General features: G+C 38.2%; 8 protein-coding genes across 8 annotated transcripts; all 8 read right to left on the bottom strand.

Annotated features, from left to right (window-relative positions):
- Nucleotides 1-3399: 3399 nt before the first annotated feature.
- Nucleotides 3400-14293, bottom strand: LOC140229977 (UDP-glucuronosyltransferase 2C1-like). Its single transcript, XM_072310173.1, has 4 exons — nucleotides 13436-14293; nucleotides 11688-11931; nucleotides 5824-6043; nucleotides 3400-3685 (listed from the first exon to the last, which is right to left on the bottom strand). The coding sequence occupies exons 1-4, from the start codon at nucleotides 14291-14293 to the stop codon at nucleotides 3400-3402; spliced, it is 1608 nt and encodes a 535-aa protein (XP_072166274.1).
- A 7974-nt stretch (nucleotides 14294-22267) lies between these two features.
- Nucleotides 22268-25615, bottom strand: LOC140230206 (UDP-glucuronosyltransferase 2B4-like). The gene is given in 4 exon segments (XM_072310385.1): nucleotides 22268-22553; nucleotides 22896-23115; nucleotides 24075-24318; nucleotides 24821-25615. Coding segments are annotated over 4 exon segments (1509 nt in total). The 5' UTR covers nucleotides 25580-25615.
- Nucleotides 25616-30495: 4880 nt separating this feature from the next.
- LOC140230207 (UDP-glucuronosyltransferase 2C1-like) lies at nucleotides 30496-36285 on the bottom strand. The gene is made up of 4 exons (XM_072310386.1): nucleotides 35413-36285; nucleotides 34585-34828; nucleotides 31832-32051; nucleotides 30496-30778 (listed from the first exon to the last, which is right to left on the bottom strand). The coding sequence occupies exons 1-4, from the start codon at nucleotides 36283-36285 to the stop codon at nucleotides 30496-30498; spliced, it is 1620 nt and encodes a 539-aa protein (XP_072166487.1).
- An 8490-nt stretch (nucleotides 36286-44775) lies between these two features.
- On the bottom strand, nucleotides 44776-48901 carry LOC140230208 (UDP-glucuronosyltransferase 2B33-like). Its single transcript, XM_072310387.1, has 4 exons — nucleotides 48062-48901; nucleotides 46698-46941; nucleotides 45536-45755; nucleotides 44776-45061 (listed from the first exon to the last, which is right to left on the bottom strand). The coding sequence occupies exons 1-4, from the start codon at nucleotides 48848-48850 to the stop codon at nucleotides 44776-44778; spliced, it is 1539 nt and encodes a 512-aa protein (XP_072166488.1). The 5' UTR covers nucleotides 48851-48901.
- Nucleotides 48902-48947: 46 nt separating this feature from the next.
- Nucleotides 48948-57591, bottom strand: LOC140230209 (UDP-glucuronosyltransferase 2B2-like). The gene is made up of 5 exons (XM_072310389.1): nucleotides 56770-57591; nucleotides 55895-56138; nucleotides 54575-54794; nucleotides 53818-54037; nucleotides 48948-48953 (listed from the first exon to the last, which is right to left on the bottom strand). Exons 1-5 carry the CDS (start codon nucleotides 57517-57519, stop codon nucleotides 48948-48950), a joined length of 1440 nt encoding a protein of 479 aa, XP_072166490.1. The 5' UTR covers nucleotides 57520-57591.
- Nucleotides 57592-68327: 10736 nt separating this feature from the next.
- LOC140229397 (uncharacterized) lies at nucleotides 68328-69364 on the bottom strand. The gene has a single exon (XM_072309652.1). It carries the CDS (start codon nucleotides 69336-69338, stop codon nucleotides 68328-68330), a length of 1011 nt encoding a protein of 336 aa, XP_072165753.1. The 5' UTR covers nucleotides 69339-69364.
- An 8817-nt stretch (nucleotides 69365-78181) lies between these two features.
- LOC140230210 (guanylate cyclase soluble subunit beta-2-like) lies at nucleotides 78182-124961 on the bottom strand. The gene is made up of 15 exons (XM_072310390.1): nucleotides 124953-124961; nucleotides 94940-95013; nucleotides 93027-93121; nucleotides 91144-91407; nucleotides 90572-90744; nucleotides 89622-89932; nucleotides 88767-88857; nucleotides 85245-85434; nucleotides 84373-84536; nucleotides 83639-83795; nucleotides 82612-82760; nucleotides 80883-81029; nucleotides 79912-80066; nucleotides 79382-79599; nucleotides 78182-78408 (listed from the first exon to the last, which is right to left on the bottom strand). The coding sequence occupies exons 1-15, from the start codon at nucleotides 124959-124961 to the stop codon at nucleotides 78182-78184; spliced, it is 2424 nt and encodes an 807-aa protein (XP_072166491.1).
- A 9461-nt stretch (nucleotides 124962-134422) lies between these two features.
- Nucleotides 134423-183785, bottom strand: LOC140229412 (cell adhesion molecule DSCAM-like). Its single transcript, XM_072309663.1, has 33 exons — nucleotides 183639-183785; nucleotides 181185-181328; nucleotides 178126-178410; nucleotides 174463-174732; nucleotides 169196-169492; nucleotides 164694-164969; nucleotides 164056-164334; nucleotides 163401-163520; nucleotides 161863-162036; nucleotides 160875-161171; nucleotides 160164-160295; nucleotides 159113-159286; nucleotides 158304-158374; nucleotides 157688-157919; nucleotides 156811-156957; nucleotides 155603-155758; nucleotides 154177-154316; nucleotides 151335-151488; nucleotides 150878-150995; nucleotides 150202-150362; nucleotides 149040-149060; nucleotides 145466-145564; nucleotides 144720-144908; nucleotides 143864-143985; nucleotides 142378-142555; nucleotides 141626-141854; nucleotides 140351-140475; nucleotides 139414-139626; nucleotides 138977-139099; nucleotides 138098-138448; nucleotides 137019-137250; nucleotides 136050-136300; nucleotides 134423-134916 (listed from the first exon to the last, which is right to left on the bottom strand). The coding sequence occupies exons 1-33, from the start codon at nucleotides 183739-183741 to the stop codon at nucleotides 134531-134533; spliced, it is 6249 nt and encodes a 2082-aa protein (XP_072165764.1). The 5' UTR covers nucleotides 183742-183785; the 3' UTR covers nucleotides 134423-134530.
- Between the last annotated feature and the right edge of the window lie 69980 nt (nucleotides 183786-253765).

Raw genomic sequence — 253765 nt, forward strand, 5'->3', positions numbered from 1 at the left:
GCCAAATTTTTATAATGAAGGCTTAAGAAGTAATGTGATTAAAAATGTTCAATTGATTATACATATGTTCAAATTACACTACTCGTAGTCCATTAAATTGTTTTCACTTTGCTGTATGCTCTTACTGTACATGAAATGATGAAGACTACACAGTGTATTTAACAGTACATATATTGCACATGTAATGTATATGTACACTGTACATATATACATTTCAAAGTACAATAGTGATAAATTGATGTATTTCCTGACCACACCTCAACAGTGAAAAAAAAAATCAAACTGTACTTACCAATAATCAGCTGCCATAAACGTGGAAAAAAGTAAAGTCTACTACACTGTACAGCTGTATGTACAAAATGCATGTACAATGTTTTAATTTGGATTTGATTTGTAATATGGGGTTTAATCAAATTGCTAACATGTGAGTGTGTGTGTGTGCATGTGTTTGTGTGTGTTTGTGTGTGTGTGTGTGTGCACATGCGTGTATGCGTTTGTGTGTGTTGTGTGCATGGCCCACACATTTCCCAAGCATTATTTCACGCTGATATCCCCCTTAAATGTTTGTGAATTAGAAACAAATAATTGTTGCTCGGTCAGACTGTCTTTTGATATGAATAGGCCTACTTATCTAATAATGTATATATATGTGGAGCTACTATTTTGAGCAAATACAGGTATGGTTTGCAAAAAAAAAAAAGGATGATATAATTGGATATATATATATATATATATATATATACGAAGAGTTTGTTCGCAAAAACCGATAAGCCCATATTTGCCAAATGGAGATATTTGTGATTAAAGGTCAAGAAAAATAAAGAGAATAATAAGAAAATTTTTGCTTCTTTTGACCATAACTTCAAAAATGTACCTTTATATGTAGTGACCAATATATCATTTAAAAGGTATTATTTTGTACTCTGTAATCGAGACCGTACTTCAAAATCTTCAAAAATGGACTTATCGGTTTTTGCGGACAAACTCTTCATATTATATATATATATATATATATATATGCATATGCAGAAGGGCAGTTCAACCAAAACTGTTCAAAAAATATTTCATCATACAATATCATGAATGAAGAATAATTGATGACAAAATTATTTCCTTTAATGAATATGATTGGCACAATCCCCCCCCCAAAAAAAAAAAAACACACACATATTGATCCCCTTTACCAACAATAACATCAACAAATCTTCCAACTTTTCTTGAGGTCCACACCTCACGACCTTCACAGAGTTCTTTGCAGTTTTATGTAGTGTTTGGACGTTAGAAGTGGCACATCACAAATCATACATTGGCGACACATCCACATCCACATCACATCACGAACATGACAAGGTCGAGGAAGTCAGCACTATCAAAGGAGTCAATGACAAGAAAACCCAAAAACAAAAACAGAAACGAAGCATTGCTCTGAGCATCTCACAATGAAATGAGCTAATGAGCTAATCCAGCTTAATTACGGTAAGATATAATTGCCTCCAATAATAACAAAACAGAGTTTACATTCCCCTATTCATATACAGGTCGTTTGGTAATAATCCACTTTGCATGAGTACCGATCGGCACAGAAAAAGTGATAATCAAGTTTATTCACTGTATCCATAGTCTCCGACACAAAAAGGATGATGTGACAATTATGTCTGTTTTATCGAAAAAGACATTATCAAGGGAAACTGATACGAGTAGTGAAACTATCAAGGAAGAAAAAAAACATGAATCGGAAAAGTATTTCCGTCTAAACATATTTAGTTATCACTGGGGAGCTTTAGATATGTGATGGGAACGTTAGGACGACGGTTGCGCTCGTTGACCGTTCTCCTAAGTCTCCTACTGCGTCGTGTTGCAAGGTACCATTAGATTTCGTGAAGCCGCAGTCTTTCCAATGTAAAGTAGCCTCCTTATGTCCTTCGTTATCATGGCATCAAGCAGCAGATTTCTGCGCCGTGAATTTGACCGGACGCTAAAATAGCAAAGACCGTCGTGAAAACTCAGACGACGCGAGATCGATTTTGATGAGCGGCTGTGCGTAGGCGCAGAACTTTTTTTTATTAAATATTCACCTCGCACAAATCTAATGTTTATAAATAAAACCCCAGAGAGGAACTAAATCCATTAATTTTCTTGAAAATGATAAGACCCAACCTCCTCTGGATCACTTAGCAAAGAAGAAAACCACTACGTGCATACGATCTCATTCATGCATACTAAACAAAACAGATAAGTTATCGTCATGAAAAGTTTCGTGTCGTTAGATATTGCCATGAGATATGTTGACTGAAGATTTCATGGTAATTGGCCATTGTTGAGATATCGTGCCCACAAAATCTGGTAGTTAATAAAGAATACAAAAGGGAGGATTCCGTACATATACCATAGGTAATACGCCGATAGCGTATCACCGAATAAAGAAGATAACTATTTAAAAAAATCAAATCCATCGACCAAAAGATAAGAGCCAAGTGTTTTTGTTGTGTTGGTTCTTCTTTTTTCTTCCCGTTAACTGAAAATATTGAATAAAAAGGCATAAAATTAATGGTCAAGTGACCACATACAACACATATGATTCCATCTATAAGACCTTTGACTCGCTTCTGGTTCCCTGATATCATTGATTTTAGGCTTTGAGGGAATGCATGTTTTTATTGCTTACGTGGGTAAAGTTTTACTTTGTTCCAATAATTCAGAATATTATTGATATTGCCTTTCAAACAAGAGACAGCGCGATTGAAACCAATACCAGAACTTTAGAAAATCAACTCAGTATTTTTGCATCAGACTACTCGAAATAACACGGTCTCGTCATCGGAAATGTACGATCTATTAAAAGCAAATAAACAAACAAACAAACAAACAAACAAACAAAACTGCAGAATTGAACCGATTCACCTCTTTTAAAATGCAGATCGTGTTGCCAGGACACCGATAGGATCTGTCGAGAAATATTGGGTAAATTGAACGAATTACAGTATTACCGAAACGCATTCTACTTAAACTTCTAAATAATTATATCACTATGTTGCATTCCTGCAGTAACTTTGGTAATGATGTAATATTGCGTGAACGTTACCTAACTAAATTGAAATCTAATAGTGATGAGCATAAGACATCACTGTCTATTGAATTTTGGTGCCATTCATGCGCAAAGACAAATGATTAAAAAATGATTAAGTGGAATTGGTTTAACTTTGACAGGTCAAAATCATACACGCTTCGTTAATAACAAAAAAATTATTTAAATTTTTAAACTTCCAGGCTAATCTGAATTTTCCTCCTGAGGAAAGTCGATTGCGACTACAGTAACATGGAAAACTCTTTGAGGAAAAAACAAAATTATTTGAGAGGAAAACACGTTATGTATAGGTCCTACATTGTTAAATCTTGGCGCTAGCTAAGTTTGATTTTATCCTTTGAGCCTATACATTTCTTACACGCCCTAAATAGCCAACGAAGAGATACATAGAAAAACATAACAATAATGGATAGAACAAGGATCAAGAACCCAAACACATCGAACATGAAACTTTCAACAAAACTGAGATCTTTAAAAGACGAGCTGAGGTGATCACCGCCATGTTTAATCACGTGTTCTACCCAGAATGCAGCGCGTTCCCGCGGTGGCATCGGTCGATCACGAAAGATGGCGGCCACACGTTTGGCATTCTTCGCATACCTGTGATTCGTCATCCAAATAAAAATGAAATAATAATGGGATATATACATAACACATATATACATGTATTATATATACTATATTACAAGAGATCCTTTCCAAGAGCTGCAATTCTTTTTTCGATAAAAAAAATGGGTCTTTTGACAGTAATATAGTCATTTATGGTCGTCCCAAACAGTCAACTTTGCAGCTATATCAATTTTTGATTTTTTTTTTTTGTCCAAAAGGAACTACAGCCAGCAGGATCCGATCAGAAACCCCTGTTCATGCTTGATTGCACTTTGAGTCCAGAGTTTAGGCGAGACTTGCTCGCTTTCCTATCTGTGTATATCTTGCAAGATGACCTAGATAATTACTAGATTATGATCAGTGCAATATCTAAGTTTTATGCCTACAAACTCTTTGGACAAATTGAGGAAACCGGGGGATAATGTAAAGAGATAAAAAATCATTAAAGAAAAATACACACGAAAGTCACAGAAACTAGTCACTAAAATCTTTTTACGAGCTGTATACTACAGTGTCACAAACATTTGCTCTTCCATAAGGTGCTAAATCCACAAAATCCAATAAAATATTACTTATTTTGAAAATGAGTGTAGACACGAAGATTTTTTATGAGGCACATTTTCTTTCTCCCGTAAAGGGGTAATATTATAGGACATAAAGTCGTTAAATTTTTATGAGAACACTAAAGAGAAACATTTGAAATGAAAATCCTTTAAAAAATCAGGGAGGTGTTACAGAGATGGAGTGGCAACTCTTCGTAATTCATGCAAGCACATGTTTGGGTTCAAGGCGTTACAATGGGATGTCTACCATTCCACTACGCTTTTAAGTCATGCTGGGCACCGCTTTAGTTGCAAGACGAAGTTCGGAGACGAAGAACGCACTTCACCTTTCGCTGAATTACAAGCTTTATTTCACCGTAAAATTTTAAATGAAATACTCAATTTGATTTAGAATAGTTTAGGAAAGAATTCAATATTATAAACATGTATTTCTAGTTTCTTCGTTATGCCCAAATCGAAATGAAATGAAAATTAGGCCCTCTTAAGAACCTTATATTTTTCTATAATGCATTTCCGCGTGTTAGTTTTTTATCTTTTAATCTGGGATATTTTGATCTGTCAAATAAAGTACACTGCGCTGCAATTTGATTCGCTCCTCCAATTCAAGGTACACAAATTCATTGTTGCCATCACATTGAAAGAGAGAGCGAATTGCAGTAGGGGCAAGTATTTCTAGATGTGAGAGCGCTAGTCCCGATTATTGATGCTCTCTTTTTTTCAAAGCACATGGGTGACACCTGTAGTTCAAAGCATAACTTCTCCGCGGTGCCGCGCATGACTTCGAAGGAGAGCAGTAGTTGTCTCTCCATCTCTAGCACCTCCCTGAAAAAAAATTTTCCTTATCATCAAAAGTGATTTCGAAGCCTTTGGAAAGCAACTCTTTCTTTTGAGTGGTAATATTGTCATCAAGTGTATACCATCATCACTCTTCAGTGTAATTATGTTTTGTAACTACAATTCTCCTTCATCATTATCCTATACATTGCCTATTGCCTTTTCACGTGCATACTTTCACCATGATAAGTTATGTCCAGGTCATATCAGTTAAACACGCATTCAAATGCAAATACAGATCATTTGTTACACCTTTTGAAGTAAAGCGATTATACATTGTATTTTTTTATAACAGCATATTCAGTTGGTATTCACGTAATACATACATTCTTGGGATATCTACTTTCTATAGATAGTTAAGGTGGGGATTCAGGTTTTTACATTTGAACCACTTACAGATTTGTATATGATATAGTAAAGGGCACACAATACTCAGAAGAATTTGAAGTTTACTTGAAAATTGGTTTTGAGATTGCTAAGATCATGAAAAACATATCAAAGGAAAACGTTTCTGATAAAAAAGGTGGGTCCCACCTTTCATTAGGACCTCTTTGTTTTGGGATATCTAAGTTATTTCAAAACCGATTTTCATCAAATAAACTTCTAATTCCTCTTAGAATTGAATGCTCTTTCAAATTTCTTACAGATAGTTTTATAATTAAAAAAAAGAATGAAACCTAACTCCTGATCTTAACCAAAACTGTACCAGTCCTTTAAGAGAATCATACGTACTTTTCGTTATCTAAAACTTCCCTGAGCGAGGACAGAACCACATCCGTAGCCAGCGTCATCTTGTCGATTGTAACCCCAAGTCCCCGGGCCTTCACCCGCGCACCAGTGTCATGTTGGTCCCCCATGAGTGGGATGACCACCGTCGGTACACCGTGGTAGGCGAGCTCGTTCAGACCGTTGTTACCACCGTGAAACATGAAGACCCTCGTCTTATTGTGACCTAATAAAGAAATATGACGGAAATGCTGGAATATGAGTGAAATTATGTATTCAGATGGTTATTAGTAAAGAAAGACGGTGATTCAGATAAGCATAATGATTGTAATACATTATATTTTAGTCTTATTTCAGTTCAGTTCATGTACTATTAGAATTGTAGCGTTGTTGCGAGATTCCCTTCATCGTTTTTTTCTTTTTCTTATTCTTCTTCTCCTTCGTATGGCATAATGTCCCTGATTGATACTGTCTGCTGACTATTGAAAGTCTTGTGGAATGAACCACAATGGATTTCCATCATTTGCGCGATTTTCTTGTGTAAGTAGGTCGATAGACTACTCCACTGGGTTAGCATCCTGCTCTCTAAGGTGAATGAATGAAATATGATCCCTTTCGTGAATGAGTTGCGACACTCTCACACATCTTTACAACGGCGTAGCCAGGATTTCATCTTAGGGGGGGCGGTTAGTGTGCGAGGGAGCGAAGCGACCGAGCCCGAGCGAGCGGAGCGATCGAGGGGGGGAGGGTGTGGGAGGGGGGTGTCCCCCCTCCCACGGTAAGAACTTTTTGCATTTGGATGTTGTAAATGGTGCAATTTGACGCATGTTTTTGCGCGTTTTATCGATGTAGATTATTATTGAACAATTTGCCTATAAAATGGTATAATTTAGATACACTTCTTGTATTAATTCTTTTCACTGAATCGCATGAACGCGACTGAACACGAGCGAGCGGAGCGAGCGAGGGGGTAGGGGAGGGTGTGGGAGGGGGGTGTCCCCCCTCCCACGGTAAGAACTTTTTGCATTTGGATGTTGTAAATGGTGCAATTTGATGCATGTTTTTGCGCGTTTTATCGATGTAGATTATTATTGAACAATTTGCCTATAAAATGGTATAATTTAGATACACTTCTTGTATTAATTCTTTTCACTGAATCGCATGAACGCGACTGAACCCGAGCGAGCGGAGCGAGCGAGGGGGTAGGGGAGGGTGTGGGAGGGGGTGTCCCCCCTCCCACAGTAAGAACTTTTTGCATTTTGATGTTGCAAATGGTGCAATTTGATGCATGTTTTTGCGCGTTTTATCGACGTGAAACAGTCCCACTTGTTTATGGTAGCAGTTTATTTTGATGTAGATTATTATTGAACAATTTGCCGATAAAATGGTATAATTTAGATACACTTCTTGTATTAATTCTTTTCACTGAATATTATGATTGCGACTGAACCCGAGCGAGCGAAGCGAGCGAGGGGGTAGGGGAGGGTGTGGGAGGGGGGTGTCCCCCCTCCCAGAATAAGAACTTTTTGCATTTTGATGTTGCAAATGGTGCAATTTGATGCAATTTTTTTTGCGTTTTATCGACGTGAAACAGTCCCACTTGTTTGAGGTAGCAGTATATTTTAGTGTAGATTATCATTGAACAATTTGCCTATAAAATGGTATAATTTAAATACACTTCTTGTATTAATTCTGTTCACTGGATATCATGAACGCGACTGAACCCGAGCGAGCGGAGCGAGCGAGGGGGGAGGGGAGGGTGTGGGAGTGGGGTGTCCCCCCCCCCCCTCCCACGGTAAGAACTGTTTGCATTTTGATTTTGCAAATGGTGCAAATTGATGCATGTTTTTGCGCGTTTTATCGACGTGAAACATTCCCACTTGTTTAAGGTAGCAGTATATTTTAGTGTAGATTATTATTGAACAATTTGCCGATAAAATGGTATAGTTCAAATACACACTTCTTGTATTAATTCTTTTCACTGAATATCATGAACGCGACTGAACCCGAGCGAGCGAAGCGAGCGAGGGGGTAGGGGAGGGTGTGGGAGGGGGGTGTCCCCCCTCCCACGGTGAGAACTTTTTGCATTTTGATGTTGCAAATGGTGCAATTTGATGCATGTTTTTGCGTGTTTTAACGAGTTGAAACAGTCCCACTTGTTTAAGGTTGCAGTATATTTTAGTGTAGATTATTATTGCACAATTTGCCTATAAAATGGTATAATTTAAATACACTAGTCTTCTTGTATTAATTCTTACACTGAATATCATGAACGCTGTCTGTTCAGCAATCAAACAGAAAACGCATGCACACGAGGGTGTAGATAGGGGCATATCCCCTCCCACACGAAGGTGATTTCGCGTTTTCAGACCTGAAATTCAGCGATCTGGTGCAAATTTTTGGTGCAATACTTTTTCATCGAAGTGTTAAAATCACGGAATTTAGCTCTTATTCCGAATGTGGACCATCTGTGCGTATGTATAAAGTCTAGTGAGGTAGAGCTTAGGGGAAGGGGGGATCCGGAGCTTTTGCGTTTTTAGAATTGAAATAAAGCGATCTGGGTATAGCCACAGTCTACTTCTTTGCATGGCGGGGGGGGGGGGCAGGGAGAAGGCGTGGGCGAGTGTTATCTCCACCCTTCCCTTCCGATGGAGCTTTTATCTTTTTAAGGTTGAAATTGAGATATCGCGTATATGCATATTTGATGGAATCAACATTTGAGAAATCACAAAAAAAAAAAAAATGATTGGGGGGGGGGGGCTGAGGGAGGAAAGGGTCTATTAAAAGGGGAAATTCCCCTTAAGGTACATGAGGGAACCTTCAGTTTTCGGAATATAAGTGATAAGTCTTGTGCACTCAGAATTATTCAGATTTTTTTTTGAAATCTAAAAAGTGTACTTATATAGCTAGGGAAATACGGTAGGCACAGAGGGGGAGGGTTTGGGAGGGGGATACCCCCTCCCAAGCACGAGAGATTTTGCATATTTTGAATTGAAATTCAACGATCTGGTGCACACTTTGAGTGAAATATTAAAAAGATATACATCTTATTTGATGAAAGGTTGCAAAGGAGACCCGCTTCATGTGCATGCATACAGTATACACGCATTTTTTTTTCCACCTCCCAAATCCCCGGTCCAAATCTTAGGGGGGGCGACCGCCCCCATCGCCCCCCCCCCCCCCTGGCTACGCCAGTGCATCTTTAAGCCCATTATTGGTTTATTTATTCCATTGCATGTAGTACAACGCTGCACCCGTGTGAGGAGGTCTATGATCTCATATAGGGATCAATGTACAGTGAACTCGCGTAATAACGAAGCCCTCGGGACCGTCAATTTTGTTTTTCGTTATGTGAAAATTCGTCATACTAAAAAGATTGAACAACTAGAACCGGAATTTGTCAACACTGACAAATTAGGTGATCCGATCTCTTCGAAAATCAATGATTTGAGTCCTGATCCAAATATTCATGACCATACAGGTTTCATCTGTGTTGACGGGACATTGGCCGTGTGATGTTTGGATTCTCATTTAGAAAAGGGAGTGAGACCTGGCATCTTTGGTACCGAATTCCGTATACACTAACGGAAATACAGAATGAAGTATATTTGACCTTTGACCTCACTTTGCACACCCAAGATGGCGTCTAAGCAAAAAGTAATTATTTTATGAAATGATTCTTGTAACATGGTCTTTGCGTGTGCAAAATATGGGAAAGATAGGACATGTATTCACCAAGATACAGGATGAAACATTTATGACCTTTGACCCTAATTTACATACCCAAGATGGTGTCCGATCAAGTAGTTGTTATTTTATGAAATAATGTACGTGACATGTACTAAACATGTGCAAAATATGGGATTGATAGCCATTGTTGTTGTTCATCTATTGCACAGAAAGTAGTAGAAAGAAATGAAAAATAAAGACTAGAGATTGTAATTTGTCATCACTGACAAATTAAGGTGATCCGATTTCTTTTTTAATCAATGATTCGAGTCGTGATAGTGCAAAGTCTCAGCTACAACATACTAAAATCTGAGAGAAATTCACCGAAGCATAAGTAAGATAGTGCTCGATAAAGAGAGTCATGTCAATTTTCACATCTAAAAAATTCCCTCCCATAGAGATAACACGTCATAGCGAAAATAGAAAATATGACCTTTGACCCCACTTTGCACAGACAAGATGGCATCTGAGCAAAAAGTGGTTATTTTATGAAATGATCCCTGTAACATGGTCTTTACGTGTGCAAAATATGGGAAAGATAGGACATGTATTCACCAAGATACAGGATGAAACATCTATGACCTTTGACCCTAATTTACATACCCAAGATGGCGTCTGATCAAGTCGTTGTTATTTTATGAAATAATGTTCGTGACATGAACTAAACATGTGCAAAATATGGTGGTGATAGGGTATGTTTTTCTTGAGTTATTGCACATAACGTTGCAAAAAGAAAGAAATATTTCAATACATCGAAGATAAACTTTAAATTCAAGTAACTTTTTTGACGTGATCCCGACATCGTATGAAAAAACGAAGGGCACATTCACGATAGCCCAAAGTCTCAGCTACAGCATATTAAAATCTGGGAAAAATTCACCGAAGCATAAGTGAGCTAGTGCTCGATAAAGATAGTCATGTCAATTTTCACTTCCAGAAAAACTGCTCTCCCATAGAGATAACACGTAAACTGGTCAAATTTTACAAGGATACTTTCAATCCATTTTTACGAGGTGATGACGTCATCCAATCAAAATCTTGTAATTATAAATATGAAAGAACATTAAATAAACTACAACATACTGAAAGTTAGGTGAAACTCGGCAAAGGACAAGTGAGATACGCTCGAGTGAACTTGAATTTTGATGACGTCATTTTGAAAATTTACTTTTTTTACTTTTTTAAGAAATTTGATATCTTTTAATCATTTTTTCAGTATCGCCAACCCATGAAATGATATGTACAACTCATCAGCTTTCAAAATATGTAAAGAAAATGGGGGGTCACCGTCCATCCTGACGAGTAAAATCGGATTTAAATTTGGCGGTTTTTTTGGCATTGTTGCACTGTATATCGCCATTGACGCGCGCGCGGAATTTCAACTTTGACGGGCCCGTATGACGTCATATTGAGTCGGATTGACTTGAAACTTGGTAGAAACATTCTTTGACATTTCAGACATCCGATACGTGTGAAAAGACGGGAAATTTCTATTGCATATGAGCTGTGCGTGCGTATATGCGCGCGCGCGTACGCGTCCGTCGATTTTTTCTGAAATACTCCAAATGACCTGAAACGTGTGCAAAACAATTTTGAGCTCGATTGGAGCATGTTAAAATTTCAACGCGCGCGTACGCGCTCGTTTACTATGAACGTGACTAAATTTTATGAAATATATCAATAGAGCTTGACTTGAACTATATGATATGTAAATTTCATTGAGAAAATCCATTCCATTAATGAGATACGAATGTGAACGTGTTTTCAGATAATGACGTCATAGTGACGTCATGGTTGACTGATCACAGTGATACATTAGATCTGTCGTCCTTATGACGTGATACATATATGGTATCAGTTTAGAAGTGATAGGTGAATGACTTTTAGAGTTAACCGCTGCACAACATTTGAGGAGAAAGAAATAAAGAAGAAGAAGAAGAAGAAGAAGAAGAAAGAATCCGTACAGATACAATAGGTGATCCGAGAGGATACTCGGATCACCTAATGAAAGAAATGCATGAAATGGATATTGTTGCAGCCTCAATTTCTTTTTTGCTGTAACCGGAATTTCGTTAAAACCGTATTCGTTATACAAGGACTGCACTGTAAAATGAAATACGTAACCGCACTACAAATGTTACCCAATAGATCATTCTGGGGCATCCACTTCAAAGCCTTTACGTTAGGTGGCAGCGTTATGTTGAGCTTGTCCGCCTCCTTCATATGCCATATGACTTTCTGATCGAGCTCGGCGAAGGCGTCGGCGAAGATGTTAAACAGGTCCGACTTCATCGATGTCATGTCGTCACCGAAAGTGAAGTAGGAGCCGAGGCTGAAAATGACGACTCCGTGGTCGCCAGAACTAGCCATGAACTTCTCCAAATCCTATGCGTTAACAACACCATAAATAAAGAAACAGACAGATTAAAGTCAGAGATAGGAATATTGTTCATTAGAGTAAAATAATTTATGGGAAACTGATGAGATGTTAATCATCACCATGTTCTTCTACAAAACTGTTATCGGTAAAGATTAAAAATCATCCTAACTAAAGTGGGAACCGATGTCAGGGCATCACGTTCTTAAATTCCTTATCTTCTAGATTATCTTTTAATGTTTAACGTCAATATGTGACGAAGACATTGTTTGATTAACATCAAAGTCTAAAGTAGTTGTGAAGATTTCGTAGTAATGATTTCTTTAAACGAAAAAGGGCTTAAGTCAAAACTAATGATAAAGGGAAAAAATACTCTGATTGAGAATGTTTGCTCTGCAATGATCGAAAAGAGAGTTATGACATTTTCACATTGACGGTTTGTCTGATTTGTGTTAATTGATTGTGACCTATAATTCACTGTTTGGTGAAGATAACATATGTTTCTTTGTCTTATTGGACTGAACTTTGTACTGTTCTGATTGACTTCACCCTCCTCCCGAAAGTCAGGTTACACATTAACTGATGTCAACCTTCAATTCCAACCTGTATTCTCTTAATACTCATAAGTCTTTTATTAATTATCACTTTTTTTTTTTGTAACCATCAATCAATTCGCATGGAGCTTCATTAGTTTCCCTTGAAGCGCGACATGTTGGATATATTACGTTTTCCATTGTGTTGATGGAAAAGTATTCTTACTGCAAAAAGGCAACAACAAAAAAATAAAAGTTTACAGAAGAATCTATGAGAATAATCGAGAGACAATGACAACATGAACGCACTCATTTGCATGTTTTTTATAATAAACTATTGACTCTTCAGAGCTGTTTTATGGAAGCAATGGAAAATTAGATATAATTTCCATTACAACGTATAATAACGTATTGCTTTAATTGTATGAATCTGGATTTATTTGCTGCGATATAACCCCATAAGGTGCCAGTTTCACGATTTTAGCCATCCAACAGCACTAACAAAAATAAATAAGTTAAATTATATCCAATTATGGGTGCTAGATTTATCTCATACTGCAACGTGAAACTCAAATTTGACCAAAATTCAACAAAAAAAGCAAAAGTAAAAACTAGCATAAACACATAAAAAGATAAAAAGAGATGAAAATTTTGATCTCAAAACCACTCTACTCCATTTTGTTGTTGTTGTTGTTGGATTCCAACAATGAAATTAGTCAATGAAATTTCGGATATTTATGATTAAAGCTGCTACAAAACAAACACACTAACAACTCAAAATCTGGGATAGTTTTATTCATAAATCTAAGAATATTCCTTGTTACTGAAATTAAATTTTAATGTCATACTGAGGTATGAATGGAAGGGTTTTATTTTGCTCTATATAATAATTGAAGAATTATAAATGTGTTGTTGTTTTTTTCAAAATTCGCTCTATAAGCTCAATTTGCAATCAATCACTTCAAATGTTGTACATCACCTCAGACAAGGGTTGAGCGGGTCTTGCTGTCAGGCCTCCAGTCGGAATGATGTTTGGAGTAATTGGAATAGGAAAATCAAAAGCGAAGTCCGTGTTGACCAGCCATAGCATTATGTCGTGTCTGATGACGTCAAACAATGTCTTACCCTCTGGATATAGATTGTGCTCGGCTATCAGGGCGTCGTAACTTTTCAAAGCGGAGGGATAGACGGCTCTGAACAGGCCGCTGAGGAAGGCATTGTGAAGTCGCTGGTAGAAGGTCATTCGCTGTGTTGCCCCTGACGTCATTTCCGGCATGATGGCCGGATAGAGGGGATTCCCCGCACTGAGGTTGATCGGGAAGACGATCCCGGTAACCGGTGACATTCCGATCAGAGGAATGCCACCGATTTTTGCTGCTATCAGTGGCGTGCAGATCCAAACAGTGTCGAGTATCATCACATCAAATTTCTGCTTTTTCAACTGCCCTATGACGTCATCATCTCGCAAGATATTCTTGCAGTCGTCTAAGAATCCCGGCTCATATATCTCCACGTATTTTGCCATCTGAGTTGGTATTGGATCAAACATGATGTGCCTCATGCTGTTGAAGCGGTTCCGCACCTCTTCAATGGGGCCAGCGTGCTTGAAGATCACGAAGTTTAAATCCCGGTAGACTGGATCCTCTGCCCGGTGAGCGAAGGCCTCGGAAATGAGCATGGTGACCTTGTGACCTCTGCCAGCGAGCACTTGACCTAGAAGGGACCCCGTCATGAAGTGACTTCCTGCACCATATTCTCCCGAGATGAGGATGTTACCACCATAGACTAACGTGGCCACCGTGCTAAGTAGAGCAGCTAACAAAGCAGTAGCGGCCATTCTATTCACACGGCAAGGGATAGTACAATTATTGTGTGTGCAGGCGAGTGATCAAACACGTGGAGTCAACCGAGGCACCTGTAATGCGGTTCGAACTTAAGTCATCATTATCCCATTCTGTGGCAATCGGCACTCACAGCACGCAAAGGGTTAAGTGGACGAGTTCCCCGGTGAACATAGGCCTACCTCTTGGTAGCTGCACCCTGGGAACGAAACGGGATAAGGGCCAGTCTCTACGCGGAATATTCACAACGTATTAAATGAAGCAACTGCTCAACTCTTAATGTAGGGCCTTTGTCTTCGTGCGCTCATGACCAAAATGGATCGACAGCCCGTGAAATCGGGCTGCAGAGGGAGAGAGTTGAAACACTGTCCAAAGGTCAATACCGACACCGCACCGCGAACTTTTGCGGCTCTCTCTTCTTCTCTCTCTCTTACCCCCCCCCCCCCCCCTCCCTTCTCTCTCTCTCTCTCTCTCTCTCTGTCAGTCCTTCCTCTTTTTATTTCTTCTTTTTCTTTCTTTCTTTTTTTTTTTTTTTTGGGGGGGGGGGAGTGGGGTGACGCCCTCTATCATCGAGGTTTCCGATCGCATTGTCTCGCTCTGCAAGGACACCCAGAACCCGACCTACACCACTCGAATTAGCTGACATCCTAATACTAGGTGTTACAAAAACACACATTTTCTACTTTTGATCCATAATAGTTCAAAAGCTATCAGATAACACTGCCATCTATATGAGTAATAGACAGGCGCGCCGGAAGCAGTTTTGGATGGGGGGGGGGGGCAAACATTGGAGGGGGCTCAAGATTAGACCATGCATATTTTACACAATATACACATACACACACACACGCACACACACGCACACACATCTATTTTATATATATATATATATATATGTATATATATACATATATATATATATATATATATATATATATGTAAAGTGGCGTACGGTGGGTCGAAACATGGGGGGAACCATTAAGTAATTTTGACAGTCTTTATGCTTGTGCGTGTGTGCGTGAGCAATAATGGGACTACAATACATTACGGAATGTGATACATTCAACAACGCAGTCATTGAGGAACATTGTAAGTTTTCCTTACATGGATTATGGAATGACGGTGTGAAACGATCGACAAATTATATACTGTCAGCAACATAAGGTGAATGGCATAACAATAAAATGCGAGCGAGCGAAGCGAGCGAACTTGAAAATTTTGATATTCTACAGTTCAAAAACTGGAGTTTTAATTTTAGCTATATATTTCGCTTTGGAAATAAATGGGGGCGCATCGTGCGCAACTGCTGGCAATTATTGGCAGCAACATTAGGAGAATGGCATAACGATTCAATGCGAGCGAGCGAAGCGAGCAAGCTTGAAAATTTTGACATTCTACAGTCCCAAAACTGGGGTTTGTAGCTATATCTTTCACTTTGGAAATTAATGGGGCGGTGCATCGGGCGCAACTGCTAGCAATTACTGGCAGCAACATTAGGAGAATGGCATAACGATTCAATGCGAGCGAGCAAAGCGAGCGAGCTTGAGAATTTTGACATTTTACAGTCCAAAAACTCCCGTTTGTAGCTATATCTTTCGCTTTTGAAATTAAGGGGGGGCATCGGGCGCAACTGCTGGCAATTACTGGCAGCAACATTAGGAGAGTGGCATAACGATTCAATGTGAGCGAGCGAAGCGAGCGAGCTTGAAAATTTTGACATTTCACAGTCCCCAAACTCCTGTTTGTAGCTATATTTATCTTTCGCTTTGGAAATTAAGGGGTGGGGGCATCGGGCGCAACTACTGGCAATTATACTGTCAGCAACATTAAGGAGAATGGCATAACGATTCAATGCGAGCGAGCGAAGCGAGCGAGCTTGAAGATTTTGACATTCTAGAGTCCAACAACTGCCGTCGTAGCTATGTTTTTCGCTTTAGAAATTAAAGGGGAGGCGTACCGGGCTCAACTGCTGGATGCGAGCGAGCGAAGCGAGCGAGCTTGAAAATTTTGACATTTTACAGTCCAAAAGCTGCCGTTTGTAGCCATATTTTTCCCTTTTATTCATATATATACATATTTATTTTATTTTTTTGTTTATTCATTTATTTTTATTATTGCTATTATTATTATTTTTTTTTTTTTTGGGGGGGGGGGCTTTTTGGGGGGGCAAAAATGCGTTTTGCCCCCCCCCCCCATTTTTTGGATTGGGGGGGGCGGCCGCCCCCCCTGCCCCCCCCCCCCCCCTCCACTTCCGGCGCCTATGGTAATAGATAAATAGTGTACATTTAGTTGGACATGATTTGAATATGAAAGCAATAGATCTGTTTTAGAAATTAATCCATGATTAGTTTTGCAGTTATGTTCCAGACTTTGTTCAAACCTTCTGTACAAAACTTGAACTTTACACAGGAACCAGTGATTTGTATATGATTGTGTGCTTACAATGACCCTGAACAATGGACATGACTACAATGTACCACCTTTCAGAGCTCTGCTGACTACGCTTCTAGTTTTGGCCCCAAGTCACAAGAATACTTCATTAATAATTCATGATGGATTGCCCTGGCCACTGCTAGTCTGAATTCATGGTAAAGGGTGAAATGCATGCACATAAAAACATAAGCACATGTTTCAAAGAAGGAGGAGGAAGAGGAGCAAAGAAGAAGAAAAGAAGAAGAAGAAAAAAAGATTGCCTCGCGTCAGATAAGATTATTTGTAATGCAGTATTTTATTTTTAACCTGAACAGGTATTTCGTCTTTAAGTTCCTTGGCAAAATAGAATTGTTGTTTTATTTTGCTTCTGTGAATAGTGCCTGACGCAGTGCCACTCCCAGAAATCGATGAAAGTTCAGAAACTGCTCAATGAAGTGGTATCTTTGCGAGTTAGAGCTAGCCTACATACCGTCAAACAAATCGATTTGAATAGTCGACTCTCGTGTTAAAAAATATTGTGAGTGTGTGTGTGTGTTGAGGGGGGGGGGGGTCGGAAATCCTCTCCAATTGTGCAGAGTCCGAGCGAAACAAAATGTAACAATCACCTTGGCCTCTGGTTATTTGTTCACTTCGTGCAATAGGCCATCGTAAGGTGCAATACAACAACATTGAATACTGTCCTATACTCTTGTGGTGCTCTGTTTATGGTCCAGAGCAGGGCATAGCTCATTCAGGATGTTTGACGTTATTACAAGCTGTAAAGACCCAAAAATTTAGCAACTTGTGACCACCAAGGCCAGATTATCATAAGAAAGGTTTTGTGATTAAAGACCCATTTCTCTGTCGTCTCGGATTTCAAAATTGTTACAAGAAGTTGTTTATTCAAGACGTCTAATATAATTATGTTAACATACACAATATCGTTCGGAATCACATTTCGTATTCAAATTTGCGTTCACATCACAGCACCTCTCAAACTAAAGTCAATAAAGCCGTTATAGACTTTATCGCACAGTAGGTATCTTTTTTGTCATCTCCAAGATACCATTGATTTTAAGATACTATACTGCACATATTTTTACCATCAATAGTAAGACAAGGAATGAGTTGCGGTATTATACCTTTCAATATTTCAACATATTACTTTTAAGCAAATATTGCACCTTTTATGAGAGCGGACGAGATGCAAATTTGTTTTTTCTTCAGACTGTCTGATAGGCATAAACTTTGAATTTATTTTTTTTTTTTTACTCAAGAGTAGATATGGGGTAATAAGTAAATGTTTATGTATAAGACAGAATTGTACTTGAATTAGGCTTTGATCATAAAAGTATTTGCATACAAGATATTACATGCCTCGAAAGATCTCTGAGGTTGAAATATTGCAGTTTCACTTGTATTCTGCTATCAATGGACGAAATTTGTATGTCGGTTCATCGACAACTGAAAAAAAAGGCGATGTCTAAAAAATGGACCCCTGACTATTCTTTCTGAATGTCATAATAAGGTGACTTGATAGCATAAAATTTTGATAGTTTATTTGAACATGACTGAAATCTATGTGCGGTATCTACACTAGCAAAAAAAAAATAACAGTCTATGAAGTTCAGGGACATAACGTACTAAATGTTAAGTCATGTCATATACATTGAACACGCAATTGGAATTAGTCTATACATCATATGTTCTCTGCCTCGTTTCTAATAATCACTTATCTCCCAAACCATCCCGGGCTGGCCTAAATACCCTCATACCTTCACGGATACCTTAAATTCTGCTGCTCCGATCGTCAACCATTATCACTTTTGTCTTGTCTTAGCCATGATCCGAGTATTTCCCTCTGGATATTATCTCTCTCTCTCTCTCTCTCTCTCTCTCTCCCAAACACACACACACACACACACACACACACACACACAATTGTTCATCTCTTCTGCACGACGGAGACTTAGTTACGATCTGTCAGGGGTGCTTGTTTAGAACTCAATGGGCGTGTTTTCTTGTCTAGTTCGTGTAAATGAGTTTTTGCGATTCAGTGTTTGATGTAATAGCATAACAGTGATGTAATTCATGTAATCATGTTTCTTGGAGGTAGAAGCAATCTAGAAAATAATTGTTTCTGTAGCTTTCTTCCCCTTGTTCAGGAATCTTCAAATACTTCATCAGATGTTTTTACTCTCCATGTCAATTACATACTTAAGAATTTAATTTAATGTGTACTCCAAAATGACATCAATTTTCATATTAACAACATCATTCGAGTATCTGAATATAAAAACGACCCAAGTCCATGGAAGACCATTTCGAGTAAACTTAAAAAAACTTCATATCTTTTTTATTTGTCCAATACCATTCTTTTTAACTGTGATGGGAAGGCAACATCGTATATACAAATTAGAACATATATCATTATGACAATTAACATTTACATTAATTGTGGAGAGGCCATTTTGTGTGATGGACTTGGGTCGTTCTTTGAATCATATGGACTTGGGTCGTTCTTTGAATCATTGATATTCTGCTATAGAGATGAGAGAAGGACGAGAGAGGGCGCTATAATATGAATGTAAGAATGACCCAAGTCCTTCATTCTTACATTCATATAAGATTTAACTCATTCATTTCAGGCACTTCCGGGGGTAATTAGGATTTATCATTTATACACAAGATGAGTCCATGCATAAGCTACAATTTCCCATGTCAAACTAAATTTGGCCAAAAATTGGACTTGGGTCGTTCAGATCTTCATTTGTATGTTTCTGTTGAAGACGAAAACAATAAATGAGTGAATAAATAAATGAAAGAACGGATGGATGAACGAATGGGGAACTCATTAAACACTCACACTTCTGACGTAGAGTAGCGCCATTAAACTCTGTTGACTCTAATACTGTAATAGCCCCTTACAATGACGTGCGGGTGCATGCTGCCAGAAAAAAAAAAAAAAAAAAAAAAAGACTTATTTGCCAGCCTCAGAAACGAGTTTTAAAGCTAGACGCCTCTCAATGTTTCATATACACTGTAAAAACATCGGTGTTAGATTTAACACCACGGGTGTTAAATCTAACACCGATCAAACTTCAATAAAGGACCACACCCACAGGTTTTAAAAATGCACTGTGATGGTGTTGAAAAGTGTTCACCTGACACTTCGTGGTGTTAATTTGACACTGTACCTGGTGTTATTTTGACACTGTACTGGTGTTAATTCAAAAATGACACCACATGGTGTTGATTTGATATTTGCTGGTGTTAATATCAATGGTTTAACACCCCTCCAGCTTCAATAAGGGACCACACCAGCTGGTGTTACTTTGGTGTAAATTTATTTTCACATTTTTTCAAAAATCTAGTATTTAAATGTAAAATTCTTGATCGTCTTGTTTAAATTAAAAATCAACAAGAAGTGCAGTTACTAAGAAACTCTTCAAAAAACAGTTTAAAATTTGGAAATGACACCCGTAGGTGTTAATTTAACACCATAAATGAGCACCGAAAATTTAACACCAGCTCGGTGTTCACTATTCAACACCAGACTTTTTGCAGTGTACATATTATGACAAGGTCGTATAGGTTTCTTCATGCTCTCTATCTATATGCTAGTCCACATACCTGGTAATTACGGGTATTTGAAGTCTTCTGCGTGATACCCCCAAACGTTTAAAAAATCATAGCAACGTTAATCCACATGCACTTTGAATAAGATAATAAATTTTATTGGGCATCATGAGAATACTATTTCACCTATAGGAATATAGACATAATTTTCATTCATAATGCCGCTAAAAAAATAAACTACGAAAGATACAAAGACTTTCTTAATTGGCTGTATGATAACAGCCAAGCACAATATACACCGAGTTAGTGAAAATGAATGGTTGTATTGATACATGATTTTCATATTCGATGATAAGTCCAAATCAAAACTTACTTTGATATTTTACTGGTTTAACATGTTTAATCATAACGTAATGGAAATATTATGATGGCCATAATGAGAACAGAAGTTCGGAGTATCATTATTGCTGTATAACATAATCTTCATTCAGTGTGGTCAGTGTCATGTTTTCAGTATGCAGCTGGACGCCAAAAGATCATCAAGACAGGATGATTGCAACGAACCTTTCCTATTGTTTATACAAGCTAAACTTCTAGATAAAATGTTCCTCATGGAGAGCAAACTCCTTTCTCTGAATTGTAACTACATGCAGTTCTTTGCCAAAACCTGGTCCAAGTAATATGCTAGTTTATAAAGTGCATTCAAGTTGTAACGAAATCTTCGACACAGACAGTGGTTGTTGTTGTTTTTTTTTTTTTGGTGTATCGAACATTCATTATATAGCCGAATGAGTACAGTATACTTATGATGAAAACATGCAACCCCTGCGTGTATTGTACGTTGTTTAATAAGTACTTATCATTCGCTGAAAAGCAATATTTAATGGGAAGCGATCACATTGATTTAGTTTAAATTTTACATTTAAGAGAAAACATTAGGGTCTTTGTGCTTTCACGCTCAGTTTCTAAATATATACTATGTATAATGAAATGTAATGCTTTTATAGGATTTGGTTGCAGTTTGTTATATGAGAGGTTCGTTATTCGGAATTTTCGTTCTTCCGAAAGTTTGTTAGTCTAAAAATAAAATACGGTTCGTAATTCCGAGGCTAAATTCCGAGGCTTATTAATCCGAAAATGGAAAAAAGTTCAAAATATTAGGGTTTTTTGTTTGTTTGTTTGTTTGTTTTCTACTGTTGTTTTAACGAACCATACTATATTTTCCGATTATCGTACCTTCGGAAAAACGATTGAAATAATTTTCGAATTAACTAACCGTCGTGATAGAAAACCTAATTTCATCTTCGAATTCATGAACATTAAGAATTACAAACCTTCGGAATAACGCCACAGATGTTCGTAATATCAAACGATGTGAGACGCAAAGAGCGACAGCAGAGTTATTTCTGTTTAAACACACTGAAATGTGAACCTTTTTTTTTCATCCAGAGACGCTCTGTAAAACGTTCGCTCCGCTATATATGAAGAGTTTGTTCGCAAAAACTGATAAGTTCATATTTGCAAAATGGAGATATTTTCGATTAAAGGTCAAGAAAAATAAAGAGAATAATAAGAATATATTTGCTTCTTTTGACCATAACTTCAAAAATGTACCTTTATATGTAGTGACCAATATGTCATTTAAAAGGTATTATTTTGTACTCTATGACAGAGACCGTACTTCAAAATCTTCAAAAATGGACTTATCGGTTTTTGCGAACAAACTCTTCATATTTTCGCAAGCGATTAACATTACGTTATAAGAAAGCACCCTTATTTTTTTTCTTTTGTCTATGGTGCTCCGAAATGACTTTTTCATAACGAAAAGTTCACTATAACCGTGTTTGTTATTTCTATGCAAATCTAATACTACCTACTCTAATGATGACAATTTTTAGACCTGAATTTTTAGTTCGTTTTCTTTATAACCATTTTTGTTATAACCATATTCGTTGTACAGGGAGTGCACTATTCTATCTTTAGTCACGTTTGGTTTTATCTCGTGAATATGCGCAACGTTTTATAAATCTATATAGACAGCGAACAATTGCGTAAATAATGAGTAAAATGAGAAAAATGCAGGTGGTCAAAAACGCGAAGACGTCCAGCAGGCTACTCTCGACCAAAGTGAGATCTTTGTAAGAGGAGCGAATGTGATCACCGCCATGATTCATCACGTGTTCTACCCAGAATGCAGCGCGTTCCCGGGGTGGCATCGGTCGATCACGAGAAATGGCGGACACACGCTCGACATTCTTGGCATACCTGGAAGTAAGAAGTGATGGTTACTTATTGCTGTTCCGACTGGATTCGTCATCCAATGTTTGAAAAGTTATCATAAATACTAAAAACCAACGAGCCCTTTAATTGTCCCAACCTCTCTCGCATACGCACACACAAAAAGTTCTGGCTGAAATAAACTTTAATTACACATTATTAACATAGTTTTTCATGACAAAGTACGTTTGAAGAAATCGCATATGTATTTACCGAGCTTTCTTTCATAATCAACATATTTCCAGATTTAGTATACATTGTATAATTTTCACGTGTGTGCTCGAGAACAAGTAACTCTTAATGTGACAATTGGTTTGACGTAAAACATGCCTGTTATTGTCGAGGACTTCTCTCAAAGCAGAAAGAATCGAGTCAGTAGTCAGCTTCATTTTGTCAAGAGATAATCCGATCTCCCGGGCCTTCACCCGCTCTGCTGTGTCAGGCTGATCTGCCATTAGAGGTATAACGATTGCCGGCACGCCATGGTAGGCGAGTTCGTTGAGACCGTTGTTACCACCGTGAAACATGAAGACCCTCGTCTTATTGTGACCTGTGGAGATGTTGGAAGAAATCAATATCAAATTTTGGTCTTTTATACGATTGGATGCAAGTCCCAATGTAGAGTTATTAAGTTGACTATTTTTTTTAATATTACACATTTAGAGGTGACCAATAGCAGAATACATTGGAAGTTGGCAGGAAGCGGTCTTTCAAGAAAGCTGTGCGGCAACGTCTTTTCGGGAGTGATAGATGGTTTTAGCAGACATAATGATTTTTGTCAGTACGTTCTAAAACAAGGAAGAGAAAGAGACATTCTGAATGCTCTTAACAGGCCAAGACAAAGACAAAGGGGCGTTTGACATAAACGATACGGGATGGCGCTGCATCAGCGGGCACATAGTGAAAAAAAGAAGGAAGCTGTATGAAGGAATTTGGAGACAAAAGGAGGGTATTTCATGGCAGTCGTAGGTGAAAATGGTAAATGGTCCATCGTGACAGACGGAAATCGATGACGAAATTACCACACAGAAACCAAATGGCCAAAAATAGAAGACGAGAAACATTCGTGCATTGTAACAGAAGTGAAGTTATGCTGGTGTCAGAGTTGTATTCTTGCAGTTAGAGTTCGTTTAAAACTGTTAAAACTGTGAAATAAGGAACTAACCGAGGTATTAGACCTTTTGTATACTGCATTGCTGATATGTTCATTAAAAAAAGGAGGCAGATTCAGTTCATGACAGTGATGTAATGAAGTTCTTACAAAATTACCCCCAAAAACAATCTTTACACAATTTTTGCTCTCTCTCTGTCTATCGTCCACTTATGATTCCGTTTCCTTCAGGAACACGTGTTACATGAATAAATACAGATTCTTTACTTCGTTACTTCTGTTGAAAAATAAACAACAAAGAATCCGTGTTTTGGGTTTGGTTTTTTTTTACCAAAACATCTCATTCTTCACAATTTAGTAGTTTTCGGCAATATGAAAAAAAGAAAGAAAAATATTACCCAAAAGATCATTTTGTGGAATCCACGACAGAGTCTTGACATTAGGCGGTAGCGTTCTGTTGAGCGCTCCCGCATCTTCCATATGCCATATCACTTTCTGATCCAGCTGAGCAAATGCATCAGCAAAGACTTACACAATGCCTAACTTGAGTGACATCATATCTTTGCCGAACGTAAAGTATGAACCGAGCGAGAATATGACAACCCCGTGTTCTCCAGAGCTTGACATGAAATCTTCCAGTTCCTGTCCGGAAAAAAAAGGAAGCAGAATGCTTATTAGTCATCTGAATTCAAACTTAATAGATTGCATTCAGAATACCTGACGTGCTACAATGTAAGGTGAATTTGTTAATCGATGAGAAGCTATAATAATATGAGGTACTAAGAATGGGACAGCCGGACAGATACAAGAAGAGTGAAAAAAATAAAACCAAAAATCAAAACATAAAATAAACAGTAATTTTTGAAGTTGTTTTGAAGAGGCTTATAAACTTGGAAGTTAAACAGGTCTTGCCTTCAAAACAAAGAAATTACAAAAACTAAGTGAAATCTGAATGTTGAAAAAAAGGACGTGGATTGCTCATTACAAAGAAGAAATGTCTATGAAACATTGCTGTGTCCTCACAAGCACTAAAATAAACAAAAAGGCAACTTATTAATGTATAGAAGTACCGAAATTCACAGGGGAAGTGAGAGGAGAGGACGAGGGGAATAGTGCTAGCAAAGTTGATGAAACGGTGTACCACCTGAGGTAATGGCTTCGGAGGTCGTGCTGTAAAGCCACCGATAGGAATTATGTTTGGCGTAATATGTATTGGGAAATCGTAGGCAAAATCAGTGTTCACGAGCCACAGTATGACGTCATTCCTGATGAGGTTAAGAAGGGTCAGTCCTTTGGGGCCTAAGCCATGTTCGGCAATGAGGGCGTCATACGTTTGAAATGCAAAAGGAAACACACATCTGATGTAGAGGCCGATGACTAGAGCGTTGCAAAGTCGCTGGAAGAACTTCATGTTTTGAGGTAGACCGGAAGTCAGTTTTGTATCCGGCATGAAAGCAGGGTAGATCGGATTGCCGGAACTTAGATGAACGATGAAAGACAGAGATACCGGTGATGATCCAATCACTGGAGTAGGACCAACTTTCCTCGCAATGAGGAGCGGGCAAAGCCATACTTTGTCCATTATCATCACGTCAAACTCTCCCTTCTTTAAGTTACGGATGACAGCGTCGTCTTCCAGGATGTGTTTGCAGTCTGCATGGAAACCAGGCTCTATGATTCTTTGATATTTTACCAGCTGGGTAAACCAGGAATCAAACACGAGATGCCTGATCGACTTGAATCGTTTTATCACCTCATCATTTGATCCAGAGTGATTGAAGATCACAAAGTTCAGGTCCTTGTAGAGTGGATCCTTAGCCCTGTAGCTGAATGCGTCTCCTATAAGCATTGTGACGTTATGCCCTCGCTCGACCAGTGTCCTCCCCAATATCGCGCCGGCCATAAAGTGACTCCCCGCTCCGTACTCAGAGGAGATGAGGATATTACGCCCACTAACCGATGCGGCCAAGCCTATCATTGAAATAAGCACCTTTACTACGCCAGCAATCATGCTCGTTGAGAGCAGTTGTGGCTCAGAACTGGAATGCACATGAATGCTTGCAAATGTGAAGTTATGAAAAACCTACACGGGGACTAGTGCTGCAATCATCACTAGCTGGAGAACAGCTAAAAAAATAAAAATAAAAAATAACGTTTTATGGCTGCAAGCGTTTATGGCATGATCCCGACCTGGACATCGGCGCAAACGCAAAATTTTACGACATCACAAAGGAGTCCCGTCAACTACGAGGTTATCTGGCAGTAAAAAAAATAATAATAATAATAAAAAATAATAAGAAGAAGAAATAAGAAAAGAAACGAAAAATAACCCCAGAAAAAAGTGTTACCTTTGAGACTTTGTGCCAATAAGACCTGCGTGTCAATACCTCATAAAAGTTTCCAACTGTTCGTTTACCATGATAGCCCAAGTATATATGTGACCCTGCATCACAAAACGAACAAAAAGTCGCCAGATATGGGTCTTTAGATAAGGGCAGATTCTGAAAGAGGAGACTCTAAGCTTTAAAATGATGTATAACTCAACTCAAATGGACTCCATTAACCTGTCTAAATACTGGAAAGAAAGCACACACTCTGGGAAAGTGTGAACTGAGAAAAGAAGATCTGAAGTAAAGGGTCTATTCAAGTGTTTAATCTTTACCAAGCCGTGCTAGCTGTGTGATGAAAGGGACAAAACACAGGATGTAAACCACTGGAGTAACAACAATGAAGGAATTGTCAAATTAAGCTGAAATTAGGCATGCTCTATTAACACATTCTGTGCGTGATTAATGTTAACTTTCAAGGCAGAGCTTTATCCATTCAAAAGTTATTAGACTTGAAAGTGAGGAGTGTGCAAACGATTTCAAGAAATGAAAGGGGCCTCTAAGACACACCTGATCATTCTACTCTCCCCCCCCCCCAAAAAAAAAAAAGTTTAGTAGAAAAACTGCTGAAAACACACTTTCCCATTCATGTTATGATTCCAAACCAAAGAATAATGTAGAAGAAGAAAAGCTTTTTCAGAAAATATGAAAAACTCAACATTGACCCGGTTGACCCATTCCATCTTTTTTGAGTCATCACATAAAATCGAGGGCTGCGTCTTTTTGTTTGTTTTGTGGTGCATGGTCACATAGGGCTACAAACCTTAAGTAAAATAGGAAAATGTATTTACAAATACCAAATAGACAAATTTACTTATTTACCCTTCAAAAAAGTTAAGATATCCGATTTTGAATAATATTTATCTCTTATCTCAGTAATAATCGACACGTCCCGGGTAACCACAAAAATATTATTGTTACATTTTCTACGAAATGATACCATACTTGTGACGATTGTGACTCTAAAACACAAAGGTACCACAGTGCTTTCATCAGTAGGGTATAAGGTCAAAATTAACAAAAAAATAATAATTAAAAAATACAAAATAACCTCATTACATTTGTAGGTGACTCATTTTTTTCTTCGTATTGATGAGTGAGTTTTCAAATGTTGCTTTGTGTTTTAACATCAATATTTAGGGCCTGCGTAAAGACTTTCATGGTGAGGGAGAATTATGGTACATATTTACTCCTAGAAAAAGAATATAAAACCGAAACCTTTGGAAATTCATGAATATTGTTTCTAAATTGTTTTTAACATTTTTTTAAACTGCTGATATTGTGGTTTTTTATGATTTTTCTTTTTGGTTCCACTAACCCCTTTTATGGTATTTTAAACTCAGTTTTTGTTGTTGTTGTTGTTGTTGTTGTTTTTTTTTTTTGGTGTGTCATTACAGTAATTATTATTAAACATTTTTTTTCAATAATACACTTTGTCTATGCCGAATTCAGAATACATTTTATTTCAGTCTCCATGGTCTAGTATCTTTTTAAGTGTGTATTGTTTTGTGTATATGTGTTATACTTGTATATGATTTTTTTTTTATGAAGTCTATTTTAATCCAATGTTTTATCATGTATATGTACACAGGGCTCCCCTGGAAAGCAGTTGAGAAACGAGGGGACTACTCTGTTTAAATATGACGGAATAAATAAATAGATAAATAAATAAATAAATAAATAAATATTACTGTGATTTGTATTTGTTCAATTATTGTTTTTTTTTCTATGAGCCAACCCTCCCCCCAAACACACACACACACACACACACACACACACACACACACATGTGGGGGAGCACTCCGCTCCATGTGCCGCAGTCCCTGATATTGATATTGATAATGTCATAGTCTAATCAGATATTCTTGTTTTGTACCTTGCTTTTATGCATGATACATCTGCTTGTAAATCTCCAGTCTTGTAGACCTTCTTTCTAGCTGCCTGCTACGCAGGTTTGCTTGAGCTATGTCTGGGGTATACCATTCAGTATAGGGGTGCTTTCTGACCTTTATTCGTTTCTCAGGTGCCAACTTATCAATCTATGTTCACGGTTTTTACGGATTTTAACGAAGTTCATTCTTACCCTACAAGACAAAAAGATTCTTTTCATCTTTCTCCTGTACTGACCGTATCTGCTTTAAAAACAATAACCACTACAGGACCTAAATTTTGGAATGAGTTGGATAGAGAAATAATCCAATCTCAGTCTCTTTATTTATTTAAGCATAAACTTAAACTAGTTTTTCTGAATTCATATCTATAGCTATTCTTCAATCCTCTTAGACATTCTCTGTTCGTACTTCACATTACTGACAATATCGAGTATGTAACAATAAGTCATGTGCCTCGCTCGTGATTTCTGTATTATCTCCTGAACTTCCTTTGTCGGCACATTTGGTATCTCTGCTATTGTACACTGCATCTGACTTGTACCTCGCTCGGGTGATCACGCAACTCTCAAGAAGTCTTGTACCGCGGACATTGTTTTCTTTGTTTTTCTTTTTCTTTTTCTTTTTTACTTTTCGGCGTTTACATTTCTCCAATTCACAAATTGTCGTTCCTTTAATTACATATACCAAGTAAGAAATAATCTCACATCGGCATCTGGGAATCTACACCCTACAAGCAATGCTTCTATGTAGATTCCTCATATTTCACATGCTTTATTGTCTTGTAAGCTGTACTTGGCAATTCATCCATACTTTTGTATTGTGATGTTTATGTTTTATGTATTTGTTGAAATGTGGAATATGGAACAATACAAAAACAAAAACAAACAAAAATGTTATTTAGTCGGATTTTCTCACAACTCATATTTTTTTTTTCTTATTGCAGCATATAACTAATGCTTCTGGTTTTAGATCTTACCGTGGTGCAAGGATATGCTTCTTTTTTTCAATCTTTAATGATGCGGACAGCAACATCAAAGGTTTGATATTAATTGGCAGTCTTGGCTGAATAAGACTATTGCACGTCATGACGTCATAATGGACAACAGTATAAAGTATTAATCACAAGGAGAATTCAAAAAAGAAAATTCATGCCATAATTGCGACACTTTGCATCGACTTATTACTGACATAATTGTTACTGGATAATATTGTTCCCCAACCCTTGCTTTTTGAAAGGGGTAAGTCAAAATAAAAATGGTCATTATGAAAAGCGAAAATGCATCGATTTGTTTTATTTATATTCTCCTGATATTGTTGTACATTAATGACGTCATGCAGTGAAATAGTCCTAAACCTAGCGTTGACGCCACCAAAACCTGTAAAAGAAATCATAATTTTTGAACCAATTATATGATTCTCATTAAAGTTTCCCTGAAGTGTTCTACTAATGTAGTTGTTGCTTTCACTCAATCCATGTTTTAATTGGGCTTCGATGAATATATATACAGCAACTGAAAATGTTGACTTTGAATTCAAGATCAGATAAACGCTATTTTCAATTCTGAGTAGATATCCTCTAGCAACATGCAATCCTATGTATCTACCACTATGTGAGCACTTGCACACAATAGAATCACGTTTCCATATAATATCAGTTCACAAATTTTCGATCACTGGATAGCACAATTGTTTTCTAATAAACATGAACGAGCTACATTGCTCAACTGAAAGGTAGATACATAATACTACTGTTCCCATACTACGTTCATTCCATTGACAAATTTGTAAATGTAGAAACAAAGCATGTCTGTAATGTTAAAGTTATATCATTATTACTGTACAGGTTTTATCTTGAAAAATTCTGATATCAAGTTACAGAAAGTATCAGATGTTTCTTGCATTATATCCTTGGATTTAAATTTGCTGTCATTTCGACATGGTTGAAATGGTGACGGAGATTTCTTGAGAGTAGATATAGTAATGGGATAACAAAAATAGTATTCACAATATATTGTATACTATCATTTGAAATCGATATCATTTGAATAAATCTGGCTTGAAAGTGCTTATGAAATTCTTGGTGGTGTCATTTTTTCAGTATTTATGAAAAATTGATGATGCATGGACTAGTTTTCCTGATCATTTTGACAATGGTGTATTGACTACAATTTTCCGGATGATAGTGCAGGTGCCCGGCTGACTAGCTATCCTGATCAAAATCTGGTCAAATCTAATCAGTTCCTAGTCACATTTGGCAAGTTTTCTAGTCAAAACATATAACCAAAATTACCGGATCGTTTTGATCGGATTCGGATCATTTTATGTAGATGCCTGGCTGGCAAGGTAACCTGATCAAAAGAAATGAATTTCTGATTAAATTTTAGCACGTGTTATTGTGAAATATTTGACAAGAATTAACCAGTCATATTGATCAGTATAGTGGTGCTGTCCGGCTGACAAGTTGTTCTGGTCAAATCTGATCAGTTTCTGATTGTATTTGATCAGATTTCTCGAGAGTGTGGGAGTTTTCTGTACTATCTTTAGTCACGCTTGGTTTCCTGTGAACATGCGAAATGTTTTAAAAGTATACATAGACGTCTAACAATTACGTAAATAATTAGCACAATGAGAAAAAGGCAGATGGTCAAAAACGCGAAGACGTCTAGCAGGCTACTCTCGACCAAAGTGAGATCTTTGTAAGAGGAGCGGAGGTGATCACCGCCATGTTTCATCACGTGTTCTACCCAGAATGCAGCGCGTTCCCGCGGTGGCATCGGTCGATCACGAGAAATGGCAGACACACGTTTGGCATTCTTGGCGTACCTGGAGGTGATAATTAATAAGAAGCATATGGTTGCATGTTGATTGCCACTATACTCCTTTCTGCCTTTTCCCCTGGTTTCTTTTTTCATTGTTTTAAACGTTATCACTATCAGTAAAAGCGCAGCCCCTTGAACTCACCTTGTCATTTACATATACACACAAAGGTGTACTTAGGAGGAGGTGTTACACTGCAAAAACATCAGTGTAAGATTTAACACCATGGGTGTCAAATCTAACACCGATCAAGTGTCAATAGAGGACGACACCCATAGGTGTAGAAAGTATGTTGTCATGGTATTGAAAAGTGTTCGCCTGGCACTTCGTGGTATTAATTTTAACAAGCTGGTGATATTTTTTACACTGGTGTTAATTCAATAATGACACCACATGGTGTTGATTATATATATTTCTGGTGTTAATGTCAATGATAGAACACTCGTCCAGCTTCAATAGGAGACCACACCAACTTATGTTATTGTGGTGTAACTGTGTTAACACTTTTTTTTTAATCAAGTACTTCATCGGAAAAATCTTGATCTCTTGTTGGAAGTTCAAAATCAACAAGTAGAACAGTCCTAGTAAGTAAGAAACTTTTCGAAAACAAACAAACAAAAAATTTTGTACTTTGAAATGACGCCCGGAGGTATTAATCTAACACCATATATGAGCACCGGAAATTTAACACCAGCTCGGTGTTTCATATTGAACACCTGACTTTTTTGTAGTATAGGTTCGAATCCTGCTCGTGTATGAACGCCCATGATTTTTTCTTTTATCATGGCTACTACTAAAACACTTATCAATTTAGCGCTTATCTACTTCGATGTAGGGCAATTTGTCCATCAGTTGCAAAGGATTACTTGTTGAAAAGAACTTTAATAACTCATGTTATTTCAATTTTTCAAGATAAGGTAAGTCTGAACAAATTGCAAAGCTACAGAAAGTTAAATTCTTAGATATTTTACTGACTATGCATCGCCTGCTTCACTATAATTGTATCTCTAAAAACGTGACTCTGATGTAGCAATTGATTTGCCTTTAAATAGGACGTACTTATCATTGTCGAGGACCTCTCTCAAAGCAGACAGAATCGAGTCAGTAGTCAGGTTCATTTTGTCAAGGATTACTCCAATTTCTCTTGTCCTCACTCGCTCCGCCGCATCAGGCCCATCGGTCATAAGAGGTATGACGATTGCCGGTACGCCATGGTAAGCGAGCTCGTTGAGACCGTTGTTACCACCGTGAAACATGAAGACTCTCGTCTTATTGTGACCTGTGGAGATGTTATATAGAAGAAAGAACACCTTGAATCTCGGTCTTTTATACATTGTTGGATTCATATACCCATTAAAAGAGAATTCTACCTTTCTACCTTCACTTCTCTCTCTCTCTTTCCTCTCTTTGTTTTTTTTTTTCTGTTTTTGACTATTTTTGTTGTTTTCATGTATTCTAAAATCTTTGACTCCTGGTTTGAAAATAAAAAATGTGTCCATGCCACACTACTTTCCAGATTCCCATCGTATTCTGCTGGAGATGCGTCACCTCTAACTTTATAATGTAGAACGAGAGATGCAATAGCATCAACCATAAATGTATAATTGAAGAGCTTTCAACCGAAAGGCTCTAAATCCATTGGAAAATGATGGATTTAACGCCTTTTGGAAGCAAGCTCTTCATTTGTTTGCCTCAAATGTTTTATTGACTATCTGAGGTTAAATATAATGATCGAGTCAACCCTAAAAGCAATAACTTTGTCCTTAGTGTAAGAGTGGCCCTAGAGATAAAAACTTTAACCCTAAATGTAAAGTTCAAAGTTCATTTTCATTTATTTCGATCAAAGAAAGAGAGAAACTTATTTACAACGTATTAGTACTGTAAAATGAAAAACTTAGCTTTAATAGCAAAATGCATGTGATAATGAGTAACAAAGCGAAAAATACACAATTGTATTTTGTTTTTGGTATTTATGTCAAAACCAACAAAACCAACAGAAAGTTGCACTCCTTGATTTTATGTGATGACTCAAAAAAGGTGAAACGGGTCAACCAAGTCAATTTTGAATTCTCCATATTTTCTGGAAGAGTTATTCCTCTTCTACATTATTTTCAAGTTTGGGATCATGAAAGTTGGATTCAGCAGTTTTTGTTTTGTTTTGTTTTTTACGTTTTTGGTAAGTAGAGTGATCAGGTATGTCTTGGAGGCCCCTTTCCATTTCTTGAAAATACTTTGCAATCTATTCACTTTCAACTCAAAGCACTTTTGAAAGGATAAAGCTCCTGCTTTAAAAAGTTGTCACCAATCATTTACAGAATGTGTTACTAAAGCACGCTTAATTTCAATTCAATCTGATAATTTCTTCATCGTTATTGCTAAGGTGGTTTACATCCTATTTTTGTCCCATTCATCGCACAGCTAGCACAGCTTGGTAAAGATTAAGCGCTTGAAGAGACCGTGTACTTCAATTATTTGCTTCAGAACGGTCTCATATTCAGATTACTGCCCCGTCAGATTATGTGTCAGATTATGTGCAGATTAATGCCCCGTCACTGACCAGGCACGCTAACCTGGAAACATTAAACTGCACATTACTTGAATATGAGACCGTTCTCAAGCAAATAATTTTCATACAACAATAGACATAAAATGTACTCTTAAATGAATCCCAGAAGGATTGGAACAATCATCTCTCAGCATTCCCACTGATTCCCACTGATCGGTTACAGCCATCCCCTTTAATTAAGAACGTTCCTCAGCTATGTTTGTGAGCATCCTAGCTGCGCAGGTTGGTCAGTGACGTAACAAAGAGCGTAGAAGCGCACGCACGAGTGATGGGTGAGCTGAGCTACCTGAGCTGAGCAGCTGCTGGTAGATCTAGCTAGAGTGTTTTTAGTACGTACGGATACCCGACAGCTGCTGCTCCCCACCGCGGCCGCGCTAGGCGGCCTCGCTCGGCTTGCGTGCCGACTAACAGTGACTAAACGAATGTACGCGTTATAATCTGTATGTACATGTACTACGCAAAGTTCAGCGGTCCGAGCCGCATTATACATGGTCATGGTAGCACAACACTGATAGACGAAATCAGGAAGCTTGGAAGTGGAACTGAGCTGTTTCCATTTTCGATCCATAGATCTGTTTTGTGACATGCAGTTCATTGTCTGTTCATCAACATGGTCAAGTAGAGTGCTAAAGTACCTAGGGCATATAGGACCTAGGCCCTGGTCTGGAACTACTAGTTTACTAGACTCGGTGCTAAAAACAACAACAACAACAACAACAATAAACATATGACATACAAGAAAACAATCCGAGTATCTCCTTTAAGATCTAAATCAGATTTTAACTTGTCATTACTAATACAAAATATTATTGTTTAATTTTTTGGTTGCAGAATACAAGGTCACGAAAGTATTACCAATTACATGTATTTATCACTTTAACCATTCAGACATTATTTTTTGATTACCAAATCTAGTGTAACAAAGGGAGAATCAAAGAATTCTTTTCGGGAGGGGGCGTACTCAAGGCACATCTCCATCATAGTTTACAACACGCACTATATATATATATATATATATATATATATATATATATATATATATATATTCACCCAATTATCCCTCTCGCTCTTGTCCAATTATGATATACTTGTCTTCAGGAAGATATGTTACTTGACTAAATAACATTTCTTTATCTCATTTGTTGTTGTTGATGTTGTAGGAGAAAAAAGGAATCTGACTTTGTACCATAACATCCAATAATTCTTCACATTTTGATAATTTTCGGAAATATGGAAAATAAATTACCCAAAAGATCATTTTGTGGAATCCACGAGAGAGTCTTGACATTTGATGGCAGCGTTCTGTTAAGCGCTCTCGCATCTTTCATATGCCATATCACTTTCTGATCCAGTTGAGCAAAAGCGTCGGCAAAGACTTGGACAATGTCTGACTTGAGTGATTGCAGATCCTTGCCGAAATTCAAGTATGAACCGAGCGAGAATATGACAACCCCATGTTCTCCAGAGCTTAACATGAAATCTTCCAGTTCCTGTCAAGAAAAGAAAAAAAGAAAATGAGAAAGAAGAATGTTGATGATGTTTGAATTCCGGTTTAATAAACTGAAATCAATATACCTGACTTGCTCAGGATAGACGAATTGGTACACTTTGTGTGTCGTTTTTATTTCCTGTCAATTGTGTGTGAAATGCGTGCACATTTGTGCACATTTAACTTATTGGCACAGAAACAGTTAATAGGTGAGAAGCTGTAGAAAAGGAGGTGCCAAGAGCGAGACACCTGGACAAACACAAATAAAGGGAAGAAAATGATATCATTGACAACAATCTAAAAGTAATTTTTGAAGCTTTGCTTAACAGGTTTATCAAATTACAGGTCAAACAGGTGTTGCCATCAACAACAACAAAAAAAAAAGTTTTACAATGATACGTGAATGTTAAAAAAAGAGACACGAATCGCGAATAAAAGAGTCTAATAAATATTGTGTCCTCAAAAAGCACTAAAAGAAATAAAAAGTAACCAACTGATGTATAGAGGCAGGGAAATTCAAACAGAAAGTGAGAGCAGAGCAAAGGGAGGGGGAGTGGTAGCAAAGGTAATAAAACGTTAAACTACCTGTGACAATGGCTTGGGAGGTCCTGCTGTCAGCCCTCCGATAGGAATGATGTTGGGAGTAATGTGCATCGGGAATTCATAGGCAAAATCAGTGTTCACCAGCCACAGCATGACGTCATTCTTGATGAGGTCAAGAAAGGTCAGTCCGTTCGGGCCTAAATTGTGTTCGGCAATGAGGGCGTCATACGTTTGAAATGCAAAGGGATACACAAATTGAATGCAGAGGCCGATAACTAAAGCGTTGCCGAGTCGCTGGAAGAAGTTCATCTTTTGAGGTAGACCGGAAGTCAATCTTTTATCCGGCATAAATGCAGGGTAGATCGGATTGCCAGCACTAAGATGATTGATGACAGAAAGAGATACCGGCGATACTCCAATCACTGGAGTAGGACCAACTTTCCTCGCAATGAGGAACGAGCAAAGCCACACAGTGTCCATAATCATCACGTCAAACTCTCCCTTCTTCAATTCACGGATGACAGCGTCGTCTTCCAGAATTTTTTTGCAGTCTGCACTGAAGCCAGCCTCTATGATTCTTTGATATTTTACCAACTGAATAAACCATGAATCTGACACGATATCTCCGATGGACTGGATTCGGTTTATCACCTCTTCGTTTGATCCAGAGTGATTGAAAATCACGAATGTCAGGTTCAAGTAGAGCGGATCCTTAGCCCTGTAGCTGAATGCGTCTCCTATCAGCATTGTGACGTTATGTCCCCGCTCGGCCAGTGCCTTCCCCACTAGCGAGCCGGCAATGAAGTGACTCCCCCCTCCGTACCCGGATGAGATGAGGATGTTACGCCCACTGACCGATGCGGTCAGGCCTATTATTTGTAATACAATAAGCACCTTCACTACGCTAGCCACCATGCTTGTTGTGAGAACAATAGTAGCTCAGAACTGGAATGCACATGAATGTTTGCTTATGTTCACGGGAGAGACCTGCACAGGACCTATTGCTACAACCATTAGCAGCGGAAGCATAGCTACAAAATAACGTCCTGAGTGAGCGCCGGCATTTTATGTCTGCAGCCTTTTATGGCATGCTTCCTGTACATGGGCGCAAGAGCAAATTTACGTCATCACAAGGGAGCTCCCATTTAATACGAGGTCAACTCTCAGCGAAAGAAAAAGAACGAAAAGAAAAGGACAGAAATAACGAAAGAGCATTAATTAACCCTTGGACTATGCTCCAATAAGGCCTGTCTATCAATAACCCATGAAAGAGTCCAACTGGAACGTTTAGAAATCTAACTTTCATAAAATATTATTGCTCCCTTATCTCAGTAATAATCGACATTATAAAGGTTGTTAAATTTTCCATAAAACGATGTCATACTTGTTACGATTATGGTTTTAATACACGGTACAGTGCTTTCATCCGTTGGGCAAGGTCAAAAGTGAAAAGTTGCAAAAGGGCCCAATCAATTTTGTAAGTCACTCACTTTTTTCCCTGTTGATGAGTGATCTTCGAAATGTTGTTATGGTTATGTATTTTAAAGGGATTGTATAGTTTTGGTTGAGACCTAACTGCAGGTTTCTATCATTTTTGGTGAAATAATGAAACCTCTTTAATATTAGATATGAAAAAGGATCTAATTCCAAGAGGAATTCAACATTTATTTTATGAAAATTGGTTTTGAAATGGCTGAGATATTCAAAATAGAGTGATCCTAATAAAACGTGGGTCCCACCTTTTACTACGCTCGCTTTGATTTACTTTGTTTTTGGATGTCTCAGTCAGTCCGAAACCGATTTTCACCAAGTAAATTTTGAATCCCTTGAATGATATGCTTTGTACTATTCCATAAGTGGTTTCTTGGTATCTCGCAAAAAGTTAAAAGCCCTATACTCATCGCCACCGATACTATACCATCCCTTTTACATCAATATTCAGGGCTGCGGAACAATTTCAAGGAAGAGAGGGCCGTGGGACGGGGGTGGGGGTCGCGGACGGCCGAGGTTTGTGGTATAATAGTAACCCCCGCTTATAGACGGGAAAATCTAAAAAGACGAAACCTTTGGAAATTCATGAGTTTTGTGATTTTTTATGTTGGCCCGACTTTTTTTTTTGAGTTCCAAACTGTTTTTAAGTATTCTACAATTGTATATACATGTATACATGCATATCTATAATATATACATAGGCGACATGTATATTTGTCGTATACCGCTGTATTTCATTGTACACTTCAAAGGAGAGATCATCGATAAACACTTGTCGATTTACACTAATAGGAACATATAAATGTGCAAAGTTCACCTCATGAAATAAAGACGAACAGACATTTGTATTATCATTATTATTACTATTATCATTATGAGTACTCCCATAGAAAACAAATATTGACTTCTCATGAGGATCGTGGATGAAATTACCACTCCCAAGGTGCTTTTCATAACGACCCTTCTATAACCCCGAGGCGTTAGCCGAGAGGTGATAGAAGGGTCGTTATAAAAAGCAGCGAGCACTATATATTTGTTTTATATGCCCCATCGTTTTAGACTTGGTCTAACTAGCTATTCTAGGAGTAGACTCAGGATCTATTATGATTATACAAGTAGAACTAGACCTAAGAATTTTAATATTATGAGGTATATCATGCAGTGGCGGATCCAGGAATTCCGTAAAGGGGAGGCGCCTTAAGGGGTGCGCATATTTTAAATCTCTTTTGGTTTAACAAAAAATAAAGAGGAGGCGTGGGGTCGTTGACCTTCCCCCCCCCCCCCCGATCTTCCACTGTGATATATTTTTGAATGAATAATTTGATGAATTTTCAATTCTGATTGGTTGAAATTGCCGGCTGGACATCGTTTCTCGCTCTGCGCGCAGCTGCTTTATAGCAGGGCCGTCGGAGCGTTTTCAAAAGTGGAGGGGGGGGGGGCACTTCCGAGCTTCATGAGCTAGCACGCAAAAAAAAAAAAAAAAAAGGCCTTCAGCCCAACTTCCGGTGCCACTTCCGGGTTTCTTCAGCTGACAACCCAAAAAAAAAAAATTAAAAGGACTTCATGGCAAAAAAAAAAAAAAACATAACCCTACGGCAGGGCTCCACACTAACTTTTATTTTTGGTGGCCCAATGGCAAATATCTGACCTTTTTTTGGTGGCCCGATCAGGCCACCAAATTCTTCACTTCTGAAATATTGGTGGCCCGACGTGCGTTTTTGGTGGCCCCGGGCCACCGGGCCACCGTTAGTGTCGAGCCCTGCCTACGGCCCTCACACTTAAAGGTCTCTATTTCTTTCTAGTGCCACTTACAAAAAAGTGGGAGGGGGGAGCCAAAGTAGTCACACTTTATGATATCCTTTGTATGGTGCAAAAAAAAAAAAATAGGGGTGGGGGCTCCCTTCCCCAGGTTCCGCCGGCCATGTATAGCATCCAACCTGTCCTGATAGCATCATAAACGACCTGTACGCGGACTTGTGTGTACATGCATGTCCCTACGAATGTATACTGTGCTTGCTTTTGTGTATAATCGTGAGCGCGCTGCAGTGCTAAAGCCTTGCGTTGGCCTTTTTGTGTACAATGCACACGATCACAAATCTGAAGCAGAAATGGTCCGGCCATTATCGCAGACAAAAGCTCCTTCCACATCTGTGAAATATTGGATGATTTCAACTTCTGTGCAAGTATTTAATACCTTCAAACAATTTACTGCCTTAAGATGAGCTCCATGCAATACCGACCGTCAGATTAACGCAAACCATTACGATAGGGCCCTATCTATTACGATATTATCGATCCCAATACTACGTGTTCACAACAATCCAGCACGAAGTGCGCGAAGAAAAGGAAAAAGCGACGTCACGTGGTTCATGTCCTAATGTAAAAAGATGTGGGATAGTCATGACTGCTTCAGTTTTATCGCCGGTGCTAGTGTTGAAATAGCACTAGCACTTTACCATAAAACTCGAAATCACCCAGTGTATATTATGGTTGTACAAACAGCTGAAGTCATGGTTTGTAACATGACATTAATGCAATCAGTATTAAAATGCAATTTCATTTAGATTTATTCGGTGTATGAAAAATGGACAACTGGTATCGCATGTGATTGTTACGTAGCTTCCATATCGCAAGAAGTACAATGTACGTGTTGTGGCCCATGCATTCTCCAACATGGTAAACGCTGTGCAAAGGCGCCTGATGATCACGATGTGTAAAATGGTTTTATAAAATGGGTTCAAGAATGTAGCCAATTGGAAGCGCTGAAATGAGACACGTGTGCGTGTATTAATTTCTCACTAACATGCACGGCCTGACGTCACAATGTTTAGACTAGTAGTGCGCACTCAATCAGTTGTTACTAGTGCGTCGCGCGCTACTATACGCGCTGTCAATCCTGTAAACAACTTCTAGTTCGGGCTGCCGGCCGGCCTTTCTTGTGTGCATAACATGTGTGGCGTACGTATACTCTTATACGTACAGTACGTATATGTGCAGGATTTCCGAGTGCGACGTGCGTAAATGTTTGGGACGAACATTTTCGGACATCTTGACTCTTGAGCGAGTGCTACATGTAGCTGACTGGTATTGACCCACAAAGGTACGTGAAAAATGCTGTAAGTTTTCGACCCATTTTATAAAACAAATTATGCACAGGATTATTTCGTGGCGTTAGTGGAGATGCAGCTCACTCACGGGTATTTACAATGTAGTGCATGTTTCACAATTGTAAATACCCTCGAGTGCGCTACATCTCCACTAACGCACTCTATCCTGTGCATCATTTGTATAATAGCGATTGCGACTGACCAAGTCATTTAATTTTTTTTTCAGTATATAAAACAAATATACAGACTGCAGCTGTAACTCGGGCGCTGTCGAGGCATGTATGGTTGATATCATTACCCCGAGGAATCGCAACTCCATGCCATGCTTGTGGTGCAAACTATGGGAGTAATGGCACTGGTTTCTCCGTGCTCATTTAGTTCATTTCAATGAGATTATGTGCAACTGCTGATCAACACACACACATGCAACGCACACATACACATACACACACATACACACACACATACAAACACATACAAGCATCTACATATCATAACTCTTCAATACACTACCATAGGATTAGCAGATCTGTAATTTCAGTTGTTTTTTAGCGAATTGAAATTGTGTTACTTTATTGCAGTTAAATAGTTATCTATATTGATGATTTTACAGTTCATTTAAGATGGCTAATAACGGCCATTGAATTGTTGTTTTTAGTTTTAATTGTTGTTTAATGATTTTTATATTCTACAATATTTACAGCTAAATGTGTATACTAATGCAATTTTGCGTATTTTTAATGTTCTGAACCGTACATTTTATGTGTTGTTGTTTTTTAAAGGGCCTTGCTGAAAACCAGACCCTCCTGAGCAAGGTACCCTATCAAAATGTGTGAAATAAAAAAATAAATAAATAAATACATAGATAAATAAATAAATAAATAAATAAATAGATAAATAAGAAATGTAACCTACTGTTCATGGTTGGTTATTTTAGGATTTTGAAGTGGAAAACATCTCCAAATTGAATTTAATTTGTGACCTTGCACCTCAAAACAAACAAAAAGTCGCCAGACATGAATTTTTAGTTAAGACCATATTCTAAAAGAGCAGATTTTAAGCTTTAAAATGATGTATAACTCAAATCAAATGGACTCTCCTAACCTATCTAAATATTGGAAAGAAAGCACAAACTCAGGAAAAGTGTGAACTGAGAAAAGAGGCTCTGAAGTACAGTGTCTATTCAAGCGCTTAATCTTTACCAAATCGTGCTGGCTGTGCGATGAATGGGACAAACAACAGGAAGTAAACCATCAGAGTAACAACAATGAAGGGATTATCAGATTAAACTGAAATTAAGCATGCCTCATTAACACATTCGGTACATAATTAATGCCAACTTTGAAAGCAGTAGCACTATCCTTTCAAAAGTTATTAGAGTTGAAAATGAAGAGTGTGGACAAGGTTTTTCAGAAATGAAAAAGGGATTCTAAAGACACACCTAATCACTCTATTCTACCAAAAATGTTCGAGATAAACTGCTAAAAAAAACACACTTTCCTGCCCGTTTTATGATACCAAATTTTAGCATAATGTAAAAGAAGACCTGCTCTTTCAGAAAATATGAAAAAGTCAAATTCGGCTAGGTTGACCCATTTCACTTATTTTCAGTCCTCACGCAAAATCAGTGTGTGCGACTTTATGTTCGTTTTGAGGTGCACGGTCACATTTGATCATGTTGATATGTGACCGTGCACCTCAAAACGAACATAAAGTCGCGCACACTGATTTTGCGTGAGGACTGAAAATAAGTGAAATGGGTCAACCTAGCCGAACTTGACTTTTTCATATTTTCTGGAAGAGCGGGTCTTCTTTTACATTATGCTAAAATTTGGTATCATAAAATGGGCAGGAAAGTGTGTTTTTTGGCACTTTATCTCGAACATTTTTGGTAGAATAGTGTGATTAGGTGTGTCTTTAGAATCCCTTTTTCATTTCTGAAAAACCTTGTCCACACTCTTCACTTTCAACTCTAATAACTTTTGAAAGGATAGTGCTACTGCTTTGAAAGTTGGCATTTATTATGAACAGAATGTGTTAATGAGGCATGCTTAATTTCAGGTTAATTTGATAATCCCTTCATTGTTGTTACTCTGGTTGTTTACTTCCTGCGTTTGTCCAATTCATCGCACAGCCAGCACGGTTTGGTAAAGATTAAGCGCGTGAATAGACACTGTACTTAAGAGCCTCTTTTCTCAGTTGACACTTTTCCTGAGTTTGTGCTTTCTTTCCAATATTTAGATAGGTTAGGAGAGTCCATTTGATTTGAGTTATACATCATTTTAAAGCTAAAAGTCTAAAAGTTTATGTCTGGCGACTTTTTGTTTGTTTTGAGGTGCAGGGTCACATATAGAGACAAGTTCCTTTTGGATCTAAGAAACCTATTTAAGAAAGATATGTCATAAACATTCATATATGTTACTTTTAAATTTATCATGTTATGTTGCTATGATCAATAAATGCATTATAAAAAATAAAAGGAACAAAATATATGTTTTACATAATTATACTTGGAGATGGCGTTAGGCATAACCACAATATGAAAATTACGTGATGAGATGTGCTAAAGACCTTCCACTTCTCGTCTTTGTACACACACGCATCACACACTCTTGGCGTTGAACTCGCTCTCAAAATGGTGCAATAACTTTTTTTTTTTTCTTTTAGTATACACTTGTAAAGATCAGGAAGGTTTTTGAAGTTTCTACGAAAATCAAGCGAATATGAATGTCAGATACACAAGGGCAGGGTTAGACGTTTAATTATATTAAGTATCTAATAAAAAAAAGATAAAAAGAATATGTGATCAATATAAATCCGGTAATAACCTTCATTTTTTTTTTCTTCACTGGTTCAATGATTCGAATATCTTCACTTCCGTATCTTTTACATTTGGTATGTAGTTAGTAATTTACAATAGTCTCTTTTTTTCACTAAAGCATAAATTATGTCTCGGATCTTACCGTGTGGCAAGAATATATTTTTTCTTTCAATGCTTCTGATGCTGAATGCATTATTAAAGATTTGATATTTTAAAAAACCCCACAATTTAAAGCCGATTAATTATTTTGGATTGAGTGAAAATATCAGTATCATAATGATTAGTTAAACACATCTGTGGGAGTTTGAGTAAAAATTGAACAATAGAATTAAAATTCATATCTTTTTTAATTGTTGGTGCAGTCATCGCTGAATAAGAATACTAATGCAAGTCATGGCGTTATTAAGAACAACAATCTAAAGAAAAAATAAGGAGAATCCCGCAAGATTTAAGTTTTCGTGAAAAAGTTCACTTTTTATCGACTTTTTTACTAATATACTACGAATAGTATTGCGATCCCTGCTTTTGAAAGGGGTAAGTCAATTGCTCTTCCAATATGAAATGGAAAAAAAGTATCTATATTTTCTTCCTATTTTGTCCATTATGACGTCATGAAGACAATTACTCTCTTTATCCAGCGAAGACGACAGTGAAAGTGTAAAAAAAAAAGAACATAACTTTTAAATTGATTATCTCATTTTCCACAGACTTTCCCTCATTCGTTCTACTAATATTGCTGCTTTCACTCAATTCACATTTCTATTGGGCTTCGGTTTCCTTTAACACACGGTGATGCATATGCGGTTACTGCAAATGACAATTTTGAATGCAAAATCATATAAATGCCTCTTTCACAGGTTTTAATGTACTGGATATGAAGAGTTTGTTTGCAAGAACCGATAAGTCCATTTTTGAAGATTTTGAAGTACGGTCTCTGTCATAAAGTACAAGGTAATACCTTTTAAATGATATATTGGTCACTTCATATCAAGGTACATTTTTTAAGTTATGGTCAAAAGAAGCAAAAAAAAATTCTTTTGTTCTCTTTATTTTTCTTGACCTTTAAACGCAAATATCTCCATTTGGCAAATATGGACTGATTGGTTTTTGCAAACAAACTCTTCATATAAAGGTCTTCAACACCTAGAGAAAAACTCATTTTTTTTTTCATTGCACTCGATACTTAAGATGAAATAATCCGTATTTAGGGAACATTAACGAGGATACAGAATTATCGCCTATCTTCTACTTGTTTCATCTTTAACAACTTTGATCTTCGATATCTGAAGTTGATAAAAACGCATATATCTGTTTTTTGCATATTATGAAATCTTAGAATATACTTGTTGATACTGTTTCAGAAATGTTATTCACTAATTGAGAAACAAAATTTCCACTCAATTATGGCGTTTAAAAAGAAATATACAAGTGCTTTCCATATTCCTTCCACATTTTAGAATTCATACTCAATGAATGGAAATGAAATGCCTGGATTGCCAAAGATCTAATTTTTAAATCGTCGTGTGCTAAGAAATGTCTATTTCGGTGATTTAGTTAATACATATTTCGGAATTATCTAAATAGTGTAATGGTTTCACGTACTCACGTTTTAATACATACCGGGATATGCGCAATGCAATTTGGATGTTCACTCTTAAGTCCGGCCCATTAGTACGGATGTGTCAATTTCCTTTATGGCAGGGGGGGGGGGGGATGTGAGTGTGTGTGTGTGTGTGTTTGTGTCTGTGTGTCTGTGTGACTGTGTGTCTGTGTGTCTGTGTGTCTGTGTGTTATGCAGTTGCAGGTCAAAATCAAGACAGAAGGATGAAAGCACCGTATCTTTCCTGTGCTTTGCAAGCTAAATATAGGAATGAATGTTCGGTAACGATGCACGAGAGCAGATGTCTTTCAAAAATGGCTACTACATGCAGTTCTCTCCCTAAACCTGGTCGTTGGAACAAGCTAATTGAAATAAAATATTAGACTTTAGTCACGTTTGTTTTCATATCTTGAGTATGTGCAACGTTTTAAAGCTTTACATAGACACCGCACGACTGCGTATAGAATCAGCAAAGTGAGAAAAAGGCAGATGGACAAAAACGCGAAGACGTCTAGCAGGCTACTCTCGACCAAAGTGAGATCTTTGTAAGAGGAGCGGAGGTGATCACCGCCATGATTCATCACGTGCTCTACCCAGAATGCAGCGCGTTCCCGCGGTGGCATCGGTCGATCACGTGAAATGGCGGACACGCACTTGGCACTCTTCGCATACCTGGAGGTAATATTCGATAAGAAATTGTGATATGGTTAAATCTTTTCCGTCATTTATTACTTTCACCTGTATTCCTTTCTTCTCCTTACACTACTCTGATCGGTATCTTTAAAAGTTGTGCGGTCATAAGTAGCATATCAATTTTCAACGCAAAAAAAAAAAGGAAACATTTACATGCCAACCACCAATATTCATAGAAGTGGTACTTTAGGAATCTTACTTGCGATACTGAATTTTCGGCTAAAGCATCTTATCGTTCAGTCACGTAGTAATCGCAGACTATTTTTCTTTTTTATTTCAGTGTATGTAGAATCATGAAGTTACTGTGTTTAAAGATTAGCTATTGTATTAATTTTCATCATGAGGCCAATACACTTTAATTTCATTTTTTTTAAACCCATGAAGGAGTCAGTCGATAATGGAAAATGTTAGCCCGAACACATGTGACTCTAACTGGTTTGACATAACACCTACTTGTCATTGTGGAGGACTTCCCTCAAGGCAGAAAGAATCGAGTCAGTAGTCAGCTTCATTTTGTCAAGAGATACTCCGATTCCTCGGGTTTTCACTCTTTCTGCTGTGGCATAGTGGTCGCCCATGAGAGGTATGACCACTGTCGGCACGCCATGGTAGACGAGTTCGTTGAGACCGTTGTTACCACCGTGAAACATAAAAACTCTCGTCTTATTGTGACCTGTAAAGATATTGGAGGAAAGAAAACAGAATTTATTTCGGCCTGTTGTATGATAACATCCCTGTGGAGAAAAATTATGTCTTCCTAATTTTTGATCCCTCTATCTCTCTATCTCTTTCTCTTTCTCTCTCTCTCTCTTGCTCTCTTTCCGCTTCTCTTACCCAGTATTGATTTGTGTAAAGTGTGTGTTTTTGTGTGTGCGTGTCTGTGTGCGTTGGTGTTTGTGTGTGTTTGGAGATAACGTGTTCCTTTGTATTGACGATGACACACAGATGATTCCGAATTAAGCAAATGAATACGAGTGCGGGCGCGAAACGCAAGGAAGGAAAATTACACACGTAAAATTCATATCAGGACAACTGACCCGCTCCCCCAATTGCAATTACCCCCCCCCCCCCCCCCCCCCGGCTAAATACAGGTTAATGATAAGGTTAGAGCACAGATTAAGGTTAGGGTTAGGTTTAGGGCTGGAGTTTAGGTAAGGGTTAGGATAGGTTCAGGATTAGGATTAGAGTTAGGGTCAGTGGAAGGGTCCGGGGTAATTGCCCTATGGACTCATAATATTAGCTAATACTCAAACAAGTATTTAAATATTCCTTGACTGCTACAAGAAAGCTAACTAGGTTTTGAGAGTCTGAATTATGCTTTTTAGGTATCCATTTTGTCCGTGCTATAAGAATCAACCTTGAATGCGATTGAACTAGAAGGGACATGTTCATGAAAAATGAGCTCCTTCATTATTCACGACTCTGATAAGATGAAGTCTCTTTCGTTGAGTGTCTTCCTATCATAATCCACCTGTGTTTTGGAAAATGTCTGACGATGTAACAGGTCTACTTTCGTCTTCTTTTATTTTTAGTTCTTTTTGGAGAAAATATGAATTCTAATTTTTACCTGAACTTCTTATATTCTCTTTCGGTAAAATGTTTATGTATGTGTTACCCAAAAGATCATTTTGTGGAATCCACGTGAGAATTTTCACGTTTGGTGGCATCGTTCTGTTGAGCGCTCCTGAATCCGTCATATGCCATATAACTTTCTGATCCAGCTGAGCAAAAGCGTCGGCAAAGACTTGGACAATATCTGACTTGAGTGACGCCATGTCTGTTCCAAACGTAAAGTATGAACCGAGCGAGAATATGACAACCCCGTGTTCTCCAGAGCTTAACATGAAGTCTTCTAGTTCCTGTTGTCAAGAAAATCAAAAGAGAAAGGAGGAAGTTTTTGAAGTATTTTCAAATTGTCAAAGTTGGGTCTTAATAAATTCGTTTATTGTTTTGTTCTGTTTTGTTTTGTTTTTCAGTTGATAATTTTGACAAAACGTGTTAATCTTTTCTAAAGCTGCAAATACGTTTGAGTTTGGATTACGCAGCCACTAGAAATAGATTAATCATATCCAAGCTTGGCATTTGACTTCGGATGCAAAACTGACTGATAAATTGGCCTTCATGGATCGATGATTGACAATTTAGAGTACAATTGTATATGTCCATAATTTCTATCACGGCTTATGCTAAAACTAACTGAACAGTGTTTTCTTTACGTCTATGACGATCTATTTTTGTCAATCAGTTGCGATATAAACATCTCCACGCAAGAATCATTATTTAGAATGTTTGTCCAGCATTTGTTTTGTCCGTTTAAAACTAAGTTCACCGTGTATGTTTTATTTGACTTACATTGTTCCATTCACACACACACACAAACACACACACACACACACACAAAAGATGACCAAAGCAGAATCGTTTGACGTGGTTAGGATAGTAATTGGAAGAGAGAGAAAAAAATCGACTAACAATTAACACATTGTTTTCTACTCCTAGTTGTGACCGTGTGGTACAGATAATTTCTATATCTAATTTCAAAAGGCAACCCATTCAAATTAAAGTGTAACTCTGACACGATGCCACACTGACTGATGGATTTGTTAAAAGATGCAAAGAAAAAGATGCCAGCGAAAATAAGGCAGACTGACAGATTAAAAAAGAGGGAACATAAGGACCGAAACAACGAATAGCTTTATGAACATTTGCTGAAGTTGTGTTCAGCAATTTTATATAATGAAGCTGATAAGGTCCTGCCTTGACCCAGGAGAAAAAGAAATATATAATTACAATATCTTTATCAAAATTTCAATGATATAAGAACTATTAAAATGAATAATTTTGAAAAGTCTACCGAACAGCGTGATGCCATCGGAAGCACGTCACTGAAATGAAGTACGAATGAGAGTAAGAAAATGTAAAGAGAGGCGAAGAGAGAGGTGGAGGGGAGGGGAGTGATACCAAAGACAAACGGTATACCTGTAGTAAAGGTTTGGGAGGTTGTGCTGTCAGGCCGCCGATGGGAATGATGTTCGGGGTAATGTGTATCGGGAATTCATAGGCAAAATCTGTGTTCACCAGCCAGAGCACGATGTCATTCCTGATGAGGTCAAGAAGGGTCAGTCCTTCTGGGCCTAAATTATGTTCGGCAATGAGGGCGTCATACGTTTGAAGTGCATAGGGAAAGACGAATCTAATATAAAGGCCGACGACTAAAGCGTTGCCCAGTCGCTGGAAGAAGTTCATCTTTTGAGGTAGACCGGGAGTCAATCTTTTATCCGGAATGAATGCAGGGTAGATCGGATTACCAGCACTTAGATGATTGATGAAAGAAAGAGACACCGGCGATTCTCCAATCACTGGAACAGGACCAACTTTCCTAGCAATGAGTAGTGAGCAAAGCCATATAGTGTCCATTATCATCACATCGAATTCTCCTTCCCTCAATTCACGTATGATAGCGTCATTTTCCAGGATGTGTTTGCATTCTGCATAGTAACCTGGCGCTAAGAGCTGATGAAATTTTACCATCTGAGTAAACCGCGAATCAAACACGATCTGTCTGATGGACTTGACTCTTTCTATCACTACATCGTTTGACCAAGAATGGTTGAAGATCACGAAGTTAAGGTCCTTGTAGAGTGGATCCTTAGCCCTGTAGCTGAATGCATTCCCTATCAGCATTGTGACGTTATGTCCTCGCTCTGCCAGTGCCTTCCCCACCAACGAGCCGGCCATGAAATGGCTCCCCGCTCCGAACCCAGTCATGATGAGGATATTGCCCCCACTGACCGATGCGACCAAGCTTACCAATAGAGAAAGCACCTTTACTACGCCAACCATGTTTGTCGGAAGTGGTAGCGGCTCAGACCTGGGAAGTGCACGAATGCTCACAAAATGAACAGTTTAATGAACGTACACGGGGATTCGTCCCACAACCACAGCGGGAGCATTGTAACAAACTAACACACTGAGTATCTACCAATATTTTAGTGACTCGAATCCCTGTGTGTGTAAATGAGCACACACAACATCAAACGGGAGCTCCCAACTAGGTTTTCTAACGGCAAAAAGTAGTAAACAAGAGAGCGGCGACCTTTGGAGACTTTGTTCCGATATGATCGGTCTGTCAATAACGTCATACTTATGTTAGTTAACGGCAAAGATAATGTTCTCACAGATATGTCAGTAGTATGATACTGTAGGCTGTATTTGCATTTTGCCCGTAAGCATGAACAAAATTTATTGCGTATCCCTTGACTTCACATGTCCTGTTTATGTACTGTATTTTTCCATAGGGTACTATTTACTCTCTGCTTTACTTTCTCTCTATAGAAACTAAACATTTGAATGGAACAGTTCGCAATGTAAATTGTAGGATTGAAGGGTTTGTTGACAAGAATATAATTGTACGCTACAAAGATGTCAATGTACAAAGCTTATCCCAAGCATTGCAGACATACAAACTTCTTTATTAATCACTCCATGGGACATCTTATAGGATTACGACCACATTGGAGGAAGTCTTGCAAGGATTTTTCCCTATGCCTATTCAATCTCTTTAAACCAGGTAGTTGTAACGGCTGATGGGAAGTCATTTTTTCACTTTTCAAAAAACCTCTTTAACGCAGAATTATATTAAGAAAAAAAAAAACGTTCTATGTTTTAATTCGGTCTAATATAGAGACCAACGCAAGTTTCGATTGAATTGCATATATCTAAGAAAGATACACTTCATGTTACAAACGTTGGTATATTTTGTCTAACCTGCGATATTCTCTTATATTTGCAAAAAAAAAAATCAAAAATTTTCTCTTATATTATTACTATGATCAATCAATGCATTATTAAAAAGAGTGATGAGATTGTTGTTATGACCTTAAAATTCGTTTCTTTCTTGTACTTTTTGTTTTGTTTCTCCTTGATATTTATTGATTTCATTCAAATCATTCATAAATCAACCCATTCTGGGTGTAACATGACCAACAACGGTACAAATGCAATTCAATACACAAACAGATCCATTTGTCAATTTATACTGCAAATAATTGCTCTTCAACATAGATAACTCGATATGAATCATGCACCCTACTAACAATTTCTTCACGAGAAAGTTTTGACATGTACCAAACCCATATCCATTGAATATGTTGAATCATGTAACTCCTTCTCACTTACAAGGGCATATACATAAAAAAGCAAATACATTATACAAATCTAGAATGAAATCATTCATAAAAAACCCGACCAACCCTTCCCCTCCCAACCGAAACAAATCTACATCTATCCTAGATATCAAATCCTACCAATATCTGTCATACCATTTATAACTATCCTTCTTCAAATCAAATCCCCATCCCACCAACCCCCGATTAACCAAAACCTAAACCACCCCACTCCCACATTCACCAACCCACATACACACACACATACACACCCACACACACACACACATACACACACACACACACACACACACACACACACACACACCCGAACCGATACCACCTTCCTTCCTGATGAAACGACTTCCCAATGTTGATACATAAAACATAATGGACCGTATGCATAAAAGCAGCATCCGCCCGCACACAAGCACCGCACCGAATTCAAATACAAATCCGTCAAACAAACTCATCAAACTCAAAGCTGCTGATAAAATCAATAAAACGTTTATGCCAGCAACAGCTTACCCCTCCCCGCTCGCAGCCAATAACACAAAATATTGCCTTCACCAACAATAAATACTAAAGAAAAAAATGCGTAGGCCCTTGTTTCAGAAACATTTTCCCATTTCAACAATGTAATCCCAACTTATTTCTTTTTACAGCAATTTCTTTTTCTTCATCCCGAAATCTTATTATTCTCTTATAAATTTCGTCAGAAGTAGGAATTTCTCCCTCCGACATAGATCTGAAAATGATATATTTCAAAATGAAAATTATTGTATTATAAAGTTTTATTTTTGGGTCCCTTCCCATAACACCAAAAGGAACATCTTTCCACTCTATGTTTCGAAGATTTGTCATCTCAAACCTATCTATCACTTTCTGCCACAAATTCTTAACATGCCCACAATCCCAAAATAAATGTTTATTATGTTTCTACCGATTGCTTACAAAAAGAACATCGTTTATTTTCAACGAAACCAAATTCAAACAGATTTTACTTTGTATGAACAGCTCCATGTAATACTTTATACTGAAATTCCCTGAGTTTTGTTAAAAGCGTTGTCATTCCTGGTGTTAGAAATATATGTGTAATGCTAGGGTTAGCGTATACACGCACGCGCTCACACACACACACACACACACACACACACACTCCAAATCCTCGTCGTGGCGTTGAGCACACTCTCAAAATGGAGTCATGGCTAAAATTCATTTGCAACTTCGTATTGCAATTTTGAGAGGTTGTTTTATTAGGTGTTCACTCTTACCATAAAAGACGATAGCCCCATTCTGAAGATTCATGAAGCTGATTCAATGAATTCAAACAAAAATAATGCATGCTAAATAATCAAATGGAGGAACAGAACTCAGGTTGAAACTATTCAGTTGAGAAAAAAAAAATCAGGATCAATATAGAACTGGTAATAATTCTTCATATCACTTGTTTCCTTCACTCTAACAATAATTTGTCTTTACTTAAGAATTCTTTTAAAGGGTGTGTACAGTTCTGGTCGAGGTGACGATTTAGCTTTTAACGTTTTGCGAGATATTCAGAAACCACTCTATGCGATGTCAAAGAGCATGTGGTTCTAAGGGGTATCAAAAGTTTATTCGATGAAAATCGGCTTTGAAATGGCTGAGATATCCAAAAACAAGGTGAAACAAAGAGATCCTAATAAAGTTGTGGCATGTCGCCTTTTATTATTAGCACTTTTTTGGATATCTCAGCCATTTGGCAGTCGATTTTCATCAAATAAACCTTGAATTCTTTTTAAAATTGCATGCTCTTTCATAATTTCATAGGAGGTTTCTCATTATCTCACTTAGGAATGTTCAAAGCATGAATCCGCACCTTGACCACTACTGTACAGCCCCTTTAAGCGCACCGTCATTTGTGGTGGCTAAACATTTAATTGTTGGAAATTCTCAAAATTTGCTATGTTTTGTCTATAGTATAAATGTGAGCGTGCATTACAAAACCAACAGAAAGTCGTATGGCTTGATTTTGAGGACTTAAAGTAGGTGAAACAAGTCAACCCAGTCAATAAAGAGTTTTTCATATTTTCTGAAAGAGAACATTTCTCCACATCATTTCAAAGTTTGATAACATAAAGCAAACGAAAGTTTGTTTGTACTTTAAGCATTGTTTTCTATAACAAATTTTTCGAGTACATCGCTCATAACACTAAGCTCTTCATGTATATCTAAAAAAAATTGAGATGTACAAACCAACTCCACACCATTCTAAATACAAATTCGAGTCCGGGTAGAGAAAATAAATGACTGATATTGGAGTTCAACCATGTTTCTGTAAGCCCTATGATGGAGCAAGATTTTTGATCCGGGTTTTCCAAGAGTAAGCGCAACTTGTCAAAGTTTCTATTGATACTGCGTATGTTAAAGTGAGCTAACAAAAATGTTTCATCGACTGTATACGTAATACGATTTTTATACTGATTTTCAGTCAAATAAACACATGATGGACTCTAACTGGATCATTTGAGTCAAAATCTGCCTTTAAGCAGTACTATTTCTTGCAACCTTTTAATGGTTTTGTGATGCAGGATCACAATAATAATGGTTCAAGTTCTATAGTGCAGCCCAAGAATATTTCTTTTTTCATTGATACTAATGATGATTACAATATAAAAGATCATTTTGGCAAACACTATCATGCTTATAGAATCTGAAACAAAACATGACCAAATGATGTCGCTTAGAAATAAATAAAAATAATACAAAGGATTTCGGACTTCTGTGACGACAAACAAGTCGTAAATCGCAGGATTGCTACGGAATAATAAAGTTTCAAATCGTCTCGGCATAAAGAGCATTGAAATTTTAGTCGATCTCAGTCGATGATCTGTCCGATTCGAAAAGTTATTCATATTGCAGTCTAATGCTGGCATTAACTGATGGTTTCCTACATACCTTGGTATAAGTATTGCAAATTCATTGTCTATGGGAACAGATGATTGGATCTATCAGGACGGGTATGTAATATAATCTACTTTCGGTGTCTTCTTTTTGTTAGGCAGTTGCACGTCAAATGATCATTAAGACAGAAGGATGAAAGCATCTTTTTTTTTTCTATGATATCCACGGATCCTGATAAAATGTCTCATGCGGAACACTCCTTTCTTTGTGTGTGTGGGGGGGGGGGAGGGGTTCTATGAGGCCTCCATCCATTTCAAGCTTAATCGCTTAGGATGGTGGACTCCTGCATTCAATGATCTCTGTTGTTTACTGAAAAATACTGTATATTTTATTCAATGTTTCTGTGTATCTATACTGCTCAATGCAATCACCTATGTGTATCTATTTGTGTACTGTTGTCGATTTATTTCACTGCACTTGTTTTTCTTTGTCTTTGTACTTTTTGAAATCTGTATTCAAAAATTGTATTTGATTGAATGCAGAAATAAAAACAAACAAACAAACAACATGCCTTTTGTTCCAAATCCTGGTCAATGGAACAGACTGCAGTTCACACCAGCTTCAGTCATGTTTGTTTTTATTGCGTGGCAATGAACAACGTTTTAAAGTTCTAAATAGACAGCCAACGAGGGCGTATAGAATCAGCAAAGTGAAAAAAAGGCAGATGGTCAAAAACGCGAAGACGTCGAGCAGGCTACTCTCGACCAAAGTGAGATCTTTGTAAGAGGAGCGGAGGTGATCACCGCCATGATTCATCACGTGCTCTACCCAGAATGCAGCGCGTTCCCGTGGTGGCATCGGTCGATCACGAGAAATGGCGGACACACGCTTGGCATTCTTGGCATACCTGGAGATGATAAGGAATAAGAAGTTATGATATTATGATGGTTATCTACTTTCAGCCTTTTTTATTTTTGTTTGGTCTTCTTTTCCCTGCTTTTATCGTTAGCATTACCTCCGCCAAGTGGGGGAGGTTATGTTTTCGTTACCGTTTGTTTGTTTGTTAGTTAGTTCGTTCGTTTGTCCGTGTGCAAAATAACTCAAAAAGTAGTTAACGGATTGGGATGAAACTCCCCCCCCCCCAAAAAAAAAAAAAAACCAAACAAACAAACAAACAAACAAACAAAACAAAACAAAACAAAACAAATACAATCGGCTTTCCACATTGATAACTTTTAAATTATCTAACATCTAAATAATATCTGAGGGAAAGAAACTTTAACTTCTTACATACGTTTTGCAGAAAACATAATTCAATTTGGTTAAGTGGACAGATAGAAATATGGCTCGTTATAAAGCATCTCATGGGTTAAAATGGGTTAAAATGGGTTGAAATAATAGTATATCAGAGCAGAGGTGTTTGCTCCGACTAAGTAAGACCTACTTGTCATTGTCAAGGACCTCCCTCAAAGCAGACAGTATCGAGTCAGTAGTCAGGTTCATCCTGTCCAGGGCTACCCCAATACCCCGGGCCTTCACCCGCTCTGCTGTGTCGGGCTGGTCCCCCATGAGAGGTATGACGATTGTCGGTACGCCGTGGTAGGCGAGCTCGTTGAGACCGTTGTTACCACCGTGAAACATGAAAAGTCTCGTCTTATTGTGACCTGAAGACAATTCAGAAGAAAGAATACTGTGAATTTATGTCGACCCGTTGTACAATAAGATCCATTTACAGAGTATTTTTTTGTCTTTCTAATATTTCTCCTTTTTTTTCCCTCTCTGATTTCCTTCCCCACTATTAATTTGTGTGTGTGTTCATGTGTGTGTGTGTGTGTGTGTGTGTGTGTGTGTGTTATGTTTCCAGATAATGAGGTCCCGAGCATTGAAGATGACCCACAGATTCCGATATAAGTGAATGTTGACGAGTCCAATACACAAGTAAACTTTGATTGTGTTCAAACACGTGTTTAAATATTCCTTGATCGTTTAAATAAAAATTTGTTCGGTTCGAGGTTCACAATTAAGTGCTATAGATTTTATTACCACTCCTGTAGGTGTCAAAACAGTAAAAGAAAGAATCAACCGTGGATTTAAACTCTGACGCACTGCTTAAAGGGATGGTATAGTACTGGCGAGATGACGATTCAGCTGTTATTCTTTTTTTTTTCTTTTTTTTTTTGCTACATACTTTCTTTGTATAAAAATGTTAAAGAGCGTACGGTTCCAAGATGAATTCAAATTTATTTTATGAAAATCGGTTTTCAAACGGCTGAGATGTCCAAAAACAAAGTAAAACAAAACAGTTCAGATGAAAGGTTGGTCCCACCTTTCATTAAGATTGCTTTGTTTGGATATCCTAGCTATTTCAAAGCCAATTTTCATCAAATTAATTTCAAATTCCTCGAATTGTACGCTCTCTCATAATTATGTCATATGAGGTTTCTTATCTCAATCCTTTAAAGTGAAAGGAGCGTGTTCATGAGGACTGAGCTAAACTATAGGCCTTATTCATGACAATAATTAGATGAAGTCGGAAGATACTAACAACAAAATAATCTCCATCCCTCGATCGTTCTTTGTGTGTCTTTCTATCATAATCCATTTGTGTTTTGGAAAACACGTTAAATTAAGTTAACATGGTTAAATTTGTCTCTTCTTTTTTCTTTTTGTTTTTCGTCATTGTAGTCGGAGAAAATATTAATTGGATTTTTCAACTGAACATCTCATATCCTTAACATTTCAGTAAAATAAAAATTGTACTTACCCAAAAGATCATTTTGTGGAATCCACGGGAGAGTCTTGACATTTGGTGGTAGCGTCCTGTTGAGCGCTCCTGAATCCTTCAAGTGCCATATCACTTTCTGATTCAGCTGAGCAAAAGCGTCGGCAAAGACTTGGACAATGTTTGACTTGAGTGAAGTCATGTCTGTTCCAAAGGTAAAGTAGGAACCAAGCGAGAATATGACAACCCCGTGTTCTCCAGAGCTTAACATGAAATGTTCCAGTTCCTGTATGGTATTAAAGAGAAAGAAGAAAGTTGGTGAGATATTTTTCCAAGAAATTTCAAAATTTCGAAGGGGATTTTAAATCAATTACTTTTTTCAGTTGACAAGTTTGTCACAATCTGGTAGTGATATGTGAAGCCGCAAGGGAGTTTGAATTTGCATTATCCAAGTAAGCATTAGAGATACATTTCGTAATACCAAGCTTGGCATTAATTGGCATTTGAGTTTCACATGATTGACAAACTGCCCTTCATAAAATGAATACGTAAATAATATACACCTACTATTTAGTGTTTAAGTAGAAGTCATGGTGAAAACTTATGGACCTGTCTTTAATCAGAATGGAGTGGTTTAAATCACTTTCGTTGAGGTGGCGGTCACCCAGAGTATAAAGTTTGAAGTTAAAAAGTTCCTGCCTTAATTCAGAAAGAACAGGTCATAAAATCACAATATCCTTTGGTAAATTTTGATGTGAGCAAAGGACAATATTCAAATGAATCACTGTTCAAAGTAGTATAAAAAAACAAACAAAGATACGAATAATTATTTGCTTACGCAATGTAAGCAGAGAGCGAGATGAAAAGAAAAGGAGGGGTAGCGGAAAGACTAATACCAAAGACAAACATCATACGACCTGTGGTAATGGTTGGGGAGGTCGTGCTGTCAGGCCGCCGATAGGAATGATGTTCGGCGTAATGTGCATCGGGAATTCATAGGCAAAATCAGTGTTCACCAGCCACAGCATGACGTCATTCCTGATGAGGTCAAGAAGGGTCAGTCCGTTTGGGCCTAAATTATGTTCGGCAATGAGGGCGTCATACATTTGCAAGGCATAGGGAAACGCAAATCTGAAGAGGCCGATGAGTAAAGTGTTGCCAAGCCGCTGGTAAAAATTCATCTTTTGAGGTAAACCCGAAGTCACCTCCGGCATGAAGGAGGGATAAAGTGGATTACCGGCACTTAAATGAATGACAAGGGAAAGAGTCACCGGTGATTCTCCAATCACCGGAAGAGGTCCAATTTTCCTCGCAATAAGGAGCGGGCAAAGCCACACGGTGTCTATAATCATCACATCGAATTCTCCCTTCCTCAATTCATGGATAAGATTATCATCATCCAGGATCTTCTCGCAGTCTGCGTAGTAACCAGGCTCAAAGATCATTTGATATTTCACCAGCTGGGTGAACCATGAATCAAACACGATCTGTCTGACGGACTGGAATCGGTTTAATACCATATCGTTTGACTCAGAGTGATTGAAGATCACAAAGTTCAGGTCCTTGTAGAGCGGATCCTTAGCCCTGTAACTGTATGCGTCTCCTATGAGCATCGTGACGTTATGTCCCCGCTCGACCAGTGTCTTCCCTACCAGCGAGCCGGCCATGAAGTGACTCCCCGCTCCGTACTCTGAGGAAATGAGGATGTTACCTCCACTTACCGATGTAGCCAAGCTCACCAACACCACACAGAACACTGCTACCCTATCCATGCTTGTGGAAAATTATGCCGGCACTGAACCGGGATATACATGAAGACTCACGAATTTCTCGTTTCAATAAACGACATGTGCTACAATCATGTCGGGTCATAACGTTTTGTGGCAATCCCACACCCTAGCATCTAAGAATACACGCATCAAACAGAGCAAATAATAGAACAGAATAATAGAACAACTAACAGGAAATGGAAGGGTGACGACCTAACCGGGTACACATTTTGAACTTTAGACCCAACCACTTATCCATAGATAGGTCTTGATCCCCTGTTTCTCATTGTACCGTATAGCGGCCTATTGTAATCTGCAAACAGGTAGAAATCGTGAAAGCGTGTACTGTATGTATTTCCTTCCTGGTCGGAACGTGTGGATATAGTCAGAGAAAATCTGTTCAAGAACCGACGCCAACGGCCGGTTACTATTATTCTTCTCCTTAACGTCTTCTGGTAGCAGGGACAGCAAAACGTCTTTATGTACATAGTATAGTGTGTGTGTCTGTATGTGTGTGTGTGTCGGGGTGGGGGTAGGCTTATAACATACTCTTGGGAGAATAAAGAAATGTGAAATTTGAAAAAAGAAAATTAAGAATCCAAAGTATCAAAATACTATACCATGTGTGATAGAATTTAGTTGGATATGTCAAGTGAATGCAATTACAGTACCCCTTCAGTTGAGTTGACTAGTTATGTACAATGATACATGCCAGTGTTGTAGAGGTTAGGCTCCAAAGTTCAACTTTTCAACTTTCAACTTTATTTTCACCTCCATCAAAATGAACAAAGAAATTTATTTACATTGCATATACACGGGATATTTGTGATATAGAACAAAATTTGAAAAGGTACATAAGAAAATTATGAAAATGAAAAGTAGATGTGATTACATCTTTGTTAAATACATAAAGCGTATAATACAAGTCAACTAAGGATGAGGATGGAAGTGGAGGGTCCCACTAAGAAGCAAAGCTTGTACGATATGGGACCCTCAGAAAAATACACAAAACATCAATATAAAACACAATAAACGAACCGATGTCAACTGACATCAAAATGATTGGGAAGAGGAAAAAGAGAGAAAAGGAAAGGAAAGCAAAAGAGGAAAAAAAGAGGGAAAAAAGGGAGAAAAAAGAGGGAACTACAGCATGTGCCATCGTGGACGCAAGCAATCTGGATTTCATAATGTAAAATAAGTGATAAAATACAAGCTGGATTGAATGTAATGCAAAACATTTTTTATACGTAGTTATGTTGGTAAGAATGCAGGAGAAAAAAAAAACACATCGTTATATTTAGAACACAAACAGGGACATAGTTTAATAGAATGACTTATGTAAAAAAGAATGATGACTTGACTGAGATGATAAAGGGAAACTAACTCTGTTGGATGTTATAAAGTTTCAATAAAAATGATTTTAATTTATTCTTAAAGGAATTCAGAGATTGAGCTGTAGTAATGTTACTGGGAAGTGAATTCCAGTACTTTGGCCCGTCGTAAATAAATGTGTTTTGAGCCAACAAAGTTCTCATAAATGGCAAATGGAAATCATTTGATCGCCGTGTTGGATAATTATGAATGGATTGATTTCTTTGAAACATTGTTTCAAATATATTTGGGAGATTATTTTTATTATAATTATACATAAATTGTCCTAGATTAAACAAATACAAATCATTAATTTTCAATATTTTATGCTCATAAAATAGTGGGTCAGTATGGGACAAAAATGCAGTATGACATATAACACGGAGTGATTTCTTTTGCAATAAAAGTAATTTATCTAAGAATGTTTTATATGTATTTCCCCACGCGAGAATACCGTAACTTAAATATGGCAATATTAAGGATGAATATAATACGAGCAGGGACGACAAAGGAAAACAAAACTTAAGCTTATTAATTATACCAATATTACGTGAAATAATTTTACATATACTGTCAATATGAAATTTCCAGGACAGCTTATTGTCAACTGTTACTCCAAGAAATTTTATATGGGAAACATTTTCGAGTGGAGTACCATCTAAAACAATATCAACAGGTAATGCCTCAGTAGAATTGCTAAAAAGCATATATTTAGTTTTTTGAAGATTAAGAGATAACTTATTTGCTTTTATCCACTGGGCAACATTTTCTAATTCTAAATTTATTGTATTAACAAGGGTAAAAAGATTATTGTGTGAAAAAAATAGATTTGAGTCGTCTGCAAAAAGAATAAAAGAAAGAACATCTGATGATCTACAAAAATCATTTATGTAAACAGTAAACAACAGTGGACCTAATAAACTTCCCTGTGGCACCCCACATTTAATATTTAATATTTGTGAATTACAACAATTTAAAGAAACATATTGTTTCCTGTTCATGAGGTAGCTCCTGAACCACTCCAAGGCCTTCCCACGCACTCCATAATGGTGTAATTTGTTAAGTAAAATATCATGATTGATGGTGTCGAAGGCCTTGGAGAAGTCCAGGAACAAACCTATCAAATGAGAAGATTTATCGATAGCATGTGCCACTTTTTCTATAAAACTCAATAATGCATGTGTGGTGCTATGTTTCTCCCTAAATCCAAACTGAGAATTCGTAAATATATTATTAAATTTAAAGAAATTAATAGTTCTTTTATAAATAATTTTTTCAAGAATTTTTGACAATGCACTTAACAAAGAAATTGGTCGGTAATTATTTACATCTAATTTGTCACCTTTTTTAAACAAGGGGATGACTTTTGCTATTTTCATACTTTCGGGGAAGGTGCCATTAAAAAGGGATAGATTAAATATATGAGCTAAGGGATCCGCAATTGACGATATTACCCCCTTTAAAAGAAAATTGCTGATGTCATCGTGTCCAGCACTTTTTTTGGAACTGAAATCAGAGACAATATTAATTATCTCCTGAGTGTATGTTGGATTAAAAAATATTGAACTAGAATTTGGGGGACCCAAAAATTCGGAAAAATGTTTTGTGGAGGGAGGAATATTACTTGCCAGGCTTTCCCCAATTGAAGAAAAATGGTTATTCAAAATATCACAAATTTGTTGAGAATCTTCAACAATTTCACCATCAAATCTAATTTTTGTAATATTTGACTTAACATTTGATATATTCATGGCTTGCTTTAAAACTTTCCATGTATTTTGCATATCATGCCTGTAAAATTGTAACTGATTAGTATAATATTTTTTCTTTTCTATTCGTATAATTTTCGTCAAAGTATTTTTGTAACTAGTGTATTTCAACTTTGATTGCTCAGTACGTTTCATTTTAAATCTGTAATATAAATTATTCTTTCTATTTATTGAACGCAGGAGTGATTTTGAAATCCATGGGAGCCTGGGTATTTTTTTGTAATTAGCTGATTTTTCTCTACGTTTTGGAATACAAATGTCCAAATGTTGGATAAAAATCTTCATAAAATATTCATAAGACAAATTAACATCATCTGTATCAAAGATACAGGACCAGTCTGCGGTGTCTAAGCTAGCACCTAGCCTAGCTATACTTTCATGAGTAATTCTTCGTTTAAATATATTGTTGTTTTTATTATTAACTGTTTCATTTAAAGAAAAACCAGTCGAGATGGGGAAATGATCGGTGATATCTGAGAGTACTACAAAAGAATCAGGAGGAGGAAGAATGTTACAAAAAATGTTATCAATTAAAGAAACAGATTCATTAACTATACGTGTGGGTTTAGATATTAAGGGTAAAAAAGAGGCAGACAAAAATATTTCCAAAAAATCTTGCGACATATTGTTCTGTTTTAGTAAATCTATATTGAAATCACCCATTATAAAACAATTTTTATTGATAAAAAGTGGGTTTTTAACCAGATCCGAAAAATAATCTAAAAATGATTTAGTATTCGCGTTTGGTGGTCTATATACTACACCTATGATTATATTTTTGCTGCCTGGAACTGTGATTTCAATAAATAAAGACTCAAAAAAATCAGTCATACTGGTGAACTCATCGCGGACTACATAATCATAATTTTGTTTAACATATATGGCAACGCCTCCACCTACCCTATTTTGTCTGTTATTAACCACTAAATCGTACCCGTCGAGAGCGAAGGGAAGACTGGAGTCATGAGAGAGCCAGGTTTCGGTTAAACCTACCGCCGAGATATTATGCATGATGGGACTATTTAAAAATAACCTCAATTCTTCAAAATGCTTATTAATACTTCTAATATTAAAATGTAAAAGAGAAAAAGTAGTACTATCATATTCCTTGACAACATTGGTAAATTGGGATTGAGTAAGATATTCAGAAGACGGACTTTGCAATTGGTTCTCTGTGTCAAAATCATAATCTAATTCTTGCGGCGATGAATTAAAACTGTCAGAAACATAATTATCAAAAAAATTGTCATTTTGATTGATATTTGATTCGTTTTGTTCAAAAGAAGGTCCTGCCAAATCAAAAAAGTCATCATCATTAATTGAATTGAATGCTGTGTCTATAGAATTGCGTATTAAAGGGTGAGCGTGTTGTCCGTTGCTCGAGTCCACGAGGGCACCTGTAGAGGGCAGTAGAGAACAATTTGACTGTGGAGATTGTTGCAATATTGCAGTTACACATTTTATCGTTGTCTCTTAATATAACATTGTCTACAAAGGAAAATAGGATCGTCCCATACATAACATTAATACGATCTAAGTAGGCACAAACATAAAGAGAACAGTTTGTCATAAGCATGAATACTAATATTCAAAATAAGTTATAATAAAACTGCGGTAATTGTTCTTTATCCGATCAATAGAAGGAACACATGTATGTAATACGTATTGTGTTATGACAGAAGAGAAGACATCTCAAGTCTCATAGGGACCGCCAACCGCCACTATATAGGGCAAATACTGGGTTGCCAAGGGCAACTCTAGGAAGGAAATCCTTACCCGAAGAATCAATTTTACAAGAAATGAGAAAAAAAAATAACCGTTTTTATCATTAATTCTATACGGATTCCTCCTCTCCCATAACTGCAGCGCAAAAGATCACCCATCCCTATGCCCCAAAAAGACCAACACGCTGGGACCGCCGACGGCCAGTATATTATATAGGGCAAATACATGGTTGCCAAGGGCAACTCTGTAGCGAACAAGGCACACACCAAATTCGAGCAAGTTACAAGTTGACATAAATTGTAATGAACTGTATTAAACTGTGCAGCCGGTCCACTGCGTGAGTGGAGAAGAATACAATACTCGGCTGATACTGTCAGTTCTGATGGCACCCGTTGGCAGATGCCATCCTGGACAAAAAGAACATGTAGGGCAAGTACACGGTTGCCAAGGGCAACTCTATAGCGAACAAAGCACACACCAAATTCGAACAAGTTACAAATTGACATAGTATGTTGTAATAAATTGTATTAAACTGTGCAGCCGGTCCACTGCGTGAGTGGAGAAGAATACAATACTCGGCTGATACTGTCGGCACCCGTTGGCAGATGCCACCCTGAACAAGAAGAACAAACTCAACAATTCACCCTGGATAACTACACAACCTGTATAAGATGCTTAAGCGTGTTTCAATATTGATAATGAAATTTAGCTTGTGTACGTTGACTGCTAAAAGGTTGAGTAATTTGGGAGCATACCTAGAAATTCAAAACATCAGCTGATTGAGTTCTGAATTGGTATGCCAATTAATCAGAAAAATATTTCGACCAAGAGAGAGTGAGAGAGAAAAAAAACACCCAAACACATTTTATTAACTTATTGTCGTTATCGTAAAGGGTATATATCAACAACAACAACAAAGTATTAATTGCAGTCAGTTTTAGTCAATATTGAAAAAACAAAATTGCATAGGTTATGGCATAGACGTGGATTTAGTTGCGATGGATCATAACCCCGTGCAGGCTCTAAACGCAATAAAATGCCGAAAATCATAACAACATATTTATCACATGGATTATGATACAAACATAGATTTGGTTACAACGAACCCTTACCCCGTGCAGGCTCTAGATTACAATAAAGTGACCTGACAACCATCATGCCTGCCGGGTACAGATCTCAAACAGCTACAGTCTAAAGGAGCCCATGCCCGAGGAATCCATTTGGAGAGAACAGGGGAGAGAACCAGCAATGGGCTTGAAAACAAGGAATGTCTACGAATAAACCGTGTTTATCATTCATTCTTATACAGATTTCTCCTCTCCCACAGCTGCAAAGCAATAGATCTCCTCATCCCTATGCCAAAACAAGATCCACACGCTGGGACCGCCATTGTATTATATAGGACAAGTAACAGTTGCAAAGCGCAAGGCACACATCGAATTCGAACAAGAGACAGGTTAACATAATCATTGTACTGTAATACACTGTATATACGGCCGGTCCACTGCGTGAGTGGAGAAGAGTATAACATTCGGCTGTTACTGTATGCAGTTCAGATGGCACCCGTTTGTAGATGCCATCCTGAACAAAAAAAAAAAAAAAAAAGAAAGAAAAAAAAAAGGAACAGACTGTACAATTCACCCTGGGTAACCATACACTACCTGCATCAAATGCTTAAGCGTGTTGCATTAATGATAATGAAATGTAACTTGCATACGTTTACTAATAAATAAATTTGAGTAATTTGGGAGCATACCTCTCATTTAAAAAAAAAAAAAAAAAAAAAAACATCAGTTGATGGAGTTCTGACTGAGAATGCTAGTTAATCAGAAAAAATATATCGACCAAAAGAGAGAGAGAAAAAAAAAATCCCAAACTCATTTTTTATTTATTATTATTACATCATGAAGGTATTTATCAACAACAACAACAAAACATTGATTGCAGGTAGGTTTAGTAAATATTTAGAATCATAACAACTCGCATGTATTGTGATGTGAACGTGGATTTGGTCGCATGGACCATAACCCCTTGCAGACTCAAATCACAATAAAATACCGAAAATCATAACAGCGTATTTATCACATAAATTATGGTATGAACACAGATTTGGTTACAATAAACCATTACCCTGTGCAGGCTCTTGATTACAAAAAGTGACCTGACAATCATCATGCCTGCCGGGTACAGATCTCAAACAGCTACTCCCAGTCTAAGGGAGCCCATGCCCGAGGAATCAATTTGGAGAGAGCCAGCAATGGGCTTGAACACAAGGAATATCTATAAATAAACCATTTTTGTCATTCAATATTTTACGGATTTCTCTTCTCCCATAGCTGCAGCGCAAACGATGACCCCGTCCCTAGTATGCCCCAACAAGATCCACACGCTGGGCAAGTACACGGTTGCCAGGGGCAACTCTAAAGCGCAAGGCACACGCCAAATTCGAACAAGATGAGGGTTAACATAGGGCCTACTGAATTGTAATACACTGTACAGCCGGTCCAATGCGTAAGTGGAGAAGAATATAGCATTCGGCTGATGCTGTATGCAGTTCAGATGGCACCCGTTGCAGATGCCATCCTGAACAATAAAGAGGAGACTGTACAATTCACCCTGGGTAACCATACACAACCTGCATCAAATGCTTAAGCGTGTTGCATTAATGATAATGGAATGTAACTTGCATACGTTTACTGCTTAAAAAATGAGTAATTTGGGAGCATACCTCTAATTTTAAAAAACATCAGTTGTTGGAGTTTTGACTGAGAATGCCAATTAATCAGAAAAATATTTCGACCAGAAGAGAAAGAGAAAAAAAAATCCCAAAACTCATATTTTATTTGTTATTATTACATCATAAAGGGTATTTATCAACAACAACAACAAAACATTGATTGCAGGTAGGTTTAGTAAATATTTAAAATCATAACAACTCGCATGTATTGTAATGTGTACGTGGATTAGGTTGCATGGACCATAACCCCTTGCAGACTCAAATCACAATAAAATACCGAAAATCATAACAGCGTATTTATCACATAAATTATGGTATGAACACAGATTTGGTTACAATAAACCATTACCCTGTGCAGGCTCTTGATTACAAAAAGTGACCTGACAATCATCATGCCTGCCGGGTACAGATCTCAAACAGCTACAGTCTAGGGGAGCCCATACCCGAGGAATCAATTTGGAGAGAACCAGCAATGGGCTTGAACACAAGGGATATCTATAAATAAACCATTTTTATCATTTATTATTTTACGGATTTCTCTTCTCCCATAACTGCAGGGCAAAAGATCACCCCGTCCCTAGTATGCCCCAACAAGATCCACACGCTGGGACCGCCAATAGTTACTACATAGGGCAAGTACACGGTTGCCAAGGGCAACTCTAAAGCGCAAGGCACACGCCAAATTCGAACGAAATGCAGGTTAACAGAATTATGTAGGGCCTATTGTCACACCAATTGTATTATAATACACTGTGCAGCCTGTCCACTGCGTGAGTGGAGAAAAATATAACATTTGGCTGATGTCAATTAATCAGAAAAAAAAAACTAAATCTCAACAAAAGGATATAACTTACTATCATTATATCATAAGGGTATTTATCAACAACAACAAAAAAAAACTGTAATTGCGGGTGGGTTTGATGAATATTGAGAATCATAACAAATATCTCTCACATGGATAATGCGGTAGGCGTGGATTTGGTTGTCACGGACCATATCCCGTGCTGGATATAATCGCAATAAAATTCCGGCAATCATATCAATATATTTATCACATACACTATGATATAACCATAAATTTGACTACAATGAATCCTAATCCCGTGCAGGCTCTAGATTACAATAAATTGATCTGACAACCATCATGCCTGCAGGGTACAGATCTCAGGCAGCTACAGCGTAAGGGAATCCTTGCCCGAGGAATCAATTTGGAAAGAACCAGCAACGGGCTTGTTCACAAGGAACATCTATGAATAAACCGTTTTTATCATTTATACGGATTTCTCCTGTTCCATAACTACGGAGCAAAAGATCACCCCATCCCTATGCCCCAAGAAGACCAACACCCTGGGACCGCCAACCATCACTATATGGTGCAAGTACACGGTTGCCAAGGAAAACTCTATAGCGAACAAAGCACACACCAAATTCCAACAAAATACAGGTTAACATATTATAAATACATTGTACAGACAGCCGGTCCACTGCATGAGTGGAGAAGAATATAACACTCGGCTGATACTGTATTCAGTTCAGATGGCACCCTTTGTAGATGCCATTCTGAATAGAAAAAAAAAAACAGACTGGACAATTCACCCTAGTTGACTAAACAATCTGCATAAAATGCTTAAGCGTTTTGCATTAATGATAATGAAGTGTGTATATGGCTTGCGTACGTTGACTGCTTAAAGGTTGGGTAATTTGGGAGCATACTAATAGCTCTATTTTCAAAACATCGGCTGTTAAGGTTCTGAATTGAGCTACCAATTGATTGAAATATATATGTGTATACATATGTATTTATCACTTCATACATTTAGATTTGGTTGGGATGGATCATGACATCGTGCAGACTCTAATCACAATGAAGTGACTTGACAACCGTCATGTCGGCCAGGTAAAACTCCTACAGCCTAAAAAGAAACCTATACTTAAGGAATCCATTTGGAGGAAACCAGTAATGGACTTGTTTACCAGGAACATCTATAAGTAAACCGGGTTTTTTATCATTCATTCAATACGGATTTCTCCTCTCCCACAGTTGGAGAGCAAAACATCACCCAATCCCTATGCGCCAACAAGACTAACACTGAGGAACTCTTTACATGATTTCGGATAAGAACAAGGTTGCCAGGGGCAACACTAGTAACCAAGACACACCAAATTTGAGCAAGTTACACCTGCTGTAATACACTGTGCAGCCGATTCATTGCGTGAGTGGAGAAAAATGTGATACTCGGCTGATACTGAATTCAGTTCAGATGGCACCCATTTGCAGATGCCATACTGAACAAAAAGATCCGACTGTATAATTCACCCTGGGCAACTATACAAACTGAATAGTCATGCTTAAGCGTGTTTCATTAATGATAGTGAAATGTAGCTTGCGTACGTTAACTGCTGAAGGGTTGAATTACACTGTGCAGCTGGTTCAAGACACAAACCAAATTTGAGCAAGTCACACCTGCTGTAATACACTGTGCAGCCGGTTCATTGCATAAGTAAAGAAAAATATAATACTCGGCTGATATTGTATTCAGTTCGGATGGTACCCATTTGCAGATGCCATCCTGAACAAAAGGAGAAAAAAAAAAGAAAAATACAGTATCTTGATATACATTTGGCACTGCAAGTTGACAGCAATTCTAGTAAATTTTGGATTCATTGTCTTCTACCATTTCACTTTAGTATCTTAATTTTGGCACAGTACGTTGACAACAATTCTAGTAAACTTTGGATTCATTTACTTCTACCACTTCAATTTAGTGTAATGAAAAACCGGAATATTTGTAATCGTGCAAAACCGGTGTGTTTTTATAAGGAAACCAGTGCGCATATTTTAACCAAACCAACATCATTGAATTTTTGAGCGCAATAGGTATACCTAATGAAAAACCAATACGCACATTTTAATTATACCAACATCATTGAATTTTTGAGTGCAATAGATATACCTAAAATATAATTTCTGAGTTGCTCATGCAGGACAATAGGTATCTATCATATCATAATCATGTACAACTGGGCCAATGTTACTGATCTTCTCTGTAGGGTACACAAAACTTCAGTTGAAGTTATAAGAAATGTATATAGGAGATGACTACTCACTCGAAATTAAAGGGAGCGCCTCCGGTTTGGCGCCATTTTCCGGCATAGAATCTCAACTTGGTACCTTTGCTGTACATTTCTTGGACTTGTTTCTTCCATTTCTGTTTTTCTTCCAGGTCAGTCTGCGTCAAGTCGTCGATCATGAAATATCGCTCGTCCTTTAGGATTTCCCTGGCACGACGGATGACATCTACTTTTTCTCTGTATGAGAGAAACTTTATCAAGATGTGCCTGGGACGACCTTCCACCTTGCGACCATCACGATGAGCTCGCTCCACCTTTGTGGTCATCTTGAATTTGGACCGCAGGATGTCTTCGACGATGTGGGCGCAGTCTTCCCTCTGGTCATTTGGTGTTTCAGGGATTCCCACGATGCGGATGTTATTCCTCCTAGATATTCTTTCGGTTTTGTTTGTTTCCGCTTTGTTCTTCAATACTTCGGAGCGGAGTTCGGCTATTTCTTTTTCCATTCTTTTCATTCTACCTTCCATTTCCTTTTGTTTGACTTCGAGATCATCGACCCGTTTGCTCTCAAATTGGATAGAAGCTTCAATGTTGGCCTCAAGATCGCTCAACTTCCCAAGGAACTTGTCGACAGCGTCTTGGATCATTTTATTGAATCCGCTGGTAGCTTCCTTGAAATATGCGTCCAAGCTTCCAGCGGTTTGCACATTGGGAGGTGCAGAGGCCAGTGCTTCCTTATCGGCGGGCATAGTGGTGCCTCGATCTGGGTGCGTTGGGTTGGTTACCGTCGTGGATGCGACAGCCATATTTGTGACGTCATCAGGCACCAGTTCAACAGATTCCGCATCGCTGGCTGTTTGGCCTTCCAACGACTCTCGCTGGGAAGCGGCCGGAGTCATGGGCGCAGGGTTAGTGACCTTCGGGTTCGGACTTGACGGGCTGTTTGCACGTACCTGGGTTGCGGGTTTTCTCACAGAAGGACCATAGTTTTTTGCCTTTGTAGCGGCTAACCGTTGCGGCCGAGCAGATTTTTGTTGGTCCATCCTCAGGCGATGTTTCTAACTTTGTCGTTTTGTTAGAATGTGAGACCCGAAAAAATGAAGTAGACGTCCCAATTTGGTGAAATTTTGTTACTTTTGCGAGACAAACGAAATTGCCGCGTGCGTCTCAGTCCATAGCGCCCTCTATAAAAAAAAAAAAAAAGTTTGTAGAGTGTACAGACTTGTTTTGAAGCCAAGGAACAATCTGCCCTGCATCTACACAAAGATGCCTTAGCCGGATATGTCCGGGCCGCAGAGAAATTCCTTTAGAGTTTTGCATGTAGTTGTTTCATAAAATGTCGATGTATACTAAGGGTATCAACATTTGCGTCACCACTTGCCACCCATTTAAGGTCTTACACTGTGATAAATGATCGCCTTCATCTCATGCTAGTATTTAATTTGCATAGGATCCAAGTTTCACATCAGGGTTTGTTGTCTGTGTTCACCTCATCCCTCACTCTAACTCTCTATTTCATTTCTTTACACTGAGAGACCAAAATGTGTATCTATATCTCATATTTCCACTCAGTTCTTATTCTTTGGATTTTTTTTTCACTTTTTCTTTTTCTTTTTCTTTTCTTTTATTTCGTTTTCCCTTTGTACCTTGATATTTTAGCTTTCATAAGTTTCGTCATTATTACTTTGTGTCCTATCTCCATTGATTGCATAGTAAATTTACACCGGTATTTTTTTCATGGAACCTGCGTTTACAAGCTTTGCTTTTGCGGTTCCATCGTATTTCACAAGTTATAGAGAATTGTCTTATGTACATTATGTATGCTGACACACTTTCTCTTCATGACCCGACTTATAGATATTGTGTATTTTGCTTGGTTTGTATTCTGTTTTTTTTTTTGTTTTTTTTTTTGGGGGGGGGATGTATTTCGATGTCAAGTGAAATATGAAAATAAACGTGCTGGAACTGTTCACTGTGTCTCGAGTGCAAGACCAGTGCAGTTTCAGTTATTCAATTCAATTCAAAAATGTTAATACACCTATGCATTGGGAACAGGAATTTGTGAAGTTCCCACGCTCTTATGTTGCAAAAGGTTCTAAAATGAATTAATGTTCTGCAGTACTGATCTGCTCTTAACTCCTGTTCGTGGTTAACCTTTAATTTTCTTGTCAATGGCGAACACATTGTATGTACACTGTACATGTCGTTTTACTCTTGATCTCGATGTGTTTACAAAGTAGCATCTCTTCCGTTTAATGTTTTACCTCGAATGAGGATACTGTCTGTTCTTTTCCTCCTTCTCTTACTTTTTCATTATCTTTTCTTCTACATTGTTTCATTATTCCTACAAAATTTTAATTGTTTAAGTGACCAATGTCTTCATTCTGATTTTTAATGTGCATGCTATAGTGTAACTGTATTGTTAGGTAGAGGTAAGCGCTATTTGTTGATAGACGGACGTAGAGTGAAAATGCAAACATTGTAATTTTGATTGTTATTTCTGTTACATGCTGTTTCTTCGTGCCATTGATTTTTGTACATGTACATAATCATACATCTCTGTCAGTTTTAATATTTGTTGAGTATTTTGTGATGGGTTTACTATTTTGGAGTTTTGGAGTTTTGCCGTTTTGTGTTGTTCATTCCTTTTGCGCAAGTTGTGCAAGTTGCGGAAATACAGCTGTAAATGAAAAAAAAAAGAAAAAGAAAATTATTTGAACAACTTGATTGTTTCATGTCTGTCAACATGCATGTGATAAACAGGGAAAGTGAGAAACGTAAAGATTTCTTTAATTTGACATATAGCATATCATACTGACATAATTGAAGACCTGAATATAAGAACGACCCAAGTCCAATTTTTGGCCAAATTCAGTTTGACATGGGAAATTGTAGCTTATGCATGGAGTCATCTTGTGTATAAATGATAAATCCTAATTACCCCCGGAAGTGCCTGAAATGAATGAATTAATTCTTATATGAATGTAAAAATGAAGGACTTGGGTCATTCTTACATTAATATTATATTTTCTGCCAACGAGTTACCGGATGTTTTTACTCGCATGTTCAGGAAAAACTATTTGATTCATAATTATCCTACCCGCCAAAGTGTCGCATTTCACCTTCCACGTACTCGAACAATTTTCGCTAAAAAACGATAAAGTATACGGGCCCTAGATACTGGAATGACCTCTCCCCCGAAATAACAAGCTGCTCGTCTTTATATTCCTTTAAACGTAAATTAAAAGAGTTTTTATTGAGTGCATATTTTGCAGACACTGAACAGTCGTAATGTCTTATGTAATACTGTGGTATGTTATTGTCCAATCAAACATTTTGTCAACACGTTGCAGATTCCATTTAGGGTCTTGCCATCAGGCTCTCTGAATTCATCATTAGCAATTCCACATTCTACTTCGTTTCCCTCTCTTCCTCTTTCCCTCTACCCCTCTCTAACCTTCTATGCAGAGCTTGACGGCAGGCACCAAATGGCTTAATAGCTGTACATGTTATTTTTTGTGTCTTACTGATCATATCCTGGTGAAAGTTTTAATGCAACAATAGTTTATAGTATATATACCAAAGTAGGCTGTATAATAATGATGGCTCGGTCACAGTAAGTTCATATTAATGTATAGTTTTTTTTTTCTTCTTCTTCTTTTTCTTCTTCTTTTTTATTACATAAAATTTGGCAACCTTACATCATCATTCTGGTCTTATCTTCTATCCGTTCTCCGTTTCTTTTTCACAAACACTGATTACTCGGGGCTTACAGCCAAACAAGCTAGCTTTCATGTAGGTCCCGTCATACTTCTCTTTGATCAACCCCATTTCGATTTCGATTTTGACCAGTTATCATTACATGTAATTACTGTGTTATCACCATGTATATTGTTTGTTTTCTGCACATTGTTCACAAGGTAAAAGAACTTGTCTGGTTTCTGTTGTAATGTTCATAAATGAGAAGTATGAAAATAAAATGAATTGAATTGAATTGAATTGAAATTGACTTGTCTTTCAGATGTTAAGGAGTGTGTTGAAAGGAGCCCTTAGAATCGTATTTTGTGTTATTTCATATCCAACAAGAACACACCTGCAATAAAACATCTAAAATCAGTACAACAATAATTAAGGAAAATACTGTGAACAAAAACTTTACAACAAAAGGATCATGTTGAAGTCGCTGAGGGCGAGCCAAGCATGGCCCAGAAAAATGCTATTTTCAGGCCTTTTCTTTGATCATTTAGCTTCGAAATTTCGGCAGATGATAGAAGATACATTAGGCTACAAAATTATGTAAAAACAGAAATCCGAACGTTCTGACAGATTTTGGTGATCTGACTTCAAACTCGATTTTCTCGGCTCACCCGTCAGCGACTTTAGGATCCTTTTGTTGTAGCGGGTCACAAATGTTGTGACTCTTATGAAAAACACAAAATCATAATTGTTGGAAATGTAAGGAAAGTATGCTAAAAAGCAGAGCATGTAGTTTGCAGTCTCTTCATTGACAATAACAAATTGCTGAACGAGGAAAACTAAACCAATTGCCTTTAAAAAAAAAAGAAAGGCAAAAAGAGATACACAAGAACATACTAGGTGTTACCCAAAAAAAAATCCTACTTTTGAGCCTTAGATAATTCGAAAACTATATATGAGATAACACTCTCATTGATATGAGTAATAGCTGAATAGTGTATAATTTCCTGGGAGGTTATTTGAATATGAAAGCATTAGTCAGTTTCATTTAAAATCCATGATTGAGTTTAAAGTTAAGTTCCAGATTTTGGTCAAATTTTAACCCTCTGTACAAAATTGAACTTTTACACAGGTACCAATGATGTGTATTTGAGTGTGTGCGTACAATGACCCTGTAAAATAGACATGAATACCACAAATACCACCTTTTCAGAGCTCTTCATGATGGATTGCCCTGGGCACTGCATCTAGTCTGAATTCATGTAAGGGGGTTTCACAACGGGCTTTGCGTACAGTTGCGTAGAGTTGCGTAGCGACTACGCCGAAATTACCTGCGTACCCATGAAAAATAATCATGATGATACGCGCAGGACTGGCGTAGTCCCGACGTAGAGTTACGTATGGTTGCGTAGGACGCACGTATTCACGTAGCGTATTTTGCGTATAACGGGCGTAAAGTTGCGTACATATACGTAGGTCGGGCGTACAGACGCGTAGAGTTGCTTGTAGTTGCGTACCGTCGATTTATTAACAAATTGATGAAACTTCGGAGCTACTTCAGCACATAGATTTCTGCTTTTCAGTTCACTCTTGCCTGCTGTTCGAACACGTAGCAAAATATAATGTGGGAGGTTAAATCCTTGGCTACTATCTTTGATTCCTAAGCATTTTGGACGTCCTAGAGATTCGCATCGCAGAATGCGAACGTTTTCAAGAACGGCAAAAGAGAAGAACACGAGCTGTTGCAAAAATGAGAAGGAGAGTGTGGGTCAAACTTTGGATTCGGCGTCGACCAATACATCGGCAATATGAACAACTGATGGAAGAACTGCATGCCGAAGATTTTTGTTCATTAAAATGATCAATCTTATGCGGATGGCGCCATATTCCATATTCAATTAATTCCTTACACGAATTGCACTGAGAATTACAAAACAAGATGCCAACTTCTGGAATCTTTGGAACCTAAAACTTGCTGTAGGTTCCTAACTTTGAGGTTTCTGGCCACTAACAATACCTACAGGACCCTGCAATGTGAATTTCGACTTGCTCATAAACATGTTGTCATCAAGAAACCTGCAAAGACCTGAGGTTTGTTTTGTAACTTCAAATGTTTCTTCTCGATTAACTTGCTGGCAATTGTAGACGATAACTACAGATTCATGTACGTGGAGATTGGACAGACTGACTCTGACTCTGATGCTGGGGTGTTCAACCAGAGCCCTTTCAAGACAGCCATTAAGACCGAGAAGCTGAACCTCCCTGCAGCAGACCCTTTGCCCCATGATGACCATAATTATGCAGCCACTTGACTTCTTCCTCGTGGAATATGACGCTCTTGCGCTGAGGGCTTTGCTGATAAAGCCGCTGTCATTTTGTGACATCACTCACCAGCAGCGAGTCTACAACTATAGGCTTTCACGAGCCAGACGGGTTGCAGAAAATGCGTTTGGGTCAACTAGTGCTGGCGAATTTTCTGCATCTTGATCACCAGAGGCATGTATAAAGAGCAAGAGAACTCTTGTTTCTACCACACCTTTTGTTCTTTCTTTTCGGCATTTTACAATTATTAGGCCTACAGAAGAAAGAGTTAAGTCTCGAAGAGCACAGGTAAGTAGGCTATACATTCGCCAGCAATTCAGAGCCAATGAGATAGAATGACATCAAGCAGTTTTCCAACATGGGTCAGGCATTTGAATGCCAAATCTGCACCTATAGTAATAGGCTACGCAACTGTCAGCAACACTACGCAAATGTATGCCAGGTCTACGCAAGTCTAGGCAAATGTACGCCAGGTCAACGCAAGTCTACACAAATGTCTACGTAACGGTACACAACACTACGCCATGTCATACGCGAGCACCAAAAGTGCTCTGGTGTGAATGGGATTCGGTGGCGTACTGTTGCGTATAGGTGGCGCACAGTTGCGTAGTATTGCGTAGACTTGCGTAAAACCTGCGTTTCAGAGCTCTACGCGGAGGGTACGCGAAAAAATTAAACATGTTTAATTTTTTGCGTACATCTCGCGTACTTATTTTGCGTCCCTCGGCGTACTCTTACGTGGAGTTGCGTTCTCGCAGCGTATAGTTGCGTAGTGTTACGTAGTCACTATACGCAACTATACGTAACACTACGTAACTCTACGTAAAGCCCGGTGTGAAACCCCCTCAAGCACATGTTTTCATGTGCTTGCAGACACTACATTTCAGGATGAATAAAGACTAACTGTGATAGTGGAATTTCTCATGAATATGTAAGAGAGCATTCAAACCCAGTCCATTGTTCATGACCATTGTTTCGGCGTTAACCACACATTCCCATACACACCCATTGTCCCCTGTGCAAAGGGTTGAATATAGAGCAAAATCTGAACCTTAAAAAAATAAATCTTCAATTCAATGAAACTGAATTATGCTTTCCTTCTTAAATGACCTCCAGCAAAATTATACACTATTCAGCTATTACTCATATCAATGTCAGTGTTATCTGATATAAAGTTTTTGAACTATTAACCCATATCGGGCCAACGCACGTGTGTAAACAAACACGCAAGTGGCCCAGCACTATTCGCGCACACACGCCGACAAAGAGACAACTCTCCAAACAATCGCGCTTCATTAGCAAGCAATGCAAAACCCATAGACAACTTATATGTCATTTGAAAGAGGAAAAAAGTCTCTTTACTACGATATATAACATGCTGCCATTTAATGCATAGTACAGTCATAGTACTCAGCGGAAGTGAATGACGTCATTAATATGTCATTTCATTCACTACGGCATATTCCGTATGTGGCCCCTGCGGCATTCAGACGAACTACGGAATATCCCGTAGATGGTCCGATATGGGTTAAGGATTAAAAGTTGGAAATCTTTTTGGTAACACCTAGTACAAACATAAGACAGCTGTATTGTTTTAAAAAAGAAAGACACAAATAAAAAGCGAGAGGAAAGGACAAGCGAGGAAGGAATAACCGAAAGAGACGGAAGTGTACAGGGAAAAAAAAAGAGATCAAATGAAGAGGAGTGAAGGGTCAAAACCAACGCACACGAAATAGGTGATGAGAAATGTTTGTATGTATGTTATACACACTATCACACTTAAGCGCACACACGAATACATTATGTGTGTATGTATATATTGCATGAAATGTTTATTTCTACAAGAAATTGAGAACATAATTTACACGCGTGTTGATAATAAATGTGAAAGAGACGTTCAAAGTAGCCTGTGAAAGGAAAATAGTCCTAAACACATATGTGTATTCACACTGTGTCCTATGATGCATATCTCTTATGTTTACATATCAGCAGTAAACTGGTCATTTTTTTTTTCTGTCCCGTTTCCTTTTGTCAATGCAAGCTAATGCCCTATATAGGGCCTAAAATCAAATGGTCTAAATAAATACTCGTCGGTGATTATAGCCATAATGCAATCACATACCTAATACAGCTAGGATGGAAATTGTTGTATTGCTAGCAGTGACATCACATCCGGTGATGTAATTCAAGAATTTGATCGGCTGCCGACAGAGTAAGAATGAAAGGATGACTTCAGTAGCCATGTCAAAGCCTTGTCTATTGTTGTGAGGTTACATTGAATGATAGTCACTTAAGAGTAAAGTTTTTCCTCAAGGAGAAATTACTTTTTACTACAAAAAGACAATCTCTCTGGGAAAAAAAAGAACATTCCGCAAAGAGATGTTTATTAAACCTCTGAAAAGACAATATCCATACAATACCATATAACTAAAAAGAGATGAGTAGATTACAAACTATAAAGAGGCAAGCAAAGTGTTCTGACGATAATGGGTTTGGAGGTTTATCTACTTTCAATAGTGCAGGGAATTTTGTGTTCAAACGCAATTATAGAGTAGAGGTCATACAAAATGGTCAGATGCTTTTTAATAAGCAAAGAGAAATTTTAACAATCCATTGTAAAATTATAACTCAATTGCAATCTAATTTCGAAATATGCTAAGACATTCAAATTAGTACAAAAGAGATTTTTTTGTATATTTTAAGATGTAAAAACTGCGACATTTAATCATGCTAACCAACGAACGAGAAATGCAGAGAAAATAAAAACCTTCACAGCCAAATAAGCGTTTAGTGATAGCTTGTGCTATTAAAATAATCGCTTTCCTCCATTTTTCGTTGCTAGATGTCTCTCAACATCTTTCTGGAAGTGCTAAAATTGATGGTGATCGGTGCAAACTGTCTAAAATAATTAAAATCTGAATATATCTACTCACCCTGTTGCATTATTTGGCACGTCCTATGGATTTGGAACCTCCCTTTGCTATGTAGTTGCAACTGTATATTTATAGTCCGTTTAGATTGAAGAATCCGACAAAAAAAATAGTGTCACTGCTCATTAACATAATGTATTGCCACTGAAAATTAATATTATGTCCTTTGTGTGTTTCATTTTGGTTTTCCACAAAAGGAAGGTGAAATCCACACGAACAAATTAATGTATTTCCGTTTCATCGCATTTCATCTCGGTTCTCGACGTATACCTTTAATAGACAACTCTGCTTTGAATGAAATTTTTGGTAATCATGGCGTTTGGTCATTGACGCTGAGATCTCGCCATAATGAAAATAAAAAATGAACGTGAAATGTAGTTGATAATGTTTCCTTAAATTCAAGTGAAATTCATCGCACTATTCATCTCACTATTTTGCCTATATCTAAGGCAATAAAAGGGATTCATGTCAGACATAACCCACTGGAAAAAGGGGGGTATCGATCACACATCAGGCTCCATCCACACACGTCCTCTTTCGAGAAACACTTATTCCAAAAGCTGCTTTATCGCCATAACTGCTGTTTGTATACCCTAAAAAAAAAAAAAAAAAAAAAAAAAAAAAAAATTCTGTGAGTTCTGTGACACGTCTGTGTCAGTGCGCTAGCAAAATCTCCTCTTTGACACAGGAAGTTCTGTCGTAGACAGCCATAAAGACTGGCCCGTGGTCTCTTGCCGCTGTGGTTGCACTCCACTCTTTATCGTGTCTTGTTCTCCTCACCGTGAGCGGTGTTTGTAAACTAGAGGGTACCTTGCGTTCTTTTTAGAGCGCAGTACACCTCTCTTTCGTAAGTTCCCACGGTCCTATACCACAGAACTCTGTGTGCTATACCCGACGCTACAGTCCATCATTTCATGGAAGTAATGACAAGACCGCCCTCATAAGATTGAACAAATGCTAGATGATAGCTTGCCCGATGCAGGGAGTCGAGTCGAGAGCGAGAAGAGAGAGGGCGAGTTGATGATGGGCGAACCAAGTGCATTTTTCGCAGGAACGCCGGTGTCCTTCAAAGACACTCGACTATTCGGTGCAAGAGCTCCTGATATTTGGTCGGGTTCAGGTGTGGTGGGATGTCGAAATCCGGCTTGACTCTTCGCCCCATGATCTGAGTATTGACAAGACGTAAGAACCAAGGACAAGTATCAAAGCAAGTCCATCTGATTCGCATAATCATATTTCCGAATCAAACTGCTTTAAATATATGGCATGTGTGGGGTAAAACACGCCCGTTTAGGCAAACTCCTAGTAGAAAGTAGACGTGTGTGGACGTAACAGACAAAACGATTGGCATCAGCACATCGTATATCTGACCCTTTCTACGAGCTTCATGGCCTTATGATTGTGATTTATATTTTTTGTGCGTTTAGGTTTTCTTTTCTTTCTTTTTTTTGCATTATCAGCTGTATCACAAAACACCCTACTGGACAAATTTTCTGCAATAAAGCCGCAAATTAAAGGAGATATCACTATTTTTCTCAATAAACAGTTACGGTGACGGTTTATTGTTGAAACGGGTTGTAATAAAACAATTTTTCACATTTTGTATAATACTTGACATTGATTATACTGATTAACATTTCATGTTGTTTATCTTAATACCAAATTCACATTCTTAGAATCATTTTGAAGCCTTAAAGCTGGGTTTTCTTTCCATCCGCAAGTGTTAGCAAAGGGCTTCAAGATGCCTTCCAGAAATTCCCGACGTTTACACAATCGGACGGTTTTTCTTTATCACGTGTCTATCTTTAATGAATATAGGTAATGTATGAAATCTGCATTCTGGTGGAGTCACACTATCGGAAATTGGCACGTGACTGTCATAGGAGTATAGAATTATCAATTTTGTTCAAAGTCGGCCCCAAAGTTGGTCAAATGCCATCAACAGCCGAAGCAACTACGATGCCTACAAGAAGGCTACACGATGGCACCCGAACTGCACAAGAAGGCTATATGAAGATGAGATACTTTATTCCACAAAACACAGAAAGGAAACACTGTAATGACCGTGGCTCCACGAAGATTTTGACCGCTTTCGGCGAAAAGTCCCTATTTGCTGTACAATATTATGGGCTAACTACCTGGTATTGAGATTCCATTTGGCGAAGGTTCGACGTCGACTGCGATTCCATGGGACGAAGGTTCGACGTCGCCTGACTCCTCAGCTTGATCAGCTGCGTTCGTGGCGCCCTCAGCGCTGGCTCGCGTGATGAAGTATGTCATCATGTCACCCTTTCCTTTGATGTGCACACTCCCTCTGATCTCTGCATGGAATTTTGTCTCCAGACCCTTGAGCAAACTAGTAATTACACGGAGAATTAAGAATTAAACAGAATAATGTATTGTCTTCTCTGTCTTTGCTTTCTTACTTATTCCCCGTTTTCAGGGAGAATGTCATGAAAACAATTTGAGATCAAAAAAAAAAGATTTCTTCTCGTTTAACATCATTGGGCGAAACAAAGAGAGTGACTGCGCTCCCTGTCAAGTTCCCATTAGAATATTAGAATGTGTGTTCTTTAAATTAATATCTTGAGTGTCTCCTCAATTTTTGAAGGCAAACAAAAAGGAAACAACAGTAAAAAAAAAGATTGAAAGCAAATTGAAGACTCACTTCACCACTGCTTCGCTGGCGTGGATCTTTCCCGCAGCTCCATGGCTCTCCATCCGAGAGGCGGTGTTCACCGTGTCGCCGAATAGACAGTACCGTGGCATCTTGACCCCAACCACGCCCGCTACGACGGGACCAGTGTGAGCACCAACACGGATCTTTAAAAAAAAAAAAAATATATATATATATATATATAAATATGTATATACACATATATATATATATATATATATATATATATATATATATTGTTGTTGTTGTTTACGAAGGGCAAGAAGAAAGGTGTTCTACTCTATAAAGAGACCTCTGTATGAAAAACGATTTCACTGGGAGAAGCTGTGCTTGAGTTTTAGTCATGACATAGAGAATAATGCCTGATTTAAGTTGAAGAAAAGACACAATGCTTGAGTAGTATGTTGCACTGCTTGAATGTTCTTTGGCAATCTCGAGAATGGAACAAGTCCCTGCCCCTGACCGTGACGTAGCAGACATCCATTCAGGTTATTGATCAGCCCATTGTGATTTTGTGTTCATTTTCTCTTGATATTAATATATGAAGAGCTGGCTTCCATAAGGCGATAAATCCATTGAAAAATGTATCGCCTTTTGGAAGCAAGCTCTTCATATAGTAAGACATAACAGAAATAACATTGTTATCGTATAATTCGGAATCAACCAATCACAAGCAAAAAGCCCTTTGCCTGCCATAGACCGATTTAAATTTGATACAGATATACGGGATTACTATTACTATTATTACTATACGGGATTACTATCCACGCGTTTAAATACGAAATATCACACGCCGCTCATTTCACTCATCCCATTATTTTACATAATTATTCATGTTTAGTGTTGTGTGCTGCGCGCGCACAAATTCAGGCGTGAATAAAATGAAACGTGTCGTGTGGTATGGAATTAGGCGTGGCATTACCCCCACACTTCAAACTTTACTCCACCAGCCAGCGTTTTACCTGTATGCAGTGATTCTTAACAGGGGACGTCAGAGTGGGTGCAAGGTCCAGCGCGTCTAGACCGAAAGAGATGACCCGTTCAGTGTGCGTCTTACTGAAAACCGGAAGTCCTCCAACCACCATGTATGCATCCCCGATAGTCTCAACCTGCGGTCAAGAAGAAGAAGAAGAAACTAGAAATGTCGCTACAGCGACTGGTTATACCCCCGCCAAACAACATTTCATAAGCTTTGGTCAAAAAATGTAGTTAAATCCGCAAGATCTTTCCTTTATCTTCTGCCATTAATATGCCGTTACCATGGCAACGTACTTTCGGGTACTGTCGAAAAATGCGTCTTGCACATCTACAACCAAAGGCACACATCTGTACCAAGTTTCATGGAAATTGGGCAAAAACTGAGGAAGTAGTTTGCAACACAAAATTTTCCATCATTTTGGCTCATAATGTGTGAGCTGTTACCATGGCAACATACTTTTTGTCACTGTCAAGAAATGTGTCATGCTGACCTATATCCTAAGACAAACATTCAATATGAATTCCATGAGAATTGGAAGAACACTGATGAAGCAGTTTTGCCATGAAGCATTTTGCCCTATATTTTACCAATAACATGCTGTTACCATGGCAACGCACTTTTTGCCACTGCGGAAATATGTGTCTTGCACATTAACATATTCAGATGAACATCTGTACCTAATTTCATAAAAATTGATCAAAAACTGTGGGAGGAGTTCGCGACGCAAGATTTGTACCCATTTTTGCCCATAATATGCCGTTACCATGGCAACGTACTTTTGGGTACTGTCAAAAAATACGTCTTGCACATCTACAACCCAAGGCATACATCTGTGCCAAGTTTTATGGGAATCGGTTGAAAACTGAGGAAGTAGTTCGCGACGCAAGATTTGCAACGGACCGACCGCCCGACCGCCCGACCGACCGCCCGACCGACCGCCCGACCGACCGACCGCCCGACCGCCCGACCGCCCGACCGCCCGACCGTCCGCTGATTCCTATATACCCCCTTCAAACTTCGTTTGGCGGGCGGGGGTATAATAAAAGCTAGCAAACGTTGCAAACATTTCGACTTCCTATTGGCTTCAACAGTGCATGTTTGAAACAGAGGTTAATTTTTCTGTAGAATACCTCTTTGTTGTCACATTTTACTAGTCTTGGTTTATTGTGGGTTTTTTCTTTGTTTCTTTGTTTTGTTTTGTTTTTATATTTCACTATTCATATTTTATGCTTGTTTCGCTTTTCAAAACATTTATTGTCGAATAATAACGAAATTTTAAACTGAAGTCTTTAAAACTAATGAAACTTTTTTGAATGATTAATGAAACTACTTTGTAAATTTACTATTTGATTTTGCACTGATTTAATGGTTTTGTTCAGTTCCAACTTTTTTTCCCCGATGTAAGATTAAGTGAAGCATAATCAAGACAGGAATTATGATTTTTTTTTCTTTCTTTCTTTCTTTTTCCCCTTTTTTCAGCCTAATACCCCCTCCCCAACAATGAGAAGAATTGATATCGCGAATTTTACATCTTCAATTCATGGTTCCTTTCGGCTGAAATAAAATTAACAAATGAATGAATATACCCTGCAAACGAAAATACAAAAAAAAAATGCATGTATCAAAAAAGCGCGAAAATCTTCTCGAAGTCTGTAATATAAGACAAAAAAAAAATACATGTGACTGTATTAACGAGAGACGAGGCAAGGTACCTTGTAGATATTGTAGACGGTGGTTAGTTTGTCGAACTGGCTGTATATTTCGTTCAGAAAGTGAACGACTTGTATTGGCTGGCACTGAGAGCACATGTCAGTAAACTTGACGATGTCGCTAAACATGACTGTCACTTCCGGGAATTCACCTGGTTGAGCAGAGCAGGAAAAAATAGAACATGAACCGTGAATGATCTGCGAGAAAATGCAAATAGTGCGTCTACACTAGGCCTACGGAGAAACATATTCTACATCTCTATATAATATATAATTCATAACTTATAAATGATAAGTTTTAGATATATATATATATATATATATATATATATATATATATATACATATATAACTTTCTTGTTTTTGTATGTACCAAAAGTCTAGAATGATGTATTTATGGCAAATTAATTTACTATCCCCCTGGTTATTTCTGGCCTGGTTTGTATCCATTGCAAGAACCTGATAAAAACAAAGAGGCGCACAGGGATATACAAAAGAATACATGTCGGAATATGCTCTATCCGTGCATTCAAACATGCCTTTAGATGATTTTCGTCACATCGTGTACGTATAAAACATGCAATATGTTCAACAGTTTGAAAAATTCAATGAATAATGGAAATCCAATAAAATCAAAAATGATTTTCATCGCCTCCTATTTTCTGACATTGTCAAGCATATTCTGAAAGAACTATACTTGCATTTAAATGATCATAAACACACACACACACACACAAACATCGCTGGCCACGATTTCAAATTGTAATGATAATTAATATTAGTTTTTATGAGCAATTTGCAAAATACTTTGCAAAAGTACGCACACAAAGACATAAGTAAAACATACACTTCGAACTATTTTCTATCATTATCCCTTTGTATCTTTTTCGTTCCTATAATATTTGTCTCTTTTATTAGTGTATAAACTTTGCCTATTCAGATTAAACCGTACAATTCATTGATACCGCGATAATTTAGTCTTATTTGAGTCTTTAAAAACAATAGGTTTGATTGTTAGTGTCATTTTTACCGGCCTGTACGTGGCGGCCCTCCCGGAGATCATTGGCGACCTCCTTTGGAAGCATGGAGGATAGTAGGCTATCGGTCTTCTCTTTCTCCCGGGCCAGGTCCCGCATCAGTGACCTCAGCTCCTCCTTCTTCTGCTCCAGTTCTTTCGCCAACTCCACCTGTGTTATAGCGCCATTCAATATCAACGTATGAATCTATTGTGGCAATTGACACATCTATTGACACAATGTAGAAAAGTAAGTAGGCCTGCTGTGTCTCTATACGTTATCTCAAAAGATGTTTTGTAAAGCCCAAAGACCTTTTGTATTGTGTGTTATGATACCACCCCCCCCCCCCCACACACACACACACAGGACGGAGTTTTTGTATTTTAGAATTGAAATAACACGATCTGGCGCACTCTTTTGATGATGGAATTTGTAGGAAATTATTAACCATTTGACAAGTTTTGGAAGATAAATGCACAGTTTGCTTACAATTTGTCAGTTATTTCTTAGCAACATAACTGTATCAACACCTTTTTTTCTGTTTCTTTTTTTTACCACATCCCTAGAAACCACCACAATCGACGCCTCTGAAACAGAGATGTACGGACAGTGAAAGGATTGGCTTATTCAATTTGCTCAGGAATATTTCTGGTTTTTATGAAATCGTATTATTTATCATTATCGAAGCAACTGAAGAGGTCATAAAATCTTGGTATGAAAGGACTTCTCAAAACTTTAATCAGTGTACCTCGGCTATCCTTTGCTGGTTAAAGAGGATCAGATCACGTGTGACGTCATGCGGTGCTATGTCAGAGAAGTGCATGTGTCTGCTCTGTAGTTCAGCCAGTGACGTCAGAACGGGCGAGCATAGGAAGGCGAATAGTCCGTTGGCCTCCATCCGAATCATTTGTCCTTAAAATGAAAGAAATAAACACTGAAAAAGTGTAAGAGCGAGACCAAGAGAAGACAGAGCAGACAATGGAAAAAGAGCGAGGTTTTCATTTCCGGAGACTGTTCTTCCGCAGTTCCGTGTGTTTGTTTGTTTGTTTTTGTTTGTTTTTATTATCATCAGGCTCATCACTATTCAGAAAGGAATCTTTATGCACCCTTTAATAGCAGGGTGGGAAGATGTTAATTCGATTAAAAGTGAGGTCTACTGCTTCTCTCGGATGGAAAAAAAAAACATTCTGATTCATTTTTTTTTCCTATTTCAACTTAGACATTCCTTATAAAGATCATGTATGAGCTACATGTCACCACTTTCCTCACTCTCCGCAATACGTACACTTAGGACTTATCACGCCATTAACTGTGTCCTTGCCATGCCGAAGTAATATCGTTGAGTCACACAAAACAGCAAAAATTTCTGCGGTTGAAGTTTTTTGTTGTGTTTTGTGTTTTCTTTAACGAAATAACGACATTCTGCACAATCATGTGCACGAGTACAAGATTGATGACGACGAAGAAAAAGTTGAGGATGAAGTTTTCACTGGTTAGATATGAACATGAGTCATTATGATTATTGTGTGGTTGCAATTCACGTAATAAAGTCAATCGATGTTCTCCGCTCTCTTTATTCTAATGAGGTCGACTGTGTTCCTTTTAATAACTAAAGAATACCTCGCAGTGTCAAATGTTTCGACGATCCATTCTTTCTACCCAGCATGCCTTGGCGTAGGGAAAGTAGGAAGATCATGTTCATGAAGAGACAAATGTTCTCTGACGTCATCTCGATCTCAGGATGGTGGAGCTCCATGATGTCATTGAGTTTCGCGCCCTCTTCGTTCACACGTGGACAAAATGCTTGCAGCTGCAGAGGAGAAATGGCAATATAATTAGACTGAGGGAGTAACTACAGTAAATAAACTTACAAAAGCATTGCCGACGCGATGTTTTGAAAAGTGGGGGGAGGGGCAGTTTATATTTCTGGTGCCACTTCCGGATTTCAGCAGCTAACAAGCAAAAAAAAACAAGAAAAAAAAAAGAGCCCTTCAGCTCAACCTTCTGCTGCAACTTCCACGTTTCAGCTGACCAGCAAAAAAAAAATAACAAAATGAATGAAAAGGCTTTACCCGCACATCTGCGCCATGTAGTACACCACAAACAAACAAAGCTTGACAAAGTTTTGGTTTGGTTTGGTTTGGTTTTTTTTTTTTTTTTTTTTTGCGCCACTTCCGGGGTAAAAAACAGAAGGGGGCGGCGAGTGGCTAGACCTTATGTATCCCTATTTATCAACCAAAAAAAAAAAAAAAGTGGGGACCCGAGACACCCCCCCCCCCCTCCCCCCGTTAAGATAAGATACACATTCTGAAGCGCAGAAAAAAAAAAATATTGGTAAAGAGTTCTCTAAACACATCCAAAAGTTGTTGATATGCTGATATTGAGTACATCTGGAGCTCTCGCGTTGCATCAGAATAATATATATACATATATATATTATATTTGCGAAATAAGTTCATAAGGATGGTTGATAAGTATAGGTAAAGAGTTCTCTAAACACATCGAAAAGTTGTATTTACCTGTGACAGTTTCGACGACGGGCTGTCATCTTTCTCAAACAATGGCTAATTGGCAACTGATGATTTGGCGCCAATCAGCGATTACCCAGGTGTGACATCCGAGTGATAGCGCCATCATAAATGTCAGACAGTTGGTATGCACCCCCATCCCGGTTCATATTGTGAGGGGGGGGGGGTCTTTTAATCCAAATGGCCTCCCTGATGCGTCTGTTCAGGTCCTGGCTCTCTCTCTCTCGCTAAAGATACTAACCGACCCCTCCCCGTTAATGATGTGATTTTCCCTCCCAGCATGGTCAGTTATGGCAGACTTCTTGTATGTTTGGCTTACGGATGCCCTTTGTGCTCGTGTGTATGATTGTCCTCCAGTTTTTGGCAATACTTTTTGTGTTCGTCAATTCGGGTACTTAATTTGCGGCTGCTTTCCCCGATATATTTGGCTTGGCAAGAACAGTAGGGGACTACATACTCTCCTTGTGCTTTGTCCATTTCTTTGATTTTGTCCTTTGGGTGAACCAGTATGTCTCTGAGCTTGTTGCATGATTTCATTGCTAATGTAGAGGGACCACGTTTCCTGAAAATCCTGCTGATTGCTTCTGACAGGCCTTTGATGTAAGGGATGACTACCGGATACTTCTTGCGTGTGGTTGCGTCTTTCTTCTGTTGTTTGGAGGTTGTTGTGTTGTTCTTGTCTTTCTGTTTGAACGTCCATCGGGGATAGCCACATTGCGTCAAAGCAGTAGACATGGTGGTGGCCTCTTCCTCCTTGTTTTTGGGGTCGGATATTACTGTTTCACAGCGGTGGAAGAGAGTGTGAACCACGCCTAACTTTTGATGAAGGGGGTGGTGGGACTTGAAATTGAGGTATTGGTTGGTGTGTGTTGGCTTCCTGTATACCGTGAACTTTACCCATGCGTCCATCTGGCTTTCTGCTGATTTGAGTGTCTAGAAAAGGGATTGATCCTTCTTTTTCAAGTTCAAAAGTGAACTTTATGCCGTCTGTTGGGTCTACTTGATTTAGGTGATCTGTGAGGAGAGACACCGAGTCTTTGTCCACAATCTCTAGGATGTCATCGACATAACGCTTCCGTAAGCGTGGCTTGCATTCAGAAGGAGCTGTGTCTAATGCTCTTTGTTCTAAATGTTCCATATACATGTTTCCAACTATGGGGGATACTGGACTCCCCATAGCTGCGCCGAAGGTCTGCTTGTAGATGGTTCCCCGAAAGGAGAAGTAGGTGGACGTGAGAACCAGTTCTAGTAGGTCGATGATGCCCTCTGGAGTGAGGTTTGTTCTTTCACGGAGAGCTGCGTCGTTGTCCAGTTTTATGACAGTTAGGGCCACACTTATAGGTGTCTTGGTGAACAGTGACACCACATCATGGGAGATGAGAACCTCATTATCTTGTAAGATAGTGTCCTTGAGGCTTTCAATGAAATCTTGAGTGTCCTTCACATGGTGCTCGGTGAGGCCTACTAAAGGGTGGAGAATATCTGCCAATGATCTTGACAAGTTGTACAGAATAGAGCCTGTATAGTCTACAATTGGTCGGAGCGGTAATCCGTGCTTGTGTTGTGTATCTTGTGAGTGCAGTACAATCTTGGAATTGTTTCCTGCGTGGGGTAAGGGTACTTGTATTGTATCTCTGAAATCTTCCCATTATTCCTGGGACCTTGTAACAGCTGGATCAGCTTTCTCTTGTAGCTGCCAGTGGGGTCATTTTTCAGTTTTCTGTAAGTGTTTTCATATGCCAGTAATTGTTGTACTTTTCCTTCGTATTCCTCTTTGTCTAAAATGACAGTACATTTCCCTTTGTCAGCTGGTAAAATCGTGATGGAATCTTCCTGTCTGCCATAACTGACCATGCTGGGAGGGAAAATCACGTCATCAACTGGGAGGGGTCGCGGATGGTAGCGAGAGAGAGCCAGGACCTGAACAGACGCATCAGGGAGGCCATTTGGATTAAAAGACCCCCCCCCCCCCACAATATGGGGATGGGGGTGCATACCAACTGTCTGACATTTATGATGGCGCTATCACCCGGATGTCACACCTGGGTGATTGCTGATTGGCGCCAAATCATCAGTTGCCATTAGCCATCGTTTGAGAAAGAAGACAGCCCGTCGTCGAAACTGTCACAGGTAAATACAACTTTTGGATGATTTAGAGAACTCTTTACCTATACTTAACAACCATTCTTATGAACTTATTTCGCAAAAAAAAAAAAGATATATATATATATATATATATATATATATATGTTATTCTGATGCAACGCGAGAGCTCCAGATGTACTCCATATCAGCATATCAGATAGTCTTATAACTAGAATCACAGGCCTCTGTCCATTGTCCTAAAGTGTACACGTCAATGTTCAATTTATTACGCGTACAAGACATTGCAGGTTGATAGCTTATTCCTTCTACTGGGAGAAGGAAAGCACATTCAAATGAGCTAACTCCTAATGCTATTTTTTTTTAATGCGATGGGGTGTGCAGTATCAACTTATCTTACGACATGGTTGGCCATTGCAGTAATCACTCAGTTTTCTCTGTTTCTTTATTTTTTTCTTCATTGTTGGTTATACTTATGGGTTTTATTATTCTTCAATGTGATTGAACTTACTTTGATACCTGCATGCAAAATCTGCATCTGGTGATCGAAGACAACATGGTAGGGAAAAGCTTGGCAAAATGTTAGTCCATCCAACAGAATTCTAGAGAAAATAAGAGTGACGTCATATTGTGTGATACTTTATGGGTTCATTTCAGATGTTGAACGTGTGTATTTCCTTTTATGAGACTTGAGCATACTGGTAGACGGCTTGTAGCATCATATAGAAATACATCTGTGTTCTTTCAACACGTTTCTTACCAGCTGTTCTTCAAATACTTACTGTTCCTATAACAATGATTAAAAACTACGATTGAATAGTACGTTAATTATATTAGAAAAAATGCACACAAAATTTTGTACACAAAATTGCCATAGAATTACCACAACCGCTCTGATCATGATAATTCCTCGAAAGGGGGAAATTTTAAAAAGCTGATACGATGGACTTAGTTAAAATATTCAACTAATGTTCTGAAGAAGGAGCTTTGTTTTTTTTTTTATTTAATCTTTATGCACAAGATTTTAGACTACAGGAGACTTCAGATTAAAGCACACATTTTGTCAAACAAAACTGGGTCAAACGTAGAAAGAAAACTACGTCTTCGTATTTTGATGGAACAACCTCAAACAGAATTCTTTCTCAGTGCGAGGGGCTTGTTATTTAAAATGACATAGCTTTAATTTGAAACTGTTATAGAGATCTGGAGGGAGCTTATGGTGACAACAAATCCCCAATAATTAATTTACGATCTAACATAATTAATACTATTATCAATGTAAATTTCTTTTTTTTTATTAATTAAGGTGCAAAAAAAAAAAAAAAAAATCTCCGAAAGTATCCAAGGAAATCACATCGTAACTTACTTGTCAGGAACAACCGGTCGAAAATGCGCTCGCCTCCCAAATCTGCTGGTGGGTCGTTGGAGTTCTGGGCCGTTGCTTTGCACCACAAGGTCCCGAAGACAAGGAACAGAAAGAGTTGTAAGACGCCCTTTCCCGTCTGCCGGAACTAGGAGGCACTCCCGACCTTTCGCCAGCTGTTTCTGCTGTGACGATGCTGCTCCATTTGGCATACTACTGGGACATCCATGGGGCAGTAAGTCCCCGTTCAATGAATGTATGGAGGTGTGCCGGGTTCGGCTTGACGCAGTTCCGTTGATTACAACATTCCATTCCTTTATAGCAAAACATGTACACAAAATAATCCAAAATACCAATGATATCAATGTTAGACTTTTCAATAGTGCATAACAATCAGCCAACCATTGAGGAGTACCTTTGCTATACTGATATCTATTGATTCTTACATCTTTGGCCTGAAATCTAATGTAAATGGACTATAGTTAGATCTTGAGATAGTAACAGAGAAATATTAACCTTTTGAGGACATGCTGATTTTGTTAAAGCTCACATTTCCCATAGGAACCTTTGCAGGCATACTCGGGATTAGTCTTCAACGGGTTAACACCGATAGATCTGGAATGATTTCATGTTTTCGCAATGAACACAGCCCATGATGATACAGTACTGCATGCACAAATCTTCTACGTAAAGCAGGCGTGTTTTGTTTTTTTTAAGGGTATTAGTCATGTCTAAAAACGTGTCATATTTGTTGTATAAATCGTGGAATTTGATTATCAGTAAACCTATTCTTTGTAGTATCTCCATGCATGATCGACCATTATTTTGTGAAATCATAGATAATTGCTGCACAATGGCAAAACACGTGCCATTCTTGCGACGAAATTGAAAGTACGTAATGACTAACCAATTAGATCCCTCCTTTTAAAGTACGGAATCCTGAAAATCTCTACCTCATCTGAGATGTAGCCGTTTGACCCGAGTGGTGGCAGGTCGTAGTTGATGAACATGATGACGAAGCGGTAGTGGTCCTTCTCTACCCCAAGGAGGGTAAGCTGGTTGTGGTCCTTAATATGCATCCGTATCTCCGTGTTGAAAATGATCCGGGCCACTCCTTTCACGATACCTGGCGAGTGTGGATAAGTGGTAATTTTACGGCTTTCGTTGTTTTCAAGTTGTTTCCAATAAATAGGGTAAAATCACATCGGAATATCAAATAGAAGTTTAATTAGAATCATTCGAAGAATATGAGAGAAAAGGATCTTTAAAGTTTCCCATATTTTTCGCGAATGGTTGATGTGAATCACAATCACATATTCAGATTGGCAACGGTGATAATGTCATCGCCTCACCGATATCCCACAAAACTGTGCACATACCTTTACGTGTTTGTCTCTTATTTCTTTGGGGCATGAAATCAATAGCAATTACAAACATCATTTACTTCATAGTTTTTCAGTCTTGTAATTACGTACGGTCGAGCCCAGACAACATCCGGGTTTGCCGTGCGCGCGCACACACTCACCCAATACGATCCCTCCTAGGTTCGGTCTGTTTGAGTAGTAATGTAAGATCATCATCTCGTCCCCTCTTTCCTCCACTCGGAACGACGGCACCGTCATGTTGGGGTACATTGTCTTCATGTAGACGCTATGGAGGAAGTCCAGGTTGGCGAGAAAATCGAAGAGGGTTCGCCCGAGCGTCCGAAAGAGGGCATCGTAGCCGCGCCGCATGCACCACAAGACCCAGTAAACGCCAAAGAGTTCCCATACCTCATCTGATGTGCTCCCTTAAGAATATATAAAACGTGGATTCTATTCACTTCAATTCTTTTCAATTCAATTCACTTCAATTCAATTCAATCCAATGAAAAAAAAAATGCAGTCATGATGAAAATGGCAATTGATACTTCTATCCCCCCCCCCAAAAAAAAAAGTTATGCTTGTAAATGGACCTTTTGAGTTGCCAGGGACCCCTTTCATGGATCTGTGCACGCTCATAGTAAGATACTGTTATGGAGTTTGAATACTTGTGACTTTATTTATATGATATAGTAATAAATCATTAGTTTAATGAATAATTACCAAGGAGTTTTATTAATTCTACTTTTACTCCTACTGCTGTAGGGGAAAAAAGAAGAACAAGAGTGCTACGCGCAGGCTGTCAATGCAACAATCTCATAATTTAAAGAGATATTCTGTACCAAGAAGAAGGCTTTTTTAAGTTTACAAAAAAAAAACAAACAAACATAATACTGCACATGGTTTTGTTGGAATTACCCATGCGGAAATGTGATCACGCATATGGTATGGTATGGTAATTTATGTCCGTAAATATAAAAATCAACATTACAAATCATGTGATACAAAAACTCATAAATAATACGGCTGGATAGCCTCACTCAGCGAAGAGGACCATTATGGTCCCGCTGTTTTACAGGAGGGTCCAGTATAAGTCAAAGTAATACAGTTTCTTCAATTTAACAACAAATCCAAATATATACAATGAGAAGAAAGAAAAACACAAGAAAGAAAAGAAAAGGAAAAGGGAAGAAATTGAAAAATATACATTTCCCATTAATTTATGTATTAGTAATCTGTCATGTAGTGAGTTATATCAAACATAAGAAGAGATGTACTCTTGCAGTGATCGCTAGAAAATATCTATACTGGTTGCCTTTTTTACTGACAAAGGGAGTAAATTGAACTCCCCACTACCTCTGTATGAAACCATTCTCTTACAATAATTTGTTCTTGGAATATTAAGGTGTAAATTGAAATTAGACCGCAATGAATACAAATTTTCCTTGGGTTCAAATTTATCAGTCAAATAAGACGGTGTCATGACATGTAATGCCTTGTAAACTAATTGCAGTAGATGCTGTTTACGTCGAGAGACAAGATAATCCCATTGGAGAGTTTGGTGCACTTGATGGGTAGACGTGTGAGAATATGGATTTATGTTCAAAATTATCCTTCCAGCTCTATTCTGAAGTTTTTGAATCATATTTACATATCAAACTGACACATTTCTTTATTCTTTAACCAATATGCGTACATGCAGCAATATCTTCTTACATGTTCCTAGGATATCACTAGCACATAAAGTCTTTAGATATGGACCTGACATATGGAATTATTACCGAATTTTTTCAACTTATAAAGCTCCTGGCTCGATCTCTCTGAGATAGAAATAAAAGAAGTGCTATTGTATCAATGTATACCATAAATGGAATGTATAATTTCTCATATATTTTGTTATATTTTCTCAAACAATTATTCCATTTATTATAAATTCCCCCTAAATCTAGTAATATAAAGATGATAAACGATGTGAAAAGTGAAAAAAAATAAAATATGTAATTACAAAGGAATGACAGTATAGTGGTATTTATCGTCTCGTTCTTACCAAGCAGTTCGGCAGCCGCCTTTACGATTTTATAAGTGAGGGCGTCGGGATAGAGGTCATAGTTCACAAACTTGTCATCAACTTCTGCCTTCTGTCTAAAGACGAGAGAGGAAGGGAGAGGAGTGACATTTTCAAATAGATTTAAATGTGTCTTATTTCTTTGCAACAGAAAGTAAAGACAAATACAAAGTATACTAATATATTTCTAAATAATGATTCATTAAAGTAATTACTTCAATTTATTCATTTGTTATTAATAATTATTTCAATCATAATGATTATTTAAATCATTTAAATCTAAATGAGTTTTTTTTTTTTTTTATTTCTTGCAACAGAAAGGTAATACAAATACGAAGTATACATTTCTAAATCATGATTATAATTGTTAACAGTCCGTAAGAAATGCAGATCATAAAGTCTAAGATGCTGGTTATTGGAACACTGCAAAAATTCGAGTGCTAAATATAAAACACTGACCTGGCACGCCTGGTGTTAAATTTTCTGTGCTCATTTCTGGTGTTTAATTAATACCTCTTGGTGTCACTTAAAACTATAAAACTTATTCTTAAATAGGTAATTAGCTACTATTCTTGACAAGATAAACAAGAATTTTCCTATAAAGTACTTGGTTTTTGCAACAACAAAAAAGAGTTGTAAACACATTTACACCACTGTAACACCAATTGGTGTGGTCTCCTATTGAATCGGGCTGGTGTTATTCCATTTGACATTAACACCAGCAATATCAAATCAACACCATGTAGTGTCAGTGTTGAATGTACACCAGCACAGAGTCAAAATATCACCAGCTACAGTGTCAAGTTAACACCACAAAGTGCCAGGTGAACACTTTTCTACACCATCCCGACATACTTTCTACACCTGTAGGTGAGGTCCTCTCTTGACACTTGTAGGTGTTAGATTTAACGCCCATGCTGTTAACCCTACACCGATTTTTGCAGTGAATAATGATGATAATAATTATATTTATAGTTTATTTACCATCATAATTTTAATGACAACAATACTGCTAGATGGTATAACTACAGTCAACCTCGCCCAGGTCGACCTCATATAAGTTGCTAATCGTGTAAGTCGTAATTCAACTAAGTAGAAGGATTTTCCGTGTCCCTTCCTTTGGGTCCAACTTAAAAAGCTTTCATTTTACTTCTGACAATGATGATTATGATCATGATAATAATGGGGAGAAAAAAAAAGGAGGAAAGGGCAGGAGAGAAGATGCGAAGACACTGGTGATGCACAGATAATTAAGTTACTGACAGAATTACATCTATACATCTGCAAAAAAAAAAATCGAGTTTAAAACACGCACACACTTTAAATAACAAGGATGGTCGCATGTTTAATCAATCACAATGATATACTAATGGCATGTCAGCCTCGAAAAGCTTCAGTTTCTATTGTATTTATTGTTCAGGCCAGCATAACATTAATTCAATTAATTGGTATGCCCTTGAGCATGATAATGCAAACCCGCCTAGCGTGACTAATAGGAGAGAAAAATGTAATTGAAGTAGATTACAGAAACCGCTTTTAATATCGTGAGTGTAGGTGTAACAGTGCGCATCAGGGAGCATATTCATATTGGATGGTGTGATTCTTCGACTATTTACGCAAGGTTTACGGCCCTCTGCTATTAAATTCGGATTATTCCGTATGGTGAAGGGAAAGTCCTGTTTTGCACCTAGGATAAAGAAAAGAAAAGTGGAAATAGTCCTTATTTCCAAGTCACAAAAAACAAACAAAAACAATGAGTTATGATAAAAATGTTAACGGTTTGAATGCTTTCTTATTAGGAAATTCCGTTTTCTTTAATTTCTCTTTTTCTTTTTCCTTTTTTTTTTTGCATTCGTATACCACTTCTTTTCCTCTCTCGACAAGTTCATATTTACCGTATTGTGTCCCAGGCTTCCTCACCGTATTTCTCGAGAATCAAGTCCTTTGCGCAAATGTTGATGATACCATACTGCAAACAAGAAGAAAATCAGTATAATGAATTATTCATTAACGGATGGATGAATAAATGCGATATTCAATTCAGTTCATTTCAATTTCATTTAATTTGTTCTTATCTTTAAACTCATCAACATGACTTTTCCATTTTTTTTCTTTCACTACTCACCTCTACCACTTAAACTCAACTTTAATATTGTTTTAAACTCCTTCACTTGTAGGTCCTGCATTTCATGCGTATAGTATGTGCTTTCAATCTTTCCTGCATTAACATGGTATTGCATGACCCTATTGATTGACACATTATATCATCTCAATTAAAAAAAAAAAGATTCTCAATTTTATCTAAAATTGCACAATATATCATATGTTCAACGTTTTTTATGCATTCCCGTGCTTTAATTTTTGTAATGTGAAATACTCTGCATTTGTTATCTTATGTATAAAAAGACCACTGACAGATAAATGTCAAACTGGAAGAGCCACCCTGCTTGATAAAAGAAGATTAAATGAAATAATCAGGTTTTGACCGAGGACGTTCTGCCCTTTTGTCCATCTGGTCCTTCTCTTTTCCCACCCATAAACCATCTCCTTCCTCTCCTTTTTTTTAATCAAACAAAACCGAGTACAGGGCAAGAATAGATTGAAATGATTATGTGAACGATGACTTTTCTATTGACGATGAACTGTCGGCTGTTTCCTAGAATAACGCTTTATTGAATTGCCACCTTTGCCTCGGTGATTTGACATTTTATGTAGATCGATTTCGATCGATTTTAAGTGAATGGTATTCCTCTGCTGGCCTCTTCGATGTACGCTTGTCTTTCCGGCATGAAAAAAGAAGAATAAAGAAAGAAAAGTGTCCAGCAACCTACTGATGCATGACTGGCAAAATTCCAAAACGTTCCGTACCTCTGGTATATCTTATGAATGCATTTACACTGCCTGTCGATACACTGCCTCACGGTTTTGCACATAACTATTTATTGGTTCATTTGAATTGTAATATGATTAAGCTCTCAGCTTTTCAACATTGGAGTTCCGTACATCTACGTGTAATACTTCATCTTGAATTATTCCCAATCATTAAAACACTTGTTCTTTTTTTCTTTTCTTTCATTCAGTCCTTATTTCTCTTCTTTTCATTTTACACGGAAACACATAGATACATTATATATAATAATGAAATTTAGTTTTTGAAACAAAAAAAAAAGTCCAAAGTTAATACCACAATATACACTAGACGAAATTCGATTGTAAAGACTGAATAGACTGATGACAATATGTACAGGCAGAATCTATCTAATCTGAGATTGGAGAGTATACTTTGAGTTTGAAGTGTTATTTCTTTACTAACTTGCCTGTATTTATTGCAGATAACTGCACGGTGTCATAAAATTTTGAGAAAAATGCTGTACTATTTCATATGATAATAGCTATTTCATTTCATAAGTATAGAAAAGATCTTCTGGTTTCTTTTTTTCCCTCCTTTTAAAACTTATAATTTTCTAGTCAGAGGTGAAAATTTGGAAAATGCCAGCATATATAATATGATAATAGCCATTACATTTCATAAGTACGGAAAAGGTCTTCGGGTTTCTTTTTTTTTTCCTCCTTTTAAAACTATTAATTTTCTAGGCAGAGGTGAAAATTTGGAAAGTGTCAGCATATATGATATGATAATAGCTATTACACTTTATAAGTAAGGAAAAGATCTTCGGGGGGTTTTTTCCCACCTTTTTTTTTTAATTATTAATTTTCTAGTCAGAGCTGAAAATTTGAAAAATGCCAGTGACTCTTGGCGTCCCATACAAAACTACAGCCTTTGTCCATGGTTTATCATGGTTGCAATTGTACCACCTTCTTGAATTCGGGCCCTTATGAAATATGAAAGAGCATATAATTCCAAGACGAGTTCAAAGTTTATTCAATGAAAATTAGTACCTGAAATGGCTGAGATATCAAAGACAAAGCTATCCTAATAAAAGATGTAACCCACCTGTTACTAGGATCTCTTTTTTTTACTTTGTTTTTGTATATCTGAGCCATCAAGACCAATTTTCATCAAATAAACATGGAATTCCTCTTAGAATTTTATGCTGTGTAACATGTCATTATTAGTGGTTTCTAATTATCTCGCAAAAAGTTAAACGGTAAATGCTCACTGTACCAATACTATACCATCAATGTAATGTATGACCTTTAAGTTAAAATGGATAGAAAGACAGCCAGATGAGAGAGAGAGAGAGAGAGAGAGAGAGAGAGAGGTAGGGAGAGAGAGAGAGAGATTACAGATATGGCTGATTTTGTAGTTGCGAGCCAATTCAAGTTCGGTGACTATAATGCTTTGGTTAGTTTTGTTAGTTCAGCAATTGTTATTGTGTATGATTACTCTGCAAACTACTATCACTGCATTTAGAAGTCCCCTCCATTTGCAATGCTTTTTTATCGGGGTGGTTGTCATAAAAGTCACAACAAACATTGCATTCCAATTCACAGCAATGTCCTTGATTACAATCATGCATTGATCGTGTTGATTGTGTGTGATTATGTGCATTCAAATGTGTTATTGCAATTGCATTTGGGGGAGGGTGTTTTGTTTGCTTGGCAGATGAAGAGGAAGGCATAGAGGTTTCGTGGATTAAAGTACAACATGAGGTCAATCCTGAAAAAAGTGATCGCATCTAGAATTACGGGGTCCTGACAGACAGGACGTAAACTTGGTTAGTCCCACATGATGCAAACAGTGTCATTCCTTTATGATGGGCAAATCAACCGTTGGTACAAAATCTCTCGTAATCATATTCCCGCTCTTTTTTTTTTCCCTCAAAATATCGATATTAGTGAGGAAAGGTCTCTGATTCGACCCTGACAATCATCGTCTAAAGATGTTTCATTCACTCTGTACTGTCATATAAAGACTAAACTGGCTAGATCCATGTTTTTGCATCAATGGAGAATGATACTGGTTTTCAATTGTAATTTGGGGACCCTTTATTCACGGCATGTGAGGCACTGAAATTCTCGCTGTCACACAGTACAACAGGCACATGGAAAATCTGTGGTACGCGTTATTCCTTAACTCAATCACTTCTCCACCACATATCTTTGTATTTATCGATCCAAACTGAAAATCAATGATCAGAAGAGACATTGCACTTTGTTCTAGAACGTTCCTTGACTTAATTTATTTATTCGACATCGGGGTTCAAATATTGTATTATGAGTGCATTTATTCTACATAATGTGCAAAGCCGAATCACCTATTGAATTATTTGTCTGTTAATTTAATATAAAAGTAAGGTATTTGAGATTATTTTCATTTTTAAGAAGTCAATAACGAAAGTGTACTTGACCTCTTGGGTAAGATAAGCTGAAAATTCTCTACGCAGGAATTATTTTCACGTTAACTCAATATAAATTCGTGTGATTGACAGGTAAAAGTATGTCAACATGTCTTGTATTTACCAAGTTTCTATGAATTGCTTTAAAAGAATTTTGTCTAGCCGAGAAGGAGAAATAACAACAACGTGTTCACTAACAGACAAAGAAAGTGACCTCGCAGGGAAAAGTGTTTAAGGAAGAATAGCACAAGAAAATACATTAGACAAAGTCAATAATCCTCCATCCTTGCTCTCAAATTCGCTTGTATCACATTGAAATAAATCGCGACGGCAATGCAAATGGAAGCTCGGTCACGTATCGAGGGATATTTAAACCAGCACAAACGAGATTTCGTGTGTGAAGGATGAAAACTTTACGCCGGCGTACTGACAAAATGACTGAGCGACAGGCTCATGCTCGTAATATCCTGAAATTGTATATAGTCAATGGCACGGCCACCTTGGTAACCACCGGAGCGATTTTAAAGCGTTAAAGCGATATTGTGTGTTATTACATTCAAGGCGAGGGAACATTAGTCACTGTTAGATTGAGACAATATTCATGCATTATAATCTATCTCTCTATCCTTTTCTATCTATCCTCTATCCTCTATCTTTCTATCTATCCTCTATCCTCTATCCTCTATCTTTCTATCTATCCTCTATCCTCTATCTTTCTATTTTTCCTCTATCCTCTCCTCCCTATGTATCCTTGTATGATCAACGTAGGTGAATGAGTTCGTCAAGGCATCCCTTTTCAGTGTTCTTGTCTCTCGTGTTACCATGGTCACGGTTCTGTTATTGTATTTCTTTTCTAAATGCTTGTAATGAAGAATGCAGAGGTCGTTTCGACCATTAATACGAATAGTATAAGAATTTCTCACGTAATATTATGATAAATGTATCTTTGTATATTCATAGAGTATTAAACAACAGAACAAACATCAATCATCGGCACTCCGAAATATTCCTTTACTTTGGAATTCAACAGGTATGGCTTACAGATCAACGTTTGCACGTTGACCACAGTCAAATTTTCTTATTTTTTCTTTATTTCTTTATTTCTTTCCAGCTCATGCATCTTCTTTGGGAATTTACCGTATGGGGAACGGTAAAGTTATATTAAAAAAAAAAGTATTGTGATCGATAAAAGGGCGTAGGAACAAGTCCATTTGCTGCAGTAACTCTGATTAGATGAAAGGAAATTAAAAAAAAAATCATCATACGCATTGAGAGAACCAAAATTAAGAGTGCGCCGATATATGAGCCTTGAAACACCCATTCAGTTCAAACAATAGATTGCCCGTCAGGTGCTACTGCACGTGGAAATTATACAAAATTTTACTATGAGACAATTGCAGAGAAGCGCAAAGATACTGAGGCGGAAATCACTGTATAGGGGATGGTTCAAGCGTATATAGTTCTCAATTTCTATTTTTTTTTTCTTTTGCGCTGATTCAAATGCAGAAACTGATCTTCGAAGACCAAGCATTGCAATGAGGAGGAAATTGTGGGAAGTGAAGCAGAATGGCACCCTTTTTAATACTGTATCGTCATTACACCGACAAGAAATTATTTAAGCAGTAAGTTGATACCTTCTGCACACATACATAGTAAAGCACGTATACGGTAGACAATGGTATGAAAATATGAGTAAATACGATCCGGTGCCGATGGCGATGCATGAAGTAATGTGAATAATGTGATGCTAAAATGTGAGCTGTTGTTCATGCACACAATATTATTATGTGGCTTTAAGTTAGACTTGAGATGCACATGATGATAAAATGTGCAAAGTGATCTCGGTGGGAAAAAAAAAAAAAATGAGTTTGTCAAATATCAGCCAGAGATTCCATTAATGTTGTCGCATACTCTCCTAAGGGCAGAATATTTTCTCGAAAGCATCCAGGTTGATTGGGTAGCAACGCGGAATAAAATGAGGGCACGCAATCTATATAGACATGCGTTAGTCTCAAAGTGACTATGCTTAAGTGTAATGAATGGGGATCTTGCTGTAAAATAATGTTACACAAAATTTCTAGCCACGCCGGGTTTGAAATGCTACCATGAACCCAATACATCTTCCTTACTGGGCCATATGTTATGGTTCCGAGAATGGTATAAAATTATGATTACTATTTTTCGTCGTGTTCGTCTCTTTTTGTGGATAGTCTCTGCGATCAAAATCGTTGATCAGTATCCTCAAACGGCTACCGGAATGTAATAATCAAAATTATGCTTGACATTCACTGGATGATCGGCTAAGTTTGTATGACTTTAATCGAACCAGGTTTGTTTAAAGGGAACGCAAACCCAAAGAGCAATGTCGGTTGAGTGAAAGCAGTAACATTAGTAGAACACATCAGTGAAAGTTTTAGGAAAATCGGGCAATCGATGCAAAAGTTATGAATTTTTAAAGTTTTGGTGTTGGAACTGTTGGGTAAGGAGACTACTAGAGGTTATGACGTATGAGTAGACTACAATATTAGGAAAATATAAAGGAAATCCAATAAAAATTCATTTTTCATGAAAATTACACATTCCATCAACTTGATACTGATATAGGGGTAGCAATTGTTCCCCTTGCTTTCTGAAAGTCAAGTACTCTTTCATTTTTGTAGAAAAGTAAATTTTTGTGGAATTCTTTTTATATTTTCTTTATATTTTTGTCCACTCGAACGTCATAACCTCTAGTAGTCTCCTCATCCAGCGGTTCCAACATCAAAACTTTAAAACAATCATAACTTTTACATCGATTGTCCGATTTTCCTCAATCTTTTGCTGATGTTTTTTTTTTTTCAAATGTTAATGCTTTTTGCTCAATCCACATTGCTCTTTTGGTTTGCGTTCCCTTTAATATAAATGTGAAATGTTAAATCAATCAAAATGTGAGCAACGTTAAGCGTACAATTCAATTCGATTCAGTTTCCATTCAAATTTCATTTCATTTTTTTTTTAAAGCATAGAGTTCTAGACATTTCCTTTCTTTGGTAACAGAAAATAAAGTTTCGTAAGCAAACCGAAATAACCTGAGAAAAGCATCACTATTGTGGAACCTTGTTGTAATCATACGTTCTCATGAAAATTGAAGAAATGAAATGAAATAATAGCATGCAATACTGTCCATGTCCAAAACAATGAGACCCAAACACTTTATTTGTCAGTGCACCCTTTGTATAATAATTTATGATGTTCGTGCTTATGATAATAATATGACAATCGTATATCCTTATAGTTTTTATAATAATAATAATAATTGACAGTGCTTACATAGAGTATAACACAAATTGATAATGTCCCTATGCGCTTTATTATTATAATCTTCAATCAAGAGCAAGATAATCTGAAAAGAGAAAATATTACAGTCGTGTTTGTATGGTGTACTTTGCGGGAAGACATGGAATAAAGTAAGACGACAAATCCTTTCGAATATAGTATGTTTAAGAAAAGTAACGTTCACAGACAAAGTCGCGATTTCTGCGCAGGAAGGTCGGAAATAGAAAATAATTTTACTTAGAACGCGAATCAGAGCGATATCACCGAAAGAAACCGTGGTTTTCAGTTAGGCACATCATCTTTCTCCTGAATCACTGTATCTTACTGAGAAAAGATGAAAAAACATAATAATAGTCACATGCATGTCCCAAAACTATAGTCATAAAAGTCGCATCATCACCTTCCGGTTGACAGGCCTTCATTACAAGGTGAAATTGTATTGATTTCCCATAACTATGCATATGAAACTAGTGTTTTCATAAAAACTCATAATCTCTCCTCCTTTACAGTGAAGAACGGAACATAGAAGACCCAGTAAGCAAGCAAGTTTCTTGCAATTTTGATGCTATTAATGCAACATAACTCACGAGAGAAGTATTCATTATTTCGTATCATGCCACGTGCTCAAGCTTTTGCTTATAGTGGCAGTCCTTCTTCCGCATAATTTCTCAGATAATTATTTGGAAAATTGGTAATACGATTTATAATTTGTTAATGAAATTAATTTACACATCGATTTTCCTTCTTTGAATCATGTACTTGTAATCTGCTTACTGATATTCCATGTGATATTACGAAAAATAATTTTGATTTATGTATGAAATTGTGTTGGAAGAAAAATAAATCAAACAAACAAACAAACAAAATTAGTTGATTAGGAAGACATTAGCCGAGGAAGGGGGTGGATGGGGTTTGGATTTATTGCCTTCCCCCCCCCCCCAAAAAAAAAAAAAACACGAAAAATTTCTGGACGAAATACAAGAAATACAAAACATAATTATGACCTCCACTCCGATATTCTTCCCAAAGGGGGAGGGGGGGGGGGGGAGTGGCTCTCCATGGTGTATTTATACATCCATGACGGCAATATCGCTACTCATTGGCCACGAGTGTGGGGGGAAATTGTGCCACTACTAACCTTACTAGTGATAGTATGATCTATTAGCATGATTAGTATTCTATCAATACCGCAGCTCTTTTGCTTTTCTTTTCTTTTCTTTTTTGAATAGGGTGGTACAAAGGGCATTCAACAGATTCAAGTAGATTGATTAATTAACAAAACAATCAATTACATAACAATACCTTCCCTGCCCTCCAAGCGAGGAGTTTAATGCAGGATTATTGAAGGCATTTATAAACACGTTCGAAATTTTCGCAAGGATATACATGTAATATGGAGGACTTGCCCTAGGTCGGGTTCGTACGTGTGACGAATGAAGATTCAGTTTCCTCAAGATTCTGTTTCAAAGGATAACAGCATGGCCTGGTAAAAGCTTTTCAGACCCGGAAACGTTGTTTTGTAGACGAGGGTGCCCCCCCCCCCCCCCCCCATCACCTTGTCACCTTGGCAACCTTGGGCAATGTCCTTTTTTAGCCTAATAAGCATAACCATCTAATCAGCATGATTATGTACCATTGCTATGTAATTTGTTGCTGATTTTGATTCAAGAAGACTACAAACATAAATGATACGATTTTCAAGGGTCCATATGACGAAGAATCCTTTTCATTGGATCATTGGATCATATTCAGTTTCTGTTTCCAGTATATAGTGCAGTTGTCTTGGATATCATAATTAGCATAATGGGCCAATTTGAATACAATACTCTAGTAGACAGTACCAATCTGTACCGTATTCGTGATATGGAAAAATTGAAGGAATGGTATAGTTGTGGTTGAGACTGAACTTCAGGTTTCTAACACTTTTTTTGGTGAGATAACGAGAAATCTATTATGAAATGTGAAAGAGCATGTAATTCCAAAAAAAAAAATAAAGATCAACGTTTCTTTGATGAACATTGATATTGAAATGACTGAAATATAAAGTAACTTTGACAACGGGCTACAGGCCCTATTGGCTTTTTGTGTGTACACCAGTTTCCATTTACCTTTTGCCTATTGTAATCTGTAATAATCTAAGACTGTAATCTTGATGTCGTTGTTGTTGTTTTTGTTGTAATTGTTGTTTTGCTTTAATATGTGATTGTTTGTAAGTTTTATCTTGTAACACTGGCTGTTTAATGTTGTCTTTTGTAATTTGAAATAGAAATAAACGAATTGAATTGAATTAAATTGAATTGAATTGAATTGAATTGAATTGAATTGAATTGAATTGAATTGAATTGAAAAATAGAGCAATCAAAAAAAAAGGTAGGACCCACCTTTCGTTACGATCTCTTTGTTTTATTTTGTTTTTGGATGTCTTCAGACAATTAATGATATCAAATTGTTTACGTAACAGAAATAAAGAAAACAGCTGTATGATTTTAATAGTTTATATTCAATTAGTATCCATGTGCATCATTTTGAAACCTCTTAATCTACTTGCATTGTGACATAATGATTTTCCATTTTTCAAACCTTTGCATATTTCTTTATGATTCTTTTCCCTAGTTCTTATTCTAATTTCTTCTTCTTTTTTTTAAATGTATATACTTTTCATGCTACACGTTTGTCATTACATTTTATTCATTGTAAATCTGTTTGGGAACACACGCTTTGTATAAATGTTCACGGCCTTGCTGAAAACCAGCTAATAGCTGAAAGCAGGCTTTTATCCGTGGTGAAATAAAGTCAATCACTCACTCAATCAATCAATCAATCAATCAATGTCTCAGCCATTCATAAACCGATTTCTATCAATTATACTTTGAATTCCTGTTAGAATAGTATGCTCCGTACTATTTCATATGTGGTTTATCTCCACCAATACTATACCCTCCCTTTAAGTACAAGGAATGATGCTTATCGTGCTGTCATGAAGTTGTTGGTTCGAGTCCAACCCAAGTATGTATGCCCATATCTTTTTTTTTCTTCTTATCGTGGGTACTACTAAAACACTGAATAATGAGTGATCAGTTAAGTCCATGAAAGTCAATTCCTGCAACAAAACATCGCGACGCATGTATCATTAATTTAAATTTATAAAAGGTGAGACAAAAGTTTATTGATCTCTCTTTGAATTGAATTGAATTGAATTGAATTGAATTGAATTGAATTGAATTGAATTGAATTGAATTTATACGTAGTTATCGTGGGATTGTATCGTACCCATATATGCTTCTCTAAATAGGAGAAATGACAGATGATAATTGATATCCAACAGGCTAGATACGCAATGATAATTGGGTCCATTTATTGCGTATCACATAAATGCCAATTATCTCATATGCTAATTGTTGCTATAGTCAATTACGTAAAATAAAAAAAAAATGTCCAAGGTTGCCCGAGTGATAACAAAGCTATGCCCATAAAGAACACAATTTAAAAAGAAACGCTGTTACAATATTTACAAATGCACGCACACGTACACATTACACAGTACACGACACATTGAGCCTCGTGGTGTAACGTCGAACTCGTGCGTCGTTTTTACCCAGTGTCGAACTCGTGGGCTTTTTTTGCCTATATAGTATGTCGGACTCATAAGCGTTATTTGTCTGGTGTCAAACTCATGGGCTGTATGATTCGGTTACAGCTCGTTATTCCGAAGGTTCGTTATTCCGAAGGCTCTTTATTCCTAAGATTCGTTACTCCGAAGGTTCATTGTTCCGAATTTCATTTTCGGATTAACCAATCTTCGGAATAACGAACCTTCGGAATAACGCCACAAATTTTCGGATTAACGAACCCTTTTTCATTTTCGGATTAACGAACCTCTAGGTATAGGGAATTTGCGTGTTTCGGATTAACGACCCTTCGGAATAACGAACCTTCGGAATAGCGAACCTTCGGAATAACGAACAGCACCGGTATGAATCATGGACCTCTGTTTTATCAATGTCGAACTCGTGGGCAGTATGACTCTTAGGCGTCGGTCTCGTGGGATGACCCAACCACCAATACACGACTAATCACCGTCAAACCAAAAGATTATCTGCAAAAGGGACAAGTCAAACCCTGAATTTTCAGTTTACGAATCTACATCAGCATCCTCTGTACCACTTGTAGACAGCTCTCCAGCATGTCTCATCCAGCAAACCCAGGATCCTTTATCACTATATTTTCATACTACACTCAAATTCATCAAGAAAGGGTGATCACTAGGCACATTACACTAATTGAGGAAAACAAATCTGGCACACAGGAAAACATACTTAAATAGAAATTTTGTCCAAGGCCGTGGACTGCGTGGATCACACACGAGCCATTTGTAAAGTCCTTAAAGGTTCTCTGACATACAAATGCATGTTGATTTGTGTTGATTTACGATGCCCTCAACATCAATTTTGCGGTGAAACGAATATCTAGGAACAATCCATATGTTTTTTAAAAAAAATTTCTTATATCTTTCTTCAGATTACTCGGACACTCTCACGAAAAAAAAAAAAAAAAAATCCTTCCAAGCCAATATTCCTGCATGTTGTGACCTCATCTGTCAAGCATTGCTAAAGTACTGATATGTTTAACAAAAGACATTGGAAAGCATAACTTGCATGTTTCTGTGATATCAATGTGACTAACAAAAGACACGGCGAAGGAATATTCAAGTTATGCTGAGTCGAGAGGAAAGTGCATTCCAATGTCTTTTGTTAAACATATCAGTACTTTAGCAATGATTGACAGATGAGGTCACAACAGGAATATTGGTTTGGAAGGATTTTTTGAGGACGTATCCAAGTAATCTGAAGAAAAATAGAAGAAAACTTGGTTAAAAATACGTAGAATGTTTCTAGATATTCGTTTTGCCGCAAACGTGATGTTGAGAGTATCATCAATCAACACAAATCATCATGCACTTGTATTCCAGAGAACCTTTAAACTTGGAGTTCTGAGTTGTCAAGTCGCCTGGATACTCAGTTTTCTGACAGAGTGGTATCACCAAATTGAATGCAAAGGGACCATGCATGCATGTCTCGCTAGAGTTTTCAGTCTGTTCCGCCGGGGGGGGGGGGGGTGGGGATCGGGCTAAATGAACAGGATGCTCCCTGGTTCCGTTCTACCAGCGGTATAAAGAAAGAGGACGTTCATGACTGCTGTCAACTAGTTTATTTCAAATATAATATATGCGAATGATCTCACATTTGCTGTGTTGTGTGTAATCATACCGTTCCCTTTGATAAGAGGCAAAATACTCTGTACATCGGATAGGACATAAAATTGAAGTCCCATGTGTGAGAGAGTCACTACGCGTGCGTGTAAAAGATCCCGCTTCATTCATTTATCGCAAAGAGCAAGGTGTTTATCCCGGAGAAGTGGTCCTGTCTCACATCCAACTGGAACCCATGGAAGACCAGGTATTGCAGCTGAATATATGCTATCCAGGCATCTTCTCAGACGGAAATTGAGAAAAAAAAAACAAACAAACAAACAAACACTTGTAGAAACACGGTCGACTGGAATGGAATCATCCCTGTTATCATAGAGTATAGGTTTTCTTTATCTTGGTTACTTCATCAGTGTTGCGACTGTCCAAGGATTCAAGCATTGGATCTCCGATCTAAAGTCAAGAGTCTTAACCACTCTGCAACAGTCCCCCATAGGGTTTGTTTGTTTGTTTGTTTGTTTGGCTGGTTGGTTGGTTGGTTGTTTGTTTGTTTGTTTGTTTAGATCTAAGGTCACTCAACTACAACAAAAAATGGTTGGTCGAAGACAAAGTGTAACTGAAATAAAAGAAAAAAATGCTGCACAAGGATATCTGCTTCTCCAAGCACAAACATGCTCTAGCAACGGGACTTGTCCTCAGAGATGTTACGCTGAAATGCAGTAATGTTTAATAATGTTTGACACTTCTTGGAGTGTCTATACAAGCTGATCTCATAGAGAAATTGACTACAGCGGTTGTCTATTACCTATTGCGTACTGGTCAGTACTCCATTCTCGACCTGCTCAGGATCTAATCACTATGCACGAGGCCCATAGCGGAATAATGCAGCGCCACAACATGCGGTCCAGTGGTCTCACCATTTAACCATCACATCATGAAAGTCTCAGAGCGCATCCCGAAAAAGAGATAGAGAGCGACAAGCTTTTTTTTTTTAAAGCAATGCTTACACATGCTACAAAAACGCACTCGCTTGCTGTAAACATCCCTCCGTCGAGTCCAATTGGTGTATAACACAAGGTATCCCAACAAAATACTGTAAATCAAAATGTCTTCGGAAATGACGCTAGTCACCCCAATAGCTTTTATTAAAATATGGGACCCGTCAGGTCAAAACAAGTCGGATTCTTCGAATATTCATTTAACAAAATATTGTTAGTTCACTTTCTAAGCTTTAATTTGATGTATAATTCACTGCAAGACACGCTCTACATCCAGTGATATTTCAGATCGAATGTGGCAAACATGGAAATTATATGCGACATCCAATTACGTAGAAAATAGCTTCTAAAGTTTGCTCCCGGTTTCTCTTCTGTTTCGAGATTGACCACCTTCCGGGGAGGAAAGTTTTCGTACATAAAGTCATTAGCAACGATACACCTGTATGTTCACTTGAATCATTATACTTATGAAAATATACACTACGCATCAAAATACGTAGGTATTATACTTTCTTCTTTTTTCAACAAATCACACCAGACAAACAAACAAAAAAGTCAACATCTCAGTAAGTGTCACATGTAGGTATAATAAATGATAAAAAATGAATAAGTATGCAAACAATGAATTGTGATGATAATTAGATATGAGAAAGAGATAGACAGAACGAAAACGTGTCCACTCACCATAATGGAAAATGACACAAGAAACCGAAAGCGCCTGACAAATAGTTAGCAGCACATAAAAAATGTCACCATCCGACGGTGTTTGCATTGATGCTCGGAGTAAAACTGCAGTTGAATGTTTTCCGTTGCGTAGTCCACCCGAGCTGCCCTCAGTCTTTCCCCGACAAGCGTCGATCGCGGATTTAATCGAGGATGGAATGTTCGATCAATCCTACGTTGCCAGTCATGCCTTACTGCACGCTACATCAGATCGAAGGAAAGCTGATTGAAAGCATAGGGCCTATAGCTGCGCTCATGCTGATGGAGATGGGGGCCGCTTGCCCTTTTTAATATCATTTTATCTTCTCAGTATTCCTTCTTTTTTTTTTCGTCTTTTAGCGAGGAAAAAAAAAGTTGTGCTGTTGATTACCATTTTCGATCGGAAACGGCGAATTGAAAAAGGTGTCTTTTGCGCAAGCTCAGTTAAGATTTCTGAGAATGTTATTGATATCTTTCTGTTGAAAGGAATATAGCAATTGTCTAGTGCCGATTGAAACGTTAGTAACAAAGAATTTCTTAGTCCTTATTATTTTCTTAATACATTAAGTTCCCTTAAAAATCATTCTATTTCAAACATTCACAATGTGGTTTCGTTAACCGTGCTTTTTCGACTGTTTAGTATCAAAACGGCAACCATTACGAATTAAGATAAATTATGCATCAAAATAGCCACTACTTTAACCCTGGCTTTGGAAATAATTGTGTGATTATATATTCATATCTTTCATTTCAAACTGACTTCAAAATTGTATTGTCTGGCGCTTGTTCGAGAGAAACTTTTGAAGAAGCAATAAACACTATATTTTTCAAATTTATTCAAAGTGTTCGAATTCATTCATACATCCTGTTCCTGCCTAAACTGATGTGTATAGCGTCATTAAAGCATTTAACAATTTAGTCCAGTGGGTGCAAAGCAGTAAATATTGATATCTTTAGCGTGCATTATAATTTTGCAACTCGAACATACTTGCTCTGAAGCTGTTAACTCATGCTTAAATTGTGTTCAATGTATATTACTCATTACTCCGTAATATGGTCTGTTATGTTTAAAACATCTATTTCATTTCGTATAAACAGACAATAAAGCTGAAGAAGACCGAAGGTCGAAAGCTTCTTCCAGCTGGCATCTTGCAACATCTTCTGTTATCCATTGTCTCCATCATAATTCCTGCTATGATGACAGAGGCGTACATTGTACGGTACGAGTGTCAGCATCATAGATATATAAATATGTATATATAATATATATATATATATATATATATATATATATATATATATATATATATATATCCCATAAAGCCTTAAAAGCCCTTGAAAAAGACTAGTCACTCAGTCGAAAGCTCGGGAGAATAAAAGGCTATAGTGAACATTACTGCAACATCTGCGAGTCATTCCTCCGTCATACATAATACATAAAGATAATGCAGCACCCACAACGTACGAGGCCAAACCCGCTTCACCTTATACACACATATATATACATATATATATATATAATTCAATATCAATCTATCAATCTATCCATATGTCTTTATCTGTCTCTTTCCCTATCTCCAAGCCATGGTGATTGATAAAAACCATTGTACTTACTCCGTCCGGGTAGCCTGGTGTTAGCCTGCTCCAGGATCGATGACAACGTCTTGGTATAGGTAAACGCTACCACCGCTTTGGGGATTGGGTTCTGATTGAAGGCATCTACGAGCCCGGCCCTGCATTCCTGGTTAGACACAGACAAATAGAGGGCATGTCAAAAAAAAAAAAAAAAAAAATCTTGTATGAAAGGGGTTTGTCACTTGACTTCCGTCACACTATTTTTTTTTTAAATCCAAATTGCTACAATTTATCCATTTGCTTTCGGAGGAAATTAGATCACAAACTAGAGCGGGTCAATTGTTGGTTCTCAATGTATAGATAATCAGAACCTTTTAAAAAGGAAATATAAAACTACATTGTATTTCTGCTATTCAGAACTATCCACACTTATCACCCCACACCTGCGTCAAACGTACATGTAGTTGGAAAATCAATTTGAGACCTACTCCTTAACCTTAATGACGACGTCACTGTTTTTCATGTTTTGAAGAGTCTTTAAAGGAACTTACTCTTCAGTTTGTTCGAGTAATTCATCTGAGAACGTATGAAATAGCCATAGGCCAATATCCATGATGATGAGTGGCATCTTTGGGAATCTCGAGTGTTTCTTCAAGATCTACTCAATGGGTGTATCATCTGCACGAATATTTACAATTACAAAACACTTCCTTTTATTATTTATGTGGGTTTATTTTAGTCTAATGCGGACATGTCCTGCGAAATACTGTCCTAAAGAAAAAAATGTGACTAATAAAAACAGTCTTCGAAAGAATCTTAATGGAGCCACTTTAGAAGTCGAGATTCCCCCTGTGGGCTCCTGTCTTATTTTGACAGTATATAAAGCACTATATTTGCCCTTGTTTAGTTTTTTTAAGCCCTGTTGTTGCCGAGAGGACGACGAGCGAGTGGTGTTGAAGTGTTGTAAACAGACCAGAGGAGACGGAGGCATACTCGTATACGAATGCTGCTACTGCAACAAATGTGAGTTTCTCGGGGGCGTGATGAGGAAGATGATAGGTTCAGGATAGAGACTCATAGAGGCCCGAATTCACGAAGCTGGTACATGAAACCATGGTTTAAACCATGGACAATAACCATGGAGCGCCAAGTGTCGCATGGAATATTTCGTTACGAAATCAGGCATTTCGTGGATGAAATGATTATTTTGTAACGAAATGACAACATTTTGTAACAAAAATGAACATTTCGTCCACGAAATGATAATTTCGTTAACGAAACGGTCATTTTGTCGACGAAATGACCAATTTCGTAACGAAATATGTCATGCGACACTTGGCGCTCTATACAAATTGTCCATGGTTTAAACCATGGTTTCATTTGTACCACTTTCGTGAATACGGGCCATAGAAGCAAATGATAAATTGTGACAGACAGACAGACAGACTGACATGAATGGAGAGAAAGACAAAGAGGGCAGAGGGCGTTGACCCCCCTCCCCCCCCCCCACCTTTTCTCTTTCCCCTTCATAGTTTGTCATGCCTCTTGACCCAGTTTTTGGACTGTGACTACCACACTTTCAACCTGTCCCATGGGGTTGATGATGATTATGATGAAGATGATGATGATGATGATGATGATGATGATGATGATGATGATGATGATGATGATGATGATGATGAAAACGTATGTGATTGGTTGTCAATGAGACGTGACCTGCACTCTCTACTAAAACACGTTTTTGTTTTTGTTTTTGTTTTGTTTTCTCGGTACGTGGATGGTATGCTGTCCAAGTTTACAATGTTGTTTCACGAGATTCCAAAACAATTTCGGCAAAGCATAAAAAGCAAAAACTATTTTAACAAGATCAGCAGCTCGTCCATTGCACTTAAAGTTGTTAAGACATTGCTCGTATTACAGTCTTCTCTGTTTGCGTTCATCAAAATATTCCATACTGTTTTTTCTTCCTTAATGACGAATGTTTTGATTTGTAAATGGATCTCTTCTCAGTCAGGCATGGTTAAAGATTAGGGGAAAAAATGGTGTTTTTCTTATGCTTTTCATGTCTCTGCGGCGACTGAAAGACCAACAAACACACATTAATAAAAAAAAAATGCGTCACATTGGTCATGGTCTAAAATACCTTATTTGTAAACGCCCCACTCACCGACTTACAAGATTACCTTAACAGAAATGATATATATGTTTGTTTGATTTCTAACTCATCATCTGAATAGATTACGAGCAACTGAAATAATCTAGGTGGCAATGGTGATGTAGTAGTGGTGGTGGTGTATGATATGTATGAAAAGAAGGTGGCTAGCTTTCTTCTTTGCGACTATTTTGAGTGAGAGGTGAATAGCAGCAGAAATTAATCACAACATCTATATCTAACTATCGCCACACAGTTTGCGGTGCATAGGTGTCATTCTGAGTTAACGGTTTCCTTTCCCATGTCGATTTTCTTTTTTCTCTCCGAGTTCTTTAAACACAAGTCAGCTATTGAAATTTATACAAACTATGATGTTCTAATGTACGAGTATATAGGGATTTTGAACAATCAATTTTCTATCGAACAAAGAATTCATGATGATCCAATTACACCACATTCAAACCACAATGGGGAAAATCCTTTATACATGTATATATATATAAATATATATGTATATATATATATATATATATATATATATATATGTGTGTGTGTGTGTGTGTGTGTGTGTGTGTGTGTGTGTGTGTGTGTAACACGACGAGGCTGCGTCGAAGGATTTACCTAAGCATTTCTCTTTCTCATTCTTGAGATAGCTCTTTTCCTTCAATTTCTTCTTTTGGTTTGTTGTTGTTGTTGCTGCTGCTGCTGCTGCTGCTGCTGCTGCTGCTGCTGTTTTTTGTTTTTTTTTTCCTGAGTACGCGGCCTCTGCCGGCCTAGTCGGTAGGCAACACTATACAACTCTATGCAGACTATCCGGTGTGAAAGTTATCATGATAAATTCACCCTTGACGAACCTCTTATTACGCTCAGCTATATACTTTTTCCCAGAATAGCGATCTTTTGGGTTGGTGTCTCGCTATTAAGAATGCAAGGTTTTATGACAAGCATTGGCAACGAGTAAAAAAAGGTGGAATTCTTCTCAAACCCATTTTCGATTTCACCCATTGTCATCGTTTCTGCAAATACCTCATATCTATACTGCCCGCATCGATTTCTTAAATTGTAAGTGCACCTCGCTCTGAAAGAAATTACTTGATTCGCACGTATTGGAACTATACCCCTGCCACGCAAATACAATGTGGAAGCGAGTGTTTAAATGTGAATTATTTCGATGTAGGTCGGTATCATAAGGTATGATTTATTTGAATTGTTCGCAATTTCATCCACTTTTATTCCCTTTTCCCTTCCTTCGCTTCTTTCTTCTTTATATTACTTTTTATGCATTTATCTCTCCCTCGCCCACTTTTGCTCAATGCATCTTTTATTCTCTCTCTCACACGCACACACTCTCTCTCTCCCTAGGATCTTTTCTCCACCACTTTTTTTTCCTCGTTTCTTTTATTTCTTTTATCTCTCATTTTCCCCTCATTTTTTTCTTGAATATTTCTTCTTCTTTTTTTGTATCTACGATATGACCGTCCTCATTTCGCAGAAAAGAACCTAGTTTGCAATTTTATCTACTTTATTGTCTCTCTTTTTTTTTTTTACTACTTTGATTTTTCGTCTAAGAAAGGGATGTTCCAGAAGACATTTTGTTTCACATTTGAGCATCAATGTATTCTGTTGACATACAGCTTTTTTTTTCCATTTTTTAAAGATACTTAGATTTGCATTCAACATTCCTTACATTATTTAGATCTCAACAAATCGATTGAATGATTTTAAGCTCAAAGTATTCAAAAAAAATCCTCTAAGACATCAACAAAGGCATGGAGATCCACTTTTTTAAAAAGTCATTGGCAGAAGTAAAAACTGCGGGAAAAAAAAAAAAAACCTTCCAAACGACTGATTTCTACGTACTTCGATGCAGTCGAGACCTTTCCTCCCCTTTCGCTGTCCTTTCAAAAGAATCCATTATAGGAAGGGAGTGAACAATACATACAGTAGTGTCTCCAGTTTTATGTTTTTCGTTTTCCTCTGGCAGCCAAGCTATCTGGCATAGGTAAAGTAGCTTCATCCATTAGAGTCTAACACGATATTCATAATCAACCATATTGGTACTATTTAACCTGCTCTAAACGGGAACCTGATTGATTGTGTATCAATTCTACGGGGATTTCAGAATTCAGTATGGAATAGGTTAATGTCGCATGTTACAAGGGAAGAGTGGGGCAGGTACAAAAATAGCGCTGTCATTAGGGCATCGATTTGAACTGACTTCCTATCTTTATTCAGTTGGGAACATAGGAAGTGTATAGTGGCAACGATGGTTATGGCTCCCTGAAATGCAGCTCCCTGGCAGGCATTATGGTCAAATCAAGAAATAATGGATGAGGAATATAATGAAATATAAATAAGATTCCATTGTTGGATTTTTTTTTTTCATTGACAGTATACAGAACTTGTTGGTGAAAAGTCGATAAATCTTCTGTGTGGGATGAGTATGGTGGTTGTTCAATATAGTTCATATATAGTATTCTATTATACATCCCTTTCGTCCTGATCTAGTTTCTAAAGTACATGGTTACATTTATACTTGTGAGATCGAAAAGGCAATTATTTTTACCCTCAGCACAGTACAATGGTGATGGTCACTTTTATCGCTACTTACAAACGAAACAACAAAAGTAAATCCGTTATAAAAGCGTAGTTGGGGAGAGATCACTGATAAAAAAATGGGGGGAGGAGTTGTCTTAACCCCTTGAGGACAGACTAATTTTGCCACAACACGGATTTCCAATAGACTACTGCCCGAGTATGCTCGGGACTCGTCCTCAACGGATTTAGTGAGTGAAATGCTCAGGAAAAAAAAAAAAACATCAAAAGAAAAAGTTCTTATTGACGGAAAACTAAGATAACTAAATTTTTAATCTGAAGTTGTGTTGATATGAGTGTCAATTACCGTCTAAGAAATCTGCCAAACAAAGACTTCAGTATTATGTGCCAAGCTATTCATATTCCTTGATATTACTGATGTCAATACTGTCGTTATCTATGCTTTCATATTCTTATAAAAACCATTATTCAAAACAGAATTCCATGAATAAACTTTGGTGAAAAATGATCAAATATTGACATTTTAACGCTTATATATCACGGACATTTGTTTTTCATATCATATCAGGTGTAAAAAAAAACCTCATAACCAGGTTTAATATTGACAATCTGCTTCTCATTTCTTTTTATGATTTTGTTACTAAGCAACCACACGCACAACCCCAAATTGTGAAACCTCCAAAGAACTCATTTATCTCCTCAGAACCCAATAACGGCTACTGCTGTATAACACCGTATATATGTACTGAAGTTTATATTAGAATATGGCCGACTGTCACTATAGGAACAGGTATCATCTACTCATCGTGATCAACAGCATATGCAACGTAATGACTGAAATTTGGCGGGCGTTGCACAATTGCTGCATGATAGGAAAGAGCATTTAACGACCATATTAATGTCTGTTGGGTGTGGATGTTTTAGGTAGAGGCTATTTAGATGAGAAATACTGCTGTCATCAACAAATTGAAATTGGGTTGCTGTTCTCTTGAGTACATTCAGGAGAGATATCTAGCAGTAATGCTCATAACGCCCGGACATGAACGTACTTTGAGTTCCGCGGTTGAAAGATGAAAGAAAAAAATGCATTTTGTAATTTTGGTATTATATTACTGTATTTTTTCTGTGTCATTGAAAATTGAAATTGAAATTGGAATTGACGATAATGTTACCTCTTAGTCTTACAAACCTTACAGTGACAAGCCTTCTTTAACCCTTCCGTTCCTTGAGTGCCGATTTTGTCCACAGAAATCCCATAGCATTGGAACAGAAAGGATTGATACAAGGACGTGGAGAGGAGGTATCTGATCTCTAAATTGATCAGCTGCAGATTATGATTCTGGTTCTCCCACTCCGTTGACCCTAATTACCTCCTAACGTAATTGAGTCGATTTTTTTTTTTTAACTCAATTTTTCCCCTGCTTCTGCCAACAAGACATGAATACATTATGAGCAGAATTTTCTCACAGAAATTGCCGGTCAGTATTACATTTGCATTTTCTGTTTGACAGAGCCGTATTGAAAAAAAGGAAATTTTAAAAAAAAAAAGTGAAAATGGACATTATTTTGTAATCATGTTATTTAAAATGGATGTGGTTTGGTGTTGATCTCTAGGAAACATTTTTTTTTTTGCTTTGCTTTGTTTTGTTTTCATTAAATCCCAGTATATTAGCAATCGTGTGAAACGTTATATAATAAAATAATATCTACAAATTCTTCATGGTTGGTAACCAAGAGAAACACGCACAACTTAAGGGAGAAACATAGCTGTGCCGAAATACCTTCCCGTTGTCCATTCATTCTACCATGCCTCACGCAAAAATTATGATCCAGATTTCCTATATATACGTTTATATATATATATATATATATATATATATATATATATATTTATATATATATATATATATATATTAGGTTTTAATCTCATTTTAGGTTTTAATCTCATATATATATAGATATAGATATATATATTATATAATCAACATATATAAGAGTTGAAAGGTTGGTCCGTCTGGTATTCGAACTTGGGTCTGCCTGAACCGCTATGACGTCTCCGTGGCCGAGAGGTTAAGACGTTGGCGTTCCATGCCAAAGACCCGGTTTCGATTCCCGGCGGAGACCAATTTTTCAACTCTTGCGCTTTTCCGAAAAGGAGAAACAGTAAGAGGAATAATGATGTCAAAGCTAGGCACCGATTTCTCCTTCCTTTCTCATATCTCACATACGTTTATATATATCTATCTATATATATATATATATATATATATATATATATATATATGAAGAGTTTGTTTGCAAAAACCGATAAGTCCATATTTGCCAAACGGAGATATTTGCGATTAAAGGTCAAGAAAAATAAAAAGAATAATAAGAACATTTTTGCTTCTTTTGACCATAACTTCAAAAATGTACTTTTATATGTAGTGACCAATATATCATTTAAAAGGTATTATTTTGTACTTTATGACAGAGACCGTACTTCAAAATCTTCAAAAATGGACTTATCGGTTTTTGCAAACAAACTTTTCATATATATATATGAAGGGTTTGTTTGCAAAAACCGATAAGTCCATATTTGCCAAATGGAGATATTTGCGATTAAAGGTCAAAAAAAATAAAGAGAATAATAAGAAAATTTTTGCTTCTTTTAACCATAACTTCAAAAATGTACCTTTATATGAAGTGACCAATCCATCATTTAAAAGGTATTATTTTGTACTTTATGACAGAGACCGTACTTCAAAATCTTCAAAAATGGACTTATCAGTTTTTGCAAACAAACTCTTCATATATATATATACAAATGTGTGTGTGTGTGTGTTTGTGACTATATGTGTGTATGTTTAAAAAAAAAGATAGTGTTTTTTTTTTGTATTCAGTTATATACCTACAAAGTACTGTCCTTTATTGTATCATTTGAATGAAACTGTATACAGCCCACTATGTAAAGTGCGTGTGTGTGCGCGCGTGTGTCTGTGTGTGTATTGTTTTTCGGTGTCATGAAAATATGTTTCAGACTGAAGCTCAACCCAATAATTGTCGATAACTAACATGTTTCATTCCTTCTGATTCCCACCATGTTAAATGGCAAAGTAGAGTGACGAACCGTGACAGATCGTCAACCCATCAAAAGATTGCTCAGAATACTGTTGTGCGTTTGTGGAGTCAATATGAATATTTGAAAAGAGAATAGAAGTGATGTAAGTTGATGAGTGGCGTACCTGTCCTAATAGCAAACACAAAGTCCTTGCCTGGGAGTACCCTTGAACTTTAAATTAGACCCGACTTTTGATATGGCATCTTCATTCACAATAGGCCTACGGTCTTCTGCGCGGGCTTTTGTCTGTGTGTTATATGATTTGTTTTTATCATCGGGCAATCCACATGTCTATTCAGACTCTATATTTATAACAATGACCTTTATCATGTTTATAGACTCTTCGGTCAGTGACGTAATGATTTTCTTGTTATCTGTCTGTGTGGTGTTCAAAAAAAAACGCAAAAAAGCGCTAGGAGAGTTGGCATCTGCTGCTAAAAACACGCCGTAAAACGTCTGAAAGAAGCCATCTTTTTTTCTCTCTCCATCTCTCTCTAAACACACAAAATCAATATGATTATGTGAATATATATGTATACATTCAATATGTTCATGCACTTTATGCCATATACAATAAATTTCTATTGTTTGATAGGTATTATTACATATTGTATGGATATATCGCATACACATACGCCTTGGATGGAGAGTTAGCATTGCACCTGGCACAAAGGTGTTGTGAGATATCAAGATTCGCGAGAAAAAAGAAATGTCATAAAATCATATATTCTTTAAATTCAAATCTCATTATTGCATTATTTATATATATATATATATATATATATATATATATATATATATATATATATATATATATAGATAGATATATACAAACATACCAATAATCTATGTGGAACCTGCCTGGCGTTCTGTGGTGTAAACTTGGACCAAATAACGCAATTTCTATTGGCGAAATGCTGAAATGTTCTTCGAAAATAAAATAAATTTTGACAAGACTTTTGGGTTTAATGTGAAAGTGGCAGAAGGGTCAAACATTCGATGAATATCTCTTCGTTGCCAAATGTTTGCACATGCACAGTTTCAAACTTCGTGCCATAACGACGTCTGTCAACTTCGTTGAAGATTTTCCCTGTAAACGTTCATCTATACGCATTTACACGTGTTTAACTCCCTACCAATGGTGTATACCTTCGAATCAAAGCATAATATTATATTGAGGTTATTGTTATTCAATCTGATCGTCTGGGAAACACGCGTTATTTAATCTGATTACTGTCTGCACGGAGTCGAGAAACCTTTCCGGCTTTTTTTTTTTTTTTTTTTACTTATCCTTTTTCTTCATAGTGAGACACAGGCTCGACAAATCTAATTCTTGAGAACTTGTCCGTCTGGGCATGAAATAATTTTCACTCCGTATCACTGTGATACAGTTCGCCCTACTCTTTTCATTCTCCAAATTGCAGTATAGTGTATTGTGAATAATACGATACTTCCAGTCGATGCACACGTTATAGAATGGTAATATGGTAGAGACCAAAAATCAACGAATTCGATAGAAATTTGCTGCAGATTTATCTGAATTTTTTGGTTCAACACGATGATACAGAATACATGTTTCATGAGGCGAACAATAATCATATTTGTCGACCTTTCTTGGCAGGTTGATCGAGGGAATTGAATCACGACTGTTCTCCTGTTTATTTCATTTCATTTCATTTCATTTCATTGGGACAAAATTTAGTTAACGACACAGTATACCTGTTACAGCTGGATATTGTTTTGACGAACTGTCATTGTTCCTTTTTTCTTTTTTCTTGCCATCAGTGTTGTTGGCTCTAGGGAAATTTAACGAAAAAATACAAAGTGAAATTGAAAAGCATGAAGTTACTCTTCAAACCCTTCATTTTATCATTTCTTCTTTCAATGATTCACCTGGAAAAATTTATGTTCCTTCTTCTTCACAAGTAGTCTCACAAAGTAAGACCTAAGAAGGAAATATTCGCGGCGATGGCTGCCAATACCCTCACTTTTAAACTTATCATTTATACATTTGGTATATGTAACCTGCTGGTGTTAATCTATAGGAGAATTCCGGACCAGGAATATACTAATTTCTAAATGAAGAGTAAAATTCTACAAGCACCCTAAAAATTTGATCAAAATCGAATCAAATGTGAGGAAGATTTGGTAATTTTTGCCAAGCACATCAAGTAGTTGTGAAATAGTGGATGTGACTATGCAAGGGAGTGAGCTTATGATGTCATCGCCTCACAATTTTCTATTGATATTGCACAAAAAAGTACATACCATTCTTTTGTGATGTCATTTCAGGCTGAATAACTCCAAGAACAACACCAAAAAAAAAAAAAAAAAAATCAGACAAAATTATGTCCGGATTTGAGACTGAACCATAAATGCGTTTTAACCCCCCCCCCCCCCCTCCCCTTTCCCATCATCATCAACTCACGTCAGCTGACATCATCAACTCACTATTTGCATAATCCAGTTCAAAAACCGTTTGTGGAAACTAGCAAAAGTTCGCTTTCAAAATTTTCCCATTTTTTTATACGAATTTGCTCATTTTATTTTCTACTCATATGGTCGAGGTGATAATTCAGCTTTTAACTATTTGCGAGGTACTTATTATACACTATACGAAATGTTAAAGAGCATAAAATTCTAAAAGGAATTGAAGTTTATTGATGAAAATCGGTTTTAAAATGAATGAAATATACAAAACAAAGTAAAACAAAGCGATCCCTTAATGAAAGGTGGGTCCCACATTTTATTAGGATCTTTTTGCTTTATATATCTCAGCCATTTCAAAACCATTTTCATCAAATAAACTTTGAATTCCTCTTAGAATTATGATATGCTCTTTCATATTTGATGAGAGGTTTCTCATTATCTCAAAAAGAAAAATCATTTAAAACTGAAGCTCCATTTCAAGTGAAACTGTACCATTCCTTTATGAGACATGTATCCCCTTTTTATTTCCCGTATATTTGAATTAAACATTGTCCGTTTTTTTTTTTCCAGATTGACAGGAGGTATCCGTAACATAACCTTGAGTCTTGTATGTACATGATATCGTACAAAAAAAAAAAAGATGGTTGGCCCCTTTGCCGTTCGTTATACTGCAAAATTAGGTATAACGTCGCCATGGTAACAGAGAGACATACAATTCAGCCAGGCGTTTTTATTATTAAAGGTAATCCGCAGACTAAACCAAGGACGAGATGAAATTGAATAGACATCAATTCGCAGGCGAACTGCCGACAGTCACGAACTTTAATTTTAGACAGAAAATAATGTCTTATTCTAGGCAATGTTAGGTGGCGCTGTATTTTGTGTGTTTTTTCTTCTTTTTTTTTTGTCTCATCTTTATTATAGTGAGTGGTGAAGGAACAAAGACTCTTTTATCTGCATGATCTGAATTAGTACTTGCGTCAACCTGGAGACACGCAATGAAAACAATATATTACTCAGAAAATCATACGATTCATTGCATTAAATGATAGGATTATACGTGTATCATTGCAAGGACATGGCAAGTCTGTTCCTTCGTGCGTACCTTGAAGCTGCAGTAGAATGAATACACAGATGCTAAACAAGAGCTAAAAATAGATTCGATGTTCTGTGTTTTAGTTGATTGTAATGATCTGATGACGCGGTAGCGTATATCTTGTGTCTGATTTTATGAAACCAAAGGAGAAGTAGAGCATGTCGTACAGGGAACTGCTTTGATAAGAACTGACACAACATTAGAAGTGTCCAGGCCATAGATGTGATTTCTTTAGATTACATTGCTTTTTATTCCAGAATACTTTTGCTTTTTCTGCTGAATACAAACGTTTAAGCGTGTTTACAAACAATGTGTTTCCATACGATCTTCTTTTATAGTCAGTGACAATGACGTGTTAACAAACATCCTCCACAAACAGCGCCCTCCTTCTACTAAAAACTATTCGTACTTTACAATTTTTAGATTCACTAGTGCTACATACAGTACAGTACAAAACAAGCTTCAACGTCTTGGACGAAAACATACCCTAAAAACAAAAAATCGAAGTTACATTCAAACGCTGTAGAGTCTCCAAATATTTATTCTCTACACTGTGTCTAGAGATATTAAGTAGTTCCATACGGAAATGTGCCATGCCTCCACGCACATCGTTCTACCTTAAAGGGACTGTACAAAGCAATATATGTTGACTTAGTTGATTCACAGTACCCTGATCATTACTTATATGTGGAAAAGATAATATCTGATATGTGCCATAATTTATGTGGTCAATTATTTTTCGTCTTCTTCAGATTACTTGGATACGCCCTCAACGACCTTCCAAACCAAGATTCTGTCCATCATTGGTATAGTGCTAGACACAAACGCCATTAGAATGAACTTTTCCCTAGACTAAGCGTACTTGCATGTTTCCTTTTAATGCCCTTTGTTAATCATATCAGTGACATGAAAGTATGTAAGTTATGCTCAATTTAGGCAAAGGTGCATTCCAAACTATTGGATTAATTATATAAATTATCATATGATATTACTGACAGAATCTTTGTTTGGAATGTTTGCTTTTTTACGCATATCAAAGTAACGTGAAAAAAAAATAGTAGAAAATTATTGTGAAGTATTATATTGCTCGTATTCACCATTTTCAGCTTTACATCTTTCTCTTTTAAAGCCGGGTACAAACCACAGGACGCAGGTGTACTTTAAAAGTTCGTTTAAACTCATTATTCCAGCTTCACACCTATCATGTAAACACAGCGTCAGACCGTCCTATACGGCCGTATTTGATTAAAACGAATGTATTGTGTGGTTTTTTTTTTTTCTGCAAGGATATCCTTCCATTATTTCTTGCCTCGTCTAAACTTACACACACACACACACACACACACACACATCTCTCTCTCTCTCTCTCTCTCTTTCTTCTTCCATGTTACTAGATCATTATAACAATGTCAGCACCTTTCACAACGCACGACATAAAAGATGAACAGGATTATAACAGTCATCAAAATGTTACCTGTATGCTACAAATCTGACCACCCCCACCCCCACCCGCCTTTATACCCTTTTGTTTGTTTACTTACGATGCATCTATGCAAGGCATTAAGTTAGTTTACGCAGGTACCTCTACCAATAATTTTGGAAAAAGACACAAGGACAATAGGGCTTACAACGTCTATACATGGCGGAGTCTTTATGCGTCAGTAACCACAGTTTGATGACTGTGTAAATTACTTTCATCTATGAACATCATAACATAATGTAAAACAGACGCCTTTAAGTCATGGAACTACGATTTTCATGATACAATGTCTTCTTCAACTGTGAAACATCGAAGAGCACGAGCAAGAGTCGAAATCTACGTTACAAAAATATGATATAAAATTATATTGCATGGCACAAACCGACGCTTCATTATAATACAATACTCGCAGGTTGTGATGACATAATTACGTTCGTCTCAAATGCCAAGCCCCCGAATGGGTACGTGGAACGCCAAGTTGGAAACATTATTGTGTAACTGTATTTCTCCTCGGCTAGCAAATGTCCTTGCACAGGTTTTCATATTTACACACGACTTACAGTTTTACGAACAAATAAAGAGGATCATTTCGATCCGAACATTTACAAATAGGCAGCAAAATTTCATTTAGGCAGTCTTTGTAGTATCTAAATAAGATCGTAATTTTATTATCAGTATACGAATGTTCGGTTTTTTTTCGTTACTCAATTGAGCAGTTTCACCGGAAGAAAAATACTATGCGGTACAGAGTCTTTTAAACATGACGTCATAAAAATGGCATGAACAGCATTATGTGTGTATGAATACATAAGTATATCACAATCATGTCTATAAGATATGTACATGTATGTGTGTGTGTGTGTGTGTGTGTGTGCGTGTGTGGTCTGTGTTTATGTATAAATATTCGGCTTTCTGCTGATCTTCAATAAAAAGCAATAAAAGTTTCCTTTAAAAAAAGACCCATGTGCTTATACAATCCATGATACACGCTTACAAATCTGCGTCGTACAGGACAAATATAAACGTTATGAATACATTTATTTTCTACACTGTATGCAATACTTTTTTAACGTTATCATTATTAGTATTCATTTTCATTTTCATTCCCAGGTTCATTTCCAGGTATCATTTTAGGCACCGAATTTGCATGAAACAAAACGTTCTTTTTCTTCTATACTACTCGGGCTTCAAGCTTTTCTTGAGAAGCAGTTTTCCCCACTTGTGTATTTAGCTACATGAAAGATACCACACATACATTGTACGTCTTTTATCATCATTCCGTGTATTAATAATGTCAGTTTCTATGTGCAAATGTCAGGGATACAGTGTGGTTCAAGCATTCAAGTGAATTGTGTTTCGACCTTCCCACGGATGAGCCGTGAATACCAGCCAGCGTAAGCACAAATTCTTTGCTATCGTCAGTTTCTCTGACTAGGGAGCACCATCTGTCCCCTGATTGGTCAGTTTTGCTCTTTACGCGCCCAGCAGGGAAAGAATCAAACAAAAAGCTGAGGTGACGTGTATCGCCAAATGATAGAGAAAATAAGACCATTACAAACTGATTCTGTGTCATGCGTTCCGTTGCTTGATACTTAGAGAGGGAAATGAAAATGGATTGCTCCTTCTCCTGTTTAATAACAAATGCCATTGTAAGGCCTCCGATTGCAATACAATTCGTCTAAACCTACGCATGGAGTCGGCAATATTGAGAGAAACAGAGAGACAGGGCACAATTAATGTCGTTCAATATCATTTATCCCTGCATTCACCAAGTTGACATGTGTGTCGTGTGCATTTCGTAAGGGAAACATGCACAAAGGGTACGCACATAAACACAGAACAACACACACACACACACATAAAAGGCACACACAATGTGCACATTCAACTAGTAAGTATCGGGTTGTCTGCGTGTCTATATGCGTTGAACCTTTTGAGTGTTTTCCATTAATTTTCATTCGACACGCTATCATTTTCTTCAAGAATTTCCGCACTCACCCGCTCCATTGCTTGTAGATTTTTCGCAATATCTAACATATCTGACAAATTAGAGAAGAAAAAAAAAATATGATACATGGTCTGCTTGAAGGACTAGTATGAAGGACTTTTTGTTTTTCTTCTGTTGCATTTCTCCAGACTACCTAGCAATGCATATTGCATAGGCAATCTAATTTTCCCGCGACTTTGTCGCACCAATATTCCTTTGTCCCACTGATTAATGTTGGTAGTTGATAACCAAAACCTGAACAGTTGTTGTTTTTCTTTCTTTCTTTCTTTCTTTCTTTCTTTCTTTGCCTCTTTCATTAGAACGTGATCATTATCATTCCAAAGAGAGCGGAAATGAGATCGTGATATGATAAGCCGAAATCTATTTGGGAAGGATCGTACGCTTTACACGAATGAGTGACTGGGCGTGGTCAATCACTTTGGATGGTATGAAAAAAAAAAAGAATAAGATTACAGGCACTAATGAAATAATTATTGGCATTTTTCAGACTTCATTATTAAATCCCACGCAGTCGTTTCATACGATTATGTTGTTGTTGTTTTTTTCTTATTCTCCTTGTCCTATTCGACAAGGACACTTTACACTGTAGAATACAACGCATTTGATTTAAAACAAATTAAAAAAAAAAGAAATGGAAAAAGACTTCATTTACGGGAATTGAACAAAAACAAATCAACTCTATGTCCCGAATTCACAAATGTTGCTTAGATGATTATATGCCGTGATTTCAATATGGGGAAAATAGGCGAACTATGTACATGTAGGCCTACATGTCAGCTTGTGTTCAATATTGGACTTCTTTTTTTAGCATAAGCAATGTCTTGCGACTTTCAAAATTTGCATCTTCAAAGGACTAGACTTGAACTACTCCTGTGAAATCCGGCCAAAGTAAAGAATGAGAGAACGCAATATCACGTGACCTCGAAACAACATGGACGTACTGTGATTTGAGCTCCGTAACTACGAGGTAAAATCCACCTGCATCGTTGTTTATGGCGTTGAATATTCGACCAAATTATGGACAATTGTAACAATTCTGACACTTCTTCAAGCTCGAGGTCATATTTTCTGAGAAACCGTTCGTTTAGCCAGCAAAATCGCAACGCTGTTTCTACCATGTCCACAAAATCACGCAGCTACGCCACGGAAGAGTCTCTGACTCAACTCCGTACCACGTTTGACGGTTTCGCGCAACAAGTCTTGGATAAGTTGGACAAAATGAATGATGGAATGGCAGAGGTACGTCGAGAGATCAAAACCATCAACGATACCCTTGCCGAACTCCAAAAGTCAGCCCAGGATTCAGCAGATAGGTTGACAGACATCGAGAACAAGAAGTTACCTCAGCTAGAGAAAGACAGGAAGAAAACGGAAAAGGATCTGTTTGATGCAATGACAGCAATGGAAATACACGACAGGAAACAAAATTTGCTGTTTTATGGGATTAAGGCCGAAACCCAGAATCCTACATCCAACCAGGCACTGCTGGATATTCGTGGCGCCATCAAGCAGCTTGGCTTCTCTGACGAAGAAACCTCCGCGATGCTTTTCGCGAACGTACATCGCCTGCCTCGCAAACCCCGACCAAATCTCACAGGACCCAGTGGAGATACCCCGAAGACCCCCGACCCGATTATCGCGCGATTCGTCTCGATGTTTGATAGGAACGCCGTTCTTCACGCTTTTGAGACCAGACATCGTTCGCCTGAGACCCGGCCATGCTTTAACGTGAAAACAGACCTCCCCCCAAAGCTCAAAGCCCGTCGCTACGAACTTGAATCCGCCGCGTACAAGCTGAGAAAGGACCACGGAAAGTCTACACGAATCCGCTTGGTAGGAACCCAACTTATCCTAGAGTCACGCGATAAGGGCCAGAAAACAGCGCCATGGGACCATTACATTGAATAAGTGGTGAGAGATTTTCATTTCTGATTCTTCTTCTTCTTCTTCTTCCGATAAAGTGCTGCCCTCAAATGGTCGAGGATGAACGCACTGCGAGAACATGCGCATACGCTGCACCGGGGCAACAGAAATTTGAAATCAGGTGAAAAATATTTACAGGTGCGAGTAAAAATCTCTGGATGAAGAGTTACATCCTACAGAGTTCCCTCAGCGCAGTTTTGAAGGCGATGAGGGATGGGTATGTGGCAGGATCAACAGGCAGGCTGTTCCAGTCCCGGATGGTGCGTGGGAAGAATGAGTTGGCATACGCTGTAGTACTGGTGTGGGGGATAGTGAATCGGGAACAGTGTCCTCTGGTAGATGTTGAGAGCTGGGTCAGGTAAGTCTGCCAATGGATGTCAACCAAGTGATATCTGATCTTATACATCATCAGCAGACGATTTTGGGAGCGACGTTCCTGCAGCGGAGGCCACTTGAGATGATCCAGCATGGCTGTGACGCTGCTAGATCTTTCGAAGTCGCCCGTGACAAATCGAGCTGCACTTCTCTGAACCTGCTCAAGCTTGTGTATGTTCCGTTGTGTGTGCGGATCCCATGAAGTCGCTGCGTATTCGACAGTTGGTCGGATGAATGTTGTGTAGACAGCTTCTTTGACTTTTTTGCTGCTATGACGTAGGTTGCGTGAGAAGAAGGCTCGAGTACCATTGGCTTTTTTGGTGACGGTATCCACATGATTGTTGAAATTCAATCTTGAATCGATATGGACACCCAGGTATTTGGTTGAGCGGACAACTTGTAGTTGTAGATTACCAGGTAGTTGTCAAATTCACATCTAGTCTGAGTCTATTATGTGATATCATAGCTATTTTTCCCAGCACTCTGCTTGTTACAACAATCCGACGCCATTTTTTTTCTTTTGTGTGTAATTCAGACTAGATTTTAGATTCAAATTATACAAGCTATAGATCTAAATGTCACACTTCAAGTGAATTGAACAACAGGATAACTGCATCCGTATGATACTATAGGTAAATTTGATTTACATTGAACGTTGCTGATATTCATGCAAAGTAGGCACATTTATTTTATTCTCTTGAAATAGCAGCATATAACACATGATATTTGTCGTAGTTGTTGCTTATAAACAAATGTAACAGCATAATATTCTGATACAGGTGGATTGAACCTCTTTTGTTGTTGTTGTTGTTTTTTAAGCTCAATCAGTACCCGTTGAGGCCATGGTTTTGTGCGTTCGTATCGTGTCGGTAGCATTCTTTATTTCATTTTGTGAATCCCTGTGCTGTACAAATTTTGAGTTTGTACCTGGAGTTTTACCTCGTACACAGGGTGACGATATGACAATGTTCCACTCCCTCTATTCTTTAGTGACAGCAATTTACTTTGCAATGTATGAATCCTTCTCACTGGTAAATGACCGGGTACCATTTCTCGCACCTGTTATACGATATGTAAATGCCATGCGCCGTAACCAAATTTCATGTATTCACATTAAGCCCGAGTCACCCGAGCAACCTACCTTCCTTTTCATCAGCATTCGATTACGTAACACTGATTGTAAGCAAGCATTGATATTACTCATGCACACTGAGTACTTGTTGATAGTGTTCTTTGCCATTCGTGAATTGCGTGGTAGTCATGGAGATGGAATTCTCTACACTTTTGCAATCCGTTGTGTTGATTCCCCGATAGTTCATCATAATGGATAGTCTTCCAATGCAGTCACTGTCAAACGATGATTTTGTAGAAGCAGTTCTTGCCAGTAATTATACTACATCTCACAAAACAAATGAGGTGTATTTTCAGTCTGATGTTATTCATCGTTTACATGAGCAAATGCCTGACTTACATTTAATATATGACGAAAATGATGCAGCTGTACCTCATATAACCACTGAATATGTTTTACCACAACAACTGGTACACCGCGAAACTTTTTCTTCACGTAATAGTTTTTCTGTAATGCATCATAATGTGAGAAGTTTAAGTAAAAATTTTGATCAATTAAAATTACTTTTAAATCTTTCATCAGTTACTTTTTCAGTAATTGGTCTTTGCGAAACTTGGTTGCATGATCCGCTTCATTCGCTGGTATGTATTGACGGTTACACTTTAGTTTCAAAGGATAGAACACGTAAGCATGGTGGTGGTGTGGCCTTGTTTGTTAAAGATGATGTCAAGTTTAATGTTATGGAAACATTTTGCCAAGTTTCTGATATGATTGAATGTGTCTTTATAGAAATTGTTATACCGAATGCGAAAAACCTTATAGTTGGAGAAATTTACAGGCCACCAAATAGTAATTTTAACGATTTTGTCGGTGTACTGCAAACTATACTTGACTCTCCCTCTCTTATGAACAGGCATTGTATATTGATGGGAGACTTTAATGTTAATTTATTTTGTTATAATGAAAAGCCCCAGTGTCAGGAATTCTTAGATACAATGATGTACAATTCATTTATACCTTGTATCACGAAACCAACAAGGGTTTCTGATACAACTTCGTCACTAATTGACAACATATTTACAAATTTATCTCACGTTGCTGATCAAGGAATCATTGTTTCTGATATATCGGATCACTTCCCTATATTTGTGACGTTACACGATATTTTTGAAAAAGGTAAAACAAATTATAATAAAAAGGGATTTCGAGTAATGTCACAGCAACGTATAGAAAGTTTTAAAATGAGTCTTGATCATACCGACTGGTCTGCTGTTTATAATATGAACGATGCTGATATAGCGTTTGATATATTCAATGAAATTGTTTTGCGTTTATATGATGCTCATTTCCCAGTCTCATCGATCAAATTGAATTATAAAAAAATCCCAAGAAGTCCTTGGATCACCAAATCAATTTTGAGATCTATAAATCGTAAAAACAATTTATTTTATAGATATAAGTCTAGTGGTACAGAAGAAGCAAAACGTAAATACTCAGCTTACCGAAATACTTTGACTTCTGTGCTACGCAAAGCAAAAAAAGATTATTTTTCTGCACAATTTCAAATCCATAAAAATGATATCAAGTCTATTTGGAAAGTTATAAATGATGTATTAAAAAAGAATGATGGAAAGAAACTGGGAATTGATAAAATAATACAAAATGGAACGATAATTGATGACTCCCGTGGTATTGCTGAAGCATTCAACACGTATTTTGTGAATATTGGGTCAAATTTGGCCAGAAATATTCCTTTAACAGAAAAAACATTTCATTCATTTCTTGTGAATCCCAATCCTAGTTCTATATTTTTCACGCCCGTAGATGCATTGGATGTCATTGATATTGTAAATAATTTTAAAGCTAAACAAAGCTCAGGCTATGATGGTATTTCAATGTTTCTTCTTAAACAAATCATTTATGAAGTAGCCGCACCTTTGACCCATGTATTCAATTTGTCTTTAATGACTGGTGTTTTTCCTAGTAAAATGAAAGTTGCCAAGATTATTCCTGTTTTTAAGAAAGGCAGACAGGACGACCTGGGCAATTATAGACCTATATCTCTTTTATCATCATTCTCCAAAGTACTTGAAAAAGTTGTCTACTCCCGAACTATCAAGTTTTTAAATGACCATGATATCTTAGTAGACACTCAATTTGGTTTTCGCAAAAAACACTCGACCTCTCACGCTGTTTTGTTGTTAATAGATAAAGTTGTTCAAGCTATCGAAGCTAAATCTCACACTGTTGGAGTTTTTCTGGACCACTCCAAGGCGTTCGACACAATTGATCATGAAATATTACTGTACAAACTGTCTCATTACGGGATTCGTGGCAGCGCCTTGGAGTGGTTCAGAGATTACTTCACAAATCGATCACAATTTGTACACATTAATGATTCTGATTCAAGCACAGCAAATATAACGTGTGGTGTTCCACAAGGCTCCCTCTTGGGACCACTTCTTTTTATTGTGTACATAAATGATTTGCCCAGGTCGTCAGCACTCCTTTCTTTCCTCTTGTTTGCGGACGATTCAAGTCTTTTTTTGACGCACACAAATCCTACTGAGTTACTTGATATGCTTAACTCTGAGTTGAATCACGTCAATGATTGGATTCAAAGTAACAAATTATCCCTAAATCTAAACAAAACTAATTTTATGGTGTTTAGTAATACAATCACTTGTTTACCTGGCTCAATTTCAATCACAGGAGTAAACTTACAACAGACAAATTCAGTCAAATTTCTTGGTCTTTTAATTGATTGTAAATTATCTTGGCAGGAACAAACAAATCATTTATGTAAGTTATTATCAAGAAATTTGGGTGTTATACAGAAGCTTAAGCATGTTTTCCCCACATATATATTACGTACCTTATATTCGACTTTGTTATTGCCGTATCTTCATTATAGCATACTAGCCTGGGGGAATTGTTCCAATGTACGCCTGGAGTCTATCTTTAGAATACAAAAGCGAGCTGTAAGGATTATCAATTGTACCAATTATTTAGCACCGACAAGCCCTCTGTTCAAAAGTAATAACCTCTTAAAGATTTTTGATATATATTCTTACTCCCTTGGGATATTTATGTACCAGTTAACTAAAGACGAATTACCTTATGCTTTCACTCCCATGTTTGTAAAAAATAAAGTTATACATTCCTACCCTACAAGACAGGAAAATTCATTTCACTTTTCTCCCGTGAGAACTGCATTTGCTCTTAAAACAATAGTACATACAGGTCCAACATTCTGGAATAGCCTTGACTCCGACATTACTGAATCGTTGTCATTGAATTGTTTTAAACGTAAACTAAAAAAATCCCTTGTGCAGGCTTATATCTAATAATACAACATGCAATTTTATTTGAACTCCCTCTTCTTTATCAGATTCGTTGTTTATCATATGTATTCCATGTTTGCCTTTTGTTTTTTTTTTATTACTGAGTCATTTATGTCAAGGCTATTCCTGAATTAATGAATCATTATGTATCATGTGCGTTTTTGCGCATTCTTACAGTTACGTAACTGTGTTGCTCGGGTGACAAGGAGTCTTGTAAACGCGTTACAGGTGGTTACTTTGTATTTCGCTATGCTTTCGTATATCTTATTCCTTTCTTTTGCTCTTTTTGCTCTCTTTTCTTTTACGTCCCTTTCCTTCCTTTCATAGTTTTCGTTTCTAGGTTGTTTAAGAAGACCAACACTTTCATATATACAGGGACCTATACATTACAAGCTTTGCTTTTTAGTAGGTCCCCACACTTCATGTTTGTTAAATTGTCTTCTCTTGTATTTTTTGTAATTTACGACGCTATGTTCAGTCTTATGTTCAATCGATCGTATCATGTTTGATGTTTTGAAATGTGGAACAATAAAACCAAATCAAATCAAATAAAGTTTGCGATGATCCATTATGCTTATTCTAATACCTTGGAAATCAGCTCATAAAAACAAAGATGGCAACATATGGCAAACATATCAAATTCGGTTTTCCACTCATTTGTTCTATTCTCAACAATCTCTTGTCCTGTCTTCAGTGCAATCTACGTTGTTACTTTTCATTCTGGCACTCATGACCATCCATTTGGTCATTTTCGGTATGCATGAAGTGAAAACGCAGTTCTTTCGAAGAAAACTAACAATTTCTTTTCTCTCCTCCCCCCCCCCCTGTCTCTCTCTCTCTCTCTCTCTTTCTCTTTATCTTTCTTTGTGTTAGCACCCACCTCGTATGTATTTCGACAGGCGACTGTGCTACCTCAAGCTTTAAAGGGATCGTGTAGTTTTGGTTGAGACGTAATTTCGGGTTTCTAACATTTTTGGTGAGATAATGAGAAACCTCTTGAAATATGAAAGAGCATGTAATTCCATGGGGAATTCAACATTTATTTCATGAAAATTGGCTTTGAAATGGCTGAGATATCCAAAACTGTGCGATTCTAATAAAATGTGGGACCCACCTTTTATAACGATTGCTTTGTTTTACTTTGGTTTTGGATGTTTCAGTCATTCCAAACCCGATTTTCATCAAATAAACTTTGAATTCCTTTTAAAACGATATGCTCTGTACTATTTCATAAGTGTTTTCTTGGTATCTCGCAAAATATTAAAAGCCCAATTCTCATCTCCACCAATACTGTACCAGCCCTTTAATTATTGGCACTGAGTGATATTTCGTCCCATGCGAGATTAAGTAGCTCACTGCCTCACTCCACTTGTGACGTTGTGTCTTTTTGTTTATTAAAGACAATCAAGTGACGTTTCAGGTAGTCCCTCATTCCGGTAATGATCATCGGAATCATGGTGGGAAAAGAAAAAAGACTAACACACACAACCAAAATTTCCACATTATCCGTTCTGCGCCACGGCCAAAACTGTTAACATGGAGTATAACACCCCCTTCGAACACGCTGCGGACTGGAAAAGGAGCTGTGACGTCACAAGAATGGTGGATTCCAATGGCTGCTATGGCCGGACGTCCTTACCATACACGAACAAAACAGTGGCAGTGATTGGTTAGTTTCATCTTCTTTTCTTCCCATACTATAGAACGCGTATCCATGCCACCCCGGATGTGAATGCGTTGCTGGTTGTAGATGTTGAAGTTGTTGTTGGTGTTGTTGTTGTTGTTGTTGCTACTGCTGCTGTTGTTGTTATCGTCGTTGTTGTGTTAATTTCATGACATTATCCCATAAACAGTGGCGCCGTTGGTGACATCGGGAGCCTTACACATCGAGTAGAAAGGGACGACGTGGTGAAAAACAGGACAAAAATAGACCCTCATTGCAGTTACACACTCACTTGAATACTTCTTGCAAGTTAATATTAAGACAGTGATAACCAGTGAGGATTACGCCGACAATTACGGCAGTACTCTGAATATTGAGGACCACAACCGGTCACCATGCACAACACAAGGGTCAAAGTCTCGCGCGTAGCGATATGTCAGCGTCCATTCGTGTCCATCTTAGTAGAAGGTTGTTGTTGTTATTGTTGTGTTGCTAATTTCTGTTTGCTTGTTGCACTTTCACGTTGCTTGTTTCACATTCACTTTGCTTCACAGCTTTGCTTCACTTTCAACTGACTCTGGGCGTTTGTGCAAATTTGCACAGCTCTAGCTTCCGAACGTGTTGAAGGGGAAATGCCCAGTTGTGGCTACACTTTTTTTTTCATTACAGTTTGTACCAAGTTTCTGTGAACTTTGTGCTTTCCTCGCTCGTAATATTCCATGAGAGGTTTGGTTCCAGGCAAACTTTTCGTCAGTCTCGATTCTATGTACAAACGTCGGTGTATAATGCGGGCCCGTGCTACAAGGCCCGGTTGACCTAGTACTCCATAAGATGTTCTTTTCACAGGCATCGTGCAATAGTCCGTCAGTACTCTTCGGGCACGGTCGCGAGCCTCGCTGTAGGCTGTGCACTGTATAGCACGGCTATAGAACTGTGTATCCAGTCGCCTCTTGTTGAATACACATGCATGTAAGATACACACTACCATTAAATGTGTTCATCACTGCATGTGTTCTTCATCCGCAGTTGCCACAAGATTACTTCATCGGTAACATCGTCGGTCTTTATTCGACATGACATGATCAATAATATCAGCGGCAGTGTTCTGGCTAGATTGTGCGGTCATTTGGGGTTGTGACGTCACGCCTCAACATCGCGCACAATTCTCAAGTGGTCGTTGAAGTGGTTGCATCATACCACAGATATATGTTCCTGGACCTGATCGCCAAGTGGGCTGGCCTTGCTGCACTCGTCGATGACCTGGATCTCGATCTCCTCTTCGACCTCCATTTCGTTGCCCTCCGGGCTGCCTCGCCGTTTTGGCGGCAGCGAGGGTGGTGGTGGCGGCGGAGGCGGCGACGTGGAAGGCGGGTAGTTTAGCGAGGTCAGCACGATGGGTTTACACGTGCGTGGATCCTTCTTGGGGGATTCCCCCTCCTCGCGGATCTGCGAAGGGATGTGGTAGCTGACCTCGGGATGAACGATCTTCACGCCGCCCGCCGATCCGGGGTGACGCTTGGTATTCGTGTGTCGTAGGTGGCGCCCTCTTTCCGGGTCACTTATAGAACCAGGGGGCACTGAGGTAAAAACAAAAAAAAAAAGACAAATGAACTGATTTAAAACAATACAACAAATGGAAAGAGAAATCATAAGAGCATACTGGACTGGTTAGTGCATACTCCCGGTATCTTTTTGTTCAATCTATATTGATTACATTTTGTGATGTTTAAAATACTACAGATAATGGTTCTGTTGTAACCACTTCATGCATATAGACCAAAAAATTGGGATGCATCCTTGTACAATTCAATGACTCTGAAAAGGAATGCCTTTGAATGTTCTTGCTGGAGCTTATTCCACCAGTAGATCGTTGGTTTCTAAAGACTACGCCATCCGCCACCTAAATATAAATCGGCTTGTTTAGGTTTTTTGCATAGATGAAATAAATTATCAGCTATTTATGTTTCTTGTTCTTGATTTTCCAGAATTCCTGGTAATTTGGAGAAAAAAAAAGTTTTATTTTTTTTTTTGATATAATTATTTTCTCTATCTGGTTACAAAATTATTACCTTTCTGAGTCAACCAGATTGATACAGCTTTGACTTCTTGTCGTTTCAGCCTGTCACAGCCAGTGAAAGCGTGTGATGGCTTTTTGGTCCTGTGAGTTTGACTACCTGAATACAATACTCAGACAAAGTGATACAGAACTGGACCAACAAGCCATCACACGCTTTCACCGGCTGTGAAATTTGGGGGCTTGTCCGGGAGTTGCACTGCTTGAATGCATGGTGTCAGACATTGCACTCTTATATATTTCGATCTGTATGCAATACGGTATAATTTGTAAGAGCGTTATCTCACAGGAGACCTGGAGATTAGTGTCCGTTCCGTGACAGTACAGACAAGACAAGACATCACACGCTTTCACCGGCTGTGACACAGGCGTTAAGTCAGTGAAGCCCTTTTCTGGTTCTATAGTGTTCGCACTGCATGAGACTACTCTTTAGATTAAAAGTTTCGGTCATTGGTTCGAATCTTTCCTTGCACGTTCAGTCTTGACAATAATATATCTTTGGCCATAATGTCTTTCTGGACTAATGTGCATAAATGTGTTCCTGGCAATGCTGCAACAGTTTAAGCACGGGTACGTGAGGTCGAAATGTCTTCAAAGTGTCTTCAAAGAAAATGAAACGACAATTAGAACACTTACTGTGGTCATTCGGGTTCCATATGAGCTGCGGTCGGCAGCGCCGCCTGTAGTGGCCGTAATGCTTCCTCGGCTCCGCGTCGCTATCCGTGACGCCGCTGTGCGCCGCACTGAAGCTGTCGTAGGGCAACGAAATGTATCCTTCGGAAGGGCTCGACGGGGCTCGGTAATGAATCGGATGAGATCGGACAGTCTCGGGAGAGCTGCTGCTCGGCGTGCCTCGATGGTGGCGAGCGGCCGCGTGTGGACCAGCGCTGCGTGATACAGAGCAGGAGAGAGGGATGGAGAGAGCAAGAGAGAGACGGAGAGTGAAGAAATGGAGACAGAAGAAGTAGATGCTTGAAGTCGGAAGCAAGTTATGTGCGCATGGCATTCGATGTACCATTTGATTACTAGAAGAGGCTGGCATATTTTGTGAGAAATTCGATTCTTTAAGATGATAAATGGCAGTTTAAGGAATGTTACCCATTCAAGCAATTTTCAGTCGATTAACTTTATAGTTACTGATCTATCACTACTCTCTACTTTGCCATTACAATTAAAAATCATTCAATTTCTTATTGATCTACACCTCATCATCTCTCCTACACACTTTTCAATTTTTGAGTCTTTATTCATTATCAATACTTCAGGTCAAAATAATGGAATCCTTTCCATACTCAAGCGATTCCATTCTTGGGATGAGTTATTGGGGATACCGAGTGCCTCCAGCCATGGGTCTAAAACATTAATAGTCCGTGAAGAAGAATTTCAATATTACCAAAACATTATTATGTCAAAACTTCCGTGGATTAATTTTCTTCGCGTGTCACTCTGCTCCAGTAAGCAGAACATTTTATTGACATGAAGACCTGGATTGCATGTTACCATTCTTTCGAAAAAAAAAACCTTATTTCCCTCTCTGTTTCGCTTGTTACCTCTCTAAAAAGCATAGACAAAAAAGAAAGGCAAGTGCATATCAATGCAACTTACTGTCTGTGTTTTCTGCTAGGAATACGTGCTCTAATGACCGGGCGTGCTGTGATGTAACCGCGTCGGGGCACACGTCGATTCGACCGGTAGCGACTCGGTCTGTACACGTGGATGGTGCTGCCTCGTTCCGACGACTCGACCTCGAAATCGACGTCGCTGGATTCCTCACTCGATCGGACGAGAGACGGTGATGTGGTGAGTGACATGCGAGCGCGGTCTCGTGGTCTGGCGCCTGAAACAGTGTGGAATGCATTTGTAATCAAGTGACTCTTGTAACTCTGAGCGAGCGAGCTACCTTTTTACAGCAAAATTTAGTGAACATAAAAACTATAAGCGATGTTTTAAAAAGTCTGAAGTTCGTTTTGCTATTATTCATGATGTTTGCGAAAGTGTGCATGGAAACCCATTGGAACCGCTGTAAACAATCTGCTTTAGATTTGATACTTTGACATACATCAGTTATGCTAAGGACGTTGTTCACTGAATTAAGACTGATCATGTTATAAATCTTTTTACAGTGGTTATCCGGTTTTAAAACTTTTTTTTTTATAAATTCACATGTAATGCAAACAATAATAACTTAGTGTTGATGTACCTTTCAAATTCGTAGCCCTTTTATGGCCAAAGGTGGCATAACCCAATTGTTTTCTATGAGCAATCGGGTTGGGCTAGGATTAACCAATAACTTTATATTACTTTTACGCTGAAATTTTCCTCCTTCGAAAATTGGCCTTTCAGAATTAGTTGATTGCGAGATTTCTTATTCCCATTTCGAAGAAAATTTCAATCTATGCTAATCGTTTCGCTTGACTCATAAATTTTCCATTAATTTGAACATTATACTGTTGATTCCCCCACGTGTTATATATTTATTGCATCTTGCATGATGTAACTTGCGCTCATTGTAATGTTTGTATGTATTTTTTACCCTGTGGAAATAAATGAATGAATGAATGAATGAATATTAAGCTTACTATGTATAATATACATAGTACAGGTGTATTATTAACACCGCCTTCAAGAACAATGGTCTACACAGTTATAATACACCATATCAATATTGAACAGGTCATGTTTACCTTCGAAAGTATACGCGTATCTCCTAGGGGCGTAGTGGTTGCTCTCCGGAACGGTAGGCATGGGCGGTGAAGCCGTAAAGTTGCGTATACCGTGTTCGATGTCACTGTTGGTGACGGCCGCGTGGTCGCGCGAGGCGTGCGAGGCGTGCGATCGCGTCGAGCTCGTGCGCGACAGCGAGGAGTACTCGTCGCCGCGCCTCTCCCGCTCGCGTTCGCGTTCGCGCTCGCGTTGCATGAGTTCGAGCTTGGCGGCCTCGATGCGCATCCCGTTGGTGTAGGCACGTTCTAGCTCCTCGCGATTTGACGACTCGTTGGTCGTAGACAAGGATCCGTTACTAGGCCGTTTGTTACCTATGGGACCACGAAAAAGAAAAAGGATATAATTTCCCGCAAGTTCTGTGGACAGTGTCTCCAATAACCTATGCAAAGCAAATGCATGTTAGCCATGATCATCACTTCAATATCTAAATCTATGTCATATGCTTTAGAGCATCTTTTTTTCTGCTAATTTTCTTTAAATTACTTGAATCAGTGCACATAAAAGAATATTTCAAAACCAAGAATTTGTAGTTATCATGATCTGTCAATCACAGGTGCATTACTTATATACCATGATTAACAAAAGACATTATAAGGCAACTTCCAATATTATAGACTGGGCCTTACTGCCATGCATGTTTTGAAGCACTGTCGCTTGTTAAACATAATAATTGGTATAAATGTATCAGTGATTGACAATCACAACGAGTGCCACGCGGTACTGATTTAACTAACCTGAAATCAATTTACAAATTTAATACACCGTTAATCATAATACATCGTAGTGTTATGGTGAGGCACGTGCAAATGAAAGTAAGCCAAAAAGTACATCCGGGTTACCTCTAGACGGCGAGGAAGAACTCTCAGGTTGTGACCCGGGTCCATCCGATTTACTTCCGGTTGTTATACGTATGGGTCTGACGTCATCGAGACGCGCGTACGTGTGATATCGTCTGCAATAGCCTACACGGTAATAGATGAGTATGAAAAAGGAACAACATGCGGTCATTACACATTTGTGACGTTAGCATTGTACAAGTGTTCAGAAAGTAGGCCACATTGTACCTTTGAATATGCTTATTGTACAATATAGTTTAAAAAGTTTAAAGACGACAAATTAATGAAAAATCATAAACATTTTTCATCAATAATTATGCAGAAGTTTAGGGGTCAGATTGCTCTTGTTTATATCAGGTGTGAGAATTGATGAATGTGTCCAAACACAACGCACGTCTGTCTTCTCATAGAATCGATTTGCCTATAGCAGCGTCCCATACCTCTGCGGGCAATTTCTTCCGGGGGAATGTCATAAAGACGGTCGTCGCGAAGGACGCCTCCTACGGCGCCGCAATCACTGAGACTCGCGCTAGAGCCGTCCGACCGAAAGGTACTCATGCTGGGGTAGATAGAGCCATCCTGGTAGTCAAACGTCGCGTAGGGATCGGCCAGACCGCGGATTCGGCGCGGTTCGCTGGCGTAGTCCCCTTCCTCTGTGGCAAACGAGAGAAGATTCACGTGTCAAGTTTTGAAAATTTATTACGTCAAAGTTTATTTAGTATTGCACTTCCCGTCATATATAAATTTTCTGCCCTCTCTGCTTGCGATGATTCTCTGTCCACAGCAGTCAAATGCTTCTAATTGTTATGTCATAATCAAGTTAACAAACTCTTTAATCTGTAGTTGCATAATTCAGTCTTTTCAATGGTACAATATACAGGTTGTGAGTGGCACACCGTACTGACTTTTTGAAAAATACAGCATTGCATTGTGAAAGATGTATAGATAGTGGCATGGCCAAAAGAAGGCACGGCTCTCGCCATCACATATCTATAGAGATTCCACGTCGGAAAGAACTCGCCTTTAATATGTGCGTTTACAGTTAAGAACCCATGTACACAAGGAAAAAGGCAGTCAGTCGCTATATTAATGGTGATTTGTAAAATTCCTATCTACGTAAGATGTCAACATAGTCACTCGAACACGAGGTACAATACACATGTATGTCATATACAGAAGAAGAAAAAAAAAGGTGATAAAGTGATGTATCATATCCTTTGCTGCTGTACTGAAATTGTAGATATTTTAGTCCCAGTGAGGGTTTATGAGTGTGTGTGTATTTGTGTGAGTGTGTCTGTGTGTTGTTTATGTTGTTTTTATTGTTTGTATTATGTCTGTTTGTTGTTCAGTGTGGACCTTTGTAATTTTTGGCGTTACCTTCATCCGCGTTAAAAATCCACGGGGTCTGTCTCACGGCTATTGTTTCGGAACGCTCGTAGGCTCCTAGGAATGGCTCCCTCTCCGGCGGCAAAATTACAGTCGGTCGGTTCTGGTTCTGTTGCCTGTTGTCAGATGAGAGACGGTAGTAGATCCTAGAACAAAATTGTAGGCTTGACTTGAAAGTTCTTTTGCTTCATTATTTCTTGGCTCCTTTTTTTTTTCAATGAACGGAACTGAAAGTGTGAATAATTACTACCCGGTTACATCTCTATAGAAATGAAAAAAAAAAAGATTTCAAATTGACAGAAACATCAAATTGCCCACATTCATAATTTCTAAATTAGTGACGTTTTTAAAATGTATCTTTGGTCAAAAAATATTTTTTGATATGTGAAAGAGATGTATATTAGTAATCTGTTGCACCAACAATCAGAAAAAAAGTTACATATAAATGAAGAAAACGTATATTTTGATATAGAAAATAAGAACTAAATCAGTGAGACTGAAAGGAAAGACTATCAACTTTCTTTTGTTCTCAGGAACCAGCAAGGGATTAAGGAACCAGCAAGAGATTAGGCAGCCTGGGAACAATGGTAAAGTTATAGTCTTCTTTTCAGACCCATTGGCTTTAGTGGTATGTTTATAACTTTAAACGTATTTTTCTTTGCTAATATTGAACATTTTTTTTTTCTTATTCTTGGTGTAATAGGTTACTGAAATGTAGCTCTTACACATATCAAAAAATATTTTTTTGGCCAAAGATACACTTCAACTTGTAAGCAGCTAATGGGTATCAAATAACTGGATTAGTGAATGGACTGGTATGTAGATAGGTGACTAAGAATAACGGAATAACTATGATGTATTAAAAAGAGAAATAATGAATTAACACACAATTAGATAGGTGATGATGATGATGATGATGACCCACAACATTTTTTAAAGCGCCATATTATATCTGTTGTAGAAACATTAAAAGGCGCAGACTCCTCCAAGAGAGTTAGCAATTGAATGCCTGGTAAAAAAATGTGAGCTTTGAGTGAGGCTTTGAAGTGATCCAGACTGTCAATTTCACGGAGAAAAGATGGGAGGGAGTTCCATAGGTGAGGAGCAGTGGAGGAAAATGTCCACTGAATAAATGAAATTGATGAGTAACAATAAGAGAACAATAAGATTGTGTCTAAGTAATCTTATAGAAAGTAAAATGAGATAAATAAACCCAGCACTATTCAAATCAAACGGAGTCACATCTCATTGTGACGTCACACTCACGATGGCGAGTTCCCGTTGCTCTCGCGTCCGCTCAGCGTCTCCACCACGACGTGCTGCGACTTCAGCGTCTTGCTGCGACGTCGGCGGCACCCGTGGACGAAGTAGCTGACGAATCCGAGGATGACCAACAGGGTGAGCAGCGCCAGGATCGGGCCAAACAGACGGGGGTTCTCGTAGAAAGCGAGCTGTCTCGGCGTGCCTTGCTTGACCTCTATAGGGGGCGCTGTCCCTGCAGATAAAAAAAAAGGGAACATGTTTCTGAGTGTGTGTGTGTGTGTGTGTGCGTGCGTGTGCGTTTCTGTGTGTTCGTGTCTGTATGTGTGTGTCTGTGCGCTCTGCTTGAAATTCATAATAGCATGCTCCAAGTAGACCTGCCTATGAATGGCACAATACGATGGAAGCGACAAGAAGAAATGTAGCCTGTTGATATTTATACAGCAGTGCGATTAGAGAACGATTTATAGGTTTCAAATACATTGTAAGATTGATATCATTTGACTACGATGGCTTTGTGCCAATATTCTACGATTTCTCACAGCGAATTGACATTAGGATCACATATAGGCATGACGCTTGTTTCATAAAGCTTCATTTTTAATGTTTACAGCTGTTTTGAGTTACTTTGATTGCAGTTGCCTTGAATGCAGTCATTAAATAAAAAATCAGTTCCAATCGTTTTAGTTGTTGCAGCGCTATTATGCAGCCTATGCTTTAGCTCACTGTAGTATTATGGGGAAGAATTTGCTTTTTACCTGAACCACTGAATGCGACGGTTGCCACTCGATACTGTTGCACGCTAGGACCGGCAGTGTTGACAGCCGTGACCCGGAACTCGTACCAGGTCAGAGGTCGAAGGCCATCGACCGTGAACTCCCTGGTATCTCCGGGCAGGTTGTTAGCAGTGTTAACCCATTCCTTCTGTGCAAATATCTGTCGATAAAACGAGGGGGGGAAGAAAGAGGTATAAACAACAAGCAGACGGGCGGTGTATTGTCACCTTTTTACTGACTTATGCCTCAAAATCTGGAATGTGGGTTCACTATGGCAGAGCTGACAAGGTTTGGGGGAAGATTCTTGTTTGGAAGGCGGTTTTGGTTTGGTAGATGGTTCGATTTGAAAGAGCGTTTTGGTTTGGAAGGTGGTTTTGGTTTAGTAGATGGTTTCGGTTTGAACGATGGTTTTGGTTTTGAAGGTAGTTTTGGTTTGGGAATGGTTTGGTTTTGGAAGGTTGTTTTGGTCAGGAAGATGGTTTTGCTTTGCAATATCATATTGGTTTGGAAGACGATTTTGGTTTTAAATGTGTTTCTTTGTTTGGAAGGTGGTTATGGTACGGAAGATGGTTTTGGTTTGCAGTGTGGCTTTGATTTGGAAGATAGTTTTGGTTTTGAAAATGGTTTTAGTGTAGAAGATGGTTTTTCGTTTTAGACAATCCAATGTCTCCTACATGATTGCAATCACTGCTTAGGTTTGTTGGGTTTTTTTTTTTTTTTTGTACTTGATTGCATTTCTATGTTTATTGGCATGATGTACTTTGTTGGATGTTTGCACAACAATAGTGCTCCTTAAGATAGTATTGAATGTGAAAGAAAAAATGTTGTGATGATGGATGGTCTAAGCGATAGTTGAAGTGACGAATAGGTGATAATGTGGTGGTGGTGGTGGTGAATGTTGTGCCAGAGATATTAGGGAGCTTTAGATTTTAGACGCGCGGACATTCAAAGGGAAAAAAACATGGTCTGAGCGTGCGCAGTAGCTTGACGTGTGCTACTGCGCACGCTCAGACCATTTTTTTTCCCTTTGAACGTCCGCGCGTCTAAAATCTAAAGCTCCCTATTGTGTGGGGGGGGGGGGACGTGGAGTTCATTTTGATGGTTTCATTGGAGTTTACCCATCGCTTGATTTTCTTTTACACCCTGGTATCTCTCATTTTCGGAAAAGATTTTATCCAACCCCCAACTGAAAGAAGTCTCTCTAGACTGCAATAGAATCAAAATAAATCTATCCACGTTGCCAATAAAGAAATTCTTCATAGTAGAACTCTGATACCCAAAAGGGACTAGAACTGATCAAAGTAAAATCGGAGACCAGGGGAAATGCAGTTACTTCTCGATGCTTATTAGTTTGGAATTTTAATTGCTAATCCCTCCAATACTTGAAATAAAGGCAAAACTAAACAAACAAAAAAATAGAAAAACTCTAATGTGTCAAAATCGAAAATAAGCTTAATTCCATGCATACCTGATATTGGATGCTATAGGACTCGATGGGGCATCCCCCGCTCTCCCAACTAGAGAGAACCAACGTGATACTCGAGGCGTTCTTCAGTGGCACGATTTGGTCCGTAGAGGGCGGTATTGGTACTGTTATGAAGAAAACAACGATAGGTATTAAAACCCTGCGGTACTTACACGTACGTCGGCAGATGTCTGCAGACAATATGAAGTGTGGACCTTCAACCGAAAAGGCGTATTACGAGGCAGAAATCTTGAAAACAGTTTGTTTGACATTTATATTGGTGCGTGTTTCTTTCTCGTTGTTTCAAGCATTGATATTATTGCAGTACGTTATCATCGTACAAGATGCACGCGCTAATGATTACAAAGTTATGTTTGTATTTAACAAGAATGTGAATTGATACTTTACAAAATAGCGTTTGATATCGATAGTAGGCATTATTTCGTATGCAGTCTCCATGATGTATTCAAATTTATTCAGACTGTCTACGTTATTCGGCTTTCGCCAAACAAGGAAGATGCTTTCCTTGGCTAGCGTATTCTGACGTCATCAACAATAGGAACTGAATTTATTTGTTGTTATTATATTGCTATCAAACGTCCTCTCCTCTCTTCTTAATTTTCATGTCTCTTATCTCTCTTTTCTTGTCCTCTCTTTCTCTCTCTTTCTGCTGTCTTGTTTTCATAGTTCATGTTTTCATTATCAGTCTTTATAAAGTGAACTTATAACATGTATGATTTATGTGTTACTTTACATTGTCATGGATGTATGCTGCAAATACAACACTGTATAATTTGTGAGGCAAGTTAATAAATGAAATGAAATGAAATGAAATGAAATGAAAATGAAATATGCTTACTTTCTCCTCGAGTGCTAGCCGACAAAATATCGCTGGGTTTACCGATGCCCAGCTTATTCTGCGCGGTGATGTAGAAGCGGTAGCCCGTACCGCACAGCAGGTGAAGGACGCGGTAACTCCGCAGCGACGCGTTGATGTTCTCGCGAAGCCACGTCTGTTCGTGCGCGCGTTGGTAGAAGAGTTGATACGCTGTGTGGAAAGAATCGGGAAAGCAAAACACTGCATTCGGTATACTGCACCATTTTAAGGAAATGTATGGATCGCTAAGTATGAATCAAAACTAGCCTAAGAAAATGCAGATTCTTGTGAATTATTAGTCCACTTATCTCTTTTTCTGCAACGGGGATGTAAAAGACGTATCTAACCTAAATTCTCAGTTTAAAAACATCACCTTTGTTTTATGTCGTCTTGTGTGAATTGCATTCTCTTCACATCCTAAAATGTGTAACTCCTTTACGTATAATAACCAGTAGCGGATTCAGGGGGAGCGCACCGGGCTCCCCCACCCCTTTATTTTTTTTTAAACAAAAGAAATAAAAAGAGAAAATGGGGAGGGGTGCGTGCGCCCTCCCCCCCCCCCCTTTAACTTTGTCAAGGCATCCCCTCTTTACGGAATTCCTGGATCCGCCCCTAATAACTGCCTTCTTGGACAAACTATTACAAGTCTCATTTAATGTCATGTGAAAATGGCTTTGTTTTGGTGCTTTAACATCCACCTGATACGTGTATTTTATAATCCTACTCACCGAGAATCGTCGACCCTCCATTTCCGGTTGATCTCCACTTCACTTGGATGGCCGTGTTTGATGTTGACGAGATTGTCAATTCTGGCGGGCTAGGGGGTGCTGTTTAGTATTATAAAACAAATACATTATTATTTGATGGTCGAGTGCGAGATTAATTCATGAAAACAAATTGTACACCTGTTTTGTGTAGCAGCAACGTTAATAGCTATAAGGATTTCTTGTCCATTAAATGCTCCTTAGCATGGATTTTGTAACCTTTGACAGACTTATTCGATCCCTTACTGCTTACTGACTTTGGGAGCACGACGGGCACTATCTATATCTACCCAAGATATATTATTGAATTACCTTCATAGAATATGTTCTTTGTTGATCGTTTCCAGCTATCAGCAGATGTCATTTCAGTGAATGCACCCGTAGTCGGCAAATTATACAGTATAATTTCTTTTCTCTTGTAGGATGTTTTCTTTTGAGGGTCATAGGATACTCACAAAGCATAAGTTTATAAGTTAGTCTGCTCATGTTGGGTTTTTTTTTTTTCCTACGGATTACAATTGAAAGATACGTGTAGATGAGCTACATCGAGTTTAGAATCACATAGCACATTAATCATGAAGTATGGATGAAAAGTAATGATGTGCCTTCCCACAAATGACGGTAATAAATGGTAAAATAATCCAATGCATAATTTTACATTGACCGGTTTATGATATCCACACATGGTTGCACCTGGTTCAAGAAAAAAAAATCAAATTACATAGTAATTACTTAAATCTGACAGGTTAAAAACAATCCCACAGTATACAAATAATGACTGCTATGAGGGGCACAGTTAAAATTATGGGCCCAAGTGATGTGAAAACCGTAACTATGCCCGAAGCGAAGCTGAGGGCGTGGTTATGGTTTTCACATCACCGAGGACCTACATAATTTTAACTGTGCCCCGAATATCAAGCAGTCATTATTTGTTTTATATACCCAGGGCCGGCGCACTGTTTTCAAAAGTGTGGGGGCCCACTTTCGGGTTTCATGAGCTAACAAGCAAAAAAGAAAAAAAAAAAAAAAAGGTCCTCAGCTCATTCTCTCCCCTCCCATTGTAGCGCATCTTACGTACTTCCGGGTTGAAAAAGTGGGGGCCCAAAGTGATGACACCTTATGTATTCCTTTGTATGGTGCACCAAAAAAAAAAAAATATATATATATATATATAGACAGAGATTCCGAAATATAGATACCGTAGCATCCGTCATCAACGCTGATCGACAGCGCGGAGGTCGATTGGTGCGTACATACCTTACATGTGATCTATGTGTACGGGGTTGCGACTGTCTGTCTCCAAACGTATTTACAGGGCACAGTCAATCAACTGTGCCCCGGGCACAGTAAATTATGACGTCATTTTGATCAACAATGGGGCACAGCTATTTTCATGACTCCCCTTTTAACCAATCAGATGAGAGGATTCTATATATGGTATATAATACCAACTATGCCCTTGGTTCTCATGTGACAATGTTCCTTAGTTCAAAAAGATAATCATAGCCAGTGCGAAAAGGTTATCAATCCATGAAAGGTGCGACAGAAGTCTTCGAAAATAAAGATTTTGTGTAGACCGCATTGATTAAAGTGACAAACAATGGAGGAGGGAGAAAAGATACATGTTTTCTGCATTATTGGTAGGCCTACTCTAAAGTTATTTAACTTGCGTGCCACATCACAGAACCAATGGCATGACATAATACATGATAGAAACTTCACATGCGGTTTCAGGCTGTTAAAAGTGTATACATTGTACTCAAGAATTCGCTACATTCAGTTCTACACTACAGCATTGCTGATTTAAAAAAAAAAAAGCCTAAAACATGTTTCTGTCAAGTGACATTTCTAGATTCGATATCTACTCTCTAGCCACAGATACCATGCAATGAGACATGACGTGTAACGACGTGAACAAAATCACTATCAACCATTTACAAACGCTCAAAAACAAAAGAAGATCAATCCAGTGTTGCGTAGTTAAAGAATATAAGAACACACAGACTTCTGGAGGTTTTTAACGTCGTTCTGTGAAGTATCATAAATTGGCTTTGTTTGTACGTATCGTCTACTGAAAGGTATAAGAATCTCTTCTGATGACACTCACAAACCTTTTTCTTTTCTTTTTTTTGAGGCTTGAAAATGGTTGATCTCTCATGAACGTGATATCTGTAAATCGTCCCCATATGCTCATCCAAATGATAGTAGACAATCACAATACCCATTCAACCTAAAATTCTGCCATCATATTACAAAAGTGATTTGTGATTGGAAGAAGGTCTGCCGAGAACCATATTATAGTAAACGGAAAAAAATCGAAGTCGCTACAGAGTGTTTTCTTTTTTTTCCTAATCTGACGCACTATCATCACTGTCTAATGCGGCAATTCAAGCTTTATATCATCCATTTTGCGTCAGCAGCATCTTGACGTGACTAGATATCAACCTCGTAAGAACAGAAAGATAAATTAAGCAACATGTGCATAATTCTGTCACATGTACAGAAATATACCAACGCTCATTGGATATATTACGTAACAATGTCTATCAGTTCTCGTCAAAACCGTCTTCCAACCACTCAAGTGGAAAACACTGTTACGTAAAATACAGTGATGACTATCAATAATACTAATGGTCACATGAGCACAGAGTCACAGTTAGTGATCGTTACGGCCTTACAGCACATTTTAGATTGCTTCATTTGGTGAGCACCTCGTCCAAATATCACTTTTTTTACAGAATCAATTTAATTGTACACAATTACTAGGCTCCTTTAACGTATGTAACTTCAGAAAGCTCCCTCCCACTCAAAAATAGAAGAAGAAAGAATGACGTTCAAAATGTATTTCATTAGTCAAACGTCTTTGCACCAGTATTGCTGATCTTGGTTCACTGACTGGTTGAAACTAATGCGGGTAACATATTATAAATATATAAAGTGGATAACATATGAATAGAGCACAATGATTTGTTATAACAAGTTTTAGTTCTTATAGTCCAGCGTAGATGGGTCCTTTCTCTTCTTTGCGCATATGAAAGGCTAAATGATTTTTTAATGAAAAAAAAAAGGTTTATTACACTTGAATGCAGCCCTCTGCAATGTGCTAGAAGGCCGCACGTCACTACTTCACAAAAACAAAATGAAAAGTTTCATTCTAGTAGGCAGTATAATACGTGAAAAGATGTGTCATAATCCTTTTGGATTCTACGTAAAGTTCATAAAATTAGATCTGCGTAAAAAAAAAAAGGAGAAGATAAGCTTTGTTTAGTTTTGATTTTTTTTCCAGGGGGAGGGGTTGATGCTTCGGCATTCTTATTTTTTTTTTCGTGCCCATTTTACTTGTATTGCTTGTAAATGATTTTGTCCACCAAACAAACACAACCAACAAATGAACTTTTTACCCTTGAAATGAAACTTTTTGTGTAATAACATTACAAATGATATTTTTATTTCATTGATCTTTAGGGAATGTATACATGCAGAGAAGGTACAGGCAATAAGATAAGCAGCAAGGCAAAGCTGGGTGTTATATACTTACTACCCTTCGTACGGTTCACCACTGCTCGTCGATGACGTCAGAGAAATATGCAAATTAGGTCAGGTCGAGTCATGCACAATATACATGTAGATATGTGTCACGTTAGAAATGAGTTATCATAAGCCACACACACAACGTGATGTCGTGTTAATCAGATAGGGAACTTAATCTTGGCTAGACAACATGCAGTGGACTACATATATAATCAAAAACATTATGGCTTTATGGGGAACATGCGTGTGAAGGGTGAAAGGTTATGCATTAAATCTTCAGTGTAAACATGCGGCATGCAAATTAAGCAAACGGGTGACATGCAGTGATAATACAGGTCTCTAAGAAATAATTATCTTTAAAATTCTGAAGAAAACATATAATTTCAACGACATTCAAGAATGTGATTCGATCTCAAACACTGAATATCCTTTCAAATTTAAATTTTGGAGTGTGAGTTCAGATTACTCTTTCTTGCCGGTTGAATCAGGAAAAAAAAAAGTTACACACGCAATTAATGCTTCTCCATGAATTTTCAAATTGCTCCAGTTAAAAAAAGCACAAAATGCATGATTTTTTTTTTTGACAGATCTAAATGCATTATCTTTTTGTTTGACAGATCTACTCTATTGTTTGTTTAGAATCTCATTTTCCTCCATTTCTAGGTTATGTGATTGAAATGTGCTTATCCAGTATTCGTGTCAAAGTGGCAGTGCGCTAATTCAAAACTGAAAGAACTTGGCACGTATAGATATTTTGTAAAATTTCGGATTTTAATTCTTCTAAATTATTTGAACAGTGACACATTAATTTCCTTCTTGCATCAATGCTTTTCTGAACTGACGAATCACAAACTTGACCAATAAACTGTTGTTTAGCTTGATGTTCATTGGTGATGGAACCAGGATTACTTTATGAATTATGCATAAATGATTATATAAATCAAAATTAACATATGGAATATGTTATATGAAATAAGAAAAGTCATCCAAGCCATGCCTTTAAGTAAACAGCGGTGTTATATAGATTGAAACTAACAAAGCATGCATCGATGAAATGTCATTCCGTTCATGCAGCATTAAATATGGCGCCTGCCATGCTGGTCGCATGCTCAAGTCAACCTGGCGCTCTCATGGACATGCACATGAAACAGACCGAAGTCTTCACTCACCCAACACTAAGAGCCGAACCGTGATGGAGTCGGAAGACCCGTACTCGTTTATGGCTCTACACGTGTAATTGCCGGCGTCCGTTGACTGGACGGAGTGGATGACTAGTGATCCGTTCTCGAGAATATCGATTCGTCCGTCTGGTGTGATTACGTCGGGCAATCTAGGTGAGATACGATAACAGTCAGCACAACAATATGAGTTTAGCCAAGATACAAAATAAAGACTCAGGGAATGTAAATCATACGACGTATTCTTACCTTGGCATATGATTAAATTCAGGTTTGTCTTTACAACAGAAGCAAAAACTTAAGCTTATTACCCGGAAATACTTTAACATAATCTATAGATTGTCATTAACGATTTCATCATTCTGACAGTAAATTCTTTGTCGATGTAACTGGAGAAGATGATCGTAAATAAGCGGTGATGTCATTAATTACATATTCACTTATCTTCAATGCCTTGATATGGTAATAATGCTTTGTAATCAGATATGACATATCTTTCAAAGGAAAAAAATGTTATGTTATACCATAAAAACTTTCTTGTTTAACGTCATGAAGACGCATTGAACCCTTCGCTTCGTAGATAAAGTAACTCGTCAAAGACTTGAGACATGCATGTTACACTCCGTTCTCGTGCTCAATGGGTTAATATCCAAACGAATGGAATCACCTGTTCTTCTTCCATTCAACCGTCAACACGGGGTCACCGACCGGAAGGCAATCCAAAGTGACCTCACGTTTCCATGGAGTCGTAAACGTGGTGGAGAATGACATTATTCTAGCCGGAACTGTAGAGGGCGCAATGAAAGAAAAAGCAAATTACTAGACTAGTAGATGAAAACGCCCTTTGATATTATGTACGCATGTTCGAATCGCAAATTGTACAGACTTGGTTTGTTCAATATATTTGCAATAGGGCCAGTTTAATATCCCCATTGTAAGTCAAGTCAATTGAGTCATTGATTGATACTTCAACAATTATTCAAGGGTTTATTACTATCATTGCAAAATGAAATTTAAAAGTATCACGGGAAATAAGAGGGAGGGGTACAGCGTTACTCTTAGTCTTGATTGAACCATTATTCTCAAGGGGGAATGTGCAGGGTCAAGTTCTTATAATCACGCACCTCTAGACATGGGAATTTCGGTAGCAATTCGACTTGGCTCCCCCTGCCCAACCATTGTACTGGCCTCCACCCAGAAGTCATACTCATAGTCGGTGCTTAGGTCTTCAACGAGGTAGTAGTAAGTGTTCGGCTCCAGTTCCTTCTCCTCAACAATCTGTGGAGACAAAATATAGCCATGTGGATGGAGCACAGATCAGATTATGATTGATTTCAAAATCTTACATAGTTTTTTTTTTTTTTTAAGGTAAGACGGTAATTATTTCTCGGGGGAAATAGAATCGATAATGTATTGTTAAGTCAAATTCATGCTTTGCATATCTTTCGGTCGTGAAACAAACAAACAAACAAACAAACAAAAACCATGCCGGATCGGTTGATAGCAGAAAGAATTTCTATTCCTTTACAACTACGCCGGCGTGCTACCTAACATTTCTACGAGCGAAAATAACTTCCTTATAATTTATATTTTTCAACTTGGACATTGCGGAAAACTTCCATGATTATTGGTATTACATGAACTTCTTGACTGCTCTGCAATTTGTTTTTCTGCTTGTTGTTTTGAGAAGAGAGAACATTCGTCTGGTTGACTGGTATGTAAACTGTAAGATGCTCGGGTAGCTGTCACTGGAATGTCTGTCCATAAAGCGTAAACCAAAATTTGAGTACGGGTACAATTTTTGTCGTGAGTTAAGAATTTCACAGAGTGATTAACAAATGAGAATATCTGTGTTTGTGTGAGTGCAAGCAACAAGGGAAAGAGCAGGCAGGGATACTGGAATGACGCTTTCTTCTTTTGGAAAAAAAAAAATGTGACACGTTTGAGTAACTAGATACATACGGATTTTGGCAGTACCAAAGTCAGCTGAACGATCATTACCAAACAATAATGGACACTTGCGATATATCAATAGCTTGTATCCACAGGGTGTAAAATAATGACGGGGCTGCATTTGGCTACTGAAATATCTGCATACCAGAGAGAGAGAATGGTTAAATTCATGTGGTCACAAAAATAGGAATCGCATGGATTGGTAATGGGTATTATCCGCACTTAAAAGTACACGCTTGGCACGCATATGAAACGAACAAATTTAAATAAAGTGAAAAAATGTTAAGTTCATAGAGTTACATATCTCAACGAAAATATGCCTTATAAGAACTGGAAGATTAGACGACGTTGAATAATGTGCATGAACCAAGACTTACAATATCAAACAGAGTAAGAATAATTGTCTGAAATTTAAAGTGCAGAAGAAGAAACGCTATTAACATGAAAAAGGAATTACGCATTTCTTTAACCGATTTCGATTCAGATCCCCCGGTACATATGACCAGCAGGCGGTAACTATGATTCGTTTTTTCCCCTTCTCTCAACCCTTGAATGTTGTAAGCAGTAAAAGAAAAGAAGAATTAATCATTTTGATACAAAATCAGATGGCAAATTACTGATGAAATATGTCCATTATCTTTACGTAAAGATACGCACAGACACAGCATAAGAAGGGATAATGAATAAAAATCATTCAAGTAAGAATCGTATACAGCCTATAATGAATTATGACAAGTTTCATACCTAGCCGTTTTCGCAGAAGACAGACAGAGTATACAAAAATATATCAAAAGACCCGACGAGTTGTTCGGTATACGCAAATAGGAAAAAAACTCAGATAGCCATTTTCTAGTGAGTACAGCAACTGCCTTTAGCGTAAAACATAACAGTGGATTGTAATACAAAACATACAGTATAGATTACTACTGTTCATAAAAGTAAGCTTATGTTATTTCAAGGTTAATTTGGATAGAGCAAGTCAATAGAGATACGAATTAACTCGAAATGAATGTACTATTGACGGCGTCCGTTCGTGTCAATGTCCACTGGTTGGGTGTACGACAGGGCGTTTTAATACACAGTCACACACACACATTGAAAGAGAAAGGAAAGTATCACCAGCACCTTTGCAATTAATTTCAGCCTCCTCGCAATAGTGAGAATAATGTAGTTTAGTTTGCTGGTGTTACAAATGAAGGTTGGGAGGAACATATATTATGTGGACTTTGTCAAAATAAATGAAATAGGATTATGAAGTAATCATATAAGTATCGCTATATCTTTGCGGTAGAGAATTCGTCGCTTACCGAGGTTGTAGTTTCATTTTGATAAATCTATGGGGCAAATGGAAAGATTCAGATTAAAACAGACAAACAAAAAATTGAGGGCCAAAAAAGACCTGAAAATCGGAATTACCATTCCATCTTTAGGTTGATACCACACTGCTGAGCCTTTTTCCTTCCAGTTCAGCCAACCTCCCCCCCCCCCCCCGTATGCGCTCCGTAAGCACTGACCTATCCCCCCCCCCCCCCCCTCCCCTTGCCGTTTGCACCTACGCAAGGAGTGTGTTTCCTTTTCGGAATCATTCAGCAAACGATGATGACACTGTCAGGATACATCTATGCCGTATGGTTAGCTGCGGTGTAATGTATGCATATACGCAGGGATGATCAATGGTGTCGATCCTGAAAGGGGGAGGGCAAGAGGGGAATTTGCACCCCCCCCCCCCTCCTCTCCAAAGGTGTTGAGGTCCAACATATATTTTACCCCACCTCCCCGCCCCCCCCCCCAAAAAAAAAGAAGAAATACCACGTAATAGCAATTTCAGGTTTCAAGTTTGTCTGTTTGTTGTTTTTCAGGTTCAACGATATTCATTTCCAGCAAATATCAATATTCATATTCATATAAAATGGATAAATATGAATATGAATATAGAAAATGAATAGATACAAATAGAATAATAATGATTCCCCAATGAGGATTTTTTTTTCTTCGAATAGAGTATGCAATTACCTCCCGTTCGCGTTCTCTGTACCGTATATGCAGGTAGTAGTGCGTAAGGATGCCATTAATGAAGAGCGGAGGAAGCCAAGACACCATGATGCTTGTAGGTGATGCGGCGTGCGCCTTGATATCGGCGGGTGCCTCCGGAACTATATTGGCAAAATGCAATGGAGAAAGCCGTATGATATTATGAAGTGTAAGGTACACATTACAGTCGTGGGCCCTGTTTTATGAAGAGTTATAATTGATTATCTCTATGCTAAGTGTATGGCAGCCGGTGTGGTAAGGAAATTCATAATCGGCTATATAATTTGATAAAACGGGCCCTGATGAGATGTGCGACGCGCAAACGCTAAATCAAGAACGTAACATTGATGACACAAAGGGAAACGTCAATTTCCATTGTTACACCTACATCCGTCAGGCGCTATAGGCAAATTCAATTTCACACCATCCTCAAGTGTTTTGTATGGACAGATGTTCTCTACGTTTTCTCTATTTCGCCCAAAATATTTTGAGATGATGTTCGTGGAGGGGTTTAAGTGTTTTGTGATTTGCTTGTTTCTTTCCCTCTGACGTAACTATTGAGTCAAAGGATTTTTGTCGCAACTGATTCATAAATTGTTCTTCATCGACGGAAAGGCATACTGATTTTTCACTGCTTTGATTAATACACATAGAAAAGTAATAATGGCCCAAGGCCGACATAGAAAGAATCATTGATTTTGATGAAAAAGAAAATAAATATAATTTTTTTTTACAATAAACGAACGTTTTATTTTTCTTTCCTACACCCTCTACAAAAGCCCAAGTGTCCCAGCCCCATAGTGCACCCTCACTCATTGTATTCAAGGCGTTCGAAGTCCAACAGACACCCTTATATGCGGTTCAAGGACAATTATTTATTTCACAATTACCCCAATCTCTTCCCCTGACATAACACCCGACCCTAAACCCTAATTATAATCATGTACCTAATCCTAACCGGTATTCCAACCAAACCTAACCTTAACTCTAACCTTAACTCCAACCAAACCTAACCTTAATCTTTATTCTAACCCTATCACTATGCCGTATTTAGCCGTGGGTTATTGCACTCGAGCGGTAATTGTCCTGATACGTTTCTAAGCATGTATCATTGAGTTGCCGTTTTGCATCGAAAAATCCGCCTAGTGTAATCACGTGAATGCTTTCTCCAGTTTGAATAGTTTCAGTTTCAGATGTACTCCGCCTACACAAATGAAACAGTATGGCTAATCAACAATGACGTTCCCATCAAATAACATGAACAAGATTACATAAAGGAATGAATATGATTACGTGGTAACAAGATGATACATTCAAATCTTAGGTGACTGCGTGTCTGTGATAACTGTGTTGGGGCGAATTCATGGTATGGTTTACCAAGGAGCTTCTGCTCCTTGGATGTACGTACCGTCTTGCTCGGTCCGCACTATCTTCTCCTCGCTCCTCACTCCCTCCCCGACCCGTGTGTACGCCACCACCGACAGGCTGTAGTTAGTGAACTTCTGAAGATTGTTGAGCTCCGCATACAGGTTAGTTGTTTGGTATCTCTGGGAATCCAGTTCATCTGATGTGATGCACCGAGTAAATGAATTGATAAATAGTTGATTGAATGAATAAGTATGTATTTGAAAGTGTGCATAAATAGATAATGTAAATATAATGAATATGATTATGTATACATGAGTAAAGATGATCAAATGAATGAAGTACATGTACTAGATAAATACACGAAAGGATCACGCTATACAAATACAAGAATAATGAGGAGAAAAATAAACAACCAAGTGAATAAACAGATGAGCATATGAAAAAAAAATAAATGAATACATTCATCGATGAAAAAATTGCACAATTTAAGTGGGGTGGTGGGTTGTTGTAGTTGTTGTTGTTTTTTTTTGCACAAATTTGCCGTCCTTAGTGTATTGTTTGACTTTTGATGTGCAAATAACTTTTACCTCTAAAGTAACATTTGAAGAGTTTGTTTGCAAAAACCGATAAGTCCATATTTGCCAAATGGAGATATTTGCGATTAAAGGTCAAGAAAAATAAAGAGAATAATAAGAAAAATTGTGCTTCTTTTGACCATAACTTCAAAAATGTACCTTTATATGTAGTGACCAATATATCATTTAAAAGGGATTATTTTGTGCTTTATGACAGAGAGCGTACTTCAAAATCTTCAAAAATGGACTTATCGGTTTTTGCAAACAAACTCTTCATTTACGATACTGCTTATTACGTCAAACAGATCACAGTTGCGAGATTTTCGTGTTGGCAGCAAATAAATGAAAACGATGGAAACTGCCTTGGACCAAAATTCCTTTTACCTAAATTTGTTAATAGTTTTTCACCTTAGTCCCGACAAATTCAATCATAAGTGAAGTGTATACAGTGTGATCACTTGTAACGAAAGGGGAGTATCTTTAACCGTTTTTTGTCATTTGGTTTGTCTTCTGTCTTATTCCTTTGCTTGTTTCTTAGTTCGATTTTACGGTCAGTTGTTTGTAGTTGGTTTATTTCTTGGTTAAGTGGTTGGTTGGTTGATTGACTGGTCAATTGGTTAGCTGCTTGGTAGGTTAGTTGGTCAGTTTGTTGGTCAGTTGGTTAAATGCTTACCTTCGTCTTCTCGCACAGGCCTGTAGTAAACTCTGTAGCCCTGCAGTATGCCGTGCAGTGACTCCTGGTTAGGTGCGGTCCAGGCTACCATCACACCGGTCGACCCCAGAGATCTGGCTGTGACAGCTTGTGGCGCCTCGCTCGGAACTTCGGAAAGACGAATAAGAAAATTTTGAGGATTTTTTTTTCCGAAAGTCAAAGGCTACAGCGATACTACGTCATCAGCGCAGGAACGTAAATTTGATAGCAAAGCAGAGAGAGAGAGAGAGACAGGATAAAAAAACAGTTATCATCTGTGCAGTTACCATCTGCACAGAAATGTCGGTGTTAATAAATTAGTTTTGCAATGGGGATCTCTAACGAAGACCTCTGTAGGTTTGGTTCGAGCTCGAGCTCCAACAACTGCACATTTTTTTTTTTTTTTTTTTTTGGGGGGGGGGGGGAATGCGATGTTTCACAAACATTTATTTCTCAGGAAAATTACAGGAAATTGTGTTACATAATCAAACTCAAATTACTAGAAGTACATGTACTTTCGTACTTGGTTCTAAAAAAAAAAAAAAAAAAAAAAAAAAAAAAAACCTAAAGTGTTACAATGTGGCTACTCTGACTGCATTGAAGTACTTTATATTTTCTGCCAGAAATAACAAGACAACATTAGATTTTCGCCAATTTTGTCAATTGTCAAAGCAAGCGAAGAAAGCAGATGGATCCAATATTACCTGGAATCATTCTTATTCACATTATTAAGACTGTTCGTAGCTGCATGTCAAATTGTATCATTTGTCTTTATGTATCACATGTGGCTTTTGGCATTTATATGTACCTGAATCTTAAGTGAATAAAATTGTAAAAAAAAAGAAAAAAAAAAAGTTACCATCTTCCAGAGTCATGACCCTGTGGTAGTTCGACCATGGGCCGACGTTCACCCGGTTGTAGGCACGCAACTGGATGGTGTACTCCGTGAATTTCCGCAGCTGCGTCAACGTGTGGGTCTCGATGTAATTCGTCTCCACGGGAATGATCCGGGACTGGAACGGCGAATCGGGATCCCGATACTGGATGTGGTAGCCGAGCAGGAGTCCGTTCTGAAGATCCGCGCGTGGTTGCTAGGGGAAAGGGAGAGGAGACAAAACAATATTTTATCTTTTTGAATCATATTATCATCAGTTAGACTGATTGATTTTGTGAATGAATGGGGACAGAGTTAATAACAGGTCTATTATTTTTGGAATATCATGTGTGATTATATAATCATTCTGATTTATATCAATATAATGTACTAATATTATAAATATGTACAGTCAAACTGGCCTATAGCTATATACCACATGCAGGCCTATATGGCGGCCACTTTTCATATCTCCCTTGGGTGGCCGCTGTAAACAAGTTTAATCACACATTCTCGTGTGCGTGCGTGTGTGTCTGTGTGTCTTGGTGTGTTCGTGTGCGTGTGTGTCTTTTGCTTTTATTCAGCCTCAATAGTCTCTCACCCGCCACGTGATCTTGATACTTTGTGACGTCAGGGCTTCGGTCTCGATATTCAAGGGCATGCCAGAGGGCGCTGTCGAGTACAAAATAAAAAGTCAAAAAAAAAGTTAGGTGTGTCGAGCATGATGGAAATTAAGCTCCTGTAGGTTATAACCATTTCCTGGGGGAAAGAATGTTGCGTATGTAAGAGAGGTCTTTGCTTGTTTGTTTGTCTGTTTGTTCATTTGCTTTTGTTCCATCATTAAATCTCATTGAATGATAAAGAAGAACAATACGGAAAGTAGTTAAAGATTCAACCATCACTGACTGAGTGCTGAAGTAAAATTAGCAGCAGCGTGACGGAATGAGTTTACGATGTCATAGCCTCACAACTTGCCGTATGATTTCGATAAAATATGGTTAGAAATTACTCTCTTTTTTTTTCAAATGCCATAGTTATGACCCAGTCTCATATCGTAATATATCTTACTTATCGCTTTTTAAGTTATTCGACCGGGAACAACATTATGTTTCACAACTTTATAGCAGAAAAAGAAGATTATTTTCTTCAGGGTCTTTTTCATGTTAGGTGATTATATCATCAGCTCACTTATTTGCATATTCACAGCATCTGTCTCAGCACTTTCTTGCGAAGATTAGCTAATTTTTAACATATTTCAATGAGTTCCCACTTAAATCTGCTTTTAACAATTTCCGCTGTTATGCTTGTAAGTGGTTATTTGTCCTCTATTTCTTTATTCAAGGTTTGTTTTTATTCCATATTTGTAATTTTCAGGATTTTTATTGAGTAATCATTGATATCATGCCTAACCTTCTTCCTTTGTTGTGAACAGGATTTCTGGGCTTGCGTCACTTATACCAATGGCATTGAAGGCAAATATCCGCACGTTGTATGTGTAGGCTGGGTGCAGCCGAGCGATGGTGTACTGGTAGCCAATCAGATCGGCGGGAACGTGTTTCTGTGGCAACCCCTCCTGCCAAGCATCTGCAACCATGGAAACAGGTATGATAATGAGGTGACACGACATGTGCTCCGCCTACAATTGCTCCGTAAATTGTGACAAGTGGTAACTAACAACAATTTCTGCCTTCACACCCGATCGACATCTAAATCATTGAATAAAATGATAATACTCAATTAACATTTGAACAAAAAATACCAAACTAAGAAATATTTGTAATTTGAACAATCTTACATCAGGAGCACTTGCACCACGGTGCTACATGTCTGTACAGTTTCTGCAGATTCAGTATTCTTATTCTTATTATTGCTATAAAATATTTTTTCTCATCATTTTCATTAACATCATTACTATGATTTCTGCTGTTATTATTATTATATTATCATTATCATCGTTGTTGTTGATATCATTTTTCTCATTGCCGTGACGATGTCATGAAGTCATAAAACAGAAAGAAACTATACTTGAGGCGGTTTAAAGTTGAACAACGCCCCAACACATGCATTTATCAATTTACATGCACACAAGTCGTATTAAGACTTTTTGAATACAAAGCAGCAAGTTCTAGCATACCTTTAGACGATCTTATAGTATCTTAAGAAATCATGCCACGAAATGAAGAACTCATACTCTCTATAGCTCCCATCCTCTGACGTACAATACTGACACTTAATATACCATTGTTTCTTTTAGTGCTTATTGCCACCCTCCGCGTATTAACCATTCCTGTGACAATGAGCCAGATGCGTATAAATTTCTCACACTACTAAGGACAGGATATAAACGAGGTTCTATTGCCCCGTTAGGTGGCAGCTCACTATGGTATTCCAGTATAATGCCTCTTGACATTTTGTCGCTATACTCATACGTTCTACTACTACTCTCCTCCTCATCCAGTACCTGAATCGTTCTTGTATTCGAGTGTGAAACCCGTCACGGGGCTGTTGCCGTCGAAGGCGGGTTGCCATGCCAACAGAACACTGCGGCTCGTCTTGTTCATAACGTGTAAATCAGTTGGGTGCTCCGGTTTTTCTGTTGATATGAAAAAAAAAGCATTGTAGCTTATTGATATCAGAGGGTCATGATATGAGGGGAGAGAGGCAGCAGACACTTAGTCCAAGGAAAAGAAGAAAAAGATGATGATGGTAATGGTGGTGATTATGATGATGATGATGAAGCAGAGAAAAGAATGATAAGAACAAGTGAAAGTTAATAGAGGAGTGATAGCAGAAAAAGCCTGAAAAAGTAGAGGAAAAAGCAGTAAGAAGACCAGGGAAGTGAATTAAAAAAAAAATCAGTAAAATTTGAAAAGACTAGGGTAGAGAAGTGGAAAAAAGCAATTTCCTTAATCATTCAAGTAATTATATAAAAAAAAAAAATATATATATATATATATATATATACATATATATATATATATATATATATATATATATATATATATATATATATAGATATATATATATATATATATATATATATATATATATATATATATATATACTACTTCAGTTACTGTGCTCTTTCTGGCGTAACGTCCACAGGACATTACTCTCGACACCGGCAGTTTGTGCCGCCATTTCTTGCATTTTATTTTGGTCTTGTGTTCACCTTGTACCCAAAGCTGGATCACGTGTTCATCGGCGCCGTGGTCGTTCTGCGCCAGGCAGATGTACGTGGCCGTGTCGTCGCGCACCGAAGCGAAGATGGTGAGGATGGAGCGAGCCATGTCGCCGTCGCTCACCGTCTCGATCTGGTAGCGCTCCGTGGAGAGTCGGTTAAACGGGATATCGTTCTTCGACCATCGGATCTCCAGGGGAGGGTGGCCGTTGGCTACGCACTCGAGGGCGACCCGGTGTTCCAACTGGACCGTCATGTTCTGCTGCTGGTGCTCAAAAGTGGCGGGAACTGAAACGCGCAGACGACACCCAACATCAATTTTTAATGCCAAATATAACAGCCTAATGTTTCTCGTTTAAAAAACAAAAGCAAGAAACACCTTGATTCATTCATTTTTTTTTTTATAAGACTAGGTGGCCTTTAAACCAGAAGGAAACCCCCAATGCAAACTACGTGAAGTTTCTGGTCCATTAGTATCTAATGTAATCACGGCAGACTCAAAGAATCAGAGCGGCCATGATCAAAATAGGTACATAAAATCATATGACCATGTCAACGGACAGCTACAACAGTGTTAGTTTCTGTGCGTTTTGTTGATTCATTGGAAAGACATACGCAACAGTCATTTTGCGATTTGAAGTTACCATTACCTAACGCATAGATTTACTACCGCACAGACAAACATGTACTCATGCTTAAGAAACTCACTGATAGTAAGATGCTATCTTTTGTTGATTCTGTCCAGTACTCACCAAAGACAGTGGGTGGGTAGGGTCATTTTGTTGTGACCTTTTTAAGTAACGATATCTTTGCTGATTGTTCAGAGGATATACTTGACAAAACTCGCTTTATCGTCAGTTGATAGTGGCAGGTCCTTATAGGAGCGACCTTGCCTTTCACAGGCTACTCTAATCAATCAGTTGATTAATCAACCAGTAGGACAAAATTACTATGACTGTTATTATTTTCAAATACTTACCAAAGACAGTGAGAAGAGCTGTCTTACTGGGACCCGTACCCACACCATTACTGATGTGACAGAGGTAATATCCGGCATCCTCTTCGCGAGCCTGCCGGATAACCAACGATCCGTTCTCTTGCCTTTCGAACCGCGGATCGTCCGGCAGGTGCTCGAAGTTGGAAGCCGTCGTACCTGCGTGAAGAAATTTTTTTGAAAGAACGCGTTTCGATTGACTGCTTGCTAATCATTGATATATATTGTATTGATTCGCACTCCAACATGTTCACAGTGTTGAGACAGTGAACACTATAGAAATGTAAAAATGTAAAAGTGTCCGATGGTAAAAATAAGCGAACATTCTTCAGTGCCGTCTTAAAAGTTTTATGATTGCATTTCCGTCTCAGTTTTTCCATTATTACATTGTTGTACTGACCTTACATAGCTATGTATATAATATTATATAAGTTTTATTCGAATTGCTCTTTTTGCTGGAAATGGGAAATGAATGAAACGAAATTGAAGATTTTTTTTTTTTAATTTATGACGATTTTTTGTTGTCGCCATTGTTCAACACTCTAAAAACACAAATGTTGAATTAGCATTTAAAAGGGCCGAGGAGTGACAACATTTTCAAAGTGTTGGTTTTCCTGCTAGATTCAACATTTAAAATGTTATCTTAAAAGTTGAATGCAACACTTCCAAAATGCTGTCACTCCTTGGCCCTTTTAAATGTTGATTCAACATTTGCGTTTTTAGAGTGAAGCCTTTTTTAAACCAATACGCTTTTCCATTACGAATGTCTACATTAAAGGAACATTAAAGGAATGGTACAGTGCTGGAGGAGGCGAGGATTAGGCTTTTAACTTTTGTGAGATACCAAGAAACCATATATGAAATAGTGCAGAGCATACCACTCTAAGACGAATTCAAAGTTTACTTGATGAGAATCGGTTTTGGAATGGCTGAGGCATCCAAAAACAAAGTAAAATAAAGCTATCCTAATATAAGGAGGGTCCCACCTTTTATTAGGATTGCTCTATTTTGCGTATCTCGGCCGGTTCAAAACCAATTTTCATTAAATAAATGTTGAATTCCTTTTAGAATTACATGCTCTTTCATATTTCAAAAGAGGTTTCTCATTATCTCACCCAAAAATGTTAGAAACCTGAAGTTAGGTCTCAACCAAAACTTTACGATCCCTTTAAAAATTTTGTTCCCGAATATTGTTGGTTCTTTCGTCTATTCCTCCTCCCCCTGCTTTGTTTCTATTTTGACTTATACTCGTTCTGAGCAGCAATAACACCCCTCTCCTTCTCCTGATTCTTTTCGAATTCTTCTTCTTTTCCTCCTCCTACTCCTCCTCCTCCTTCTTCTTCTTCTCCTCCTTCTTCTTCTTTTTACCATTATTTTTATCGTTATCCAAATTCCTCCCATGCCTTTTTTTTCTCTTTCTCAAGAAATGCATCGAGCAATCGGACCCACATTTGACTTATTGTTATACATGACGTGTCCGAGGTGTGTCCTCCTATTGCCTTTAATGCAAGAGCGCCACCTACCAGGAGCCTTGCGCCACTCTACAACTGGTTTCGGGCGACCGTCAGCGAGGCAGATGAGGACGGCGGTGCGGTTGAGAACCACGTCGGTGTTGCGAGGGGCAACAGTGAAGCGAGGCGGGACTGTGCAATAAAGACATATACGAATGATGATGATGACCATGGTGAGTAGGATCGTCACCCTGATTACAATAATTTATGCAGTGATGATGTCACGAGAATAATAATCACCATTCATCATCATACTTTTCATTGTTATAATAATTTATGACGTGAACAACCGTTACTGATACACCTTCCGTAATTTGTCTCGGTGAGATATCATAGGCATCATTAATTTTCATCACGTTTATCATAGCAAAACTCATGACGCACCGTACGTTCTATCCATATTATCTGTTTATGTATGTATGAATGTATGTGTGTATGTATGTATTTGTGTATGAATGTGTATGTTCGTCATGTATGTATGCATGTATTCATTAAAAAGCAAATGTATGTATTCATGTATCTGTCTGTCTGTCTGTGTAAATCTGTTTTCCTATCCATCTTTCTAACAAACTCATTATTTTTCTCTCTCTGTAGGTACCTACATGCATTCTCTCCATTCTGGGAAATAAGTGTACTCATTTCTGTCTGTGTGTTCGTTCGTGTTTACCTTGTATAGTGAGTTCCGTAGTGTAATTCACTGAGGCTGCGGTGTTGTTCGCCTCGCACGTGTACCTGCCGTCGTGCACCGTCGATGCGTCGGAGATCGACAGCGTGCTCGAGAACTGACGCAGATCGAAGTCGATGCCGATGCCGTGGGGGATGGGCTGGCCGTCCTTCAGCCACCGGAAGTTAATGGGGAGGTCACCCTGCGCCACGATGCAGGTCAACTGTGTTCGCTGTCCCTGGGTCAGGGTCAGCGGGTCAATCGGCTGGATGACGGGCGGCACTGTGTGGGCGTGGAAGGAGGGCAATGTACGATTTTATGAGCACGCGTGTGCAATATTATCAAAACAGGCTGACCAATGAGCGACATTCTCATCACAGGATGTTCACATTAACCTTTTCCAGTGAGATTCTCTGAGTGTCATGTGCTTTTTACGGAACCTACTACGTTGCCTTGGGCAATGGGTTACCTCTTACGTGTATACGATCTACAGACGACTGCATGACATATCTTTTCAGAGAATACCCGAGATCAATGCAGTGGCAATCAATGACCGTTTGCTTCCTTTGCGTTTAATGTTATCATTTTTCAATGGTGGGGGAGGGGCGAGCGGTAGGAAAGACGGGCCCCATGCAACTGACCTTTGATCCGGAGGTAAAACTTGGAGGAGGACTTCCCGCCGATGTTGTTGCGCGCCTCGCACGTGTACATGCCCGGGTCGTCAAAGGCGGACACGGCGGAAATGACGAGGGTACCGTTAGGGTACACGTTGTGCCTGATGTCTTGGATCGGCGCAGGAGACTCGCCCTTCTTCCAGGTAATGACGGTGATCGGGTAGCCGACCACGTGACAGTGGATTGTGACGTTAGTTCCGGCCACGGCCGTGATGTTCGGTAGAGGGCGTACCATAGGAGGTCCTGTTACAGGAATGGCACAACAACATTTTAAAGGACATGTTTCACTCTGGGGGACAACATGATTTCTAGAATCTCGAGGTTTGTTCAGCAAATTGAAGGATCTTCGGAAAGCATGTCCGGTATGATAATCGCCTTTGATGTTCAGTTCATCAATATTTATCGGTCCGTGAAAAAAAAAATGATTTTGATTGTCTTTTCTATTTCGTTATACATATAATATGGAGAATGATGACATAAGTTTATATATGCATCAGTAGATTGAAATTAAAGTGTGCAAGTTCGCAGGTTTTGTGAAAGAGGCTTCGGAGTAGATGGTACCATATTTTTGGCTCTATACAACTAAGTCAATTATTGACGTGAATAGTGCCATTCGAATGTCATTTGGCAAACGGTAAAGAAAAAAAAAACAATTTCCATTTCTAAATCGACATGAATATTGGTTTAATGCTATAAGCACCGAGAATTTATTCTCCGGGATACACCAAAACGGAAACGAAGAAAAATTACCGAATCCTGTTTAATATCTACATGATCACTCTAAATACTCCTATACCTGCTTTATTTTGATACATATTTTTCAAGCTTTTCCAATGCCCATTTTAAGATATCTTTACTCGCAGTATTCATTGATAAAAAATGACAATAATCCTTTTAGAATTCTGCTCGTGGCGGATGGCGGTGTATTGAGTTTAAACTCATCTATACACACAGAGTGTGTAACGTGGCATATGTCGTAAGCGATGCTAACAGCGTAGACCCATAGCGCATAGAAACAACAGCGATACACTAGCAACCGATGTCGAGTGGGGGAACTAAAGTATCCGTGATTATCGTACAATGACCCTTCATTTTAACGTTCAGCTTGGTGCTTAATCACTCCCAAGGTGAATCAATGGACAGAGATCGATTTCGAACTATAATCTGGTGCGTGAACAAGCGATTTCATTTGCATAACAAGAATGATGAAATTTGCATACTGAATTGCCAGCGCCTTTAATTCGGCCTTGTCCGTGCGTTCTCGACCAGATAATTGAAATTTATTGTGCGGATGATATAATCGCTCGATGAGAATTTCAGCGCGGGGTGTCACTCCAAACGACAAAATCTCTGACTTTTGAATTCGGAAGCGAGGATGCGAGGTTAGTGGAATAAAAACAAAAAACAGTTCGCGTTTATTGATTCACGCAGTCAGCCCTATAACCCATGGTTAAATCTTTATGAAATTTAATTAGCCGGACCACACAAGGTGTGGCTGCGTTCAACACGCTCTACGTGACCACAGCTTCCATATTACCTTGTTTGATGTTGGGAAACATCCATTGAAAACATACAATGCCATGTCATGTAAAATTTTAGTTTAAATCAATAGACTGAAATCCAGTAGACAGAATAATAGTCAAAGTTTAATCAAAGTCGGGCTTGAAATGAAAGCACTCTGAAACTTTGATATTTCAGGGTATTTTCACTGAATAATGGCATTGGCACAACCACGTACTATAGGCCCAAGTATGCAAAATAGCTAAAGTGGTGACATCATCGGCTCATAATCTATTCCACTATGCATGATGATATCATAAAAATCATGTTTTGCTCGAACATTTCGCAACAACCCGTATCAAATCGTAACAAAAGAGATTATGTGCGTATACACATTGATACATTTTGCTTGCTTTCATAATTTGATTTGATTTGATTTGATTTGATTTGATTTGATTTGATTTGATTTGATTTGATTTGATTTGATTTGGTTTGATTTGATTTGATTTGATTTGATTTGATTCATTAAAAATGCATATACAGTTCTATATAAATGTCATACATACATTATAGTTTGTACATGGACTATTAATACATTTTGTGTGGATATAAGCTATTAAAAGTTTGACAGGGAATGAAGTGGGATATCCAGTATAGATATGATTTACACATGATTTACGTACATGATATTCATTTCACATCAGCGATGATAACTAAGCGAAGATCTGTGTGGTCTTCGCAGACTCGTGACGTGACTCGTGATAGTGTTATCATTTTCACCTAATTTGCAAATAAAAGTACGTATAGTTGTTACTAATACTGTCCATGTGGTGAATATCTTAAGTCCAATGTTTGTGATTGCACGTCGTGAATTCTCTTTCCAGATTTTATTTTAATCGTTAAAAGTCATCTTGATCGTTGTGAGGAGTTGGCCTTTAACACCACCCCCCCCCCCCCCCATAATAGATTAGAACTTAGAGGAGAACAATTCTGGAAACGGATGAACTTGCAGGAAATGAGCAAGAGAGATTTACATTACTACGAGGGAACCAGCCATTGCGTAGTCGCCTACGGAGAACAAGATGATAATAGAAATGAATTAAAGGCAGTGGTGTTTAGGACGTAAAGGCATAAAACGTGCTTTAACCAGCATTCACAGCTTACAAGGTAATGATCTGGCGGGGGTGACTTAACTTGGGACGCAAAAATCAATAGCGACGCATTGTTCCCAGAAGTGGCCGCGGAGCTGAACACACAGCGGGTACGTACTGTCGCGTGTCGGGCTGGGCCTGGCGGCCAGCCATCTCGCACCGCCCTTTGTTTGGGGCACGTGCCTCTCTCCATACCCGTTTACGTGAGCGCGGCTAATTTGTACGTGACATCAATAATTATGGCGAAATTTTGACTGGACGGAGTGACGAGATGTTTGTATGGGGGTGGGGTAATTCTTGAAAACATGGAAACAGGGTGTGAGCCATTTAGGTGTGGTGGACACAAAATACAAAAATCATCAATTCTCATATACCAGACGACCCTCATAATGACTTCCATATAAATGATTATTATATGAATCATCAATCAATTCATGACATCATAGATCAAAACAACTGATTATAATGCAACAGTATGAGCAAGATGAAGTAATCAGTGGGATGGCCGCATCAGTAAGAGATGGCCGCAAAGCAAGGAACGTTAAAAAAAGCGCAGTTTGAAAAGTAAACTAGTTTCAAGAGTATTCTCTTTGGTTTCATGATGGATTAGGTGTATAGAGGTATAAGAATCAACCCGTTGAAGACTCGTCCCAAGCATACTCGGGCAGGTGTCTGTGGGGAATGTGTGTTATAGCAAAGCTGTAAACGATGCATCTTGCATTTCAAGACGGAACTAAAATATCATTTACCTATCTCTTCGTTTGTCTATCTATTGATTTATCCCAAAATCTGTAGAGTTAGTTTATCTCTCCATTTATACATCTATCTACCTATCTAACTTCATAACTATAATATCATATCTGTCTATCTATCCATCTATCTATCTATTTATCTGTCTATCTATCTATCTAACTATTCATATTTTCCCATCTCTGTCCAGTTAGGCTATAACCGTCAATATGTCTTTGTACATACCTTTCGTCTATCTATCTATTCATTAATTTTCAATGTCTATGATACTTCAGACCCCCTTTCCCTTCCTTTCGGACATTGAACAAAAAAAAAAGGTATATCCCACTTCCCTGGTATATCGTGTATTGGACACGCACGGACACGGGTGTAAAATGGTTGCATTGTGACGTAGTTATCCAATACACGTCACTGACGACTGGGCAAACAGAATGGAGTGGTCGCTGTTTATTCACCCTCTTCGCGAGTTATTGGCCCCGGCGTGCGCGAGACCCGCGCGTAATGAAGTCGCAGTTTAAAGGAACATACCGCAGAGTAAAAGCAGTCCGATGAAATGGTTTAAAGGGGAAGTCGACGCAACATTCAGTGGTAATTTTACTTTAAGGGACCACAGTTTGTACTTGATTACCTCTTTGCATTTGTCAGAGCTGCAACTGAACTCACGCTTCTGAATAGAATCAGTAGAATTTGGCATACAAAGATTTCGTCGAATTAATCAAGGAAATATTTATGTTTCTTGCTCGTTTATTGTTATGGTATGAACCTTCAGATTCAGGATTTATAATAAATGCATTCGTATTTGTTTACGGGTCCTATCAAAACATCATTAGGTGTCTAGTTTTGTCTTTGTTATCATTGTTGATCTGTATTAAATCGTTCTAAACTGTTGTGTTATTTACATACACTATACTATGTGCTAACCGTTCTTTTAATCGATTTTTTGTTTGTTTTTGTGTGCAATGTGTGAACATGAGTAATTGGATTCATGATCTAATGAGTCAATCAATAAATGAATGAAAATGGACAAGAAGGACATCTATGAATAACTTAAGACATTGGCGGACCTACCAAGAACATTGATGCGATCTTCGTGTCGGACCACGCCCAACTCGCTGGTCGCCTCGCAACGGTAGAGCCCGCCGTCCTCCGTCAAGAGACCCGTGATGTTGAGGTGGCTGATGACGTCGTTGTCCTCGTTTATGACGTCACTGAGGGCGTAGCGGGAATCGGCGGGGATCGGTTCCCCGTCCCGAAACCAGCGCACGTCCGGGGTGGGGTTTCCCGCCACGGTGCAGGCGAGCTGGAGGTTGGGACCCGGCTGGAGGGTCTGGTTCGTGAAGTGCATCAGGAGGATGGGCTTAGCAGCTGAAGCGAAAAAAAAATGCAGTTGTTATAACTAAATAAATTTTCGAAATTATATACCCCAAAGAATGGTCACCTTTTCTTTGGAAAGTAAATATGGATGGATGAGGCGGCACTGTGATATCACGAGTGAGACCCTCGTCTTTCAAATGGACGTCCCGAATTCGAATACCCGCCCAGTGCTTCTGTCTTTTGACAAAAAATGTTTTAAACCACAACGTCAATCTTGATCCACTTGTACGGACATCTGATAGACTAGTTAATACACTGGTAGTGGTAGTAGTAGTAGTAGTAGTAGTAGTAGTAGTAGTAGTAGTAGTAGTAGTAGTAGTAGTAGTAGTAGTAGTAGTATAGTAGAGTAGCAGTAATAGTGTCGTAGTACCAATAGTAGTATTAGTAGTAGTGGTAATAGTTGCAGTAGTAAAAGAAGTAGAAGTAGTAATAGCAGTAGTAGTGGTGTGATAGTTGTCATAATAATCATAATTCTAACTCTTGTCATTGCCATTATCATTATTACATTAACAAAAACCACATAAGAATAAGATACACGTAGGATCCGTCATAAAGATTTCTTGCTACAGTTTGACGGTGAGTTCCTAATTTCATATATTTCACTTAACGACCTCTGATATCAAATCTTCAATCTAACCATTTCATTGCTAAAAGTCAGCCTACAACCGGCAGTAGAAGTAGAATACCAAGAAAGCAGTCATCGTGTTGTCTTGGCTACCCTAGGGTATGTAAAGAATGTGTGACTGACGTCATAGTCTGATGTAAAGCATTAATCCGTTACTGACACTACTTAACGCATACTATCCTTGCTAGGGAAGTGACGTTTGTCATTGCCGTGAATAATGATAAAAGTAAAACAATGTTCTCTTTTGTAAAGATGAAAAAGAGTTCACATCATCACAGCCGTACTTTACTGGTTTAATACAAAGTCTATTGACAACTGATGTTTAACTGCATACATTGCATTTTTGAACGTCAAACATTTTTCAACAGAAAAAAAAAGACTTACACTTTATTTTCAATCATTAAACAAACTGCGCGCTTTAAGCAAATTAATGGTTTATCTGTCTGGCATGTTGATTTCGGATATCAAAAATAGTACATGACTACGTAAAGAACGACCGATTGCAATGTCGGTGAGACATTTCCATCAAGGGCTCAGCTAGCAGCGAAACGGTTTCAAAGTACCTTTAATCTGTACCTATAACAGTGGTCTTACTGTGTTTAGAAGACTTTGTGAACTCATAAATACACAAACATACATAAACATGTCATTGCCGTTTCTAAATTTCAAAAAGACGTTAAAGAATATGAACGGTGCGTAAAGAGACTAGTTGTGCGCTTTAAACCACTCGAAATTTACAATGATAGCAATCATATTACCGATTTATCACGATTTTATTTTTTTTTTCTATTTTTCTATGTCAAAATTCATATCATATGAATGTCTCAATGAGCATATTTCAATTGTTCTTCAATTTTGTCCTCTGTGGTTATGATTCAGCGTAGCAGTAATTACTCCTGGACAAAGGCAATATATCGCAGATAATTACAACTCATGGACGTATATTAGTGTATGTGTGTGTGTTTGTGTGTGTGCATGTGTGTGCATGCTTTATGTAGCCATGTTCAAAATGCCTTGTGTGCATCTCAGTAACGATGACGACATAGAACAGAATTGGCGTGCAATTGTTGCTCATATAATGAAAAAAAAATACCGGCCTAATCCTGCTCCCCCCACTCTTTCTTTCTCTCTCTCTCTCTCTCTCTTTCTCTCTCTCTATCTATCTATCTATTTGTCTATCTAACTATCTATCTGTCTATCTACTTATTTATCTGTGTATCTGTCTACCTATCTCTCCTGTGTAGATATAACATGTATATTTGTGCACATGTACAGGCATAATTTTATATAGATTTCAATCCCATCTCCAACTCTTTCTCTCTCTCTCTCCCTCTCTCTCTCTCTCTCTCTCTCTCTCTCTCTCTCTCTCTTTCCACTTTCAATCTCCACTAACAATCGCCCATGTTGATTTGTAAAATGATTACATTCACTGACGAGTCCTACTAACCCAACTAACGAGATTTATCTATCTAATTGCGATCGTTTACAAAGAGAGGGGTCTGGAGGGTGGGTAATGATAGAAGAAGAGATAAATATATAGAGAGAGGGTAGGAAGCAGGGCAGGGGGTAGGGGTAAGGGGGTGGGGGGTAACGTGCCAGTTTCTCCGGGAAATATCTATGTCAAGTAGTCCTCCGGTATAAGGCATTTGCATTCATAAGGGATTGTATAGTTTTGGTTGAGACCTAACTTCAGGTTTCTTACATTTTTTTTTTTTTTTTTGGAGTTAATGAGAAACCTCTAGTGAAATGTGAAAGAGCGTGTAAATCCAAGAGGAATTCAATGTTTATTTGATGAAAATTGGTTTTGGAATGGCTGAGATATCCCAACATAGCGATCTCAATAAAAGATGGGACCCTCCTTTCATCACGATCGCTTTGTGTTATTTTGTTTTTGGATGTCTCAGCCATTCAGAAAGACGATTTCCATCAAATAAACAAGGAATTCCTCTTATAATGGCATGCTCTATTCCATAAGTAGTTTCTTGGTATCTCGCAAAATGTTAAAATCCCAATCCTCATCTCCACCAATACTATACTCTCCCTTTAATTCTTTATTGCTCTGATTTTCAGCATGTGCTAAGATTGGTCTCATTCTTTTGAGAGTATAGTTGAAGAGTTTGAACAGATAAACAGATGAAAGCCAATTTCAATTTCTGCAAGTAAGGATATCATGAAATAGAGAAAACTTTAATCTTTTTTTTTATGACAATGCACTCGGTACACAAAAAAAAAAACATTTTTGAAAATTTTATTGAAATAATCACATGCATTTCAGCAATTTTCTTTGTTTTTAGCTGCTTTAATCGCATGCACTGTATCTCTAATCTATAGAAATGGATAGAATTTTATGGGGGTTGCATTTAAACTCATCAGTTACACATGGATGTAGATGCTAGACTACATTGAACATTAAAAGTTACCAGCGACTACACCATTGTAATTTAATGACAGACGTGTGTGTGTGGTTTTTTTTTTTTCTCTTTCTTATACCTGAACACTTCTTCTGATAAACTTATGTTGAAAGAAGATTTCCACTCATTTTCATAACACATTCTTTTCTATGTGTGTGTATGTATGTGTGTACGTGTGTGTGGGGGGGGGTTGTGTATTTCTAGGAATTAAGCAAAAATACTAGGTACGCGGTGGTCACTGACTTGATTATCTTGCTCCAGTCTAATCATATTGAATTCACTCCACTTTTTTTCTCAAGGCGAGGTAATATCCACTAGAAATCTCGATAGCTGATATCAGGTCGGTAGTAAACGAGCGAAATTGCCCGGATGAATACTCCACTTGTCGTAAACCCCGATATCAAAACTGTTTGGGTCTTTGATATGACTGTAGATGGCGTGAGGTCAGTGATCTATATATCTGCATATACCTCCCCTTTTTTCTTCCTAGCCCCTCTTTAAAATAGATCATTCTCTTTCTATCCCTCTCTCTCTCTCTTTCTCTTTGTCAAATTATATCTTTCTGTCAACCTTACAATAATTGAATTTACCTTTGTTCTGTTCTGTGCCTTTTCCGCCTTCCTTTATTTCTCGTTCGTTCGTATCTTTGTCTTTTAGTACTTTGTTTATTTACTTCTTTGAGGGAGCTTTTCATGGTAGGCATTCCATACACTTCTCACACCGAACACTTTACTATCTGTCCATCTCTCACCCCTTCTCTGCCGTTTTCCCTCAATATTAGGTGAATTTCAGCATTTTCCTACTCAAGTTGGTCTCTATCGCTGTCTTGTTCATCTAGTTCAACCGTTGCTATATCGCGACATGCTAATTGATGCGCACATCGTGTTTCAATCGTTGCCATGGTTTTTGTGTTCAAATTTGACATCATCTCCATGTCCTGTTTCAGAACGAGACAAAGTTGCAACTTAGTGTAACCATGGTAACCAAATACTGGAAGCTGCAGCGATAACAGATTCTCTCTTCACAATATAGTGGATGAGATATCAAAACTATGCACGGAACAACTAGATGTGTCTTCAACTGGTCTTAGGGTATTGTCTGGGGAGTGTAGAAAACATTAAGTGTCCAATAATCATGATCAGATCCGGCTGTCTTCTACCTACCAATGGAAACAGGAACCCCACATGTTTTGACGCCACATCTCAAGGCATCCATAGTGTTTGGCCATCCAGGTCACTGATTTCCATGTAAACTGGGTGTGTCAAATTTTATATTGGCCGTATCAATACCAATAGAATTACTGACAGTGTCCAAATGCCGTCTTCTTGTTGACTCAACCATTGTCATCGCCATGAACGTCCTACGTATGTATATGTATATGTATAAGATATTCGTCAAAGCATCACTATGTAATTATCGTTATTATGTATAAATCATTATCACGCCATCATATTTTGATGATAATTTTCAGACATCGTTTATCTAATAGCAAATATACGATGATTATGATTATGATTATCATGATATCATATTTCGTGCATCTAAGCCAGAAAAACAAAACACACAACTTGTGGTTCATAACTATCAGAGCATGAATGATAATAGCGTTTATCAAACTAGCTTTTACTATTATCTTTCCATTATTGTTTTCTGAGTTGGTGGTGCTAGTGTTGGCATTGTTTCTTGTTTGTTGTTGATGTTGTTGTTGTTGTTGCTGTTGTTGTTGTTGTTGTCGTTGTTGTTTGGGGGTTTTGTTTCTGTTGGTGGTGTTGGTGGCGGTGTTGTTGGAAAGGGTAGTGATGCTGATGTCATAGTTGTTGCTTAGCGTGGGTGATGTTGCTGTTGCTGTTGTTGTTGTTGTTGTTGTTGTTGTTGTTGTTGTTGTTGTTGTTGTTGTTGTTGTTGACATGATGCTGATGACTCACCTCCCAGCGAGAGCTGCATGGTAGCCTCCTGCGTCTCCCACCGGTTGCTGGCCACGCACTGGTACATTCCCCGGTCGTCTCTGCGCATGCCCGCCACCACCATCGTCCCGTTCTGGTACACCGTCACGCGGTCGTCCCCGTCCAGTGGCAGCGCGTTCTTGTACCACGTGACCTTCTCCACGGGGTAGCCGGACACGGAACAGTTGAACGTCGCGAAGGCGCCGACGTCGACGCTCCGTTTTTGTGGGTAAAAGTAGACGGAGATGGGATCTGAAGGGACAAAAAGCAATAACAGCACCCGTAACAACAAAGACAATGCGTTCGCGTCGACACTTACCTACGACATTAATGAACTGTAGCTCTGCGACGCGAACGCTTGATAGACACAGTATCTAGGGTTGAATAATGGAAACAGCTGCCTCGCGCATGTGCAGAGCACCATTTTTAGACTATTATACGTCTTCTCTAGCGTTTGCGTCGCAGATCTAAAGCTCGCCAACACAGACGATAGGAACATAAAACGCCGCAATGCTTGCTACAGCACCGATGATATCGTAAATGTCAAGGTCAATGACAGTGACATCGGCAAATACAATGATAAAGGCAAGGTCGCCATCATTGATAATAACCAGGAATAACCAAAAATAACCACCAATAACAAAGAATAGCAAAAGGAACAAAGTCAACATTAAGATTAAAGCGACAATGACAAGTAACGGAAATGGTTACTACATTGAGACCGTCAATACTATTGTAAATATACTAGTCTTAACAATGACAGCGTCAGCTGGTATATTGGTAGCAGGTCTAGGATTTTATTCTGCTGAGCATGACATGCATGATTCTAAAATTGCGCTCAACGCGAGATTAGACATGACTTATGTTCCATCTCAATATGTAAAAGAAATCAATATTCAATGATAAGAAATAGTCATGCGTACTAACAGTTCTTCCATGTTGTCGCACGTATATTTATTCTTAAGAATACTTTTTTTCCAATTTTCCTGCACTTATTTAGATTTGCAAATTTACAATTGGTCTACAACATTTCAGAGAATGTCCACACATAACTCTTTACAATCATTTAGAAAAAAAAAAAGTTACATTACTTTCAGTTTAAAAGAAAAAACAAATCTCGATTTCTGATGCCAGACTTGAATTAAGGCTTAAACTTTGAATATATCTATGATGAGACGCTTGAGCCATGGCAAAGTGTTTTTGGTGTTTTTTTTTTTTTTTTTTTTTTCGTTTTCCTCTGTGAAAAGAAAAGGTGATACAGAGTGGTATCAACACTCATAACGCCCGTCTCATTATGATCAATTCTGGAGAGGCATCCCTCCTCAATTCGTGGCTCGCTCCTGGAGCGAGATAACGAGAATGGGCGAGTGGGGGTCTACGATTTCACCCTTTCCAAAACGGAGCCTAATGACTTAAAAGCACACCGACATTTAAACCCACTCTAACCTCTCCACAAGTATAGAGTTTCGCGCCTTCCAATCGAAGGCCTGAAGAGACGGGGTGAGAAAGAAGAACGGAAGGTGAATAATGATATACAAAGACTAGAAAGCTATGAGAAGAACAAGAAGGGATGCAAGGAAAGGGTAAATTTTCCGTGAAGTGACGGTTGAACTGATCGGGTATGATAATATCGAGGTGTGATTCATACGGAGACGATGCTAATTTGGGAGCGGGTTGTATCAACCATGTAGTATAATAGCTTCGATACAATTCCCTGCTCGGAGCTCTCGCGACCACCTCAGCATGTATAAAGGAACATTGGACAGGTGTTTTACAAAGACGGGTGCCCGCTCCCAGATGCACAGCACTTTTCTAGCATTATAACGGGTGTCTAGTTGGAAAACTCCAAATGTGTGTGTTTTCTTGATGAATATGGAAGTGCATTGGACGGTTTTATACTTTTTTTTTCTTTCTTTCCTTCAATTCGCTACCTGCCTTATTCTTCTCACTCTATCATATTGAAAACTTTCGGTCATCTGCGAAGCCGCGCTTCCGCGCGAACGCTACAACACGTAAAACGGGTCAAAAATCGACGCATTTTCCCACAAAATCTGCCATAACTTTTAAATTATTTAAGCAGCAAACTTGGGGCGCCCGGATTCTGAAAGTGGACACTTTAGGGATTATCTACGTGTATATATCATTATTGCAACATTTGTAGCAGTGACGCAAATTTGATCAGAAAAGTACCTTATGAGTAGAATTGTCTATGGCGAACAGTCCAAATTTGACGAATTTGAGCATATTTTGCCGTCTTGCAATTCTTTCAGACGGGATATCTCGAGAACGAAAGGTCGCAAAAACTTGGGGCGTACGGTTTCAGAAAGTAGAGATTCTGCCCGTTTTTGTGATATAAGAATCTTGTTCATTGGTTGGGCAGTCCTGACGCAAATCTGCAGTAAAGCTAGACTACCCAGTCACAATTGCCGTCATAGGGAACGTGTACAATCCATACAGAACTATCACGTAACGAGACTACCAACGAAAATTTGAGCCGTTGACCTTCACTGTCTGCCGTTGTCAGCAGTGTGAATTCCTGTGATTTTAAGCTTTCGTTTCTCTCCAAATATCATTTTCAACGCGATATCCAGATAGAGTTGTACGTGAGACATTATCTACATACATAGCAGCCTTATTAACAACGTAACTGTTAAGTTTGGGAGCAAAAAACAACCAAATATATTCCACATTCCGTCTCATTTTTCGATGATGGCTCTAGTCGGACTGGTGCATTTCCTTCGGAGGTGGTAATAATGTAAGTAGTTGCAACGGTCGCTTGCCACCTGCTGTCTGCAATCGGGCGCTTATATACGCGTGTTGTACAGAGGTAATCAAGTGAAATAATGTTGTAAAGGAATGATAAGGCCATAGACTATATCATATCAACTGTAGATTTAACCCGATTTCTGTCTCCTACACACACAACACACTACGCGTGAAATGTATGTGAACATGATGTCCCTCCACGCACGGTGCTGCAGGCCACCCCCATTAATGTGTCGACTAGCCACGCGCCCCACACGCACTCACTTTCGCCAGCGTCTGCTACCTCGGATTTTCTGCGTGAATTAGGGCGAAAGTTTTCAATATGCTTTCCTTCTTTCTTTTCTCTCTCCATCTCTTTCTATCCTTCTTACCCATCTCTCGTTCAGATTATTTTCTTAATTCCTTTTTCTTCTAGAGGGAATGTTAGTTCCAGTTAATTTATGATCGCCATTACAAAAATGCTTAACCACAAAAGAACTGGGAACAGCACCATCTGCATTGCTGAACTTTCATTATAATTCTTTGATCATTATCGTCCCCACGATGATAATATTAAGCATAACAGGGCAATTAACTCCACGGCTAAATAATGGTTAGTGATAAAATTAGAGTAAAGATTAGGGTAAGGGTTGGGTTTTAGGGTTAGAATATGGGTTAGGGTTAGGATTAAGTTGAGAATCACGACTAGGGTTAAGGTCAGGGGAAGGGTCCAGGATAATTGCCCAGGGGGTAGTTGCCCTAGTAATGTATCATCTCGCTGTAAATGAGAAAATAATACCTGTTATCCTTTTTTAGTGCTACTCGTCATCTTGGCTGCCCTAATTTTTGACGCCACAAACAAGATGAAAGTGACCGAGTAAGGCGGGATGACCAACTTACCTCTGACCGTTACGGTCCTCTGCGCACTGACCGACTTCAAGTGGTTCGTCGCCCGGCACTCATACTGGCCCGAACTCTCCATCTGCACGTTGCTTAGCAACAGATTCCCGCCCCGGAGACTGCGCCCTGTTCCTTCTCCGAGCAATACTTCCTGGCCGTCTTTGGTCCAGTGGTAGGTTGGGAGAGGGTAGCCGCTGGCCACGCACGGTAGTTCGATGGCCTCACCGACACGGAGGGTGAAGTCCGAGCGGGACTGGATCATCTCGGGAGCGGTGTTCACTGGCTCTGGAGTTCAATTCAATTCAATTCAATTTAGCTCAGTTCAATTCGACTCAACTCAGTTTAGTTCAACTCCATTTAATCAAGTTCAGTTCAATTCCATTCAACTCCTTTCATCCCAATTCAATTCAATTCCATTCAATTCAGTCTTTCAGTTCAGTTAAATTCTAACCAATGCAGTTCAATTCAATTTCAATCAACTCAATTCAGTTCAATTCAATTCAATTCAGTTCCATTCAATTTGATGCGTTTTCATTTTCTTTCACAAAACATATTATAAGAAAATTACGTATGATCTTGAGTACACATTTAAGTTGACTGTAATATGAGCATTTTGAGGATATCACCGAATGGAAAGCATATAATACCTAAACATTATGCATAATCCATGATCTCAGAAAAAGAAAATGAGAGGTATGTTAAAAAGAAGTGCCTTTATACTGTGGACAACTCATACAACCGACGCAAAAGCTTAGACTTTCTTCATTGCAGAAATTAATACTAAAGTAATTCAAAACATGCAGAATGGATTATAATTATGAACCAGATGATTATGATAATGAAATCTATAGGGATCACCATTATCAATGTAATCATTGACGTGATTATTATCATCTTCATCATACTCTTTATGATGATAATAACGACAATGAAACGAAACAAACTCAGGAGAAGGAGAACAATAAATATAAAAAATAAACCTATACTGTGCATCAACACTACTCCGTAAAGAAGAATGAATTTTAATGCATTATGTTCTCATGCTTTGTCGGTAAATGAAATATTATATAGAATATAAATCTGAATTTCCGTCAAGTTGCCACGTATAACAAATTACATTTCCCAGTAATAGCAATGGAAATTCAATGCATTAGTAGTAGGCAGTGCAGTAGTAGACGTAGTAGTAGTAGTAGTAGTAGTAGTGGTAGTAGTAGTAGTAGTCGCAGTAGTAGTAGTAGTAGTAGCAGTAGTAGTAGCAGCAGTAGTATCAGTAGTAGTATCAGTAGTAGTAGTTGTAGTAGTAGTAGTAGTAGTAGTAGTAGTAGTAGTAGTAGTAGTAGTAGTAGTAGTGGTAGCAGTAGTAGTAGTAGTAGTAGTAGTAGTCATGGTAGTAGTATGAAGTAAGAGCATTAGTAGAAGTAACAGCATCGTCATCAGCAGTAATAGCTGGGATGGTGATAGTGGTGATTGTGGTCGTAGTAATGTAAAATGCTGTATAGTACTGGTTCTGTTGGTAATAATATCATAGTAAAAGAAGTGATTGTAGGAGTGGTAGCAGTTCTTGCAGAGAAGTTGTACCAGTGGTAGAATATGATAATTACCAATGCGCAGTTACAAACCCTATGTGGAGGACCCTTATGAATAATGAATTATTCGTTCTCATCGCATTGCGATTCACTGTGCGCAGCACGCCACTACGGATCGGTACACTGGAGACCGACAAGCCATTACAAAGTAATATAGTCCGCAGTGGGATGCCAATATACCAAACCTATCCGTACTTCAAAATTTATCCGCGCCAATGGTCATCGTATTGGAAATGCTCTGTAGTGGTTTTCTGCGGTTGTTTGTAAGATTCTTGACTTTTCTCGCCCTGAGACCAGACGGCAGAACTGATCAGCGTAATATATTCAAGAATAAGGTTCACAAAGTAGGCGGGCTCACACAAGACAGAATACAAGAGCAAATTGTACAACAGAATATTATTAGAATTTGATATTTTTGTTCGATTTTTTGATTGCTTGCTTTTCTTTCTATCTCTTTTGTGTGTGCAGTTTCTTAGTGGTTTTTTTTTTCAATTCTTTAGTATGATTGTCAGTAATAACGCGATCAAGGTACTTTATCTCGCGAATATGCGACTACATTACGTTTTGATAGTATTAACGAAATTAAAGAAAACCAATTGTTTTTGCAATACGGTTTAACACTATTTAATGTGCTGGTTTCTCTCGAGGCAAAGTCTATTCAATCTTGTACTGGCTGTCTGTGACGGGTCCAAACCCCAGTATTAGGATCGTGGTGGTCATTAACATAGGTAGGAGAAATAGTAGCAGAACTAGTGGTGCTAGTGGGTCGTTACATGACGTAACGGTTGAATAATGATTTGAGCAAAGCTATTGTTAAGATGAGAAACAGAAACTGTGGTATTCAGTATATCAGTGGTGGCGGCAAAAAAAAAGAGAGAACAATAGTATCATCATTATTACTAATATCAGTTATGATAATAGTAATCATGATAATATGAATAATTATGAAACATATAGGCCCGAATTCACGAAGGTGGTACAATAATTGAAACCATGATTTAAACCATGGACAAAGACCGTAGTTTTGTATGAGGCGCCAAGTGTCGCATGGCCTATTTCGTTACGAAATCAGTCATTTCGTCGACGATATGACCATTTCGTTAACGATATGACCATTTCGATAACGAAATGATCATTTCGTGGACGTAATGTTAACATTTCGTAACGAAATGAACATTACGTCGACAAAATCGACGAAATGACTGATTTCGAAACGAAATAGGCCATGCGACACTTGGCGCCTCATACAAAACTACGGTCTTTGTCCATGGTTTAAACCATGGTTTCAATTGAACCACCTTCGTGAATTCGGGCCTGTAAGTATTCTGGCACGGGATGCAAGAGAGCCAGTGACATAGCAATAAGGTGATGGGTATAGCACTGGTGACAGTTACTGTGGGTGCAACATAAAAAGTAGAAGTGGTAATAGCAATAGACCAAACAGAAGCAAGTGGTGGTTGCGTGATACCATACCTGCAACGCTGAGTGTTGCTGGCGGGCTGACCTTGTTGTTGACCGTCAGTCTGTTGCGGACGGTACACCGGTAGTCACCGGCGTCCGAGTTCCTCACATCTCGTATGTGTAGCTCGCCGTTCGGTAGCACGCTGAAACGACCTTCTGCTCAAATGGCGGGAAACAAGAAATTATGTGAACATCAAGGATTAAGGAAAATGAAAAGCTTGTATGATAATTATTAAGATGTTTTGTTTTGAATCTAAACAAAGAGATAAAGAAGTGACTTATCATCTATATAATTCCTTTGGAGATGAAAATGTTTGAGATGATTATAGTATGTTGGTTTTTTTTTTTTTGTTTTTTTTTTTGGGGAGGGGGGTGGGCGGGGAGAGGTTGTCTTATATGCTCAAATCGGAGCAACCTTGCAACCAGCAAAAATTTGGATAGAAACAACCACATGTCAAGACATAACAGAAAATATACAAACAAATCTAAATTGGTTCCACCCAAACTTTATCGTCAGTATCAATCGTTCTACAGGACACCCTCTTCGCAAACACACACGCGCGAGCGCATGCACACCACTCACACAAGAAGAAACGTTTTTATTCAGCCAATTTTCAGTCGCTAAAGATGAAATGTCTTTAGTTTTAGGAAAAAAAACAACATACATTCATATACATATTTTGTCGGAAATGACGTCAAATAGTCATGTGACTCTTCTGGTTCCATCTACAATATCATCACTTTCCAAGGCGTTACATGACGTAAGGTTCAAAAACAATCTTACCTCCCTTGATATGAGCCTAGTGTCCGTTAAGTTTCTGTTTTAATATTGTAGAAAATAAAGCTATGATTAACGTAGGAGTAGAACTTACGCCTTTGTTCCACTGCATTCGTAAAGTGCAATTTCGTTCTTTGGACATAATTTCCTACATAAAGTTGTTGATCCTTTTAGGTGAGAAATATCTTGCAATAGCACGTCGTTACGTCCGATGACGTTCTTTGGATTTCAAGATGGGAAGATAATCTGAGTTTAATAGCTCAATCTGAGATCATCCTGTTTCGTCTTTGGTGAGAATACTGTAGTAAAAGCAATAGTGGTGATCCTAACAAGAGCGCCTCTGTTGACGTCACAAAGAGATGAACGGTCATCAGGCTCAAGTCTGCGATTGCTTCTCATTGCTTAGCACAAGAGAAAAAAAAAAATATCATGTCTTTCAAATGGTCCTCAATATTATTCACTTTGTTCTGTTTCCTTTCTTCCTCTCTTTGTATAAACGCGAGTGATGATCAGTTGCCCGACCATAAATGGCAAATTATGCATCATCAAATTCCTCCGTCATTATTACTTACCGAAACGCCGGATGAGCCAGCGAGCCCAGGCTAATAATTGTCTCGTTTTGCTAGCAACCCATGCAATCGACTCCATTATTTTGCCTTGCGCTGCTTCAAGGATATTTGCATGATATCCATCGGTACACATTCATCATGCCTTCATTTTCCATTTGTCTGTACAGGCTATCCATTAATACGTTTGTCATTGCTATTATTAGATCAAAACTACCCTGGGTCGAAATCATACTAATTGCATGAATTGTGCTTATGAGCATTTGTATTCAATACGAGGGAAATCTTAGACCCTATACTGTATTCGCTATGGGTGGGCCTATTGTGTTAGTTGCGAACCGGCCTTTATTGCATGCGAGGCGTTTTAAACCTTCAACTGGCATTCCATAGTGAGATCATTTTTTCAGTTTTGTTTTGTTTTGCTTTTCTTTTCTTTTATTCTTTGTACAGGGGGATATCATTTCATCCGTCGGTGTTTTGGATTGATTTTTATGCTTGAGCTTATATGCTTGGTATTTAACCTGTCGTAAATATGTAGGCCTATTAATGACTACTCTCTCTCTCTGGTGATCAAAATTGAAAACAGAAATCAAGTTTACATAGTTAAGGTGTTTTTTAAGATAACATTCTTTCAGCAGAAGAGAAAATAAAATGCATTCTTTTATTTTACGAGTTGTAATATGAATTATGATTTCAGCAAAGTAGGCCCCCTATATATGACGATATACATTATCACAATTGGCATATCAATAATCGATCAGGATGCTCCGTTCGAACCCCACCCTCACCACACACACACACACACACACACACACACACACACACACATGTATATCATCATAGACATAAACCATGATACATGTATTCAAAGTGGCTACAAATATGCACTGGACTTTCTACAATCACGATCACGACACGATCACGACAGTAATATCCTTTAAAAAAAAAATGATGAAATTTAGACACTAATGATAATGTGATCGCTTTAACAGGAGATTGACTCAATGTATTGACCGTCCTACATGTCCTAGCAAGAGAACACGTGACAGAGAAGAGCGAAGGATGTCCCAGTCAAAAGATATGTAGTCCCACACTATTTAAAACGGTGTCGGATGACCGTACCTGAGTGAATTACGTTTGTTGACATAGTCCATGCGGTCACATTCACGTAGTCCTTGACAAAGCGTGGGACGTTACACTTGAAGACGGCGGTGTTCCCTCTCATCACGTGGTTGTCATGCAGTTGGACCTGGTAGTCCTGCAAGCGAACTGGACATCAGAAACGAAAAAAAAAGTAAAGTGAGACTGTAAATAATGTGGACATTACAGAGAAGACGAGGATATTCAAGGTATTCATGCCATTGAGTACCGAAGTGATGATGTCGCAGTCTTTTGTTATAGCTGGAAGTTGGAACCAGGTGCGGGCATACTTAATAGTGTTCGCAGATATTCGGGCAAGGTGAGGTTGTTTAGAACCAATGTCCAATGCTATAAATGGCTATGGCATTACACTTTGAAACTCTTTAATGTCAAAGGTAAAATCGAACAGTACCCATGTACAACGCAAAGAATTGGCTCTCTGACGACCAAAGATGTCAGTTTTGTATTCGAAGAAAAAGAGGATTTGTTTCTGCTATCTGTTCCATTTGATTTGTTAACGTCTTATGGCGAGGCTACACTGTAAACCATGAGTGATGGCCGTCTAGAGTGTGTATAAGACTTGACTGACCTAGCAGCTAATAAACAAAGACACGACTATAATAGTCATAGGTGATTGAAATAGAATTCTGAGAGTCGATGTTACTCCTCAGTGGGTTGACCAGAACAATTGAAATGACGGGCATCATTGCTAGACCTCTTTGTATCACGCCAACTTGTGGTGGCTTACTGCTTGTGTATTTCTGCCCTCTTGTAAGAAAACAAATTCGATATTTTGTTGAAACTCGATTTATAAGTTACATTGATAAGCGTGCTCAAAAATGTTATGGAATTGCACATAGGTGTAAATTCGTTTATTGATAGCTATCTTTAGCTTTATTTACATACTTTTAATTTTTTCTTTTTGTTACTGTACCTGGAGGAAATAAAAAAACCCAAAATCAAAACAAGCTAAAAGTACTGAAAATCATGACAGAGTCAATCAACTTATTTGAAATAGGAAATGAAGTGACTCACATACACACAAACACACACACACACACACACACATACACACAAGAAATGTAACAGAACCTAAACGTACATTGGAAAACGATCGAATCCGTCTTTGTTAAAATGTAACGCTTTTGTAAATTCTGAAATATGACAAAAAAAAAAACAAGCAAATAATACAACCATCAACATTCTTTCCAGCTAATAATGATCGTGTCACCAGCATAAAGGCGCAAGTTTAGAGGACTAAAATAGACTGCAAGAGTAAAAAATCAGTGCCATTTATAACTGTGCTAAAAAAAGTTCTAACACACACAAGAAATGCAACAGAGCCTGAACATACATTGGAAAACGATCAAACCCATTTGTGTTAGAATGTCGTTTTTGTAGATTCTGAAATGTGACAAAAAAGAGCAAATGATAATATGACCATCAGCATATTCTTTCCAGCTAATAATGATGTAGTCACCAGAATAAAGGCGCAAGTTTAGATGACTAAAAAAGACTGTAAGGGTAACAAATGCTATAGTTGATAAATCACTCTACCTCCAGCTTTGCATCCCACTGCTGTACGTGTATGTTGGATCTTGAGGCTCATTGGCTAGATTCACTCACATGAAATTTACATAATTACAATTTATGTTCAAAATAATTACAATTTATGTTCAACGATTGTGAAATGCATGTGTAGAAGGCCTTGTCAGAGAATGACTTGCCTGTAATGTCGACAGACAATTAACTAATCTACAAGGTTTCGGTCTTGGAATCACATAGTTTAGCTTTATCACGTATGATAAGTTTGCAGAGGTCGCAGGTGACATAATCGTGAAGCCGAAGGCGACATAAAAGTGATAATCATACTCGAGATTATCGACCTTCCGTTCCGGCAAGTAATTCTTAGATTAAACGATAATATCCGTATCCAATACGACATTGAACACGTGGAAAGATTTGCAGTGTATCCAGAAAAGCATAATGATTATGTTCACTTAAAAATTTGTGTTTACCTGTGGCATGCACGAATTTCTGCGATGAGCAGATACGTCATAAGACATGCATACATACATAGGCACACACACACATACATACACCCACACAAATGAATTCCATCTTTCCTTGTGATAGTATTTTATTCTCTGATTAGAATATGACTATGATTAAGGTCTGTGTTGACCAAATCTTCAGCTAACACCAGTATACATTCATATCTATATAGGCCTACATTGCACATATTACATACATACACACGTACATTAATTTTACATATCACATAAGGATCATTAATGATAGTAGTAGTAGTAGTAGTAGTAGTAGTAGTAGTAGTAGTAGTAGTAGTAGTAGTGGTAGTAGTAGTAGTAGTAATAGTAGTAGTAGTAGTAGTAGTAGTAGTAGTAGTAGTAGTGGTAGTAGTAGTAGTAGTTGTAGTGGTGGTGATAGTGGTAGTAGTAGTGGTAGTGGTAGTAGTAACAGTAGTGGTAGTAGTAGTAGTAGTAGTAGTAGTAGTAGTAGTAGTAGTAATAGTATCATCTAGTAGTAGTATTAGGCCTAGTAGTAGTAGTAATTACAATATAGAATTATATTCTTCTGCGCTGCTGCATCTCCTGATAAGCGTAACAGTGTTGGATTACATTATTACATTACATCATTGTTACTTTAAACGACGTGTTTAAAGTCTCACTGTAAATAACACAGTTGGGCATTTCCTGATTCCTTATGATAGGTTATTCCACAATTTGGGAGCTGCCCAATCACATACCCGGTCTCCTAATACTGCTCGAGTTATGAGTGTGTTTTTGAGATTGGAGTAATGATATCAGTCAAGCAATATAATAGTGACTTGACCAGTCTCCACACACATAAAAGAATGGCGTCACCTCATCTCACAGCCACGTGATGTAATTCTTAATCTATAGCATCCATCCAAAGTATTAAAAACTGAATGATGTCCATACATCTTCATACTGAGTCCTGCTTCAGTTGAGTGAAATGCACAATCATGGTTACTGATTCAAAAAAGAACAACGAACAAAAAAGCTGTTTTCCACGAAGAACAAAACAAAGGGTTCCAGGGTCACAGTTTCACTCTATGTCAAAAATGCTTAAAAGCCATCCAATTTCTTTTCCAAGTCACAAGTGACACTCAATTTCGAAAAGGTTGCAAGGCGATGTAAGTCCTTCTGTTGTCTTTTCCACCACTGAATCGAGAGACACGGCATTCTATTTAGCAGAAGTGTAAATTAGATGGCGTAACTAGTACCACTTACAAGGTCTTGTAAATCTGTTTTCCTTGCAGGTTTCTCTCTATCAAGTGTGCAATGTCTGCAAAATGAGTGTTATGACTGTATTGTTGTAGCGTTTCCTATAGGTACTTAACGTTGTAGATTTTCTTCGTAGTAGACACTTCGTGGTGCATTCAATGTATTTCATACGTCTAGAAAGTATACTGCTAGCCATTTGTCCGGAAGGACTTAAAGAACAAAAGCGCCCATTGTCCTTTATTCATGGAAGAAAAAGACCAACAAAAAAAAAGAAAAGAAAAGAGATCAGATCGTTGAAATCCAGGGCAGCTAAAGTTCCATTTTATTCCCTAATACTAGATATTTGTTTCTTTAAAGTAACTATAAGAATGTCTAATATCATGACTAGTACCGTCATACCATATTGACTGATAGGTCTCTTCCCCCCCCCCCCTCTTTCTCTTCTTTTTCAGGTGAATATATATATATATATGTATATAATGAGAAAAGGGAAAAGAGAAAGAGAGGGAGAGAGAGAGATGTAGACTAATCAACTGAATGTGTGGAACAGAAAAAAATACATAATATGTTTACTTTTCAGTTAATTTGAACATACTACACACACACATACACACACACACAAACACATAATATACAATCATATAGGCCCTAGTTCATACAAGGCTGTATTTGCACATTTCTTTAGAACTCGTATGATTGTTATCTCTTCATTATTAGTTTCATTGGAAACGCTCACGTATACATGTACATAGAGAGACAGGAAAACGCACAAACACCCAAACACGTAAACACACTCACACACACACACACACACACACACACACACACACACACACACATGTATGTAATTGTTGAGTGTGGCCACATCTGTTGTAACACATGCCAGACATGAATTCCATGGCCATTCCACGGAGGTCTTTAGTAAGCCATTAGCCTGGTGTCGGTGGCATGCAGTTTGTCTGATGGTCCCACTGTAGACCCAACTGACAGACAATTCTTTATCTATTTGGTGTTTGAAGAGTTTTACTGAAAAAAAAAAAAACGAGTTAACTCCATTCTGGTTAATTTGAGATATTTGCGATTAAGACTGCTAAAATCAGGAACAGAGTATTAAGAAAATATGAGATTTCTTAATTTTGAGTTCAAGAATATTTTCTGTTATGTAACAATAGGGTATCACGTGAGATTTTTTTTTTTTATTTTGCTCCATTTGATGACGAATTTAGTTTAAAATGCAATGCGATCAACTCTTCGTTTGTACTTCGGCAATTTGCCACAACGTCATCAGAAAAAAAGGAGCTTATATGGATAATCACTTTTGTCTGTATCATGACTCAAGCATTGATTTAGCAAAGGCATTGAAAGAAGAAAGGGACAGCGCACTGTAAATCTCGTCATCCCATCGAACCACTGAGAGCTTAAGAGGAGATTAGCAATATGAATTATTCTTTCATGACAATATTTGTTGTGCTTCAAGGTTGAGGATCCTTCTTTTATTTCCCTATTCTTTTTTCAATAATTATGATTCCAGTCTGGTGATGAGACGGTAGCAGATGGGTCATGATTGATCAAAGTCATTGGATATAATCATCGTTTGAGGTTTAAAATGAAACACTATCTTCTGGCCTCCCCGGGAACATGATTATTCTTTTACCCATGTCTCCGTTGCTGACATGCTCGCATTTACGGTAATTTATGCTGATTTCCCGCTCGCAGCCTGTTCGTAGTGTTTAACTATCAGTCTTTATAAAGAAAAACAAAAACAAAAAACCTCGTCGTTCAAAATACTGACTGCGATAGAATATTGCAATAATCGCAACTACCATAGAAATTGCCGATCGACTTTAATGATTTCGCTTCATTTCACCTCATAGACATCCCGGAAGACTTTTTTCCCATTTTTTTTTTCTAAGTATGGTCTTACATCCCGCGTTCATTTCCATCTGATTTCCTCCGGATTTTGCCGGGTGTAATGCAGCGATGATTTAATAACCCTCTCCGAGAATTCATAACCATTGTTTGTCCACTCCACAAAAACTCGTTACCTTAACACACCCGGGCACTTACACGCGCGACATAAAAAAGGCGCGAAAAAACGGGCTTTGCTTCGTCTCCCCGGAGACGGGCACTTCCTCCGCTCCAGTGCTTCCTCGATATTTACACAAGTGTCCCTCTCTTCCCAAAATCCCAGAGCTATAGGCACTTGAAGGGTATATTCAACCAGAAGATTTAACCCGTACTGTACCAGGGACTTCGGACCTGAGAGTGTGTGCTACACTCAGGAAGTTTTCTTTCCCAATTGGCACTCAAAGCACACAGAGAGTTAAAGAAGTGATATAATCGTCTGTGCCGATGCTTGTCAAGTGGCTATACTATACCTTTCGTCAAATAATATTTCCGCTGGAAACTGGACCACAATAATGCCCTCAAACTGCAGGTTTAAAAGAGAGCTAGGAGTGTTCGTTCTCGTTTCAGTTTCAAATTTATCATCAAAATGTCAAAATCTAGTATATTCTATAGTAAATGAAAAAGAAAATAGCCATAAAAGATAGTAATTAACTGTATAAGAACAAGACAAATTTAGAAAGAGGTTGTGAAAACTACTGGTAACTTATATGACTACATAGGCAGTATCAGAGTGATATCATTTTATACCATTTTTCTATCATATAGAACATGAGAATGTTTTAAAAACGAATCAACAACGATCTGAAGAAACTCAGTGAATGTGCTTTTAAGGTACGGTCATCAACTTGAGCTTGTCACGCACGTAAGCACATAAAACAGGCAGGTACGCCGGATTGAAAAGCTAATAAAGGAGGCTGTATAGTGCTCCTCAGCTCAAGACGAAAATTTATTTCTGGTCGCCCCTGGGAAACCGGAACGAACTAATAATTATCATTCGCAATATTGGGATCTAATTTCCTCCTTGCCTCGAGCAAATCGATAGGCAGACTGCGCGCGCGAAAAGGAACGATTCGGCGCGCCAATCGCCACGGTCTCCACGGCAACGAATGGAGACGCTGAGCGTTCATTGGTGGGTTTGAAACCGACGGCCTTTGTTCGTTGCCGGGGAAGTGTAAACAAATCGCGCAGCTCTGGATGTGAGAGAAATCAATGCTGGCTCTGAAGGTCAGTTGAATTTATTATCTATAGCCATCCCTAGCAGCAAAGTGGTAAATAAACTGCCCTGTAACTCCTAGAACCTGTTCATTGTCAAAAGGCTTTTTGTTTTCCAGTTACTATCGCTTTATTTCACCATTGCATTCAACTAACTTTTTTTTTCCTTTTTGACCTAGCGAATCATTTCAAAATATGATGTCCTCGTCAAGGAATACGCCAGTGCTAATGAATATTTCCTTCTGTGAGCAATCTATCGAAACAAGACATGTATTCTATCATTATGAGCTCCTAGTCAGTAATCATGGTTACCCTAGCATTTGCCAACAAAAATCATTAAAAGCAAAAATACTGGGCTGTTAAGTCTTATTACACACGCACCGCACGCACGCACAATCTACAAAGCAATAGTTTACTAGCATAGGAATGAAATAGGAAACGAGATGTCTCGTATTTGAACAAGACATACAAAAAAAAAATATTCGAAAGAATTGATGACATAACTGGTTTCTAAAACGTGACATCGCAGGCTCCTTCGATTAAACGCAGCATCACATATTGTGTCATAAATCTGTTCTTCATGTCTCAATATATTTTTGCTTGTGGCACCTGTATGATTATTTTCCATGCCATTGTGATATAGATTATAATGGCTACGGCGGTGCTAATACGTCTGTAATTTGATCGTAGACACCTTTATTTTAAAGTGACTTCTTGCCAAACATCTCTGTATAAAACACTTGATTTTTTTTCTTTGCAGTGATTGCAAGATATCAAATGGAATATTACTTTATAAGAAAAACATAGTAATCTTTTCCGAAATAAAGTATGACGCGTATACATAAAAGTGTTCAACAACGTTATTACATATCAAGACCAAATAATGGTCCTATTATGAGGTTTATCGTGTATTCAGTTGCAACATGATTAGTAAGGCCTGCCAATTCTGCTCTGAGGCATTTCATAGATTAATTCCAACTTTTTAATGCGAGCATAATAGCCACACCTATAAAGATGTCATTTCCTTGCAATTTAACGTCAATTATTGTTACTCATATTGATAGTTACGGCGAAATGGATCGAGGACCAATGATATCATTAGTATTGCTTGATTAACGTCACGGACCACGCCCTTTCCATAACAGCTAGTAGCTTTTCGAAACAAGACAATTATAACTGCTGGATGGATGAGATGTTTTACGTGCAATGTTCCCCTTTTCACTGGTGTGTAATTTTGGGGTACCTAGAACTATTTGGGATGATAATGACGACAAGACCCTGTGGCGTATCAGGGCAATTACCCTCCGAGGGCATTTGCCTCCCCCCCCCCCCCCCCCCCCCGGCTAAATACTGGTTAGTGGTAAGGTAAGAGTAAAGATTAGGGTTAGGATTAGGTTTAGGATTAGGAGTTTGGGTTAAGGTTAGGATTAGGTTCAGGATTAGGATTAGGATTAGGGCCAGGGGAAAGGCCCGGGGTAATTGCCCTAGACACCCCCCCCCCCCTCCCGTGGAAGATGTTAATATACTGAAGAGGATGGGTTCGATGAACATGATTCTATAAGTGGGAGTGCATTTAGAAATTGCATAAATGTGCAATTTTGTGTGCCACATTTTATGCGATCTTTGTTGAACCAAAGCATTTTGCAAAATGCGCCGCTTCGTTTTCCTCACATATTTTCACATAATGTGTGTGAACCTGTCAGACATTGGTCTGGAGTGTGTGATACCGTTCATAATCAGATGAGCTCAATTTGAGATTTCTCAACCGCTTTCTCTCATACTCCTCCTTCCATCCCTCTCTCATTATCTGTCTCCCTCTCATTTTTTTTTCTCTCTATCCATCTGTCCCTCTCTCTATCTCTCTCTCTCTCTCTTCCTATATATATGCTTCTTTCCTTCTCTCTCTATTTATCTCTCTCTATCTTTCTATCTTTCTCTTTTTCTGTTCTCTTTCTCTTCCTCTGTGTCAAAATTACTACCCCCTGACCAATTTCGATTCCAATAAAGTCACCCTAGCTGCCGGGTTTTGCCCCCACGCGCAAACAAACAAACAAACAAACAAAAAGAGAGAGGCAGGGTGACAATAACCCAGACTTTAAACAGACGACCGCGAAGCCAATTGATTCATCATTGAAATATATCGCCCTCTCCTTCCCAACCTCACTTGTGGAGCCCCGCGCTTTTTTTTTTTCTGTTTTTTTTTTTCTTCTTAGATGTGTGTATGGTGAGGGAGGGGGAGGCCAGGTGGGAAATGGAAGCGTGAAATACTGTCCGTTCGTCCAGTTGAGTGTCCTAGATTGAATTTGTTTAGAATTATTTCACTAAACTATGTGGTCTTAATTGTTATCCGTGATCCATTATTCTCTCAAACCGACTTTATATGGGGGCCTACAACTTTAACAAGCTTGCTCTTAGATAGGTGTTATCATAATTATTTCTCCTACTTTGAAAAATTAAAGTCACCAATACTGCTATAAAAATTGACCATTATAGGGACCTATGCTTATTTTCATATCGGGATAGTTTGGTATATTTAGGTGAATGTTTCAACTTATTTGTATATTGCAACTTTTGTATTTCTTTAATTGCATTCTTTCTTGATGGTTATTCTCTTGAGAAATAACAAAAAAATACATTGAAAGTGAAATTTGCTATAAAATGTCTTCATGGCTGATTTGTTTCCACTCGTTTTTTTCTATAATGTGTATTTGGGGTCCAGCATAGAATCCTAAATGCTATAATTAGTATAGCAGATAGTTTTCGAAATAAAATAATATTGTTGTTTCCTTTCTAGTAGAGTAAACCCCATTACCTACTGATAAAATGTGAAAGAGCTTTGCTCCCGGATTCCGTTTTAGTCGAAATAAGTCATAGAACATCTGACTAAAGCCGATATCAAAACAATTGTCATTTCATACAGGGGATTTCCGTTATAACGAGGTCCTCGTGACCGGCAGGTTCTTTCGTTATATCAAAACTCGGTTACAGCCGAGCAGTAGGGAATACAAAGATAATATATAAGATGTGATTTTGGGACCTGAATTTTTACTTCGTTGTAACGGGAATTTCGTTATAACCGCGTTCGTTATAACAAGAGTATAACACACTTTACATGTTATAGAGATATCCAAAAAGTAATGGGATCCGATCTAACATTTTTTGTACATGGTAACTATGTTGAAATAATATTCAGGGTACTGAGCCTTCCGGTACGAGAATTACACTGGTACGGACTCTGCAAACGGGCAGACCAAATTCTCAGCGGGGGTCACTTTTTAGCGCTTCATTCTCGCCTTAACTAGCCACTAATGATGCGGTGCCACGGGCAGAACATCCGCGCCAGATACTTCGGAGGGCATCCTCGCGCCAAATTGACACGTCGACCACAGTTTGGACCACAGTTTGTCGAAATTTTCAGCAAGATTGACATTTTTAACTCCCCGTTATCTTGCCCCCAGCCTATCATCCGTCTTGTTTTTTCTTTCTTCGAAAGATATTAAACGAGGAGGCGGGCAACGCGAGCGAAGTTTCTCCCAGCGTGACAAACAAACAGCAGGCGTGTTTCCGAATACTAATGTCAGAGTGGCGACATGGGCATGTTGGGTCATTGTTCACTTGGAGGTGATCTGAACAGACTGCTTGCGAGGGTGTGTGATTGATGGCTTTGCTTCATAATTTGCGCCATGAGTTACTGGCTGTCCGATCTGTGCTCAGGAGCTGGAATTCTCAGCCAGTGGCACTCCATCGCATATTCAGGACATGAATGTCTGCTACTTTGATGTTTTCGAGCGACTAAAATCTGAGAATTATATTCGTGTTGAACTCAAACTATCCCAGGGTTAGTTAAGGCGATAAGACAATGTGAGTGTTACATTCCGGTTCATATTCCTCTAGTTCTTAGGGAGTCTCGCAGTCATCAACAGCAGTCTTTGTATTTTAAGATTCGAGGGGGGGGGGGGGCATTTGAAAAAGAAGGAATAATGCACATCGTTGACTTGGCAATCTATATTTTAGATGCATCCTACCATTCCTCGTATCCTATGCTGTCAATGTAACACCTTGACCAGTGGTTTCTTCCCTGTAACGTTGAGAGTACCAGCTTTGTGAAAATACACTAGAACGTTAATCAAAGAGAAAGACCGTCGTATATACCAACGCTGAGAGCTGCCGAGTATACATTACATTATTGTACACATTATCAATGCGAGATGATAGCGTCCGGAGATTAAATTTCGAGGCAGATTTCCAAATGACGCTACTGATTTCATAACGACAAGTTTAGATCTACCTTAGATAACATATAGGTGACCATGGGTTGGAACCATGCAAAGGTTGAAAAAAAAAAACGGGGATCGGTCCTAGCTGCAAATATTTTGATTCATATTCTAATTTAGCAATTCCCCGATTATTCTCAAAGTATATGGTCGTCATGACATTTCTGAAGAAAAAGAAATAAACTTACCAGCCCTAAAACGTTTGATTCATATCTGTCATTAAAAGATATGAAATTTTTAGTCAAGTGAATACTAGAGCAAGCAAATCTGCTTAAATGTACTATTATTTACCAGAGTATAATGGCGCAAGACGTATATGTATTCAAAATGTGCTTTATGTCGGCCATTACCAGTCCGTAACTTTCTGGCTTCATAGAATACTTACAATGAGCAGGCTTGGTCATTGTTCCACGAAACAATCGAAAATGCAAATAAAAGAGAAAAAATGGAAGCAGCGAGAGTTAGACGTAACCCCTCCCCTCCCCCTTCCCTTTCTTCCTTCTATCTCGCTGTCTTTGTGTGTATTGCCTCCCAGGGGCGGAAATGATTTCTCGTATGATTAAAAGACCTACACAGCGATCGCACGGCACATTTCACACTGCCTGGAATAGGATGGATGGCGCTTTTCGATCAGCAGTGTAAAATCAATTTCGGCATCATCCCTACTCTCTCTCCCTCTCTCTCTTCTCTCTCTCTCTCTCTCTCTCTTCATATATATATATATATATATATATATATATATATATTTGCATATATATATATATATATATATATATATTTGTATATATATATATATATATATATATATATATATATATATATATTATGTATGATATGTTTTATATTATTATATATATATACACATAATACTTCTCACCAGTCATATAATAAAAACGTACGTATGTATTGTATGTGTGTATATTATGTATATGTATATGTATAATGTGTATGTGCATGTATAATCTATGTATGTGCATATGTATATATATGAAGAGTTTGTTCGCAAAAACCGATAAGTCCATTTTTGAAGATTTTGAAGTACGGTCTCTGTCATAAAGTACAAAATAATACCTTTTAAATGATATATTGGTCACTACATATAAAGGTACATTTTTGAAGTTATGGTCAAAAGAAGCAAAACAATTCTTATTATTCTCTTTATTTTTCTCGATCTTTAATCGCAAATATCTCCATTTGGCAAATATGGACTTATCGGTTTTTGCCAACAAACTCTTCATATATATATATATATATATATACATATGTAATTATATGTACGTGTATATGTGTAAATAATTATACACATATACAAAGTGTGTGTGCGTGAGTTTTTGAAACAGCTGCTTAAGACGTGTAGATGTTTATTCACAACAGGATATTCCTAATGGTCTCATTACCATCACTCTTAACATAACGGTGCATATACAAATTTAGATTCACGCACGTTCAGTCAATATCCATTTTCTTTTCACTGGAGCAAACTGTGCAACTGTCATCGTGCACCATTCCAGACAATTGATATGTTCTCCAAATGCATTATGAGCCCTGCCTAAATGTTCGTCGAAACAGCATTCATTCGAAACTAATTATGATGCATCATGCATTAACAGTTTATCTCGTATATACTGATTCGTAATCATAGAAAGTATGCACGGTATGATTTTATAAATTAGTAGATAAAAGCTCTATGATAAAGTACTATGATATGGGGTAAAGAGGGGTATAGGTACAGATGTACAACACAATTGGTGTACACATACACGCAAACACGCACATATACACTCATATAATTTCATATGTACGCACAATTATATCCTTGCTGTGTTATCAACAAGCCAAAGCTCTTTCCTTCGCTATGTTAAATAAAACAAGAATTATGACTCTTCCCCTCATCCAAATCGGACGCTCTCCTATCCCACTCAAGGTGTAGTTTCATGTACATATCTGTTTTGTGTCAGACTGAATAAATATTAAAAGCGAAAAGATTGCACACAATAGTCACCCGGAACCTCGGAAGGTCGAGAGGTCCAAGCATGAAGCGATCTCACCGCATTGTTCGGGGTGATAATCACATTCGAATTTTTACTGTCCCAGCGTACGCACACGAGAGAAAAGCGAATGTTTCTGTTCTGTCCTGAGGGAGAGGGAGGAGAGAGAGAGAAGGGGTTGATAGAGAAAGAGAGAAAGATAAAGGTAGAACATGGTAGAAAGAGGGAGAGGAAGGAAGATCGTACAAATATGATGTGCCAAACACAAGCTGCCACGAGTCGATATGAGGCGGGAAATCCATAACCCCGTTTCGCAGAAGTCCTTCAAACAGCGTGGCGCGAAAACTGGGCAGATCTGTCGTCTGCGCGTGCTAACTCATTACAAAGCAGAGGAAAGGAATATAGCATTCTATTCAGATCCGTTGCCATTAGGTCTGACGACGCTCATGTCAACTCTTTCTCTCTCTCTCTCTCTCTCTTTCTATCTCTCTCTCTCTCTCTCTTGCCATATCTCTATCTCCTCTTTTTTCTATCTATCGCTCTCTCTCTCTCTTTCAATGTTTCTTCTCTGTCATTGCTTTCCCGTCTTCTAGCCTTTCCAAATAAGTAATTAATACAGTTTTATCTCCAAAATTTACTGCACAATTTGCATTGCGGAATATTTCTCATTAGAATGGTTTGTTTGCCTTGCCTTTAGAGTAGCTGTTTGCCTTTGAATTACTTCCTTAACCAGTAATTCCGTTTTTCGTTAACCTTATTTTCTGTTTTTGTGTGCGATTTTTTCCTCCTTTTTTTTTGGGGGGGTGCATTTTAAACAATCATTCTCCAGACATCATATCAGTTTCTCTTTTTTCTGTCAAGCTTTTTTTCCTTTGTTGTATCTTTCCCATTATCTTTTGCTACTTCTACATCCTGTATAGGTATGTGTGTGTGTGTGTGCGTGTGCGTCTGTGTGTGTGTGTGTGTGTTCGAGTGAGTAAGCTTAAAGTGAGCGGAGGTAGATTAAAGCAAGGCAAACAAACGAAATGGGTATTTGATCTCTCGCTTCATTCCTGGGGGCTCGTTGTTGAAGCGGAAGGATATTCGTCGTAAGTGAAAAGTCCGGTGCTAGTGCAAGTATCTATTTTCCTTGTTTTTTCACGGTTATTTTTCCTCGTATTCATGGAAGGCCCGTTCGGTTCACGCTTGGCCTGCGAGTAAACCCCGTGCGCCCGGCCGCAGGGACTATAGGCGTTTAGTTGGCCCCACGCCTATTCCACGCAGTGGGTAAATGGATCGTTGTAAATTTTACGCTTTTTAACTCGCTCTAGGTTTCTCTTGAGCTAACGCACTTTCATAGTGTTTCATTCACCCTCTCCACCCATTTTTTCTCTATTTTTTTTTCATCCTGCCTTCGAATTCCCTCTTGGTTTCTAGCGGTTTTCTCCTCGTTTTCACACCGTTCACTAGTGTCTGGTGTTTCTACTCGACTTGGCGCTTAAAATGGTGCAGAAAGTGATCGCAGTGGACAATCTCTAGTCTAAAACAACAGACTTTGGTAACGTGAAATACTATCTACTGTTTAAATGACAAGTGAGTCGCATTCAAAATCGTCCTTTTCCTCGTAAATCACCCACTTTGTTTTCTCTCTCTCTTCTTTCTGTCTCCCTATCTATCTATCTGTCTATCTACATCTGTCATTTTCTATATGTGAACTTCTTCGTCCCCCTATACCGTATACATTCATCCGTGCAAATGGTGCGAAATATCACGATCTTTTGTTAGAGGTAATTACCTTGAACCCTCAATTTGCCCATACTTTGTGACAATTGAACCTACATTAATTTGAACTTTTAAATTTATTGTCTCTTTAATTTATTTTAAAAATTTAAATTTTCATCTTATGATCCTACTTCAACGAACAATAAGTATGTAACTATATAAAAATGATATTCCCCGAATTACCATTTCACGTAAGAATTTTGAACAGTGTAGTTATGACAGCTACGGGCAGTTTGGAGCAATTTGATTGTTTTCTGTCTACAAGCAATAAAATATCATTTGATATGATTGTATCGAGTAAGACCGTTGCTTTGTTTGCCAAGCCTTTGAACTTCTTACTTTGAAAAAGAAAAAGCTCCTTTCGGTACTTGGTGTGGCAATGTTTCTTCTATGAAATGAGTCTTACAATCGCGACAAATAGTTATACTAGTATATCTTTGTGGTCTCGACTCCAAGAGGGCATTTACTGCAAATGAAAATATAAAAAACAGCAACCCCAAAATATCTCCTTTCTCAATTTAACTAGTCAGACACATCCGCAACTATTAGTTTATGTACACTTCTACCATGACAAAAATGTGGAGGGACATAAACATAAAAGGGTCTTTACGGCTAGACTATTGACGCATGGGAATGCGAGTTTTTCAAGCACCGTGCACTGTTACGCTTGTATCGATTAGCCATGCGCGAGTTTGGCGTTAAAAAAAAAAAACAGTATCGCTTCTCCGGGTTCGTTTTCGCGTTCACACTTCTTTGCTTAAAAGTAGCAAAACAAAACAGACATTACCCGTGCATGAAAGGGAAACATCAATGAAAGACTTGAATGAATTCTAACTTCTGTATACTTTGCAGACAATCGTCATCACAAGGCATCTAGACTATATCCAAAATGTTCCATAAGATTAACAACTGCTTGTCTTTCGGTGTAGGTAAGACAGGTGGTCAACTTTATTCGTCTTTTTTTGGATTATTTTATCAAACTCACTTATTTGAGAATATTTCAGTTCCCTTATATTTCTTCTTCTCCTCCTCCTCTTTCTTCTTCTTCCTCTTTCTCTTCCTCCTCCCCTCCCTACCTGTTCTTCTTTCTTTGTTTCTTTCTTCTTCTTCTTCTTCTTCTTCTTCTTCTTCTTCTTCTTCATCTTCAACTTCTTCTCCCTCTTCGTTCTAGCTCAGTGTCCTCTCGTTCTTCAGCCTGCTATGCCCACGCTCATAACCAAATCAGATGCTCGCCTAAGTGCGTCATGCGCTCGCTCGATCGTAAGATCGCGCGCGTGACGTGTAGACAATGTGTGCAAGGAGAGCATAAAAGGCAATGTACCGCCATACATCTTCGCAGTTACCAACTGTCGTGTCCTCAACCGCCCCATCCTTTCTTTTCTCTTTCTTTAAAGGATTAGATTCGGCAATATCATCAGACACATACATTCTTCACTCATCTTCATTCTTCAGACGTCACTGCACTAAATTCCAGGTTGAAAAAGAAGAAATATCGAAGCAAGTCCATTATTACTTGTAGTCTAAATGCTTTTGGTTTTAATGCAATACTTTACGTATACTGGGATAACTTGAATTATGTAAAAACGCCCTCTTTCTACATCTTGTTGTCTATCTTTAACTTCTTTAAACTCTTTGTAAGCATGCGATAATCGCGTCACCCATAAACGAACGTTATACTTGTATTGCATTCGTACCAAATTATATCTATAACATGCAGTTCGTGTTTGGGTCAAAGTATGTGCTTGTGTGTGTAGTGTGGGTGTGTGGGAATGTAGATGTGTGTGTTGATTGGACTAGACGGATACAAAACGTAATCAATAAACTGCATGCTCTTTAGAGATCGTCTCTTAAAGAAAAAAAAAAAACGGCCACACTACATACTGATTTCCAACCTTATTATAGAAAACGTATAAGCGGTGAGACGGAGTCTTTTAGTGACCAACGAAAACACAACACTGTCAGATTGTAATGCAATGCCCCTTTAAGAGAATGTAAGTAGGCAGGGAGACTCAAGCAGAAGAAAACGGGGTATGTGCTCTAGCGGAGAATGAAGTTGAGGGCAATACACCATTGACTCGTGCTGGTAGTCAGTCGAGTAATTCAATAAGTGAATCACTATACAATTTCCAGTTGGTGTGGTCGTCTGTGTATCTTCAGCGAAAATGAGGGGGGAAAAGTGAGAACGATTTTAAAGGCGCGCATTTTCTGTGGAGAGTTCACTGACGCTGTTGTGTGTAAAACACTTTTTTTAGGTTTTTCTATGTGTCTGTCCCGTTAAAAACGAAGGTTTCATATATAGTTTTATTCCCAGCTTGGACCTATGGGTTTCTTTCGTGTGGCAAAGAGAGAGAGTGAGAAATCTTTTTACCTTGTATTTTTTTTATTTGTATTAATGATTTCTAGGAATGTAGCATATTATATAAATGTGTATTCATATTCATATGTTTATAAACATAGTTTTACGAATTTTTTCTATTCGTACACAGAAACAGACGGGACACACACACACACACACGCACACAAGCACACACACATACTCCCAAGATTGGTAACCAAAAAGGATTAGTTGTAGAAAACGGAAATAAGAATCAATTACCCCCCCCCCAAACACACACACACACACACACACACACACACACAAACAAATGCTCTCAACCAATAACAATGATACAGATATACGACTATCAAAAAACTTTGTACATCCTACTACCTACAGTGTAGATTCCACATCGTAAGAGAAAAAGATCGAAAAGAGTCTAAGAGTTTTTTGTGTTTTTTTTTTTCCCTTTCGGACTTACCCGCATTGACCCGAATATCGGGGCTCCGAATACTTCCGATCCGATTCGTCGCGATACATCGGTAGACTCCGGCGTGCACGTCGGGTAGAAAGTCTTCTGCGGAGACGAAGGGCGGGAAAGAGAGGGTGCCATTGCCGTCTGCGACGCGTAGTCGTTCGATGTTCTCCACGGGCGAACCGTCGCTGGCCAGGACCCAGCGAACTGTGGGGGTGGGGTCCCCGATTGCTGAGCAGGTCAGACGTCCCCCCTGGGTAGTGGCAAAGGCTACGACCGAGGGGGGAACCTGGTAGAACTGTGGCCCATTGTTTGCGGTGGTGAGGCAGATAACTGGGAAAAAATAAGCAAAGGACATCAAAATGATTTTTTTTTCTTTCAGTGCATGAACTACATGGTATGTTTCTATTTCCCGTGTATGCATTAAAATGTCAACTTCGCTTCATGTTTGATATATGAATGTGTTTCTTATCATATTATCATATGTAATATATACCTTTTAGATCAAATGCAACTTTTCACCAAAACTAGTAGTGAAGGGATCGTATAGCTTTTGGTTGAGACCTAACTTTAAGTTTCTAACATTTTTGTGAGATGATGAGAAACCTCTTATGGTGGGGTAATTCCAAGATGATTCAATGTTTATTTGATGAAATTAGTTTTGAAATGGCTGAGATATTCAAAACGGAGCAATCCTAATAAAAGGTGGTACCCACGTTGTATTACGATTGATTTGTTTTACTTTGTTTTGGGTTGTCTCAGCCATTCCAAAACTGATTTTCATCTAATGAAACTTGAATTCCTCTTGGAATGATATGCTCTGTATTATTTCATTAGTCGTTTCTAGGTATCTCGCAAAAAGTTAGAAACCCAATCCTCATCTCCACCAATACCATACCATATCTTTAAAAAACACGGGTTGTTTTTTTCAAAGATACAGAAGTAACCATAAAGTAAGTGGAAAACTATCATAATTCAAAAAATGTGTGAGATAGAACAGTACCTGGAATTGCGTTTGCGTTGTAACTTAATATAGAGCTTAGAGGTGTTGACATACATAGGCCTACTAAAAGTATGTAAAGACGAAACTACGCTCTGAAGGCTTGTGAGTACACCTCATGTTTATGGATCCACGCATTGTACGAGCACGAGCTATTAACGGCTGGGGCACCATTTATTGAGTTTTAGTCGTCATGTATGACAATGAGCGCTAAATGATCATTTTAACGGCATGGCAGTCGTCGGTGTTACAGGGAGCGTGTCGTAGTATGCTAGCTACCGTAGATGTGAACATGTTTTGCGCGCGCTACTCGAGCTAACGCTGCATTGCTCCGAGTACCGTTTGATTCGATTTTCGGGCCGGATCATTCCTTATCGAAACAAATAATGCAAAACAGAGAGAGAAAGAGAGAGAGACCTCCTGTCAAGCACATGCTGATGAGACAATGTCTGAACATTTAAAGGGGAAGGCTGTTCTGCTTCAGTAACTGAAGATCAGAGATGGGATCGCACCATTGTGTGTAGCTGAGGGGAAGTCCATTCAGATCAACCGCAACAAATGCCATTCCAGTCTGAATTTATTCTGCCTCACTTGCTTTTTTTTTCACTGTTTGACGACGACAGCTAAATACAAAACCAGAAAAAAAAAAAGACAGAAAGAAAGTGGAAACACGTTTTTTTTTTTTTTTTTTTCAAAACAAGAAAACGAAGCCCAAGAGTAAAACACAAGCGAAGACTTTGCATTGTGGTTCGGGGGTTTTAAGCATTATAGGCGTAACCTTCGTGTCTGCCTTTTAAAATTAATTGATGAAAATCTCCTTCGTCGACGGCTCTCCTTTGGACACGATGAGCTGAACTCATACTATTTGCTGACTGTATCTAGTCACACACACCACACACACACACGCACACACACTCCCACACACACACACACACACACACACACACACACACACACTGTGTGTCGATTTTTGTCAGACAGCATTCAACGCACCAATGAAAGTAATGGTACAGTTTTGGTTGAAATGGGGGGTCAGGTTTCCACCTTCTTTTGATGATAATTTTTTTCTCTCTTTTCTTTTAGATATTGAGAAGTCTTTTATGAAATATGAAAGAGCCTATAATTCTGAGAGGTATTCAAAGTTTATTTGATGGAAATTGGTTTTGAGATGGCTGAGATATCCAAAATAAACTGATCCTAATAAAAGGTGGACCTATCTCTTTTGTTAGTATATTTTTGCTTTACTTTGTTTTTGGATATCTCAGCCATTTCAAAACCGGTTTCCATCGAGTAAACTTTGAATTCCTCTGGAATTGTATGCTCTTTAAAATTTTTTGTATGCTCTTTAACATTTTTCATTAAGTGGATTCTAAGTATCTAAAGAGGTAATACGAAGTTTACATGATTGTGTTCCAACATTACTCTAGGTATGATGAAAGGTCATCATAAGTAAGGATGTTGATAAAATAAGTGGCAAAGATGCATTACCAGCTGCATTAAAACGGTCAGAGCTAGACCCTTACTGTGCCAGGGACTTGGACAGTGTTTCCAATGCCATGGGGTTATCTGTACCAATCGGCACTCAGCGCACACACACAAATGGCAGAGGGTTAAGTGAAATTGTCCCATGTTTAACTCATTTCTTACGAGATGCCCAAATCCATGTATGGACTTTATACAGGAGGCAGCGATTTCCCGAACGTGTTGGGTTAAAGGAGCTAATCGAGCAAAACGGGAGGATGCAATATACGAAGAGGGTCTGACGAGGTGGTGTGGAATAACAGCTAGGTGCGATCGAGGCAGCAGGTTTTTAGAATCGCACTATACAAAGATAAATGAAGATGGCTACATCCCATGCGATATTTCATATAACGCCATCAATATTTGCGCCCTATCACCAACCCGGAGACCCCCCGGGCCTTTCCGCCAAGCCAACCGTTTAATTACTCGCTCCCACAGTGATGGTGGTGGAAACGAGAAAGGAGAGGTGAGACCCAATAACACTGTAATATTTTTCTGCTGCCTTTTACGACCCCCTTTTCCTTCTCATACTTGCCCAACCCTTAACCTCAGAGTATTGTATGCGTAATCTACTTTTTTTGTCCATATCATTTTGTCTCGAGTGATTGAGGGCTACAATTCTTTCAGCGAGTTTCCGATCCTTCGTTCACTTATCCTCCTGCTATTATTGGTGTCTCTATTCCTACCTCGATGCAATTTGAAGTCTTTATCTAATACCTTTTCTTTTCTTGACTATCTTTACTGGTAAGAAAACCAAAAATTTATATCTCTATTTATCCCTAATATTATATCCCTCTTTCTCAGTTTAATAAGTATCATAAAACTTCAATAATCGAACTTATTATATTTCATTTAAAACAAATCAAAGTCATGTCTCTTCTATTTTTTTTTTTCATAAACGGAAAGCATACATCAACCTCGATTCTAAAATCTATTCTTATAAATGAACTTATTATCTGCTAAAATGCATATATTAAGTACAAAATATGTATGGCATACATGAAGAGATATGAAATAGAAACTTGAAATAAAAGAGAGAGAGAGAAGGGAAGGTATGACAGAGATGGGATAGAAAGAAAGAAGGAAAGACAGAGAGGAAGAGAGAGAGAGAGAGGGAGGGAGACCTTTCCGCGTGAATTTTAATGTAGCTCGCCCAGTTCATATTTACGGAAAACTTAATATCTATTTGTTCTGCGGAGTGGCCATGTACACCCCCGGGCCGTAGCGGCTGGATCCGGTGCGGGTTACCCACCCTGAAATGAAATGATAACCCCGATGATCGGTGAGGAAAACCCGGCGGCGAATAAAACTCTCTTGCGCTGAATCATAAACCCGGCAAACCATCCACACTCGGTTTTGAGGAGAGAGGATTCTGTCTAGATGCTCAAAGAGAGATTTCAATTAGACAATTAACCTTTAAGCCATTAATGTTTCTCCTCTCTTATACTTCCTTTTTTCTTTTATCGATTTCATCGAATAATGTTTCAATACTGTAAAAAATACTAATACTTTGAAAATTTAAAAAAAAAAGATAATATTTGAATTTATTTAAAGCTGCACATAAGGGTGCGGTTTACAGAATTGATGATGATGAAGTCTTGTATAGCGCCGGTATCCGCCAAGTCAGGCGCTCATGGCGCTTGCTCCAAAATAAATACATAATTCAGCTTAAATTTCATGGGTGCACCGCTTGCGATATGACAGTTAAAAATAAAAATAAATAGTTCCAGGAAGTAATTGTCTCCAAATGTGTAAAATATCCTGATGCAGTGAATAGAAAGAAAAAATCACTAACTTCAAACGGACTTTTTCATTAATTTTAGCTTCAGAAAGTCTCCTTCGAGGTGATTACTTTTTGATTGGTTAATTTTCCAAAGAAATGTATTACTAGGAGTCCGTCCGTTCTCTTCTCTTCCGCTGCAATTTGAGAACGAACGAAAACGTATAAAAAAGAAAACGGCACATTTTGAACGATGTAATTATACAAACGATTGTAATATGTCAGCATTACATTATACTAAATGACTGTTCATTGATTGAGAAGGTAATGACTAGTTTAAGTTTTAATTAAGTGGCTCATTAAAGGCACTGTTTTACTGCTTTTCACATTCAATTTGATTGCAAACAAAATTTAATGTTAAAGCTAGCAGGCTGTGAGTTGCAGATGTTGCATGCCTCTGCGGGAGAGTGTTTGGAAAGAACCTCGGCTCTTATTTTCATTTCCAACTGTCAGTATGGTTACGTTGCTCAGGGCTCTTGGTCCCTACCGTAAACAAGCGTGTGTCCCTGCTCGGGTCGAAATGTTACGCAAACACAGTTTGCTGCCCGCGGGACTATTCAATTCAAGGGCTGAATCTATTGTCGCAAAGCGAGACTGTCATCACAGCGCCCAATGCGATCTCGCTCTTCCGGAGCGTTCATCTTGAGTTGAGAAATAATATGTCCAGTGGCAATTGAGACACATGAGCTGTAAGTAGATGTCTCTCTTGTTTGTTCTAACTTCATAAGAATTTCAGACAAATCATTGTCGGACTTCCATTATACATAATTCAAGAGATATGATTACGAATTTTTTTGAAGGTAATCATTCCACGTGTTGCTGATATTTCATCTTCTTATAGAGAGATGCATTTTCTTTACACATGCCAGCTGACAAGCAAATATGTTTTCTTTTTTTTTAATGTATAGATGTAGATATATGGCATATATTACATAACTCTATCGGGAAGACAAACGGACGTGAAGATAATATCACCTGAAATTGAAATTGAAATTGAAATTGAAAATTAAGTGGAAATGGATGTGAAGAGGATTTCAATAGAAATGTTGTTTGGTGAGTAGTCACTAATAGAGATATAACCATGATGTGACAATGGTCATTATTGAACTGTACTCCTATAAAATCTTATTAAAGATTTTTCATTTGATTAATTCATCGATATCATATTGAGTCAAGTGCTGTGGCTATACTTACACATTGTCGGTGTGGTATGCCGGTTTCCATGCAAACCACTTTTAATCAATCGCTTTAAAAACAGATAACATAATCGTTGATACCCTTAACCCTCAAAATCCCAGTAATAAAGTAAAATACACACAACACTGACACACACACACGCACACATAACACTCACCCAATAATACTTGTTTATGTCAATGACACACTTCGCGAGGACAGTGAAATGAGGTTCTCCTGTGAAATAGCGACTGTATTGTGTCGTTTTGCTCCTAAGTTGCTTGGGTATGACTTCTAAACAACGGCAAAAAGAAGAAGCAAAAAAAAAAAAAAAAAAAAAAGAATAGATTGCCTAAGCTATGGGACAAGAAGGAAGCATGTGTCAAATGCGTCATTACCTTTTAATGAGCATTTTTCTGCGTAATTGTAGGTGTGGCATCCATTTTTTATTACATTCATGATATTTAAGTCTTGATGACTACTTGCTGTGCTATAGCAATTTTCAGGTAGTATCGGTTTGTTGTTCTTTCGTGTTTTTTTTTTTTTTTATTAGAGCTACACCGGAAGGGGGCGGTAGGTTCACTGTGTGCCGAAAGCCCAGTTGCCAATGCCACCATAAATTAAGGAATGAGATTATAAGTTCTTTTTTCAATGTATAATATTCACTCCTCCGAATGGAACATTATTAATATCGGGGACATTACGAAAGAACATGGGAATTGTAGATGTTGACTGTGCTCATTTCAGAGTTATAGAAAAAAACAACTACATCATCAAGGTAGTATTACTTCAATCCATTAGTCGCTGAAACGCCCAAATTCGTCCGTCCGTTTTTGTGTGTGTGTTTTTTTCATGCTTTACCATTTCTTCTTTTTTTTTTGTCTTCGCATAAAATATATAATTGTGTACAGTCAAGCCTGTCTATAGCGGTCATCCAAGGGAGACGAAAAAGTGGCCGTTGTACACATGTGACCACTTAAAACCGGGCTTAAGACCGACATGGCTTTTCTCTTGGGGGACGTTGTTCTTAGGTCATTTCTGTGACACTCCATTCTCTTGGTAAAGTCTTCATAGGTCTTCAAATAAGCGTACCTTATAATACACAAAAATAAACATACAATGGGCTTTTTCACATCATTTAGAAAGTTGGGAAACACGGGTCATTATGTACAGAAACTGCAGTTGCTAAAGGATTAATATTCAGCGGGTTTATCATTTTAAACGGTCCTACGGGGAACATTGTGCCATGATTTATGGTTATTTGAAGGTATGTGACCACTGACATGATATGAGATGGGGATCATTTTGACATTCTGATTTTTAAAGAACTCAAAGTTAATCGAAAAGCAATGCTCGGGAAAACGTCCTTGCAAAGGTTACGATTGCATTCATGACCATGGACGTGTTCCAATGAAACTAACTGTAAAAGCAGGCAAAGAACCTTAGCCATATGCTTATATAAACTATACGCAACTAAATTTATATACCGCAAGGGGTTCAAATGGCACTGGACTTAATGATTACCTATCAATTAGTGTCAAGGTTTTGATGGCGCTTGGTTTTATTTCGATTTTCAAACGACCAAGGGAGAGCTAAACAAATTGGGCTGTTTCAAGGATTGATCGATTCTCGATACTGTTTGAAGGAATTTGAAACCCATAGGAAAAGAGGTTAAAAGAGAAAAAGTCTGACTATGTGAATTATTTGGGTACTGTTGATAACAGACTGGTGCCAAAATTAGTTACTTTCTTATGTCAAGTATGTATTATGTTGTGGTTCATGGGCGTTTTTGTCTTCATCCAGGCATTGAATCTGATTTCTCGAGGTGCCTTGGAAAACAATCAACGAAACAGGAAGAAGAAAAGTAGCAGAGGCGTGAGTAAGGCACTGGATTTCACGCTGTTGTGATAAACCTGCGCCCGTAGCATACCATAACTTGATTCAGACACCGAGCAATCTTAACGCTATAAGAGGACGCAGAGCCCAGCGGCGCGCTGCTATATCGGAACGCCGCAGCTCCCGCGAGGTGCTCGCGGCTTGGCAGCTGAAAAATCAGCGCGTCCCATAGGCGATGGGTTTCTCGCGCGCTCGTCTGCGCTGAAACTTCTTCCTCTCTCTCTTTTCCCTCTCTCCCCCTCTCTCTGTCACCTTCTCTTTATTTCTAGCTTCCATTATGCAGTACAGAGATAATCAGATATGTTAGCCTTTTTTTCTAACCAAAAAGATTGAAGGAAGGCATCAGGTTTAACTCAGTTTAATCTTTTTATTTCCTAATTAGAAGTAGGCAAAGACCTTTTATCCCCCTATTTTCTCCAGTCAGCCATGCTGGAGGCATTCAGAGCGCAGGATGACTTCTCAAACTGTGTGACTTCCCCAAAAAGGGACATTTCAATTCAGTCAACAAGCATACTACCAAAATATATGTGTATATATACATTTGGAGGGACATGGTTGGTACATTCTTGTTGATTGTGGCCGATCGTGTGTATCAAGAACTGGACTTTATTCTCAAATGTGGACCTACCTCTGCATATAGCATGTCTGTCTACTTATCTGTTACATCCACAGTAGATTCCAACATGATATATAATATTATGTATTCATTACATATTCATTTTCTCGAATTATCTTGTATGTAAATGTGCATTGTGTTTCCATAGCATGATGTATATTAATACCAACCTTCGTTACATGGCCTCATGTGATATTCATAGTTTCAGTTAGAGTTAACGGCCGTGTAATATAGCTATTATTTAATACTACATCGTGCATAAGAAATTAAGGGCATAACTACACTCTATTGCAGCCATAATGTACTATGTATTAAACCTGTAGACGTGCCAAATGTAGGATACAGCAATCTACATTTCTTTTGGGGAATTAGTCTGAATAACAGAATGAACATCTTATCTGAGAACTATGACAATATAAACAACATAAGGATAACATAATGTTGGCACAATGAAAGATGCCTAACTGAGACTGTATAGATTTTGTTTTTGTTTTGTTCGATAGTCTAAAGTTGATTGATGAGCAGAAAAAGAAATGCAAATAAGTGCATTGAAGAATTACAAAGAAAGCTGCCGTATGAAGAGACTGATGTTATGGATAACAGTTGGATATGCTTTACATGTTTCTTGTAATAATGGTGATGAAGATGATGATGATGATGATAATAATGATAATGATAATAATAATAATAATAATAATAACAATAATAATAATAATAACAATAATAATAATAATAATAATAATGATAATAATAATAATAATAATAATAATAATAATAATAATAATAATAATAATAATAATAATAATAATAATAACAATGGTAGCTAAGGGTGATGATGATGATAACCGTTTTCACACAATGCATATTGACAATCATTTCACTTCCCTTGCCTCAGCAACCATTGGAATGTATCCCTAGTGTAAGTTTTCAATTATTTCTTTCTCTGTACAAATTTACATACATTATTTCTGTCACATAAGAAAGTGAGAGTTATGTTTAAAAATTATGTAACTGTGGAAAAACGAAATAAGTTTGAACTTGAACTTGAACTTCAACCGTAACGGTGATGATTATGATGATGATGATAATGGTGATGGTGATGGTGATGGTAATGGTGATGGTGATGGTGATGGTGATGGTGATGGTGATGGTGATGGTGATGGTGTTAATGATGATGATGGTGATGGTGTTGATGATGGTGATTGTGATGGTGTTGATGATGGTGATGGTGATGGTCATGGTGATGGTCATGGTGATGGTGATAGTGATGTGATAGTAATGGTGGTGATGATGGTGATGATGGTAATGATGGTGATGGCGATGGCGATGGCGATGGCGATGGCGATGGCGATGGTGATGATGATGGTGATGGTGATGGTGATGGTGGTGGTGATGGTGATGGTGATGGTGATGGTGATGGTGATGGTGATGGTGATGGTGATGGTGATGATGGTCACAGTAGTGATGGTGGCAATGATGGTGATAGTAGTGACGGTGGTAGTGATGGTGATGTTGGTGATTGGGATGACAATGATGGCGATGGTGATGAGGATGGTAATGGTGATGATAGATATGATGGTGATTATGATGTTACTGCTGTTTGTGATGATGATGGTGGTGGTGGAGGTGATGATAATGATGATATCTGCTTGTGACGTCGCCTTTTTTTTTTTTTTATTGTTCTATTTTGGAAAATCAGCCCGGTACTATTTTTATTATTATGTGGTAAACCTATATGACATGCCAACAAGACTACAGGTGTGATACACATATGGTTTGGATATGTTTGGTGGAACATTGGACTTAGGGGATTTTATTCGGCAGTTTTGGATTCCAGACCAACCGTTTGGTAACTACTAGTACATACAGAGATTTACTTCGAGTTGAGCCTCAGGCTAATCCAAGATATTGGAGCAGCTTACATGTTAAACTAAGCTTATTTCTTTTTCTTTTTCTTTTTCGTTTTCTTCTTCTTCTCCTTCTTCTTCTTCTTTTTTGGGCCTGAGACAAATAAATCGCTTCTACCCCATCCTGGAAGACTCATGAAACGACAAATGTGGACAGTCATCGCGCTTGCTGCATGCGACCGTTTTCCTCAGGACTTCGTCCAAAAAAAAAAAAAAAAAAAAAAAAAAAAAAAGTAGTACTGTGCATTCACCTCAACCGATCCACAACCGGTAGGCTTCTCGTGGAGCCTACCGGGGTGTGGTATATTTGATTATTGACTGCAGAACAGATTTGAAGGGCGGCTCACAGGCCGCCACTGTAGCGAGAGAGTAAAGGAAAAGAGAAAGCTGCCTTCTTGGAATTCATTCACCGGTTTAACAAGGGGCTTTGAGCTGGACAACATGAGGATTTAAAGGGAAGCTGCACCCAAGTGACTATGAATCAAACGTACAGGATTGCAGACGTCTCAATAAGATTTGACATTACATAAACAATCTTAACATGTTTTACTTTTTTATTTTCACTTTTTGTGCATACAAATGTGTTAAAGATGAATAATGCGTTTGTCAAGTTCTTGAAGACCACCCCCCCCCCCGCGTCCAAATAAAACGTTGACACTAAAGATAATACATCAAAGCTGTAATAATGTCAAGGGATAAACAAAACTAAATCCCTCTTCAAGCAATTTAAAAACTTGACCCACGTAGTAAAGACTTGTGTACGTTCATAATCTTTATGACACTTGTGATATGATCGTTATGATGTCATTATGATATCATCTTTGCGTCTGAAGTTGCGTCTAATATTGCAATAAAGGTACAGTCAACTTCAGGTTTCCATGACTCTCTTGAATTGCTCTTGTTACACGTTTAAGTAAAACTACTTTCTATTCTGGTCGTGTATGATTTACTCTGTTCATTCAAGTCACTGTCGAAGGCTGAAGTGGAATCGCACTATTTAAAGCAACCAGGTTTTCGTCTGGTAGCTCTTCACGAAATGCTCGTCGTTACACTCCGAATAAATCAGTTACATTGTTGAGAGGGGAAAAACGCAACAGTTCAGTCAACGAAAGGAGCAAACTCACTGTGACTTCGTCAAGTTAGCGTTCAATTTTCATCAGGGGGTACAGGGAGAGTGAGAGAAAAGGGGGTAGGGAGACTGGATAGGACATCATCTCTTCAATTACGGAAAGTGGGAGAAGAAAAGAAAGAAATGAGATGGGGGCAACAAGGAAGGGGGAAGAGAAGAGAGAAAGATAGAGAAAAGCGAGTGGAAATAAAAAATCGCCCCTCTATCCTGTCCGAGACATCGCGAGCAAATATTGAACGAGGAAAAACGGTTCGATTCGAATTGAATTTGATCCCGCGTTTTACCAGTCTCGACGTCTGCTAATGAGAGCCCTGTTAGGGGTGGAGGTCACGTGACTTCGGAAGACAAACATGGGGAGTGGTGGAAAGTGAGCATAGAGGAGGGAAAAAGAAGAGTGTGAAGGGGGAGGAGAGAGAGGGAAGGGATCCCACGGTGTCGTGAATGATCACTGCAACATTTCGTTTTCCATCAATGTGCCACCTCTGTCTCAACCCTTCTCTTCCTCTATATATCCCTTTATCTCTTTTTTTGTATACCTCTTCTCTCAATCTTCTTTTCTCTCCTTCTCTCTCGCTGTGCCATGTCCGTCTCCTTTTTTTTATTTTGTAATTCTCATTCTTTCTCCCTATCTACGTTTTTTCTCCCTATCTCCCTTTCCCTCCCCTTCCTCCTCTCCCTCCTCTCTCTCTCTCTCTCTCTCTCTCACTAGATCTCTTTCTTTCTCTCTATCATGCCACCTTCTTCTTTCCTCGTTTTTTTTTTCCTGATTCCTGAGTTCCTGAGATTTTTGCTTTGAGCGCCGATCGGTATAGAAAATGGCTTAATACCAAATTATTTGTATAATTCTCATCCAAAACATACTGATACCATGGCAACACTTTGTTCAACAATGACGAAAAAAAAATGACGCAAAAAAAAAAAATTGCCCACCTGCAGTGAATCCATGTGAATCCATGTGAATCATTTCATGTTAACGATAATGCCACTTTGTGTCAATCGTTGCAGTTTAGGTATGATATTGTCCTTCCATATCTTATTACGGCGAATTAGAGCATGTTGAGCACAAACCATCACATAATCTGTGCAAAAGACCTACAAGAAAAGTACATTGAGGGCAAGCCGTGGCATAATCTAAAGAAACGATCTACAAGAAAACTACTTCACGTTAGCAGGAAGAGCTATAAGAAATGATGTGGCGTCATCTTTTGCGGCCATTGTGTTTTATTTGATTAAACCTTTGTATGCTTTGAGTGCTGATTGGAATAGAAAATCCCTTAGCATTGTACACACTGTCCAAAGTCTCTGGTACAGAAAGGGTTAACTTAAAACGGAGGTCACTTCTTTAAATCTATGGTCAAACTTAGTCTGTAAATACATTAGAAACGCTATGACACACATAATTTTATTGGGGACTATTAAGAAAACATTAACGCAAGCGGACTACTTTTGCCTCGATTAAGTCTGAATCTACTTCAGCAGGAGAATGCTAATGATAAAGAAAACTGAAAAGGAGCTCACAGGGAGATTTAGAATCAGGCCAACCCAGATTATCTCTGATGCATCTTACCGGAGCGGTTTCACTCAAAGGAGGTTCAAACGATCGTCGGCAGATTCTGTATTCAATGACAAGCGACAATTTCCTCCGCCATAAGCTTATCAGAAGGAGAATGGAGCATTCATGTAAGGACAAGATACACGTAAGGGTTTACGTAATCTGAACAATCTCCGACGCCATAGAACCGGTTATTTCACTCGATACCCCCACCCACCCACCCACACACACACACACACACACACACACACACACAAATTGATACACATTCTCTCTCACTATCGCTCGACATAGTCAAACAGTACTGAACACACACAACAAAGTTTGCGCATCGTTACTACGAGTATACCAACGCATTTTCCTCTTTTCTGATTATTTCCTGCACTCCTCGGCCATCATACGATTCGGTCACAATATTTCGATTCTGAACCCAAGAACTTTTGTTAAGGCACACGCCGTGAATGACGCCTGTAATGCAAATATAGGAAATGAAGATTTATCACGAGGACGTTTGAGCTCATGCTCTTGTTTTAAGTTTACAAACCTTTCCGATGTGCTGCTCAAATGTTTCTCTATGTAATTTCTCCATTTAGCAGACGTGTCAGCCGTCCAACATCCACAACAAATCCGTATATTTCCACTATTCCGCAATGGCTCAATACGGAGAATAATGCTATCAAAAATAGACGGACACAGTTATACTGGCTATATGACCAGAGTGGACAACATACATCCGAAGTCTTGAGTGGAAATACGTCACAATATGCCATTGTCCCCCTTGTACAGTGAACACTACAGAGAGACCCTCGTTGACTTTGTGTACTTATTAGCATTCGCCCGGATTATGACGGTTACGATTTGATTTTCGTCCATATAACGCTATCATATGGGATGGTATAGTGTCATACAGATTGTCTTCAAAATGTCAGGCTCACACTTTTCCGACTCCACCCACGCTGTGTGTACATAGCTGTCTGGTCGCCGCCTTCCCAATATCTACCTTTAATCATCTAGCTTATAATGCATTTCTAGATGTCTTTTTTTCTTCTTCAAATAGACACATGTCATATGTTTTATTATGGCCTTTTTATAAAGGAGCAACAATCCCAAAACATGATACCCTTTTTATTTGTCCCAAATCTGTTACTGATATAATTTCGTTATCAGTGCTGTTATTCCAATCTCTTCTTGATGGAAATGCAGAAAATGCGAGGAGAAGAAAAACACAATGCGTGGGCGATCTCGTTGACGCCACCAGTCTGATGTGATCGGACGGATGACCGATCATGCCGCGATCACCTTCTGCCGATGATACCTTCGAGTCATACGACACCCAAGCGATCATTGTATTGTCATCGTCAAACTAGTTGGCCTCTCTCAACCAATGATGGCCTATCGGGGTTTGGAAGGGGAAAGAAATAGGTAGGTACTGCCGGCCAATAATCACCCGAAGGAGCGACTAAAATCGCTGGAAGGCTATGGAGGGTTGAGGAGGTGAGGACGAAAGGGCGTATCACAACGACTGGGATTTTGAGGGTCGACTATGACACCTTCTTGCTTCATTGTTTGTTCCCTTGCTTCTCTCCTGCCCGTTTTTATGTATGCAATGCTGTATTTTCATTTGCAGAAGGATTGACCCCATATGGTGAAACATGAACACTGAATTAATATCGTCATCTACAGTACTAAATCGGTAAAATTTCGCACTTGCTAAATGAATGATACATAGTGAAACATGGGAATCGACACCCGTCCTTTCTCTACCCCCCTCCTCACTCTCAGTCGCTTCTACCGTCCCCTCCCCCCACCGTTAATGAGCAATATCCGCCGTGCCCGATGGACGTGAATGAACTAACCCCCATCGAAATTTGATCAAATTTGAGTTGAGACCACACGCGAACGGACCATCGATCATCATCAGCCCTAATAAATAGTGCTTATTGGGGTTCACCAGCATTTAGCCCCAACGGTTACAGTTCTTTCTACCACTTCTTTCCTTTCTCAGTCTGTCTCTTTCTGTCTGTCTGTCTGTCTGTCTGTCTGTCTCTCTCTCTCTCTTTATTTTTCTATCTATCGATCAGTCTATCTCTGTATTTTTTGCTATCCTTCTGTCTTTCGCAACATCTGCCCGATTGTTCGCTTTCTGTTTGTTTATTTTTTTCGCCCTCCTTTTTCTTCCTTCTTCTCTATCTCTCACACATATATATTTCTCTATTTATTTCAAACTATATGTCTTTATTTGTATATGAATAATTTACATTAATATGTGTGTGTGCTTGTGGGTGTATGTATGCATATAATAAAGTCTGCCTATTTTGTTTTTAATATTTAAATGTAAATCCGCCCCTCCAGTTTTTTTATTCGCTTGCACATGGTGTGTGATTTTTCTGTGATATTTTTTCGGCTACATCATTAGCAAATACAGTATATATATATATATATATATATATATATATATATATATATATATATATATATATATATATATATATATATATTTGCATTTGTTCCTTGCACGTAGGGCAGAGAGAGCATGTGTATCTGTTTTCTCTCCCTCTTTGCGTTCATATCCTTCTCTTTCTCCCCTTTGCCTGTTGTCATAAACAGACCATTGTTCATCATCTCCTCCCAAATGCTTTAACCATCTCATATCTCTCCATCTCTTCCTCTCTCTCCCTCTCTCCCTCTCATCTTATCTCTCCCTCTCTCTCGTACATATATATATATATATGTATATATATATATATAAGAGAGATATATTATATCTCTCTTATATCTTTCAAGCTTTATATTCTGTTCTCTCTCTATTTCTCTCTCCTATATCTCTCAAGCTTTATCTTTTGTTTTCTCTCTCTTTTATATCTCTCCCTCTCCCTCTCTTATATCGTTCCATATTTATTTTCTGTTCTCTTTCTCTCAATCTCGCGTTCTTCTGTTCTCTCTCTCTCTCTCTCACTCTCTCTGCCATATCTCTTTTTGCGCATACGATATTGTGTCTCTTGTCGGAAACGGCGCCAAAATCCTGTCTACCGGTCGTAACGTGGCGCTTGTAATGCTATGCGTCACCTTGCCCCACATGATTACACCCTCGCCCAGCAAGAACTAGCTACTTTATAACACGATTAAACGTAATTGAGGGCACTGTTTCTGAAAAGAGGTATGGTCTGTAGGCAATTGATAGCTATGTTGAGTAGAGTGGTGTAGATATTGAAATCCCAACAAACAGACGCCCATTGCAGTCTCATATCCCTTTTTCCATGGTTCAGTTTCTGAATGAATTAGCACATTCTTTTATTGTTGTTGTTGTTGTTTTTTGTCTTGTTCATACTTTAATATGTATATCAGGGCAAGAAATGCTCTTGGTTTTATACGGTTGTAGTCATTAAATACAACAATATCGTACGATATTTTTCACGCTTCAAGTACATTTACAATAATCGAAATATGTATATAGCTATATAAAATAGACAGATATAAATATGAATATACATATATATAAATATGTATATATATATATATATATATATATATATATATTCATCTATTTATGAAGAGAGATGAGCAGACAGATAGATAGATAGATAGATAGATAGATAGATAGATAGATAGATAGATAGATAGATAGATAGATAGATAGATAGATAGATAGATAGACAGATACATGTAGATAGATAGTGAGGGAGATAGACAGATAGATAGAGAGAGATGCAGATATGTGTCTGAACACGCAGAAATTACAAACCAGATGTATCAAAACAGCATGAAGTACAAAAACATTCATTAGTACAGAGGGCAGAAAAAGTAAACTGAAGAAAACTCATACCTCATGTCTTCACCCCTCTTCTTTTATAATAATCTCTTGCTTTCAAGAACATTCCAGTTTCTCAAAACCATCTCGCGCCCATTTCTTTTTTTCTGCCTATATTTTGAGTTTGACACTTGCTTTCATGATTCCAGCTGCCATGTCTACACGCATGCAATTCTCAGGCAATTTCAGAGGCTTCGAGATGGGGGGGGTGCTACTGCCGATATCCCGGATTCTGGGTCAATAAAATGTGTTGTCGCTGTTGACCCAGTTCCGGTTTAAAATTTGCCCCCGACATGTTCATGAGGATTGTTTATTCTTTCATTCTGCATTCTTTCTTGTTCTATCTTGTTCTTTCATTCTGCATTCTTTCTTGTCCTATCTTGTTCTTTCATTCTTTCTTTCTTTCTTTCTTCTGATTTTGTCTTTCTCTTGCTCTGACGGGATAAGATCTCTTGAGCAACGTTCCACTAAAGATGTTGCTTAATCTAACTGGTTTATATAATAAGACTTTAAAGATATTCTAACCGTGCTTTGTGAAACCAGTTAACTGCATACGCCATGGAGTATTGTGAAAAGTAAAACAACACAACAACACAAACAAAAACTCTGAAGGAAGAAAAAAGGTTCGTAACATTACTTTCACCAGTTAGGTGGGGCGCTGTAGCATAGTGGATAAGACTCCCGATCTCCAGTTCGGAGGATCTGAGTTCGAATCCCGCCCAGTGATGACGTCCTTGGATAAGATGTTTTTACCTACCATGTCCCTCTCGACCCAGGTATATAAATGGGTACCTGTCAACGCTATAGGGTAATAATACCAGCAGGGGCCCTCTGTTGGGGCAGTGGCTACACTGACGAGGCTACCCTAGGTAAATAAGACCTTGTTATTTTTTTCTTAAGTAACTCTTTATCTTACTTGTTTATATTTAAGGATACGAATGCATAATTTGAGTGGTTAATACATTTCACGCCGATGACATTCGAGATTTTGCCATAACTAATATCATATTCATTTTATTTTGTCAGTTTAAAGGCCTTATCTAACTAGTGGAGAAAAAAAAAATCAGTGAGGGAAGAAATATCCTAGAATTAGACGAACTTGTGGGGGCGCTTTCTTGAGTTCCACTTTGAAGACAATAGTCTTCTTCAATGAAAGTTCTTTGTAGAAACTGGTGCCATTTTCATATGATGATTCCAAAATCGACATCAGATCAACATTGAGTTAGTCGCCTTCGAGCTTGAATTTCCATCTCTCTATCAGTTTGGGGTTTTTTTATCATACAAACGCTAGATAAAAGATGTCACAGATACGAATAATCGTCAATGATTGTAACTTCAAGTACAGATAATAGACCTACTAAGCAATCATTCTACTATTACTATAACGAGAATAAACTATACAAAATGGTGTAGTCTCATTTAAAGGCCAGGTTTGGGTAGATAACGTCCCTATCAAAAACGAATACAAAATGGCTTCTGCGTCAGATCAGTTGATTGTCTCTGAATTGACCAGCAAATATCGGCTTTTGGTGAGTTTAATACCAAATTGTTTCTGAATCTTGTTATTATGAACATTATAGCTCCGTGAACCTTCAATCGATGACGCGCAACGTGTAGGCGCGATACAGTCCCTTGCCCCGTTTAGGCCCCCTACGTTTGATGTGTCCATAGGGCTCAAAGGGAAAAACCTCCTTTTCTAACCGCTGCGCGATGGCGCCACAATTGAATTTGCACAGAACGCATGCCCGAAGTGGGTCGTAGCAGCTGCGGTTGGTATAAATAGCCACGCGGCACGCGACCCGGGAGAGCGCGGAGGCCTCGATCGGCGTGAAATCAGAATTGTCGTACGCACTCTCGTGCGCACGCGCTTAGATCGGATTTCGCTGGGTTGGAGCTGTTTTTCGACGCAGACATTTCAGATACAAAATAATGTATAATCCTCGGAGCGAAATGAACATTCATGCAACCAATGCTTTTGATTTACATTCTGATTTCAGGACAACGTTTGGACGTGAACGCCATTATTGTGCGTGCATTGCTAGAAACCTAAACTAGGACATATTGAATGCTTGCTTTTTGTCTGTCTGTCTGTCTGTATGTCTGTCTGATCATTAATGTTCGACAGATTTCGTACTTCACTTCCAGCGCTACAGTGTGTCATCGCAGTCAGTATGCATCTCTGCAAAGCAATGAACGTGTGCGAAATGTTAAAAAAAAACAAAAAAAGATTTTTCTTTGTTTTTTCTTCCTTTGATCACATTTTTCCACTGAAAGAATGCTTTTAACATGAATTTTTTAGTAGACAGATTATCTGCTAAAGAATGAAAGATTGATGACTCATGACTATTCTCTTGGAGAAATACAAAACAAATGCCAAATTTGGTACAGTTCATATTGCTTTGGTTGGTATATATTGTATTGTTGTTATACGCTTGTTTCTTCTCGTATGTGAACAAAAAGTCTGGTGAGTAACACTAATATCTACGCAATAAAATTGTTCCAATCGTATCGCATTTCTAAGTCTACAATTTGTTTATGCAATGCATAGATATACTATTTATTATATATCTAATTTAAATTCACATTAAGAAATATAAAGAAATAAAGAAATCTAAGTTTGTTTATCTATCTGTTAATCCGTTTTGTGGCTGAATATTATGTAATTCTTCATTATGTATTGGTATTGTTGTTATTTTATTTGTATTTCATGAACATAATGATAAAAAAAAAAGAATACTTGAGTAGATTTTCAAAAGGAAGTTAGAAGCACTAACACGATATACCTCAACTCAAAGCTATAAGGAAAAAAAGACACAGGTGGGTGTATACATCAGCACAGTACGATACACTCTTTTCAGCGCAATATAATTCGCAAACACCCGTGTCTTTGTGAATATAAGCGCGTGCTTCGACAGCATGAAAAAGTAAAGGATGATAAGCGGTAAAGGCGCCACAGTTCGTCAAATTAAAATGAATGGGGTGGCATAAAACAGCCGTACGCATACTGCAGCTCTCTCTTAGGCGACATCGCAGAGTACTGGAATGGCGCTCTATACGTAATACCAACAAGGAAATGGACCTGCCCTCTCTGTAATCAACCGTCTCTCTGCACGCACCGGGTCTCGTATTCGCAGTATGGCAAACGTATCATTATGTATCACTCGTGCGTGAGATAGTGTATAAACAGAAACACAGGCGGGTTATTGTAATAAATCGGTCCTTCTTTATGTGTTTTTTTTTTTCTCACTCTCTCTCTCTCTCCCTTTACGGAGCGAACACGCGATACGGAGCGGGACTACTGGCGCGGCAGCGTGTTATTCTCAATTTGCCTGCGCTGTGATTTTTAATTTGGATCCGTAAAAGAGTGTTTGGGCATGGATGATGAATTGTCCATCAGTATGGGGGACGGATTATTTGTTTTTGGCATACCGCTGTATTGTGATTAAGCGCCTGCTCTCGTACACTTTTCTCCATTTGCATTTGTCTTAGATCAGTTTCTCTTTGCTTTCTACAAAACGAAATACAAATGGCATACGTAAGAATCTGAATGAAGTAGGCCTACCTTACAATATGACAATTTTTTCGGGTTTTTTTGTTTTTTGTTTTATGCTGTTATAGATTGATAGATGGATAGATAGATAGATAGATAGATAGATAGATAGATAGATAGAGGTGGATAAATTCCTATCTGTTTTGTCCTTTCGAATGTAGACATTTCTAACCATAACTTCACTGTGTTAGTTTTTTTCTGCTTGGAATTTCAGTGAATAAAAAAAAGTTTAGATGATGTGAATAGTGAATTAAGCATGTGGATACCTATACAATACTCATATATATATATATATATATATATATATATATATATATATATATGAAGAGTTTGTTCGCAAAAACCGATAAGTCCACATTTGCCAAATGGAGATATTTGCGATTAAAGGCCAAGAAAAATAAAGAGAATAATAAGAAAATGTTTGCTTCTTTTGACCATAACTTCAAAAATGTACCTTTACATGTTGTGACCAATATATCATTTAAAAGGTATTCTTTTGTACTTTATGACAGAGACAGTACTTCAAAATCTTCAAAAATGGACTTATCGGTTTTTGCGAACAAACTCGTCATATATATATTGTGTATTTAGCACATCGAATATATGGCTATGGAATTATAGACATATACACGTATACCTATACATATTTGTATGACTGCAAGCATATATGCGCATATTATGTGGATAAGTTACTTTACAGTGACGAGGAGACCCTACCCCCCCCCCCCAACGACTTACAATAATCAAATTAAAGGCAAAATCTTGCAATTATCGCAATCGCAGTCACCTGTCCATTAATATGTAGATTGCCACTTACTCATCGACGGAGATAACGAGATTTTCCCTTTCGAATCCACACAACGTTCGAGCGCCGTAGGACTTATGTTGTCAAAAAGGAGTTAACATCGACGCATGCGCAATTCAATTTTCTGCCGACTTCCAAGTAAATTGATAAAACGCGTAAGGCCCTCTAGCGAATATGAACAGATTTGGCATGCCAGTGGGTGACGCTTGCTTCACCACTATTAACAACCCGTCCCAGCTCGGAATAGCGTTGTTCCTCGCCATAAAGGTAGCGGTCTCGCTGCCACGGGACATCCCACCAGTCGTACACGCCAGCTCTAGAATGTTATTCAGAATGAAACAATGGTGTTATGTAAAGGTATATAAATCGCCTTCACTGCTCTGAAAGGAACACCCCATCGTCCCCTCCATTGTTATTAAAAAATTTTGTTTCACAATCAGACACAAGGATGTCAAATACACGTACTCAACCAATCATACAGGTAGATAATATTTATCCAGGTATGAAATAAGTGAGGATGGCTTCAATCAGGAGTCATTTTGAAAAAGAACCACGGATATCGTTACGTTGCAATGCATTCATTATTGCAAGATGCAGCCTAGAACCAAAAATGGGCTAATTTTTAGAGACAATCTGGCCATCCCCATCACTCACCCCACCCATTCGTAATCATAGCTTCTGAAAATTAGGCCGTTTCCGCAATGCTGCAAACTCTTCCCCACCCCATCCCATCCCCCCCCCCTAAAAAAAAAAAAAAAAAAAAAAAAATGATGATGGGTTTTCGCAGACGTGAGAATGAAAATTGGATTAGGGTTCATTCACACGACTGTCCCACATAAATTACATGGGTTTCACCACCAAATCCGCCATCATTTCCCGCAATCAACATGGAATGAGTTCCTGGCTCACTACGGATTAGACTCGCTTTGTCCCATGATTCGCTTGTGTCGACTCCACCGCACGGCCTCCAGTCAAAATGCGGGTAATTCTTTTCAATCAACCAGACACGGTGCATATATCGGGAGGAGAAAAAAAAAAAAGATATCGGAAAATATAAGCAGCAATCACTTTTGATTCACTTTTTAGCGTTACCTAACCACCTGTGATTAAGCGACTGTGATGCACAATTAATAACTCTCATCCCTCTTCCAACGGGTGCAGTTTTCTTCCCTAAATACTCCCTTGATTGTCACCCTCACCCAGGGCTCTTGTCCTTCTTTCCTCCTCCGCCTCCTCCTCCCTCCTATTCCTATTCCTATTCCTCCTCCATAATCTCTCCCTCCCTTAATATCCCTGTCCCTCTTTTCCTCTAAGTCTCTCACGCTTTCTCTCTACTCTCCCTGTCTATATATCTATCTCTCTCTATCTATCTCTCTATCTATCTCTCTCTATCTATCTATCTCTCTCTCTCTGTCTTTCTATCTATCTCTCTCTATCTATCTATCTCTCTCTCTCTGTCTTTCTATCTATCTATCTTTCTATCTATCTATCCATCTATCTATATATCTATCTATCTATCTCTCTATCTATATATCTATCTCTCTATCTATCTATCTGTCTGTCTATCTGTCTATCTCTCTATTTATCTATCTTTCTATCTATCCATCCATCTATCTATCTATCTATCTATCGATCTCTCTATCTATCTATCTATCTACCTATCTATCTATCTCTATCTATCTATCTATCTATCTCTCTATCTATCTATCTGTCTGTCTATCTATCTATCTATCGATCTCTCTATCTATCTCTCTATCTATCCATCTATCTATCTATCTATCGATCTCTCTATCTATCTATCTATCTCTCTATCTATCTATCTATCGATCTATCTATCTATCTTTCTATCCATCTATCTATCTATCTATCAATATATCTATCTATCTATCTATCTATCTATCTATCTATCTCTATTCTTCGTTTGTCTATCTGTTCATCTCTTCAATGTGATGTGTCTTCTTCCTCATCTTCATCCGTTCTACAAAGTGGCACGTCTCTCTAGCTCTGACTTCGCATTTATTAACGCGATGCATCTTATCTAACTTCCCCAACCGGCTCGTGGGCGTTACATTATTTGAGCGCTCGGTGGTCGCGTGTCGGACAGATACCGCGCGCCAACCACTCACTGAAGTTGATAAATGACCATTTTTTTTCTTTCTCGCGGGTTAAGATTTCAAAATGTTAAAGAAAAACGACAGAGAGTAAGAGATAGAAAGAGAGAGAAAGGTCTGTTCCAAGTCTTGCTTTCCGGTATTTCTTATCACTCGCCGCCTGTTTCGCTTATGCTAGCTGGCCTGGGTTTCAGAGTAATGTTCCCAGACTCGTGCAGTTGGCTGGTGTCATTAATCAATCTCAACCCACCCTCACTTTCACTTTCCTTCTTTTCTCAGTTGTTGTCCTGTTTTATTATAGCTTTGGTTAATTCATTATCATTATCTCGCGCGACACACGCTTTCACACTCAGCGATTCAGTCCTTTAGTATGGACCCTCTCTCTTGCCCATTTTGATGGTGTTGGGGTTGGTTTTTGTTTTTTTTTTTTTTTTTTTTTTTTTTGTTTTTTTTTTTTTTTGTGGTAGCTGCCGTGTTATTTTCATCTCCGATTTTATTCATGGTTTTCCTTCACTCACAATAATTGCATGTTTATACATTCTTATCATCCGCTGCTATACGGGGCTCCGTCCTTCTTAGCTGTTCTCTGATATAGCAAAGAGTATTCATTGACGCCGTTCGAGCACTTTTCAAAAACACTCAGATACATTTTTTTTTTTTTCACTCTCAGTGGAATAGTCGCTGGGAAACTTGTCAGTGAAACAAAAAAGCGGAATTGTTTTTCTTCCTTTTTTTCTGTTGTCATTTATTCTTTCTCTGGTTCAGTTTTTGTTTTGTTTATCTCATGAAAGGAAGAGAAATCTTAAATCTTGTTTAACGACATAGATACGCTGACGAACATGACTTAGGGAATTGTTTTGTAAGTCACCATGACATCGCAGTTGCGTAGCGATCATATATCTTGAGATGATATATTAAATTCCTTTCTTGAAAGCTTGAGAGCAAATAATCTCTCAATAAGCTTACGACACAATAATTGCTGCCACAATAATATATGTTCCACAGTATATCCACATTAATCGTAATCGTTGCTTGTGTCATCATAATCATCACCATTATCATCATATTAGTAATTGAGGTAGTTGTAGTTGTAGTTGTAGTAACAGTATAAGTAGTAGTAAAAGGATAAGTAGTATTAGTAGTAGTATAAGTAGTAGTATAGTAGTAGTAGTGGTAGCAGTAGTAGTAGTAGTAGTAGTATTAGTAGTAGTAGTAGTAGTAGCAGTAGTAGTAGTAGTAGTAGCAGTAGTAGTAGTAGTAGTAGTAGTAGCAGTAGTAGTAGTAGTAGTAGTAGTAGTAGTAGTAGTAGTATAAAAGTAGTATGTGGTAGTAGAGGTAGTAGTAGTAGTAGTAGTAGCAGTAGTAGTAGTAGTAGTAGAAGTAGCAGTAGCAGTAGTAGTAGTAGTAGTAGTAGTAGTAGTAGTAATAGTAGTAGTAGTAGTATAAAAGTAGTAGTAGTAGAGGTAGTAGTAGTTAATGGTAGCAGCAGTAGTAGTAGTAGTAGTAGTAGTAGCAGCAGTAGTAGTAGTAGTAGTAGTAGTAATAGTACTAGTATAAAAGTAGTAGTAGTAGAGGTAGTAGTAGTAGTAGCAGTAGTAGTAGTAGTAGTAGTAGTAGTAGCAGTAGTAGTAGTAGTAATAGTAGTAGTAATAGTAGTAGTAGTAGTATAAAAGTAGTAGTAGTAGAGGTAGTAGTAGTAGTAGTAGTAGTAGTAGAGGTAGTAGTAGTAGTAGTAGTAGTAGTAGTAGTAGTAGTAGTAGTAGTAGTAGTAGTAGTAGGAGGAGGAGGAGGAGGAGGAGGAGGAGGAGGAGGAGGAGGAGGAGGAGGAGGGGGAGGAGTAGTAGTATAGTAGTAGTGGTACAAGATTATATCATTATCTTTATCATCAGAATTGTTCTTGTCATGGTTACTAATATTTAGTTATCATGTACTGTTATAGCTCTCTCTCTGCTGGAATGTCTAATGTCTTTCATATTTTTTTTTTATGCTTTTGATACCTTTTAATTTATTATGGAAACAAGTACTTGATTTTATAGCCAATGAATAAAGCTATCGAACATGGTGCATTGAGTATCAACGAAAACTGAGAGTTTATCTTATTCTTCACCCTTACTCTCTTTCTTTCTTTCTTTCTTTCTCTCCCTCTCTCTCTCTTTCTGTCATTCTCTTCCTTTTTCTCTCTCTCTCTCTCTCTCTCTCTCTCTCTGTCTCTAGTTTGTTCCAAGTAGATTTCGCTGATTCCACGTTACTGTCTTTAGTTCATGCTGTTCTATGTGCGATGGCCCCATTCACAATTAATAAAACAGAAGCGCAAATGACTAGGTTTGGCCCCATCAATAATTGCTTCCATGAAGACATTCAACATTTTTCATGGGCCATCCTTGCCCTCTTTCGTTTTCTTTTCTTTCTTTCTTTTTCAGCCTGCACTCATACAGCTGTTTAAAGCGTGCCTGTAATTTCGCTCCCCCGAAAGCGTGTCGCGCGTGCTATACATGGAGCGCCCCAATCACCTCTGATTTGAACGGAAAACCATTCGGTTCCACGAAGAGGAAAAGCAGAGAGGAAAAGACAGGAAAAGTGTTGAAAACTTGCCCAAACCAGTCGCTTTAAGAATCTGTCTTGCCAAAGCACGTCGTGTTGTTGATTTCCTACTAGATGGGCGCTATCAGCCTCGGATCTTCAAAATGTAATTCCTGATGACAAGTTTAGCTCTCTTTTAAGCCCGTCTAATGTTTTTGCAGCTGTTGTTGTTAGTTTCTTCTTTCTCTTTTTTAATTCTGCCTCACCACGACTTTTCAAACAGAATGGCATCAGTAAAATGTATTCCTGGTACGTCAATCAGAAACATTTGCTTTCCCTGATCTCCCCTCTTTTCCTCTCACAGTAAATTCTAACAATGATAATGTATTCCCAATGGAAATGAGTGATTTCTACTTACCGTACTGCGTGAAGTGTCAATACGTTTTTATCTTGTTTCATTTCATTTCCAACAAATTTGCAATATAATTGCAAATAGACATTTAAAGACACATATTATGAACTACACAAAAATCAATACCACATTGTGATACAAATGCTGTGAATTGAAATACAATGGATGTAACTTTTGATTGAATTGATTAAAAATCTAAGGACTGTTAAACTAGAGCTTGTAGTTTGCAAACTCCTCAAAACCAATAATCAATAATTAATTGATGTTCAAGTATATTAGTTAAGGAACTGAAAGGAACTTGTGTTTGCAAAGTGCAGTTGACGATGGAAACATTGCAGTTACATGAATGTTTACATAGACACAGACGGTATAAATGTCAATGTAGAATTATTGTGTGTTTATCTATGATTTACTTAAAATGTATGTATGCATCCATTAATGCATGTGTGCTTTTATTTGCACTATTATTTTCTAGGCCTTATTTAGGTATAAGATAGTTTACGGGTGTATGTATGTGTCCTTCTGTCTGTCTGTCTGTTTGTAATAATTATGTGTGTCTAGTTTGTCTGTGTGTATACCATACATAAAACTGGTAAATCGCTTACGTCGTCACACTTTTGTGTGTCTTTTTTTTTTTCAAAATGAACTCCCAGAACCCAACTAATTTCAAATTCAGATTTGTTTGGCTATCGAAAAAAAGGGGGAATGAGGACAGAAACAAAACCAAAACCAAAAAAAGGGGGGATGACGGGAAGTTGCGGCTGAGATGGGGAAAATGATTTTGCGGCACATGTGGTCATTTAGTCCGTTTCATCATCGTGAAAGGGAGATGAATCTGGAAAAAAGAGGGGGGAATACGGCTGAAGGAAAAGGGTTACGGGAGAGATAAAGGGGACGCAGTCATCGGCATTCCGAACTCATCAATTTCGGAGCAACTTAAACAGCCCTTCAAATCATCTCTGCTCCTTTTTTTTTCAATTTTTTGTGTTTTGTTTTGTTTTGTTTTTTTTTTGTTCGAGGAAGACTGGAATAAATCACTGGTCGTAGACAGGGAGAGACGGATAGAGAAAGATATGGGAAAGAAATTAATACGGGATGCTTATGTCTAGGCTAAAGAGACGGGCCGGTGTATGATAGAACGCGCAGAGACCTGGCTGGTAGGGGTAATCAGAGATGAATTACTGGAGTGTGCGGTCCTGAGACATATAAATATATATTTCTCTCTTTCTCTTTATCTTTCTCTTTCTCCGTCTCTTTCTATTTCTCTCTCTCTCTCTCTCTTCTTCCATCTCTCCCTCTCTTTCTCTCTCCATCTCTCCCTTGTGATGTGGATAATTCTAATCAAACGGTATATGGCGGAACAGATCTCTAAGTCACCTGCCAGTGGAGGAAATATATGGACGGCGCGCTGTCTGCATAGTTTCCCAGAGCTGTCATACAGACATATATACTGGCAAATTAAAAAGAGATCATGTGATAGAAAGATGACAATGCCATAATGTAAGTCTCACTCGTCCCTTTCCATTTATATATTCCACAGAGAGCTAATCTTTCATTTATCCCATTTTGCTGGTGAAAAAAAAAAAACCAAGATGTAGTCAACATTTGAATAATAATCCTCATATACATAATGCGAACCAATTGCACGATCATGGCTCAGAATTCTGGTCTGAAAAACATAATAATAGTACAACGTTTTTGTCAATATTATTGTCTCTAATATTACACCACGTAATTTATTCGAGGGAAAAGAGAGAAGATATAAATGTGCAATCAGTCCGAGCAACAAAGAGCAACAAGAAAAAAATAGTTTCCTCCAGAATAGAAATTTTGTAAATCCCTTACCGCGATTTCATGAGCATGGTATCTACTAGTTGGATATGGTAAATGCACAAGACTACCTACATTTTGTAGTATTATGTTGGGATATAAATATACACATAGATATACAGCCAGATAGATAGATAGATAGATAGATAGATATATAGATAGATAGATAGATAGATAGATATATAGATAGATAGATAGATAGATAGATAGATAGATAGATAGATAGATAGATAGATAGATAGATGATAGATATATAAAACCATAATAAACCTTTACCTATGATAGTTAGACATATACAGAGAGAGAGAGAGAGAGAGAGATAGAGAGATATATATAAAGCATTTATCATCAGGGTATAAAGTATATTAAGTCAACAATAGAGACTTCTCTCAAGGACTTTTTTTGCAGGTTTTGAATTTTAGACCCCAAAAGGCACGATTGTTAGATAAAGGTGCGCACAAATCGTTGGGCGCGTTAGTACGTAATGACATCCTCGGCTCTTACCAACTATTTGCTATAAATACCATTACTTCATGAATACTAAAATATAAAGAGATGGTCTTCTTTATCCAGGATAGCTCTTAATTGCTACCACTGGTCTACCAGAAGATCCTGTCATCATTATTACCCTAGCGTTGCCAGGTACCCATCTATACACCTGGGTGGAGAGGGACATAGTGGGTAAAAACATCTTGTCCAATGACGTAGCCACTTGACGGGATTCAAACTTGGGACCGCCGATTAAACTCAAGAGTCTTATGCCACATTACCCTGATGTTTGGAAGCATTAATCCAATGTTAAAGTGCATTTGAATATGTACGTTTATGGAAAATGCTCTATACAAATGTATTATTATTATTATTATTATTATTATTACTATTATTATTATTATTATTATTATTATTATTATTATTATTATTATTATTATTATTATTATTATTATTATTATTATCATCATTATTATTATTATTATCATTGTTATTAAACTCTTAGATCCCATAACTATGTCAAATTTGTCACCAATTTGGATTAAACTGCTACAATAATCTCAATTTGATTGTACTCTCACTAAGTCATTCTAAACAATGTATAGTGGCGTTATATTTCTCAGAGCTCGTGATATACGGCCGCATATGTATTGTTAGCTGTCTACAACTGCCTCAGCCCTATATGAGCCAAATTGAAGCTGTGATTGGGATTGTCTATTTAAAACGACGACGACGACGACGACCCTCTCGCTCACAAACTCCTTTTTTTTTCTCAATGTCAATCTCTTTGTATAATAATATACTACTGTAGGTTTTATTCCTGTGCGAATTGTCATTTCATGTCTTTTGTTTGTTTTCTATTGATTTGTTTTGTTTTGTTTTGTTTAGATTATGAACTCAAAAGTTCAGAAAAATATTAACAAAACACCGGAATTACTAGTAAGTTATATGTAGTCATTCACACGCATCTTTTGTCTGCAAGGGCCTTATCAATCTGCACAAATTGTGTGGATGTTTACAGGGAGCAGGTTAATGCATTAAGCATGTTAATAAGGGTACACCATTATCCGTCATTCATTGGGATTTCTCCGACGCGAAGTCTTACTCGCGTTGTTACGTAATAAGACGCACATCCTTCTACGCTATACGAATATTACTATTTAGGAGACAAGTGTTCAGGTAAGTTTGATTAGTTCTCTCTCTCAAAAAAAAAACACAAAAAACACTAAAATGTAAATTGCAATTTGAGTGCTAGGTTGAATTGATGTAACACGCTTCCAAGACGTTAAGAAGTTTATGATTAGTATCTAAGTATAGTGCAAACGTGGAGTAGTACTGAAAATGGTTTAAGGCTCATTAAGATGGTTGATAATTATCGGCACGTTATGTTAGGTCTCTCCCTGTTCTTTCTCTCTCAAAAAAAAAAACAATAAATAATAATATTGACCTTGATATGTGGGTGATGAGTCTTATCTATGCGCTTGTCGCCATGGCAACAATTCTGCTAAACTGGAGGGCGGCCTATTATAGTCAGTTGCAAGCAGACGACTGAAGATGTTCTGTACCCCTAGACAACAGTTTCAGTTAAGTCATTTTAAACTTGCCGTTATCTTTAGTTTCTTTGTGGTTTCAACATTATACCTGCTGTGGTCCAGTGGATAAGACCATCGATAACCAGTGAATTTACAGTTAGTATTAGTGAAACACCGACATCCTATGAGCATGTCCTATGGTACCATACCCCTTTTCATATAATATAAAAGTTAAGAAATCTGTACTATGTATGTATATAGGAGGAAGACTTATTACTAGTTTTGAAGCCTGGCTTGTAACTGCGATTTCAAAGTGGGGTGGGGGTCCATGAGCCACCCACAAAATAAACTCAATCACCAGAACTAGTAGCTGATGGACTCGAATGTCTTGCTAAAATGCTCTCTTATGAACAATTTGCTGTATTACATAATTATGATGTCTGTAGTCAAATGCAGCGGTACTAAACTGATCACGTAAGTTGTGGCAGTCCTCTAATGATACAGACCAGACTTCCATCAAGTCATTGTTTGGAGACGATTTTAATATCAAATTGTTTTGCGGGGCTTTCTTTAAAAAAAGAATATCGCCGGGCTCTAAGATGTTGGGTTGCCAATTTGAAGGTTAAATCCCTGTGAAACTCACTCGGACGGAACCGCGACGCAAATTTCCAGTCTTCCACCTTGCCAATTCATCAGGCGGCACCCCGGGGAGTAGCCACGGGGTACGGCTGAGCGCGCGGGAGTCAACCACTCCGGCACGGCTGGGTGGAGGGGGTTAATTAAACAAGCGCTAAAACACCCCTAACCGGCTGTCCATCAACAAAATTGCATCTCTTCACGCATGCGCAGTGAAGGGTGACGACATTTTCCCTTGAAATGAGAAAAGAAGAAGACAAGATAGAGACCTGGAAGGGAGAAAAAGCTGTCAGGAATTTTGTCTGATTCTCTGGACTTCTGTCGTCACGGAGATGATGAGAATTTGGCTTCCCACGTTCTAATTGTCGCGGAGGGATATCACCAGTCATCCCATCTGATTACCGTACCGCGCTGAAAGAAGTTTTACCGTCTGTATGATATACTTAAAGAGGTAAAATTGTTGGGGCTCACATAAAAGATGTAATACTTCACTGATCTCTCTCCTTTTTTCTTGTGTAGCAAGGAGCACGATCAATATTATGCTTCATTGCCAGTTCTACCCATGCATGACTTTTGTACAAAAATGATATGCCGCTATATCTCTTACAACCTTCCGTCTTGATTATTCATGATTTGATTTCATGTTTCTTGTTTCGTGGTTTAAATGCTTTTGCGATGGAATTTGACGGAGGTTGGCACTATTCTTGCCCCTATAGGCTCAAATTCAGACGACACGACAACAAGCTCCCTGCCCTACATTTTGTGACGAAATACCAAAGACAGATATCTCTTGCCCTTGTGCGTCACGCAAAATAACGGCTGGATATTAAGCCTACATATACGCTCTCTTCCTGGTCTGTTCAGTTTGGCAGTGCTACAGATAGGTTTTCCCTACATTCTTCACGAAAACTAGCTATCAGCCACGATCTGATGGAAACGACGAAGAAACGTTCGGGACTGTGTTTCAAAAGTGTCTTCCTTTCAAGAAAGGATTCAATGAGCTTACTTTTAAACAGGACAGTCTCTTTATCAGCCACATTCATATCATCGCAAAGTTGTGTCTTAATTGAAAGCGAAACTCTGGTAGAAAAGTTGGTGAAGCAAATTGTTTTGTTGTTATTGATGTTGTTGTTGTTGTTGATGATGATGATGTTGTTTTTGTTGTTGTTGTTTTGAGGAGGGGTTTGTTTGTTTGTTCTCTGACGTAGAAAGATTCTATGGTAGAATGATACAAAGGAGTCAAAGTTTGGATGTCAAAAACATTGACAAATTTGTACAAAAGTGATAAACAGCAGCGAGTCAGGAATACTGTATAAATGGAAAATGCAGCGCCAACATTACAAAGAAGCATGCAGATCTTGAATAAAAAAAGATGAAGGTTTAGAAAACCTCGATCATCAATTGAATCCATTGCAAACCATCTGCAATTCAAGATGTATATGTATTATGCACACATGCAGAATAGCTTTCCTTCTCAATGACGGACGGATTTCAAAGAGGATTTTAATTCTGACTCATCACCCGTAAATTCGTGATGGAAGTCCAGACTGAATATCATTCAAATGGATGAAAAGGTACAAAACTTAACTTTCATATTACTTGATCCCTCCACACACATACATATAACATGCCACAACGAAAATTGCGCGCTACATTCGGCGCATATTATGAACATCGTCAACTCGTTGTCTGCGCGCTTATACCCCCCAACACAGACACGGAACTAGTGGGCACGGTAGGGGTTGAATCACGGGAGTGCGTGCTGCTGATTAGGCCGTAAGCACGGCATCGATCAGAAAGTTTGTACACCTCTCCTGTTTTACAGATGTCCTATGTTTGATGTTCCTTCCGTTGAAAATGGCAATGGTCGTCTGCAGTGGCTCTCCATCAATCCTCTCGCCCCGCTCATCCGACTCATCATTGTCTTCGCAATGTTTTTTTTTTATTTTGTCTTCTCTCTTTCTCTCTTTTCCATAGTCTTCTTTCTATGTATCTTTTTTTTTCTCTCTATATACATGATCATATACATAGATACATACATAGTATGTGTCAAATATATGTTTATATATATATATATATAGAGAGAGAGAGAGAGAGATAAATAGAAAGAAGACTTTAAAAAGAGGAAAAAGAGAGAAGATTAATGAATGTAATATATGTATGCATAATAATATATAATATGAATAGATAATCACATCTATTATAACAAATATATATTATGTTATCATGTATTTTGCTGTCTCTCGTTTTTTTTTCCTTCCACTTCTTTTCGTTCTCTCTTTCTATTCTCTCATTGCATTTCGATACCTCTGTATTGTCTCTTATATTCTCTTTTCGTTATACACTCTCACTCTCCCTCTCTGCCTCTCTCTCTCTCTCTCTCTCTCTCCCTCTCTCTTTGTATCTATCCCCTCCTCCCTCTCTATCTCTATCTATCTATCTGTCTGTCTGTCTGTCTGTCTGTCTATCAATCTATCTATTTATCTGTCTTTCTTTTGATACAATTAAGTTCTCCTTCCGCTCTGCAGTGATCTCTATTATCATTATATTACTGTTTTGTTTTCTTTTACGTCATGTACGTATTTTCTCTGCGTCTGTTACACTTCATTCATCTTAATATCTTTAATTTTCATTTTAAAAAGTCATCATATTAATCACTTGACTGTTGTCATTGTCATCATCTTCTTCATCAATATCATCCTTATCATCATCGTCGCTATCGTCCTTTATCATCATCATCGTAATCGTTATGATCGTCAGTGCGTTCGTCCACTGCGATTTCGGGTCTACTCCCGATCGACTGCTTGTTACCATCTCGCGGCGGAGTGAGCGCGTGCGACTAATTAAAGCACTCGCCGTATTCATTGTAGGAAAGTGATCAATTGTCTAAACGTCCTTCAAGCCATATTGGTCGGTATAAGAGGCATCATTAATCACCGAGTCAAACAGGGCAACGAGAAAAACCGCGCAAGACGGAGAAAGGGGTACACTTTACTAGATGGAGACAGAGATAATATGTAATACTTCACGAGGAAATAGAGAAACAAGTCAACTGAGTTTTCAAAAACACTGAAGCAAAAGGTCGAAAGCAAATTACGTGACGTGGAAAGTTAGATTGCAAATACTTTTGTAAAATCTTAACTAAAAATCAGGGAGAAGCCAGGTTAAATTGTCTTCCTTTACAAAACTCCACTTTTAAGGGACAATAGTACATTTGGGAATACACCATTGTAACTGTGAAAGGACCGCAAGATTTGGAAGAGAAAATAAGAAACGACTTCAGCACATTATATTAAACGTAAAGGTAAAAAAAAAAATAAAGAGACTATGATAGAATTACGTAGTTGTATAAAAGATTTCAAAAAGTGGCAATGTTTACAGATAAGAATCATACTATATTCTATATAATTATTCGTGCACACATATGCACAGACACACACACACATGAGTATATATATATATATATATATATATATATATATATATATATAATATATATATATTATACATAACATATATACCTACGTAATAATGATATCGTGTGTGTGTGTGTGTGTGTGTGTGTGTGTGTGTGTGTGTGTGTGTGTGTGTGTGTTTAACGTTGAAGTCGAACGAAGACGACGAAATGGAAGACAACAGAAAGAAATTGAGAAGGGAAAAAAAAGAGGAAGGAACCGAAGAGACGAAATAGAATAGCATAAAATGGAACAGAAAGAGAAGAATAGAATGAGAGAATAGAGGAAAAGGAACAGAAGCAGCTTCATACTGAGCTGATTTAAGGATGGCGCACGCCATGAATCCAGTGCAGGGTGATCAAGTTAAGCTCCGCAACTAATTAACAGTCCCTTGTCTCGTCATTACGATCTGTAGCCATGTGTTCATGTTTCTCCACGCCAGAAATCGAGTTACATTATTATGATGTCGGTATGCTCAGCAATTGCATTCCGACTCCGAACACTTGAAAAAAAAAGGCATGTGTACTTTTGACATATGTTGGTTGGCAGCAAAGCGCTTATTATGAAAAGTCGCGCATAGTCCAGGCTAGAAGGCACCTAACCTTGTTTTTTGATATATACAATGGTTTTTGATGGTTTCTTGTCAATTCGAGGGTGCTGATTCCAAATCCGATTGATGCCACTCGCGTAACCTTGAGCATTTTCGGCAAAATGCAAAAATCCAAAATGGCCGCCAAATATGCTAATTTGGCCGTGATAATCACAATCATGTGCATTCTGTGACTAATTATTCCACCAAACTTTGTACATTTCTGTTCCTAGAGTTACCTCATGTGCATTTGCAAGAAAATTTTCATTTCATATAGTTTCATTTGGTATTTCAAGATCATTTTCAATTCAAAATGGCCGCCATTCCTATGCTCATGTACAATATGAATGGCAAAAAGTATGCATTGAAATAAATACCTAATTTACTGTATTTCCAGTTCCCTACCTATGCTGTTATAAAATGTTGCATGTGCAATACTAATATGATGGGTGCCACTTACAATATAGGGGGCCTACATGCATTTTTATTCTTCTAAATGCAAAAATTCAAAATGGTCGCCACTCTTTTTCTCCTGAACAATATGAATAGCAAACATATACGTGGAAATAGAAAACTAATTTGCTGGGGTTTTTTTTTTCTGACATGCAGCTACATAGTTTGTTAAGATTTAGTGCTGATCATTATCTTAAGGATGTTCTTAACAGAAAGTTTTCCTTTTGTGATGCAAAAGTCCCAATTTACCACATAAATTAGGATTTTCACTAGGAATTACGGATGGAGTTTCGAGCGTTAACAATCATAAACCTTGCGATGTTTAACACAATTTCAAATCTTTTATTTTGTTTCAACAAAGAATACATATACTAAGTGCACGATACACAACGCAAAAAAAAAAAATCAATAATGGACCATCATATTCTACAAGCAGCTTGAATATAAAAGTGTAATACTAACAAAATATATCAAGAAGCCTAGATGCATATCATTTATCAAGTGTTAAAAATGGAGTGGAAGCTAGAAAGCAAAGCTTCAATGCATTCCCCTGAAGGTACAGAAGAATCATATACAGTACTGTAGAATGTGTCAGGATTGCGGACAAAAACATTTATGACAAAACTAACAACCCTTTACAATGTAGCTTTTTTTTTCAGCTAGAAGTTGGAGGAGGGGAGTCCTGAGGCAAGTTTTGGATGGATGATAATCTCCATCGCTTTGTTATGGTATAATTTAGGAGTAACGCCTTGATATTATCGAGCAAACTTGATTTTCTTCATTTTTATTGTCTTCAAAGATGTCTTTATTTGGATATTTGGCAGCAGGTGATATCAGCCCCAAATTTGCAAGATTCTCAGGCTAAAGATACATATCAGCCCTGCAATTGCCTTAATTGCAACCACATCTGGTGATGTTCAGCACTTCCTCAGGGGTCAGAGGGTGATTTTTTTTTTTTTGCCATAGAAACAGGATGAAGACATCAAAGACTTGCTTCACTACCCTTTGAAGCCATTTGGCTTTGTCGCCAGGCAAGAGACAGTGTTGTAGTTAACTTGGGTGGTATCAGAGATGACATCAGCCCAGCATCTGCACCACCCTGTTTTGGGGTCAAAGCTTTGAAGCGAAGGAGGGAAATCTATAGGTTGGCTTGTGGGATTTCAAATGCATTGATGGCAGGTTGTTCGGGGGGCATGCAATGAAGCGTTTTGTCAGTTTTTTTTAACAAACTGTTATAAGCTTCTAAAATCCTTGTATCTGATTGGCTGAGAGTAAATTTGTCAGACAAACTTGTCAGACAAAACGTTTCCCCTTGTAAGGCAATTGCAGGATTGCAGGGGTCGTGGAACCGAGGGTTGGGCAGCAACAGAGGTGGGGGCAAGCATGTGTAATACAAGCCTCTTGACTGAAATGGACCCATTACACGTATATTCATCATGAATCTTCTGCGTTATAGTAACATTGGTAAATATTCCATGATTCCACAACTCATCACTGAAGGAAATGTGTGAGCAAAGTACTCTTCTCCAGACAGAAAATTAGTCCCTTTTACAGTGGCAGCATCACACAAGTCATATGCGTCAATTCCATTACAACCTTAAGTGACTGCATTCCTAGAAAAAATACAAAATCATTCTTGGATATTTCAAAATAGGACTACTATGGTGGGATGGACTTTCTGTTTACTATAATAGAATATAAAAAATATAGTGGTACCAATAGCAATACTTTACCAAACTCTTTGTAATCCTCCAAACACACTTGTCCGTTTTGTTACATTCTAACCAGCCTTGAGCAAGTAGGGAAAAATCATGCAAGCACAGAACTAGTGGTAAATTTTATCTACGATATACAGATAAGACAGAAGGTCATTTGTCATTTTTGTTTTCAAGCAAATCATATTCTGGGTTAAAATGGCAAAATGTGGGGCTTTTTTATTTCAGAGATTTGACGAAAGAAAGTGAGATGGTCCCTTTGTTCCACTTTCCCCTGCCTCATGTTCTTTCTCGGATGAGGGGGTTGAAAAGTTTGTGTAATATCGCTTTTAGATAATGTAGGACAGAACAGTTATTTCGAACATTTGTGTCATCATCTGAGCTTTAGCCGTTTAATTCAATAAACAGTGAATATTATGATGTTGAACATCTCTAGGCAAATAAGTATCAAATGTTCATATCTAATAATTTCTGATAAAAGATCTTGATGTTGGCGTCAATTCAAGTTTTGGTGGGGAAAAACCAGATTGAGATACAATGTAGCAAATTTGGATGTTTGCATCACAACTAAAACAGCTTTTTGTTATGTTAGTAACAACCTTCTGATTTATAATCATCACCAAAATTGATAACCAGTGTAGCTGCGTGACAGAAAAAAAAAATATGTTTATTGCCATGTGCATTTTGCCGTTCATATTGTACAGAGGAATACTGGTGGCATCCATTTTGAAGATTTGTTTTAAGAAGAATATGTAAGCCTAAAAACAATATATTTTTTGTTTGTATGCTTGCTTGTTTTGCTAGTGGCACTCATCAGATTTGCATTGCACATGCAACACATTATAACAGCATAGGTACGGAACTGGAAATACAGTAAATTTGGTATATATTTCCATGCATACTTTTTGCCGTTCATATTGTACATGAGCATATAAATGGCGGCCATTTTGAATGGGAAATGAGCTTTAAATGCCAAATGAAACTATATGAAATGAAAATCCTCTTGTAAATGCACTTTAAGTAGCTCTCGGAACAGAAATGTACAAAGTTTGGTGGAATAATTGGTCACAGAATGCACATTATTGTGATGATCACGGCCAAATTAGCATATTTGGCGGCCATTTTGGATTTTTGCATTTTGCCGAAAATGCTCAAGGTTACGCGAGTGGCATCAATCGGATTTGGAATCAGCACCCTCGAATTGACAAGAAACCATCAATAAACATTGTATATATCAAAAAACAAGGTTAGGTGCACTTTCTATGAAGCCTAGCCTGGACTACGCACTACATAATGAGAGAGTCCACGCCATGCACGAGCAGATACATGTAGTTATACACAGACTGTGTGGTGTGGTGTGGTGTGCAAAACGTCTCACCATACAGTCCCACCCCAATGTCATATTTTCATCTTACAAGCCATTTGAGCTGAATTGTTGTCACTTCCAAAACATGATGGCAATGTGAATAATTGATATCATATCACACGTTCACAGCTATTAAAAGGGGGCCACGTTCATCTATATGCCCAAATTGATAACACCGTACTCGTTCGGTTTTGCTTTTACCGTCGGGGCGCGAAGTATGTGTCACTTCACAATAGTATTCGCATCCTAAGGAAAATGTTGCAAATGAGGAAATTTTGGGATCGAAATGAAATCGATATGAGGCTCTATCACGTGTATGTTAAAAATGCAGAGAAATTAAATGAACGTGTGTCTTCATAAGCTAGTCATGCATGTAAAATAAAGGTGTAACGATTATCAGATGAGCGGCTGGCTCACCATGCGAGGCATTTCGCGCGTAAAAAGTGAAAACAGACCAATCATGGGCCACTATTCTCCAAGACTGCATGAAAATCCTCTGCTATTGGCTAGAGGGCAGAAATCAAGTCGCCAAGTATCCAGTGACATCTAGAAACGTTAGAGTAAAGTTCGTCTTATTCCAATTCTACGTTTCTGACCACGTGACAGAGCTGAAAGCAATCTAAATTTCTTGACCGGCTATATCTTATTTTTCAGTCCCAATTTTTCTGTAATTTTCAAAAATTTACCAAACAAAACGACATCAAACGATTCGACAAGACACAATGTAGTCTCTTTGTTATGCTTGACTTGACTTGACTTGACTTGATGTAGTAATCCCTTGAAGCAGCTTGTACATGAAGCTATACTGGGATGAACTCGAGCTGTGTGTCGTGAGGGGTGTCATTCAGTGTGTGTAAAATCAGTCTCACTATCATACAATAAAATGTGAGTATGGCTGCTCAGTGCGAGTAAAAACAGCGTCGATCCTCTTACACAGTGGCAGATCCAGCATGAGGCTGCATTGCCCTAAGGATGGGTAAAGCAGCTCCTTGAAATAGTGTTGGGTTGGCAATGGTTAATATGGGTCCCGGCAGGCGATTCCATAGTCTTATGGCTCTTGGGTAGAATGAATACTTGTGGGAGTCAATGGTGGACCTAGGAATTGTGTATTGATATAAAGATACCACATGATATTTTTCTCAAGTCGAGGTTTCCGCACCAAAGATCCCCCTGTAGATTTGCATTGGTGTGTATTGCAGCTCTGAAAAAGGTGGAAGGAAACAAATAAGTTTTGTAACCTCATATCAAAACTATTCAACAAAAACGAGGAATATGTATGATTTTGGTTTCATACCGCTAGAATACATTGAACTCACTGAAAAGTTTTATAAAAAATGATAAAAATGAAGAGAATTCTGTGAGAATTCATGTATCCGATTAAGATTACATTAAAAATACAATAAAAGTCTCAAAGAAAGAACTGTTTGATTACTATTCATAAAACTAACCTCACAAATTCGTGAACATTTTTAGCATAAGAAATGATGATGGTTGATGAAAGTAAATCTAATGGTAGCTGTATGATTATCGTAGAATATTAGGCTTTGGGGAGTAGGGATATCCGTGGGCAGGCTAACAATGGTTTATAAAATTTATCAAACGAACTATTTGTGTTTCGGCTTTGGTATAAGCATGATAAGAGAAATAATTGTGTCTCATGGGTGCCTTTAACCTTTAAGCATATTATCACTGATGACTCTTGGTTCCAATACAAAATCAAGAGGAATGTCAGAATCTCGCAATTAAAGCGTCAAATTGTGTGTCACAAGAGAGCAAAATTTAGTAATAAATCTCAATTTGTACTGGTCATTTCACTTAATTTATGTGTATTACTGTCTCTTTACAAAAGTTATCAATTCGTTGAGTATCTAAGAAAGGATTTTGCTTGAATCGGATTTCACTTTTCATTACAACGTAGCTACAAAAACCTAATGTTCTTATTGAGAGTAAATCAAGAATTTTAGTTCATTTTGGTAAACATTTTTTTTTTCAAAATTAATAGACATATTGGAGACTGATATTATCATCGTTATCATCATTTATTATCATGGATATATAATTATTGTTAACATGCTTGTCGTCGGCAGCAGTATTTGTTATGATATTTTAATTTGTTTATGATCAGTATTAGTACAATCGATTGCAGTATAATGTTTGCTGCAGAAGCTGTAGTAAATGTATTCTCAATTTTCTTATCTTTTGGTAGACGCGTGCTGGATATCTTGCAATTTGTATACGGCCGGGTTACTAAGCCGCTTTTTTTTTTTTTTTGAACAGTTCTATGGTGTGTTGTCTCATTTTGTGTCTGACTTTTTCTTACTCAAGCGTCACGACATGATATCTCTTTCTCTTCCTCGCTCTTTCTGTCTTCCAATCTATTTGTATCATGTTCGTGTCATACATTTTCCCCCGAATGCTCTACCCACTTGCCTTCTTGTCGCTCCCACACACATACGACAGGCGCAAACCCTTGGATTTCGAGGGTCCATTGTTGGAGAGCAGAAAATTGAATGATGCCCCACGATGGAGCCACTTATGTCTGTGTTTGATTCTATCATTACGGGGAGGACTGGCAGGAAAGTTGAAAGTCCAAAAGCGGACATCTTGATTCTGCACCCCCCCCCCCTCATCCTTCTACCATTCTCTCCAAGCTTGTTTAAACGCGATAATTTCACTCGCACCACGTAGCGATTCAGCCGTGTGTTTGCTCAAGGAACAAAGAGCTTTCGTCGATTTGCTCTGCACCAATACGCAACGTTACTTCGCCGGGTTTAAACCAAAATTCTGTTTGATTTCTGTATCATTGCTAGTCTCCTACCCAGACGCAAACTGCAAAGCAAAAAACCAAGAATGACTGAATGTGAATGACAGTTCAAAGTTGGACAATGTTCAGGCATAAATTTCCGTGTGTGTTTGTCAAATTCAAGTTTTTTTTCTACTAATCATCCTTTTTTTCTAATTCTAAAATTCATGTGAATTATTCTGTAATAAACTGGGCTTCTTAAGCTTAAGCTAGGAGGTTGATTTTTTTTTTCCTGACCACGGTTTTGAAATACGACCGCTTTCACTGAATGAGGATCCTTGCTGATTTACAACACACGTCATGTACTTGACGTAATTCCACGTGGTAAATCACGTGATGTGAGTCGGGTTCGAGATGTAAACTCCGCAAAGTAAATGACAGGGATTCAACGCGAGGAAATATAAAATCAAATGGCGAACTCGTTCCTCCACCGCCCCTCTCCCCCTCACGACAGTAGAGCGCATGAAATTATCGAGCAGTGTATTATCATTGTCTGCTTAATTATACTTTATTTCTTTCGGTCACCACATATCTGCCTCTAGTATAATTCTGCTTTCTCTTTTCTCTTTTCTCTTTTTCTCACTCTCTCTCTCGTTTTGATTCTCTCTGCCCTTCTATCTCTTTCTTTTTCTTATATACTCCGTTTACCATTGCGTCTCTTCAGAAATATATTTCCGTGCCTTCAAAAATAAGTTCTTTCTGTGGTGCACTTTGTTTTTCACTTTCTTCTCTCTCAGACCGATTGTGGTGTATCTCTTTCTCACCCTTCCCCTCTCTCTCTCTCTCTCTCTTTCTCTTTCTTTCTATCTCTGTGTCTGTCTCCCTCTCTCCCTGATTCTGTCCCTCCACCATTCTGACTTTGGTATAATGCTATGCCAAATGGCGCCGCGGCTCCTGTAATTTACTTGTACATACGTGTTTAATATGTTCATATCCACGGTAGATATAGGTTAGAGGGATACCTACACCAACCCATTCTTAAACACACACACACATACTAACACACACAAAAACACACAGACAAGCACATACTCACACATAAGCTATATACTCACACTCACACACAAGCGCGCTCGCACACACACACACACGTGCACGCACTCATAATTAGACCCACACAAATTGATTTGTTGGGAAATATATCGTTTTTAACAACTGTATCCAATAAACCATTTGTACTCTTACGTAAGTCGTCTCTGTATCCAACAATAATTTACACAAACCACACATACATACACACATACACACACACACACATACACACATACACACACACACACACACACACATTTACAAACTTATGTATCTCTCTCGCTATGGTATATATATATATATATATACATCAAGGCCCCATTTCATGAAAGATGTTAGGAAAGCAACTCTTGCTGGAATGGCAACTTCCAATAGCAACAGCCAATCAGGAAGCTGGATTTTTGTCGTTACTATGACAATTGCCATTCCAGCAAGAGTTGCTATCATATGAAGTGTTTTATGAAATGGGGCCCTGATTCTATAGATATCATAATGCAATGTGCATGTATACATAGGTATATGTTTATACATATTCCGCTTGCACACAAGGAGAGCTCCCCTCAGCGTATCCCAGTCGTATCGGTACACACATACATACATTCACACAGCGCACGCGCGCACACACAAACACACACACACCACATGTATTTGTATCTATCGATAGATAGATAGGTAGATAGATAGATAGATAGACAGATAGATAGATAGATTGATGTACACATGCAACGTATACATGTGTACATATATAAATCAATAGATGCATATACCCAGTATTCCACTTGTACACGAGAACAAGCTCCTTCACAGAATATTACGTAATCGGAGCATGACACCATCTAACTCCCACTCCTGCTAACTCTGTTAACCACGAGTCACGTGATTTTTGTCAATGATCCATGTTGAACAAGTGTAGATTCAGAGACACTGACGTAAGACCTTTTTAGACGTTCCTCGTGGAACTTTAACTCTTCTACTTCTCCTTCTGGTTAAGTCTGCCTTCTTCTTGTTTAAATTCTTTGTGCATTTTGATAGTGGATTGACATAGAAAACCCCACAGCTGTGTAAATACTGTCCAAAGTCATTGACATAGAATGGGCTTTCATGTTTTGTTTTTGTTTCTTTTTTATTTCCTATTTTAGAATGTCACGATCAGTATATTAAATCAGAATGTATTACATGTAATTGCTTACATAGTTTTTCGAATTCATATCAATTATCCACTTTCGATCTAGTGATGAGTCGAAATGTCTTACAACATTAGAATAGAATAAAGTTGTGCTCACCCGTACGGCGACGATTACTTGAAAATTAATATCAGCGTTATCAAGTTCTTACACTTTGGAGAGACATATTCTGTGTCTCATAAAAGTTAGTCGACGCACTAATTCTGTCAATTCATAATGGTGGAAGATTCAGCGTGTATGCAAAGATGGCAGAAATAATCTTATAAATGAAATATCCCAGAGTTAGAATCTATATCTTTGAAATAGCGCGTAAAGTCATTCGAAAATATCTGCAGCTCCATTTGTCTGATACTATGGTTGCGCCATATAGGAATTGCGCCCCTTTAATTTACGCCCTGAGAAAAGAGTCCCTCAGAAAATGATTTACTGGCACATGAGACAAGAGAAACACTTGCAATGTAAACAAAGATTTTTACCCTACTCTCTCTCCCTCTCTCTCTTTCTCTTCCTCTACAGTTCTTTAGAACGTTTTCTTACCTGGTTACATTAATGGTTAACATCACCAGGTAACAATCTCCAACGAGGAGCGAGTACGAAATTGGCGTCCCTGGGTTACTAGGCGTGTGGGGATTAGTCATTACTGACACCTGGATCCATGAAAAGACGGTAAAAAAGAGCGGATATGAAGGAAGGAATTCGATCGGTTGAGACCATGGAGCTCTTCTCGGGCAACGCGAATACCAATATCTGGGACTACATGGAATTTGACATATGATGATGGATGGTGATGGAGTGTGGGAAAGAGAACTTGTGAAAGCAAGGAAGGCATTAAAACGACTCGTAAAGCATGAAATACGAACCACGTGATTAATTGATAGCGGTCGGAGAGAGAGAGAAACGAGGAGAGAGAGAGAGAGGACGGGAGAAGTAAAGAGCGAACATTAAGAGAAAGAAAAGAGAAGAGAGAAAAGGGGGTTCGGGCGGGCCGCTACTCCGGGGAAAGAGATCGATGATTGTCAAGAGGAGATCGTGGAACTCGGACAAACATCTCTGCACTAATGAAGCAACGGAGAAATAAATATTAAGAACCAGTCGTTCTACAAACTCATCTTCGTTTCTTTTCCCCTTCTGTCAATCCTTCCCTTCTGCTTTTATTTCTACTTGAATACTGCTCAAATGTGATGTATACGAGTAATAATCGTTAGGGGATTTTGTTTCTAAGTACGCCGCATGTGAGACGGATTAGGATCAGGTCCAGTATCCTTGTCGGCTGAGCTTTTTCGAGCGCATGAGAATAGTATAGGCAGGCTCTTGATCAGTAAGCAGTTTTGTATCAGCGGCAACAACATGATAATAATAACAAAAGCAATGACTGTGATATACAAAGTGTCATTCGTGCATATCACATTCAGTGGGAAGTATATCTATGCTTTTTCGAAAGCATAAGTAGAATATGACAAGAAAAATGGACAAAAAAGATTCAGATAAGGAGAGAAAAAGACGACATACATTGTAGAAGAAACTATAAACAACATGCGGACAGCAGACAATGATGCAGCTATTTCTACAGTGTATGCATCACAAACGCAGTTTTGCACATAATGTGTTTCTAGATCAAACTATTCATGATGATGATGATGATGATGATGATGATGATGATGATAATGACGATGACGATGATGAAAATGATGGTCATAATGATGACGATGACGATGATGATGATGGTGATGACAATAGTAATGATGACGATGACGATGATGATAATGATAACGATGTTGACGATGATGACGATGATGACGACAATAATGATGATGACGATGACGATGTTTATGATGTCGTTAGATGGTGAACAGTTAGATGGTGGCAATGGTGATGGAGGTGGCAGTGGTAGCTGGTAGTTCATGACGACTGTGGTAGCAACGGTATCATTACAGCAGCAGTATTGAATAATGAGGAGGCGACTATGTTGATTGGAATGGTGATGATAATGATGATGTTGATGATAATGATGATGATGATGATGATTATGATGATGATGATGATGATGGTGGTGGTGGTGATGATGATGATGATGGTGACAATGATGATCGTTGTTATGGCAGTGAGTTGGTGGTAGCTCAGATGACAATGGTAGCATGAGCTATCGAATTATGGGAAAGTGGTAGGACTGGCATCCGTGGTGACATTGCTTAAGCGGTTAATGGTGTGGAATATACTGAAGAGGTAATAATATTGTTTGATGTGGGGGAAGTGGTGGTGGTAGTGCTGATGATGATGGGATTAGATGACGATGGCTGTGACGGTGGTGGTGATAATGATGATGATGACGACGACGATGATGACGATCGTGCTGGCAATATGGTAGTCAAAGTGGAAAGTGGTAGGACTGGTATCAATTTGGGCAGAGTTTGAGCTGTTAAAAGTGTTGGTGAATTTAAAGAAATTATGATTTTGATGACAGTACAGATAGTGTTGGCAGTGATGGTGATGCTTAGAAAAGTTGATGTCCAGATGGGAGTGGTTTAAGTGGTGACGATGTTGATGTTATAATGATTGATGATACAGCGGTAACGCTTGTGGTGGTGATGATCCATAATGATGATGTCACATAATACTATGTACTATCGGCGAGGAAAATGATGATGTTGTCATGGAAACAGGTGGTAGAGTAAAATCAGTAGGGAAGTGACAATAGCGAGATAGTTAACTTTCTGAATATGACAATACCCTGTCGTAGCACTTGTTTATCGTTGTAAATATTTCTTGCAGTATAAATTTTGCAATAAATCCTTCAATATCACAGTCACAATATATCATTCGTCACTATAGAGTAGACAGGTTCCACGCCTTGGGTTTTGTCGCAAAAGTTTCGAGAGGAGAACGGATGATACGAAAGAATTCTGATACTTTTGTTTACGCTCAATTTAAGAAGAGAAGGAGCGTAATGATGTGGAGGAAGAAGCAAACGATGAAAAGTCTCTCTGCGGGTAATAGAGCGATCACAATAGAACCAGACACTAGGAAAATAAACACCGTGAGTGTTCCCTATCACTCTGTTTCAGCCACGCCGTCCCTTAATGGATTCATAATTCATCCCATCTTTGATAATTATCAACTCGATCGCGGAGATTTCCGTGGACGGCTTTGTTTCCGCGCTGGAGCCCCCCGCATTAGGACGGGCGTAATGATCGCGCAATGTACATAGAGCCCGTGTAAACAAACACCGGCAGCGCGCAGTGGCAACCGCATTAATGACGTACTTTTTTATCTTTGAGCGTTTAAACGCCGCGGTTGGATGACGGGGGTAAGGGACTTTTCGTTTGCTGATGTCTCAACTCTCTTCCATCAGCCATCGATAGAGCTGAGAATACAAGGAAAAGACAACAGGAAGACGAAATTTCCCCGGTATTGATATTAGAACGTCTGTTAAGCTTCTAAAGAGGAAAACAATGTCCTGTCTAATTCGTCAAACTTCCGTGCTACAAGGAAAAATATTGAAAGCGTATGTCAATAAAAGCAAAAGACAAGAAGATGCCTAGGACAAAGTGAATTAAGAGCAAGAGGTAAATTACACCAGCAAATTAAGACAAAATGAGATGGGAAAGGCAAGATGATGTAACCAAGACGGTTAGCAGAAGAAAGTACAGGTAATGAGAAATAGATTGATTTTGATTTGACTTGATTTGATTCCCTTTGACTTGATAAATCTTTACTTCATTTGACTAAAAAATGAAAAGCGGGGGAAAATTAAGATTGGATGCATTAACATAAAGATTGTTCCAGTTGATGAATCATAAAGTGGAGAAATAATGAGAGGAAAGAAAGGGAAAATTGATAAATAAATGCATTCGTGTACAAGAAATAAGATAATGAATTCTTGTAAAACTTGCTAAAACAACAAAAGAACCACAGATTTGCATGGCAGCTGCTTAAAAAAAAAAAAGCGGCCCTTTGTGTCAGATGACCCTGAAATGTGGTTGCTCGCATTACGCGCCATACTTTCTAAAGAATTCGCTGGTTGTGATATCAAAGTGCAATAACAAGAAAGTAATAATATTCTTACGTGATTATAATGGGATTCCCCCTATCAGTTTCTCTTTTTGTCTTTCATTATTGAATTTTCGCTCCGCAAATCCTCTGCAAGCACAATAAAAGTGTCATCACAGTTGAACTGGCGCATTAGCATTAGCGCACAATTCACTCACTGAGTGCGTAAGCCTACTCTTCATCCCTTTAACGCCTTACAATTTGATCCAATGCCCCCAAAATTTCACAGCAGTCAAAAACACCCTAACAAGCTTGCGGTCAACTAATGTACCCAGAGAGCATGCGGGGCAAGTAGTGGCCGGCCTTAGGTGGCATACAAGACAGATGGCAATTTACCTCGATTTGTTCTAGTCTTCTAATTCTTTACTACTTTCAGAAATGAACCTTTGACTTGCGAAAAACAATTAACCGTCTAGAGCCAAGCATATAGAGGAATTACTTGAAGTGACCGCCGCCTTGTTACTTAATCCAACTATAGCCTCACACCCACTCGCTCTATCGGTCCATCGACGGAATTATGCAGCAGCATAATTTTATGGCCACAAAAGTAAGTCGTGGCAGAATTAGTGAGTCATTGATATGTAGATCGCCGCACCATTCATGATGCAGATTACACCTGCTTCGGGGACGAATTCATCAGTGGAAGAAGAAGGGAGGGATTCATCATTTGAAGGAATTCATTAACTTGGATTTGAAGCCCAAGGCTTCCACCGCTATAAGCGAAACTGTGTAACAAATGAAATCTCGAAAAAGCCACCTACCATTGCTAAATGAATCCAAAATAAGTCGCGCGACTTTGATAAGTGCAAATTGAGGCGTTTGAGATTAGAAACGAGATATATAACGTATATATCTTGTTTTCGCATGGGGGCGCTGTGGCATAGTGGATACGACTCCTGACTCCCGATTGGAGGACCCGAGTTCGAATCCCGCCCAGTGCTTACGTCCTTGGACAAGATGTTTTTACCCACTATATTGACCTAGGTGTTAACATGGGTACCTGGCAACGCTAGGGTAATAATGATAGCAGGGTCCTCTGGTAGAGCAGTGGCAACACTAAAGAGGCTACCCTGGGTAAATAAGACCTCATTATATTATAAAGACGTACTGCTTAACAAGATTTAGTTTAACATGGAAACATGACAAGGTGTTGTGCGAAGGAGTGGTCGCGAAAGAGAATAGTGCTCTTTTTGGCCTTCTGTTTATAAACTCTCTCGAAGAAATGGAGCATATTGTGTTTTTCATAGATTAGTCAGGGTGAAAGGTGCCCTGGAACAAATCGTCTGGACCCTTGAGAATACGCCCCTCCGCGGTACTGCTTATAGCGCCTTAAAACGAGGCGGTTTTAGCCCAGCCCACCCCACCCCCTCCCCTCCTGAGCTTTTCTGTATGATGTCTTTCTGTGAGACAAATACCGGACACGAAACAGAGATTTGATTAAACTATATCACAAATTACGATGATGTATTTCCATGTTGATAACGAAAAGTGCAATTGCGAACATAAAAGATATTAGAGGCACGGGGTACCAGCCTGTCTCAAGAAATGAAATTGAGTAACCAATGAAAACGATCCTTTAGTTTCCCCCCTAACTCCATAGATATCGAAGGTCGTTGACCAGCCTTCACAGGTCAAGCATGCGAAATGATGCAAGGAGAGATGATCACAAAGCTATCATTTCAGTCGGCTAATACCTTTAACCCGGAAGAGGATGTTTCATGCGTTGGCTGGAAATATGATGAATTTGAGCAGTGATTCTTAACGGTTAACAAAATGGTAACAGAAGTCAGGCATTTCATTCTCACACTGTGTCCGACTTTAAAGACGAAGTTTGTCAGACATGACTAGAAAAGTGAGTGTCTTGGAAGATATTGTATCGCCTTTGAGAGAGAATAACTGAAGCTTTAATCACCACTCTTTGGTAATGTACCATTTCACATGACATGCATGTAACTCACACTCGCATGAATATTATTGAAAAGGTATCGACAGGTGAATATTATTATGTCCACTCTTCGTTTCCAATACCGATACCCTCCCCCTCTCTGCCTTTCTCTTCTTCTCTCTCTCTCTCTCTCTCTCCCTCTTTCTTTCTATTCTCTCTCTATCTGTCTATCTATCTATCTATCTATCTATCTATCTATCTATCTTTCTTTCTTTCTATCTATCTATCTATCTATCTATCTATCTATCTATCTATCTCTATTTGTCTCGTCTCTCTCTATTGATCTATCTTCCTTTATCTATTCTTTCTCTCTCTCTAACTAGCTTTCTCTACGTATCTCTCCCTGCATTCATCTAGTTGTCTCTCTATCTCCCACCTATCCATCTATTTCTCCCTCTGTCTATTCATCTTTCTCTGTCTATCTCTATCTATCTATCTTTCTATCCCTCTCTCTGTCTATTTATCTGTCTCTATCTATTCATCTATCTCTCCCTCTATCTATTTATCTGCTTCTATATCTCTATTTATCTCTCCTTCTATCCGTTTATCTGTCTATATCTATCTTCTTATCTTTTTCTCCCCCCCCCCCCACCCATCCACCCAATATAAACCTTGTGTCCAATCGTCGGTTCAATGGTCGACTTAGACGACAATTTGTTGTTGTTGTTTTTTATGCAAAATGTTGCATGAAGATTATGTGTAGGCTGTAGCTCTGCTATAACTACATTTAGGACCTACATCAAAATGCCTGAAGTTCAATGCGTTGTTAAGCCAACTTTACTGCAACGTGGTATTACACGCCGTGTAAAGTAGTTTCATAACTGCGGTAGATGCATTGGAATGATAAAGAAACAATTTGATTACAATAAAAGTAAGTGAAGTAAAAAAAAATAAAAAAACCTATGATATCTCACAGAATAAAGCTGTATTAAATGTCCCAAAGTAAACTGCGCATCATTACACATTATAGAATAATTGATTGATGTGGTGACTTAAAAAATGTTATGCCATTATGATATAAAATGTTTTCAAGATGAGATGTTAAAGTGCTACTATAAAGCTAATTTCTCAGGGAGACTCAAACTCCTTTCCTCTGCCAACATGTCCACATAGCGGTTGAGATGTATGAATCCGAGTGATGACGTCACAACTCGCCACTGCCCTGTGCATTGTCATGTTCATGCGGTAAAATTGTGAACCCCGTCCCCCTCCCAATAGCGCACACACACGCGCACACACATACACACACACACACACACACATACACACACACATGTACAAATTGTGTACACGATACTTATACTCGTACACACTCACAACAAGACACATACATACACACATACACACACACACACACACACACACACACACACACACACACACACACACACACACACATGTTGTGAACATACCTGCATGCGCACTCGACAGCACGCAAGCAAGCACCTTTACACACCCACACCATCCTAACTAGCTTTTCGCAACCCCAACATCCAGTGTATCGACTTCGATATCGACCAGATATCGATATGTCCACGCTTTAGCCACGGCTTCAACGTCACCCGTCGTTGTACTAATTAAAAGTATCGATCGATCGTCGCAGACGTCACATACCTTGGCCACTGGAGATCGGCGGACAGTAACTCCGGGTTTTCATTAAAATTCAGCTGGTGTACTAATGCCATCATGACAAAGGTATTCACCCGTGCCACCATAATCATGCATCAAAATGTTCTCGTTACAAATGCAGCTTTAAGGTCCGAATCAGCCGCCGTGGCTGCTTAAACAATGGGTTTCAATGGCGCACCATATGCACCAGTTCAAGGTCGTTGGATAAGTCTAAAATGAAAAAAAAAAATGTTAACCTAAATCAGCATAATTCTTTCACTAAGACGCAGTACACACCTTGGTGGCATCTCTTTGTCTCGGGAGACAATGGGATTGCACATCATAATCCAGTCTGACACCAGTTTACGCAAAAAGGAAAGGAATGAATTGGCGTGTGTTTTTATGATTATGCACATAAAATACCAGTTTTGCAACACTCGATCACCCTCGAAACGGCTTCAACTTTTCAACGCAACTATTGGAATTTAAGGTGTTTTCTTTCCGGTTATGCTTCTCTCTCTTTTTTTTTTTTTCCTTCGTCTCATGTTTTGTATAAGTATCGGCATAAACAGATGAACTGCATTTACTTTCACATTGTGTATATGACTTTCTCTTTCTTCTCCTACTTCTGCATGCCCCAATTCTCCCCCCCCCCCTCATTCTCATATCATATTTCTCCTTAACATTTCGTCTTCTGACGCAGCTCTTGCAAGTGAATTACGACTACTGTTAGAAATCAAAATTGTTTTCAGTTGGCTTTGTATGTTTGAAGAATAAATCATAGATCTCCTTCCACTGTTTAAATGCAAAATCCCATTCTCACTGAAAAAAAAAGTAGAAAAGGATTAAGATAAACAACATTTAAAGGAACCGAAGCATTTCTCCTTATCATTTCGTCTTCTGGCGCAGCACTTGGATGAAAATTACGACTAGTGTGAGAAATCAAAATTATTTTCAATCGGTTTTGTATGTTTGAAGACAGCATCATGCGTCTCCTTTCATTTTTTTAAATGCAAGCCACCTTCTCACCGGAAAAAAAAGGATGAAGTTAAAAAAAAAATTCAAAAATCCATCCATTGTCAATCCAAACCACTAAAGAGAAAATAATCACCATTCGTAAAGTATAGCTGTATAGGGTCTCGACGGAAATGGATCATAGTATCAGCTGCTTATGGGGAAAGAAAAAGATATCGTGCGCTGCATTCTAATTGTAATGTTTAATTCATAGTCTTTTCATATTATACAAGGTCTTAAAATTGGTATCTTAAGGATAGATGGTCCGGGTGTCACTCATAACACACCAGGATGTTTTGTAACGATACTCGCGGTAATTTCTAGTTTTTAAAACAAATCGTAGGCAACCCTCGCGCGAAACCCTCGGCCGAAATTCATAAGGGGTTCGCAAGGAGGATTCACTACTTGGTTAAAAAAAATTAAAAAATGACAGAAATATAAGAAGTGGTCTTGCTTAAAATTTAAAAAAAAAAGCAGATGAAAAAAAAAAGGAGTCGTTTTCAAATTCTTACCTTTGAGAAGAGTAAGGATGAGTAAGGTTTTCCCCATATCTCGACGGAGCAAAACTTCGTCCCGCGTCAAAATGTCCGACGGAGATAATCCACGCTAACTCGCCGGTGAGTCTGGCTGTCTGATCCAGGTGTCCGGCGTCCGCCACTCTACCACCACAAATTGTCAAACTATGTACACTCCCTTCAAATCAAGCAAAGGGGAGCTGAAATGCCTCCCTTAACTAATAGGCTTGCCAAGACACCGCCATTAGAAGTTCTGTCCAACTCTCGCAATTTGGGTTAGAATCCAATTGTTAAAATCCGAACTGTTTTCCTCCAAAGAGCAATGACGGTGGAATAAAGTGGCAGAAAATGCTACTGTATCAGACGGCTTCGACACTCCTGAATTCGAGAAAACAAAAGATATATCTTTCATATTGATTTGAATTCTCCATTCGCGAGTGATGGAGCCTCAAACTATCGTCCAGAAAGGCGTCAAATGTACTCTACAAAGCCGACACATTAACTATTCGCAAAGGTGGTGAAATAACATTGAAGTTGTTTGTATTCCTGCAATATTCAAATAATGTTTCTGACACGGGAGCTCCGGGAATTTTTTCTCTGCGTAGGCGTTGGCCTCTAGATCTCTCCCACTCCACTCCAACGAAAGTGTACCATCAAAAACAAATAACTCGGGATTAGGGCTATCATGACGGTGCGAAGAATAGAGATGGAATACTGACCATCAATGGCGCTTAGTCAAGGGGCCAATACGGTTGACATTTAGATATTGCTTTTTTCTCTCTCTCTCCCTCTATTTCCTTTTTTTTTTCTATCTCTCTTCTTCGCTCTCCCGATTAGGACGCGTGCGTGCGTGCGTCCCTATGTCCTAAGCTTTATTACTGCACTTGACTACACTTTTTTTTTTTTTTT

The sequence above is a fragment of the Diadema setosum genome, chromosome 6 (genome assembly GCF_964275005.1).
Source record: "Diadema setosum chromosome 6, eeDiaSeto1, whole genome shotgun sequence".
Taxonomy (NCBI): Eukaryota; Metazoa; Echinodermata; class Echinoidea; order Diadematoida; family Diadematidae; genus Diadema; species Diadema setosum.

Bases quoted from the DNA above. Each gene is read 5' to 3' on its own strand.
- LOC140229977 (XM_072310173.1), bottom strand. From the start codon at position 14,293: ATGGCCGCTACTGCTTTGTTAGCTGCTCTACTTAGCACGGTGGCCACG. The intron at 11,932-13,435 runs GTGATGTACAAC...GTTAACGCATAG, and splicing joins CCGCTCAACCCTTGTCTGAG to GATTTGGAGAAGTTCATGGC. The intron at 6,044-11,687 runs GTAACATTTGTA...TTTCTTTATTAG, and splicing joins GCCCCAGAATGATCTATTGG to GTCACAATAAGACGAGGGTC.
- LOC140230207 (XM_072310386.1), bottom strand. From the start codon at position 36,285: ATGGTGGCTAGCGTAGTGAAGGTGCTTATTGTATTACAAATAATAGGC. The intron at 34,829-35,412 runs GTAGTTTAACGT...TTTTCTTGACAG, and splicing joins CTCCCAAGCCATTGTCACAG to GAACTGGAAGATTTCATGTT. The intron at 32,052-34,584 runs GTAATTTATTTT...ACATCTCCACAG, and splicing joins TCCACAAAATGATCTTTTGG to GTCACAATAAGACGAGAGTC.
- LOC140230208 (XM_072310387.1), bottom strand. From the start codon at position 48,850: ATGACTGGGTTCGGAGCGGGGAGCCATTTCATGGCCGGCTCGTTGGTG. The intron at 45,756-46,697 runs GTAACACATACA...ATATCTTTACAG, and splicing joins TCCACAAAATGATCTTTTGG to GTCACAATAAGACGAGAGTT. The intron at 45,062-45,535 runs GTAGGTGTTATG...TATTACCTCCAG, and splicing joins GAAGTCCTCCACAATGACAA to GTATGCGAAGAGTGCCAAGT.
- LOC140230209 (XM_072310389.1), bottom strand. From the start codon at position 57,519: ATGGCCGGCTCGCTGGTAGGGAAGACACTGGTCGAGCGGGGACATAAC. The intron at 54,795-55,894 runs GTAAGTACAATT...AATTGTCTTCAG, and splicing joins TCCACAAAATGATCTTTTGG to GTCACAATAAGACGAGACTT. The intron at 54,038-54,574 runs GTAGGTCTTACT...TATCATCTCCAG, and splicing joins GAGGTCCTTGACAATGACAA to GTATGCCAAGAATGCCAAGC.
- LOC140229397 (XM_072309652.1), bottom strand. From the start codon at position 69,338: ATGGACCAACAAAAATCTGCTCGGCCGCAACGGTTAGCCGCTACAAAG.
- LOC140230210 (XM_072310390.1), bottom strand. The intron at 91,408-93,026 runs GTAAGAACGAGA...TATATTCTTAAG, and splicing joins GGCGGCTGCCGAACTGCTTG to GGAGCACATCAGATGAGGTA. The intron at 85,435-88,766 runs GTAAGTTCAATC...TCTCCTCTGCAG, and splicing joins TTTTGCATGCAGGTATCAAA to CTGCAAGCATTTTGTCCACG.
- LOC140229412 (XM_072309663.1), bottom strand. From the start codon at position 183,741: ATGAGAGGGAACACCGCCGTCTTCAAGTGTAACGTCCCACGCTTTGTC. The intron at 162,037-163,400 runs GTAGGTGGCGCT...TTCTTCACGCAG, and splicing joins AGAGTGGCGCAAGGCTCCTG to GTACGACGGCTTCCAACTTC. The intron at 134,917-136,049 runs GTAAGTGTTCTA...TTTTTACCTCAG, and splicing joins ATGGAACCCGAATGACCACA to TGCCCCCTGGTTCTATAAGT.